The sequence below is a fragment of the Cololabis saira genome, chromosome 5 (assembly GCF_033807715.1).
Source record: "Cololabis saira isolate AMF1-May2022 chromosome 5, fColSai1.1, whole genome shotgun sequence".
NCBI lineage: Eukaryota > Metazoa > Chordata > Actinopteri > Beloniformes > Belonidae > Cololabis > Cololabis saira.
The window spans coordinates 11847181-12061161 of record NC_084591.1 but is presented as its reverse complement, the minus strand read 5'-3'; the positions used below and the strand labels follow the sequence as shown (position 1 = coordinate 12061161).

The following is a 213981-nucleotide window of genomic DNA, read 5'->3' as shown; positions in this document are numbered from 1 at the left end:
ATCCCTCCGTGACTGGAGGATGAGGACGACCACGAATCCTTCTGCAGATTTGGCAACGGGGACGTTCTCAGTGATCCAGACGTGGCCTCACCCTCGCAACGAGCCGGTCACTCTGGTGCCGGTAAATGGGCGGGTACTTCTCGCCTAAGCCCCGCCCCCCCAGCCGGTGTCATAACCCGGGTCGGATTGAGTTCAAATATCTCCTGCAATGAGGTTTAAATGTACGGAAGACTATTAGGCCCATGCAGGAGAAAAAATATTTGAGAGAATTTTTTTTTTTTTATTATGCACTTTGAGAAAAAAGTCAAAATGTGGAGAAAAGTCGAAATGTCAAGATTAATGTTGAAATACTGTTGCAGCCAATTTAGAGTTCTGCTATGTGTGTGTGTATGTGTGGGTGGAGGTTGTCATTACATCACTTGCGCACCTGTGGGCATGAGAGGTGATTGGCAATCAGAGGTTAAGTAAGGGAGACACAGGTGATCAGATGGGGAATTAGGAGCTGGAAGCCACACAGTTTTTCAACCGTGCACAGAGTTTGTGTGGGTCCGTATTGTTGTGCTATCACCAGCAGCTTATTAGTTTGTTGTTTTTGATACTACACCGGCTCGTCAGCACCCAGGTTTTTGTAGGTGTTTTTTGAGGCTTCACATGCAAAATAAAGTGTTGAACGCAGCTCCCTGTCGGACCACTTCTTTCAGAACCAGCATGAGTTGGAAATGGCTTCAAATTCCCTGTTATGGCATTTTTTGTGGATAGATTGCCATAACATTTTGTTGAAAAACTCAGCTTCATTTAGTTTTTTGATCCGCTACACCCAAGGAAAGCTCTGCGCTCAGGTGCGTGCCAGCTGATTCCACTCAATTGGAGACGGAGACAAGAGACAGCCTGTGCAAACCAACGCCGAAGACTCATGGTAGGACAAAATCTGAATTGTTAAAGGCTGTGTGGAAGAGATTGGCCTTCTCACAAAAAGGATACAGGTAAATCCTGCTACACATCTGAATAAAATCTTCGACAGTTCTGCTAAATCAAAGCAAAATGAGTAACGTGGGCGCAGCTGTCAATCAAAGTGTACCGGAAAATGAACATGGTAAAAGACCTGTCAAACTCTCAGTTAAAGCGTTGGAAACAAAAATTATATCATACCAAAAGGAAAGTAATTCCAGATTAAAGAAACTCTGCAAAATAGCAAACGAAGTTGAGCAACTAATGCTTTCAAAGCAAAATGTGTCGGAGGTGCACACTAAGTGTGAAATGTTTTTAACTTTGTGTGTGGAAACCAAAGAACTGCATGAATCATTGAAACCATTGCTACCTGAGGATGAAGTGTTAAAACAAGATAAATGGTTTCAAGCAAGAATGAACAGCATAAAGAAATGGTACAAAAAATGGAAGACTGGTTGCTAGATAAAAAGGAACAATATGATGATGACGATGGGGGTGATGATGATGATGGTGATGATGGTGGAGGTGATGATGATGATGTACAAAATCTAAATGTGATCAATGATGATGCTGTACCAAAAAGCTATGTGGTCACTGATGATATTGGTCCAAATGACAGCATTTCTAATGTTGGTGGTAAAACATGCACATCAGCTGGCCGCTCCAGCCACAGGTCTTCAAGGTCTTCAACCTCTTCTGCATGTTTAAAAGCTGAGGCTGAGAGGGCTGCTCTCTGTGCTAAGGCAGCTGCCCTCAAAGACAAACATGAGCTGGAGGCGCAGGAGGAGCAAATCAGACAGAAAAAAGAACTGCTTGAATTGCAAAGCCAAATTGCTGCTCAGACTGCAAAGGTTACTGTTCTTAAGTACAGAGGTTCTGATGTACAGAGCTCCAGAGCACATTCGGATGGAATGAACTCATATCTGGAAGGTTCAAAATCTAAATCTTCTCTCAGACCCTCTGCTGTGGAATTTGTTCCACATATTACAAAGTATCAATTCAATCATCCACCAACAGGAGGCACCAACACCGCAGTGCTAATGGAGGCACAGCCTAAAGTCTCCAAGTATCAATTCCATCATCCACCAACAGGAGGCACCAACACTGCAGTGCTAATGGAGGCACAGCCTAAAGTTTCAAACTATCAGTTCGATCAATCACCTATAGATGGCAACAAAGCTGCCACAACACTGGGTGCACGACCCAAGGAAACCTTTTCTCAACATGTTGGACCAAAAGCTAACACTTTGAATCCCAAATCAAGCATGCTTCAAGGATTTCAGGAAACTTATCATGCCACGCATCCTAAACAAGAACCTATGCAGTGCACTGGCTTGATGCAAGCTAACGTGGACCAAGGAGATCTTTTTACAATCATGCAACAGCAAAATCATATAACAGCTCTGTTAGTGCAGCAACAGTCTTCATTATCCTTACCTCCAAGAGGTTTACCAACTTTTGATGGAGACCCTCTTGAGTACAACACATTTATCAGAGCATTTGAGCATGGAGTGGAAGGAAAGGCTGCTAGCAGCATAGACTGCTTATACTTTTTGGAGCAGTACACCAAAGGACAACCTAAAGAGCTGGTCAAGAGCTGTCAACACATGCCACCTGACAGGGGATATCAAAGAGCAAAGACCCTTTTACAAGAACGCTTTGGAAATGAGCAAAAAATAGCCACTGCATATATGGATAAAGCTCTTGGATGGCCACTGATAAAATCAGAGGACGTCAAGGCTTTGCAAGCTTATGCCTTATTTCTACGCGTTTGCTGTAATGCTATGGAGGATATAAGCTACATGTCAGAGATGAATATGCCATCAAACATGCGTGCTATAATCCTCAAACTACCATACAAACTGAGGGAAAATGGAGAAGCACTGCTTATGAGCTACAGGAGAGGCATCGTCCAGCAGGTTTCAGTGATATTGTCAACTTCATTGAGAGACAAGTGGCTATTGTTTCTCATCCACTGTTTGGAAACATTCAGGACACAGGTATCTCACCACCAAGGCATAAAGGTGGAAACAAGGTCTTTCAGATTCACACTAAGGGAAAGGGAAGCAGTTTTGCTACCACCGTGGCACCTGTCAATTCTGAAACTGTGACTCAAATGCAAAGGGAGAAAAACTCACCTGATAAGCTAACAAAGGTGTTTTGTTTGCTGTGTGAAGAGGATCACAAACTGGAGTCGTGTCCCAGAATGGAAAATAAGTTGCATCGAGAGAAAATTGACTTCTTAAGAGAGAAAGGTGTGTGCTTTGGGTGTTTATCAGTTGGACATATGAGCAAAGACTGTCAAAGGCGTCTGTCTTGCAAAGTGTGTAACCTGAAGCATCCTACCATCCTTCACATCCATTCAAAGGAAAGAAAACACAAATTAGAGGACACACAGCAAGAAACATCAGTGAAGAGCCATGCAGTTTCTCCAAAGACATGTGGCCATATAGGGGCCGGAGCACAGGATTGTGTCTTGGCAATTGTGCCCGTACACATCAAGGCTAAGAAAGGCAGCGAAATGCTTACCACCTATGCATTCTTAGATCCTGGCAGCACCGCCACTTTCTGCTCCGAGCGACTGATGAGGGAGCTAAAGATCAGAGGAAGGAATGCCAAATTTCTGTTGAGAACAATGAACCAAGAAAAATTTGTTGACAGTCATGTAATCTCAGGACTGGAGATAGCTGCACTCAATAGCAACAACTACTTTGATTTGCCTGATGTGTACACACAGTATAAGATGCCTGTGACCCGTGACAACATTCCACGGCAGGAAGAGTTAAGTGTTTGGCCACATTTAAACTCTGTAGAGATTCCTGTTATTGATGCTGATGTGGAGTTATTAATTGGGACTAATGCTCCAAAACTAATGGAACCATGGCAAGTGATAAACAGCAATGGTGAAGGACCATATGCTGTCAAAACTCTACTGGGCTGGGTTATCAATGGACCACTCAGAGGAGTCAGTTTTGAGAGTGCTAACAGCATCGAAGAAAGAAAAGAAAAGAAACGACAGGAACGACAAGAGGTGCTGAAAAAGGCCAAGCAGCAGTATGAGAGAAAAAAGAACAGAGAGGAGCTGAAGAGGCAGAGAGGGGAAGATACTTGGTTTCTCCCTGAAGTCAACCAGAGGTTGAAGCAGATAGAGGACGAGGGATCTATTAAGAAGAAAAGGAAGAAAGAGAAGAAATTAAAAAGGAAAAAGGAGAAGAGGAAGGCTGAGAAGGAGAAAACGACAGGAGAGGCCATAGATGGCTCAAGTGACATTTCAGAAGACTCGGCAGAGGAATGGGTTGAGGCTCAGCCTCAGACACAGTCAACTAAAGCATGGCAAATTCCAGAGGCGTCCAAACCTTCAGCAAACCCCCTCACCACAGCCCAGAATCAGCAGAGAGACCAATGGATGACTTTTGACTTCCTTGCTATGAAAACCACCTCAACTGCAGAGAAGCGGGCTGAGAAAGAACGACAGAAAGAGGAAGAGAGAGCCAAGGCTCAGGCCATTGGTCAGGCTAAGTTGCACAAACTGGAGCTTAACCCATACTGGAAAGACGGAGGAGCGACAACGGTGGCCAAAGGACAAGAGGAGCTTTGTCGCAGGGGACATTGTTCTTGTTGTGGACCCTACTGCCCCTCATGGATCCTGGTTGTTGGGGAAGGTATTGCAGACCTTTCCTGACACACAAGGACTGGTGCGGTCTGTTAAGGTTCAGACCAAGTTCAACATTCTGGAGCGACCGGTCACGAAGATCTGTCTTCTGCTGGAAGCGGACTAGAGACTGATGTAAAAGACTTATCCCAACCTTGGGGTTACCTCTGACTATGGGAACATACTGTACCTGGCAATACCATTATTGTTTGAAATACGCTTGCATTATTGATTTGTCATTGGCTCCAGTATATCTATGATATTGAATTGTTATGTTATTATACAGTAACAATTAGGGGCCGGTGTGTTGCAGCCAATTTAGAGTTCTGCTATGTGTGTGTGTATGTGTGGGTGGAGGTTGTCATTACATCACTTGCGCACCTGTGGGCATGAGAGGTGATTGGCAATCAGAGGTTAAGTAAGGGAGACACAGGTGATCAGATGGGGAATTAGGAGCTGGAAGCCACACAGTTTTTCAACCGTGCACAGAGTTTGTGTGGGTCCGTATTGTTGTGCTATCACCAGCAGCTTATTAGTTTGTTGTTTTTGATACTACACCGGCTCGTCAGCACCCAGGTTTTTGTAGGTGTTTTTTGAGGCTTCACATGCAAAATAAAGTGTTGAACGCAGCTCCCTGTCGGACCACTTCTTTCAGAACCAGCATGAGTTGGAAATGGCTTCAAATTCCCTGTTATGGCATTTTTTGTGGATAGATTGCCATAACAAATACAATTTCGAGAAAAAAGTCGAAATGTTGTGACTAATGTTGCAATACAATTTTAAGAATAAAGTCGACTTTTTTCTCATTTCAACTTTTTTCTCGAAATTTTACTTCAACATTAATCTCGACATTTCAACGTTTTTCTCCACATTTCGACAATTTTCTCCACATTTCGACTTATTTCTGAACATTTCGACTTTTTTCTCAAAATTGTACTTCAACATTAATCTCGCATTTCATCTTTTTTCTCGACATTTCGACTTTTCTCTACATTTCGGCTTTTTTCTGAACATTTCGACTTTTTTCTCCACATTTTGACTTTTTCTCCACATTTCAACTTTTTTCTTGAAATTGTACTTCAACATTAATCTCGCATTTCGTCTTTTTTCTCCACATTTTGACTTTTTTCTGAACATTTCGACTTTTTTCTCCACATTTTGACTTTTTTCTCAAGTGCATAATGAAAAAAAAATCTTCCTCCTCTAAAATATTTTCTATTTTTCTCCTGCCTGGCCCTAATACTCTTCTGTATAAATGTGCTCTTTTTCTCGTTTTTTCACGTTTCAAGAGCATGTTTGTCACCCTGACTCTACTGTCCCCCCACAGATGGAGGACGCCAAGAACTGCTGTCAGCGTCTTCGGCCCGGTTCCTGCAGGAGTTGGACGTGGTCGCTGACCAGGGTGGCTCTGAGCGCGATGGGAGCCACGTTCCTGCTGCTGGCCTGCAAATCTGCGAGCGGCAAAGTGAACCTGTAGCCGGAGACGTCCTGTAGCCACGTCCCAGATGTGTCCCGAAGTTCAGGACGCTGTTAGATGCTAAGTTAAGTTATAAGAGTTTATAAGTTTTAGGATTTTCTTTTTAATCGTATGTAAAGTTCCTCAGTTGCTGTTGAGTTTAGGTCTTAATTCTTTTAGTTTTTTTAACATTCCAAAGCTTTACAGGAGCATTTTCTGGTTTTGTCCAACGGGTATTAAATCTAGATTGTCACCTGTTTCGTCGTCTGCCTCCAATTTATTTCTCTTAAATGGACTACAAGTCAGAAAACTCGAGTCTTAACACGATTGATCTCCTGATATTTTCATTTCACCTGGACGGAAGTGTTTATTTATTTCTGTCCTGGCTTCTGCAGGGCGTACCAAATGTGGCGGCTGCAGAATCGTCCTTTACCGGTTGTTTAACTCCACTGCAGCCGGTTTGGACGTGTCTTGTTGATGATGGTCTTATTAGAGTAAGCAGATCCATTAGCATCGACCCCTGGAAGTCCGAGCTGAATCCAGAGGAACCAGACTAGTTAGGGAGGAGGCCTCGGTGTCGTGGGTGGAGGCCGTTTCCCTTCAGGCTGAGGGACGCATCGATCCCCGTCACAGCGACGTCTCCTCGCTAATCGATGGAGGACAGTCCCTGTATGTTATGTGCTGTGCAGAAGTCTTGGGCATCCCTGGTCTTTCTTTTACACTTCTATTTCTACCCGTGTATTGAGATACAACCAAATTACGGCGACGGCGTCAGAGGTAGACCAGGGAACCGGCCGACAGCATCGGCCATTGGTAAATTATCTGCATCAGCTACAGAAAAACCTAAACTTGGTACAAAAACTAAGGAAATTTGTGTTTGGTACATTATTTCTGTGTTGTAGCCATGCTTCTTGACAGCGTTGGAAAGCCTGTTTATTCCCTTTTTAAATGGAATCAGAATCATGTTTATTTGACCAAGTCAGGTCAAACAAGACAGGGAATTTGACTCGGTTATTTTCGCTCAATGTACAGTAAATAGACAAATGGCTCTTATTAACATATATGGAATTTAAAAAAAGTGAAAGGTGCAGCAGTATAAGGTAGACATGGTTATTGAAAGGTGCATTTCAGTGAGTCACGTTTGTAAGGAAACATGCATCTGTGAGAGGAGCAGCAGAAATGGGTGTCTGGGTTCTACCAAACAGCTTATATTACTCTTGATATTGACCAGTTTACGCCTGATTGGCTTTTTTTTTGGCCAATCAGGCTCCTGGGTACCGATGTCTTCTACAGATTTGCACTTCGAGGTTTGCAGGACGATGCGGTCGACAGTTCTCTGTCCAGACTGTCCGGAGCAGACCGCAAGCAGCCAGTCTTGCGTCTCCTGTAGGGTGAAAGTGTGGATAAGGTGTGGATGGAGCTATGCTGTTTGCTGCACCGAAAGAGTAACGTCTATTGGTGGGGGGGTGGAGTCTCCCTCACTGGAGAAAACAAGGCGTTTCATCAGTGGAGGCAATCTCCCTGCAGAGAGAAATCCAGATGAAATCTTGCAACCAGTGGATATCCAAGGTCCTTCAAGATGACTACTACTACTACTACTACTACTACTACTACTACTACTACTACTACTACTACTACTACTACTACTACTACTACTACTACTGGTACTACTACTACTACTACTACTGGTACTACTACTACTACTACTACTACTACTACTGGTACTACTACTACTACTACTGGTACTACTACTACTACTACTACTGGTACTACTACTACTACTACTACTACTACTGGTACTACTACTACTACTGGTACTACCACTACTACTACTACTACTACTACTACTACTACTACTACTACTGGTACCACTACTACTACTGGTACTACCACTACTACTGGTACTACCACTACTACTGGTACTACCACTACTACTACTACTACTACTACTACTGGTACCACTACTACTACTGGTACTACCACTACTACTACTACTACTACTACTGGTACTACCACTACTACTACTACTACTACTACTACTACTACTACTGGTACCACTACTACTACTGGTACTACCACTACTACTACTACTACTACTACTACTACTACTACTGGTACCACTACTACTACTGGTACCACTACTACTACTACTACTACTGGTACCACTACTACTACTGGTACTACCACTACTACTACTACTACTACTACCGGTACTACTACTACTACTACTACTACTACTACTGGTACCACTACTACTACTACTACTACTACTACTACTGGTAATACTACTACCACTACTACTACTACTACTACTACTACTACTGGTAATACTACTACCACTACTACTACTACTACTGGTACTACTACTACTACTACTACTACTACTGGTACTACTACTACTGGTACTACTACTGGTACTACTACTACTACTACTACTACTACTACTACTACTACTACTACTACTACTACTACTGGTACCACTACTACTACTGGTACCACTACTACTACTACTACTACTGGTACCACTACTACTACTGGTACTACCACTACTACTACTACTACTACTACCGGTACTACTACTACTACTACTACTACTACTACTGGTAATACTACTACCACTACTACTACTACTACTACTACTACTACTACTACTGGTAATACTACTACCACTACTACTACTACTACTGGTACTACTACTACTAGTACTACTACTACTGGTACTACTACTGGTACTACCACTACTACTACTACTACTACTGGTAATACTACTACCACTACTACTACTACTACTGGTACTACTACTACTACCACTACTACTACTACTACTGGTAATACTACTACCACTACTACTACTACTACTGGTACTACTACTACTACTACTACTACTACTACTGGTACTACTACTACTACTACTACTACTGGTAATACTACTACCACTACTACTACTACTACTACTACTACTACTACCACTACTACTACTACTACTACTACTACTGGTAATACTACTACTACTACTACTACTACTACTACTACTACTACTGGTACTACCACTACTACTACTACTACTACTACTACTACTACTACTGGTACCACTACCACTACTACTACTACTACTGGTACTACTACTACTACTACTACTGGTACCACAACTACAACTAGTACTACTACAACTAGTACCACTACTACTACTACTACTACTGGTACTACTACCACCACTACTACTACTACTACTACTGGTACTACTACCACTACTACTACCACCACTACTACTACTACTACTACTGGTACTACTGGTACCACAACTACAACTAGTACTACTACTACTACTGGTACTACTACTGGTACTACCACTACTACTACCACTACCACTACTACTACTACTACTACTACTAGTACTACAATTACTACCACTACTACTACTACTACTACTACTACTATTATTATTACTGCACCTAAAAATGTCCTTGTTAAGTACCAAATACATGAATACACACACACACACACGCCTGTCTCCTCCTCCTTGTTTGTTTGTCTCCAACGATACATGACTGCTGTCTCTTGGATTTCGCAGCAGCTGCTTCGGCGGCGCTGAGTCACCGTCCGAGTCTCTCGCCGTCCCACGCTCACCGCCGACTTCACCAACAACATCCACTTCACAAACAACATCGTCGTCTTCTCCGCTGCAGAGTTCCACTTTCCCGCCTTTGGTACTTTCTTCTACAAAGTACATAAAACGGCTGGCTTCCCTTTCCGCCTGCATCTCCAGATGTATGCAGATGTGGAAGTGCTTCACTAACGCGTACGAGTCACATCTCTGCAACATTAGGAGGCCAAAAAGCCTTTCTACGTAGTAACACCACATCTGGCCACATGGGGGCAGCACCTCACGGGAACGTTAACGTGTTAGCGGCGTCAAGGGCCGGTAAAGTGTTGCTTATGAATGAATGAATGAATGAAGTTTATTCAGTCATTGCAACACAAAACAACACCAAAAAAACATTGTACACAGCATTAACTTTTCATACAAAACCAAAAAAATGTGTTGAACAATAACTGAAAAGGCATAGGCAGAAGCAAACTGCTTATAAAAGCCTATCCTATAGTACCAACTTTCTATTTTTGGCTACCAACCTCCAGAAAACCAAAAAGAGAATAGAAAAGCAAAGAAACAACAAAAAGCAAAGAAACAATAGAAAAGCAAAGAAACATTAACAGATGGTCAATTGCACTTATAAGCTTCAAAAATAGCTTTACAAACCATTTTCTTAAATACAACAAAAGAATGACATGTTTTTAAATTTATGTTGGCATCATTCCAGAATTTAACTCCAACGATGGAGACACATCTCCTTTTCATACCTTTTTTAGCCATTTGTACTGTGAAATTACAGACACCTCTAAGATTGTAACAAGTCTCCTGAATTGAAAAGAACCTCTGTATTGGGTCAGGGAGCATTTTTGATTTTGCTTTAAACATCAAAAATGCTCCCTTATTGATTTTTGTAAATACTTATCTCTATACGTCTCTTCAGTACGGAAGAGTATTAGGGCCATGTAGGAGAGGGGAAGATTTTTTTTATCGTGCACTTTGAGAAAAAGTTGAAATGTCAAGAAATAAGTCAAAATGTGGAGAAAAAAGTCGAAATGTCGAGTTTAATGTTGAAATACAATTTCAAGAATAAAGTCGAAATTCCGCCTTTTTTCTCAACATTTCAACTTTATCAGAAATCGAGGATGGAGGCCTGGGAGTCCCGACCTCAACCCCACTGAACAGTTGAGGGACCAGCTTGGGCGAGCTGTTCGTGTCAGAGGGAACAACAAAACCATGTTGGCCGACTTACCAAGAATGCAGCAGCGTGAGGGGGAGGGGCCAGGCTGGTGAGGGCGTGTATGGTTTGTTAAATTGCCCAAATGTGTCAATTATCCAATCCATCAAACACCAACTCTACCAAGTCAATCTCACCAAGTCAAAGCTGCTCCTCCCTGTTCCTTCCTAACGGGTCACCATTTAAAAGGGACATAAACAGTCTTTCCAACGCCGCCGAGAGGCCTGGCTACAACACAGAAATACTCCAAACACTAATTTCTATGTTTACATCGGTCATAAAGTAAAGGTCAGTATTAAACGAGCAGCCTACAGATGTTTGAAATGATATTAATGAGGATTTGATTTAATTTACAATAAGAAAATTCTGCTTGGATCTTAAAGAGACCGGGAAATAATAAAATAATAAAGCCAGTAAAGTTGTTTCCAGCCTCCGCTGCTGCTCAGTGGGCTGAAGACGGGACGGAGCTCGTGTTATTTCTCGCTTTTTCTTCCACGGGGATCATGAGAGAAATCCAATTTGGCCATTAATCTGGTGTGGACCCGGGTCTCCGGACCTCCAGATCCACCCGAGCCAGATCAAAGCCTGAGGAAATGCGGTGTGACGGAGCTCCACATTTCCCCGAGTCACTTCAAACGGACTGCAGCAGATAATCCGATTTCAATGGATACATCACCTTTAGGTGCTGCTGTGGGAGAGCCATCATTCCTGAGGTGTGAGTGGGGCTGGCTGGGTGGGGGTTTGTGTAAGGCTGTGCAATAACAGTGCGTCATGCGCGGGGAATCGGGGGAATGTTACACCTGTGCGCTTTACCTGCGGGATTAATGGCAAGGCAAGGCAAGTTTATTTGTACAGCACAATTCAACACAAGGTAATTCAAAGTGCTTTACATCAACATTAAAAGCTGCAAGACATAATTAGACAGTAAATAACAAATAAAATGAAATAAAATTATGAGAAAAGAAGGTAAACTAATAGAAAGCACAAGTTCCTGAAAACTAAGGGCAGTAGAGTCCAGCAGGTACACATCTCATTCACGGTTTTCAGAAAGTTATTTAATTTAAGAGTACACTTAAATAACAAATAAATGAAATAAAATGATAAGAAAAGAGGTAAAGTAATAAAAAGCACAAGTTGTTAAAAAGTAAGGGCAGTAGAGTACAGCAGGTAAGTATGTGCTTCAGTAAACAGTAATGTTTTTAGGCCTGATTTAAAGGATCTACAGTTGGAGCAGACCTCAGGTCTACAGCAAGTTTGTTCCACCGGTGAGGAGCAGAATAACTGAACTGCCTCACCTTGCTTGGTTCTGGTTCTTGGGAACCACAACAAACCAGACCCAGATGAACCTCAGGGGTCTGGGAGCTTCATAGGGAACTAACAGATCAACCATGTATTTTGGTCCAAGACCATTCAGTGCTTTGTAGACCAGCAGTAAGATTTTATGCGCGCAGGACGCGCCCTCGTCTCTCCATCTGCTGCACCTTGTTTTCCGGGACCGAACCGGAGTCTGTCAGACCCCGGTGCCGGTGCCGGGTCCGAGCCCCCCCACAGCCCTCTGGACCCCCCTCTCCTCCTCTGTCCTCCCCGCGGAGCCGCCGAGGAGCCGGATCTGGATTCGGATCTGGATCCGCGCCAGAGCCGCGCTGTCAAACCAGCCTGAACAGATACTCCCAGACATGTCATTCCTGAGACTCTCATTCCTCCTCTCATTCCTCCTCTCATTCCTCTGCCCACCCCTCGTGTGAAGGCAGCAGCGTGAAGCTGAGAGCTCATCCTCTGCCGGAGACACTCAAACCCTCTCAAACCCTCTCAAACAGGACCCACTAAACCCGGACCCGCTGCGCTTTTACGCACGACTCCTCCGGAGACTCCGCTTCCCTCCACCGCTCCTCCGATGCTTCCTAACCCACTTCCAGGCGTGGAAATGCTCCTTCCAGGTCCCTGAGGGACCCAAGTCTGGTTTAATATGAACTTTCTGCCGACTGGAATATGTTTGTATTTATTATCTGTCGCGGTGTGCTGGATGACGGCCAAGGTCGACGCGTCCTGGTGGTGAGTGTCTCTTCTCTCTTCTCTTCCAGGGTCGCAACCCGTCCCTAGAAATATAGAATTGTTACGTAATTGGGAATTAAAAGTTGCGTTCCGTATTGAACCAATACGGACATATATTACGCTCTTATTTACTGATGTCATACAGGTGAAGGTCGGAAAATTGGAATATATTGCCAAACTTCATTCGTAGTAAATTCAACTAAAGGTGAAACAAATATATTATTTATTTGTTATAATTTTGGTTATTATGGCTCACAGTTTATGAAAACCCCAAATAAAACATCTCTTATGAAATCAATAAACAATTCAATCATCCAAATTATAACAAATAAAGGTTTGAAACATCTTGCTTTTGCATGTAATGAGACTATGTAATGTATTAGTTTCACCTTTTAAGTTGAATTATTGAAATAAATTAACTTTTACACCATATTCTAATGTTCCGACCTTCACCTGTAGCTATATTCTACATCTGGTCTGATGTGGACACACATACATATATATATAGGAGGCTATTTCAGTTGCTAGTATGGTTGGCTGTCTGTACAGTCATGCAAGTTCAATGCTATTAAGGCACTTTAAACTTTAAATCAAAGCATTTTGTTTTTTCATATAAAATAAATTTCTATGCAATTTAGAAGATTTGGGGATGTCCCTTTTTTTGGCGCCTGCACTGCTGAAATTGGGGCGTCCCTTATTTCTATTAATGAAAGGTGGCAACCCTAGTCTCTTCACTTCTATATAATAACAAAAAAAGCCTTTTCTCTGCCCTTTTCGGTCATTGTGCCACTAAAAGCAGCTAAAGTTCCCCCTAATTGCCCCGGCAGCCCTAATGTCATCATTAACCCTCTCACCTTGACCGGCACAAGTTCCTCCCACGACTCAGTATTGTTGCAGCTCGTCGCAGGCTGGATGTTTGAACAGGCTGAATTTCAGGGGCTGCAGTCATTCGATACGATTTAATATCTCTTTTATTTGCTGTCTTACTGTTCGATCGTTAATTAATATTTGCAAAGGTCCTGTCTCCAAATTTCACACTTCATTCCCTGTGATATTGAGATGTTATTTGGACAGATGACTCAGTTTTTAATCAGACTGTTCTGCATCTACAAATTTGGACTTGTTGGGAGTAATTCTGAGGCATTTCTCAAGAGGGCACTTAAGAGCCCCCCCCCTTCCCGTTTTTTGTCCTGTTAATTGTCCAGTTTTTCCAATTTTTACCCTTTTTTTCGGGGCAAAGTAATTCCAGTCCCATCTTTAAATAATGTATACATGTAGCACAACGTTCAGAGAGCTTTCTGTGAGGAGTTTGCATGTTCTCCTCACACTTCTGGGGGGTTCTCTGTCCAAAAACATGCAAGTCAGGTTAGTTGGTGACTTTAAATTGCGTTGGTGTGTCTGTAAGCGTCCCTGCGATGGACCGGCGACCTCTCCGGGATGAACCCCGACCTTTGACCCGAAGAGAGCACGAATAGATGGGCTGCCCAGGTTTAAACCGCTGCTGGGTTTTGACCGGCTTCCCCCCTCCTGCAGGTACATGGGCACCCTGGGCTCCCAGGTGATGTGCGACAACATCCCCGGCCTGGTGAACAAGCAGCGCCAGCTGTGCCGCCAGCACCCCAAGGTGATGCAGGCCATCGGCGCCGGCATGAGTGACTGGATCTCCGAGTGCCAGCACCAGTTCCGCAACCACCGCTGGAACTGCAACACCACGGGCCGCGACCACAACCTGTTCGGACGCCTGCTGCTCCGAGGTGAGCGCCGGGGCGGGGGGGGGGGGGTTCGGCACTTTCTGGCACTTTCTCCCACTTTTTGTTCTTATCTGTTCTTAAATATTTACATATAACAAATAGTTTCATTCAAGCATCACCTTCAGGTTTCTGCCACCTTCATTATAAACCCGTATTTAACTCATCCAGACAGCGACTGGGAGGACAAACCTGTACAAACTGTCCTTTTTTACACACTTTCTGCACTTTGACAAAGTTAAAATGACTTTAGTTCACCAGTAATGGTCCTGACTTCACTTTAACTCGAGTGCAGCAGCATCTTGAGGCTTGTCAGAGCCTTAAAAAAGCAGCATTTTTCTGCAAAACACACTCAAAATTCACCTTGTTTTGCTCCTGAATAAAACATCCTTACAGTTTCATTTCAGACATGCAGTTGATAAAACTCTTTAATTGTCCCTTTAAGGCTGATAAATATGTCTCTAACTTGTGTGGTTGATCTGTAACGCTCAAAAACCTAAAGTAAGTAGTAGAAGATGCAGTTGATGGGGTCTTGATGGTGATAAGTTTGCTTCGTCAGAGCCTTAAAGCAGCAGCTCCAAATGGCATTTTGCTGCAAAACGCACTCAAAATTCACCTTGTTTTGCTCCTGAATAAAAGCTCTTTACAGTTGAATTTCAGACATGCAGTTGATTAAACTATTTAATGTTCCTTTAAGGCTGATAAATATGTCTCTAACGTCTGTAGTTGATCCGTAACGCTGTAAAACCTGAAGTAAGTAGCAGAAGATGCAGGGATGAGTTTGCTTCGGGGGGGTGTCTGGAGCAGAAACCCGTCGACAGGATCACCAGCTGCAGCATATTGTGGTTCATGTTGCCAGGTCCTGGTATTTCTGCTGGAATCCAGCGAAGAAGAACGGCTGAAGATGGTGTGAGATAGCGGCGCGCCGGTTGGCTTGTTCTGGGCTAAATGTGACAAATCTAAACAAGTGGCTGCTTTTTTTCTCTTTTTTCTCAAGCGTCGGCTGAATTTATTGCCACTGAAACAGTTTTTCTCCTCGCAGATAGCTTTTTTTTCCCCTTCTTCGCAGAGGTTGGATCACATTCCTCACCTCTTCTCACCTTACAGGCGAACATTTATCACGTCAGTGCAGCCGAGCGCCGCTCTGACAGCCCGTCCCTCAGTGGCGTTGCTCAATCCCTCGTTACAGATGTGTTTTGACAGATTTTCAGCGGCTGGAGAAATTCATCTGCAGCTATTTTGGGTAATTAATTTCTTAAACACACGCTGAATGAAAGCAGCCGTTTAATATGAAATATGATGAGTAATAATTGAGCTAAGAGGATTTAGGTAACTGACTCTTGGCAGGTCCTTTCTGATTACTCTCCGCTCAAGTGAGAGACGGCAGAAGATGAGTCTGTTTTTCCAACAACTTTAAAGAGTCCCGTCTGCTGATCTGCAGCGTTTATCTTCTCCAGTGATTTGTTGGTCATTTACCGGCACTTTTAGAGATCCAGAGACGATGCAGGCGGGTTTTATTTGTCCTCTAGCAATGGAGGGGTGGAGTTGAAGAGTTGTTCTGTTATGAGGTGGCAAAAAGTCACCGGCAGCATGAAGTACCGGAGTGATTGATGATCAACTTGTCACCAACTGCGGCACATGTGACAGAAGCATCAAATTAGACTCCAGTTCTCAGGCGATAAAATCGGGCTGCTCCTCGTTTGAGGCACGTTGAAACAAGTCTGGATGGTTTCCCTGGTTGCTACTGGAGGATCGGCGGGACCTGGCGGCCTGATGTTCCTCTCCCATGCCCCCGAGGTTTAACCTGCGAGGAGGATCCTCCGCCTTAGTCTGTTTCATGTCGGGGCCTCTAATCAGCCGTGTGGTATTCGGACCTCCCAGACGGGCCTCGAGCGTGTCACACGGCATTACCGCCGCACATCCAGGCCCCCGTCAGGAGCTCCTTACTGTCAACGTCGGCGGGCTAATTTCTAACAATTACACAGGAGTTTCCCCCCCCGGTGCTGCCGCGTCCTCCCAGCTTTCTCCTCGTTAACCTCCTCAGCTCGGCTCAGCTTAGCTGCTGGACTCCAACACACACCTCTGCCATGGGAGTCTGGTGGGGTTTTACTATTGTTATGCGTTAAATCGTCCTCCTAACTAATAGTTATTCATCTCAAAAGGGGAAATTAGCTGTAAAACTGTTGGAAAGCAGGAAGTACAGCAGAAAGGGGCGTGGTTAAAATCTCCAGAGATGGATGTGGCCTGACGAGATCCCGACCTGATGATGTCCCATGCGGCACCAACACGCAGCAAAACTGTCTCGCTAGAAGACATTTAGGGAAACTCACAACCAGCGGTTCAGGATCTGGGGTGCACAGACGCTCCTTCGCAGACACAAGTCAAGGATTGCACATACACTCCTTCACAGACGCTCCTTCACAGACACAAGTCCAGGATTTCACAGATGCTCCTTCACAGACGCTCCTTCACAGATGCTCCTTCACACAGAAAAAAGTCCAGGATTGCACAGACGCTCCTTCACAGACGCTACTTCACAGATGCTCCTTCACACAGAAACTAGTCCAGGATTGCACAGACGCTCCTTCACAGACGCTACTTCACAGATGCTCCTTCACACAGAAACTAGTCCAGGATTTCACAGACGCTCCTTCAAAGACGCTACTTCACAGATGCTCCTTCACACAGAAACAAGTCCAGGATTTCACAGATGCTCCTTCACAGACGCTACTTCACAGACACAAGTCCAGGATTTCACAGATGCTCCTTCACAGATGCTCCTTCACAGAAACGAGTCCAGGATTGCACAGACGCTCCTTCACAGACGCTACTTCACAGATGCTCCTTCACACAGAAACTAGTCCAGGATTTCACAGATGCTCCTTCACAGACGCTACTTCACAGATGCTCCTTCACACAGAAACTAGTCCAGGATTGCACAGACGCTCCTTCACAGACGCTACTTCACAGATGCTCCTTCACACAGAAACTAGTCCAGGATTTCACAGACGCTCCTTCAAAGACGCTACTTCACAGATGCTCCTTCACACAGAAACAAGTCCAGGATTTCACAGATGCTCCTTCACAGACGCTCCTTCACAGACACAAGTCCAGGATTTCACAGATGCTCCTTCACAGACGCTACTTCACAGACACAAGTCCAGGATTTCACAGATGCTCCTTCACAGATGCTCCTTCACAGAAACGAGTCCAGGATTGCACAGACACTCCTTCACAGACGCTACTTCTCAGATGCTCCTTCACGGACGCTCCTTCACGGACGCTCCTTCACAGACGCTCCTTCACAGAAACAAGTCCAGGATTGCACAGACGCTCCTTCACAGACACTCCTTCACAGACGCTCCTTCACAGACGCTCCTTCACAGAAACAAGTCCAGGATTGCACAGACGCTCCTTCACAGACACTCCTTCACAGACGCTCCTTCACAGACGCTCCTTCACAGACACTCCTTCACAGACGCTCCTTCACAGACGCTCCTTCACAGACACTCCTTCACAGACGCTACTTCACGGATGCTCCTTCACAGAAACGAGTCCAGGATTTCACAGACGCTCCTTCACAGACACTCCTTCACAGACGCTCCTTCACAGAAACGAGTCAACCATTGCATCACAGACAGTAATTCCTCCAGACTGGATGGTCACCATTGATCGATAACCTTCCCATCGTGTCCCAGAGTGCCTCGGGGCAGGACACTGACCCCCACTCGTAGTCCAGGGTCCCAAGCGCCAGGTCAGGAAGAGTGTTGATATAAAGGCCAAATCGGAGGGTCTGCTGACATCAAAAGAAAAAAACATGCAGACGATTTCTTCCGAGAAGCTCTTCATCCTCCTCTCCGAGGAGGGATGCTCGGGTTTTGGGAAGCTCAGTCAGCTGCTTCCACCAGTAAACAACTTTTACTTTTGTCGTCAGAAAGTCTGAAGGTAGAACGTCAACAAAAGCAGCAGAGAAAAATGTCTCAGCAGAAATTCAACAGGATCAGAGCTGCAGCTCCAGGCTGGAACCAGCGTGTCTGCATGTATTTATACTGTATTTCTGTCTAAACTGTAAATACCACCCACAGAATAGTCAGAAATTTGTGTATTATGAGTGCAATATAAACTCAAATCAAGTATCTGGAACACGACGATGTGATAATTCGACCTCTATGAGGGAAAAGTTGACAGAAGATGCTTCCAGCGGATCATCAAACGAGATTGAGCCGTACACATTATAAAGAGACCTGGACCAACCCCCTGTGACGTCACTCAGGTCCCTTTTGAATCCTCTTCTTTGTCTAACTCTCTTATCACTCAGACAATCTAAATCCAGCTATTGGCAACAATCTAGGGATGGATTAATCTAGGGACAATCAAGGATTAAACTGGAGTTTCCCAGAAATCCAAGTAAACATGCACGAGAGGACAATCAATTATTGAGTGAGGTGCGTCCGACTCTGCGACACTAGGTGTCATTCTTCCGGTTCCTTCTTTGTTGGTCTTGTTTTTATCCTACTGTGTTGATATTCTGGCTTTCGCGGTGTCGTCACTTCCAGAAGGGGGAGTCCCGGGGAGGTCAGTAGCTCGGCTAAGTGTGGGTTGATATACATGCTGGAATAACTCGGATTAGGACGCATTAATCTGGCACTAAATGCTCGATCTCAAGAGCTTCAGTTCAGTTGGAATACAGCCCGGCTAAGGTGTATACACAGCTTTTAAAACTACAACATCAGTCGGATTAAGGCGACAATTCAACTTCCTGTTAGTGCATGTAAACAAACTGATTGACACGATAGGGGAAACTAAGATACGATAAGATAAGAAATCCTTTAATAGTCCCACAGAGGGGAAATTTGCAGATTACAGCAGCAAAGGGGATAGTGCAAAAAACAAGAGGCATCAATAGAAATAGTTATCACACAGTAATAATAACGCAACTGGTAACTACTGGTACAGTTTGAGTTTATGGTGAAGCCAATGATGCCTCATGATTGAATCCAGGCCCAACATCCTCATTGCAGCATCTGAAACCTGCAGGATCTGAAACGGGGGCTAGCAGAGCTCCGCTGGGACCCGCCGCCCCTCATACCGCTTTTCCACTAAACCGGTTCCAGGGCTGGTTCTGGTTCTGGTTCTGGTTCTGGTTCTGGGCCAGTGCTGAGTCTGGAACCGGACTTCCTGTTTCCACTGACAAAGAACTGGCTCCGGGCCAGATGATCCAAGGTAGCAGCAACTCTTTGCTGGTCTAGAGGAAAGAACCGCTTACGTAAGCGGAGGGGGTGGAGTTATTAAGACCAACGGCAACAGCAAGACTGGGAGACGGAGACATTTTCAATTAAGAATGAATCTGGATGCAGCAAAGCATCATGGGAGGAGGAGGAGACAACCTGTCTTTTAGAGATGTGTCCACGGAGGAGCTACGTGGACCAAGTCCTATTAGAGCAGATACCTGGTTGTTGCTGCAACTTTCACACAAACGCAGTGACTACGTTTACATGCATCAATAACCCTTTTCTAACCGGAATATTAGCAATAACCCGGTTGCGCACGGCCATGTAAACTCCAATAACCCCTTTGAATAACCGGAATTTGCTCATATTCCGGTTTTTAAAAACCCGAAAATGACCCCTGGGTTACTCCTTTTCTATTATTTTGAATATTGGGTCATGTAAACGCCTAACGGGATATCCCCATCAAAAGGAACATGAATTTGTTTTCTGCGCATGTTCTTTTTGCAAGGAATCTTGCTCTTTTGAGTCCAGGAAGTTCTTATAAACATGGAGAAACGCAAGACCAGGAGGAGACTAATCACTTCATAAATGTAATGAAAGATCTGAACATGTTGGCATTTGTAGACGGTAGAATGTACCGGGATAGCGAGATTTACAAAAAGGTGAGCGAAAAGTTGCGCAAAGTGGTCGGTCAGTACCAGCACCAAAGCGCAAAAGAAGGCGATTTATACTGAGCTGTTCATTATCTTCCGTGCTGCTGTTATTGTTGTTGTTTTGGATTTGGATACAGGAAGAAGAAGCGGAAATGACGGGAATTGCGTAATGACGTTCTCCGTGCGTCGCTGGTTTATGGAGATATCGCAAATGATTAATTACCACGTATACAGGGATAACCCTGTTTGCTCACGCATGGAAACAGATTATTCCCAATGTTTCAGTAACCGGAATATTGACTGCATGTAAACGTAGTCAGTAACTTAACTGACACTTAGCACCCGAGCTGTGGAAAAGCAAACCAGTTCTCAGCTGGTTCCTAGTTGAACGAGTTGTGAACCAGAACCAGCACTCAAACCGCTTTAGTGGAAAGGGGGTGATCGGCTACCTGTCGTTAACTGCTCGTTTGGAAAGATCCTGAGATGATCCAAGACCAAGTTCCCCCTACTAGGAGCTATGAGGCGTCTGCTAAGATGGCGGCTTCAGGATGATTCTCTGAGCTTCAGATAAACCCGTCCACGTCAACTGCAGTGGTCTCCTGCAACGATTAAGAGCATCAAGCCGTGACATCTTTAACACAATAATAATAATTAAAGCTGCAAGCAGTGATGAACGGGCCCGTGAAATTTTCACCAATAAAGGTCAAGGACTCAAAACTAAGTCGGATGACACCACTCACGAGTCTTTATGTCAAACCATTCAAAAGTTATGGCAGAAAGTAGGAACTATCAAATATGGACCAATCAGATGATGGGGGGGGCACTCCTTTTGGTGTCTATCGTTGCCACGGTAACGCTTTTGACTGAGAAAAGTAATGCGCGTTGTCGCAGGATGGAGACGCACATTTTGATGTGTAACACACCTGGGTGTACGTTACGGTTCGGGCTGTATTAACGGCCGAAGAAATGACATAAATTGACCAAAATTACACGATTCATTCAAAATGGCCGACTTCCTGTTCGGTTTCGGCCATGACGCCAAGAGACTTTTCTTTAAGTTGCGACATGATACAGGTGTGTACCGATTTTCGTGCATGTACGTCAAACCGTGGGGCTTGAGGCACAAAGTTTTCTAGGGGGCGCTGTTGAGCCATTTTGCCACGCCCATTAATGCAAACCATTAAATATCAAATTGTTCGCCAGGCCTGGCTTGCGTGCAAAATTTGGTGACTTTTGGGGCACGTTTAGGGGGGCAAAAAGGCCCTCATTTCGTGAGAAGAACAATGAGAACGAGAACATCTCCTACAGATACAATAGGGCCTTCGCACCGTCAGTGCTTGGGCCCTAATTCTGCTGGTTTCGGGTCTCTTCTCACAGCTTGAAGAGACTGGGGGGGAATGGAGGAACCCTGGTTGGTCATCATCCACTAACATGTTCAGGAAACGTCCGTCAGGAACAGTTTCAGCACCAGATGTGTCAGAAACGGTTTCTGCTGTCGCGGCGTCGTTCCCTCGCTCCAGAGAGAAACCCGCCCTTCTCTCCCGCCTCGGCCTTTGATCTCAGCTTTCTCTCCGGTTGCCGCGCACATGGAGGGAGATGAGGGCTCCGTATCAGGGCGCTGCTGGTAAACATTAGCTTCTTTATCCATCTTGGAAATAGATGAAGCGTTTTTTTATTTCATGCCTCGCAGCCCGACATGAAAGCGTCTGGCAGGAAAACAACAAATACGGTCCCTGCAGGTTGCGGCGGCCGCCAAACGTTTGAGAGACGGTTCTGCTTGTCATGACTTCATCTCGCCGTCAGCGGGCCTGCGTCGGTGAACGGAGAGAAGCATTCCAGACTGTTTGTTTTATTCTGAAGCGAAGGTTTGATGTAGTTGGGGGGGTGGAGAGAAGCGCCAGTGAGCCCTGGTCAGTTCTGTTGGGTCTGTTTTCTTATTCAAAACTACAAAAACTTAAAGTGATATGAAAAGTAAAATGTCTTGAAGTGAATTCAACACAAAAGCTGGAGATGATTCCGCGCTGGCGTGGAGGTGAAACCAAAGAGTGATGGTAATGATGATTTATAGCAAGAATCCGACTCTTTGAGTGGCGCAAATGGGGGGGTTTATTAACAAATACCAGAAGAAACCATCAAAATGTTCAAAAACCATTTTCTTCAAAGGGAAATAAGGGATTCGCATGTTTCTCGTTGTAATAATTAATAAACGCTGATGGAACTACGTTGCTAAGAGAGTACCTTATGGAGAGAAAATTGACTGAAAACATTTGTGTGTGCGTATTACTTGATTTTGTAACTCAAATCTGTTGTAAATCATATAATCACATCTCATCTGTCTATAATCTGTTTATAATATATATTATCACTCATTCATGTCTGACCTGCACCTTATAACAACAGTATTTATTCATCTATTAATCTGTGTTTATTTCACTGCACAAGCACTTCTGGTTAGATGCTAACTGCATTCCGTTGCCCTGTACTTTAACATGTGCAATGATAATAAAGTTGAATCTAATTTAATCTAATCTAATTTGTGCGTAACTTGCTCAAAGTTACGGACAAAACAATCATTAGGAATTCAAAAAGCCTCCTACACACATCGTTAAATACGCACAAATGGTTTTGAGCCTCTTTTCCTCCATGAAGCCTCACAGATTCATCCGTACATGGTGCATTTAAGTACTGGTGGAAAGCTGGGTCATCTGAACTTTCATCTGAGTCAAGCGTTGGAAAAATAAAATTGGTATATTTTAGATAGTTTAAGAATACAAGACATCGGAGTCACTTATTTCGCTACTTATTTTAAAATCAGAAGTAAACTGAGGTAGCGGCTAGGGCTGTGCGATTAATCGATTTTAAATCTAAATCGGATTTATTAATCAAAATCGATGTTAAAAAAGGAAAATTGGAAAATCGATTTTCCTTTTTTGCAGCTGGCTGCATTACAGACAGAGCTCGTCTAGTCATCTTTGTTTGGTCAAGAAAATTGTAAATGTTGTCACTTTACTAAAGTCAAGGAGGATTTACAGTATCTTTCAATTGCACTTCATTCCCAATAGGGAAATTTGTTTGCTATTTTTCTTTAAAAATAAAGATAAAATATTTGAAACAATTTATTCCATTGTCTTTTGTAGTTTTACCAAAAAAATCGAAATCGAAATCGAAAATCGGGTTTTCAGAGAAAAAAAATTGGGATTTTATTTTTGTCCAAAATCGCCCAGCCCTAGTAGCGGCTCATTCACGATACAGCCGAGCTGTTACAACAACAGAAAAACCAGTGTTTGAAAAAGGTGATTCCATCATAAAAAGAATCCTAAGTAAAATAATAAAACCATTAAAATAAATGAGAATAATAAACCAAAATAATAACAACTATAAAAATGAAAAAAAGTAGTTCCTGCCAGCAGCGTATCAATTAGACAAAATCTGAATAGTTTACTTTCCACCGTATTCCTGTTAAGGATATAAATCACCACAAATGACTGAAGTATCAAAAGTATCGATATTTTCATTTGAGAATCCATTTTAGAGCAGACAGATCTGGTATTGGAAGTATCGATATTTCAGTATTGATCCGCACATCACTAGTATTTACATATGAAGTCAATCAAGGAAACACAGAAGTTTTAGAGAAATTTGGAGATCTTTGCTTTATGTATATGACATTTCCCTAAAAAGAGCATTAGATTAATTATGAGGCTCAAAACTTTATCACTACATTCAAACTTGACTATGACGTCCTTAGAACTGATTTGGATAGTATGTTTAGATTTATTTATTTGATCAATTTCTCATCTTCCAAAACCAGATGAGAGGACAGCTGCTAAATACCGTATTTTGTGGACAATAAGGCACAATATCAATGAGCGGGTCTATTTTCATACATAAGGAGCACCGGGTTATAAACCACATTATAAAACATATAAAGAGAAACAAAACAGTTTGGTAAGTCGAACTTTATTCACAATAACTGTGAATATCGTTCAGTTGTAACTAAAACAGAAAAATAAATTTTAAATCATTCGTCTTCCACATTAAAAAGTGGTTAGCTACTACATCAACGTTGTATTCCAACATTTGATTATAACTGGATTATGATACAGATTTCAAAATTGGGTTTACGCTAAAAACCTGACTTTGACGTCTAATTACAGTAAGGTAACGTGGACTAGATGTTGGATGATGGTTGCTCGCAGCGCTACATAATTAGTTATCTAACGATGTCTGATGGAGCAACCCGTATCCAACCAAGGACCGACTTTAATGTCTCTGAACGGTCCGACCAACAATCAAGTGGATTGACAATTGATGACAATCAAATTTATTTATTTTTTGGTAATCAAATCTTTCAAAGAAACATTTTGACAGATTCTTTACTTCAGTAAACACAACGAGATTACTACATAAGGCGCACTGCTGATGTTTGAGAACATTGAAGGATTTTAAGCCTTATAGTGCGGAAAATACGCTAGGTGTTTTATTGTCTCCGACTCAACCTGCCAAAAGGTACAAATTTCCTCCAGATCCTTAAAGAGGGGTGGGGATCGATTCAAATGTCAAGAATCGAATCGATTACGATTCTTAAGATTCAGAATCGATTATCAGGATTTGATTGTATTCGATCCGATATTGATTTGGGTTAGTGTTATTGAAAATATTTTTGAGCTGTTGCCTGAATTATATGACTGTAAAATAACTATTGACCTAATAATTTCACATCGAAATAAAAGTTCATTTAGTTCAGGAGTTTTAAAAACCAGTGCTTTGTTAACGATACTGCTACTCTTCGACTCCATGTTCATTGTTTGATAGTTTCACACCAGGCGCATGTGTGAATTAAATGATGTGACTACTGGGATTAAAGTTCAATGGGCTAAAATGTAATTATCAAAATTAAATCGATCTTTAGACATACAAATTGATTTTTAGGAATGAATGAGAATCGATTTAGAATCGGAAAATCGTTTTTTTTCAACACAGGCCTATCCTTAAACATCTGTATTTTTTCATTACAAGGATAATTAAAGCTGCAAGCAGCGATGAACGGGCCCTCGTGTGTGCAATTTTCCCCAATAAAGGTCAAGGACTCAAAACTAAGTCCGATGACACCACCCATGACTCTTTATGTGAAACCATTCAAAAGTTATGGTAGAAAGTAGGAACTATCAAATATGGACCAATCAGATGAAGGGGGGGCGCGCTTTTTGGCGTCTATCGTCGCCACGGTAACACTTTTGACTGAGAAAAGTAATGTCCATCGTCGCAGGATGGAGACGCACATTTTGATGTATAACACACCTGGGTGCACGTTACGGTTCGGGCCACATTAACAGCCTAAGAAATGGCATAAATTGGTCCAAAATGACACGATTAAGTCAAAATGGCCGATTTCCTGTTCGGTTTCGGCCATGGCACCAAGAGACTAGATGTGTACCGATTTTCGTGCATGTGCGTCAAACCGTATTGTGGGGCTTGAGGCACCAAGTTTTCTAGGGGGCGCTGTTGAGACATTTTGTCACGCCCATTAATACAAACCATTAAATATAAAATTTTTCGCCAGGCCTGGCTTGTGTGCAAAATTTGGTGACTTTTGGGGCACGTTTAGGGGGGCAAAAAGGCCCTCATAACGTTGGAAAAATAAAAATAAAAACGAGAAAAATTCCTACAGATACAATAAGGCCTTCGCACTGTCAGTGCTCGGGCCCTAATTATGAGGTTAAGCTCCGTTATTTTATTTGAACTGCAGAAGAACCTTCCTTAGATGCTGATTTGAGCGTCTCTTGTCCATCGGGTCAGTTCACCTGCAGTCGGTGATTGACACTCGGTTGCCGGTGGTGATGTCACCAGTTTCCTTGTGTCCCCTCAGGGAGCCGCGAGGTGGCGTTCGTCTACGCCATCTCCTCAGCCGGCGTGGTGCACACGCTGGCCCGCGCCTGCAGCCAGGGCGAGCTGGACTCCTGCTCCTGCGACCCCACCAAGAAGGGCTCGTCGTGGGACCAGAAGGGCTCCTTCGACTGGGGCGGCTGCAGCGACCACGTGGAGCACGCCATCCGCTTCAGCCAGGGCTTCGTGGACGCCAAGGAGCGGCAGGAGCGGGACGCCCGCGCGCTCATGAACCTGCAGAACAACCGGGCCGGCAGGAAGGTGAGCAGGTTACCAGGGAGTCGGATGTTCCAGGTCCGGTGTCCATTTCTGCTGCTTTGTCGGAAAATGCTACCGCCGCATAAACCGATGGCGTCTGTCTATTGATTTTTGTTACCCTATCAAAAAATTGCTACCTTTTGTAGAGCTACAATTTTACTGTTTTACTCCCTAGCCCACGTCCTTTCCCCCCCAAGTGGTCCTTGTCCCTTGCCAGGCCGTCATTGTAAATAAGAATGGCCACGGTTACATGATGTTTTTTAATTTGGAATTAATTATTCCGAATTAAATAATTCTGAATTAAATTATTTTCTTTCAAGTTTACATGGAAATAGTAATTCCGAATTGAGGTTTACATGGAAAACACGTTTGATCGGCTTTATCCAATTCCTCTTAGGGTCTGGGGGTTGGGAAGGTTCTGATTGGATAGGGGGACGGACAAACTTAGCTGCTACAACTTTGAAAAGCTCACAATTTTTATGTTTCCCGCCATCTGTTCTTTTAATTATATCCAGGTCCTCCAAGCTATTTATTAAATAAATGGTCTCTGCTCTTGACCACCGTTTACTGCGTGCTGCCATCTTGAAACTTTGTTTGGAAAACAAGCCCAGCGCGGAATATAAGCGTCATGGAGACAGACGGGTGAGGGAACGAGCAGAAAGAAAGACCGGAATTAATTTAAAGCGGAATGAGTGTTTACATGATCGCAGAATTATTCTATTCCGATTTAAAATAAACCAGCCACTTACTTGGAATTAAGTTTAATTCGGAATGGCCATTTTCATTCGGAATTAGGTGTTTACATGGTCATTTTTACTCATTTTAAATAAGATTTAATTTTAATTCTGAATTAAAGAGGAATTAAACTTCCCATGTAAACGCACTCCATGTGTTGTTAATGACCTGCCTGGTTAAATAAAGGCCAATGACTGAATGAATACCAAATAAAGCGATAGAATTGGGGTTTTTTTCTCTTTATCGTATAATGTTCACAAAGTGTAATGCAATTCATGTCATGGTTAGTGTATTTTGAAGGATCAAATACTCAACATCCCATATTATCCATTTTAAATCAATATTTATGGGGTAGCATCATTTGATAGTCCAGTAACATCCTATCAAATAATGCTCCCGTCACTTAATGCATTCAGGTAAGATACTAATCACCTCTGCCACTGCAGGATGAATGTCAGCATACTTACACCCCCCAATTTATCAGCTTAGTAACAGAGTTAAGCAAACACTGGAACACCTCCACCACTCCCGTTGCCAGAAAAAGGAAAGGCCCAAAATATAATAAAAGATACTTCACACCCCGGACACTCACTGTTTGAACTGCTGCCATCTGGGAAACGATACAGACTCATGAAAACGAGGACAAACAGACTCAAACACAGCTTTTATCCAACAGCAATAACCACCCTTAACAAAAACAGAAGCTAATGTGCAATAACAATAACAAAAATGATTGTATGCTGATGCAGGTTCTTGTGGGGTCCGTGTGTTGATGTGTGTGTGGAAGGGTGAATGTGTCTAGAGATATATATATATTTATTTTATTTGTTATATTTTATATTACATTTTATTGGATTCTTTTTCAGTTATTTTATTTTATATATATGATGCGCTGACTGGAGAGCACTTTTAATTTCGTTGTACATAGTTATAATGACAATAAAGATCTATCTATCTATCTAAACACTGATCTGATACTGCGCCGCAAAACAGATTTCTAGAGAGAAAAGGAGACATCCGGGCATGGGAAGCATCTAAAATGATGATACTGCGCCGCAAAATATCTAAAATTATCTCTGCTGGCTTGTGTATGTATATATATATATATATATATATATATATATATATATATATATATATATATATATATATATATACTGTATATATATGCCCGACGAGGTGTACATTTACATAAATGCATGGACGACGTGGGGCGTGAACCGGTTTGCCTCCGCGTCGTCCATATATTTATGATAATGTACACCTCGAAGGGCATTATCCCGCTTATACCACAGTCACTTACCAAAAAACATACATTTTAAATCAGTTATTCATGCTTTTATGTGTTTTTAGTTGAAATCATTAGTTTTATAACAAGCCACAGCTGAGCGGATGAACGGACTATTTAGTCTCTCGTCTGCAGCTGTTGTAACCTGGTAAATTACAAAGTTTTTTAAAAAGCCATAACTCAGTTTCCTTGGTAAAACCTGAGGGTTTGACTAATACCTGGAACAATCACTACCGTCCCATAAGGTCCTTATGCATCGGACACAGTGTTGATTCTCACGTAACTAGGACGGACCTGAGATACGACTTAGCAACGGGAGATATTCTTCTTGTTTTCATTTTTTTTTCTATCCTCTTCTGCATCCCAGTCATCAAAATTGTTAAATTGACCAAATAAATTAAAATAAATTACAAAATCACTCATGTCGCCGTCCTGCGGTAGCCGGCTCTTCTTCTCTGAATCTCCGTTGCCGTGGTTACCAGCTGGCAGTTGATCCAGCACAATGATATTAAAGATATCAGGCAATTTTACCAAGCTTGTTTTCGAGGTGTAGGTTATAAGTGATAACCTACACCTGCCAGCCAATCAGAATCAAGTATTCACACATAATCATCGTTAACTGCAGCGTGGACTGAAGAGATGCAAGAAATTACAGGCGTGGCAATCAAACTTTGAAAATCGACTGTGCTGTGAGCAGAACCACAAAGTAGCAGTTTCATATGTAGATTGACAGAACACCGTGGTCCTCGCTGACCCTCCTCCGTTACTCCCCCTGCAGGCGGTGAAGCGCTTCATGACCCTGGAGTGTAAATGCCACGGCGTCAGCGGCTCCTGCAGCGTCCGGACCTGCTGGCTGGCCATGGCCGACTTCCGCCGCACCGGCGATCACCTGCGGCGGCGCTACAACGGCGCCGTGCAGGTGGCGGTGAACCAGTACGGCACCGGCTTCACCGGAGCCCAGGCGCGCTTCAAACGGCCCAGCAAGAACGAGCTGGTGTACCTGGAGGACTCGCCGGACTACTGCGTCCGGGACCCGCAGACAGGTAAAAAACCCCGCCCTCAGGTGAAACCTGACCTCAGGTGAACCTGAACCTGAACCGCTGAACCTTTCAGAGGTTTGAAACTTTTCTAGTGGGCCTTTATTGAAGTCGCAGACAGGAAAGGGGTAGAGAGAGAGAATGGGGATGATGCAGTAAAGGTGTGCAGGCCAGGATTCAAACCTGCGACCGCTGCAGGACTGTAGCCTCAGCATATGAGCTGCTGCTTAACCCACTGCACCACCGAGTGGCCCAGGTTTGAAACTTTTCTGATCAAAAGTCACTAAAAAAACAGTTTATTAGAAGTTACTTTGATTATTTAGTGAATTAGTTAAGAGGCTGAAACCCGACCAGCAACTTCACACGTGGCTGCAAACTAATGACAGAACTGGTCTCAAGGAGTTGTCACGCCTCGCCTATATATATATATATATATATATATATATATATATATATATATATATGTATATGTATATGTATATGTATATATATATATATATATATATATATATATATATATATATATATATATATATATATATATGTATATGTATATGTATATGTATATATATATATATATATATATATATATATATATATATATATATATATATATATATATATATATATATATATACATAGTGTTGTGCTAGTTACTGAAAAATGGTAACTAGTTACCCTTACTAGTTACTTAGACCAAAAAGTATGAAAAGTAACTTTTTAGTTACTTTAAATAAAAAACATTATTTTAAATGCTCCCATTAATGCCCCTCTAGCCTTCATTTCAGCAGGTACTGTATGGATTTGCCTTGTGCATCGTGTTCTGTATTCTGATTGGCTAAACAGTCTCCCCTCTTCTTCACTTCCTGTGTCAATAACGTTGGTTGCTTAGCAACAAGCTGAGAACGGCCAATGAGCTTCAGCAGCAGCTGAAGAACGGGACACTTTTATGAATCGTTCATTACAGTCTCAAATATAATCGATGGAGGAATGTCTGTTTAAAAGAATCTTTTTGCCCAGAAGAAAGAAGAGCGACAAAACGACCCATAACTATTTTCTTCTCTCGAAAAAACAATCCTGCACCGCGGCTTTAGGAGAAAAAGACGCTACAGCGCGAGTCGGGATGCAGCGGCTCAGAAGAGCAGGAATACGTGCGAGGCGGGGCTGATCTCTGCAATTTGAAGCCTTCTAATAATAATTGTAAAAAGAATTTCACTTATCACAGGTTCTTTTTGGAACGTAACCCCTGCTAAAAACCAAGGATTGCTGTAATGACAATATCTCCACGTTGCAAAAATTGCCTTCTCTTGGCTCATGACCGTCATGTTTTTGTAAACACACACACTACGTTTCCTCCGGTCTCCGCAGGTGGGCAAAAAAAAGGAAAAAAAGGAGTAACGCACTGTTTGGTAACGGTAATTGCAGTACAGAATTTATAAAGTAATGCTGTAACGCGTTAGTCCCACCACGACCCGAGTGACTGGATTACAGGGGGCTCAGAGCAGAGCCGCTGCCTCTCCACATCAAGAGGAGCGTCCAGGAGGCTGGGGCATCGGGCCTCCTGGACGCTCCCTGGTGAGGTTTTCTGAGGGCGTGTCTTCAGTAGGAGGAGACACAGGACCAGCTGGAGAGAGTACTGGCACTTTTCCACTAGCACCTACTCAGCTCATCTCTCCTCCACTCGGTTTGGTTCTTTTCCACTAGGGGTCTAACGTGCAGATTAGATACTTTTCTGTTTCTACTCTGCCGAGGTTCTAAGCGGCTGAATCGGGCTGTGATGTCATCAGACTACAGGCCACCGATTGGTCGGGGGGTTGGAGTCAGACGTTTGAATCAGGAAGTGGGAATCAGCGCAAGAGCGACTCACGTCTTCCTCATTTTATTCCACCAGCAATGGCAGCGCAAAAGTCTGTTTGGTGATCCAACTGTGAGGTGCAGATGTTCATAAACCTGGTGCTGAGGAGAGAATTAAAAAGGGATCTAGACGGGCGATAAGGAACGACCAGATCCACCAGGAGCTCTGTCACTCGCAGTTCCCAGCTGATTTCTCGGCAGCGCCGACACAAACAAAATTTAAAAAAAAGCTTCGCCACTTGAAGTTTCTCTCCCTTTCATTTTTTAACTTGATATCAAACACAAACCACAGATCCAGCAGCACATATATCATCTCCTCCAGGTTCTACATCTTTAGTGTTGTCTTTTTCGTTTGGATCACACAATCAAATACGTCACAGCAGCTTCACTCCAACTCCGCCCATTTCTCATCTGGGTGTTTAAAAACAAACAAGGACGAGGCGTGACGAGTCGAGTCGCGCTGAGTATCCACTAGGGATGGGCGGTATGGACTAAAAAATTTATCACGATAATTTCTGGCATTTATCCCGATAACGATAAAAATGACTTTGTAACTATAAATCTATCACCACATTCAGTCTTTGGAACCCCCAAAACACTGCTCTAAAAGAATACTAAATACTACTAATAAAAACCAATTAAATTAGTTTACCTGTACTGCAAAACTGGAATGACCCTTCCTTCCTTCCTTCCTTCCTTACTTCCTTACTTCCTTACTTCCTTCCTTCCTTCCTTCCTTCCTTCCTTCCTTCCTTCCTTCCTTCCTTCCTTCCTTCCTTCCTTCCTTCCTTCCTTCCTTCCTTCCTTCCTTCCTTCCTTACTTCCTTCCTTCCTTCCTTCCTTCCTTCCTTCCTTCCTTCCTTCCTTCCTTCCTTCCTTCCTTCCTTCCTTCCTTCCTTCCTTCCTTCCTTCCTTCCTTCCTTCCTTACTTCCTTCCTTGTCTGAACAAAAACGGGAATTTATTGTTTTTAACACGAGATGACAAATTCTTACCGTGGGGATTTTTTTTGCCGGTATATCGTGAACGGTAAAATATCGCCCATTCCTAGTAGGTACTAGTTTAAAAGCGCCATAGGTCTCACCTCGCCTGGGACCCCCCACCCCCCACAGATGACCAGGGAAGTGGATGGATGGATGGATATTCTTGGTTAAAACCATCAGCTGGCTAGACTCTCTCTCTGAGAGGTTGGTGAGGGAGCAGAGAGCAGGAGGAGCTGAACAGGGGGGTCAGGCATCTGGGTGGGACGCCTCCCGGACGCCTCCCCGGGGAGCTGTATTTCTGATCCCACCACCTCGGGATTCTCCCCTGGGAGCTGCAGGACTGTGATCCTCGTCCTGTTCTGCATCTCTACGATCAGCTCCGTCTCTGCAGCGTGGAGTCCTGACCTGAACCTCAGCGGAGCGGCTCCACTTTCCTGGACGGGAACCAACAGTCTTGCATGCGTGAAAGCTGCAGAGATCCAGATGTTCGGCGTATAAAAGGACTTTATCACTCCTGCAGCAGCAGCTTCTCCTTTGATAGCAGCCAGCAGCCACCGCGGTTCATGCGCTCCAGCAGGAAGGTCAGCTGGAGGTCACTGATTCGGCTCCGGTTTATTTACGCTGCAGATAATTGAGCTCATCAGGAATCGGGAACAACGTCACAGTTGAAACGGAGCGGCCAGTCCGTCTAAATATGAGTGGAGAATGTAAACTGTTTACTTGCAGGCAGCAATAAGCACATATTTGGTTGTTCAGATATTCAGTGATTATTACAGACAGTCTTGTTTCATTTCATCAACATTCTCCAGTGAGCGCTCCACCCTCGATCTCGGTCAGGTTTATTGATTAGGGTAGGATCTTTAGGAATTCAGATCTGAAGTGTCTACCAGGTGAAAAACCTGTAGTTTTGCTTGTTTGGGGGTGTTGACATCTAAAAACCCGTCACCCTGAGAGCCGCTCAGACTGTCAGGCGTCTGTGATGTCACAGTAGAGGCTCAGCGTCGCTCAGCTTCCCGATTTCATCACACACTTTTATTAACAACAAATCTTATCAGCAACACAGTGAATAGCTCAATTAATAATATTATATTATTTTTTTTAAATATTATTTTAGTATTATATTGGTTTTTAATTTTTTGTTTATTATATATATATTTTATTATATTTATTTTTATGTATTTTATTAAAATAAATGTAAAAAATATAATGTAAATAATATAATAATTATTTGTATTATTGTATTTATTGTTATTATATTATGTATTTTTATGAGTTGTTTTATTATTATTATTATTTATATTATATATATTATATATATATAATATTATTTATATTTATTTTTATTATTATATTAAAAAAAGTCAATAATATTCAGTGTGTAGGAGTTTGGGAACAAAAAAGCAGAGAAACGCTTTTTGTGGATGAAGAAAAAACTTGTGTTGTTTATTCCAGTCTCTCGTTTTTAACCGACCGTTACCAACGGTAACAGAACACTAACAGAAAACACATCGTCATCATTAATAACGGCTAGATTCTTGTGAATTCTAACCTACTGAAACTAAACAGTGTCCTGCTCGTGAGTGGCCACTACAAGTGAAAGATTTAAATCTCCACAAGATGTGACTCACATACTAAAAGTTCCTATTTGTTTTGAATGCAGCATCAGTATCGTAGCACGTTGCCGAGGGAACCTCCTCCTCCACCTCCCAACTTCCTGTTTCAGACGCCGCTCCGGCAGCGTTCAGCTCGTTGACTGTATCGTCAGAGACGTTCTATAAACGAGACAGCCCACTACGGTTCGGTTTCCTGTATCTGTGTCACGTGACTGCCCTGCCCCTTTAGGAGACTAACAGTAGGTCCTGAGTCTATTGAGTCCTATGGGAAAAGTGAACGTGAGCACAGATTATTACCAATTCCTTCGCCCCATAGTAACCTAAGTAAATATGGGACCCATTTTTCAAAAGCCACAAACCTTCTGAATATTCTGACACCAAAATGGCAATTTTCAGACCGACAGATTAGGAGAAAATGAACTTTGTTTGAGACCTGTCTCTGTCTGAGCAACACACTCTCGCGAGATTTGGCTCTCATCGTTTTCCCATCGGATAAAACGAAGTTTAAAACTAAAATAAAACTTGTTTCTTTGCTTAATAATACTGTTATTTTTATTATTTAAGTCTTTTTGGAAGAAAGTTGTACTGTATCTAGTGTTGTATGTTCCAAAACGATGTGGGGAGAGGGGCGGCCACGCCCACTTAGGAGACCGGAAGTGGATACCATTCCATACCATTGGCAGTAACGGTAATGCGCTATCTTCTGTATAGAGTATCTTTGGTATCGTACACGATTAAGTACGAGTTCCTGGTCGGCCACAAGGACAAGCCGGCGCTCCGGCGGACAAAGCTCGTCAGCTCATCTATGTAGAAGTTAAAGAGCAGTCACCGCTACCTTCTCCTTTCATCAAGGCAGGGAAGAGGATCAGGCCAGAATAGATGAATATTACCAGCAGTGACTAAGTTTGTGGTGTTGAACATGTTACTGGACATTCTTGTGTAATTGCCACAGAATAATTTCTTTAATTAATTTCTACAGAAGAATATTTATTTTATATTAAACACATATTTTATATTACAATTTTGTGGGGACAGTTTTGTGGGGACCCCCTGACACACCATGGAGGAGCCCAAGTTGATGCTAATCGACCTGTTTGTTCTCCTTTTTTCCAAATGGGAATCGATAAGAGAATTGATAAAGAATCAAATCGTTAAACAGAATGGAAAATGGAATCGGAATCGATCAAATCTTATCAATTCCCATCCCTAGTCACGAGTCTCCGTCCGTCTCCTTTTCTGTTTCAGACTTTTATTTCTGCTCCGAATGTCAAGATGTTTATGAACCTTAAAGGGAAAGTTCGGTTTTTTACAACCTGGACCTTATTTCTGGCATTTTTTATGGTTGTATACTCACCCAGAGGTGTTTGGTGTCATTTGGAGTCCCGGAAGATATTAGGAGTTTTTTGCGAGCCTCTTCTCCATATAACAGTAGCGCATAGGGCACTCGCGGGACACAGACGATGCATTCTTCACTCTTCATTTCTTTTATGAATCACTAGATCTGCTTCCAGGACCTGTTGTAACATTGTGGCGCTGTCTGTGTAATAAATAAATCCGTTTGTAAACAAGACCTCTGAACTCATGACGTCATCGCGAGTGCGCGCACTCTGTCCTCCGTTCAGGGAGCTCTTCAGCCGTATACTCCGGCTCAAAACGGTAAGGACGTCCATCATATTCAAAGTCGTCGTCCACAACCTCAGAATTTGACAAATATTCAGACATGTTTCAAATAACTATCAGTAAACTAACAATAGCGAACTCCAGCTGTACACGGAGCTGGGTCTGGGATGCGCGCACAGAGATGACGTCATGAGTTCAGAGGTCTTGTTTACAAACGGATTTGTTTAATACACAGACAGCGCCACAATGTTACAACAGGTCCTGGAAGCAGATCTAGTGATTCATAAAAGAAATGAAGAGTTTCGCGGCAATCATGTGTTATTTAGATGCTGCATCGCCTGTGTCCCGCGAGTGCCCCCATGCGCTACCGTTATATGGAGAAGCGGCTCGCAAAAAACTCCTAATATCTTCCGAAGGACTCCAAATGAAACCAAACACCTCTGGGTGAGTATACAACCATAAAAAATGCCAGAAATAAGGTCCAGGTTGTAAAAAACCGAACTTTCCCTTTAAATCTGCCTTCTGGACTGTTGAAGTACCCAGAATCCTTTGCTCCGCCCGGGTTGAGCTCACCGCCGGTACCAGAGCATCACCTCTGATGAGCCGTCGTCCTTGTCAGCGCCGCAGCTCCAGGAGAGAAAGAGAGAGATCCTCGTTTTCCCTCCTCCCGCCTGTCAATCACAGCCCTTTGATGCGTCACACCCTAAAAATTCCCACAATGCAGCGAGGAGGAGAGGGTTCAACATATCTGCACGGGAGCGAGAATTTACTTTACTTTGGGGAATTGAGCGTTGGCAAAGCCGTAAATCAGAGCTCGTAACTCACGGCGTGGATGCTGGAGGTCCCACACCACTCCTGGCCACGCCCCACCACCGCGGCGTGTGCAGGGATTTCTGGGAAATAACTGGGAGGGCAGAACGCTCCGCGGCCTCCTGGGGGACGTCTGGGTCCGGAATTTAATTTGATTTAATTTAATTTCATTTTTATTTATTCCGATCATGGAAATATGCAAACAAAAGAACCAAACAAGTAAAACGACAACACAATCAAAAGCATATTCCATAACCAGAAAGGAGCAGGAGAAAGAAAATCTTATTATACCTGCCCCTCCCTCAAAACAACATTGAACAATAATAACAGATGGTTTGCACAATTACTTAGTTAATATCACAAGAAAAGAAAAACAAAAAAATAAAAGATAGATTGTCTGTCTTCATATGCATATATTATAACTTTTCTACTATTTCATCCATACATTGCTATTTTTTTCTCTTTAAATTTATTTTTAAATTGAAATATGTTTATACAGCCCTTTAAATCATAATTTAATTAATTCCATAACTTAATTCCAACAATTGAAATGCTAATCTGCTTTAAAGTTGTTCGGGCAAATAAATGTTTAAAATTACATTTTCTACGACTATCTTCATTGTTTGAACTGAAAGTAAACACGTATTGTAAGTTTTCTGGTAATAATTTACATTTAGCTGTACATGATTGTGAGTGTCTGACCTGTAACTTAACCAAATCATCAAGTTTCAGTAATCTTGATTCAAATAATAATCCGAATTTGCACGGCCATGTAAACACCAATAACCCCTTTGAATAATCCGAATTTGCTCATATTCGGGTTTTTAAAAACCCGAAATAGACCACGCCACACTTTTGGAGTGAGGAGGAGACTAATCACTTCATAAATGTAATGAAGGATATGAACATTTTGACATTTGTAGACGGTAGAAAGTATGGGGATAGTGAGATTTACAAGAAGGTGAGCGAAAAGTTGCGTGAAGCAGCATTTGTTTTGAATTTGGATACAGGAAGAAGAAGCGGAAATGGCGCTAATTGCGTCATCACGTTCTCCGTGCGTCGCTGGTTTGATGGAGATATCCTGAATGGTTAATTACCATGTATACAGGGATAACCCTGTTTGCTCACGCATGGAAACAGAATATTCCGAAGGTTTCAGTAACCGGAATATTAGTAATAACCCAAATTTTGACTGCATCTAAACGTAGTCAGGGCATCATTATCATAGCCCCGCCCACTCAGAATCCTGCATAGATAATGAGGTTAGAGAATGGGAAGATAAAGACATGGCTCAGAGGCTGAATTTCTAATTTATTTAGCAAAAACAATCAAAAGCTTGTTTTTAAGACATTCAAGGTCTGTTTAAAATAGGTATTAGATGCCATAATAGGTCCCCTTTAAAGAAAAAACCTCAACCCATCGCCACGGCGACCTGTGTGAGGAGACCTGTTACACGCTGAAACCTGAGAGAGCTCCAGGCGTTATAAATCACCCCCCGCTCCCCCTCGGGGCGCCGCCGGCCAGGGATCACACACATTGCAGATTGGCCGAGTCCTAAAAGCTCGCAGATTCTCCTCGATCAGATAAACGTGTCGGCTGATTCGGCGGCGACTTGAAAGGCGAGATGATAAAAGAAGAGAAGACGTTCTGGTGGTTCTGAGGTCCGGTTCCTTTTATCCTCCTTCACGGATGTTTGGGCCGTGAGCAGCTTTCCTCCTCCACGGTTCCGGGTCACCGGGTTCTGCTGACGCCGCTCTTTGGGGCGTGAGGCGTCCGAGCCGTAGTTCCCTCTCTGTGAGGTTATGGCGAGGTTTTACGAGACATTCGTGACGGTAACGCCCCCCACTCTAGCCAGCTGATGATGCGTCTGAGGGGTCAGAGGTCAAACACTTGTTTGTTTTAGTGATGCACCGAAATGAAAATTTGTGACCGAAACCGAAAATAATAATAAACACTTGGCCGAATACCGAATAATACTGAACAATGGTTCTTCGCAGTTTTTCACCATTGCATAAATCAAATAAATGTGCAGTGAAATACCCGCCAGTCACAATTTGTCTTACTGTACTTATTGTATTTTTTTCTCATAATCCTTTTTCATTTTCTCCCGTTCAAATCCAGTTAATCGGGTCGTGGTGGGGCTGACCTCCGCAATTTGAAGCCTTGTATAATAATTGTAAAAATCTGGTTTATTTTCTTGGAAGATCTCGTCATATCAGACAGTGAGGGTTCTCCACCGCATCTGTAGTACGGGCCCTTTTCTCTGCTGTGCGTCCTGTAACCGTCTCCATCACCAAGCAGCTTTCCCAAATCCAACTCAGCCTGGATCATTTCTCGTGTCCTCTGCTTTTTCCCAAAACATCCAAGTAATGATCTGACATGCTGACATGTTTGCTGCATTTAACACCGCACGGCCCCTCACTCCACGCCGTTTGCTGTTTGATTGCGTCACCACCAGAGTTATTATCGTTCACGAAAACGGACGAAATAACAAAAACTAAAATTGAAAAAACTATTTCGTTAACTGAACTAAATAAAAACGAAAATTAAAAGACAAAAACGATAACTAACTGAAACTATATTGCGTGTTTTGAAAACTAACTAAAACAAACTGAAATTATAGATATAATTTCCTCCGTTTTCGTCCCTGTCAATATAAGCCTCTTGGTATGATCAATTTATTCCGCTCTGGCCGTTTATCTCCAACTGGCAGCTACGGCACCTTAACGCCTCACGGTCCGTGACGTCAAAACTAAAACTAAAACTAATAAAAACTAAACTAAAACTAAGCATTTTTGAAAATATAAAAACTAGCAAACCCACACTAAAAACGAATTAAAACTAACTGAATTGAAGGAGAAAAAGTCAAAACGAAATAAAACTAAAATGAAAAATTCTAAACTATTATAACCCTGGTCACCACACGCTGTTATTAATTGTTCGGTTTATTCCCCACTTATTCCACCGAACACCGAAAGTGTTTTTTTTTGCTGTTTTCGGCCGAAAGATTTCAGTTACCGAACATTCAGTCCATCACTAGTTTGTTTTTAAACATTTAATCGAGATCTGCTGCTCGTCAAAGACTGTTTTGACCGACACTTTTGGACCAAATCACATGGAACATGGAAGCAGGCCGTCGGTCGGCACTTGAACGCACCGTTGCCGGGGGGGAGGAGCCTGAAGGCGTCAATCTCCCAGAATCCCACACGGCCGGTTCTCACAGACGCTGGAGAGAGACTCCTGAGGTGTGAAATCCATTCACCCCCTCAGGTGGTAAACTCATCTCCCAGCAGCCCCCTCACCGTGATCCATTAAGCAGACGCTGGGGGGGCTGTGATGTCACCGAGTCGTGTGGGGGAAGGAGGGGCGGGGCTTCAGGGGGCAGGGCTTCGGGGGGCGGGGCTTCAGGCCGTCGCCTGGAGACGGAGGAGGAGCTAAACTCAAGAAGGTTTGAGGTTGTTCTTGTAGCTGGACACACACACACACATACACACACACACCTACATACACACACACCTACAAACACATACACACACACACCTACATACATATAATAATAATAATAATAATAATAATGACTTGGATTTATATAGCGCTCTTCTAGGCACCCAGAGCGCTTTACAGAAATCATTATTCATCCATACACATTCTCTCCAGTGGTGGTAAACTACATTTGTAGCCACAGCTGCCCTGGGGCAGACTGACGGAAGCGTGGCTGCCATATCGCGCCTAACGGCCCCTCCGACCACCACCAACATTCATACACATTCAACCACATTCACACGCACACACACACACACATACACACACATACACACACACACACACATATATACCAGTGGTCGTGTACTGTACTTAAATGAGATTTTTGAGAATTTTTACTTTTATTGATACTTTTATTTTTCTGTACTTTTACTTCGTTACATTTTCAAGGAAAAATCGTACTTTTAATCCGCTATTATTTAAAATTGGACACGTCGTTACTCGCTACAAATTACTACTTTTTACTTTTGTACTTAAGTACATTTTACACCATGTACTTTTGGTACTTTATTATATTTAATTTGAGGTACTTTTTACTTTTACTTAAGTAATTTTCAAGCAGAAAATCTAAAAATTTTACTTAAGTACAATATTTTTGTACTTTTTCCACCTCTGACATATATACACACACACATACACACACACACACACACACACACACCTACTTCTCGGTGACAGGTGAGCGTCACCTGCATACAACTATTTCAACATCTGGTTTAACCTCCGACATCGTTAAAGGTCAAACCTCCGACTGAGTGAGTGACGTCGTGGACCTGAAGGTCGTCTGAGGTCGTCTCTCCTCTCGGCTGCAGCTCCGCGGCTCGTTTCTCCGTCTAGACGCCGAGGTCGGGCCGTTTCCTCGCCAGGCGGCGGTTTTACAGGCGCCGGTTAGACACGGTGCTGCTGGAGTCGTAACTCCCCGCCAGACCGGATCCAGAACCGGTCCAGAACCCCGGTCTGCAGCAGCGTGACATCACAGAGCTAACGCGTCCCAGACCGTGACGCGGAGCGGCGTCTGATGTGCGGCCCGGCGCCGGTCGGTGACATCACCGCTGAGTTTATGTGAAGCATCTGGGCTCGCCGTCTTCCATGAGCCTCGGCGGCTTAAAGGGGGCAGGTTTCTAGACTCCTTAAAGAGACCGGCTCGAGCCGGAGCTTGTGACATCACAGGCCCAGACTTGATCCATCAGGAAGCCCCGCCCCCTTGGTTACTGTTGCTAATGTAATAATAATACATTATACATTATACATTATACATAATACACAGAGCACTTTTCATGAATAATCTCAAAGTGCTTACATAAACAAGGGGAAAAAAATCAAGACACATCAAAGAATAAAAATGTAAAAAAATAAAAACATCTATAAAAGACCAGGGAAAGCCTTCCTGAACAGGAAAGTTTTAAGCCCCTTTTTAAAAGTGTCCACAGACTGGGGTGGACGTAGGTGTTCAGGGAGGGAGTTCCAGATGTGGGGGGCAGCGGAGCAGAAAGCTCGGTCTCCAATGGAGCGGAGTCGTGTGCAGGGCTGATAGAGGAGGTTGGTGTTTTGTGAGCGGAGGTTACGGGTGGATGAGTGATGGGTCAGGAGGTCTTTGAGGTATTGAGGGGCAGTGCTGTAGATGCAGAGGTGGGTGATGAGGTCATTGCTGTAGATGCAGAGGTGGGTGATGAGGTCATTGCTGTAGATGCAGAGGTGGGTGATGAGGGCGATTTTGAATTGAATTCTTAAGGTTATGGGAAGCCAGTGTAGGTTCTGGAGAATAGGGGTGATATGGTCATATTTGCAAGTTCGGGCAGCACAGTTCTGAATGAGTTGGAGTTTCCGAAGGTGTTTGTTGGGGATACCGAGGAGCAGGCTGTTACAGTAGTCGAGCCCGGAGGAGATTAGAGCGTGGACGAGTTTTTCTGCATCGGGGAAAGTGAGGAACGGGCGTAGTTTGGATAGGTTCTTTATGTGGAAAAGGTAAGTTTTGTACACATGTTTGATGTGGTTTATGAAGGTGAGTTGTGGGTCCAGCTTCACACCGAGGTTTCTAACAGAGGTAGAGAGGGGGATGTCTTGACCGGAGAAGGAGATGGTGGTTATGGGTGATGACTGGACCTGGTGAAGGGGGCCAGTTTGTATGGCTTCGGTTTTGGAACTGTTTAGTTGGAGGACGTTGTGACTCATCCACGCCCTAATCTCCTCCAGGCAGTTGGAAAGGGCTTGAGTGGGTGATGATGAGAGGACTGGGGTGGGACGTAGGTTGGGGTCAGTCCGGAGCTACAGCTGAGTGTCATCGGCATAGCAGTGAAAAGAGATGCCGTGTCGGCTGGTGACACGAACCAGGGGCAGCATGTACAGGATAAAAAGGAGAGGTCCTAGGACAGATCCCTGGGGGACACCACACGTAACAGGGGCTGTTTGGGACTTGGAAGATCCCAGGCTGACATACTCTGAGTTGTGTCACAGTGAAAAACAACCATCCAAGAGGATTTAAACGTTAAATAACTTTAAATAACGTTAGTTTGTAGTATTTCTAATCTAAATGTAGTAATTGGTACTTGTACGTGTATAAAAGTATGTTTAGTTGTGTGTACAAGTACTTTTGTCTGTACACTATGTACAGTGTGTAGTATTTTCCCTTCTGTGTTAGTACACAGAAGTGAAGAGTACTATGTGTACTATTCGAGTATCCTGTTTATATATACAAGTATTAGTAGTTTTGTGTGTGCGAGTATTTGTAGTACTGTGTTTGAGTAATACGTCTGCAGTTGCAAGTGCTCATGGGTAATGGCAGCTGTATCTTTCTCGGTGACATTTTAAAGTTTAATTTGCATAATTTCACGTGTTTTTGTTGCTGTTTGTGAGGGAGATTACTTGTACTTTTGTACTTATATTCATGTATTTATACTTAAGTCCATAAGTATAAATGAATAAGTACTTATACTCGTGTACTCATACATATGTATTTATACTTTGTATAAATACATATTATTTATTTGTACTACTTACTTGTACTTTTACCTGTGTACTTTTACCTGTGTACTTGTACTCATAGCCGTGTACTTGTACCCGTGGACTTGTACTCCTGTACTTGTACTCATGTATTTATACATATGTACTTTTACTTGTGTATTTATACTACTGTACTTGTGTATTTATACTACTGTACTTGTACTCGTGTATTTATACATTTGTACTCGTGTATTTATACATTTGTACTTGTGTATTTACACATTTGTACTTTTGTACTTATACTACTGTACTTGTACTTGTGTATTTATACTACTGTACTTGTACTCGTGTAGGTACTGTAGGTTCCAGCTTCAGCTTAGAGGAATGCAGAACATCCCGGAACAGCTTCCACACCGTCAAGAGTACAAGTGCCACTTGTGTACTTGTGTATTTATACTACTGTACTTGTGCTCTTGTACTTGTACTACTGTACTTGTACTCTTATACTTGTACCCGTGTACTTGTACTACTGTACTTGTACCCGTCCAGAGCAGCTCTTCAGACTCGACCAGTGAAACGTTTTCCTGCCTCTGAGCTGAGCTTGAGCCTGAGAGGCGGGAATGTCCGTCTGCAGTAAATGAGCAGCTGATGACGAGTCTGTCATCGATCTCTCATCTCTGCGTCGTCGGGCCGTCGTCGTCTCCCCCCCCCCCGTCTCCTCCCAGCGGCTCGGGTGCCAGTTCAGCAGCTCCGAGGCGTCTTCGGGCCAGAACCGTCGTCACGAAGCTCCCGAGTGTTGGTGATGTTCTGAGAAGCTGCCAGGAACAGGAGACGCAAGCGAGGACCGCAAAACCGGGTAGAACCGGCCGGTCGGGAGGGTTCTACTCAACTTAACCTTTCACACTTCTCAAGATCTTGAAAACGGGGATGCTAATTTAAAATGAGTATGGATATGTTAGCGGGCCAAAATAAATCACCTCCACCTGAAACGATCTTAATTTATCTAGAAGTCGTATGTGTTTGGATTCGTGCCGCTTAAACCTAAAAAAGGAGCAGCGACTCGACTCCGAGTCCCTCTTCCATCTGAGTGTCGAGCCACTTATCAGTGACCTTTCCTTTTGGGTCAGTAGCCACTAGCCCGTCCCTATAGAGGGTCTGCATTGACGTCACTTCCCCACTGGACCAGCCCCCTTACTCGCACGATTATCGATTATCAGCTTAAATTAGCGTCAGTTGGACTTGACAGTGACCCGTACAGTTACCCCAAGAACCAGTGGTCCATGGACATTAATATTTGGCCACGAATCGAGTTTCCTAATATTTATATGTACTTCATTTCTACGCCGGGGAAATACACGAAGCAAAGTTTGAAGGCAGACAAAAGTCTTGACGCTTGGTCCTACTTCAAGGCAGGATTTGTTGGTGAAATTAAAGTGATGAGGACACCGAACTTTATGATTTGACCGTTTAACGTTAGCTACCCAAAAATCCAACATTACCTGATACAAAATGGGAACCACAAATCCACGTTTCGGTGCCTGGAATCCAGTTGTTTCTATGAATTGCAGCGATACATTTGTCTTTCTTAAGCTTATTTTTCGGCAGTCTGTAAAATGATAACTCCGATTTCTTGCTAAATCTATGAGTACAGTCGATCAACAGCTCTTTCCCATTTTAGATGTTTTTCAGTTGCTCAAACTGAAAGTCTGGATTCCAGGCAACGAAAGGTGGCTTTGGGGTTCCCATTTTGTATCAGGTAATGTTGGATTTTTGCATAGCTAACGTTAAACTGTCAAATCATAAAGTTCGGTGTCCTCATCACTTTAATTTCTACAACAAATCCTGCCTTGAAGTCGGACCAAGCGTCAAGACTTTTGTCTGCCTTCAAGCTTTGCTTCGTGTATTTCCCCGGTGTAGAAAATTAAGTACATATAAAAATCAGGAAACTGGATTCGTGGCCAAATATTAATGTCCATGGACCACTGGTTCTTCAGATAACAGTACGGGTCACTGTCAAGTCCAACTGCCTTTAGTTTAAGCCCATAATCGTCTGTTATCCCACATTCTCCACTAGTTGCAGCTGTTTTTGCCACTCAGTGTGAGTAAGGGGGCTGGTGACGTCAATGCAGACCCTCTATATTTGTGGGAGGGATGAACGTTTCCACGTTTCCATGTTGCTAACGGTTCTGTGACTCCGCAGGCTCGATGGGGACGGTGGGCCGGCTCTGCAACCGGACGTCCCGCAGCACCGACAGCTGCGAGGTGATGTGCTGCGGCCGCGGCTACGACACGGCGCGCGTCAGCCGCACCACCAAGTGCGAGTGCAAGTTCCACTGGTGCTGCGCCGTGCGCTGCCGCGACTGCCACCAGGAGGTGGACGTGCACAGCTGCAAGGCCCAGACGTGACCCGCCGGCGCCGAGCTACCGACCCCTGCGCCGCCCCGCCGCTCCCCAGCTACAGACCTGCAGCAGTCCACACGGACGCCGTGGAACCGCGTTCGAGTGCTGCGGGTCGACTCGTAGGTAGGTTCCCCGGCACCGGCACGCCGCCGCCGCGCCGCTTCAGCTTAGAGGAATATATCCCGGAAGAGCTTCCACACCGTCAAGCACTAAAAACATCTTTGATTGATTTCATAACGAGCTGCTCTGAACGTCCTGAAACCTGCGTGTTGGGAGGTTTTCCTGAGAAACTGGACTGACGCCTCCGGAGCCTAAACGGACTCGTCCTCCTCGCTGGAGGAGGCTCAGCCGCTAACGGCGGCCAGCCAGCGCTCCTGAAGGACCGTCGGATCTACGGAGACGTTGTGAAGAGCAAGGAAAAGATGTCTTACTCACATATTTGTCAACACTTTATCACTAAATCCTATAAAAATCCTATAAAAAACCCCAAACGTTGTGTGTGTTGTTGTTACAGTGGTAGGGTTGCCACTTTTCAGAAATGGAAATAAGGGACGCCCCGTTTCAGCAGTGCAGGTGCCAAAAAAAGGGACATCCCCAAAACTTCTAAACTGCATAGAAATGTATTTATTTTATATAAAAAAAACAAAATGCTTTGATTTAAAGTTTAAAGTGCCTTAATAGAATTGAACTTGCATGACTGTACACACAGTTTATTTCAATAATTCAATTTAAAAGGGGAAACTAATACATTACATAGTCTTATTACATGCAAATCAAGATGTGTTAAACCTTAATTTGTTATAATTTTGATGATTGAATTGTTTATTGATTTCATAATATAAAGATTTTTTATTTAGGGTTTTCATAAACTGTGAGCCATAATCACCAAAATTATAACAAATAAAGGCTTGAAATATCTCACTTTGAATGTAGTGGGAAATAATATATTTGTTTCACCTTTAGTTGAATTTACTACAAATTAAGTTTTATTCAAATATAAGTATATTCAAATTTTCCGACCTTCACCTGTATATTATGACATAAATAAATAAGAGCATAATATATGTACGGAACGCAACTTTTAATTCCCAATTACGTAACAATTCCATATTTCAAGGGACGGGTGGCAAGCCTATACAGTGGCTCATTATGCTTTTCCATCTTTTCTGACGCGTAAATGATGAATTTCCACCTTAAAACGCGACTGTAGAGGTTGGTTTTTTTCTAACCTGGGGTCTCAATGACGTCATCAGGGCAGGATCTCCTTATATGGTCACGTTTTATATAAACCAGGGACGGCGACTAGTTGTCCATGGCTGCTTTGTTTAATCAGCCGGAGATACAGGTAACAGGTAACCTTGACGACGAGTTGGTGACGGCCGGTAATCAGAAACAGGTGAGTTAATCCAGAGAAACAACTAAAACAGGCAGGACGGCGGAACCTCCAGGGCAAACGTCAACCATATAAACCTCAGAAGAGGTTTTCTGCTTAAATAAAACAGCACAAGACTCACTACTGCCCCCCGGTGGAAGTTTAACCTGTGTGCTGTCTCCGGGTCAAAATGACCCAATTCTTCTATCCTTCTTTCCTCCTGCCACACTCTCTCCTTCTTTCTTCCTTTCCTCCTTTTTCCACCTACCTCCCTTTCATCATTCCTTCCTTTATTACCTTCTTTGCTTTTCCTTCCCTCTTCCCTTATTTTCTCCATTCCTTCCTTCTTCCCTCCCTTCTTTCTTTCCTTTTCTCCATTCTTTCCTTCCATCTTTTCTCCCTTCTTTCCTCCCTTCCCTATTTCCTTCCATCTTTCCTCCCTTCCTTACTCCCTTTCCTACTTCCTTCCTTATTTTCTCCTTTCTTCCTTACTTCCTTCTTTCCTTCCTTCCATATTTTCTCCCTTCCTTACTCCCTTTCCTACTTCCTTCCTTCTCTCCTTTCTCCCTTCCTTCCATCTTTTCTCCCTTTCCTACTTCCTTCCATCTTTTCTCCCTTCTTTCCTCCCTTCCATCTTTCCTCCCTTCCTTACTCCCTTTCCTACTTCCTTCCTTATTTTCTCCTTTCTTCCTTACTTCCTTCTTTCCTTCCTTCCATATTTTCTCCCTTCCTTACTCCCTTTCCTACTTCCTTCCTTATTTTCTCCTTTCTTCCTTACTTCCTTCTTTCCTTCCTTCCATATTTTCTCCCTTCCTTACTCCCTTTCCTACTTCCTTCCTTCTTTCCTCCCTTCCATCTTTCTCCCTTCCTTACTCCCTTTCCTACTTCCTTCCCTCCTTTCCTACTTCCTTCCTCCTTTCTCCCTTCCTTCCATCTTTCCTCCCTTCCTTACTCCCTTTCCTACTTCCTTCCTTCTTTTCTCCTTTCTTCCTTCTTTCCTTCCATCTTTTCTCCCTTCCTTCCTTCCATCTTTTCTCCCTTTCCTACTTCCTTCCTTCTTTCCTTCCATCCTTTCTCCCTTCACCCTCCCTTGACCCAAAGACAGCACAAGGCTTAAGAAACTACACAAACAAAAATGACCTACAGACGTGTGGAAATAAAGGTGGAGTAAAAGGAGTCGAGTCTCATGTGGAACTAAGTTCTGTTGCAGTTCCTCCACCGGCCACTAGAGGCTCCAAGAATCAACCTTCTGGTTAAAACATCCAACTTTAGAGCAGAAATAAACATTTACAACCTGCTTCAAAGAAACCAGTTGGGAGGGAAGGAGCCGGTCAGATCCTGCTGGTGGATGACCTGCTAAGAACCTGAACTGCAGTTGTGAGCAGAATCTTTACGTTCAAAGATCAGAAAACATGTTTATACAACAAATAAAGGTAGTTTTGAACACTGAAACGAGCAGCCGGAGCGTCTTCACTTCTCCAGTAGATCTTCCTCAGACTTCCATATCTGATACGTTTTTACAAACATACCTTTAATGCAAAAAAGTAGAAACAGACCTGAAACAGACGCTGGTTTCTTTACCTGCCGGGTCTCAGTGAGGAGTTCAGATCGACCCGTTTCCCGTACTGGCGGTTCTGAAGGAGTTAAATCACCTGCAGGTCCGTTATCAGACGGTAAGAACTGGACCTGGATTACAGCAGTTTTAACATCCGCCTGATTGGCTGATGGGAGGGGGCGTGTCCATCTGGCCCCGCCCACAACTCATTCATAAACAAGTGTTAAAAAGGAGAAATGTGACATTCTGGGTCAAAACCTCAAAAAAAATGTATGTTTCAATAACATTTTTGATGGTAAGGTTGCCGTGGCAACAGTCCAACGCCAAGTATTGACCCGACCCAGAATAATTAAAGGGGACCTATTATGAAAAACAGGTTTTCTCTTGCTTTAACATACAGGACTGTCTCAGAAAATTAGAATATTGTGATAAAGTCCTTTATTTTCTGTAATGCAAAAATGTCATACATTCTGGATTCATTAAAAATCCTCTGAAATATTGAAAGCCTTTTATTATTTTAATATTGCTGATCATGGCTTACAGTTTAAGAAAACTCAAATATCCTATCTCAAAAAATTTGAATATTCTGGGAATCTTAATCTTAAACTGTAAACCATAATCAGCAATATTAAAATAATAAAAGGCTTGCAATATTTCAGTTGATTTGTAATGAATCCAGAATGTATGACATTTTTTTTTTTTTTTTTTTTAATTGCGTTACAGAAAATAAAGAACTTTATTACAATATTCAAATTTTCTGAGACAGTCCTGTATATAAAGTGGTCTCCCCTCAGCCTGACAACCCAGAAAAGGAGGAAAGCAACTAAATTCTGCAGTGTCTGTACAGCCGCCCGGATGAGCCATCCAGTGTGATGTGGCTGACATTTACATAGGTTGTCCTGCGATGCGTGAAACCAGGCCCACAACTAACTCCGTGTCATAACTGCAGCGATGCGAGCGAGCGTCAGCGACAAAATCAATTCCATTACTTTATTTTCTATTGGACTGTCCTAACTGTCCGCAGTGCTGCACGCTGTTTTGAGCTGAACATTTGTCGGATGCCCTGCTTCTATTTTCTTCCTGTCGCTCACGTTGAAAAACCTCAATAAAGTGGCAGCTGCTGGAGGGAGATCGCCAGGGAGCTGGAAGTTTCTGACCGTTATTTTTGTTGAGGTTTTTGTAGTGAAATGAGGAGGAATCAGAGAGATAACTTCTGATTTCAACTAACTGGATCAGCCGTTCCTCATCCATGACTGTTTCCTACAGCGCTTTCAACCGGCTTTCAACGCGAGCGACAGGAAGAAAATAGAAGCAGGGCGTCCGACAAATGTTCAGCTCAAAACGGCGCGCTGCGTCGCTGCGGCCAGTTCAATAAAAAATAAAGCAATGAATTAGATTTTCTCGCTGATACTTGCTCCCATCGCATGCAGTTAGAACACGGTAACTCCGCTGGCCGGAGCTTCCGCCATTTTTTCATAGCGGTGCATTACGTCATTCAGGCAGCCAATCAGCACAGAGCCTCATTATCATAGCCCCGCCCACTCAGAATCCTGCATAGATAATGAGGTTAGAGACTGGGATGCTAAAGACATGGCTCAGAGGATGAATTTCTAATTTATTTAGCAAAAACAAACAAAAGCTTGTTTTTAAGACATTCACAGGGATTAAAGCAAAAAAAAATCCCAGGACGGAAAGTTTTCAGACACACACCCCCCCCCCCCCCCGGTGGTTTAAATTTAGTCATTTCAACCATCAGGGGGAAGGATAGGTTGCAAGTTTGGATTACAAGGTAGACCATACCTGTTACGTGTTGTAATCATATCCTTCTTTCTTTCCGTTGCGATTGAAAACGTAAATTTATAATCCATTCCTGTGAGTTAACTTCAAAAAATAAATAAATATTGCAGAAGCTTGCGCGTAACCTACGGCGTAAGGTACGCAGCGACGCGTACTCTACGCCGAAGGCTCTGCGTCGGTGCGACGCGGAACCATAAATCAACGCACACGTGGATGTCGGCGCCGCAGCTCCGCTTCCTCCCGGCTCCCGGCACAGAGTACTGCGCGGTACTGCGGTAACAGTCCTGGGGCCTCATCTATAAAGCTTGCTTGCGCAGAAAAAGCGCCTGAAAGTTGCGGAAGCCGCCATCTACGCAAAGCCTCGGATCTAAAAAGAAAAAACTAACCGATGGCTGCCGCTCCAAGCCCACTACTCCACGCCGAAGAGGAAAAAAGAAAGTGTTCTGATTAAAATAAGGAAAGTTGGACTACCGTATATAACAATTGCGTTCATAAGGATAAAGTTTAAAAAAAAAAAAAAATTAAAGAAATTGTCTCTTCTCCCCGTGTGTGTCTGCCTGTCATGCACGGGTACTTGGGCGCATGTTGTTTACTTTTAAGCCGGAATTATGGTTCTGCGTCACACCAACGCAGAGCCTACGCCGTAGGGTCCGCCGTAAGCTCTGCGTCGGAACGCGGAACCATAAATCAACGCACACGTGGATGTCGGCGCCGCAGCTGCGCTTCCTCCCGGCACCGGGGCTCGGCGTGTCCCTCCGCGGTACTCCCGGGGACTCTAGTCCCTAGTCCCGCAGCCCCAGTGAGTATTTTCACCGGACATTTTGACCGGAGAGATTATAAAATACCGGACTTCGGCATATTTTACCGGACAAAGTCCGGCAATTACCGGACAACGGAAACCCTGGTGCAGTACCCCCCGCGACCGCTATTTAGCGATCTTTTTCAATGAATCAAAGAGATAAGGACAATTATTGTGCAAAAAAACAAAATAAAAAAAAAAAAATCACATAAACGTAGAAAAGAGCCAACCACACGCCGTAGGCACGGCGTCGTTTTGACGCAGAACCATAACTCAGCCTAGGCTGAGTTATTAGGTGTCAGGTTACGTGCAGGTTACGTTCATCTAAAACCAGAGGAGAACTTTACTGTGTGTGCACAGCCAACAGCTGATTGACTGCAGTGGGCGCCGTTCGACAAGTCACCGCGGCGCTACAGACACCCCGGTGTTCATATTTTTTGTCGGATTTGCGCTGATCTCATAAAAAAATATCCCAAAAAAATCCCCAGGACGGAAATCCGTACCCAGTACGGAGAACTTTAATCCATGCATTCAAGGCCTGTTTAAAATAGGGATTAGATCCATAATAGGTCCCTTTAAACCAGCATCTAGAAACGGACCGGCGGCTGATTTAACTCCTTCAGACCTCTCTGTGACCATCTCCATGGCAACCCGTTGACCTGTTAACCCTCACCATCCCGGGCCTCGGTGTCCCATCAGCCCGGCCGTCTCCAGGTTCTGGTTCCGCTCAAATGAAAGTGGCGCGAAGAAGCCGACGTGCAGCGATACACAAAAAGTCCTTTATTGTAATTTTTTTTTCCTTTTTTCACTTTTTTAAATGATCACGTGATCAACAAAAGAACAGCTTGAGAGGACCGGAGGCCCGGAAACTCGCCACCAGAACCGGCAGGCCCGTTCTGGACGTCACCGTCTCAGCTGCTGTCCGCTTGGCACAGAGGCGCCGGCCCGGTTTCAGTCCAGCTGTTTAAGTCCCAGCGGAGCTCGGCTCCGAGTGCCGGCCCGGGTCCGGGTCCGGGTCCGGGTCCGGTCCGGTCAGATGCGGGTCAGCTGGTGCCACAGGCTGGACGGCAGGATGCTCTCCACCTTCTCCATGATGAAGTTGAGCGGAGCGAACAGCGTGCTGAGGAACTGCAGGTGGAGGAGCAGAACCGGGTCAGACCCGGAACAACAGACTATCCAATATTCTATAATCCAGTATTCTACGGAAAATTACATCCATTAATCGAGTAATCGGATAAAACATATTTTTGTTTAGTTAAAGAGCAATTATAAATATACATAAGATGTTAGATGTCAATCGACATTACTAAGACTAAATTATATAATACAGTAGGTTCATGGCTCATTTAAAAACCCTGAACTTACACCAGTTGACCAAATTCACTGCCTTCACTCAAAAAACTAAGGATCTTACCAAGAAATGTTCTTATTTCTAACCTAAAAATGCCATTACGCCTGATAACACACATCACTTAAAAGGTTAGGTGTTTTTCCCACGTGTTTCAATTGAACTTTCATTTGTGTCAAGCAAATTTTAAGTCTTAAAGGAGCATGAGGCTCCTTTTAAGAAATGAGACTCTCTAGCGCCACCCTTCACCACGACGGCCGTCGGGGGTACTGCAGCCAACAGTGAAGCCGGCACGGGAGAACGGGGAGAACGTGCATGCAGCGTCATGTGACGTCACATCCGCAGCCCAGCGCGGGAAATTCAGCCTCAGAATTGCAGCACATTTTGCAGCACACAGCCTGTTCAAGGCAACGGAGAGATACACTAGAGGAATCATTCTTTTTGGTTTGGAACGCTTCATCTGACATTATTACTAGAAAACTTAAAACGTATACGAATTTTTTTCAGAAATCCTGCCTCAATCCTGCCTCATGCTTCTTTAAGCTAAAGTCTTTAAGATTTTGAGTTTTGGCAGTGTTCAAAATAAAATTATGAGACCTGCTGTATTGGAGCATATTTTCCTTTAGTTAAAACTGTAGCGGGAACAGATGTTTAGAGGAACCTATGTATGTACCGGGTTAGAGGGGGAACATATAGGAGAGCAGACCAGATAAATATACAGGACTGTCTCAGAAAATTAGAATATTGTGATTTTCTGTAATGCAATTACAAAAACAAATGTCATACATTCTGGATTCATTACAAATCAACTGAAATATTGCAAGCCTTTTATTATTTTAATATTGCTGATCATGGGTTACAGCTTAAGAAAACTCAAATATCCTATCTCAAAAAATTAGAATATTCTGGGAATCTTAATCTTAAACTGTAAGCCATAATCAGCCATATTAAAATAATAAAAGGCTTGCAATATTTCAGTTGATTTGTAATGAATCCAGAATGTATGACATTTTTGTTTTTTTAATTGCATTACAGAAAATAAAGAACTTTATCACAATATTCAAATTTTCTGAAACAGTCCTGTATAGGAGAACGGACCAGAAGAATATAGAGTGGATTGAAAATAAAAGTTAAGCACTGAGCTACATGTGTCTCCCGACTGCATGTTACAAAAACCAAACTTCCTTTACCTGCGTCAGCGCGCTGTGCCGCATTAAACGTAGTCCGGGTGAAAAACCTGCTTTGAGCTGCAAAATTAAACGATTCCTCGAGGCAGAGAAAATTCCTCCATCATTTTTTGTAATGGAATTATTGGAGGAATCGTTTCAGCCCTACACCAGACGTTCGACCCAAACCCACCCCAACCAAAACCGGAGGATGTCACCGGCCCAGGGAGAGCGGTGCATTGTGGGAACGGCAGAGCCTGCAGGGGAGGCAGGTTCAGATGGGAGATAAGGTCCTGGTACCTGCCGGGTGACGCGTATCTGCTCCAGATCTCTCACTTCAAAGCGTCTGGCTGTGCGGGCGACGGGGGACCGACCCGGGTCAGAACCGACACGTTTACGGATAGAAAACGGATTTGTCTCGGATCAGAGAGACTGAAAACAAAAACAACGAGCCGTCTCGTCAACGGCGCCGAGACCGAAGCCTTTTCTACTCTTCTCTTTCCTGTCGCCTGCTGGCGACCCGGTCTGGAGCCGGACCGGGCCGAGCAGCGCCGCCTGCTGGCCGCTACGGCTCACTACAGGTGGTTCTGGCAGCCCGGTCCAGTTCTAGTCTCAGTCTAGTCTTTGGATCAAACTATCATTTTAGTTTTTATTAGTTTTAGTCACGTTCATTCTCCTTTTAGTCGTGTCAAGTTTCAGTCGACTAAAAGTCTGAGCATTTTAGTCAGAATTGTCCAGGACCATTTTAGTCTAGTTTCAATCAAACCCATTTTACAATTCAAACAAGGTTATCTTATTATTATATTATTGTTACCTTATAGACTCAAGAATACATTCATTCCAGATACAGAAGACTCTAATTTGAGTTTAAAACATATTTATTTTTCCACATTTCTACTCGTCTTTTTCTTTGTCGACGACACATTAGGTTTTCTTTTCCACGTCTATGTAGGAAATTGTATCCAAAGATGTAAAGAGTAAACCAGAGGAAACTACTGAAAACATGGACATTAAGGATCTTTGTTAGAACATTTCGTCTGGTTTTGGTCAACGAAAATTAAGACACATTTTAGCAGAGTTTTTATTTTGTAATCTAAATTTTAGTGTTGTTTTTATTTATCTACGATTTAATTATCGTCACATGACCAGCATTTTCGTTGTGTCTCGTCTCGTCTCGTTTTCCTCAGGTGATAAATGTTCGTTGACGACGATATTTAGTCAGAATTTTTGTTGACAAAAGCGACTTTAGCTGGTGGGACCCGTCGAGGGGACATAAACGAGTATGTGTGTATACAGTATGTGTGCGTGTGTGTGTGTATATATATGTGTGTGTGTGTGTGTATGAACTCACAGCTTTAGCGAACACCCCCATGAGCTCGGGGAACTGGTGCGTGAGCAGGGCCAGCATGGCGGTGAAGGAGCAGAGTCCCGCCGTGAACAGGATGAAGAAGGGCAGCTCCTTCTTGGGGTAAACCGACACCTCGTGGAACACTGCTTCCACACACACACACACACACACACACACACACACACACACACACACACACACACACACACACACACACACACACACACACACACACACACACACACACACACACACACACACACACACACACACACACAAAATGTCAGTCCACCGTACAACAGCCCTATCACCCCCGACCTCGAGGAAGATTTACAGAAACTTCAGAGACGATAAAACAAGTCGCTCAGCAGCAACGAAGACGTCTGATCAGCTGTATATGTGTGTGTGAGAATGTGTGTGTGTGTGTGTGTATGTGAGAGTGTGTGTGTATGTATATGTGTGTATTTGTGTATGTATGCATGTGTTAGTGTGTATGAATATGTCTGTTTATATACGTGTGAGTGTGTATGCGTGTGTGTATGTATGTTTGTATGAGTGTGTGTATGTGTGTGTATATAGGTGTGTGTGTCGGGGCGTCTCTTACTGGGTAGCAGCTCTCGGTCTGCCGTCTCCGTGCAGATGGGATACGGGTAGAACAGGTGACCTTTCTCCAGCGGATACGGGATCATCCTGAACGCTGAAACACAAACAACGTTCACTGACGGCTCAACTATGGGCTCAAATGAATGCCATAAATATTTTGCATCTGTAAATAAACTTTGTACTTGTAGAAATATTTTGTGCGTGTGCAAAAAATATTTGTACTTGCAAAAAATATTTGTACTTGTACAAAGCTACAAACTTTTTTATAAAAGCTACAAACTTTTTTTACAACTACGAATTACGGCGAATTATAGCACTGTTTTGACGTGCCAATAATAAGAGCCAATCAGCGATCTTTGGCACGGGTTTCAAAGTGTTTCTGGAGAGCCAATCAGCACATTGCATCGCCTACTGACGTCGCCGCCATATTGAATGTGGCAAGACTGGGCTGCAAACTAATACAAGTAAATTGACTTATTTTCATAAAGCACCTTTCTACAAATAAATTTACGTTTTACGTCTCATTTATTCATTCACACACGCACTAATATACTTGGGAAACAGTTAGGCACCCAATATAATATATTTAATTTTCTCAGACGGCAAAAAGAACTTTATTGATCCCACATAGGAGTACCGTAATTAGTACAAATATTTTTGCAAGTACAAATATTTTTTGCACAAAATATTTCTACAAGTACAAAGTTTATTTACAGATGCAAAATATTTATGGCATTAATTTGAGCCCATACTCAACGGGACGGACTCGTGTATGTGTGTGTGTACGTGAGTGTTTTGCATGTGTGTGTATGTGTGCGTGTGTGTGTGTGTGTGTGCGTGTATGTGTGTATGTGTGTGTGTGTGTGCGTGCGTGTGCGTGTACTCACTGCCCTCCCACGTGCAGTGCAGCAGGTTGAGCGCCCCCTCCACCCTCTTCCAGTGCTGCAGGTGGAAGAAGGCGTAGGCGATGGCCTCGCTGTCGCCTCTCTTCAGAATGTGTTCTGGAGGAAGAATCAGACTCTTCATCTCCAGCAAATACTGAGGAGGAGGAGGAGGAGCAGAGAGGAGCACCGTGATGAAGCAGCACACAACTTCCCTGAGCAGTCTGAACATGAATGCTGGATCTGGAGGATCCCTTAACTTAGCCATTCGGGGGGTTTAACCCTTTATGACCGGCTGCAGCGCCAGCGCTCCCGTTTGCATATTGATTTTCCAAATGTACAATTACAACCAAATAAAACAGAGCAATAATTCTTTTTGCATGTTAAACAGGAAGAGTTTACCTACATATCCTGCATTTAGTCCCAGAGTTTTAATCCATTAAATCATTTGGAAAAAGCACATAATAATCCAGTAAAATTGCATAAATCTTCATAATTGACATGGCGAGTTATTTATTGATCCGGTACGTGTTCACAGCTCGTCCTACGTTGACGTACGTCGACACCTACATCATCACGTCGTCAGCGTGTCGTCGGGTTGGATTTTTTCACGCCACTTCCCACGAAAAGGGAGGTGACGTCATTACCCCGGGAAACCAGTCGGTTCTTTTTATCAGAGATTTTCACGAAAAATCACTCAGCAAAAACCCAAACACACATATTATGGAAACGCTTTACCGTGACGAAGTTTTGCAGCCGATTTCAGAGCCGGATGAAGACGCGATATCTAAACGTGATATATTAAATTATATATCTCAAACTCTAAAGTATGAATTAATTCCAGATACATTTCCTGTGGTCTGAAAGGCTTCTGTGTTACTTTTTCTAGCAGTGGGATTTCTGTATTTAGAAAAATGTGTAAAATTAAAAGACGATTTCATTTTTTTGGTAGTTATTTGCACTTTTTAGCAATTTATTTAGTTAGTATGGACTTGTGCCATACAGATTATTAAAGATTGGCTTATATGGGTTGTTTTGTTTTCCATATAATGGCAGTATAGCACATAAACATGTAAAACTATGCTTAGGGGGACTTGTTCTCTGGTAGTTCAGAAAGGGTTAAACTTAAAACCTGCGTCTTTCAGGTGTTTAAGGCTCTGAACTCTAAAACCTCTAACTGATATAAACGTCTCTAAATGTAAAACTGTTGGGGGGGTTCTACCAGTCGACCCCGTCAGCATCTTTGCGCCCCCCTGTGGTGGAGCAGCTGAGCTGCAGGCGTTTGCACGAGGAACGACTCGCTGGGTTCCAGTGATTGACAATGACACTGAATCTCCACCGACCACGCGCCCGCATCACTCAGCCATCATCCAATCAGAATCCTGCGTGTGTATGTGATGAAACCTGCGGTTGGACTCACTTTGGGCACGTGGGGGTTGAACTCCACCGCTCTGTGGATGGCTTCTACTGCGTTCATCTCTGCTGTGCTCAGCCCCCTCCTGGACGCCGCCTCTGGAGAAAACCTGCACAAACACGGACACACACATCAGCTGCTGGCAGGGTTTGACCCCAGTCTGACCCCAGTTTGACCTCAGTCTGACCCCAGTTTGACCCCAGTCTGACCTCAATTTGACCCCAGTTTGACCCCAGTCTGACCTCAGTTTGACCCCATTCTGACCTCAGTTTGACCCCAGTCTGACCCCAGTCTGACCTCAGTTTGACCCCAGTCTGACCTCAGTCTGACCCCAGTCTGACCCCAGTCTGACCTCAGTCTGACCCCAGTCTGACCCCAGTTTAACCTCAGTTTGACCCCAGTTTGACCCCAGTCTGACCCCAGTCTGACCCCAGTCTGACCTCAGTTTGACCCCATTCTGACCTCAGTTTGACCCCAGTCTGACCCCAGTCTGACCTCAGTTTGACCCCAGTCTGACCTCAGTTTGACCCCAGTCTGACCCCAGTCTGACCCCAGTTTGACCCCAGTCTGACCTCAGTCTTAGTCTACTCTGGATTCACTCCGGGTTCTGCACTAATTCATATTTCATAACAACAAAACTATCGCAGGTGCCGGTCCTTATATAATTATACATTCTGTTGCTGTTTCTTGGCTATTTTGGGATATTTTATTGTATGATAGATGGATGGATGGATGGATGATAGATGGATGGATGGATGGATGATGGATGGATGGATGATAGATGGATGGATGGATGATAGATGGATAGATGATAGATGGATGGATGGATGATAGATGGATAGATGATAGATGGATGGATGGATGATAGATGGATGGATGATGGATGGATGATGGATGGATGGATGGATGGATGATAGATGGATAGATGATAGATGGATGGATGGATGGATGATAGTTCGATGGATGATAGATGGATGGATGATAGAAGATAGATGGATGGATGGATGATAGATGGATAGATGATAGATGGATGGATGATAGATGGATGGATGATGGATGGATGGATGGATGATGGATGGATGGATGGATGGATGGAAGATGGATGAATAGATGCTTCATATTCATATACTGTATTTATATATTTTTTACGTTATTAATCTATCTTTTGTCTTTAGTCTTCGTCTTGAGTTTTGTCCTTTAGTTTGTAGTATTTGTACTGTCTTGGTTTATTTTTGGTCTTATTCTGTTTTTATCTTGCCTGCTTCTTGCATTGTTGCATCATTACTCCATTGACCAATGTTACTGTCATGTTGTTGTTTTTATTTGAAAATTCCAATAAACAGATTGTGGAAAAAAAAAAAAGAATAGATGCTTCATCACCTTGCATCTCCATATAAGAACATCTTTAAGAGGAATGAGCAAAGAGGTAAAAGCGTTCAAGTTCCTAGTTTATGGTTTTTGTGCCTGAAATATGAGATTTGGTGTAAATTACCAAAATAAATGAAGGTGATGAAGGAAATAAAAGTTTGGATCACGACCTTAACATTCTACAAAAACAGATCTATGATGTTTGTTTCAATGACTTTAGTCGTGAGTTTTGACGTACAAAGACATTTGCGGTCAAACGGAGACCTGATTCTCCAGCGTTTCTAAGCGGCTGCAGCGTTCTAGCGAAGCTTCAGCCGAGCGACTTCCTCACACACAGAAACACACACTTCTCCCCGCCCGCCCCGGCAGCCCCGAGGCCAGATCTCCCTCAGTCATGAGGAACCGCTGAGACGCCATACTCACTTGTCTGACACCGCCCTGGCTTTGAGCAAGGCTGCTGTGTAGCATATTGTTGCAGATTTGGGTAAACTAATATCTGTGGAGGACAAGAAAAGAAGGAGGGAGGGCTGTTAGACGGAGGGGGTAGAAGTTTGAGACTCCAGGTTTTAGTTGGAGGAGACGAGCGTCGGCAGTGACGACTTCAGGTTTCAGGATTTATCCAAACAGACGTAACACGTCAACATAAACCTGCGGCTCAAGTACGAAACCATGACAACAGGCTTTTTACACGGAGATAAACACTGAAATATCGTCATAATCCAGACTTTAGTTACATCGATCTTGTATAACGTGTTTACGTTCACATCTCGTTACTGGTGCTGTATTTTAGTCCTCATTTAAACTCTGACCTTTAGTGGTGCATTTCTGGCCGTATTTCTGATTCTAGTACAGGTTTGTAAAGTCTGGTTCCTGTGGGCGTGGCTTTAACGTTCAGGGGGCGGGGTCAACACATGCAGAGGACGACCGCTCTGGATGCTGCTGGACAGACCTGCAACCAAGTCCGTACGTTCAGGGTCTGCTAAGTCTGCGTGAGGACGGTCGAACCATCAGAGCCTGATTGGACGAATGAATAACTCATCAGCAGCCGGCAGAGTCAGAGGTCAGAGGTCAACCGGCCGGACTAGTCTCAACAGAACAGAACTTCCAACGTGTCTGCAGTGAATCACTGGCTGCGTCCGAAATTGCATACTTCCACCCTAATGAGTAGCAAAATGAGTATGCAAATTTTTTTAGTGCGTGCGTCCGAAACATTAGAACGTACTCAATAGTAGCTCTATCCATACTCATTCCAGAGAATTTTATGAGTGTGGATTGATGGACACTAGCCGAGCAGAAACTTCCCACAATGCAATGCAGCAGCGTTTGGTTGCTAAGCGATACGTATAGTCATAAGTATACAGGACTGTCTCAGAAAATTAGAAAATTGTGATAAAGTTCTTTTTCTGTAATACAATTAAAAAAACAAAAAATTCATACATTCTGGATTCATTAAAAATCAACTGAAATATTGCAAGCCTTTTATTATTTTAATATTGCTGATTATGGCTTACAGTTTAAGATTAAGATTCCCAGAATATTCTAATTTTTTGAGATAGAATATTTGAGTTTTCTTAAGCTGTAAACCATGATCAGCAATATTAAAATAATAAAAGGCTTGCACTATTTCAGTTGATTTGTAATGAATCCAGAATGTATGACAATTTTGTTTTTGTAATTGCATTACAGGAAATCACAATATTCTAATTTTCTGAGACAGTCCTGTAATATTAGGTATAATATTATTATTATATAATATTCATATTATAATATTCGTATGTAATATTATTATATAATATTAATATTATAATATTCGTATATTATATAATGTCATCTTATTTCGGCCAGAATAAACGGGAAAGAGCAGAGCGGAGCTGCTACTGCTGCTGTGACACGTCACTTCCTGACGTGACGTGTGCGCTCTTAGTAAGTCCGAATTAATGCAAACTACTGATATTTACTCAAAAGTGTGCCAAATTTAAGTATACTTTTTAGTATATACTGTTTAGTATGGCATTTCGGACGCACCGACTGCTGTCAGGTTCATTCGTGGTTCTGGAGTCGTCACAGATGCCCCCGCCTCATTGTGATTGGTCCGGTACGTTCCGTACCGAAGGGAAATACTGTGAATGTGAGGGTACCGGACCCGTTTTGGAAGGTTTCGTAAGGTTCAAACGTACCATTTCTGTCTCTGTAACCATCCATCGTCATTGACGGGTCACTGATTCCTCAACGGGACGGTTTTTGAACATAAAAACACTCTCACTTTCAGGTCTCTGAAGCTGACGGTTTATTGAGTAGAGTTTTGTTTTAATTAGCTGAAGCGGTTCAACAGATCTTGTGTTAATCTGGAGGAACTCTTGCAACGTGAAAGTGCCGCTCCACACGAACCGTGTGCCGCACCGGGCCATCAGAGCCTCCAGCAGAATTACCTTCATTAAATCTTACAGGGAAACGTAGGAACACGCCTCCTGATGACTCTCATTAATTCCTAAATTTAAAACCAATGAAACCGACGGAGCGTAAAATGAACGGCTGCGGCGCCGGAGGGGAAGCTCGCCTCCCGGACGAGGCGGTTCGAGCGCGCGGCCGCCTGACGGCTAAAAAGCGGGTCTGTTTTACGGGCCGAGGTGAGAGACGGCGGACCGGCTCACGCTCCTCACCGTCGTACTTGGCCAGAACCGCCTGGACGTCGGCGTAGTTCTGGAGCTCCAGCAGCGACTCCAGCAGGTTCTCGTGGATGTTGAACATACTGAGGAGAGGGAACTCCTTCATTAACTGGAAAACACACAGCTGTTGTTATATGTGATACCGGGCAGGGGGCGACACAGTCAGCAGACAGAAGCTGTGAGTTAGTGTCAGGTAAAAACACACAAAACCTTTATTTCATGATGTCAAATGTGCTGCAGCCGCGGCCCGAGGTTCTGGCACTGAAACAAGTTTTCTTGCACATTTTTCTGCAGCTTCAGTATTCTAAAATCGTTATTTTTTTCAGGCGTTTCCATGGTAACGGAGAACATTTATAAGAGTAAAGATCTGATTTGTGTTTTGTTTGTTCAAAAAAAAAAAAAATCAAACATCACATTTACCGTATTTTCCGGAGTACAAGTGGCACCAGCCATAAAATCCATAATAAACAAGGAAAAAACATATATAAGTCGCACTGGAGTATAAGTCGCATTTTTGGGGGAAATTTATTTTATCAAATCCACCGCCAAGAACAGACATGTCATCTTGAAAGGCCATTTAAAATAAAAATAGAATAGAGGCAACAACAGGCTGAATAATTGTACAGTTTGCTTACGTTACATGACACAACTGAGAACGTGCCTGGTATGTTAACATAACATATTAAGAGTTATTCAGATAACTATAGCATAAATAACATGCTATAAAGTTTACCAAACCTTCCGTGTCTCTCCAAATAACTTAAATACAAGGAAATCTTCAGAACACATTAGAGCTTCATGATGTGGTCTCCCTGGGAGAGTTCAAAGCTCTGATAAAAAACTGTGTTACTGAAGAGTGCAATTTCTATCTCTAAACTGGACTTTGTTGTATGTGTCTGTTGTTCTTTGTCTGTTTATAACATGTTTTTGTATTTTTTTAATCATTTTTGTAACTCTGTAAAGGTGCGCTATCTTGGCCAAGTCTCCCTCGAAAGAGAAATTTGAATCTCAGGGTTAAATAAAGGTTAAATAAAATAAATTAAAAAAAGTAAAAAAAAATCCTTGGTGTCACTTTTAAACAACTCCGCTAACTCAGCCTTACGTCAGACTCATCGTCAGTTGCAGGGGAAATGTATTTTCTAAAATCCAACACCAAGAACAGACTTATCATCTTGAAAGGCCATTTAAAATAAAAATAGAATCGCGGCAACAACAGGCTGAATAATTGTACACAACTGAGAACGTGCCTGGTATTTTAACATAATATATTAATAGTTATTCAGATAACTATAGCATAATTAACATGCTAAAAAGTTTAGCAAACCATCCATGTCTCTCCAAATAACTAAAATCCAATGTAATCTTCGTCCTCTGTGTCACTTTTAAACAACTCTGCTAACTCCGGAGGTAGAAGATGCGGCGCTTCCTCTTCTACGTCGCTTACGTCAGACTCATCGTCAGTTGCAGTTCTTCCTCTTGTGGTTTAGTGTGAAAATAACATGTGAAATTATAAACCGGTAATAATGCGTTAATAATTTCACACATAAGTCGCTCCGGAGAATAAGTGGCACCCCCGGCCAAACTATGAAGAAAAATGCGACTTATAGTCTGGAAAATACAGTAATTCTTTTTTTGCGTTGGCAAGATTTTCTGCGCGAGGATTCCCAATGAAATCCATGCAGTCTCTGAACATGAGACCCCTGGTCTTTCCTAAGAAATGAACTGCTGTAATAATAATCATTATTATTATTATTATTATTATTATTATTATTATTACTATTATTATTATTATTATTATTAAAGCAGCCACACAGAGCAAGGGAAAGCCATTGACAGCTTTAATTAAAGGTAGGGGTGTAACAATATATCGTGCCACGAAATTTCGCGATACAAAAACGTCACGATACGTGTCGTGGAGGTGACAACCTGTATCGCGATATTGGGTTATTAATATTAATCTATTGTGTTGACTAGAAACGCGCATCCGATCGCAGCCGCGACCGCGCGGACCAAAATCTTGCTCCGCTCAGAACAAAAAGTAGTCCCGTTTTGCGGTCCTGTTTTGAGCTCTGAACCTTTACTTATGTAAGTCTGGTGTAGAGTTAAGCCTTACCTTATTAAATTAAACCTTTTTGGGGTCGTGAGTAGGATAAACACGGGAAAACTTCTGCGTGAGTTTGCGTGTACTTCAATGTCCGCTCAACAGCGTAGGATTTAAGAACATCAACACAGCACCTAGTGCCGTATCACTCCGCCCAATCTTAAACATATTAACAACTACAGATAAACTGACTAGTGTCATTATAGTCCCTGATTTACAGAATATAAAGAATATATTTATAAAATAATGAACCCTGAATTACCAAACTAACCTTCTTAACAAAAATAAATCTCCTCTTACACTTATAAGGTGAGCAGGAATCAATCTTTTTTATGATGTAAAATTGTATGTATTTATTTACTTGAATTTATTTATTCAATTTTAGTTGTTAAATTTCTGGAAAAGAAAAAAGTCAAATCATACACGAGAGAAACTATTCAGTTTGTGGCAAAATATTTGTACTTGTATGAAACTGAAGATGCATAATGCAAACCTGAATTTACTTTTAGTTCAGTTTGTGGAAAATGGTTGTTTTGGCTTTATCTTTAAAACTTAAACAGTTATAAAGCATTACAAACTGTAACAATACGACAAACACACAGCATTGTTTTGTAGTATGTGTCTTTCAAATAAAAGACAATTTTTTCCAGTCATATATTCCTCTATCAAGGTTGTTAAAAAAATACTGCTATAATATCGTATCGTATCGTTATCGTGACCTCAATATCGTGTATCGTACCGTATCGTGAGATTAGTGTATCGTTACACCCCTAATTAAAGGCCATGTTTTAATATGCTGGTTTTTAGACATTAAGGGCTAATTTATGCTGACAAATGTTTCGGCCAGTGTGTTGTTCCAAGTCTCCTTTTTCGTCCCCAAAGTTGTAACGATATAGAAGTAATGGGTTGTGTTTTGATGGATTTGGTAGAGTTTAAATGCTGTTTGAGGTGCTGCCCGACTCCCAGTTGCAGTTCGCCCTCTTGCGATTTAGTATGAAAATAACATGTGAAATGATAAACCGGTAATAATGTGTTAATAATTTCACACATAAGTCGCTCCAGAGTACAAGTCGCACCCCCGGCCAAACCATAAACGCGACTTATAGTCCGGAAAATATGGTACTGCTGAACCTGTGATGTAATGTGGACGTGTGGTGGTGCGATAGGGTGGGGTTGTGTTGAAATATATTGAAATTTTGGTTTAAAATGATGACTGCTGCAGCAACAGCAGAAGATAAACGCCTTTTGGACTCATTATTCAGTTAGAAAGACAGATTAGCATCTCAGGAATTCAGTCACTTAAAATTGTGTTTTGGTGGTCGAGACTGAAGCAGGAAAACTTCTTTATATTCACCGCCAAAACCTCTGGCCGCGGTGGAACAGGTGATCTCTGCCGGCGGGGTGTTACTTACATCTCTCATCATTTTAACTGCCTCTCGTGTCCGGCCCAGCTTTCTGGAGCACATGGCCAGCCTCCTCTTTATATACACCAGCACGTTGGTGTCTCTTCCTGGCGGAGAGAGCAGACGGCGTGGTTAGACTCGGGCGGCGTCGCGGTCGCCCCGGTGACGGTGGGGGGGGCGGTACTCACTGTGCTGGGCTTCGTACTGTGTACCGTGGTGCTGCAGCTGCTGGCTGCGGCGGTAGCAGCCCTCGCCAGCCTTCAGCGCCTGTTTAAATAGCCGCTCCGCCTCCATGATGGTGGTGGCCTCCTCCTCGGCCAGGAGGATGTACGCCGTCGCGCAGCTGCAGGAGGAGAAGACCAGACACGTCAGATCCCACTGCGTTTGGGGACGACTGGACGCAGCAAGCGGCTTGTGTGTTCAGAAGCAGCTGACGGAGCAGCGATCAAAGACAACCTTGGAGCTCCTCGCCGCTCGCTTTGATGCCACAAAAGCTTCTAAATATAACGAGAGGAGCGTGTTTCTTCCTCTCAAACTTTCTTCCAAATGAAACTGTAGATTGTCTTTCAGCTACAGTACATCAGTTATACTGAATTAGAAGTGACAGTTTTGCTACCTAGGGTGTCTACAGGTTTGAACAAGTTAAATTTAAGACTTTTTAATACCATTTCCTAACCAAATTTAAGATAAAAAAAAACAAGTCACAAGCTTTGAATCCAATGTCCAGAGAAACTGGAATTTTCGAGCCATTTGTCGCTAAATTTACATTTACCCATATTTGCTTGCCTCGTCTCAAGATTACGCCGACTAAGAAATCCAGCGATGAGCTCGAGGTTGCCAGATCTAACAGGTTCCAGCCCAAACGTGATGTAAAACCCGCCGAAATAATGAAAAACCAGCCCAAATCATACATTCTCTATGTTAAAACCGCCAATTATTAAATGCATAATACATCTCAAGTCATAAGCAAATCAAGCCAAAAAAGGTTCAGGCTCCAAATAAAGTGTACAATTAAATTGACTGAGTTTATTGTGTAAGTTTTTACTTTTCTCTGCTATAATGGAAACTTTTTTGTTAATAATTTCTCCCAAATATTTAGTAAAAAGCAGGAAAAGTCCTATTTTTTTCAGCCTAATTGGGCTGAAACTCGCCCAACCTGGCAACACTGACTGAGGCATCTAACAACTAGTAAATAGATTTATTTCTGCTCAAAAACAATTAAATAAACTTTTCCTTTTCAAAGTGTAAGAAAACTTTTTAATGATGACCGGATAAAATCCCTCTAAAATTAATTAAGTTTTTAAAATTCTTTATTTAGGTATGGCAGTACATATCGCAAAGTAAAAGCAGTAATATTCTTATCCGCCATCCAGTTTTTTTTATTTTAAGTAAACATATTAAGAGATAAGAAAAGGAAAAAACAAAAACTACAAAGAACTCTATACAATTTGGGAGAGACAGACTATAAACATAAAACCTCCATACAGAAGAAAAATAACATGATTCTCAGTTGGATGGAGAGGGTGGAGAATGAGATAATAATAAAGATAATGATATGATGGTATTGGTTTATTTTTAATATTTTGTTCAAAGTGGCTACGCATCTGGAGATAGCTATAAAAGTCAGATTTTCCAAGGTAGTATTCTTTTTTTAAGCTTTCAAAATCTTTTAATTGTTTTATTAAGGCTTTTTAAGGACCTGCGGCCGCCTTGGCTACCATAAAGATGTAGAACATCATAATTATTCATGTTTTTTTTTGTGACATTAACTTTTCAACAGTTTATATTCAACTTTTCTTTATCTTTATGGAGACTTCCATCGTTTCTGAGGTGAAGCAGAGACAGTAAAAGATTCAGACTCACTCTTCCAGCTCCAGGGCGTCGTGTGCTGCTGAGATTCGAGCCTGTGGGTTCCTTTCCCTCCACGCCTTCTGCATGACTGGAACCAAACAGAAACGTAGGTCAGTACCTGAGCAGGTGAACAGACACCGCTATGTGCTGCATGTGTCGTCTCTTACTGGCGTCTGCGGGCCGCAGGTGGTCCGAGTCGCAGGTGAAGAAGGTTTGGTGGTCCTGCGCCGACAGGTTCATGTCGTAGTAGGTCAGCGGCTCTCGACCCGTTACCCACGTATAACTGGACACCAGCAAAAACAACAGGAGTGAATTCATACCAGCGGCTCCAAAACAACAATGAGTGAGAAACAAAGAGTGGAACGTTATAGGAATCAACGTACAAGACAGATGAGTGTATTAAAGAAAGCTGAAGACAAATGAAGAGAGAGGAAGCTGAACTTTAGAAGGACTACAAAGACACACAGGACCAAAGAGAAGTGAAGAAGAAGATGAGTTTCACCTTCAGCTCTGCTGGAGTCACTCACCGATTATATTCAGCTCCACGAAATAAGTTGAGCGGATTTCTCCACACTTTACATTCTGCAGCAGGAAAAGAGAGACAGAGAGAGAAGAACAGTGTCGGTGAGTGCCGGCGGCAAAGTCAGCTCATGCTCCTTCCAGCGGGCCGAGGAATCAGAGCGTCGCAGACACGGGAAACGCCTGATTCCTCAAAGACTCGTTTAAATAAAAAATACATTTAAACTTCACATTTCGCACGGGTTCTTTTTTTTTTACTTTATTTTTTATTGAAGAAAAACACAGACATTCCTTGACAACATCACAGAATATATATGAAGGCATTCAAGACAGTAACAAAATGGGGCCAGTGGGGTCTAGAAAGTTGAATAAAAATGATAAATGATAAATATGAATGAGATATTCCGCGTAGCCCGGATTCTCCTCAGTTGGAGAGGTGCCTTGCAATAGGTGGCATCTCCTCTCAAAAACATCAGACCTTAATTGTAATGGAGCAGTGAAAGCCTCTATTCCATACACCTCCCTTAGCTTCTGTTTCCACTGTAGGTGGCTGTGGATTCAACCACTTTATTGTGACCATTTTCCTAGCAGTCATCAAGAGTATATGTAGCAAGTGCTCTTGGTCTCTTGTGTAAATGCCTTCAGGAGTCCGATCGAAAAAAGAAGCTGACTTGGGGTGAATAGTATATTAATTCCCATAACTTTATCTGCACAGGTTCTTTTAAATGTGACAACGTGCTACACGCATGTGTCCCTTATGAAGCGGAAAAAGACGGTGTTTTCTAACGTGCGAGAAGAGTTTAGCTGCACAGACGGCCCGGGACTGACAACAGTGACGGTGACAAAACTCAGCAAAGCAAAAGTTATAAGAGGAAGAGAAGAAGATGTCGAAGGTGTGGGATTATTTCAAATTAAAAATAAATAAAAACTATATAAAAATATTGAAAAGCCCCGGTCCACATGGTGTAAGACTCTTCGGTCCACACCAAAGCATTTCTGTTGGTTCTGAATGTGAAGTTCACAATTTAAATGCAGTGTTTAAGAATAGTTTTTATTTTTGATTATGTTCATTATTTTTTTAATGTTTCAGGAAATGTTAAGTTTAAAATAATTTTATTTAATTTTATTGGAAAATTTAACAAACTAGGTTTACTAGTTTGCATAATATGTAAATAAATGTCAATTATTCTCATAAAAGAAACAAATTGGTTGTTTTTAATCAAGTAATCTGTCTTGTTTTCTATTGTATATTCATAATTGGGTTTTAATAAAGTAAAAGTAAGTTTTATCCGATTACTCGATTAATGGAGTCGAGAGCAGCGGGACAGAACCCGTGAAAACAAAGGAGGGTCCACATGTGGACATTAAAACTACTAGGCCTGTGTTGAAAAAAATCGATTTCCCAATTCTAAATCGATCTCATATTAATTCCTTAAAATCGATTCATATGTCTAAAGATCGATTTTTTATTTTTTTTTGGTGTTTATTTTATTTATTTATGTTTTTTTTTTTTTCATCATTACATTACAACTTTTGGTTATTTTTTTGTTTATCTCCAAAAAAGGAATGTTTTGTTGGACACGAGAATAACTGGTGCCATGTTTTTGCCTTTAAATATGTTTAAAGGTATGAAAACATTAAAGTGTTAGGTTATAATTGCATAAATTGTCTATATTTCATTACTTTATATACTGTCTTGGGGTAACATTTGCAAAAAATGCTAAAAACCAAATGCTCAAAAATTAAAAACCAAAATAGACCAAAAATGGAACAAATAAAAACGGAATGTGGGAAAAAATAAACCCGATTTCATCCGTCTCTGTTTCCTCCCTGGATCTGTTTGGTAATTCTGACCCACATGATGTTTCTGAAAGCAGTTCTATCAGCATTCTGGGAGCTGATTGGTCCTTACAGCATCATTAACTGACAATACTTGCTGTTTAATCTCAATATAATACTAGTAGTAATATTTTGCATAACTACAGTCAAATAATTCAGGCAACAGCTCAAAAAACTGTTTTAATAACACTAACCCAAATCAATATCGGAATCGAATCGAATCAAATCTTGATAATCGATTCTGAATCTTAAGAATCGGAATCGAATCGATTCTTGACATTTGAATCGATCCCCAGCCCAAAAAAACTACATCTGACTTCTGAAAACAACAAAAAAACAACCGTTATCAGCATCTCCGACCTGAAGGTGGAGACGGATGAAGACTAATGGAGACCTGAGATAACTGTCCTGGTCTCGGCTGCGGCTTGTCGAGTTTAATCCAGAAACAGGAAACTAATCAATCCAAAGTTACTGGAGCAGAACAGAAGCCGGCTGCATCACGTCGGATCACAGATCAATGGAAGAACCTCAGGAGAACACTTGGAGGAATTACAGCGGCCGTGTTGGTTATTCATCAGTGAAGCTGAACTGGGAGTTATTCTGCCTCGCGGCCGCCGAGTCACTTAGCGCTCGCTGCTAAACACGTGTGAGATAAACGTCTGATCCATCGTAGAAATGGGTTCACTATTAATCATGGAGCCGAGGAAGAGTCGGCGGGGGGGATGTGGATCTCAGGAAGCTGCTGGGCGTCTAACTGAGACACCAGCAGAGTTAAGGTTTAGTTTAGTCTTCATCTCTGCCACGTTGATGCATTTTGATCTGCTTCATTACTGTTAGCCCAAGAGGAAACCGTTTAAATGATTAACGATGTTTAATCAAAGCTCGGCTTCGTTATCATCATTGTTCAATGAAGTTTGCATCCACCCGTGATTCAAAGTTGCACGTCAGGAAAAACCGACTCTGAAGACTTCAAAGTTCACAACATAACCCTAAATATCTGGAAACCTTCAAGTAAAGTTGCTGTCATCAAAGAAAATTATGACTAAATATTGTCGTTAACGACGAGACGCAACGAAAATGCAGGTCATGTGACGATAACGATAATTAAATATATAATGCAATATCGTAGAGGAATAAAAACCAGACTAAAATGTAGATTACAAAAAAAAAACTGCTAAAATGTGTCTTCATTTTCGTTGACCAAAACGAGACGAAATGTTCCAACAAAGATCCTTAATATCCACTTTTTAAGTAGTTTCCTCTGGTTTAGTCTGCTGAGTTGCTGCTTTATGTTGTTGTTGTGTTATTGCTCTACTTGGATGTTTGTTGTCTGCTATTTAGTGTACTGTTAAAGTAGAAGCATGGATAAACAGAATAAATACAAATACATGATAATTAAAAGTGGGTAATAATTCCCACACAAGTGGATCTTTGTGGAGCAGAATAACCGCCGTTTATCGGAGTCGAGGAATCAGAAAATTAAGAAACAGAAACTATTTATAAAGCTCCTCCAGAGCCCGGCGTTTCCACCCGCCAGGCCTGGAGTTTTAATCACAACGGAGATAAATCTCGTCTCCGTTTCGTGATGCAATAAGGGAACAGACTTTTTTTTCTGTTTGGCTCGAAGCCTGACGGAGAACGGCGCCTGACAGAAACCAGAGTTAGTGGAAACCTGAGACCTGCGTCTAACTCCGACCCTGCGGGCCTGAAGAGACGACGCCCCTGATGCCCCAGTTTCACGCAGGACGAGTCTGATGTTGATCCCCCGACACGTCGTCAAGGTCGCGACCTTTTAATTAACGTAAACTTTGGCTACACACTTGGAGGCGTCCGATCAAACACTCGACAGCTGGGCTCCGCTAACGGCACTCTACACCTGAGAAACGATGCAGGTGAGCGTGCTCGGGTCGCCGTGGCAACGGTGAACTGAACGGCTGCTGTAACTGGAGCTGCGATTGTGGTCCGAGGCCTGTGAGGTGTCAGATCAGGTTCTGGCGCCAGTTACGGCGGCAGCGCCGCTCTTCTGCTTCTGGGCTTCTTGTTTTTTTTATCAGGTGTCCATGTTACGTTAAAAATGTATATTTAGACTATAAGATGTGGATAAAAGCTAATATATCGACTAATTACACCGAGAAAGCAGCGGAAAAGGCTGTTTGCTGAAACCGGGTAAATCATTTGTAGTAGTAATAGGAGTAATTTCTACAGGGATTAATATCACAGACCTAGGGTCCGATGGTTTCCGTGATCACAGAATCAAGCAATAAAAACAATCTATTTTTTAACATGGAATATCGCGGAAAATGACATAATTTGACTGAAATGCCATTCGCGGTCGTGTACTTTAACGTCTCTGCTAGGTGGGAATCTTAGACCAGCTTTTCCTAAAAGTTGAAAAGATGTTTGAAGTTTAAAGTTTTAAAGTATTAAAAGTCGTTTGCAAAGTTTGCAGAAATTGACCTTGTTTCTAATGCACTTTAAAGCACAGTTTTACAGAAAAGATTGTAACAATATATACAGTAACTCTGAAGTTAAGTGTTACTTTTGTTTCAAGTCATTTATTTTTTACTTGAAGAAAAAGCTAATCGAGCACTTTATTTTGAATGTAAAGTTTTTTGTTTTTACTGAAAATGATCAGAAGCATTTGTAGTTCCAACTATTGAGGGAAAGTGTGTAATATTATGTTTCCTCAATAAATATATTAATTTCCATTGAAGTAGTCTTTATTTTAATTCATTAACATTAAAAACATTTTATTTGGTGGCAAAATAAGAGTAAAAGGTAAAAAATTGAATAAAATGGAATTCCAAAAAATTTAAAAACTGAATTTGGGGAAAAATAAAACGGATTTCATGGGGCCCTACAGACCCTCTAATGATCATTACGAGTCCCCAGAAGATACTAGTCCCACGAGAGCACGTCATTTACCCATTTTCTTATTTTAATTAACCAGCTTTGCACGGATGTGTGGAGCTGACTGTGGCAAAGAAATGTAATCCTTTAGAGTTTTGGTTCCTCTTCAAATAGACAAAGTTTAACTCTTGTTTACATCACCATGGCAACGGTAATAGAAGTAAAGGTGCTTTCGTCATTCATACAAAATAAAAACTCTGCTAAAATGTGTCTTCATTTTCGTTGTCCAAAACGAGACGAGACGCAATATTATAACAAAGATCCTTAATATCCATTTTTTAATTGTTTAATTGTTTCCTCCCAGTCGCCCGCGGGGAATCAGATCCAGAAGATGCAGCTGCAGAGTTAGAGCCTGATGCCGTTAACGCAGAGCTCTAGGTTCACGTCCATTAAAAACAAAGTTACATAGAGAAACGCAGGGATCTTCTCTGGGGCTGGAGAAGAAGAAGAAGATCCATCTTTGGATACACTTTCCTACATAGGCGTGGAAAAGAAAACCCAATGTGTCGTCGAAAAAGAAAAAGATGGGGAAAAATGCAGAAAAATAAATATGTTGTAAACTCAAATTAGTGTCTTCTGTATCTGGAATGAATGTATTCTTGAGTCTATAAGGCAACAATAATATAATAATATGATAATCTTGTTTGAATTGTAAAATGAGTTTGGCTAAATACAATCTTCAATCTAACCCTGAAACTTGACACGACTAAAAGGAGAATGAACATGACTAAAACTAATAAAAACTAAAATGATAGCTTGGCCCAAAGACTAGACTGAAACTAGAATTGAACCATGCTGACAGAAACAACTCTACTCAGAAGTCAGAGTTCCCGGCTGATCTGCAGGCGTTTCTCGGGTGGATCTCGGTCGTGTAAACCAGGAGCAGCAGCTCTGGTTTGTGGAGGAACGATACAGTGACGGTGTCCCGCGTGTCGGTTGTAGACTCTCACCAGAGACACTTTGCCGGCTGGAGTCGGCCTCTCCGTTGCTGGTGTTGGAGCTGCTGGGAGCGCTGCTGTCCACTCCGCCCAGCAGGGGGCGCAGGTGGCTCACGGACACCTGCTCGATGAAGGACGTCCCATATTTCCTGAAGTACCACCACTCGAAGATCTGCAGGAAAACAGGGAGACAACAGGAGTTATTGGAGCTGATCTGAGCAGATTCTGGTGGATAAACGCTTCGTCTCAGTCTCAGCTCGGGGTCGGCAGCAGGTGCTCGGCGGTTCAGCGGCTGAGCAGATCCCTAACAGGATATACATGCAACGCTGCACACAACTGCACACTGAAACCACCTCATCAGCTGAATAAGTTCCGTCTGCTTCCACAACGTCTTTATTGTTGTAACACGGCTGATTAACTCCATCTGCATGAATGCGCCTCCGCCTCGTGCACTAAAGACCCCAGAGTGCACTTCTGCAGTATCTACCAATTAGCACCTTGGGCTTGGCCGAGGGAACTAATCGGGGATGTCAGGGAGCAAGTGTGGCGGCGGCGCCGGGTCTGAACCCGGCATGATCCGCTGCAGGCTCAGCAGGAACCTTCGCTCCCGTTCAAACTTATTTACGCTCATTAAGTCGAAATCTTCCCTCAAAGTGTCGCAGAAATTATGAAACGTATCAGAAACTGCTTTCTGACTGACGTGAAGCTGTTCAGGCTCAACTTGTTTGGAGGTAGAACAACAATGGAGGGCTCAAATTTAAAAAATAAATAAATAAATGAATAACACACACATGTTAACGTTCATGTTAAAGGCCAGTACCTCTGAGATCCAGCTTAAAACTTTCCTCTTTGATGAAACTTTTAGTTAGTAACCACTCAGTTGCCCTGAAACCCCCCTTTAGTTATGATGCACCTCTCCTCAGTCTGCTCTCCTCTACGCAAACTCTTTTATTTTATTATTTCCTCTTTCCTGTCCTCTTATTCTTTCCACGGTCACCTGGTGTCTCGTATCTGTTGGTTTCCTCAGCAAATCAATAATTATTGTTATTTTCCATTAATTGGGATTCATTTGGAGTGAATTCAAGTGCCTTGAGATGACATTTGTCATGATTTGGTGCTGTATAAATAAATAAAGCTGAATGGAATAAGATTGAATGCAGAGGTGTCAATTAACGAAGTACAAATACTTCGTTACCTTACTTAAGTAGAAATTTTGGTTATCTATACTTCACTGGAGTAATTATTTTTCAGACGACTTTTTACTTTTACTCCTTACATTTTCACGCAATTATCTGTACTTTTTTTTTACTCCTTACATTTTAAAAACAGCCTTGTTACTCTATTTCATTTTGGCCTTTAAACAAAAACTATCCAGTTAAATTGCTCCATCCGGATAGAGTGAGAATGATCTCATATTCTTCTCATCAAGCACCTTCTGCACCCTTATTTAGCAAATTTAAATTATTATACATTTTTTCTATTAACAAGTTTCAAACATGCCTGTTTATGTTTAAGTTCATTCATTTCAAACAAGACATTCCAGGCACTTTTCATAATTTTTTCTGTTATCATCAGATATTCATTCTTATTCAGTTAGAGGTGGGAAGAACTTTCATTTACCTCTTTGTCGTACCTGCAGTCACCAATCCTTTATCAAATTCCATGGCCCTCAACTCTGGAACTGTAGATAGATCTCTTAAGTTAGTGTCATCCTTAAAAATGTTTAGGACCAGCTTGGTGGGGTATCTTTTATTTAGACAAAATTAAGCAGGCTATTCTTACTGAAATGAAATTGCCATTTCATGGATATTTTTGTTTGTGTACTTATTGTATTTTTCTTTGTTTATTTTATCTTTTCATTTTTCCTTTCAATTCTTTTGCTATTGACTGATTTGTTTTGGTGATTTTGTATTGAGGGGAGGATTTTTTATAAGCCCTTCGGCCTTCTTTTCCTCTCCTGCACAAATTATTTGTCCTTGTATGATAAAAAATTATTGTGTTATCACTGTGCAAAAAAATAAATAAATAAATAAATAAAAAAATAAAGAGTGAATTTGGTTGTGGTTGTTTCAGATGTTCTTGTCCAGTTTTGTTCTTACATCCGTTCCCTCAGATTCCTGCAACTAAACTTGGATGTACATTCCAATAAAGGTTAGGATAAATGATAACATGCCTCTGAAGTTTGACTTTTTGCACCATTACAATACTTATAGGCAACTAGTCATCATATCTTCTACTCTCTGAAACACATGTTAATGCTCAATAGTACACATATATGGTTCTTTAATATATTTGCATTATACTAAGATGCATTCATTTTCAATGGCTTTTGTCCTTAATGGCTTTTTTCCCCCTTACATTACTTTTACTTTTATACTTTAAGTAGTTTTGAAACCAGTACTTTTATACTTTTACTTGAGTATAAAACTTGAGTTGATACTTCAACTTCTACAGGAGTATTTTTAAACTCTAGTATCTATACTTCTACCTGAGTAATGAATGTGAATACTTTTGACACCTCTGGTTGAATGGTTTGGATCAGTTTCTGAGTCCCAGATCTGATCTTTTATAGAAAGATAAGAGGAACCTGGCCACGTCACCACCTGGATTTACAAACGTAAGAGCATCTAATTGGAAAATGAACACGTTTCAGCTTCAGAAGTTACGTAACCCAAAGCATAACTTGCTCACGCAACCACGTCCGGAGATACGTCCGTGGTTGTAGAAGTGTGTTCCTCCGTTTCAGGAGGGTCCAGCTACTCGTCTGCATCAGGCAAACCAAACTACTTAATAAATAATGAAACAAAAACTGTCCAATGAGCCGTCACGACCTGGATGGTGGTGAACCGTCAAACCTCTGTAAGACAGACGTGTGAGGAGAAACGTGTGGGAAGGTCTTCATCGGAGATCAAAAACAGAGCTCACAGAAACGTTTAACAGAAATGAAGAGGACTTCCACACGTAGAACCTGAACAAAGTTCAAAGTGTTATAGCCTGAAGAAAAACCACATCAGTAACTGATTAAAAGGCTTCAGTTTGATAGAGGTTGTAAAGATGGATTCTGGAGCAGCGGAGAGCTGGAAGGGGGTTGGATGAGTCCAGATTAGGCCTGCCGGAGGAAGCATCAGGACCTGGGGCTGCAGAGCCCCATGGTTTCCACCATCACAGAATCGCGGATGGAATTGCGGAATTGAGCAATAAAAACAGAATCTACTTTTTAACACAGAATATCGCAGAAAATGGCATAATTTGGTGAAATGCTGTTTTCATGGGGGAGAGGAACGTAAACCCAAAGGGGAATTTTAGCGGAGGGACGCTAATCTGCGTGACACGGCTCTGAAATGGCCCTTTTGCCCCTTTAGTTCCAAACATGCGAGCACGGCGAAGCGACTTCAAAATAATCAGCCTTCGTCGGCGAAAAAATGAAAGAACACGATGCCGACATGTACTTTAATAGTGACGTCTCTGCCAGGTGGGAAACTTAGAACAGCTTTTCCTGAAAGTTGAAAAGATCTTTGAAGTTTAAAGTATTAAAAGTCGTTTGTTTTTGCAAAGACAACTTAAGTTTGCTGCATTTGACCTTGTTTTTGATTAACTTTAAAGCCTTGTTTTACAGAAAAGATTGTATTAATATATACTTTGTAGCAATATATACAGTAACTCTCAAGTTGAGTGTTACTTTTGTTTAGTCAGCTCGCCGGACACACCGACTACGTTTACATGCAGTCAAAATTTGGGTTAAAGTCAATATTCCGGTTACTGAACCATTGGGAATAATCTGTTTCCATGCTTGAGCAAACAGGGTTATCCCTGTTTACATGGTAATTAATCATTTGGGATATCTGGATCAAACCAGCGACGCACGGAGAACATCATGACACAATTACCGTCATTTCTGCTTCTTCTTCCTGTGTCCAAATCCAAAACAACAACAATAACAGCAGCACAGCGGATAATCAACAGCCCAGTAGAAGTCGTTTTGTTTCTTGGCCCTGTAGTTCGCCTTTTTCAGCGTCTTCCAGCGGTGCTTGATCTGGTCTGGTGTTTGTACAAATCCTGCTTCACGCAACTTTTCACTCGCCTTTTTGTAAATCTCGCTATCCCGGTACTTTCTACCGTCTACTAATGCCAAAATGTTCGGACCTTTCATTACATGAAGTGATTAGTCTCCTCCTGGTCTTGCGTTTCTCCGTGTTTATAAGAACTTTTTGTATGTTAATCTTGACATGAAATTTTAATATCTTCGGTGGAGGCTTCAAATAAGCCCATTGGGTTTTTTGCCTCTTCCTGCACCTATAGTGTTTATCATTGATATTTCCTGTATATTTTTTTAAAAACTGTGCAAAACCATAAACTAAACTAAACTAAACTTCCTGGACTCAAAAGAGCAAGATTCCTTGTGAAAATGCGCAGAAAACAAATTCCTGTTCCTTTTGATGGGGATATCCCATTAGGCGTTTACATGACCGCATATTCGGGTTAGAAAATGAGGAACCCAGGGGTCATTTTCGGGTTTTTAAAAACCGGAATATGAGGAAATTCCGGTTATTCAAAGGGGTTATTGGTGTTTACATGGCCGTGCAAAACCGGGTTATTAATATTACTAATATTCCAGTTAGAAAAGGGTTATTGACTGCATGCAAACCTAGTCACTTCAGAACCCGTCTCCAGAAACCAATCGCGTGTTGTCCGTTGTTTCATCCAGTCGGAGGGAAATCAACTCGCGGGTCCAAGAAACGAGGTCAGCTGACAGAAACTCTGAATCACCAGCGTTTTGTTGTTCCTCCTCCTCTGATGACACAAGATGGCGAAGCCTGGATTTATCAGGATTTATCAGGCTCAGATGGTAAATAACCAGTTCATGGAATTAAATTAAATTAAAAGGAGGTAAATATTGTACAATGGTGTGATTTTTTGGTAGTTTATATTGCTGCAAATACAAGCTGCCGTGTAAGCAGTGATATCTGTAACCTCGGGTCGACATTGGGAGAGATTTTGAACGTTGATAGTCTTCAGTGGAGAACTAAATGTCAGCTGACTGCACATCTCCCCTGAATGACCGGATTGTTCCCCTGAGAAGGTGGGAGATGTTCACGGAGCTCGTGATGTCACTTTCACTCCAGGCCTGGCCGTAATCGCGGCGAGGATCTACAACGTGGTGGAAGAGCTTTGAAGCAGCGGATTCGACTCGAAATGCGACATTGGTTCGAGTATCTCACAGAAAACGCCAGCTGGCTTCCACATTTCATCATCGTCGTCGTCTCAGGGAGCATGTGCGGAGCTCAACACCATTTCCAAGAAGCCCACGCAAATTGGCTGCGAGCCCGCGGGGAAGAGAGAGTGAGTTAATTAAGCGAGGGGCTATTTTAGACTACAGACCAAAACACTGCTGCAGTTTGCAGTCTCTGTGAAGCACCTGAAAGAGAGGAAACTCTTGGAAACGCGAGCTGCATTCACACGTTTACCCCCAATTATGTCCTGAATAGTTGGATAAAAAAAGCACAGATATATTCCCAGCCCACGTCGACGCCTCAGATTGCTCACAAAGTCACAAGAGGAGCCAAGTCCAGGAATTAATCTCCTCAGTGGTGTGATGAGGAAGAGATTTATCGGAGAACGCAGCCATCTACCTCATGATGCAGTTATACAGTTGGGGGTACTAATCATCCAGGATTTGAGCGCAGCGATTACAACTCCTGCAAACATTAAGACTGGAAGACTGTGAGCAGCTCCAGCAATGACATAAAAAGGTGAGAAACATGCACATCTTACCAATATGAGTCCGGATATGAGGGACGAGGTGCCGGTCAGGGCCACGTAGAACTTGGGCGTCAGGGTGTTGAGAAACATGCTTACTGCAGAGAACACAGAAGAAGAATAAAAAGGCAACACGGGTTAGTATTTACAATAAAAACAACAGCCTCTTGTCTTCAAAGATCAAATACAGAAGAACCGTTTTCAAATGTAGGTCAAGTCTGCAGAGACGAAAGCGAGAAAAACCCTCACGATTCAAGGACACCAGTGGTTCCTGCACAAATCATCATCCACATGTGGCTTTTCCCCGAGAGTCCTGCAGCTCAGACATACGATTACACGACAGCAGGACGAGTGGCTTCAACCGCAGAGCAAATACGCTCATGTTCGTATGAACAGACGACCTGGAGATCCACCGGCGGCCAGGAGTCGGGCAACAACTCTAACAGCATCTAAACTCTACCAAATCCTGACCTCCATCAAACACAACTCATTTGTACATCATGTATTATTTCTATATCGATACAACTTTGGGGACGAAAAAGGAGACTTAGAACAGTCTGTCCAAAACATTTGTCTGAAAACCAGCATATTAATCAGTTGGCCTTGAATTAAAGCCGTCAATGGCTTCCCCCTTGCTCTCTGTGGCTGCTTTAATAATAATAATAATAATGATAATAATTATAATAATAATAATAATAATAATAATAATAATAATAATAATAATAATAATAATAATAATAATTATTATTTTTATTATTACAGCAGCTCATTTCTTAGGAAAGACCAGGGGTCTCATGTTCAGAGACTGCATGGATTTCATTGGGAATCCTTGCGCAGAAATCTTACCAATGCAAAAAAAGAATTACTGTATTTTTCAGACTATAAGTCGCGTTTTTTTTCATAGTTTGGCCGGGGGTGCGACTTATGTGTGAAATTATTAACACATTATTACCGGTTTATAATTTCACATGTTATTTTCACACTAAACCACAAGAGGAAGAACTGCAACTGACGATGAGTCTGACGTAAGCGACGTAGAAGAGGAAGCACTGCATCTTCTACCTCCGGAGTTAGTGGAGTTGTTTAAAAGTGACACAGAGGATGAAGATTTCATTGGATTTTAGTTATTTGGAGAGAAAAGGATGGTTTGCTAAACTTCTTAGCATGTTATTTATGCTATAGTTATCTGAATAACTCTTAACATGTTATGTTAACATACCAGGCACGTTCTCAGTTGTGTACAATTATTCAGCCTGTTGTTGCCGCGATTCTATTTTTATTTTAAATTGCCTTTCAAGATGACATGTCTGTTCTTGGTGTTGGATTTTAGAAAATAAATTTCCCCCAAAAATGCGACTTATATATGTTTTTTCCTTCTTTATTATGCTTTCTATGGCTGGTTCAACTTGTACTCCGGAGCGACTTATAGTCCGGAAAATACGGTAGATAAATCAGATGTTTTAAAAATGTGCTTAAGCCCAAATCCATGCACGTTTTATCTCATCATAATCAATGTTAATTTTAACGTGGATGCGGTTGCAAGACATTCCTCCCCGTCTCCTCCCTCAAGTAGATGAAATTTAATATGATGAGGATAAATATCCTTGAAAAACCACTTATTCCAACAAGTAACTTGCTATGACAAGTAAAAAATTGAAGGGAAAAATAACATCATCCGTGAGCTCGGGATGCTCTTGTCAGAAGTTGAGGACTGGGGGTGACCGAATTGTATTATCTTTTGTTTGTTACATATATTTGAAATTTAAAATAAAGAAGACTGATCAAAATGAAGTTGAGGACTGGAAAAAAAAATTATGTGGCAGCAATTCCTCCGATTTAAGCTGTAAAAGAAAACAGTATTGTGCTGTGGTTGTGTTGACCGCATTGCATTATGGGTGTCGTAGTTCCTTGCTTTGTCTTGCTTTCCCTGAAGAGTTTTGGGTTTATTGTGTTTCTGACTGTTTATTTATGTTCAGCGTCTCTTAATCATGTTTGTATTTTAAGAATCGACACCAGAACTTTAGCTGATGGGACGAACAACGGCTCCTCGTTCCAGTTTTGTGCACGTGGATTAAATAATTACAGAAATAAGTCGCTGCAAGTCTTCAATATTCAACAAAAACTTTATTCATACATTGCTGAGTCACATCAGTTCGTACCAACCAACCTTACAGTGACATGTTAAGTTTTATTTTAAAAAGGCAGCTTTAGGGAACCTGTTCAGACACGGGATATTTTAAGGGTCTGGCTTTTATCTAGATTAGCCGTCCCATTCGGTCGCCATGGCAACAGAGATTTCTGACCTGTCAGCATCTCCTGCTGAACGTTTCATGTTGCTCGAGTGTAACTTATGTGGGGATGTCGTGTCCTTCACGTGTGGTCGTGAACTTATTGTTGACGTCACGTTTCCTCATATTTTGGACTTCCGAGTGTCGCCAACGGACAAAACCAGAGAAATGTGCGTTAGCCAGCATTGATGTGTGCGTGAAGGGCCGCAACTTTTCACGTTCATTTCACTTTTTATAACACCCGACCGTGAGCTTGTTAAGTGGCATCCGCATGTTTTTTGTGCGCTGCACTCTTTGTAAATGAGGCCCCTGGTGTTTTTCACCCAGTGGGACCCGGTTGCGAGCTGGTCGCGGTGTTGAGGGTTCGAACGCTAGAATGTTCTCAGAGGCTAAAGTCAGTGCTACTGTACGTTATTGGTCCAAGAAGAAAGGAATAACGCACTGATCGTTATCAGAGCTGACATCAAGACAGTGTTGTGCAGGTTCATACTTTTCAGGAACTAGTTCAAAGTTCAGTTCACATAGTTTAAAAATGAATAGTTCACATTCATAGTTCACCATTTTCACTTGGAACTAGTTCAAATTCAGTTCCTTTTAATATTTTTAGGTGAGGCTTTTCAACTTTACTCAAAAGCTGTAAATCTCCAAAAATATAGTCCATTATCAGTTTGTCTACCTGTCTACCTGCTGTGTTTCAAATGTGAAGTTGACGAAGACTTGTCTTCTCCGCGCAGGTGGACATCATTTGCACATGATTTTTACCGTCTGACTTTTTGGGAGACAATGTGTAAAATTCCCACAGATAATGATAAGCGGATCATCATCTGACGGCTCGCTGACGCTGCGTCTGCAACGTCTCTCTCTTCACTGGTCACTGGGCTCGGGCCACCGTTGCCATGGAGCTGGTGCCCGTTGCTATGCTAGTGTGCACTGCATTGTGGGTAATGTAGTGTGAAGTCATTGTCTCGTCGAGTATTTTAAATGAAATGTATTCCGTAATAATTGGACCTAAATGGTGAAGCTGAAACTCACATAATTCTGAACTGAACAGTTCGTGATCTGCAGAATGAACAAGTTCACGTTCTTTATTTGCAAATATGTTGCGTTCAATTCAACGTTCTCACAGAAATTAACGTGTTCAATTGAATTCGTTCATGCACAGCATCAGGATACACTCCCCATTTTATTTCACCATGTATTGTTGGTGAATATTGAGTAACACGCATGCTGGGAATCAAATCTGCATCCCGAACATTGATATGAAAAGCACGTCTCCCCCCTGACCCCTTCAGTCTGAAGGAAAGCCGCCCCACGACTGATCAGCCAGGATCTGATGGCGCGCCGTCAACTTTTGTCCTCCACTTCTGAAGTCCCCATAACATAAATAACATAAAAACAACCTTTCAGTATCATTTAAAAACAGAAAGGAGGCTTCAGATGATGCGTGGCAGCTGGCCAAACACTGATCACATCTTCCAAGTCGCTGAAAACAGTCAGCCGGCTTCTGTGGCGGTTTTCAGGTTTTGTTAATTCCCCGTTGTTAGCCGCACCAGGATGGATGGGAATAAAAGGCGGCAGTGAGCCGAGCCCCGGCCGACGTGAAGGCAGTGCAGCTGGACGGCCTTTCATTCCCCTGAAGTGGAGACTCTCCATCGGCACAGAAAAGCTCTTTCAGAGAAGCGGGTGGTGAAAGAGGCCTCCCAGCTGCCGCCGCCGCTCTGACGAGGACGCTGGCGTCCGGCCGGCCGGCCGGCGATCCAGCCGCCATCGAGCCGGAGCGTTCGCCATAATCACTCTTTTATACGGCTCTACAGATAAGCGTTAAAGCTCACTGTGTATTATAAAAGTCAAAATTATTCAGAGACCATTTGCAAAACATTTACAGCTCTGACTCAAAAGCTGAGTAGCTCTGATATTGAATTTTTCACATTTTGAAATGGACCTGGACAAAAGCGCTCAGAAAAATGAGCAGGTAGATTAAAGTGAAGAGGAACCGAGAGGCTTTTGTACAAGCTTTCAACCAAAGTCCGGGCCAAAGAGGGTATTGAATTAGAAAAGAATAAAAATACACATTTAAATGATGTTTTTATGACTTTCTGCACCATCGGTTCAAAGCCACGACGTAACGATACCACTCTTGAACACAGGTGGGCAGCATTTCAAAGGAAAAATAGTCCATCAGCCCCCGATTCAATTGTATTTTATTTATATAGCATGTATAGGCGTGTTCCAGTGACCCACACCATGACATGATTGTGGTGTTACAGAACATGCCAGACTAACGCATTGGCAGCATTTCAGTGCCGTATCAGCCAATGAGGCTCATACGGCTGGTAAATAATAAAAAGGTAAAAATCACGCAATCAGGAGCTCTGTATCTGCTGTGTTCTGGGATTTGCCCAAAATGTAGAGAAGAAAAATAGGAATCATACGCAATCGTGTAAAACATGTAAAAGGGAAGTGTTAAAAGAACAACATGGCCAAGGATAGTCTTGTCAAGTATTTAACGTAGTATTTAAGATGGTACGTATTTAAGATGGTACAGCCCTGAAGGTCCTGGCCTGGTTCGGGTTTACCCGTCCCTCTCTGAGAGGAGGAGACGGGTCTCTTCCAGGATCACAACGTCACACATCCACAAGTGTGACATCACACGTCATCAATTAGCATCAAAGCACCAAATCAGGGATGTTTTACACATCCAAGCTTCATGGATTTGTTATCCATGGAGTTATTCTGGCAGGGCTTTTCAACAATTTACTAAATCTGTTTAGATACCACACAATTTCAAGCCAGTCGCCGAGCTTCACGCCTGCTCGGAACCAAATGACAATGTCTACGTGTGGACGACTTCAAGACGGCCAATGATGCTTGTGACGGCGGGCCGTGAATGTCTGTCGAGGGATATCTAACTTACTAATGAGAGTCATTGTGGGAATCCTGATTCAGCTACTGACGATGAGAGAACAATCATCCTGAGGAAGAGAAACTATCCAAGCAATGGACAGACGCTGTAAACTTTTCACGAGAAAACGTTCTATGACCTTGACAATTCCCTTTTACAATTTCCTTTGCCCACAATTGACCCTTCGTCAAACCCTGTCGGTCGGACAAAACTGTGGTCTCTCCCGTCCACTTCCATGTAAAAACGGGGTTTTACATCACTTTATTTCTAATTAATGTACTAAAGAAAATCAACAGCAACTAGATATAAATAAAAAGGAACACTTCAGGTACCGTGTAGTTAGTTTAGAAAACTGAGGTTTCCGTTGAAAACAAGATCTTTTGATGAGTTTAGCTAATAGCACGGTGGAAGGTGTGGCTGTCTACATAGCTCCATCCAAAGCAGACATGTTTTGTAATTTTCAGTTGGTTTTGGGATGAAATGTAATCGTGTGATTCTCTTTTACAAGTGCCCCGAGCACACGATTAACCACTTTGAGAAAACGTAAATAAACTCTTGCTGTGAGCCTATTTTGTTTTGGAAGTACGGATATGCTGCACCCTCACGACACTACAAGTGTCCTTTTACTAATATAAAGTTTTAAGAAAATAATCCAATGATTTTAATTTAGATACAAGATAAAGTAAAAACTAGGTTTTTTCCATTGATGTGACCGATAGAAACGGCTGCTCTGTCCAACCGGATGAACCAGATGAAGCAACGGAGAAGGATTGGTCAGTCAGGGACCAATCAGAAGGCTAACAAAGGGTCAATTGCCCCTCCACTTTTTAACTCATCTTATTGGTGTTTTCTTTTTGTGTTTCAAACAAATCACAGCGAGAACAACGATCTCCGCTCATTTTTCAGTTCATTTTTAAATAACCAACTCACGCCTCATTTCCACCTAGGGCTGGGCGATATGGACCAAAAGTCATATCTCGATATTTTCTAGCTGAATGGCGATACTCGATATATATCTCGATATTTTTTCTGTGCCTTAATTGGGGTTTCCCCCAAAGCATTATAGCATAGCATCTCTGTTAGCTTCATTTTTTTCTGAGGCAAACCCTTACAATATCAAAATGTATAAAACAAATGAAATAAAAATAAACTGCCTGCATATATAGAATAAAAATGCTTCTTGAATAAAATAAAACAAATATCCCTTTCCTGCATAACAATTAAATTAAAATACACTGTGCAATTAATACAATGTAGACAGAGACAGGCAGACTTTTCCACTGAGGTTGACAGTTATATATATATATATATATATAATAACAAAACATTTGTGCAAATCTCAAACATTCAAGTCAATTTGTCACAAAATAAGCTATATCAAAATCGTAATAATTTTTTTAATAATCGATATAAACGATATTGTCTCGTACCATATCGCGTTTGAAAATATATCGATATATATTAAAATCTCGATATATCGCCCAGCCCTATTTCCACTGTGTGTTTTGTTGACAATACTTAGTTTAAAAAGGCATCATCAGGTTATGTCTACCCCCTCTGCCCCTGCAGTGTCACCCATCAGTCATGTAAAGTAAAGACCACGACAACTTCAAGACTGAAAGTCATGTAGGGTGAAACCAGCCAAAGACCGCTGGCAGACGGCCACATCTGCCCAGAGACATCTTTTTACTGTTGCATGATTGTTTTTAAATTCCCTGCGCGTTGATAAAAACGTGTTTCAGATCTAACAGGGATGGTCGTGCCTCGAGATTTCTTCTTCTTGGCCTCTTTCGCAGTTATCGCTGCGTTTTGTTAATAGCAGCGAGAGGCTAAAGAGCAGCATGAGAGCACGCCGTGATGAATTGAAGGGATAAATTGTATCAGACAGATTCAGGACTAAATGTCACCGGAGACAACAGGAAATGTGACCTTTACTGAAGGGGGGACAGTCGGCAGACGGCCGGCCCGACTGGAATGATAAAAGACGCACACTGAGACACCCCCGTGACCAGGCACACATTCAGACAGGCAGCGACACTCATAAAGGCCGTCTCATGACCGAAGGACGGGGAAAGATCTGTCCATGAACCACTGAAAGACATCACAAAAGGAGCCTTCTGCTTTTTAATTTGCTATAAATGTGGAGGATGATATTAATCCGGCACTGAAGTGTAAAGAAAGACGACCACAGCCATAGACGGAGCAGTACTGAGGCAGATGGCAGGCAGCATTTTCCTTCCGTTCAACCCAAACCTTTACTACAACGTAGAGTCCCGGGACACTTGTTATTCTGTTTACCAGAGTAAACTTATGTCAGAAAAACCTGCGGTCATCTACATGCTGAACACAATCGACTCCAGATACAAGGTGTCGAGAGTGAAGTATCTGCTGGAGCTGCCCCCGCCTCATAAAAGAGGTGAAAAGGCATCGTTTTACTTAAAAGTTGCTTTTGTCAATGAAAATTATGACTAAATATCGTCGCCAACGAACCTTTACACATGCACATACTGTATTTCTCTCTTATCATGCCATACATGTCATATTGTGTGGAGGTTTGGGGGAATACGTATAGAACTTATATAGACCCTATAGTTAAACTCCAGAAAAGAGCTGTAAGAATAATAAATAAAGTTTCTTATCGTGACACTACTAATAAATTATTTGTAGAGTCATGCATATTAAAATTCATAGATATTGTATATTTAAAAACATTAGAAATTTTGTTTCGAGTTAAGAATAATAGCCTTCCTGCTTGTTTTCAGCATTTCTTTAAATTAAGAGAAACAAATTATAATTTAAGAAGGCTGTGGGTCTTTGAAAGATGTCGTGTGAGGACTAATGTTAAATATAGATGTGTTTCATTTTTGGGAGTCAAATTATGGAATCAACTTAGTGATGAAGTGAAACTGTGTAAATCTCTGTTGAATTTGAAAAAAATATTGAAAAGTAAAAAAATTAAGGATTACAATGCTAAATGATTGGAGTATAATTTGGTTAAGCAGAACAATTTAAAAAGGGAAATTTCTCTTTTTGTTTCTTTTCATATTGCAGATAATATGGGTTTTCTGTTGGAAAGTACAGGGTAGGCAAATATAAGCTTTGGCTTCAGCCTATTCCTTTTTCGGGTTACAGAGTTTATTATTATTTTTTTTGTGTGAAACTGATGAGTGTAAACTTGTATGAAAGTGTTTGTCATTTACACACACACACACACAGTTTGAATTGCAAATAATGTAATGTAACCGAAATAAACAATTCATTCATTTATCACCTGAGGAAAAGGAGACGAGACGTAACGAAAATGCTGGTCATGTGACGATAATGATAATTAAATATATAATGCAATATCGTCGACGAATAAAAAACAGACTAAAATGTAGATTACAATATAAAAACCCTAAAATGTGTCTTCATTTTCGTTGACCAAAACAAGACGAAATGTTCTAACAAAGATCCTTAATATCCATTCTTAAGTAGTTTCCACTGCTTATTTTATCACTGACGACCAGCCTCTACAAAGTGTCCAAACCCTGATCACTGCACACCTTAATACCTCATTAGGCCCTTCTTTGGTATATTCAGCATTTCTAATGAGGCAGGATATCTTTTCTGGGGTCCTGATAAGCATTAGAGCCAAGGTGGGAATTTGATATTTAGTTTTAGTACTTCCACATTAGCTTTTTCGCCATCATACCTTCTTCATCGTTTGAGCTGTAAAACAAATCCAGCAACAGCTTAAAGCGGTTCGTTGCATCCTCGCAGTTTACCAGACATTACAGAAACTAAAATAACTATTGCTTTAAATTAACGTGGCGTCTACAATCCAGTTAGGTGCCGTCCGGCTACATCACCGTTTCCCTTCGGTGGGAAGGTGATGTCATAAAGCGTAGCTGCAAGATGTCCTTCTCACTTTTAACATTTAATCTACATTTAATCCGACCGTTCGAGGTAAACTCCACCTGGTGACGTAGTTAGTTGGAATTAGGGCTGGATTATTTGCAAAAATATAAAGAGCAGGAAGGAAAATCAATAAGTCAAGAATGCAAAGCCAAGAAACATGACATTACTATCAATGCCTGTGAATATCTTTAAACTTTAACTGTTGATTTTAAACTTTAAAAACAATTCTTAAACAATTTGGCTGTCTAAAAAAATGCCTCAGTAAGCATAAATATGACCTCTGTTGCATAATACATTAAAAAAGCTATAGCTGAGAAACTCCTCCAATCAATCACATCGTATTGGAGTTGATGGATGACATCACTTCTCTAAAACCCATTTTTTCCTCAGGTGTAAACGTGTTCTTAGTTTGAGCGTTGGTGATGTATTTGTAATGCTTGGACGGCTCGACTGCAGCCATCTGTCTTTTCTGTGTGGGTTTCTCTTTGTTTGACGCCTGTGGCGGCGTTTCAGGTAAAATGCTGGCTTGCAATGTTACCTCATCCTCAAAGTCGCCGGTCTGTGGAGACAAAACACTTCCGGCGACTGGACAGACTCATCGCCTTGCTGCTTCTTTGTCGGCACCATCCAATAATGCTCTTACAACAGACTGAAAATGGTCATTTATTGGTGTATAGGTCTGGAAAAATGATTGCGTCCAGTCAGCAGAGGATGGAAGCAGCAGATCACTGAAATCATTATTCCAAAGGTAAAGCCCTTATGTAATGCAGTGATGCATAATGATTAAGTAATAGCTCGACTACGTCACATTAATGAGGCCAAAAACAGCTGGTGACTAGATTTTAATAACTTCAGATTAACTGACTACGGCTCATCCAGCGCTGCCAGAGACGTGCAAATGCAAAAACTGCGTTATCGACACGTCTGATAAAACACTTTGAGAAAGTGTAAAGAGGCTTTTGAGATATTTGTTTGTTTTTTAATTAACAGGTGTTGCCATTACAGGTTTATCTTCACGATATTTGGGTTCAGCACAAATCTGGCGGTAATAACCAGCAGGAGCAGGAAGAAATCGTTTATGGTTGTGAATGATGAACCGGGTCAGAAACGCCACCCGATGAGGCGACGCTGCTGCCTGATCCCACACTTAGGTCCTTTACAAAAGAGTTGTTTTTCAAGAGTACAACTTTTTTTTCCCCCCCCAAGAGGCCTAAATATAACACTTTATTTCAAAATAAATGTAGTTTGCAAGTTAAAATAGCACTTTGTTTACCATAATCTTTTTTTTCTGAAATAAAAAAGGTTTTTTTTTTGCTTAGGTCGTTTACAAAAGCGTAAACGCCCCCAGAGAGTTGTTAAATATAACAACTTAAGGGATATAACTTATCTTAAAATAAATTTAGTTCAAGTTAAAATATCACCTTGTTTACCATAATCTTTTTTTTCCTGAAATAAAAGCAAAACTAACAAAATAAGTTTTCTTTTATCCTGCAGGTTTGTTTGTTTTTTAAGCAATTACATCAATAAGGGACACAAAATAAAAATAGCAGAATAAAGTTATTTCCAGTCCCGAGTTTGTGGTTGTTTTTTTTTAAAAGCATGGCTACTTGAAATAGTTGGATATTATGTTTAACTTATGCAAACAAAAATCTGAAAAAGGCAGGACTATAAGATAGATGAGGAAAAATAAGGATTTTTTTCCCTTTAATTTTCATAACATGAACAGCAGATAAATCTAAGGCTCATCTCAACCCAACAAACCACCACGTAAACACAGATATCAGCTGCAGCCAGCATTGCACTCACACGGTTACAGCAAGAACAGAAAAATAAATAAATCAGACTTTCACCCCCGCACCGAGCAAACGGGCCACCACATAATTACCAACGTGAACGTGCCGCCCCCCCCCCCCCCCCCCTGCGGTGCACGGCACAAAGACCGGTGAAGCCACTTACCCTCCATTCCTCTGACACGTCCAGCAGAGCCATCAACAGACTAGCGGGGCTCTCCTCTCATCTACTCACAGATAAAACCGTCTCCGGGTTAAAAGAGGAAAAGGCACAGTGAGACGCCGGCTGTTTTGCAGCAGGAATCCAGAAACGTTTCCCCGCCGGCCGTCCACTTCCTCACAGATCTGAGCGGGAGCCGAGAGGAGCTCGGACCTGCTCTGTTTTGCTTTTTCTTAACTGGCAGCTGGAGGTGAGTGACAGCCGGCCAAATCAATTGTAAGATGGCTCTGCTCTGCCCCCCCCCCCCTCCAGTAATCCAGTAGGACATGTACAGTGGGGGGTGGTCTGTAGACACCAGTCTAGCCAATCAATAACATGGATTTTAATGAAGTGGAGTGGGGGTGGGGTACTCCTTGCTCTCTTCCTGCAGAGGTAACCATGACAACCCCTAAAAAGGACCCTACGGAAGAGGAGACGGAGGTGTCTCGGTGCAGATTTACACATACAATAAGATGCTTTGGCACGTCTAGCAGGTTTTTTTTTTCTTTTTATTTACCCCGAGACTCAAAAATCCAACCCAGACACACGATGCATTACTCTAAAGCTAGAACGGCAAAGATGTTTGACAATATGGATGAAAATTGTACTAGATGCCATAGTGCCCCTGGAACCCTGACACGTATGTTTTGGTCATGTCCATCCTTGAACTGATTTTGGTTTGGTGTATAAAACAATACCTGAAGTAACAGGAATAGAAAGTCAGCCTAATATGTTTACTTGGATGGTATAAGGATCTCTACGGTCAAAGATATAACAGCCTTTTCCACGTTGATAGCTGGGAGACTAATTCTTTTACACTGGAAATCTGCTTGCCCACCAAAATTATCTGTATGGATGACTGATCTAATGTTGTATCTAAAATTACAAAAGATAAAAAAATACACACTAAGAGGTAGGCCTGTGTTGAAAAAAAATAGATTTTCCGGTTCTAAATCAATTCTCATAATAATTCCTAAAAATCAATTTGTATGTCTAAAGATCGATTTTTTTCATAATGACATTTTCGCCCAGTGAACTTTAATCCCAGTAGTCACTTAATCATTTAAGTCATTTAATCGACACATGCGTCGTTGAGCTGTTGCAATTTCTTTCTTTTTTTGCACTTTAAATGGATATTGAAAGGCATATTTAAGTTATTTATTTCTTAGATATTTATTTCATACAAATAACTTTGTTATTTTTTGTTTATGCCCAAAAAAGGAATGTTGGATCGGACACGAGAATAACTACTGCCATGTTTTTGCCTTTAAATATGTTTAAAAGTATGAAAACATTAAAGTTTTCAGTTATAATTGCATAAATTGTTTATATGTCATTGCTTTATATACCGTCTTGGGGTTAAATTTGCATAAAATGCTAAAAACCAAATTCTGAAAAATTAAAAACTGAAATAGATCGAAAATGGAAAAAATAAAAATGGAATGTTGGAGAAAATCAAACCGATTTCATAGTTCCCCCAGGGTTGGCTGCCCTGGATCTGTTTGATAATTCTGCTCCACACGATGTTTCTGAAATCAGTTATATCAGCATTCTGGGAGGTGATTGGTCCTTACAGCATTATTAGCTGCTAATACTTGCTGTTGAATCTCAATATAATACTAGTATTAATATGTTGCATACCGGTAATTAGTCATATAATTCATGCAACAGCTCAAAAAACTGTTTTAATAACACTAACCCAAATCAAAATTGGATCGAATCAAATCAAATCCTGAAGATAAATTCTGAATCAAATCGATTCTTGACATTTGAATCCATCCCCAGCCCTACTGAGAGGGTCCAATGACCTTTTTTATAATATTTGGAATACATTAATAAAATATTTGGAAAAGCTCAAGTAAAGTAAAGCACATAAATCATTTTAACCTTCTTTTTTCCTTTCTCCTCTGTATGGTAGAAATATGTGTACATATATGCATATACATTTGTTATTGTTGTTTTCTTACTCTTTAACGGTAGTGTTTTTATTTGTCATTATAACTTTTATTTTTTGGTCTCCCCTTTTTCGTGTAAGATGTATATGTGTGTATATAAATGACTCACAAATGTTTTATTGCTGATTGAATGTATGGAAAGACGCAAAAAGGTTGTGAGGGGTGTGGGGGGGTAATTGGAAATGTAAAAAAGGGAAAAAATCTGTATCTTGTGTTTAATAAAAAGAGATTTAAAAAAAAAAAGAAAAAATCCAACCCAGTGTGTTTTTAGCAGCCAGACACACCAGCGGAGGAAAGTAACGGTTAAATACTTTGTCCTGGAGCTCTGCAGAATCGGCTGTGAGGACAGACATTACACTTGTTATTGGTTGGAGCCGATGACTCTCTGGAGGAGAAAAAAGAGACGGCACATCCTCTCTTTCTGGTACGACGATAGAGTATGACAACGGAGAAAAGCTCTGGGAATTAAAAGGCTGACAAAGTCGGCCGCAGCTCCATGTTTGTGTTTGAGCACAATGATGATAAATGCGGTGGTTTCCTCTAAGAGATGCTTCTGAACCGATTCAATTATCACCGCGCTTCCTTGAACATCCAAGAGGAGTAATTACACGGCAGCTTTAAATAACCGCCGTGTACTCGCCGCTGTTCTACAAGCTAAACAGGCACCGGTGCAATGATGGACCTTCTCAACACAGTTTTCGGCTGTGTAGCAGATTTATAAACAACCAGGACGGAGAGAAATCGGGCCGGAAGGCTGCTTTCGCTGAAACTCTTGTTCGGACCACCCAAAGTATTCATCGTATTCAGATTCAGTCTCCAGCCAACACCAAAAAGCTCCCTTTTCATCAACAGCTAATTACACATACAGTAGTCATAGCTGAGGCCATCCTTCCATCCATCATTCATTCTTCACCTGCAGCAGCAGGTGGAGCGTCTCGCTAAGCAAACATCAGCTGCCACGCCGACCCGTGTCGGAGGACAGACGTCAGTACTAACACCCTCTTTTCACTTTGCACACACACAGTTACACAGACATACACACCTGCTCACCCCACAGTTTTGGGGGACAGATAACCGGTGTAGCCTAGTCTTGATTCAGTTTTAGAGACCTGGACTGGTTGCTGTTTGTGTCTTTGCCTTTTCCCATTTCTGTTTGTTTTCTCTCTTTCAGATTCCAAAGGCTTGTGTGTTTTCCTGTGTTTCTCTCATTTCAGACTTGCAGCAGATGCCACCCCTCGCAAACCCGTCTTTTTTAAACACATATGTGTTTAAAAAAGAAATGCATTTTAAAAAAAAAGCATCATACAATGCTGAGAAAACTGGCTTATAGGCTTCTGGCCTGTTGCTGGTACCTTTGAGTATTAATTAAAAAAAAAAAAAATACTAAAACCCTCTAGTTTCCATCTATGGGTAATTGTAAGCAAGTAAAGTTTATTTCTATAGCATTGTTGAAAGAATCTACATCAACTAGGAGGGAAGGTCATCTTACTCAACAGGTAACTATTTTCTATTTCCAATTATTTGGTTATGAGACAAACAACAGAACACCAACAACAGGGCATATTATCTTGTTTTTTTCCTCTGTGTATTCTGGCGTATGTGCAGCATTATTATGATGAATTGGCATCTTGAATACGCCAACCGTTTAGGAGTAACATTTAGGACATAACGCTGTAATGTTACAAAAATGCAAGTAACGAGTGCAGAATTGACCCAGCTGAGTGATCGAGCTGTAAACTGTAGTGTGTTTTACTGTGCTGTCTGGATTCGACATCTATGGAAAAATAATTACGAAAGAGCTGTGGGTGTTTACAAGCCCATAGCTCCGCCCATCTACAAGCCTCCAGGAAGTCGTCCAATCACGAAACACCTGAGCCAAATCTGCTCGTTTACAGAAAATCTTATCTTATCTTCACCGTTCTTTCAATCTCAATCGTTAATGCCGCAATTTATGTTTAAAAAAAAGCACAAGTAGCATCCATTGTTTACGTTTTAGTTCATCTCTTTATTCTTTTGCTGCATTCTTCTTTTCCGTCCCCTTTCATAGCGCTGGCCGTTTCCGAACAGTAAAAAAAAAAAGCACATTACCGCCCCCTGGTGGTCGGCTGTGTTATTGAGTCAACGGTTCCTGTTTTGGAGACACGCTGGCTGAAGGGGTTGAGGAGGGGGTCGGTCCTGTTACAGGTTCCTGTCTGGCAGCTGACGTAAACGTAAAGCTAACATGGCCATTTTATTCAAAATAAACATTTAACCACGAAGAATGTCGGGGTCACGATAAGGTTCAGTTTTCATGGCATTTATTTGGACAGTGTGAGTCAACGCAGCTCTCAGAACATGAACAATTATAAACCTTCCTGGTGGGAATCTAAGCATTCTCAAACCTCATAAACGATTATATAGCAAAAAAATATTCATCATGTTTTTAGATCACTCTACTGGGAAACTGTATCCGTTTAAACGGTTTATATTTATCATGTTTCGTGGTTTGTCAGGCCGACTATAAAACATTGTGATATGAGAACTCTGAAGTTTTACTGCATGACTACACTCAAGCAGATGTTGAGATAAACTCGTATTTATAAGGTTGCTGAGAAGCAATTTAAGAGAAACATCATTATCTTCACTCCCATGATCGTGGCCAACTCCACGATCATCAGCGCTCGAGTCACAGGAGCTCTTCCTGTTTGAATTGCTTCATAACCAGAGCCATTTATGGAGGTTGTGAGCGTCAGTAAAATGACTGGTGTGGTGTTAAATATCTGCAGATGTGGTTAGCCAAGGCTGACCAAAGTGACTATTTCAGAGAAACAAATCAACTGATGAGGCGGTGGGAAACATCTTTGTCACTTTAAAATTATGTTATTATGGTTATTTGAATAACCATAAAAGTATATAATTAGGGCAAAAGGGAATTGAGCTTTCTACAGTAATTTCTGACTAAACCCTAAACTAATTACATCTAAAATCTTACAGAAGTTGGATTTTGGGGTCCATTCTTTGCGAAGAGTGAACAGCCGCCTCCTCCAGCTCCTCCAGGAGGACAGTGAAACGTTCCCAGGCCATCTGAGAAATGTCACCCTGACCTACCAAACTCTGTCTGATCTGCAGGGGCTGCACCTACGTTTAGGAGCAAGTTAAAGACTCAGCTCTTTAGGGAGCATTTCTGCATCTACTAAACTTCTCTGCTCATCAGAGTTAGTTAGAACATCCAGCGCCTTGCGGGACTCAGCACTGTAGAAGCTGCACGCACTTATGACAAGATGATCGCATGATGGCGTCTTTTTAGACGTGACTTTCTTGTATAAAGGGAGTGTTGCTTGGCAGCCCCTGTGTCCAACTGGACTCTCATCAGTCTGACCAGCTCTGATCCAGCTGGACCTTCATATGTGATTTTCTTGCTTGTGTTGTTCTCTCAGATGTAAGTCGCTTTGGATAAAAGCGTCTGCTAAATGACAGTAGTAGTACCAGTAGTAGTAGTATCAGTGGTAGTAGTAGTAGTAGTAGTAGTAGTAGAAGTATCAGTAGTAGTATTAGTATCATCTGTAGTAGTAGAAGTATCATCAGTAGTAGTAGTAGTAGTAGCAGTCATAATAATAATATCAGTAGTAGTAGTAGTAGTAGTAGTAGTAGCAGTAGTGGTAGTAGTAGTAGCAATAATATCAGTAGTAGTAGTATCAGTAGTAGTAATATCAGTAGTAGTAGTACCAGTAGTATCATCAGTAGTAGTAGTAGTAGTAGTATCAGTAGTAGTAGTAGTATCAGTAGTAGTAGTAGTAGTAGTAGTATCAGTAGAAGTAGTAGTATCAGTAGTAGTATTAGTATCAGCAGTAGTAGTAGTAGTAGTAGTATCAGCAGTAGTAGTAGTATCAGCAGCAGCAGTAGTAGTAGTATCAGCAGCAGCAGTAGTAGTAGTATCAGCAGTAGTAGTAGTATCAGCAGTAGTATTAGTATCAGCAGCAGCAGTAGTAGTAGTATCAGCAGTAGTAGTATCAGTACCAGCAGTAGTAGTAGTATCAGCAGTAGTAGTATCAGTACCAGCAGTAGTAGTAGTATCAGCAGTAGTAGTAGTAGTAGTAGTAGTATCAGCAGTAGTAGTAGTAGTAGTAGTAGTATCAGCAGTAGTAGTAGTATCAGCAGTAGTAGTAGTATCAGCAGCAGCAGCAGTAGTAGTAGTATCAGCAGTAGTAGTAGTAGTAGTAGTAGTAGTATCAGCAGTAGTATCAGCAGTAGTAGTAGTAGTATCAGCAGTAGTAGTAGTAGTAGTATCAGCAGTAGTAGTAGTATCAGTAGTAGTATCAGCAGTTGTAGTATCAGCAGTAGTAGTATCAGCAGTTGTAGTAGTAGTAGTAGTAGTAGTAGTATCAGCAGTAGTAGTAGTAGTATCAGTAGTAGTAGTAGTAGTATCAGCAGTAGTAGTATCGGTAGTAGTAGTAGTATCAGTAGTATCAGCAGCAGTAGTAGTAGTAGTAGTATCAGCAGTTGTAGTAGTAGTAGTAGTGGTAGTATCAGCAGCAGTAGTAGTAGTAGTAGTATCAGTAGTAGTAGTAGTAGTATCAGTAGTATCAGCAGCAGTAGTAGTAGTAGTAGTATCAGCAGTTGTAGTAGTAGTAGTAGTAGTAGTAGTAGTAGTAGTATCAGCAGTAGTAGTATCAGTAGTAGTAGTAGCAGTAGTAGTATTATCAGCAGCAGTATTATCAGCAGCAGTAGTAGTAGTAGTAGTAATAGTAGTAGTAGTAGTAGTATCAGTAGTAGTAGTATCAGTAGTAGTAGTAGTAGTAGTAGTATCAGTAGTAGCAGTATCAGTAGTAGTAGTAGTAGTATCAGTAGTAGTAGTAGTAGTAGTAGTATCAGTAGTAGTAGTATCAGTAGTAGTAGTATCAGTAGTAGTAGTAGCAGTAGTAGTATTATCAGCAGCAGTATTATCAGCAGCAGTATTATCAGCAGCAGTAGTAGTAGTAGTAGTAGTAGTATCAGTAGTAGTAGTATCAGTAGTAGTAGTATCAGTAGTAGTAGTAGTAGTAGTATCAGCAGCAGTAGTAGTAGTAGTAGTAGTATCAGTAGTAGTAGTAGTAGTAGTAGTATCAGTAGTAGTAGTATCAGTAGTAGTAGTATCAGTAGTAGTAGTAGCAGTAGTAGTATTATCAGCAGCAGTATTATCAGCAGCAGTATTATCAGCAGCAGTAGTAGTAGTAGTAGTAGTAGTATCAGTAGTAGTAGTATCAGTAGTAGTAGTATCAGTAGTAGTAGTAGTAGTAGTATCAGCAGCAGTAGTAGTAGTAGTAGTAGTAGTAGTAGTATCAGCAGCAGTAGTAGTAGTGGTATTCATCCCTCCAGCCTGTCCAGGTCTACCTGTCTCCATCCAGGCCTGAAACATGACCATCCTCACCTAACACTCCAGTAGTTCCTCTCTTGATGCTAGGGCTGCAACTAACGACTATTTAATGGTCGACCAGTCGCCGACTATTGAAATGATTAGTCGACTAATCGGATAATTAGTAATTTTTTTTAAAATTTATAATGAGGTTTCTTTAATTATGTGGCAAATGATACACAAGAAGAAAGATGGGTACTAGAGCCTGCACCGGAGCATTACCACACTGACCCGTGTGGTAAACGAGGCAGCAAGATTGTTTTGGGGCAGTAATTCTTGAAGTGAGACTCGTCAGAAAGTGCACGGAGCCCCATCACCCCCCCGGTATATTATTAGATAGTCGGGGTTTATATTTCTATCAGGGACTATTTAAAAACAGACGGAGGGCTGATCCGACTCCAGAGAGTTCCTTTAACAGACAAGTCTTTGGGACAACAGAAGTGGGTCATCTCCCTACGACTCCGTGAGCCTCTTTCACGTGGTGGTTTGTTCATAAATAATGTTTCTCATAAGTCGACAACAACAACCATCTCATTAGTTTCACATGACTTATTATATACGTCATACAACAGCCTATGTTGCTCATGGTTCGTGGTGTTGCCTCGTGAGGAAACTGAACTACAGCACATTCTTCTGCTGCACGTCTCAAACCCCTAATACCTCAAGCCAACTCAACTCCTCCTTTTCAGGACTAATCTCTCATCTGTGCTTTCAGGTTGAAGAACAGTAGCCATTTATCTGAAGATTATAATTAAATTTTATGGCTCCTCTACTTCCACGTGGTTAGACGTGGGTTAAGAGTGATTGATTGGCATTGTTGGTACACAAAGAAAAGACAAACACACTTCTCATTGGTGGACTGGAACACAAGGAAAACATTGTGACCCTGTAAAATGTTTTCAACATTCATCACACGTGCTCCGAACTTTATAACCGCAGCTTTTTGTGATTTACCGTTTGCATTAGGGTGCAATGATTCCTCGAGTACCTCGATTACAATAAATGGAGGAATTTCCTCTGCCTTCGAAGCCTCGTTTGAATAAAAAATAAATTTAAACTTCACGTTTCACACGGGTTCTTTTTAATGTGCCAACATGCATGTGTCCCTTATAAAGCAGAAAAAGATGGCGTTGCGCTTTTCGTAATGTGTGTGAACAGTTTAGCTGCACAGACGCCCGCCAGGTCTGACAACTGTGACATATATTCATCCACTTTTGTTCCTCTGTTTTGAAGCCACAATCTTCTTTAGGGCTGCAATAATTCCTTGAGTAGCTCGAGTAACTCGATTACAAAAAATGGAGGAATTTCCTCTGCCTCGAAGCCTCGTTTAAATAAAAAATAAATTTAAACTTCACGTATCGCACAGGTTATTTTTAATGTGACACAACGTGCTAACACGCATGTGTCCCTTATACGCTGGCCGGGACCGACGACAGTGACAGCAACAATGAGAAAACGCAGCAAAGCGCAAGTAATAAGAGGAAGAGAAAAAAGATGTCAAAGTTGTGGGATTATTTCAAATTAAAAATGAATAAAAAATATATAAAAATAATAAAAAAGGCCCCGGTCCAAATGGTGTAAGTCTCTTGTTCACAGACTCGGTCCACAGCCAAGCATTTCTGTTAAAACATGTTGGATCTGAATGGGAAGTTGCACAATTTAAAAGCAGTGTTTAAGAATATTTTTTATTTTTGATACTTGGAAAAAATATGTTTTTTTTTATGTTTCAGGAAACGTTACGTTTAAAATAATTGTATTTATTTTTATTGGAAAATTTAACAAACAGTTTACTAGTTTGCATAATATGTAAATACATGTAAATTATTCTCATGAAAGAAACAAATTGTTTGTTTTTAATCAAGTAATCTATCTTTTTTTCTATTGTATATTTATAATTGGGCTTTAATAAAGCAAAAGTAAGTTTTATCCGATTAATCGATGGAATATTTGATAGAATAATCGATCACCAAAATATTCGATAGCTGCAGCCCTAGACTGCATTATTTCAAATTGCAAATTTTTGAACGTGATTAAATGTTCAGGTGGAATTCTAGTGGATGTCAACAGTTCTTTAGGTCTTAAATACTGATGCCTTATCAGAATAGCGACCTTTATTAAAGTTGAGAAAAGGACTAGAGTTTCCACTGGACAGTAGAAGTTATGGAGCAATGGTTTAAAAATGGGTTTTCAAAGATGTACCACTGGTAGAACAAGTCCAAAAAGGTTCTTTTGAAAAGCAACATTATATAATTACAGCTTGACGAAAGGTAAGCCATCAAGGCCCCATGGTGGGACACCTCTGAAGCTCCACGGCAGGGGATTCACCAGGTCATGCTCCAAGGGAAAACAAGTCACTGAGGAAAAGATCTTTAATCTACAATAAGCCTGATTTCGGCTCCACTCGAGCTACACGGACAAAAATAGAAGTCAGCAGTTTCCACAGAAACCTGACCGCCTGCCGGTTTGCAGTTCTTACGGGGGTTACCACATCACCACAGCAACGGAGATGGCTGGCTGCCATCACAGAGCCTTCATCCAATGTCCATCTTCAGTAAACACCTTGGCCGGCTCCCGGGCACAAACCAGCGATGGGACAAATGACAACCCGGAGTGTCTTCAACTCAAAACGTCTTCCACTCAAAACCCATTAGGAAGCTCATCACTGCATTCAATGGTGCAATCTCGTTGGGTAACAGGCAAAATAATATCCAATTCAAAGTAAAATAAAAACTGCCACCAAAGATGTCAATATCGTATGATTGCAGGGTGATATTTTACTAAGTTATGGCCCAACGCAATCCCACTACAATCAAAACAACGGTCCCACCTGCCATTAGCTGTACTTCCTGTGGCTCATCTCCATCAGGGGTAACCGCTGTTGAAAGCGCACCATTAATCTTACCCTCATGCACTATGAAGTGCTTTATAGCGCCATTATCAAAGTACTTTGTGCCCAGAAGATCGAATTAAAAACAGAAGTCTCTTGCATACTTGCATGCCTTTGGTGTGCGATTGAGTTAACCAATGGATGCATGAAAGGAAAGTTATCCTAATATTATCAAGAATAAAGTTCCTCCCAGGGGAAAAACGCAACCACGGCTTGTTCAGAACGATAGCGAAGGTGATTGACGAAGAGCCAAGGAAAGATTCAGAGACGTTGGAGCTGAACTCCGAGGCTCAGTCAGTCTGATCGCAACACTCAAAGCCTTTGGACCAAGAATAAACTCCAAGGAAGAAAACCCTGGAGGACTACAGCAACAAAGGAACACGAAAAAGGGTGACGCACGTCTAAATTCTGCTGCAGTTTTTCCAACATGCAGCTACATTTGATGCCGGATATTGTTTTTTTTAACCATATTAAACCTCTAAGATGACAAAGAAAGAAGAGTGGGCGGGACTTTGACATAAGGGAAGAGAAATAAACACACCGACATTATGAAAATAAAGGGTATTTTCTTTCCCCACAGACAAGTTCCCGCTGAGGTGTAGATGAGTCCATGTGGCAGGCGTCCGGACGAATATGGTGACATACTGATGGTGACACTAACTAAAGCACCGCGTCATTATTGGTCCCTTCAGGTTACATCAATGGTAATAAGATTTCCGTTTCTATAAAAGAATTTGACATCAGATGATCAATACCTGGACGTTCCACAATTCCCACAATACTCGGAGGTGGAATTCATTTAACTAACACTTATTGGTTTGAATCCAGCCAGGAGAGTTTGCACAGGTTCAATGTTTAATCTTGACAAGCACGTTAAAACTATTTGGCCAAGAATTGACATGTTTATTTGTTTTATGTTTTTTTTTTAACCATCCGAAAAATACAGAAATATTACTTCAGAGTTACGTTTCAGGCCTCAACCCGAGTCGCTCTCGTTTCAACTCTAAACGCACACAGACCTGATCAATGATTGTTGACTCGCGCCGTCACCAACCAGATTAAGAGACGGTCACAGCAGCTATCTGCCAAACCAACCATATTTACACTCTGCACGTAATAACCCACAGCCGTTTTTGTTATTAGCTTTTCATTTTCCCAAACATTTACCACTAAATGTCCTAATGATAAAGTCGATCTTAAAATTTAAATAAAAAAATCCTAAACAGGGCTCCAGACTGCGACCAAATGCTCGCATTTTGCGACCAAAATTTGAGTATGTGCGACTGAATTTCATGTCCACTCGCACACGTGCGACCAGTAAATATGCCTGTTTTTTTTTTTTTTTTTTTTTTTTTACACGTTAAACGTGGAAGGGGTGCGTCAATGAACCCGCATATTGCAGGCCAATGAGTGTGAAAGGGAATGAGTTGGGGGATCTATTTATTTATTTATTTATTTATTTTTTTCGTTTAATTTCACCAGCTCAAAGCCGGTATTACGCCCGGACCACATTTAATGCGACACAACACGCTGCCGCCGCGGCGCGCACATAAGAAAGAGACGGCGGGTATGTTTGGTTTTAGTAACATCTTGCTCAGGCAATGAGTCTGCAATGGCCCAGACGGGAGACACATGTAGCTCAGTGCTTAACTTTTATTTTTAATCCACTCTATATTCTTCTGGTTGTTCTCCGATATGTTCCCCCGCCTGAATTATGGTTCCGCCTTAAATCGACGCAGAGCCGCCGCCGTAGCCTACGGCGTGGCTCTGCGTTGTTGTAACGCGGAACCATAAATCAGCCTTCACCCGGTAAAGAAAAAAAAAAAAAAAGAAAATGTGCTCCAATACAGCAGGTCTCATAATTTTATTTTGAACACTGCCAAAACTCTAACTTAACTAGAACTTAAAATTTGCTTGACACAAATGAAAGTTAAATTTTAACACGTGGGGAAAACACCTAACCTTTTAAGTGATGTGTGTTATCAGGTGTAATGGCATTTTTAGGTTAGAAATAAGAATATTTCTTGGTAAGATCCTTAGTTTTTTGAGTGAAGGCAGTGAATTTGGTCAACTGGTGTAAGTTCAGGGTTTTAGTAAAGACATAAGTAGGGAAATGTTATTGGCCAGTACCCCCAATATTTGTACATTTGTTAAGTACTGTGTTTAACAGTTAAATTCATGGCTGAAAGGTTACTAAGCACTTTGTTACCAAGCACTTTTTTATCATGTGAATGTATGTTTTTTTTATATATAATGACAGCAATGGTGCTGTCAGTTTACTTTATGTTGCGGCATCTTTAAAAGTGCACAATAAAATGTAACACTGCATTTGAAACAGCACATTGTGGTAATTCATTAATCTATTATGAAATACGTATTACTAATACACTGAAATGTAGTAGAAATGTAAAAATTTGGTTAGCGTGTCGATAAACGATGTGCGCTCCTAAAATTTCTGATTGTGCCCCTAAAAATTTTCAGTTAGGGGCTACTGTGCTCCTAGTGAAAAAAGTTAGTCTGGAGCCCTGCTAAAAGTGGTGCCCCAGAGGGAAACTAAGTGTTGACATCTGTTTGGACCAGGTGTGTTGTTGTTACAGGACCAGTGAATCATCCCCTCTGAGCACTGTAGCACTCATGTAGACACCGTTTACCCAAACCTGCACCAGGTTTGTCGGCTGAGAGGAGGAAAGGGAGCAGAAAGGTGATGATGAGCTGAGCTGTGCCTCGTCTGCGAGTGGTACCCACAAACACGTCATCCAGAAACATCATTGTCACTGAGGAAAAGTTGATTTAAAATGGATTGATCCAAAGTGAAAAACAGATCAGGTGAATCAATATGTGAAATTCCTTTTGGAAACCACAGACGCTAAATTCTCCAACTTAAAGAGGAAAGGGAGCAGCTGGTTTGAGCTCAGTTTAGAACCCACATCTCTGACGGACCGGTGGGGCATCAGCGCCTGTGAAATGGGCCGTTTGAACATCTGGAAAGGGAACGTCAACATTGAAAGGTTTTATAGCAACATGTGTTCCATCTTACAGCAAGGCGATACTAAAACACACTCAGAATCCTTTACAAAGGCATGAGAGGTGCCACTGGAAAACATCTGGGATATCACAACATAAAACTCGGGGCTGCTGACCAGCCCCCGTCCTATCAGACAACATCTCATCTGGATGTTTATGGTCTGTAGTTAGAAGAGGAGATGTTACAAACTGGTAAATGTCCCCATGCCAATATAGAGGGCATTGATGTCACTTCCCCACTGGACCAGCCCCCTTACTCGCACTGAGTGGCAAAACATCAGCAAAAACAGCTGCAACTAGTGGAGAAGACGGGATAACAGACGATTATCGGCTTAAATTAAAGGCAGTTGGACTTGACAGTGACCGGTACGGTTACCTGAAGAACCAGTGGTCCATGGACATTAATATTTGGCCACGAATCGAGTTTTCTGATATTTATATGTACTTAATTTCTACGCCGGGGAAATACATGAAGCAAAACTTGAAGGCATACAAAAGTCTTGACGCTTGGTGCTACTTCAAGGCAGGATTTGTTGTAGAAATTAAAGTGATGAGGACACCAAACTTTATGATTTGACCGCTTAACGTTAGCTACCCAAAAATCCAACATTACCTGATACAAGATGGGAACCGCAAATCCACGTTTCGGTGCCTGGAATCCAGTTGTTTCTGCGAATTGCAGCGATCCATTTGTCTCTCTTAAAGGGGACCTATTATGAAAAACCGTTTTTTTCTTGCTTTAACATATATAAAGTGGTGTCCCCTCAGCCTGCCAACTCAGAGAAGGAGGAAAGCAACCAAATTCTGCAGTGTCTGTACAGCCGCCCGGATGAGCCGTCCAGTGTGATGTGGATCTACGAGCCGTTCAGATTCTGCTCCCGTCGTTACGTAACGACGGGAGCGATGCGTGAAACCACGCCCACGTGAAACCACGCGAGCTTCCGACATTTTTTCATAGCTGTGTATCACGTCATTCAGGCAGCCAATCAGCACAGAGCCTCATTATCATAGCCCCGCCCACTCAGAATCCCACATAGATAATGAGGTTAGAGACTGGGAAGATAAAGACATGGCTCAGAGGCTGAATTTCTAATTTATTTAGCAAAAACAAACAAAAGCTTGTTTTTAAGACATTCAAGGCCTGTTTAAAATAGGTATTTGATGCCATAATAGGTCCCCTTTAAGCTTATTTTTCGGCAGTCTGTAAAACGATAACTCCGATTTCTTGCTAAATCTATGAGTACAGTCGATCGCAAAACAGCTCTTTCCCATTTTAGATGTTTTCAATTGCTCAAACTTAAAGTTTACGCTGCCACTCAGTCTTTCTGCCACTCAGTGGGCGTAACCCGCTGTGAAGTCGCATCTGTGACGTCATGCGCATTCACTCTATTGTCAGTGCTTTGCTGTCAACAACAAATCCCTTTTTCTTCTTTGTATGTTTTAGTTAAAAACCAGTTAAAGACATCTGTTTTCTCTGATCTAATGTGAATAAACTATGTGTGTTCACGAGGAAACCATTGGATGCTGTGTCGAGTTTACATTTTACACAGCGTCCAAACTCGTTTCCAACTGGGGTTGCATTTCAACTCCTGAACGTCTGAAGCAGAAAACATGAATAAATCATAGTAAAACTCCTCGAGGGCAGCTGTCCTGCATGTCTCAGATATTTCCCAGCTTCTTCAAATGACCGTCATTAACAGACTCATTAACAGACTCCCGCTGACCTTGATGACGACCGTTCATCTGAGTCGGGAGGAGATTGAGGAGTTTCTCCAGGTACAGTCCAAAAACATATCTGTAGGTGTGAGCGGTTTTGTGCCTGCATCTCGCCGTGCTCAAGGGTCGTGTCAGGAAAGCCATTCAGCGTGAAACCTGTGCCAAACCGCCCTCACGTGATGTTTTGAGGTTCTCAGGTTGACCATATTTTCACATATTCATCCACTTTTGTTCCTCTGTTTTGAAAACACAATCTTCTTTAGGGCTGCAATGATTCCTCGAGTAGCTCGAGTAACTCGATTACAAAAAATAATGGAGGAATTTCCTCGGCCTCGAAGCCTCGTTTAAATGAAAATAAATTTAAACTTCACTTTCTTTTTAATGTGACACAACGTGCTAACACGCATGTGTCCCTTGTACGCCGCCGGGGACTGACAACAGTGACAGTCAACAATGAGAAAACGCAGCAAAGCAAAAGTAATAATAGGAAGATAAAAAAGAGGTTGAAGGTGTGGGATTATTTCAAATTAAAAATGAATAAAAAATATGTAAAAATAATAAGAAAAAACGGCCCCGGTCCACATGGTGTAAGACTCTTCTGAGTCCCGGTCCACAGCCAAGCATCTCTGTTAAAACGTTTTGGTTCTGAATGGGAAGTTGCACAATTTAAAAGCAGTGTTTAAGAATATTTTTTATTTTTGATAATTAGAAAAAATGTTTTTTTTTACGTTTCAGGTAATGTTAAGTTTAAAATAATTATATCTATTTTTATTGGAAAATTGAACAGTTTACTAGTTTGCATAATATGTAAATAAATGTGAATTATTCTCATAAAAGAATCAAATTGGTTGTTTTTAATCAAGTAATCTGTCTTGTTTTCTATTGTATATTTATAATTGTGCTTTAATAAAACAAAAGTAAGTTTTATCCGATTAATCGATATTTCATAGAATAATCGATCACCAAAATATTCGATAGCTGCAGCCCTAATCATCTTCTTCACATAAATAGACAAATAACTAAAGGAGGACGACGGAGGGTAGTAGACGGATAGTTTAGGCTGAATTGTAGAGAAACTGCAGTTTAAAAAGGGATTTCTCTGGCTTGAGTAAACAGAGTTCACTTTGTTTGGTGTAAAAAAAAAATTTAAAAAGCCATCAGTCAGTTACTACATACCTACAGACCTACTTTTAGCTGCCTAGCTGTAGATCTGAACAAATGTGGACATCCCTGTTAATCTTCTGCATGATATATATTGGGAGCTTAATCTGAAGCAAACATCTAACTGAGTTTTGTTTGGGTTTAGGAAATGGAATAACATCAAACTTCATTTCCCATCCCCTCCCAGCGCCTGGAGTCGGTGTTACAAATCCCCCGGACACAGATGAGCATTCAGGGATCCTGCAATGTTCCTCTGTGGCAATGAAAGGCCCAGATGTTGGAGCTCTGGTTCCTGTGTAACTGAAACCCAGCAGCCACTGGCGCTCCTGTGTTTAGGGAGGGGGGGTACCGACGGGTCAACTGAGGACGTTTCTTCAGAAAACTGACCCCTAACGTTAAACAACAGCTTCCCAGGGGGGGAAACAAGCTGCCACTTCACCTTCACCTGCGATAAACTGATGTGACGTGTACGTTTACCTTTCAAGCCTGGAGCTGCACTGCAAATGGTTTATTATAAATACATTAAAAAAACAACTACAGGGGGCCAAGTCAATTAAACGTTTAACCTTTCAAATGGTTTTAGTTTTTGGGGAATAGTTTCTGCAGAAAATGTTCATGTTTTCAAAAGGACTTTTTTTTAATTAAGTTTCAGGATCAATATGAGTTAAGTTTTTGCTTAAGGTTTTTCTCCCACTAGGGGAGTTTTTACCTGCCATTGTTTATGTTATGTTTATGTAATAATTGATTGGGGGTCATGTTCTGGGTCTGTGGAAAGCGTCTAGAAACAACTTCTGTTGTAATAGACACTATATAAATAAAATTGAATTGAATTAAGTAACTGAAAGTAGACAACGTATGCTTGAGTTGCTGAATTCTCTCTTCGGTAAAGAAAAAGCCCCAAACATCAGTCATCCGAGTCAAAAAACAACGTTCAGGTCGTCGCCTTTTCCCAGTTTAACGTCTATGGACGTGAAGAGGCGCTTTTATGCTTTTATGAGCGAAAATACTCAAGATTTTCTTCAAGATTTGAACCACTGTCAACTCTGAGAAATAGAGAGGCCCAATTAGGTTTCACTGGAGCTTCCCAGAGCTGAGAAGATGATATGTCTGACACTTACGATAAAGATGTACGAGACTGGAGTGACAGGAAGACGAGGAGGCGGTATAGAAGGTGTCAAGGACCAAAGCGTACCAGCTCCTCCGTTAAACATGACAGCATCAGTGTCAAAGCATCGACGTAAAGGAGTGAGATGTATATTGCACTTCTGTTTGATTAACGGATAGAACTTCACAGAACAGATGGATAAAGACCCAAAGCACCCAAGAAACTCAAGAGCCATTTAAAAAGGAGAAATGTTCTAACTTCTCTAAAAATCAACCCACAGAGGGGCGCAACGGATCAACCAGGTCACCGTTTGGGTCAGAACGCAGATTTGACTCAGACTGGATCGGGTCTTGATTTGGATTAGTACAAAATGTACGAAAACATAACTTGGGTCTCCATGTATTACCTATGAAGCTATGAACAACTTCTCTTTAACGTAAAGATTGTTCCAGATTTCCGAAATGAATGGAGGTGCATTTAAAGGCTCTACGGTGTCTGCAGAAACAAATATCCCAGCAGACTTAGTAACAGCTGCTGAGGTAAAGGGCCGTCTAACCGCTGGGGGAGAAGCCGCTGGATCTAAAGTCCCTCCCCCCGGGACTTGAACCGGCACACCTGGGTAATGTCGCCTCATATGTGCAGCCGCGCTCGACGTACCGCCTCTCTTGTGCTGCAGTGTTTACGTACGATTGTGTCTTTTTCCAATAAATACATAAAAAATAAAATCAATCCCTGGACCAAAACCAATGATTTCTGAGCCTGGATGAGATAAATTCACAACTACGACACCAAACCAGACGACATCCGGATGTGGGGCCCATCTGATATATAAAAAGACATTCCTACCTGGGACAGGCACATAAGAGAAGCTGATACAGAATCTGTGAAACGTCCAACGTGGGACCCCATTTTTGAATCCACTTATGCAAAGAGCATTAAAAACAACATCTAGGAGAACAAAACAAGTGTTCTCACACGCATCATCTACAACATCTATCATCAATCTTTCCCCTCACACCGTGGATCTGTACAGACCACAGACAAAGTGGTCCAGCGCAGCACTAACTGAGAATGCTTCCCACTTCCAGCGTCTTTAAAGTCCTGACAAAGTAGCTCAAAGGGAGACCCGGCTCCGGCCTCGCACTACCAACTATCCTAGGACGTGTGATTACAGGCGGCCGACACTGATGCAAAGGTCGGATTCAGATCCGATTACTCGGGACGTATTTGAAGGTGATCTGGACCACTTACGTCCACCACATCCTCAAAGTCTGAAAGTGATCATCAGTTTAAGCCGTGGCTTTTCTTTTGCTGTACACACACCTCGAGATGTGTTGCTTATTACAAGTCCGGTTTCAAACTTTCAAAGGATTTCCATCCAAGAATTACAGACCACCAGAATAAGCTAGTTTGGAAGCAGATCTATTTTAGGATGGGCTGTAATTCCTCAACAGAATCAATGCCGTGGTCGTGTTCTTCCCTGAAACGGCGTGCAGGTAGCGGAGCGAGCCGGGGACGTATCGATCAAAGGCTTCATGAGAGGCTGCAGCAGAGAGCGAGTCGCCTGCACATCAACACAAACTCTTGGGATGGAGGTCAGGGGGCTGCGTGATCCCCACACACACACACACACAGACACACACACACACTCACACAGCGGCAGTGTGCTTTATTAGCTTTAAAGCATCCGCAGACAGCAAATGCACCGAGCCGGTGGAGAGAGCCTGACGCTGGTGGAAACGTTGTGATCCTGGCAAAAGCATCCATCTTCTGACATGCACAAACACACACTTGCATCCCACCAAAATGGTCGAGATTTCTAAAGATGCATAGAGTCGACTGAACACGTCGGACTCTTAGAAACACGGAGTGACGGAAGGCAAAGAGGGCGGCGAGCTCAGCATGACCAGCTAGCTGGGAGAGCTGACCCTCCGTGCTAAAATGGTAGATCCCAGATTTCTGCCCCGTGCAATCTGCCACCAGCGACCAACGGAGGCAAAACAGGAGGAAAAGAGGAGGGATGGAGGAAGAGGGGGGAATCGATCAGCTCCCTCTTCCTCCTCCTCTCCATCAGGGGACATATAAAGTCATCTCAGGCTGCGTAAACACACACAAACAGAGCGGCCGGGAGGATGGAGCTGATACTTACATGAGGACTCTGTGCCGAACATGGCTGGGCCAGGAGCTGTGATGGAGAGAGAGGAGGAGGAGGAGAAGGAGGTAAGAGAGGAGAGGGGGGTGGGGGGGTGAGAGAGAGAGAGAGAGAGGGGAGGTTGATGAGCAGGCAGCTACACAGCGGGGGTCATCAAAGCAACACAATGAAGCCAGCCGGCCGTCGCTGCCTCCCAGGCGGCCAGAAGCCCGGGCTCCGCTGGCCGCGGCGGTTTTCAACCCTCGACCGCAGGAGGAGCAGGTCCCCTCTCAACGTCTGAACCAGCGTCAAACTAAAAACACGAGCAGGAATCCTTCACAGCAGCGCGATCAGATCCAGACGGGGAGGATGTGGCTAGCTACTGCATCTGTCCGCACTCCGCAGTCTGCATCCTCCCTCTCATCCTCCCCGCTCCCTCGCTTATCATCCCACCGGTTTCTCGCGGGGAGAGAGGCGCCGTCGCTCCGGCGGAGACGGGATGCGAGAGGGGGGGAGTCAAACGCTAAAGATCTGCTCGGGAGCTGCTGCCACTGCAGCCGCTATAAGACAATAGCTATACGAGCGGCGAGTGACGTCAGGAAGAGGAGGCAGCGGAGGGGGCAGTGTGAGTGTGGGGGGGGGTCCGCTGTAAAAAGACTGACAGAAGGGAAGAAAGGGGAAACAGGAGCAAATGTAACAGGGACGGGCCACATGAAAACTGACAAAGACATGAAGACGGCAAAAAAAAAAAGATTGATAAGAGATGCTGTATGAAAGAATCATCTCTTATCAGAAACAGCCCATAATAAACTAGAGGAACCATGAGGCCGAGCAGCAGCCAGGTCTGGATGGTCCGGCGTGTCCCGGGTTAATTGATCTCTGGCGTTTCCGGGTCCGAGCTCAGACCATAACGAGGTGGAAAGCTGCAACACGGCTGTGGACGTCCCAGTAAAAGTTGCTTTCGTCGACAAAAATTATGACTAAATATCGTCGTTAACGAACCTTTATCACCTGAGGAAAACGAGACGAGACGCAACGAACATGCTGGTCATGTGACGATAATTAAATATATAATGCAATAGCGTCAACGAATAAAAACGGGACTAAAATGTATATTACAAAATAAAAACTCTGGTAAAATGTGTCATCTTTCTCATTGACCAAAACGAGATGAAATGTTCTACCAAAGATCCTTAATGTCCATGTTTTCAGTAGTTTCCTCTGGTTTAGTTCTGCTGGGTGACGTTAGTCCTCAATCCCAGTCGCTGCAGCGGGGAATCAGATCCAGAAGATGCAGCTGCAGAGTTAGAGGCTGATGCCGTTAACGCAGAGCTCTAGGTTCACGTCCATTAAAAACAAAGTTACATAGAGAAACGCGGGGATCTGCTCTGGGGCTGGGAGAAGAAGAAGATCCATCTTTGGATACACTTTCCTACATAGACGCAGAAAAGAAAAACCCAATGTGACGTCGAAAAAGAAAAGGATGGGGAGAAATGCGGAAAAATAAATATTTTGTAAACTTAAATTAGAGTCTTCTGTATCTGGAATGAATGTATTGTTTAGTCTATAAAGTAACAATAATACAATAATAAGATTGTTTGAATTGTAAAATGGGTTTGACTAAAACGAGACAAAAATGGTCCTGGACAATCCTGACTAAAATAAGAATAAAATGCTCAGACTTTTAGTCGACTAAAAACTTGACAAGACTAAAAGGAGAATGAACGTGACTAAAACTAATAAAAACTAAAATGATAGCTTGACCCAAAGACTAGACTAAAACCTGAATTGAACCAGGCTGACAAAAACAACTCTACGTCCCAGCAAGTTCACGTCAAGGTCAAACCGCGTGGAGCTCCCAGAAACCGTACGGAGGCCTACGGTTGTGTCTCAGACCCGTTAAACAAGCAAACCAACCACAAACCCGTCAGAACACAGTCCTCCGGGGAGATACCGGGTCGCACGTACAGGACCGCAGCTGGGGAAACCCAAGTGCGGCATGTCAACACGGGTCACGTGGCAACAGTGATGGAGGAGTGATGATTCTGGGTTCGTCATGCGGTTCTGGTCGGGTCACGTGTCTGGCAGCTAAAGCCTGGCTGAAACCGGGTCATGCAATAGGAAAATGATCCCACACGAACAAATCTAAAACAACAACTACAAAACAATCACATTCTTCAGTCGAGAATTCAGTTCCTTCTCTTTATCAAAAATATACAAAACTAATAAATCATTGAATCAGCCTACGAAAGAAATATTTCCTGCTTGTACCAACTTTCACCAAATTATATTATCAAATACATGTATTGTATCTTTTTGTTTTCAAAAACAATAAAAAAAAACGATAAATATAAAAAAATACATCAATCATTGGACCAAAACCAATGATTTTTTGAGCCTGGATGAGAGAAAGCATTCACAACTACGACACCAACCCAGACAAACATATGGATGTGGGGCCCATCTGATATATAAAAAGGGAGAAAAAGACAACAGGATTACCCATAATTCCCTGTATACTGCTTACAGATAGGACCTGGATAAGACATTCCTACCTGGGAGAGTCACATCCAACGTGGGACCTAGGGCTGGGCGATATGGACCAAAAGTCATATCTCGATATTTTCTAGCTAAATGGCGATACTCGATATGTATCGATATTTTTTCTGTGCCATAATTGGGGTTTCCCCCAAAGCATTATAGCATAGCATCTCTGTTAGCTTCATTTTTTTCTGACGCAAACCCTTAAAAAAACAGTCAGTTTTAATACAAAGCCTCGTGCCAAATGTCACACAGGTTCCTTTATTAACAGAGGTCTGCACAATATCAACATGTATAAAACAAATGAAATAAAAATAAACTGCCTGCATATATAGAATAAAAATGCTTCTTGAATAAAATAAAACAAATATCCCTTTCCTGCATAACAATTAAATTAAAATACACTGTGCAATTAATACAATGTAGACAGTAACAGGCAGACTTTTCCACTGAGGTTGACAGTTGTGCAAATAACAAAACATTTGTGCAAATCTCAAATAAAACATTCAAGTCAATTTGTCACAAAATAAGCTATATCATTAAAAAAAAAAAAGTAAAAAAAAAAATGTTTTTTTTTTTTTTTTTAAATCGATATAAACGATATTGTCTCGTACCATATCGCGTTTGAAAATATATCGATATATATTAAAATCTCGATATATCGCCCAGCCCTAGTGGGACCCCATTTCTGAGTCCATTTATGGCTCAGAGCTCCCCCCCCCCGACACAGATGTTGTCTGGGAGTTGGTTTTCTGTGCTTCATTTAATGCAAAGAGCATAAAAATCAACATCTAAGAGAACAAAACAAGCGTTCTTCCACGCATCAACATTTAAACGTGATCTTTTGTTCCTTCTTTTTGTGTAAAAAGCGCATCGTCATGACTTTAGTGACTAAACAGACCCATTAAATACACAATTATCTTCAAGTCGGGTGGCTGCTGCAAACAAATCTTCCTACTTTGCATAATTGTGTTTTTGTCTGCAAAAAAAAGGTCATATTTTTAGATTTCTAAATTCAGGTTTTGGGTCCTCTAAGTGCCTGAGGTAAATGACAGATTTAACGGGTGCAGTGGTGAGTCTGCACACCGGGAACTAAGAAAGTAGACGGGCAGCGAGCCAGACGATGAATGGGACGAGGCTGTGGATTAACCCAGCTGCTGAGCAGAAGCGTGTGGACGGACGGAGGCCTCTCTTTTGTCTCATCCACCCCCCGCTCACCCATCTGCATGTCTTTGTCCCCCAAGCACACGCCAGACATCTTTAAACACCTGCTACACTGCAAAAAACAGAAAAACTATTCAAAAAATGTCTTGCAGTGCCAAGTCAAACTTTCTCAAAATTTAAAGATATCATAAAGTTTAAGTTGCAGCATTTTGACCCTTTTCAGAAATGAGGTTAGCAACGTTAACAGCTTCATTAAACTGTTCACACAACTATGTCAACCTGACACGCGCTACATGACCTGACAACGACTCCGTCACCCATATGGTCTCCAAACAAGTTTGTTACTACATGAAAATAAATAAATAAATAAATAAATAAATAAATAATTCTATGAAGAGGATCTCAGGGTGTTTACACGCTGGCACCATTTGGGTCGAACCAAAGCAGTCCAGTCCACTTGGCAACCACCTCTTCAGAGAGGCCTTGGTATGACTAAGAAAGCTCCACAACTTCAATTCGACCGAACTACAGGATGTTTTCTGCATGTTTGTGATAAAAAGGCTTCAATAGACAGCAGGGTAGAAGTACTGCAGGTCCTGAAGGAACACAAACAAACATGGCGAGAGAAAGTAAAAACTAGCAGTCGGGGAGAGACTTCACTTACAAACTAAGTTTGCCTGGACTAATACAGAAACTACACAGTTTCATTTTTTAAAAGAAAGAAACGCCCAGTCTGAGTCTAAACCAACCAAACATCTAACTTCTGGGTCGAGCCTCACACAGAACTAAGATTTGTTGCAGTTCCTTGACTGGCCGCTAGGGGCAGAATGCAAAAGTGAGTCAATCTCCATCGACTCCTGTGTCAAAATATCCAACTTAAAGGGGAAGTTCGGTTTTTTACAACCTGGACCTTATTTCTGGCATTTTTTATGGTTGTATACTCACCCAGAGGTGTTTGGTGTCATTTGGAGTCCTTCGGAAGATATTAGGAGTTTTTTGCGAGCCGCTTCTCCATATAACGGTAGCGCCTGGGGCACAGAGGGACACTGCGGTGCAGCGTCTAAATAACACATGATTGCCGCGAAACTCTTCATTTCTTTTATGAATCACTAGATCTGCTTCCAGGACCTGTTGTAACATTGTGGCGCTGTCTGTGTAATAAATAAAATAAATAAATCCGTTTGTAAACAAGACCTCTGAACTCATGACGTCATCTCTGTGCGCGCACTCTGTCCTCCGTTCAGTGAGCTCTTCAGCCGTATACTCTGGCTCAAAACGGTAAGGACGTCCATCATATTCAAAGTCGTCGTCCACAACCTCAGAATTTGACAAATATTCAGACATGTTTCAAATAACTAACAGTAAACTAACAGTAGCGAACTCCAGCTGTACACGGAGCTGTGTCTGGGACGCGCGCACAGAGATGACGTCATGAGTTCAGAGGTCTTGTTTACAAACGGATTTATTTATTTTATTTATTACACAGACAGCGCCACAATGTTACAACAGGTCCTGGAAGCAGATCTAGTGATTCATAAAAGAAATGAAGAGTTTCGCGGCAATCATGTGTTATTTAGACGCTGCACCGCAGTGTCCCTCTGTGCCCCAGGCGCTACCGTTATAAGGAGAAGGGGCTCGCAAAAAACTCCTAATATCTTCCGAAGGACTCCAAATGACACCAAACACCTCTGGGTGAGTATACAACCATAAAAAATGCCAGAAATAAGGTCCAGGTTGTAAAAAACCGAACTTTCCCTTTAAGAGAAGAAATAAACATTTATAACCTGGTTCAAAAAAACGTTTTCATCTTAAATCGTTTGATTTCACAACCACGACAGCTGGCTAAACGAACCCACCACCGACTAAACAAACCCACCGTCGGCTAAACGAGACGGTAACTTTTGATTTCGCCGTCAAATCAACATATTAAAACTGTAGCTCCACAACCAACCAGTCTCCAACACGTTGGCAAACTTAGTCGGTGTTAAAATTGGGCTTTGAAGCATGTAATATGAAAAAATGAAATTAATAACGTAGATAAAGATGGAGGAATAGAAAATGAATATATTAATGATTTAACCACCTAAAAGGGGAGGGCTTTGTCGTCTGTTTTTTCCCCCTTTTTAATTCTAGGTTCAACACTTGTACACATGTATTTTTAGAGACTTGTAAAAAAAAGAGAAAAAGGTTTGTAATCTGGTGCCTAATGGGAGATTAACTTTAATTCCTTCAAAGTTGGTTTTTATGTGGACAAACGGAGCACTAGACATCCACAGATGAAAGGAAAGAGAAGAGACTGTAACCTGATGCAATCTTTTTTTTTCCTCTTCAATTTTTTGTCAATTAATTAAAGCAAAAAAATTAATAAAAATAACTTTATACATCATCAATCATGGTTCTTGATGTGGAAAAAAACATAAATAAGTCACCCACCCTTGAAAACGGTCACTGGTGCTGCACCAGGCAAAGACAAACACACATGCATACTTTATAATTATGTTAATTAGCCATATGCTGCGTCTATTTAGAAGCCATGCAGAGCTTTTGTCAGTGAAACTAAAGCGTGCACGTCTGGGGTTGAGGTCAAGAAAGAACTAGAGATACTTAAACGCTGCTTTTACCTTGACTGCATGTCTGTACAAAACAGCAATCTGGTTGTGAGACGACGAGGAAGAAACAAAAGCAGAAAGGCAGAAAAGCCAAAAACTGAGTCGAACATCCTACTAGCAGGACCTGAATAAACACACCAAACAACGCATCCAACGCTTTTATTTTATGGTTTTACTGCCTCAAGTCATACAAAAGGTTGGCTTACTAAAAACTAAATGCAGATCTAAGAGTATAGTTCCTTGAGGCTCAGGCTCAAATTTCACGTTTAGAGACAGAATGAGGAACATGCCGCCAACTAATTCAGCCGTTTAAAATCAAAGGTTGCTCAGGTCACACGTGGCGTATTGCTCACTGCACCCGGGTTTTGTTCTCGCTGCCATAAAGTGAATTAAGATGCAAATCCTATAAACGGGGGATGGAGCCCAGGTGAATCGGAGTGCTAATTGAGTCGGATACTTAGTCATGGAACAATGCCGTCCTACAATTAACGCTTTTTCTAAAAAATGGGGCCCCGTCTTCTGTGGAATTACATTCATGAGGAAAATTCATCCCTGAACAATGCACATCTCACCCCGCCCCCACGTCCATCACCGAGTACCACCCTAAAAAAAGCTTCTTTCCCCGGTTGCTAAGCAACTGAAAATAAGCAGAAGAGGAGAGCGGCTACCCTTCTGTTGGAGGAAATATGAGGTGAAGCATAAAAAAGGAGGAGGGGGAGATCAGAGCGGTTTATTATGGGAGGCCAAGCTGAGATGCTCCAAGATGTCGGCACAATCGTGTTGGTTTACAAGGAAGGTGATACAGAAATCAAACAAAATGTTATCTGCAAGCTACAAGATAAATACTTCAGAATAAAACACACGCAAAAAAATTCAAAGAAAGAATTAAGGTAGAACATTTTCCTTCAGCCAAAGCGTCTAAAAAAAAAAAAAAATCTTAGGCATATTTACTGCTGGTGAGATTTAGTGTGGGTCCCAAGATCCATCAGTGTTTTTATGAGCAGACAATAATAACCTCCCAACCCCCCCCCACCCAAATCCCTTTCAAAGGAATCAGACCTTTTCACGAAAGGAAAGGAGCCTTTAATTACCTCCACTGGGTCACAACTCAAATGCAGCGGCATCGTTCAGTTAACTGGGTCACCGACTCCCCGACTGTCACTGCTGACACCAACTGGTGGTGAGGAGGAATTCTGGGTATCCAGAGCTGCTATCAGCACACCGCAGATGCAAGACCACCCGCTCTGGTCCACCGATACGGACAAACTACAGATTAAAACACATCTTTCCATTACGGCTACAACTGAAGATAAAACGTTCCCCTTAAAAAGTAATTCAACGTGGTAAACGCAAGATTTGATAAGAGAACGGAGTGGGAACGTCTTCAGATTTTCCGTTAAGTTGCAGATTTGATTTGAACAGATCCAATCAAATTTAGACGAGTGATGGAACATGAACCTTAGAAAAGATGATGGTGGTGGAGAGCAAAACGCTCCCATGGATGCTTGTCTGGGTTTAATTTAGAGAAGCCACAGGATGCGATTCATACGATATTCATACCCACTAAACCATTTATAGAACCCTTGTGCCCTATGAAGGAGTTCATTAACTTTGCAGACCACTCCTGAGTAGACAGGAACTGATCAAACGATCACTCAACACATTTATTTTACTCCTTTTAGGGGTGTGACAAGATCTCATACCAAAAGATCCTGTGATATTAAAAAGAAACTACATTTCTCGTGGAGTAATAAGCTGTATCGCGAAGTCGGTTGAAGGCGAAGCAATACATCCTTACTACATCTAGTCTGCCAGAAAACCGCCAGAAAACAAATCACAGGCTACACAACAGCAGCCTACCAGTGTTTCCAACTTAGCAACTCGCCCCAGCACAACTAAGTTTTAATGAACATAATAATCACTAAATGGGGTCAGGAGAGAGGAGGGTTGGAGGTTCTTACATCTGGCCCAGCAAAGTGCGTAGCATCAGTTTTCTAGGCACCTAGGGCTGTAGCGATGTATTCACACTTTGCAGGAAAGAGACCAAAACGGCGACCTCCACAGCCCGACTCAGCCGCTTAGAACCTCAGCAGAATAGATACAGAAAAAGTATCAACTCGGCACGCCTCCATCCGCCTCGACGCCTAGTGGAAAAGCGCAAAACGGGGGCGAGTCGAGTAGCGCTGTGTATGTACTAGTGGAAAAGCGCCATAATTCATACCGGAATACTTTACATTTAGTCCCAAATGCCTTTTGGATTTGATACCAGACCAGCACAACAGCGATGTTGGATCATCTAAAGCGGAGGCCCCGCCCCCCTTGTCTCTCGTGGACGAGACAATAATAATAGCAAAATATAATAAGAAAAATAATGAATGAATGAAAAATGAATGTCACATGATTGAATTATGGTATGCATCAGGTCCTACATTTGACATTTTCTGGTTATAACTGTTTACCGGCAAAAAAAAAAGTTTGGTGTTTTTTTTTTTTGTTTTTTTTTTGTTCCATCCGCAATAGAAAGGTTCCTATTTTGATGACACATGTGGTTAGACTTCTTTTATGTAATAAATGTATTTCATTTAGTGGGAAACGGTGACCTGTTTTATCCAAATATGTTATTTATAACACATTTGGATAACATCCAGTGCAATGAAAAACACTGCATTGCACTACATTTTTGGTAATTTTGTACGGGAGACATTTTTGCTAGACTGTAAGAGTAAACAGGCTGGCCTTTTTATTTTGCAGAATCTTATACTATATTTTTATTTTTCTATACAAAACTGTGCTATTAAAGATTTTTGATTTTTATTCAATACATTATGGTTTTTATTAATCGAACAACAGAAAAATCATTAGAAAATCGTTAGAATAATCGTCCAATTACTCATTAGATTAGCCGACTAAACAATGAAATAATCCCTCGATTAATCGTTTTAAATCCAGCCCTTTTAAATTTAAATTAATCGTTTACCTTGGGCCCTGTTGGCACCAAGTTGGTGCTTTCCTCGCAGCGAAAAACTGGTCCTAAGTCTGGCACTAGGACTGAACTTGCACTGGAACCCCCAGAAGAGACTAGATTTAGCTGAGGAGTATTAAATATATCACGGACGGGTCTGGACAAAATGTTAAATACAGTTGGTGACAAGGCTTAAGTAGCAGTGACGGTGCTGTGGGAGTGTCTTTAGGTATTTTAGAGTGGGCTTCCCCCTCCTCGTCTCCAGCCAGGTCCTGTCATCCTGCTTCAACCCATGTACATGAGAGCAGCCCCACGTTTACATGTACCCTCAGAGGGGGGGGCAGCTCAACACGTCAGTTGATATAAAAAGGACAGGCGACACTAAATTTGGGTATAACTACTTTCCCCTGCAAGACCAAGCACACGTGACAGCAGCTTATAGTTCCAGCGAACAAGGTTTGCAGAGTGGATGTGGTTCCTGCTTTTACCCAGACAGGAAGTAAAAAAACAACTAAATAAAATGGTCAGTCTTGCAACAAAGGAGTAGCCAAGAACCCAGGAACGGGTTCAATTGTCAGTGAAGTTCATGCAATTAACTAATTGATCAATATTTTTTCAATTAAAATGTTCACTACTTGTGTTTTTGATAACTTTCATTTTCTAATCTTTTACTTTCAACTACACCTGACTAATATGACCTTTTTTTAGTTTAGTTTATTTCGAACATGTAAAAAAAAAAAACAAGAAAAAAGACAAAAAAACAAATACAGGTCAGGGCTCCAGACTAACTTTTTTCACTAGGAGCACAGTAGCCCCTAACTGAAAATTTTTAGGGGCACAATCAGAAATTTTAGGAGCGCACATCGTTTATCGACACGCTAACCAAATTTTTACATTTCTACTACATTTCACTGTATTAGTAATACGTATTTCATAATAGATTAATGAATTCAGGGATTAAAGCAAAAAAAATATTTTTGACTGAAACATTTTTTTCAGGCCAGTTCATATTCCCCCGCCATCTCTGCGCTGCACCACACTTTAAGAATGGCCCCTTTTTTGCTGTGCGGTCGTTTCTCAAAGGTTTCAAGTAAAAAAGTTAAATGCTGTATTAGCCCTTCTGTTTTTTATCACCATTTGATTCGATCCGATCCGATATTAATGTGGGTTAGTGTTATTAAAAATGTTTTTTGAGCTGTTGCCTGAATTATACGACTGTAAAATAACTAGTGAAATAATAATTTCACAATAATTATTGTGAAATAACTAAAAAATAAATAACTCAAATGGGTCTTTCAATATCCATTTAAAGTACAAAAAAAGAAGGAAATATCAATAGCTCATGCAGTAAACAAATAATTTTAGCCTGTCTAATTTATTCTGTCACCAGACACACAGCTTGCCATGAAGCATCAGGGATTTTTCAGGTATGTCATGACAAACTGTGTGTCCAATAACAGAAGAAACCAAACAAGCTATGAACTTCATTGAACTTATATAACATTTTGAAATTTAAGCTGAAATATCCAAAACACTGAACACTGGTTTTGCACGGGTGGGGGTGTGTCTGAGTGTGTATGAGTGTGTATGTGTGTGTGTGTATGAGTGTGTACTTGTCCGTGTGTAACGTGCCTGGCGATTCAATGATCTGCAAGTTTTGCCCGCACACAGTTGACTGGACACGAAAAGATACATGCGAAAAAAGATCATGTACTTTAACGGCGAAGTCTGTAGGTGTAATAATCATAATTTTGTATTACAGTACGACGCGCTCTCCTCACGTGGAGCGCGAGAGCGGGGTCTGTTTCTTAACGCAGCTGGTTGTCTGTGTGAGCGGACATTAACGCATAATAAACACAGGCTCAAACAGCAAGTAATTTCCAGCATTAACAGTGCTGCTCAGCCCGCTGTCTGTACGGAGTAAACTGTGGTTCTGTATTTTCTGCGCTGGTTTCTCAGGCGGCCGCTTCAAAATGTTTGTTTTCTTCACGAGGGCAGCGGGGGCGGGCGGGGGAAAGAAGCGCAGTGTTTTTTCAGCATTTTTTTCAAAAGAAAACTTAATTTAGTTCGAGTTTTAAAAACCAGCGCTTTGTTAACGCTACCGCTGCTCTTTGACGCCGTGTTCATTGTTTGATAGTTTCACACCACGCACATATGTGAATTAAATGACGTGACTACTGGTCCCCCAGTCTCTGACAAGTCGGTCTTACCTGAGGGACGGGGGCGAACCCGCCCTCCTCTGTTTCTGATTGGATAATACCAAGGCTCTGGCTAGCTTTATTGGTTTACAACAGCGTCAGTTTAATGTCCAACATGATTTAATTGGATAGTCTAACGGCTGATTTATGGTTCCGCGTTACACCAACGCAGAGCCTACGGCGTTGGTGTAACACTGGCAAATTTACTGGTCGCACGTGTGCGAGTGGACATGAAATTCAGTCGCACATACTCAAATTTTGGTCGCAAAATGCGAGCATTTGGTCGCAGTCTGGAGCCCTGCAGGTGGGCATTCCACCACATAAAGAAAAACGCCAACATCAAAACACATATTTCAAGTTACATGTTCGAAAAGGAGTGGGAGGAAGTATAAACTTATCTAATCCCACCCCGTTTCCTTAAAGAAAGAAATAAAATAAAAAAAACAACAACCCAACACGCAACTTTTACTTCAATAAAAAAAAAAGAATCAAAGAGCGGGAAAAAAAAATAAAAATACGATTCTAAAACTATGGATTATTTGTAAGAAAAAAGAGAAATACTTTCAATATCGTAATACATGAAGATAAATTTTGACTTAATTCTGGGGTGGGCTGTATTCAGGATGTAGACGAACCCGGGCTTTTCCACTCATCATCTTAGTGATGTGAAACCGTCACCGCATCTGCAACTTTCCTCCACATCATCGTATTACATGGACTACAGCGGGAAAATTATAGTACTAGTAATGCCTGGGTGTTAATAAGTACCACACATCTCTCCCCAGACAGTCACCACGGAAACCTCTCTTCAAATGATAAATGATAACATGTTTTTTTTTAGTCAAACCGCCATACAACTGCTCTATTTTTTCTTTAACGTTGCTTCCATACTTCGTAGGATGCAGCGCAGGTACAGACAGCATAAAGAAATGTTGGCTTCCCCCGAGGTGAACAAACGATTCCTGAGGTACAAAAAAAAAAACAACCAAAACTATTCGAAAATACAAAAAAGTTAAATGTCAATGCTACTAAATTACATTAAATCAATCCTTATTTTAACAAAACTAAAACATACCTGATGAGTGTTTGAGGAAGACCGTCTGTCTGTCTGTCAAACACCTTCTTGTTGTTTCATCACACAGTTTGCATAGATTCAAATCTACGCAGGTGAACAAATATTAGCATATAGATATTTAAATACCACATAAAGACCACTGGACGCACCATTCATCAAACTGTGTTTGTATGTAAAGCAGCAAGTTGGCCGCCTCGTGTTTCCACTACTGATGAAGTCATCGGTGTGTGCAGCCAAACACTGACCCGAGTTCATCCACTATCACCGGGTGAAAACGTCCAGACTCCAGATGCATGCTGGTCCGCACTGTTTGTCACGACAAATAAGTTAAAAGCCAAATTTAAGCTATTCACATAAGCCCCCGACCTTTTATCTAGTAATCTGGAGTCTGATATAACCAGTCATACCTGGATATGTCTTAGTTTTTTTCACCTGCACATAAATAGTCAAGTTAAAAAAAAAAAAAGAGGATTTTCCTGTCAGATAAAGAGGGTTTAACATATTTCCATGTTTTGTTTTTTTAGGTTCAAAAGCTTAACAATTACTCTCTCAGTTTACCTAAAGAGTAAAACACCTTGAGACAAGACTGAGGGACTGAAAGTCTCTCTAGGTCCCCCCCGCCTAGTCCATGATCCAGGTTTTACAAAGCCGGAGAACCAATCCCCTCAAAGCTCTCCCTTATTTACCTCTCGCATACCCGTCTGGACTAACCTGAACCAGCTGCTGGTGCCGAGCCGGTGCCACGGCCAACCCAGAGCTTTCCCCCCAACTCTGGGGGCTGGTTTGTTTTTCCATATGCCCAGATGTCATTACATCATAATGTCTTCCCCAGCGCGGTTTCAACGTTTCTTAAGTGTACCTGGAACTGGCTCACAGGATGTCTTAATTAGAAATAAACCAATCAAGTTGCTGATTTTCAGCCCGAGAGGCTTTTTTTTTCTTGTCGATTTCACTCTGGTCCACTTTGCACAAACGCCACTTGTACAACAGCACATTGAAAGCGATGTGCACACACTCAGCAGGAGTAGGATGTTAGCGTGGAAATATTTTACCAACTGAACCACAGACTTTTCAGTCGGAATATGCAATATGATTCTACAGAACTAATGTACTGATATGCCAATGATTCACAAAATAATTAAAGTTATTGGATATTTTTATATGGGGACTGCAATTTGTAGACGGCCCATAAATTAGCGTCATACAGCCAGTTGCATATTGACATCAACGTCTTTTGTGCAGTTTAGAGTCACGTTTTGATGACAATGGGCTTAAAACTTGTTGTTTGTGTTGCAGTGGTTGGACAGAGGCAACATTCATGCGTTTACTTCTCTTTATTTAGTAAATGACCAAAGGAGGTGGGAATCTGCAAATATCTATCCTACTTTAGACCTGCACAGCTCACGTATTGGAGAACATTCAGAAGAAGCAATGTCCTTTTTTCTTTATCATTTTAATTAAGTCAGAGAATGAGCAATGGTGAAGAAGAAAGTGAAAATGCAGTTTGGATAAGTTCATATTAATTGTATTTATGAGTTTTTTTATTCCGAAAATGAAAAAATCATTTTTGCTAATCCATTTTAGTTTGAATTATGGTACAGAAATGCTTCCATAATTATTGGACAGGCGATCCACAAAGCCAGCTCTCAGGTTTTACACGCAGGTGTAAATGGATCAGGCCCAGGGAACCGACGGGAACCCGCCCACCTTATGCCAGTCAAAGTCAGACGCGGCGACGACCAGCTACTTCAGCAGACCCACACTGGTGGAGCTGCTAGTAAACACCGACAGCCGGGTTGTTCTGGTGATGAAAACCATAATGAGGCGATGCTGGGTTGGCGATCGCAGTATTTTCACTGGTTAGTATGGTTCATACCTGTCATGTTTTGTATTTAAAAATACAGGAAATTTTCCACCAACATAGGTCCAGTATCTTACATTTTAAAACAGTTTTACGAGAAACGTAAAATATCTAACCGCCAACCACTTAGTTACAAACTACAATACAGAATCTGATAGGCCGACCTTTGTTGACACTGAAATGCTGTGGACATTCCTATGTATGTAATTCCGATAAAAGAGCCTAAATGAAAAAACAAAAGTGAATTAAAGCACATTTATTTATTTTACATATTTTTTAGTTTATAAACACATTGATTGCCTTCAAGTGAAACATTTACATTTTCTTTTCATTTGTCATTTTCACTCATGTGGTTCTCTGGTATTCACTGACTGACATCGTTCCCCCGTGAGAGACACTGAAAATGTAGTTACACATCTTTCAGAACGGGTAATTGAACATCCTGCTCCTCTTTAGAAAAGTAACTTCGGTTTCCCATTTTCAGAGATATTTTTAGGCAGAAATGCCTCCTCTCTTATTACATCCATCCATTTGTCTGATTTATTGTTCCGAGTTTGTTCCCATTGTCGCCACTGACCTCGCGAAAACTGCCACCCAGGCTACAGCGGGGGGACAGTTATTGCGAGGTTAGTGACAATTCAGTTTGCTGTTTAAAAATTATTATATTATAAAACGGGAAATTTATGGGGAAATACTAATATGGGAGGACGGCGGGAAAGAGGGGTGAAATACGGTACTTTCCCGGCCAAAACGGGAAACTTGACAGGTATGCTATGGTTACTATGATCTGGTTCCTAGCCTTGCAGCTTTCTGGCAAGAACCGCACCAAACAAAAGAAAAAAAACAAAGATCTGTTTATATATTTAGGCTCTAGATTTGAAGAATTTGTGGCTTTCAGGAAAAAGGCCAAGAATCCAAACTGGTTGAGATTCTGAAGTGAGTGACCCCTTGACAACCGAGACCGCCCCCCTGCCAAGTGCCCTTTCCATTCGTGTGTCGCGGTGCCGTTCCAGCTGCCATGACATTTGCCTCACTTGGCCAAGTGGCCGCAGTCATAGCGAGTTCAATATTAACGAGAGCCAGCTGGGAGGCAGTTGGAGGGTTTACCTTAAACCCCCCCCTGGGCAGTTCAAGGTGAGGCAGTCCGAGGAGAAATCAAAGCTTAATAATGTCAAACTTCTCGGCGGTGTGATATCCAGGAGGCAGAAACAGACCCTGATTGTGGACCTTCCTGCAGGCGAGACGGTCAGCCTGGGCCATCAAAGGTAGAGCAAATATTTCTGGTGCGGATCACGTTACCAATGTGCTGCACAGGTTCTAAATAAAGCTTTCTGACCGGTCTGATCTGGCTTCGTGGTGAACGTGGCTGCATGTGTAACGTCACTCGGCTAACTCAGGCGATCTTAAACTCCCACGCTGTTGCTCTGCAGCTCAACTTTAACATCGACACGCATCATTTTGGTCAGTGTTTATTGCAGGATGAAGAGATGTCAAGCAAATCTGGCTTTGTGCTGACTCGACAGTTCTGTCCGGCAGTGTTGGAGCTGCGTTTCAGGAAAAAGAAGAAAGTCTGCCGGGGGAAAAAATAAGCCATTTAAAAAAAAGGAAACATCCTTCAAAAGAAAGTTATTCCCGTTTCACAAATTAATCCCCCGGGGGAAGATGAGCGCCTGGGAAAAAGCACTCTCCTTCACATGCAGCTTTTCACCGGCGGGCCGAAGCAACGTGGAAAGCCTCTTTAAAGAGACAGAAGAGAAACAAACACGGCTCTGGCAAGCTATTAAACACCACAATAAAGGCTGTACAAGTAGTGTTGTACTAGTCGGCAGGTAAAAGCACAAGTCCTCGAGTAGCCACCCATCTTTCCCCCATCTCTGCTCTCAATTCCCGTCTGACCACTTTTAATAAAAGGCTACTAGAGCAACAAAATCTTGTAAATAAATAATGCTGGACAACCTCCCTGAGAGGTCACCCACAGGTTTCTGAAGGGTGCGTTAGACGCTTATTTCTAGGGGTTGGTTAAAAATATCGATATATTGATATTTTATCGATATACATGTGTAAGAACGATTATCGATACATAAATCTAAGTATCGATTTAAAAAAAAAAAAAAAAGTATATCCAGATTTTTTCCCCATTTTATCACCCAGTTCTCCTACCTAAGTCAATCCAGTTAATCCAGTACCAGGCCCCGAACACTTCCAGGCCTGTTGGTACAATTAACAGCAAAAGAAGTCATATCTTGCCATTATTTTTCAGCAACTTGTGCTTTTTATTATTTTACCTTCTTTTCTCATAATTTTATTTCATTTTATTTGTTATTTACCGTTTAATTATGTCTTGCTGCTTTTAATGTTGATATAAAGCACTTTGAATGACCTTGTGTTGAATTGTGCTATACAAATAAACTTGCCTTGTCTTGTCCTGCCGTCAATCAAAAGTAGGCCTGTGTTGAAAAAAAAAAAAAGATTTTCCGATTCTAAATCGATTTTCATTAATTCCTAAATATCAATTTGTATGTCTAAAGATCGATCGACCGGTGAACTTTAATCCCAGTAGTCATTTAATTCACACATGCGCGTGGTGTGAAACTATCAAACAATGAACATGGCGTCAAAGAGTAGTGGTAGCTTTAACAAAGCTCTGGTTTTGAAAACTCCAGAACTAAATGAACTTTTTTGTTGCTTGTTTGGTTTCTTCCATTATCTGACACAGTTTGTCATGACATACCTGAAAAATGCTGAAAAGTGCTTCATGGCAAACGGTGTGTCTGGTGACAGAATAAATTAGACAAGCTAAAATGATTTGTTTACTGCATGAGCTGTTGCAATTTCTTTCTTTTTTTGCACTTTGAATGGATATTAAAAGGCCTATTTGAGTTATTTCTTAGTTATTTCTCAACAAGTATTGTAAAATAATTATTTCACTAGTTATTTTACAGTCCTATAATTCAGGCAACCGCTCAAAAAACATTTTTAATAACACTAACCCACATCAATATCAGGTTGAATCGAATCAAATGGTGATAATCGATTCTGAATCTTAATCGGAATCAAATCTTGACATTTGAATCGATACCCAGCCCTAATCAAAAGACCACATACTTAATTCCTCGTAGATTTATTTAATATGCAGCATGTTTCTGATAATAAAGAACCCAGCAATTGAAAGTGGGACTTGGTTCTGGTCTTTGGGGGACAACGGTGAGAGATACACCAAACAACTGATTAACTTTAAAATACGAAATAATTCTGAAGCAAGTTCAGAGGAGAAAACAAAAAAGCAGAAGTTGGACGGGGAATCCCACACGGTCAACTTTCTTACGGTTGAGGAGGAACTCAGAGGAACCAGCCTTGCACGGTGGTTTTTCTGAGGAAGTGAAAGTACGTTATCGATGCAACACTTTATTCTGGGTCACGTCCTCAGTCAAACGGAGACGTGTTGTAAGCGGCGCAATGAGCCGCGGCGCAGCTCCACACGTCTGAGCAGCAGATGCCGGCTTGTTTTTCCAGGAGTAATTCTTTGATATTGACTTCAGAACATTTAACATTCAGCCGTGCGCTCAGATTAAAGTTTGTTTTGACGTCGGCCAGCAGAGCAGCTGTGGGTTCTCAGCTCCAGCAGCAAAACCACTAGAAAAGACAAATATCAACAGCAGGGGAAGTGTTTGGCGTGAGACACATCTGATAAGGTGAGGCCACGCTGAACGTGCAGCGAGGTCAAACACTCAGTTAACCCCCAATACACAACTCTACTACCTCTTCATTACGCAATTAAGTCCGCTCAACACGGCTGCAGCGCTGAAAACACCATTGAATCCTCAGTGTTGTGCATGAACGCGTTCAAATGAACGCGTTCATTGAACACGTTCATTTCTGTGAGAACGTTGAACTGAACGCAACATATTTACACATAAAGAACTTGAACGTGAACTTGTTCATTCTGCAGGTCATGAACTGGAATGTGAACTGTTCAGATTATGTGAGTTGCAGCTTCAGTGTTTAGGTCCAATTAATACGGAATAATCCTTCTTATTTCACCAGCGGGCGGCGCGCACATTTAAAATGCTCGACGAGCCCGGTGCAGTCTTTACGAATGTAGCTGATTTATGGTTCCGCGTTACACCAACGCGGAACCTACGGCGTAGGGTACGCGGCGTGTGGACCGTATAGTTATATATAGTTATACCCTACGCAGTAGTCGTCGCCGTTGATTTAACGCGGAACCATAAATCAGCCTTGACGGGTGAAGAGAGACGTTGCAGACGCAGCGTCAGCGAGCCGTCAGATGATGATCCGTTTATCATTATCTGCGGGAACTTTACACATCATCTCCCAAAGAGTCTGACGGTAGAAATCTAACCTTTCTGTGCAAATTATGTCCACCTGCGCTGAGAAAACAAGTCCAAGCGTCTGCCTAGTCAGGGAGCCGGTACCGGGGTTTGTATCCGACAGGAGCTCCAGTCCGAATTTCCAGACCTGTCTCAGCCACCTGATCATCATCATCCCTTCATCCAGCCCCCCCTTTCCATTCGTCCTTATAATGACTCCGGCTGGAAACGTCTTATGCAAAGTTTTTCTTTTAAAAATCACCATAGGTTTCTGTCCATCAGCTGCGCCAGTCCAGCGCTACATGAATGAGAATCTGTGTGTGTCGCCGCGAATACACACCCGCGCATGTCGGGGTCCGGTACCGGGTTTGTAACCGACAGATTTGGCTGCAAATTTCGGAGGGTGAAGCTGATCAGACCTGAGACAGACCCCAGAAATCTCTGCTCGCAAAGCGGCCAGGAACCAGGTCGATTGGACCGCTTGGGGAACCAGGAAGTCGGGTTGCAGCAGCGCCCATCACCGCGCTGCTCCAGCCGCTGCTTTAACCGGGGAAAGTCACCGGTTCCGACATGCAAAACACACGCGCGCTGCAGAACAAGTGTGCTTATTTAAATAGAGCGGGAGCAAAACTTAGTTTGATTGTATTTTATTTCACTTTACACATCAAGCAAATCCTTAAAAGTTTTCATCTTCTGTTTCGCATTAAACAGCTCAGTGGATGGTCTCATTTAGCTTCACCCGCCCCCTTCTCCCTTTACCGTTCTCATGGCCGGCCTTACATTACCGTAATTCAGGTAATAGACACGGCGTATCTTTCGTAGGGTCGGTAAACTCATCAGCCAACTTAAAAGCGATCATTTTCCAGGGCTCTTAATACTTTAATAAATGGAGATAATCCCAATCACCTTCTAGTCCTTCTCATACTTAACGAGGATTAAGCTTTGCCAGAAAGCCAATTCAGAAACGGCAGCATTAACACGGCTCCGCTCAGGAGGTGACGAGGTGAGTCGGCAGCATCAACGCCACATTTAACCTCCTAAGACCTCCTAAACCGAGACACTACCAAGACCAGAGAATATCAAGACCAAGACTAGTTCAGCTCAAGACTGAGACCAAAAACAAACCTAGTTATTTCCTGATCCTGCGTGATTGTAGAACATCAGCTCCATCCTGGTTCAGCTAGTTTCCATATGAGGTTTATTCAACTGCAGCACAATAACACAGAGAAGTGGATGATGATGTTGAATCACTATAAATGTTTTCATCCATCAGCTGAGATCAGATATGTGTGGCGACTGCACTACCACTATTTCTACACTATTGACTCCAGTGCTTTTAAGGATTGACACGACTACTAACTAGTCCCAAAGTCCTCTAGCAGAATAACCAGCTCCAACACCCCCCTCCACCTCAGGAAAGTAAGGAATAGTAAATGTTACTGATTTAAATTGGACTTAATTTGGAGATGAAACCTGAATTTTAAATATTAAAGAAACAATTATCGACTTGAACTTGCATTATAGTAATCAGATTACACTGAAGAAATAGTGATCACAAGATTCTGTCACCTTGGTGTGCAAAGTCATCTCAATTATCCAAGTCCGAGACCTGGCGAGACCCGAGACTGAGACAAGACCAAGACTAAACACTGTCGAGGTTGAGACAAGACCAAAACCACGAAAAAGTGGTCTCAAGACCAAGACCGGACCACCACACAGACCACTCCAAAACGTCTCTAGTGGTGATGTTCGATAGCACCGATTTCCTTTCCAATCCGATATTGAGTAAAATTCAGGCTGGTATCAGTGATACCGAATCGATACCAGTAAATTGTATAAATACACCTAATGCCATCCATCCATCCATCGTCCGCCGCTTATCCGTTCCCGGGTCGCGGGGGCAGCAGCCTCAACAGGGATGCCCAGACTTCCTTCATCCCAGACACTTCCTCCAGCTCTTCCGAGGGGAGTCCGAGGCGTTCCCAGGCCAGCCGAGAGACATAAGCCCCTTTCACACAGCCAGTTCGAGGCGGGAACGTTGCGCCTTTAAGCCGCCTCGCTGTTCTGTGTGAAAGTCACGGAGGCGGAATGGGGGGGCCAAGTGGCCCCACCAATAAGCCGGCAGCGGAGGTAGTCACAGAGCCGAAACGGGGTCTGTGTGAATGACACAGCCGGCATGCCGGCATGCCACTAGACGCTGACGCTGTCGTCACGCCTCTGATTGCGGAACGCCGGCATGCTGTGTGAATTTACAGACGGGAGCGGCGTTATGCCGGCGTTGTATGGTTCTGTGTGAACCAACAAAGGCGGCATATTGGCAGGACTTCTTTACACCAATATTGCGGAATCTCTGTGTGAAAGGGGCTATAGTCTCTCCAGCGTGTCCTGGGTCTTCCCCGGGGTCTCCTCTCCTGGAACACCTCCCTAGGGAGGAGGGACATGCCTGGAACACCTCCCTAGGGAGGCGTCCAGGAGGCATCCGGTACAGATGCCCAAGCCACCTCAGCTGACTCCTCTCAATGTGAAGGAGCAGCGGCTCGACTCCGAGCTCCTCCCGGGTGACCGAACTCCTCACCCTATCTCTAAGGGAGCGTCCAGCCACCCTGCGGAGGAAACTAATACTGGCCGCTTGTATCGCGATCTCGTCCTTTCGGTCACTACCCAAAGTTCATGACCATAGGTGAGGGTAGGTGCGTAGATTGACCGGTAAATCGAGAGCTTCGCCTTTCGACTCAGCTCCTTCTTCACCACGACGGTCCGGTAAATACACCTAATGTCCCCGGTAAATCTAAAATAATTGGTGTACTTTAGATAGTTTAAGAATATAAGATACCAGAGTCACTTATTAAGCTACTAATAACAGAAGAGAACTGAGGTAGCGGCCTCATTCACAATACAGGCGAGCTGTTACAACAGAAAAAGGTGTTTCCATCACTAATGAAAGATCCTAAGTAAAACAATAAAACCATTAAAATAAATGAGAATAATAAACAAAAATAAGAACTACTATAAAAATGAAAAGTGTAGTTCCTATGTGTCATTTAGACACCGTATTCCTATTAATGATATACATTACCTCAAATGACTGAAGTATCAAAAGTATCGATATCTTCATTTGAGAATCGATTTTAGCTCTGGTATCGGAGGCATCGATACTTCAGTATTGATTGATTGATGACAGTTAGGTCCACACGGACCAGACCTCAAGTACTGAGTAACTGTTGAGTAACGTCTGATTTATCTTTTTAACACAACCATTCAAACAGACAAAAGTACAAAATAATCATCTTCAGGCAAATTAAATCAATAAAATAATACAATAAATTAAAATAATAAAAATAATAAAAAAAAAAATAGCTTAAATCAAAATAATCGTAAAGTAAATTCAAGTACTTTCATAAATAATAAAATAGATAAAATAACAGAATAAAAAAATAAATTAAGCACAAGTAGCACAAAATTTCAAGCCTATATATATATATATATATATATATATATATATATATATATATATATTATATTAACATTTTAAGCCATTAAAATAGGAAAGTTCTTCACAAACCACTACAATAAACATATATAGACCCCTTTCCAGCCTACGTCATCACAGGATGCGCGCGCATTGTTGCGGCGGAAGTGCTGAAGAAGTTGCATGAGTTTGACTAGAGCGAGGGAAGATTTTTTTCTTAAGTTGCGTTTTTGGAGTTGCAGTAACGTTATAGAAGAACAACATGCCCACCAGCTGTTGTGTGTACGGGTGTACAAATCGAAATCCCGAGGAACATAATTTTTTTGCAATTCCCAGAGGAAACAGGCCATTTCAAAAGCACCGACTGGACCGAGGATCATCAAGCATGCCCGCGTTTGCAGTGCTCATTTCATATCTGGTGAGTTATCGTGGCTATCTGGTTTAGCTTTACTTGAATGCCTTTAATTGAGTAGCTGTAGGTAGAGTAAGTGTATTGTAAGTGTTTGCTACCATAGACTGTAAGTTTACTACTGGTGCTAGCTAGTAGCTAACTCATACAGCTGAGAGCTTCAGTGTGGTGTACATAATAATTATTAATATTATTAATATTATATTATATTATTATATTATTATTATTTGAGCATCTCAGAACACTTAAGAAACTTGAAAAGTGGTTATCTGGTGTTATTTGGCTAATGTGTTTCTTTCTTTTTACAGGTGAGATGTCACTGGACCACGACAGTCCTGATTTTGTGCCCTCTATTTTTTCATACACTAAACAAAACCAAAACCCTGATGCAAAGATCAAAAGGTAAAATACAATAAATGAGACCTAGCTGTTTGTGTTTTTAGCTTAACCTAATGACATGATTAACTCATGAATATTAAGGGTTTACTTATTTTGGTATTAAGCAAACCATAACCGATAATTAAGATGGGAATGTATTGTATTACAGCTTGAGATCAGTATTTTTGTTCATTTGAGTTTTTTTATGTGAAGGTACCAAAGAAAAAAGAAATGGAGTGAAAGACTTCTGGTTGCTCCCCCAAATCAACCTGCTCCTGCTCCTGGAACTCCAGAAGAAGTCACCGGCATGGATCACAGTCCTAGTAAGTGTAGCCACTGTTGTGTCATTTCATGTCTCATTGCATTGTATAATGGTTCAACCATGTTGAGTATTCTCCCCCTATGCTGATCTCCACATCCATTCTTTTCTTTACAACCCATATTTATGCACAGTGTAGACTAACACAGTTGCAATTAATCTTATGTCTATGTATGTGACAAATAAAATCTCCTTGTCCCTGTCCTTTTCTCCTCTCCTATTCACAACTGTCCTCTACTGATTCCAATGCCCCTCTTATGTTCTCTATACACCTCTCCATCCATCCATCCATCCATCCATCCATCCATCCATCCATCCATCCATCCATCCATCTCGTCTTCAATTCTCAGCTGTTCTCTTTTCTGCTAAAGCTGAAGAGTACATCCCAGTCACGAGGACAGAATACAATGACCTGAACCTGAGGTACACCGAGCTGAAGAGTGACTACGTCAACCTGCAGGAAAAGTATCAACAGCTGCGAGATGAAAATGAGAGACTTAAAGAGGAGCTGAAGAAGTCTACATTTTCATACTCAAATATTAAGTGCAACATGGTACAACTGTTGTTTATCACTAGAATAACATCTGTGCTCTTTGACTGGTTGTGCACCAAAATTGCAGGAAGTGTAAAAATATTCAGCAAGAAGCTCTCTCTACAGGATCATCTTTTGATAGTGTTAATGAAATTAAGGTTGCAGCTCATGGTGCCACCCTTCGCATTCCAGTTTTCACCAAAGGCAAACGGCAACTTTCTGCACAGGAGGTCGACACATCAAGACAACTGTCACGTGTCAGGATACATGTCGAACGTGTTATAGGGAGATGGAAGAACTTCAGAATTTTGCAGACAAGAATTCCACTGTCACAGGCTGACCTTCTAGATGATATTGTTATTGTGTGTGCTAGTCTCACAAACCTTAGCAAAAGTGTTGTTCCGAAAAAATCTAAGAAATAAGGGTTCTGAATAATAACATCAAGTCTTGACATTTTTTTATTTTCTCATCAGTGATTTGGAGCTGTGACTATGAATTGAATATCAGCCATTAATGATTTACTTGACTATTAAAGTTTTGCTAATAAACTACCGGAGTTATTTGTTTTTTCCTCACTGATTGTGTAAATGTATTGATTTTCTCTTTTTAAAGCTACAAACATCCAACTTCCACAGCTGTAAATATGCTGCACAAATATACATATATTCACTATATGTGTTGTATATCAAACTCAGGTATATTATAGATATATTAATCCCCACAAACCCTCAAATAAAAATAATGAATTTACCTAAAAATAATGAACTAAGTTTTAAAAAACTATTTTGCATTATATGCCTTTTAATGTTTTTCTTTTTATCATATTAGTGGGAATAGGTTTCTGTAAATTAATGGTGATAATGTGAGATGCAGGATGGACAATAAAGCTCATATCATTTTTATTTATTTTTATTTTTTTAAATAACTATCAACTTCATTCAGCCAGCACAGACAAAGGTACACATGACATGGCTTTCATTCAAAGGCAATGCTTAATGAAACTCATTAAGAAACAAAGGGGACACGGTAAATTAACAAAAATAATAAGATAAATAAATATGAAATAATATAATAACTTAAAATGTCTAGTGTATAAAATACATTCAGTTGACTGTCATAATTCTTTACAAACTTCAGCTGTGACAGCTGCTGACAGTGTCGCAGCTTGTCCTGAGTGTAAACACTAGGTTTCTCAACCAAATACGGATGAATATCCGGCCATTGGACATCGGGCCACTTTGTGATATCTTCCTCCGGGAAGGAAGTTGCTTTCCATCCGCCAAAGTTAGTTTAGTAACGTAATTTCCACGATCTTTTTCCGTCAATCGGCTGGTGTAAACTGTGATGAACTCCGTCTTTCTGCCGCAACAATGCGCGCGCAGCTTGCTTGTTTACAAACACGGAAAGGGGTCTATATTGAAAAATGTAACACTTTTTTTTAGAGAAAGTGGATTCAAACAGACATTATGACGCAAAGCTTTGCTCTGCCGGCTTCCTTTGGGCTTTGTAAGAAAGAAATACTTACAAACTTAGAAACCCCCCCTGAGACGCCACGTTTGGAGTGTAAAACTCCCCGAAAAGGGAGTTTTTCCACCAGTTTACCTGCTAACAGGTAGCCGCTAGCCGCTAACGGAGCTGGCTGCTGGAAACTTCACACTGAAGGCTGATTTATGGTTCCGCGTTACACCGACGCAGAGCCTACGGCGTGGGGTGCGCGGCAAGGCGCACCGTACGGTGAGCGTCGCCGCGTACCCTACGCCGTAACCCTACGGCGTAATCTCTGCGTCGATTTAACGTGGAACCATAATTTTTAGGCTTAAAAGCCTAAAAACAAGACAAAAACAACCCCCACAAACACAACATAGAGCCGGACAAAGTGTGAGCGGACCGCGGGGCGGCTGTTTACCTCAGTGAGGGAGCGGGGAGGTGCGGAGCTCGGCAGCGGCAGCTCTCATGTCTCCGCCGCGGAGCCTCGACATGTGTCCGGGCGGCTGCTCGGCCCCGGCCCCCCCGGGGCCCCCCGACCACCCCGCCTCCACATGGCCACAAAACTCCGCCTTGGTTTTTGTTTTTTGAAGGCAAACGCAACCAAATGATTCTGCAAGTGGATTCAGCGATATCAAAATTTAAATAATAAATACAAATTTTTTTTTAAAATATGCAAATTAAGGGAGTAACGGTCGACAGTGACGTCTGCCAGAGCCGTCACTAGCTTTTTTGGAGGCCTCATTTAAATGTAATTGAAATCTTACTGGACTCCACATTGACTGCGTTTACATGCAGTCAATATAATAAATATAATATTGATATTAGTGATGGGCATTTGCATTTACCACTGCATTTGTTTTCGTATGCCGCATTTGCTCATCCATTACTCTCCTCCATTGATTATTTGTTGCTCATCTGTTTATTTTTTATTTAACTCTACAGAGACTCTGTTCTTAGTTAGGTTCTGTGTGTTTAAAAAAAAAAGAGGGACAATGTATAATGCATAATTTGTTTCTTTGATTATATGTGTCCATGATATCATTGTATGTTGTTTTTTTTTTTCTAAAAAGATCAATAAAAAAAAATAAAAAAAACCTGAATATTGACAATAACCCAAATTTGCCCGTCCATGTAAACACCAATAACCCCTTTGAATAACCCAAATTTGCTCATATTCAGGTTTTTAAAAACCTGAATATGACCCCTGGGTTACTCCTTTTAAAACCTAAATATTCGGTCATGTAAACGCCAAACGGAATGATCCCGATCAAACGGAACATGAATTTGTTTTCTGTGCATGCTCTGTTCACAAGGAATCTCTTTTGAGTCCAGGAAGTTCTTCTAAACACAGAAAAACGCAAGACCACGCCACACTTTTGGAGTGAGGAGACTAATCATTTTATAAATGTAATGAAAGATATGAACATTTTGACATTTGTAGACGGTAGAAAGTACGGGGATAGTGAGATTTAAAAGAAGGTGAGCGAAAAGTTGCGCGAAGCAGCATTTGTTTTTAATTTGGATACAGGAAGAAGAAGCGGAAATGACGGGAATTGCGTCATGATGTTCTCTGCACGTCGCTGGTTTGATCGGGATATCCCAAATGATTAATTACCATGTAAACAGGGATAACCCTGTTTGCTCACGCATGGAAACGGAATATTCAGAATGTTTCAGTTACTGGAATATTAGCAATAAACCGAATTTTGACTGCATGTAAATGTAGTCATAGACTCAACAGAGCAGGTATAATAAATAATAACTTGTGTTGGAAATGTCAGACACACATAGGTACTCTACTACACTGCATCTGGGATTGTCCTGTCATTCTGCCTTTCTGGAGAGCGGTCGTGAACAATCTGAGCAACTGGTTGGGAAGTGACATACCATTATCTCCCAGAATATGCCTGCTAGGGGACAGAAGCCAAATATACAACATAACAAACAGACAATTCTCTGTAATCATGGCAGGGACTACAACAGCTGCCAGGACGATACTGAAACTGTGGAAAACACCCAAACCCCCTGAACTGAAAGAGTGGATAAACATCATGATAAAGAAGCTTCATATGAACTTATGCTCAACAGGTTGAACAATACAAACAAGACCAAGGCACCAGTCTGGGACTCGTTCTGGGCTCACATCACATTGCCGGATGAGTCTACAGCAGAGCAGGGTAGAGTAGCCAAAAATTATACTCAAGTAAAAGTACTGTTACTTCAGAATAATATGACTCAAGTAGAAGTAAAAAGTAGTCATCCAAATAATTACTTGAGTAAAAGTAAAAAAGTACTTGGTGAAAAAACTACTCAAGTACTGAGTAACTGTTGGGTAACGTCTGATTTATTTTTTTAACACAACCATTCAAACAGACAAAAGTACAAAATAATCATCTTCAGGCAAATTAAATCAATAAAATAATACAATAAATTAAAATTAATAAAAAATAAAAAATAGCTTAAATAAAAATAATCTTAAAGTAAATTCAAGTACTTTAATAAATAATGAAATAGATAAAATAACAGAATAAAAAAATAAATTAAGCACAAGTAGCACAAAATTTCAAGCCTTTGTACTTTTCTTTTTTAACCAGGCAGAACTAGAACAAGCCCATGAACTCATAGAAACTCTGTGTGTGTTTGAGTCTGTGTAAATGTGACAAAACATGCAAAAACAAACATTTTTCCCAAAGAATCACCCAGAGATGTCATGAGATTGACGCGTACGCGGATAAAAGGATTAAAAGAAAAGTAACAGCTCAACGTAGCCTAATGTAGCGGAGTAAGAGGAACAGTTTCTTCTTCACAAATCTACTCAAGTAAAAGTAAAAAGTATAGTGATTCAAAACTACTCCTAAAAGTACAAAATTTCCCAAAACTTACTCAAGTAAATGTAACGGAGTAAATGTAACTCGTTACTACCCACCTCTGGTCTACAGTATGAATACCTCCCTCCGATTGTACCATATCCAGCATTATAATCCACCGTATGGATCTGCTCTCCAGCTATGGAACCATCAATATGCTCTCTTTACAAACAGTAATACTCACGCTGTATCTTTAGTTTATTTTGGTTTTGCTTTGACACTGATATTACATGTAATGTATATAATAAGAAATGTCTCACAATGTAAAGTTTTGTACTGTCAAACACCAAAGACTAGGAAATAAAAACTTGATTTACAAAAAAAAAAAAGTAACTTAAATCTACATCTGGGGCCCTTTTAAAAACTTTCTTTTGAATAAAGACTTGTCTTGTTTGGTGGAAACACCTGTAGTCCATGGGCCAGACCAGATATCAGTACCACTCAAGGTGACAAACGTGCTTATAATTTTTGAAAAGATCCATGTCTATAGATGATATTTTGGTATGATAACCGTTCCCGAGTGGATCATAGTTATCAGCTCATGAAGTCACCCAGCCCCTTCAGAAAATTACATTTTAGATGCTTGTTTATAAAACTAAACTGGTTCCTTAACTCATTGTGGTGTCCTTTATGTCCTGTATTTGCAGGATAAAGACCAGTTTGTGACATTAACCTAGTGGCTGTTATGGTTTCATAGGAGCCTAATGATGCTCTATTTAGTTTAAGGCTCACACAATGACCTGCAACAACAATATAATAGGGGTATATTATACATTTCCTGAATCCTTATGGTCCTGTGAGTATTCCAGTTTTTGTATTTTGTGTCTCTGTTGTTCCTAGATGCAGAGGTGGGTAGTAACGAGTTACATTTACTCCATTACATTTACTTGAGTAAGTTTTGGAAAATTTTGTACTTTTAGGAGTAGTTTGAATCACTATACTTTTTACTTTTAGTGTTGAGTCGATTTTTGAAGAAGAAACTGTTACTCTTACTCCGCTACATTAGGCCACGTTAAGCTCGTTACTTTTCTTTTATTCCCTCCGCGTACGCGTCAATCTCATGACATCACTGGGTGATTCTTTGGGAAAAATGTTTGTTTTTGCATGTTTTGTCACATATACACAGACTCAAACACACACAGAGTTTCTATGAGTTCATGGGCTTGTTCTAGTTCTGCCTGGTTAAAAAAGAAAAGTACAAAGGCTTGAACTTTTGTGCTACTTGTGCTTAATTAATTTTTTTATTCTGTTATTATTTTATTTATATTCTTATTTATTAAAGTACTTGCATTTACTTTAAGATTATTTTAATTGAAGCTATTTTTTATTAATTTTAATTTATTTCATTATTTTATTGATTTAATTTGCCTGAAGATGATTATTTTGTACTTTTGTCTGTTTGAATGGTTGTGTTAAAAAAATAAATCAGACGTTACTCAACAGTTACTCAGTACTTGAGTAGTTTTTTCACCAAGTACTTTTTTACTTTTACTCAAGTAATTATTTGGATAACTACTTTTTACTTCTACTTGAGTCATATTATTCTGAAGTAACAGTACTTTTACTTGAGTACAATTTTTGGCTACTCTACCCACCTCTGCCTAGATGACACAGGGATAAAAGATATATCATTTCGGCGAAAATTGTGTAAAAATGTGTGTTTATAGTTTAAAGAGCTGCAGTGAACTCTATGTTGGTCAGAAAGATTCACATCTTGGCTTGAATAAATGCTTAAAAGGTCCCCTTTAAAATGATACCAAAGACTATATTGTGAAACATTGACAGATATCCTGTACATGAGTGTAAACCAGGATATGCACCAGCATCTACAGTGTAATTTTCTGAAGGGGGTGGGTAAGATCATGAGCTGATAACTATGATACAGCTGCCACTCAGGAAGGTTATCATACCAAAATATCATGTATAGACATAGATATTGTCAAAAATTAAGCAAGTTTGGTCACCTTGAGTGGTACTGACCAGTGAAATGTTGGGCTCTGGCCCATGGACTACTGGGGATGATCCATAAGTAGAACTCTGTAGCTTCAGAAAGGTTTACTGTCTCGTGTTGAGTGATTGTTGTCTATGTTATGTGCAGTGCAAACTTGTATGAAAAGTGTATGATTGGTTTTGTTTCTACTCTCCCCATTTTTTATTTTATTTTATTAACTATTCTATTTTTATAAATTTCACTTACTCAAGCAATGTATAATTATTTTATTACGTATTGAAATTCCTGTCTTTCGTTAGTGATTTTTATTTATTATTTGTGCTGTTGTTTTGTTGTTACTGTACACTTTGGTTGTGAATTGAGAACATGGTTCTGCACGGTTTGGGGCAGATGTTTTGAGTCCCATGGGTTATACAGAATGTATGTACTATTATGTTTTGAAATAAATAAATATAGTGTTGGAAAAAAAAAGTAATTTAAATCTACAATTGAATTAAAGTCGAGATAGCGAAATAAATATAAAAAATTATACATAGATAATAAATATTACATATTTAATAAATATGAAATAATCGAGTTGAGGCCAAAATACTGCAGTTTGAATATTACTAACACGAAAGTTAGAAGAAAAACAAGCAAATCCTTTTTTTCATCAAACATGAACATTACAAACTCACAAATTTGCTTTTGAAATTTTCTTCACAAACCCCCCTTTTGGATTACGACACGTGTGTATATATATGTATATATATATATATATATATATATATATATATATATATATATATATATATATATATTTTAACGTTTTAAGCCATTCAAATAGGGAAGTGCTTCACAAACCACTACAATAAACACACACACACACATACACATACACATATATATATATATATATATATATATATATATATATATATATATATATATATGTAAATGTAAATGTAAAAATAATTATATTTATAAAAAGTAAATATTACATATTTAATAAATATTAAATAATCAAGTTGAGGCTGAGCCTGCCAAAATATTGCAGTTTGAAATATTACTTTATAAACAAGAAATTTTGAAAAAAAAACAACTTTTACAAGCAAATCTTTTCTTTTTTTTTTTTTAAATATGAACATTACAAACTTATAAGTTTTTCTTTTGGAATTTTAAAACGTGATGTCTTCACTTAGAGAACTTCATGCTGAGGTTCTCTATGGGAGTGACCAGATTGGATCAGGAATGAGAACATCGGAGTGACCAGCACTTGTTAGAAGCTTTGGAGATAAAGTCAGGGAGGACAGACTGAGATGGTTCATGTCCAGAGGAGAGATTGAGTGATTGAGTGAATATATCGCTGAGTTTTGAACTGCCAGGCAGGAGCCCAGAGGAACCAAAGAGGAGGTTTATAGATGTAGTGAAAGAGGACATGAGGGTAGTTGGGGTAAGAGAAGAGGATGCAGAAGACAGGCGCAGATGGAGGCAACTGATTTGCGGTGGCGACCCCTGAAGAGAAAAGCCGAAAGGAGAAGAAGAAGAAGAAGATGTCTTCACCTTTCTGAGAAACCCTTTTTGGATTACGACACACATATCCGTTACACCACCTCCAGCTTTAACTTGTCTAAACTGTGTTTTGTACTCCGCAAGGGAACAGAAATGGTTTCTGGCGACATAGTTTGGGGCTTCTTGCAGCTTATTTCCCCTCACATAATCTAAAAACCAAATTTCTTATGACACTTATAAGACACTTATATTATAGTTTGATTGGTCAGAAACTGGAAAGTGCAGACAAGTGATTACTGCTGTTGCTCCTACTAAAGTTGCAACAGACCCTGGATGTCATGACTGATGCCAGTTTGCTTTCTCTTACCAAACTGCCTCCATCTTCCGGTGGGGCCACTTTGGGCTTTTCAACACGTGAAAAATGAAGCCTTACCGTCCCGCCTCACAACCAAACTCCTTCGTGCTCCGTTCACCAAATAAGCCACTTTTTATTTATTTATTTTTTTTAAAATGTTTTTTTTATCCCCGATTTTTTACCCATTTCATCACCCAGTGCTCATACCTAGACAGTCCTGTGCATTGCCGTCCTCTGCCAACCCAAGGAGGGCCCTACACTGGGCTCAGGTCTCCTTCTTAACCTGAGGAGTGATGGACCGCTTCTTTTCACCAGACAGGGTGAGGATTCTCCGGCCGGACGTAGCGCGTGGAAGGATCACGTTATTCCGGCCGGATCCTCCCCACCCCATCTGGCGCCCCGGCTGGCCAGAGGGGGCATGTATAGCCCAGGACTGTTGCATGTTTTTGTGAGGGTAGCTCCCATTAGCTACCCAGGGGAACACGGGGAGAACATGCAAACTCCACACACAAAGGCCCTTTCACCAACCCCACCCAGGGTGTGGACACTGAAGTCATGGGAGAACTAACACGCACTTCAGCGCCCACAGCGTCCCCGGCGGGAATCGAACCCAGGACCTTCTTGCTGTGAGACGGCCGCACTACCAGCTGCGCCACCGTGCCCCCAAGCCACTTTTTATTTAATGAAATTGTCCCATGAGTCTCACAAAGCTGTTGCATCCATTTTATAAGAGGAATACCATCCAGAGGGAGGATTTTGACTCCCCCCACTTTAAACCATCTGCTATAAACCAAGCTGAAGAGACATGGGTTAATGAGGTCCTTTATACTCTACTTTATACTGCCAGAAACCATCACCAAAGAAAAAACAAAACTCAGTTTCAAGAGGCTACTGAAATGTCATCTGACAGCCCATAGGTAGAAGCCACACGACGAGGGCACGGGCAGAAACACATACACATACACACTCACAGATTATGATGATTAATATTGTTGTTACTGTTTTATTTTGTTTTATTCCTTAAGTTGATGTATGAGATAATTATTTCTGTTTCATTTTATTTATTTATTATTATTGGGTACTATTTTTTTCTTGTTTCTGTTTTTTTGTTTTGTAATTTTACTTAATTATCATAGTTTTAATTATTGCTGCAATGGTTGCTGTCATCATTAGTGTAAGTTTTTCCTTATCATTATAATTTGTATTTTAGTTGAACTTTTTCATCACTCTATGTAAACTTACGGGTGGACCCCAGGAAGATTAGTAGCTGCTGTGCAGCTGCTAATGGGGATCCAATCAAATAAACAAATACTCCAGTCCTGTGGTATTTTGATATTTTGATATGCCATTAGGCCATATGGAAAGTGTACTAACTTCTGAAAATATAAAAGGGCATGTGTCCTTAAAAGAAAATATTAATATTCTAAATATAAATTAATGTGATGATGCTCTTGAAATATGAAGTACTGATCTTTAAAATCCACAAGGCTCTAATGCATTAACTGTGGGTAATAGACACACACACACACACACACACACACACACACAGTACAGACCAAAAGTTTTGACACAGTTCCCCATTTGTTTGAATGAGGTGTGTCCAAACCTGGCCTGGCCTGTGTGTGTGTGTGTGTGTATATATATATATATACATACATACATACATACATACATACACACACACACACTGATTGACAGCTTATATTTGGGGTGTGTGAAGTGACATCACAGAATGCCAGAAGAAAATAATTTTAAAATACCTCAATTAACAAGATAAACTGTTTCAGAAAGTATGAATGAGTCAGTAAATAGAAAATTTGTCATTTAATGCAACATAATTGTGACTGAATTACAATTAATCTCATGGAAATAAATCACCAAACTGACAGGATGTTTCATACAGGTATATATTACAATGTGCCTTGTCATATAATACAGTCAGGTTCTCTTTTTTAATAAAAATAAGCACTGGAGGAGAAAGAGATGCTTCTCGATTTTATTGTAAATTGGACATTATGCACATTATTTAGCGACTTATGACTTGTTAATTAAGCTTGTTATGTGGTCGTAGAACTCCCTGCGCCGAGTGAGAGTTAAGTTCAGACGATGTCAAGTCAAAAAGGCAAATTTAGCCGGAGCACTGCGAGCTTTAGGTCTCACAAACAGGACAGATGGTGAGGGAAGTACCAAAACGAGGGAACAAGAACATGAGTGGCGGCGGCTGCTCGTGCCGGAGATACAAGTCAATGAACACAAAACTTTCTTGTTTTTTGTTCTTTTTCCATTTTTGATTATCATTTTTTTCTTCTGACTGTATAGGACATTAACCGTGAAGTGGAAGGAGTTCTTTCAGCTCTTAATATCCAAGCTCTCTTTCGCAAATCAAGACAAAACTCTCCCAAAAATAATTTTTTTTTCACCAAATTTGCAAATTCAAACCGTTGTTTTTTTTTTTTATTTCCCCCCATCAGGTCAAACTGAAGGCGTGGTCTCACCGACACAATAAATATTGCACACACAATATTGTACTTTAATGGGTGTTTTTGCATACGTGTTCGCCCTTTTTCCTATGTCTTCCAATGTTTTCCTCAAGTTCAATTTTCCCAAAAATAACCTTTATCGTAGTAAATTCCATGTACAGAGGATTAACAGTGCCTGTGGAGAGGAAGGTGGTCGTCCCACGTGTAACCAGACCAAACCTTTCTTTGCTCCGTTTGCTCTTAATTTTTGTACAAAGACGATACAACTATCCAGTCATGCAACATTTTTTGAGGGGGTGGGGTGTCGGGGGGTGGGGGGGGATGTCTGTCGTCTTCTCCGTCGGTTTTAAGCGTTTTGCATCTCTTTGCCGATCTTGTAGCTCAGGATCTTGTTCCAGTCGATCTTGGTGCGCGTCACAGGAAGCTGGCGGCGTAAGGCTTTGAAGGTAGTGTCCGACATGGTCTGGTAATTCTCGTTGATGGCCGTCTGCAAGGGGGGTAGGAAAAGGAAAAGACAGATAGGAAACAGGATTTGAAAGTAAAGTTGCTTTCGTCAATGAAAGTTATGACTAAATATCGTCGTCAACGAACTTTTATCACCTGAGGAAAACGAGACGCAACGAAAATGCAGGTCATGTGACGATAACGATAATTAAATATATAATGCAATATCGTACAGGAATAATAAAACCAGACCAAAATGTAGATTACAAAATAAAAACTGCTAAAATGTTTTGATTTTCGTTGACCAAAACGAGACGAAAGAAAAAGATGAGTTGAAATGCGGGCACAAAATGACAGGAAAAAACTAAAAACTAAACTAAAAACTAAAACTAAAAACTAGACTGAAACTAAAATTGAAACAGGCTGACAAAAACAAAAAAAACACATTTGAAAGAAGAGAACTATTGCTGTAGGCTGCAATACCACTTCTGACCACTTGGGGACATATAGCTTTGGTGCGCTGACGAGACTAATGGCACTTTTCCACTAGAACCTACTCAGACCGGCTCGACTCGCCTCCACTCGGTTTGGTTCTTTCCCACTAGGGATCCAACGTGCCGAGTAGATACTTTTCTGTTTCTACTCTGCCGAGGTTCTAAGCGGCTGAGTCGGGCTGTGACATCATCACACTACAGGCCACCGATTGGTCGGGGGGTTGGAGTCAGACGTCTGAGTCAGGATGTGACATCAGAGAAAGAGACTCTGACGGCGACTTCTTGTTAATTTTATTCCACCAGCAACGGCAGCAGAAGTCTGTTTCATGATCCAACTCTGAGGTGCAGATGTTCATAAACCTGGTGGCTGAGGAGAGAATTAAAAAGGCATGTAGACGGAGATAAGGAACATCCAGATCTACCAGGAGCTCTGTCACTTTATAGCTGCCCGCGGCTCCAGCTGACGTTTCAGCAGCGCCGAGACAAACTAAAAAAATGAAAAATTGTTGCCGCTTGAAGCTTCTCTCACTCTTATTTTTTAACTTGATATTGAACACAAGCCACAGACCCAGCAGCACATCTATCATCTCCTCCAGGTTCTACATCTTTAGTGTTGTTGTCCTCTTCGTTTAGATCACACAATCAAATACGTCACAGCAGCTTCACTCCAACTTCTACTTCTGCTCCAGGTGCTGAATTGTAGTGGAAAAGAAACCAGACTGAGTTGAGATGAGTAGAGTCGAGTAAGTGCTAGTGGAAAAGTGCCAAAAGGTAGCGAGTCCAGGCGGTCCGGCATGTCTCGTGCCCAGCTTCCTAGTCTTATGCAACCAGGAAGCTTAGAAAATTGAGTCGATCATGTACAAGGACCTCCAACAGTGAGGCGATATGAATCAGAGAGGGATTTACATTTAAACAAACAACACAGTTTTGGTCTCCAGGGGATGAATTTGTCGGCACCTCATTAGGTAAAAGTATATAAAGCTACAAATGAACCATAACTGGGCGTGGTCTGTTGATTGACAGCTGGCCCTGGTTATCGAAGGGTCAGAGGATGAAGCTCAGCCAAGCAGGCTCAGGCTGCCCTGCACCGTTTGGGCCGAACTAACGTCGAGGAGCTTGATTGGAGCTGCATCTGTTCTCGTTTGAACTCCAACGTTACCGGCTTCAAATGTCGTTTTGGTGGCGGCATCAGAAATAAGAACGAACAGACAGAAACGATTGCTTGTTGGCGAGCTGTTTAGACTCATTTTGAACAGTAAACAATTTAAGAGTTTTAAAAAGGGGTTTAAAAGTTTACGGATTTAACTTTAAAAATAATACCTGTTTGAGTTAGTTGAATTTATTTGATTTTTTTTTTTTGTAAATACCTGTACATATTGTATTTTCATTGTTAACACTTATTTCTTTGTTTTCGAAGGTTAACAACCTGATTACTATTTGAAGATCAACTGAAAACAAACCAACCAAGCCTAAAAGTTGGATAAATAAAGTTGATCAATAGGAAATCCGAGTTGTCCTGGTGTCCTTTTCGGAGTCAACTAAGTGGAACTTGACAACCATCGACTGTTTGAGCATCAAGGTGGGGCTGGATGACGGGCTTGGCCAGGCTAAACCCGCTAACTCCTGGGTGGTGTGCTCTACGCGGCCTCCAGGCATCATTTAGGGTTAACCTGGAGTGGGCGGAGTCAGCTCTGACCAATACGGAACCAAACCCTAAGATGACATCACAGGGAGTTTGTCCAGCTCTTATTATACATTGTTTTGGGGCTGCAGTGTGTTGTTTCTTGTGACATGTCGCCCCCTTGTGGTCAGGACTGGTATCGTCACACAGATGAGCTTTAATAAACAGGTGTGGGAAAGTCAGCGTTGTAAGATTTAACTTAACCATTTAGAAATGAACAGATTCATCAATATTATTCCAAATTCATCAGCATGACTTAGGTCAGGGCTATTCAATTGGCGGCCCGCGGGCCACATGCGGCCCGCCAGGAGCTTTTATGTGGCCCCTGGTCATATTTAAAAAAAAGCGTTGTTTGCTGAAAAAAAAAAAAAAAAAAAATATATATTTTTTTTTATTTCAGATTTTTTGCCAGTGTTGCACAGTGTTAATGTTTGTCACATTATTATTAACCTCCGTTGTACAGAGGACTTGTTGACATCATTAGGCTTCTAGGATTGGCCTGACATTTTTTTCATTTGAATAAGTGAGGACTTTGCATTTCAGATGAACTTCTAAGCCTCCTATAATTTCATGTGGTTGTTTTGTTTTGCTGATATAATGCACAGATGTGTCATTAATAAAGGAGCTTATGGTTAATATTTTAGTTGCTTATTTATAACATCAAACTGGCTACTATGGACTGAAAAGCTTGTGCCCAATGCTTAATATAATATTCAAATAAGGAAATCTTGGTGGAAAGCGGTGCTTTGTCATTATGGCGTGTTTTATTAAAAGTAGGTCAATATCAACTTCATTAAGTTTGCACAATGCATGGTTTCAAAATGAACTTGCATTTAAAATAATATTTCTTTATCTGAATATTATATTTAACATTCACAATTACTAAATCTGGAGACAATTAATACATAATTCATATGTAAACTAGATATATTCAAATGTATAATACAAATGTATTATATATACATAAGTCTTCGTCTTTGAGTGCAAAATACCTTTTGAAAACCCCCAAATTTTCAAATTGTGTGGCCCTCTCCATACAGTCCTTTTGCAGATGTGGCCCCCGGCCGAATCTAATTGAATACCCCTGACTTAGGTTATTGATTATAGCCGCTTATAAAAGGAATTTCCTCTTCTTTTACAAGGTCCTGCCTCAGTTAAGTCGGTTAAAATAAATGTGCTTTCCTCCATCTTCTTCATGCATCAATGCAAAGAAGAGATGAGATAGAAGTTAAGCTTTCCTAAGTTATGCCTCTTCCTCTCATCACGTACCTGATAGTCGTTCTCTGCAGCCTCCATGATCTTAACGAACTCCTTAGCAGTCGCAGCCTCATTCTGAAGGATAACAAGACGGAGAATAGTTGGCTTACAATGGGAAATGACTGCGGCGGCGAAGCCTTTGAAGTGGATTTTGAGTCGTACTCACAGAAATGGTCATGGACTCCTGAACCTCTTTGTGGCTCACCAGCTGAACGTTTCCGTCCTCATAGTAATGAACCTGCGGAGATAAAAGATCAGGGGGCTCAGGTAAATGAGATTCACCCTCTGCCTGCGGTGGAGGAGCCGGGAGCTTTGTGGATGTCGAATACGTCTTCAGAGGATTTAGAAAGTAAAACACGAATAAAGCCACGACATTAAATGGAACTTAAACGACCTGGGAACCTGCAGAAATGTGTAGTTTATATATAATATAACAAATTACCACGATATTAACACTGAGGTTGGATGAGGTCAGAAATGCGGCAGAGGCGTCGAGGAACCACGCAGATGTTCTGTAACCTGCGCTGCCGAGAACTTGGTGTTACTGGTTCTGATACTCCTTTTCCACCAAACTGGTTCTGGTTCTGGTTCTGGGCCAGTGCTGAGTTTGGAACCGGGCTTTCTGTTTCCACTGACAAAGAAACTGGCTCCGGGACAGAAAACCTGGTTCCAAGGTAGCACCAAGTCTTAGCTGGTCTAGAGGAAAGAACGGCTTACGTAAGCGGAGGCGGTGGAGTTATTAAGACCAACGGCAACAGCAAGACTGAGAGACGGAGACATTTTCAAATAAGAATGAATCTGGATGCAGCAAAGCATCATGGGTCTGAGGAGGAGACAGCCTGTCTTTTAGAGATGTGTCCACGGAGGAGCTACAATATTATGGCACTTTTCCACTAGTTCCTACTCAGCCCGGCTCGCCTCCACTCGGTTTGGTTCTTTTCCACTAGGGGTCTAACGTGCAGAGTAGATATTTTTCTGTTTCGACTCTGCTGAGGTTCTAAGCGGCTGAGTCGGGCTGTGATGTCACCACACTCCAGGCCACCGATTGGTCGGGGGGTTGGAGTCAGACGTCTGAGTCAGGATGTGACATCAGAGAAAGAGCGACTCTGCAGCGGCTTCTTGTTCATTTTATTCCAGCAGCAACGGCAGCAGAAGTCTGTTTCTGATCCAACTCTGAGGTGCAGATGTTCATAAACCTGGTGCTGAGGAGAGAATTAAAAAGGACTTTTCAGCAGCGCCAAGACAAACTAAAAAAAATTGAAAAGCGTTGCCGCTTGAAACTTCTCTCACTCTCATTTTTTAAGTTGATATCGAACACAAGCCACAGACCCAGCAGCGCATATACAGTATCATCTCCTCCAGGTTCTACATCTTTAGTGTTGTCTTCTTCGTTTAGATCACACAATCAAATACGTCACAGCAGCTTCACTCCAACCTCCTACTTCTGCTCCAGGTGCTGAATTGTAGTGGAAAAGAAACCAGGCCGAGTTCAGTAGAGCCGAGTAGGTTCTGATGGAAAAGCGCCTTTAGAGCAAATACGTTGTTGTTGCTTCAACTTTCACGCAAACGCAGAAATGTAACTGACGTTTGCAGCGACGTAATAACGTGGCCCCCTTAGCACCCGAGCTATGGAAAAACAAACCAGTTCTCAGCTGGTTCCAAGTTGAAGGAGTTGTGAACCAGAACCTGCGCTGGAACCGTTTGGTGGAAAAGAGGTAACTTGACAAACTCCTCCAGTGCACGGCTCAGATTGCATGAACCACTTCCCGGTGCTGTTATTTTACTCTGTTCTGCCCCTGCAGGAGTCAAAGCTGGTGATGAAGTACTGAAGATGTGTTACTTTTACATTACTAATATCATGCGTTAGACCAGGGCTCGGCAACCCGCGGCTCTAGAGCCGCATGCGGCTCTTTAGCGCCGCCCTAGTGGCTCCCTGCAGATTTTTCAAAAATCTTTGACCTTTTTTTCTTCTTTTTTTCCTTTTTTTTAATCTTTTTTTTCCTTTTTTCTCTTTTTTTCTTCTTTTTTTTCTTTTTTTCCTTTTTTCTTTCCTTTTTAATCTCGATATTTCGACTTTTTTCTTGAAATTCTGACTTTTTTCTCGACATTTCGACTTTTTTCCCGCGATTTTGACTTTTTTCTCGATATATTGACTTTTTTTGTCTCAAGATTGTACTTAAACATTAATCTTGACATCTCGACTTTTTTCTCGACATTTTGTGCATAATGAAAAAAAAATCTAACATAACTACATGCAACATGTGTTGTCTTCATTCTTAGGCTTATACAACACTTTTCATTTTTTGCGGCTCCAGACATTTGTTTTTTGTTGTTTTTGGTCTAATATGGCTCTTTCAACATTTTGGGTTGCCGACCCCTGCGTTAGACTAATATCTTTCCAAGTTCCACACACTTGAAATGTTAATAAACAACCAATCAGATCGAACATTAGTGAGCAAGACGGCTGTTTAGATGCTAATTTATGTGCTAATAGTTATTAATTGGTATAAAGCAATTCTTTTTTTCAGTTATTTCATATGCTGGATGCATCATCATAACAGTTTTAGAGACTTCTATCCTCCCACGTCTGCTTTTTACTCACTTTCCTACTTATGATAGAACCAGGTTGCTAGAACAGAACTTATGCGTTCACATCTGTCGGGTCATTTTAAGCTGCAAAGCTGAAACAAATCAACATCGGGGTAAATAAACTAATTACTGTCATTGAAATAACATTTCACTTAGGGCTCCAAATCTGTCACAAACATCTGTCTCCATGGAAACGAGGACAAACAAAGTACCTGGATCTTCATGATTCCTGCCACTTGGGTGGAGGAAGGAGAGATGGTGAATTTCCATTCCGACCTCCAGCGTCCGTTCCTGCATCCAGACGGAAACGGACAACAGGTTTGATCAGTCTTCTAGTTTTACAGAAACGTTTTAGCAAATCAGCCCTCAGTGAACCTGAAAGTGTTATTTTACTTCAGCGGTTTATATGAACTAAAGGGTTTCATCTGGAGTTTCTTCAGTGTTACGAGGGGGGGGGACTGTGGTCCAGCTGTGTCATATATCCCCTGATTTATTCGATTTGAACGTGCCTTCACGCCGGCGACACCCGGGAATCGTTCAGGGCCTTCAGAGCTTGGCTCACATCTACAAACCGCCGAGGAGTTGAAGAGGAATCCCAGGAGACGAGTGGAGGAATCCGACAAAGGCGTCCTCACAGGACTGGAGGGCGACTCCAGGGCCGACAGATTAATGACTGAGTCATGTGAAGCACGAGTTTCTGCCGTCACGCTTTCATCTGACAATCATCAAAGCCACAGATGACGAACAGAGCTGCAACCAAATCACCAACACTTTATAAACTCTAAACGGTGCCTTTACAAAGCTTTTTTTTGAGGAACAAGAAAATAAATACCTTGCATTCTTACAATTAAATACAAGTCAAATTAAATATAAGAATAACAGGATGTTAATTTGCATTTTTCTGAAGGAGATGACGTAAGTAGCTACCGTATTTTCCGCACTATAAGGCTTAAAATCCTTACATTTTCTAAAAAAAATTCATGTATGAATCTTGTTGTGTTTACTGACCTCAAACCAGTTTTATGAGGTACGCTGCGCTGAAAAATAGTGCAGTTTTGGTGACTTTGGTAACGACGAAGCCGCTCCGCCAGATTGATTGTCGGACCGTTCAGACTCATTAAAGTCAGTCCTTGGTTGGATACGAGTTGTAACGTCAGACAACGTTAGATAACTAAATTATGTAGTGCTGCAAGCATCCATCATCCAACATCTAGTCCACGTTACCGTACTGTACTTAGACGTCAAGCCAACGTTCTTCAAATCTATATCTAATTATAATCAAATTGTTCCAACCTCACAATAACTTCAGGTGTCTGCTATCGCTGGCAATGATGAACCAATCAGAGAACAGGACGTAGAACGACGCCACTTTTTATTGGTGGATTCGTGGAAGAAAGATGATTATAAATGTAAGTATTTTTCTGTTTTAGTTGCAACTGAACAATATTCTGAGTTATTGTGAAAGAGTTGAATGAAGTTCGACTTACCAAACTGTTTTGTTTCTCTTTATATATGTTTTATCATGCGCTTTATAATCCGGTGCTCTTTACGTATGAAAACAGACTCGTTCATTGATGTTGGACCTTATAATGTGCCTAATGGTCCGCAAAATACGGTAAGTAAAGTTTATTTCTAGAGCAGCTTTCACAGACAAACGTCACACGATGCTTCACAAAGAATAAACAATACATTAAATGTAAAAACAATAAAAACCTCCTGGAGTAAAAATTTACATAAACTCAACATCATAAAACAACTGTCTCATTACTGATGTTTTAAGTTTGGGTTTTAAGTTATCTCTTAAAAGCGTGGATGGAGACCAGCGAAGGCAGAGACGGCGGGAGATCGTTGATCCGACGACCTCAGCCTCCAGGATGGAGCGCAACAGGTCCCTGATATCAGACGCTGCAGAGCTCTACATGTCAGCAACAAGAAGTTAAAACGAAAAGGGACGGGAGCCAGTGAAGAGTTTTTAAGGTCGGTGTGATGTGTGCTGAACTTTTTAATTTTGTGCCTATGCAGCATGTTAGAGAAAGAGAATAACTTATGGCTTACGTTTGTATTTTTCGAAGGCATACGTGTGAAACTTAAACGAGCTCTAGCTTCGGCAACGAGTCCAAGTGAATGACTAAAGCCATTTTTGTTATATTCTGGTGTCAGACTGCAGCTTCTCCCGTCTGCCACAGCAGCAACAAAAACCACCCAAGAACCCTGATTTCACACTTGGTGCTTAAAGTAACACATTTTCTTCTAAAATACACGACACATTTCTGTTGATCAGCTAAAACGAGTGATAACAAATACCTGTAAACCCTGCAATTTGACTGCTCTTTCATCACCAAAAAAAATAGGCAGCATTCTTAAGCCTGAATTATGGTTCTGCGTTAAATCAGAGCCTACGCCGTAGCCTGACATGCACCTCCCAAAAAATGTAACTACGCGTCGAGGCGACGCAGACCCAACGCAGACCGAGAGGGCTGTGATTGGTTCGCTTGGTAGCAACGCATTTCCGGTTCGTGAAGCAGTCGTGAACTTTCAGCGCTCTTTTCTTCGTGTGTGTGTGATGTTTTTTTGCACAACAGTTCTCCTTATCTCTTTGATTCACTATGACCGGAAAAGCCGGAACCTAAACAAAGTATCAACTAGCTCTCGTGGAGGGTACTGCACCGTGGGGAAATGGAGTGACGGAGAAATTCGAAGGGTTCACGGCGGCGTCACGGCAACGGCGTAGGCTCTGCGTTGGTTTAACGCAGAACCTTAAATCAGGCTTTAGTTGAAGATTAGTCTCTATTAAAGGTAGGGTAAGGAAATTCTGGATGTCCCCCGAGCGCTCCCCAAGAAAACAACCCTCCACTAACTCTTCAAAGCCGTGCCCCTTAAGCATGAACTGTCCAGCCAGCTTTAAGACACTCAAATTAAATACAATTTAAGACCATTAACACCCATGGGAACTATTTAATGCTCACATTTCCCCCTGATCAGGTTCCTCACAGCTGAAATTGGGAACTTTTCCAGTAAGTTGGCATCTTTACACCCAACGAGTTCCTGCTCAGACCAGTAAAACCCAGCTGGGACCGTTTCTATCCAATCCTGATTAAGTTACTCCATAGACGGCTTTTATACAACTTCTATATGTCAAACAACATTTGAGGATTTTAAAAAGTACACTTTTTTGCTAAAGTAAAAACGTTAGCAGACTAGAATAAGTAAAATATCATACATGTAAAATAAAAATAACAATAGGGGTTGGAGGTCACATTGTCAGACGTACCAGAAGTTTTTAGGTTGAAACTGATGGCACTCGATGCACACGATGATGGTTTGATGTCCGTCAATGGTTTTCCCGTAAATCTGAAAGACGACGACAAAAACTCAGATTTAAAATGTGATCCTCTGCTTTTATAACAATTAAAAATGTAAAATGTTGTTCATATGCAACCACAGGAAGCAGAGCAGTCACACCATTATCTAGCAACCACCCGCCACCGAGAGCCTAACAACATACTTTATGTGCTTTAAGAGAGTTAAGAGCAATGATTTCATTGCTCCGGCCTGCGTTTACTTCCCATCCTGCACTGGGTTTGTTGACGTTACCAAGTTTGGACACACTGACGTGTCTTAAATAGAGCGCCCAACTCTTAGATGCCACTATTATTAGATTTTTAAACTCGTTCCTGAGTGAGAACAAGAACAAAACACATAAACACTCAGAACAGACCGGCATGTCGGGGGGGTTGTAGTCTAATTCTCTTCCAGTTAAATACAAAGAATTAGTCTGGGTTCAACTTTAAATTTCCAGGCAGCGGTACCTGAAGGCGTATAAAGAACGTCCTTTGGACTCCACTAAAGAGACGAACAACCGACCGGGAAAACCAAATGGCCTAGTTTAGGACTTTATTTGACTTCCAGACTTTGGAAAAGGCGTAATAATGTTAATAATTGAAACAGCGGGGGATAACAGGGTGTCTACAAGTTTGACCAAAGTAAGTTTAAGACATTTTAATACCATTTTCAAACTAAATTTAATACCAAAACGACAAGTCACTAAGAAATCCAGTTCTGAGGTCGAGGTTGCCAGATCTGGCTGACGGTTTCCAGACCAAACACGATGTAAATTCAGCGAATTAATGAAAAACCAGCCCGAATCATACTTTCTCTATGTTAAAACCCTTACTATTAAATATGTTATAAATTTCAAGCTTCACAACACCACTAAATAGCCAAAAAAAGTTCAGGCTCCGAACAAAGACTTCAATTAAATTGAGTAGATTAAAGCAAATCCAATATCAGTGAGTTTATTGTGTAAGTTTCTACTCTTTCTGCCATAATGGAGACTTTTTTGCTCCTAAATATTTAGTAAATACTAGGAAAAGCAGCCCAAATATATATTTTTCAGCCCAATTGGGCTGAAACTTGCCCAACCTGGCAACACATATTTAGGACCTCCGCAGGAGATTCTCCTCAAAACGATGAAATAAACTTTTTAATGATGACTGGATACATTCCCACTAAACTAAGGACCCTTGGTTTGAGATTCAAGACAAATTAACACATTTAAAGGCCTTATTTTAGCAAAAACTAAATTTAAGACTTTTTTTTTTTTTTTTTTTTAAATGGGCCACCCTGGATAAGTGGGTTTGATTTCGAGAAAAAAGGCAGGAATCAGGAAAAAGACTTCTAACCTCTATGCTTCTAGAAACAAAGGTGTAAATCATCATGTTACAGTGCCACCTAGAGGCCTGGTGAGGTAGAGATCTTTATGGGTCCTGAATCTACATCCCAGAAACCAGTTTGATTTTCGTTGGACCTACTTGGTAAAACTGGTCAAATTCTCTCAGGCAACAACACAACCATTTTCAGGACACCGTTCCTTTAAGGACTGTACTAGAGCCCTGAGCGGGACTGTTTTCCTCATCCCGCTCCCGCTGAATTTCTGACCATTACCGCCCGCACCCGCAGTGTTTATATCCACTCCCACCCGCATCCTTAAAACTGAGAATTCATGCCCGCACAATGATAGAGATGCATTGATTTTGTGTCTTCTCCCGTCCCGCAAGAGAAATGTCTTAGACAAATCTGATTTAATGTTAACATGATCATTGTGGAGCTTGATGGATAATTGACAGTTCATAGGTCGCCTGACAGAAAGTTAGATACAAATCCATCGTTGTTATCATCACACAAGCTATTTTGCCTTTGCGCAGCATCTATAGAGGGTTTGCATAGGCGTCACTTCCCCACTGGACCACGCCCCCTTACTGCACTGAGTGGCAAAAACAGCTGCAACTAGTGGAGAAGACGGGATAACAGCCGATTATCGGCTTAAATTAAAGACAGTTGGACTTGACAGTGACCCGTACAGTTACCCCAAGAACCAGTGGTCCATGGACATTAATATTTGGCCACGAATCCAGTTTCCTGATATTTATATGGACTTAATTTCTACACCGGGGAAATACACGAAGCAAAGCTTGAAGGCTTACAAAAGTCTTGACACTTGGCCTGACTTCAAGGCAGGATTTGTTGGTGAAATTAAAGTGATGAAGACACTGAACTTTATGATTTGACCGTTTAACGTTAGCTACCCAAAAATCCAACATTACCTGATACAAAATGGGAACCGCAAATCCACGTTTCGGTGCCTGGAATCCAGTTGTTTCTGTGAATTGCAGCGATCCATTTGTCTTTCTTAAGCTTATTTTTCAACAGTCTGTAAAAATGATAACTCTGATTTCTTGCTAAATCTATGAGTACAGTTGATCGCACAACAGCTCTTTCCCATTTTAGATGTTTTCCAGTTGCTCAAACTGAAAGTTTACGCTGCCACTCAGTCTTTCTGCCACTCAGTGGGCGAAACCCGCTGTGAAGTCGCATCTGTGACGTCAAGCACATTCCCTCTTAACAAATAGCAACGCGAGTAGGCTGTGAGTGGCTCAAATAACACAAATAAATACATAAAATAAACAAAGTTAACAAATTAAACAAATTAATTTAACAAATGAATCTCTTGGCCATTACATTACTGTGGAGGGAGAGGATGCTGCTGACCGACTTCAGTCCCAATCCCTGCGCCTCTCTTCCAAGATGCTCCACAGACACTAAACGCAGTTTTTCCAAATATCTGACTGGACTGGCCTTGCTTTGTCTTTGTCTAGTAAAGACCTTGTTTGAGGTTCTTTTCTACGTCATTGATTTCAATCTTGTCGCTAGGCTACATCCCAATCCTGCAGTGTTTTTTTAGCCGCCCGCATCAAAGTTCAAACCGCCCGCTCCCGCCAGATTTGCGTTGGGTCCGGCGGGACTGAATCCCAACGCAGCTCTCTAGACTGTACTTGTGGCGCCGGCTTGAACGCACCGTGCACACCCCGCTGGGATAGTGCTCCTTGACGTAGGCCCTGACGGCCGAGTCCACGGCGCCCCGCCAGCCCTCCAGGGAGCCGTCGACATCATGGGGCCGCGGGTCGCTGGCCTCTTTCCTCAGGTGGTCGAACTTGAAGGAGATCTTGTTCTTGGGGTCCAACACCCGCCCGTTCCCCAGGTCGCCGTGCTCTGTGATTAAGACCTGGAGTGGAAAATAAATAGATAATTAAAAGCAGAGAAGGACGGAGAAAAAAACAGAAAGAGAGAGGAAAAAAAAGTGAAGCACTGTTAAAGACGACAAACTATAAACAGGAGAAACACAGAAGAGACCCAGAGGATCAGACCCAACTTTCCGTCTGCTGTTCTGCGGCTCGACTCTCAGGCCAGGCGGGAATTTCAGCCGGCAATATAGGTACAGAGGGACATGATGACATCTTTACGTGAGATCCTGCAATCATTACCGGGGATAACTCACCGCCTCATTTATTCACCGCGACGCTCAACCTTCACAGGAACTCAGACGGGGAAGTAACGACACAAAATATGCCGTTGTGTTTGATCCTCTGGTTTTAAAGTCAATGACAGGATGTCACTGAAATAATGAAATCTTTGCTCTGTGTCCCTTATGTTGCGTCATAGTTTCTTGTTGACTTTTATGACCACCTTGAGATGGATTTGTTTGACCTTTAATGGACCTCGCTTGATAAGTACAAAGAAAACAAAGCTCCATGTATTGAAAAGAAAACTTTACTAATACAATACAGTAATTGTGCTTTTTTAATGTTTTCTGCAACTACAGCAGCATGACAACGGCTGGGATAATGTGCTGCTCAGCATATTATTACATCCAGGTTGAAAATTTGGAAATTAGAAAAAAAATAATCATCGAATTCAGAGAGCCGTTTCCTGGTATGAAGCCGACCAGGTGAGGTTCAAACGCCCTCTTCTCCCCAGGACTCAGTCGGTCTGCAGGAACAGACTTCCTGTTCCCGCCGTCAGGCTGATGCCCCCCTGTGCTGCCCTCTGACCCCCCATAGTTCTGCATCCAAGTGGAAAATGTCCCACTGACGGTTTCTTTAATCACTTCAGAAGTGTGTAGTGTTGAAGTGATGGAAACGACACTGAACCAACATGAGTGTTTCTCCGCAAACAAATGACTTGTTCTCTGACATAACAGCTGATGTAGTTGGAGGGCAGGACTCTAATGGCGCTTTTCCACTAGTACCTACTCAGACCGGCTCTCCTCCACTCGGTTTGGTTCTTTCCCACTAGGGGTCTAACGTGCAGAGTAGATACTTTTCTGTAACTACTCTGCCGAGGTTCTAATCGGCTGAGTCGGCTGTATCTGACGTCATCACACTACAGGCCACCGATTTGTCGGGGGGTTGGAGTCAGATGTCTGAGTCAGGATGTGACATCAGAGAAAGAGCGACTCTGACGGCGGATTCTTGTTCATTTTATTCCACCAGCAATGGCAGCAGAAGTCTGTTTGGTGATCCAACTCTGAGGTGCAGATGTTCATAAACCTGGTGGCTGAGGAGAGAATTAAAAAGGGATCTAGACGGGGAATAAGGAGTGACCAAATCTACCAGGAGCTCTGTCACCTCATAGCTGCTCAGCTACCAACTGACTTTTCAGCAGCGCGAGACGAACTAAAAAAATTAACAAGCGTCGCCACTTGAAACTTCTCTCACTCTCATTTTTTAACTGGGTATCGAACACAAGCCACAAACCCAGCAGCACATCTATCATCTCCTCCAGGTTCTACATCTTTAGTGTTGTCTTCTTCGTTTAGATCACACAATCAAATACGTCACAGCAGCTTCGCTCCAACCTCCTACTTCTCCAGGTGCTGAATTGTTATGGAAAAGAAATCAGGCCGAGTTCAGTCGAGTCGAGCTGAGATGAGTAGAGCCGAGTAGGTGCTAGTGGAAAAGTGTGATCAACTTGTCTGAAGTCACAAACATGGATGTGCACCTTCTAGTTCCCTCCTGCTTCAACTGACCAACAAAACATCTGCTGTGTCAGGATCAGTGCGCCATTCGATGAACTTGATAAAAAACAGCATACCGGTACAACTGATTCTACTCGTATCCTCCAGTCGAGTCCAAGCTGATAATCAGTGGCTTAAGAATCAGGCTGAACAAGTCCAGCAGCTTAAAGAGACTATCTCCAATATTCAGTGAGATGTTAATATCTATAATGAGAATCTGGTGTGTTTGTCAGAGCAGCAGCACAGCGGGAACTGAGAAACATGACCCCCCCAGTGATGTTGCATGAACTCACCTGTTCTTCGTACCCCTCGATTTTCACGGGGGTAAACTGGTCCAAGTTGTACTGTGCAAACGCACTGCAGAGAGAAACACAGAGTTACTGCATGTACGTCAGAATTTTTACTTTGCACAAACACTGAATTATAATTCAAAGTTACTGTGTTGACATTGTAAATATGTGACGCAAAACAAAGGCTGCAAGCAGCTTAAAGGGGACGTTACTATGAAAGGAATGACTTTCTGTTGTTGACATTTGAGTTTGAAGTCACTACCAGCAGGACTGCAGGACTGCAGGAGTGCAGGGGAGTGCAGGAGACTGCAGGAGTGCAGGAGACTGCGGGAGTGCAGGAGACTGCAGGAGTGCAGGAGACTGCGGGAGTGCAGGAGACTGCGGGAGTGCAGGAGACTGCAGGAGTGCCGGAGAGTGCGGGAGTGCAGGAGACTGCGGGAGTGCAGGAGACTGCGGGAGTGCAGGAGACTGCGGGAGTGCAGGAGACTGCGGGAGTGCAGGAGACTGCGGGAGTGCGGGAGACTGCGGGAGTGCGGGAGACTGCGGGAGTGCGGGAGACTGCGGGAGTGCGGGAGACTGCGGGAGTGCGGGAGACTGCAGGAGTGCAGGAGACTGCAGGAGTGCAGGAGTGCGGGAGACTGCGGGAGTGCGGGAGACTGCGGGAGTGCGGGAGACTGCGGGAGTGCGGGAGACTGCAGGAGTGCAGGAGTGCGGGAGACTGCGGGAGTGCGGGAGACTGCGGGAGTGCGGGAGTGCAGGAGACTGCGGGAGTGCGGGAGACTGCGGGAGTGCGGGAGACTGCGGGACTGCGGGAGTGCAGGAGACTGCGGGAGTGCGGGAGACTGCGGGAGACCGCGGGAGTGCGGGACTGCAGGAGACTGCGGGAGTGCGGGAGACTGCGGGAGTGCGGGAGACTGCGGGAGTGCGGGAGACTGCGGGAGTGCGAGACTGCAGGAGTGCGGGAGACTGCGGGAGTGCGGGAGACTGCGGGAGTGCGAGACTGCGGGAGTGCGGGACTGTGGGACTGCGGGACTGCGGGAGTGCGGGAGACTGCGGGAGTGCGAGACTGCGGGAGTGCGGGACTGCGGGACTGCGGGAGTGCGGGAGACTGCGGGAGTGCGGGAGACTGCGGGAGTGCGAGACTGCAGGAGTGCGGGAGACTGCGGGAGTGCGGGAGTGCGGGAGACTGCGGGAGTGCGGGAGACTGCGGGAGTGCAGGAGACTGCGGGAGTGCGGGAGACTGCGGGAGTGCGGGAGACTGCGGGAGTGCGGGAGACTGCGGGAGTGCGGGAGACTGCGGGAGTGCGGGAGACTGCAGGAGTGCAGGAGACTGCAGGAGTGCAGGAGTGCGGGAGACTGCGGGAGTGCGGGAGACTGCGGGAGTGCGGGAGACTGCGGGAGTGCGGGAGACTGCAGGAGTGCAGGAGTGCGGGAGACTGCGGGAGTGCGGGAGACTGCGGGAGTGCGGGAGTGCAGGAGACTGCGGGAGTGCGGGAGACTGCGGGAGTGCGGGAGACTGCGGGACTGCGGGAGTGCAGGAGACTGCGGGAGTGCGGGAGACTGCGGGAGACCGCGGGAGTGCGGGACTGCAGGAGACTGCGGGAGTGCGGGAGACTGCGGGAGTGCGGGAGACTGCGGGAGTGCGGGAGACTGCGGGAGTGCGAGACTGCAGGAGTGCGGGAGACTGCGGGAGTGCGGGAGACTGCGGGAGTGCGAGACTGCGGGAGTGTGGGACTGTGGGACTGCGGGACTGCGGGAGTGCGGGAGACTGCGGGAGTGCGAGACTGCGGGAGTGCGGGACTGCGGGACTGCGGGAGTGCGGGAGACTGCGGGAGTGCGGGAGACTGCGGGAGTGCGAGACTGCAGGAGTGCGGGAGACTGCGGGAGTGCGGGAGTGCGGGAGACTGCGGGAGTGCGGGAGACTGCGGGAGTGCGGGAGACTGCGGGAGTGCGGGAGACTGCGGGAGTGCGGGAGTGTGGGAGACTGCGGGAGTGCGGGAGACTGCGGGAGTGCGGGAGTGCGGGAGTGCGGGAGTGCGGGAGACTGCGGGAGTGCGGGAGACTGCGGGAGTGCGAGACTGCAGGAGTGCGGGAGACTGCGGGAGTGCGGGAGTGCGGGAGACTGCAGGAGTGCGGGAGACTGCGGGAGTGCGGGAGACTGCGGGAGTGCGGGAGTGCGGGAGTGCGGGAGTGCGGGAGACTGCGGGAGTGCGGGACTGCAGGAGACTGCGGGAGTGCGGGACTGCAGGAGACTGCGGGAGACTGCGGGAGTGCGGGAGTGCAGGAGTGCGGGACTGTGGGACTGCAGGAGTGCAGGAGACTGCGGGGATGCGGGACTGCAGGAGACTGCGAGACTGCGGGAGTGCGGGACTGCAGGACTAGTTTGAATCAGGAGCCAGTCAGAAAGTCCTGATTGATCTGAAGCTGCACGTATACGAGGATGTCCCTGCTCCCGGCTCGTCTGCATCCAGAGAGGATGAGACGGATCCACCCGGCGCTTCCCTTTGATGATAACTGGTGGAACGGCCCGGTTAAAGACCCGTTCTCCTGGTGCAGGTCCCACGGGCCGGCAGCTGTTGCCCCGTATGAAGCTCTCTCATCATCATCAACCATGTCATGAATCGTTGGATTTATTAATGGCTTGTGATCCGCTTCTGTAGTCGACCCTTTCATGAAGCGTTTCAAACGTTTCTTTGATTGTTTTTTAAAAGTCATTTTAGTTTCCTGTCATTTCTTTCTTTCACAGTTTGTTGTTTTCCTGAATGAATGTTCGAACTGACCATTTGTGTCTGTGAATGAACATGACTAAAACTAATAAAAACTAAAATGACAGCTCGACCCAAAGACTAGACTAAAACTAAATTTGAAACAAGCTGACAGAAACAACTCTACTTACTGCGCTGCTCCCTCCCTGAGAAGATTGTCATTGTTGAGCAGCAACCGCACATCTGGGGAGGAAGATGGTGAAATTGTTAAGAGGACGGTAGATTCAGGGAGGAGATGGACCAAAAAAACTAAAGCATGACAGATTAGGACCATAAAAAAACTTCCCTGCAGTCGGTTAATCTGTGCAGCATTTACCCCAGGGGGGGGGGCAGACGTGATGAATTATCTCAGTGGAGGAGGCAGCACAATCACGACCAGATTAAAGTGGGCAAAGAGAGCCAAGTGGCAGCGGGGGGTTGTGTTTTAATGGGGTGTGTGTGCCGTGGCTGCCAGGCTGTGATAAGAGGCAGACAGACCCCCCCCCCCCTCCCCCTCCACCACACCCCCCAGCGATCCTCGGTGGTGACGCCATTTATCAAGGCTTTAATGATGCAATTACACACATACATCAACTCTCTCTCTAAAGGGGAACAAGTTCTGCTCTGGTGTCATCGACCGAGTGGCGGATGGACTTGCAGTTTGGCTAAAACATCACGGCGTTGTTTTAGTCCAGGGGTGGGCAATCCTGGTCCTCGAGGGCCAGTGTCCCTGCAGGTTTTAGATGTTTCCCTGCTTCATTGCACCATGATACAAGTGACTGTGTCATTAACAGAATTGTGCAGCTCTGGATGACAAGCTGATGATGTTTAATTAGAATCAGGTGTGTTAAAGCAGGGTGTGGCAGGGTGGAGAGGTTGATGGGACACACGCACCTGTGTCCCATCCGCCTGAGTGGCTGCCACGCCTCCACCCTGCCTGCCTTATAAGGCAGAGCTGGACAGCAGCAAGGGGGTCGGAGGAGTTGCTGCTGGCCTGAGGTGCTTGTGCACTGTGTCCTGGGTGATTTGGATTAAATAAAAGGGTTCTGCACAAAGCTCCATGTCCTCTCCATCCTGTCGGTCGGGCCCCGTAGCACTCACACTGCTACACAGGGAAACATCTAAAACCTGCAGGGACACCGGCCCTCGAGGACCAGGATTGCCCACCCCTGTTTTAGTCTCTGATACCCCTTTTACACCAAGCTGGTTCCAGGGCTGGTTCTGGGCTAGAGCCAGACTTAGCACCAGTTCTTTGGTTTTACACAGCCTAAGCTCCGGCTCCTGACTCTCAAAACGGGTGCTACGCCAGCCCCTTTGAGCTGCTGGGCCAGGCGTTAGAACCAGTTTACGTCGGGGGCTGGGGGCGGGGCTGGGGACGGTGTTACTGAACAACCAAAGCAGAATAAACACGGAAGCGCGCCGTTTTTAAACAACGTGGCGTTGAAGAAGGCGGTTAAGTTAGCAGACTCTTTTATTATTACATCCATTTATTTAATAATGGATGTAAAACAGAAGCAGCAGTGGTCTACGGTACAATCCACCAACAGTAACGTCTGCGGGCTCCGTGCCGCCGATGCAGCGGCGCAGCCCCGCGTCCGAGCCCGCGGGGAAGCGTTCCAGCCCCGGGACGCTTGGACGGGAGGCTGCGGAGCCCGCCGATGCAGCGGCAGCTCCATCCATTTATTTAATAAAAAATCCTGGCCCGCGGGGACGCCTCCCAGCCCGCGGTTCTGGTTCCACGTTACACCAACGCAGAGCCTACGGCGTATGTTACGGAGGAGGAGAGGAGAGGAGAGGAGCTGCCGGCTCAAATTTCTTAACAGGCGTTATTTGGATAAACTGAGCCCAGGTTGGGGATCTTAAAGGTTACTTTACCTGAAAAAAATATTAAAACTTAATAAAGTGCCATATTAACAGCGCTACAGCTGAAATTAAAACAGCTTTTGGCTCTCAGCTTCCTGATCAGGGTAGAGATGAAAACGAGGGGGCGTGGTGACGTGATGACGTGTCTCTCTGGCCAGCTCCAGGCCAACACCAGCTGTGTAGAAGCAAACGGTTCTTACTTAAGAACCAACCGCGAACCAGCTCTAGCTCCAGCACTAGCACCAGCCCTGGAACCAGCTTGGTGTAAAAGGGGTATGAGTGGCCAAGAGGTTATTTTAGCACCTCGTTGAGTAGCCACACGACTATTTCAGAGTCCTGGAGGAAGGAAGATCCTCTGAGATGACTGTCATCATGTCTTCGCCTTCGCTGTTGCAGCTCCAAAACTATGGAACAACCTGCCTCAGCAAATCAGACAGGCCTCCTCTCTGTCTGTTTTTAAATCCCTTCTCAAAACCCACCTTTTCTCCTTGGCTTTAACACTTAGCAAGACAGTTGACTTTATTTGATCCTTTTATTCTTTATTTTATAGAGGGAATGCGCATGACGTCACAGATGCGACTTCACAGCGGGTTATGCCCACTGAGAGGCAGCGTAGACTTTCAGTTTGAGCAACTGGAAAACATCTAAAATGGGAAAGAGCTGTTGTGCGATCGACTGTACTCATAGATTTAGTAAGAAATCAGAGTTATAATTTTACAGACTGACAAACAATACGCTTAAGAGAGACAAATGGATCACTGCAATTCGCAGAAACAACTGGATTCCAGGCACCGAAACGTGGATTTGCGGTTCCCATTTTGTATCAGGTAATGTTGGATTTTTGGGTAGTTAACGTTAAACGGTCAAATCATAAAGTTCGGTGTCCTCATCACTTTAATTTCTACAACAAATGCTGCCTTGAAGTAGGACCAAGCGTCAACACTTTTGGATGCCTTCAAGCTTTGCTTCGTGTATTTCCCCGGCGTAGAAATGAAGTACATATAAATATCAGGAAACTCGATTTGTGGTAAAATATTAATGTCCATGGACCACTGGTTCTTGCGGTAACTGTACGGGTCACTGTCAAGTCCAACTGACGCTAATTTAAGCCGATAATCTGCTGTTATCCCGTCTTCTCTACTAGTTGCAGCTGTTTTTGCTGATGTTTTGCCACTCAGTGCAGTAAGGGGGCTGGTCCAGTGGGGAAGTGACGTCAATGCATACTCTCTATTCTTTTATTTTATCCAATTTTATTGATTGATGGTATGACCTACCTTTATTTTATGTCTTTTAACTTATTTTATTTAACATTTTATGTCTTGAGCAGTTTTGTCTTGTTATTTATTCTGTACAGCACTTTGGTCAGCTGTGGTTGTTTTGCACGTGCTTAATAATATTGGATTGGATGTCAAATAAGCAGGTCCAACGTGTGCTTTTACGTGGAGGTGCAGTTCCCTGGACGACCACCAGGGTTCTGGCTCCGCCACGGAGTCGCTGCCTCGGCTGCTCAGCACCGGTCAGCAAGCAAATCATCCAGAAGTGCGAGATTAACACCTCCGCAGGGCGGGTGCCAGAGGCCAGATCAAATATTTCACTACTATTCCCAGTAATCTCCTCAGCATGACGGAGGACTGATCCTGCTTACCCAAATAAATACCGCAGACTCAACAACACAATGTGAAGATCAGGGTAAGTGGAGCAGCTCCTCCGCTACCCCCCCACACCCGTACAGGCTGTGCTGGAGCAGCTAATAGTATTTTTAGGAGGCTTGGCAGCCAATTAGAGCGGGGTTGGATGACAGGGGTGTGACGGATGAGCTATGCCGCCCCGGCAGGTGACTGCAGATGAGACTCCACACGGGCAGGTTGTTGGCACCCTTCCATTTAAGATAATTTCCTAACCTTTATACAACCTTTATACAATCTTATTACTAAACACAAAAGGTTTTTGTCTTGTTTTTGCAAGAAAAAGAAAAAGTAGTTTAAAAAAGGAAGCACATCAACATTTGTTCCAGTTTTAAGGAATAAAATGTCTTTAGGGGGGTCAACCCTCCCTAACCCGCCCTCTGACAATGATCCATCCAGCTATGTTTACTACTGCTCACATTCAGTACAAGATACATTTATTTATGTTTAAATAATGTATATAATTGACCAATTAAATAAAACCATAGATTTATTTAGTCAAATTGATTAAAGTATCAAAAAGAAGGATTATTTCACTGGTAAAACTCAGATATGAACTGCATTAAATAACCAGCCAGTAAGAAAATAATGGGTCCCTCAACTAACCTTTGTTAAGTTGAGTCAATCACTGCAATCAAACAATTTATGTAATTCTCAAAAACCTGTGGACAGACATTTTGGTACTCATGAACACGTATCCACCTGTGGACAGGTGTTCGTCTCCCCCAGTAGACAGGTGTTCGTCTCCCCCAGTAGACAGGTGTTCGTATCCACCAGTAGACAGGTGTTCGTATCCACCTGTGGACAGGTGTTCGTATCCACCTGTGGACAGGTGTTCGTATCCACCTGTGGACAGGTGTTCGTATCCACCTGTGGACAGGTATTCTGGTACTCATGTACACGTCTCCACCTGTGGACAGGTGTTCTGGTCTATTCCTCATGAACAAATTGGTCCAGCTTTCTCAGGTTTTAAGCTTTCTGCTGCAGACTACAATGTTTGTTTCTTAGTCACTCTTGGATGTTTTTAGTTGTGTGTTTTGGGTCATTATCTTGTTGGAGAACCCATGACCTTTTTTTTTTTTATCCCGATTTTTTTCCCCATTATATCACCCAGTGCTCCTACCTAAGTGCCAACCTCTAGCAACCCCGGGAGGGCCCTGCACCGAGCTCAGGTCTCCTCCTTAACCTGAGGAGTGAGCAGGCCGCATCTTTTCACCAGACAGGGTGGGGCTTCTCCGGCCGGACGTAGCGCGTGGAAGGATCATGTTATTCCGGCCCGATCCTCCCCACCCCATCTGGCGCCCCGGTTGGCCAGAGGGGGCAGTGTTTAGCCGAGAACTGTGTGCATATTGTGAGGGTAGCTCACATACCCAAGTTTCACACGAGGAGAACATCCAAACTGCACACACAAAGGCCCTTTCACCAACCCTACCCAGGGTGTGGGCGCTGAAGTCATGGGGGAACTTAACACGCACTTCAGCACCCACAGCGTCCCCGGCGGAAATTGAACCCAGGACCTTCTTGCTGTGAGGCGGCTGCACTACCAGCTGCGCCACCGTGCCCTGGAAGCATGACCTTTGACCTGTGACTGAGACCAAGCTTTTTGATACATTTGCAGCCAGAATGGTCTTGAGATTTCATTGTACCTGCACGGATTCAACACACCCTCTAACACACACATCAGAGCATCTCTTTCTCGATATCTAGTCTTTTCTTTCCGATTTGCTTCCAACAGTGGAGTCCTCCTCGGTCGTCCACTTGGACTCAAACGATGTGATCTGTCACAATGTACTTTAAACATCAAGTTCAGCTTGAACCACAGTGGAAGTTGTTCTGAGCCCTTTGGTCAGCATCGGTCTCGTGTAGGGCTGGGCGATTTTGGACAAAAATAAAATCCCGATTTTTTTCTCTGAAAACCCGATTTTCGATTTCGATTTTTTTGGTAAAACTACAAAAGTCAATGGAATAAATTGTTTCAAATATTTTATCTTTATTTTTAAAGAAAAATAGCAAACAAATTTCCCTATTGGGAATGAAGTGCAACTGAAAGATACTGTAAATCCTCCTTGAGTTTAGTAAAGTGACAACATTTACAATTTTCTTGACCAAACAAAGATGACTAGACGAGCTCTGTCTGTAATGCAGCCAGCTGCAAAAAAGGAAAATCGATTTTCCGATTTCCTTTTTCAAACATCGATTGTGATAAATAAATCCGATTTAGATTTAAAATCGATTAATCGCACAGCCCTAGTCTCGTGTCTCTTGAATTTGCCTCCAGTTTTCCTTCCTAAACAGCCTCAGTCTCCTCTGTCCCTCGCTGAAGAGAGCGTTTCCAGTTCTTTTATTTGCTCAGGTGAAAACTCAGATGTTTATACTCTTCTTACTGGAAGTGTTTGACTTATTTTTTGTCTTCTTAAAAGTCCACAACCATTTTCCTTGGTCTTGTTCACTTCCAAGAGGAGATGATTGTTCCCACACCAAGCTACCAAGAGGCCCTAGAGTTCTCACTTATCTGTCCACCACTGACACCGCCCCGACACCGGAGTAATGAGAGTATTTTTGGAGATGACGGGACACCGGGTTATACTGGAAGCCCAAGATTTATGGAGGAATGAGAGATGGTGAGAGTACAGTCTGCTGCTCTGCTGAGCAAAACCCTTCAGCCTCACAAACTGCTGTCTGTTGATAATCTCTTAGTGATGAAATGATGGTTTTTGATGCAATGTCTTCAAAATAAAAGGTAAAATAAATAGAAGAAACACCCTTTCTCCATTCGTTTACCCATTGCATTTTCTGAAGGGACAAAATGTTTCTTGTATTTATAGTTGGGGTGATGCAGAATTACATCAGTCAGGAATTAAAGTCAATGCTAAAACTTAATGTTTAGACACATTATGTGGAGAACTCACCATTGAAGACTTCGTTGAACTCTCCTGGCGGAGCATGGATGACAAAGTTAGCTGCTATGCGTACCTGAAAAACAAAGAGAACCAGGTCAGACTCAATGAGACCATTTAACTAGATGTGGACTTGATCAATCGAGATGAACCGGGCTGATAATTGGTTGTTCTTTTATTTTTTCCCCTTGTTGTTCTTTTATTTTTTCCCCTTGTCTGCATTTATATTAATAGTTAAAGGGGACCTTTTATGAAAAAAAGTTTTTTTCTTGCTTTAATATAAAGTGGTCTCTAGGGATGGGCGGTATGGACTAAAAAATGTATCACGATCATTTCTGGCATTTATCCCGATAACGATAAAAATGACGATAAAAAAAATACCAATTCAACTCCACCTTTGTAACTATAAATCTATCCATCTATAATTGAATTGATAAAAACCAATTAAATGAGTTACACCTGTACTGCAAAACTGGAATGACTCAGATCCGCCACGTTTGTTACACAAACACGTATCAACGGGAATTTATCTTTCAGGCTCATTTATTTATTTATTTCTTTATTTCTTTATTTCTTTCTTTCTTTCTTTCTTTCTTTCTTTCTTTCTTTCTTTCTTTCTTTCTTTCTTTCTTTCTTTCTTTCTTTCTTTCTTTCTTTCTTTCAGGCTCATTTCTTTCTTTCTTTCTTTCTTTCAGGCTCATTTCTTTCTTTCAGGCTCAGATCTTTCTTTCTTTCTTTCTTTCAGACTCATATCTTTGTTTCAGGCTCATTTCTTTCTTTCTTTCAGGCTCAGATCTTTCTTTCTTTCTTTCTTTCTTTTTATCGTTTTTACCGCCAGATGACAAATTCTTACCGTGGGGAATTTTTTGGACGGTTTATCGTGAACCGTAAAATATCGCCCATTCCTAGTGGTCTCCCCTCAGCCTGCCAACTTAGAGTAGGGGGAAAGCAACCAAATTCTGCAGTGTCTGTACAGCCGCCCGGATGAGCCGTCCAGTGTGATGTGGATCTACGAGCCGTTCAGATTCTGCTCCTGCCGTTACGTAACAACGGGAGATATGCGTGAAACCACGGCCACAACTAACTCTGGCCGGAACAACAACAACTCCGCTGGCCGGAGCTTCCTCCATTTTTTCGTAGCGGTGTATCGTGATGGCGTCTGTTCGAGCTAGACATGCGAATTGCTCTGTTGTTGGTTGTAAAAACCAACACAAGTGATGCTTTGTGCCCACCCCTGCTACGCATCATTCAGGCAGCCAATCAGCACAGAGCCTCATTATCATAGCCCTGCTCACTCAGAATCCTGCATAGATAATGAGGTTAGAGAATGGGAAGATAAAGACATGGCTCAGAGACTGAATTTCTAATTTATTTAGCAAAAAAAATCAAAAGCTTGTTTTTAAGACATTCAAGGCCTGTTTAAAATAGGTATTAGATACATAATAGGTCCCCTTTAATACAAAGTCTGGTAAAACTTAAAGCATATATATGCATTTTAATCTTCTTAATCTCTTTAATCTTTTTTTTTTTTCATTTTAAACATTGACATAAACAAAAATTGGTTTTTAAAAATGTCTACCAGCCAAATAATATAATATAATAAGGTGCAGCAGCAGACAGCACCTGTGTTGCTAAAGATACACCAGTAAACACCAATAAGGTGTGTTTGAGTTAAGGGAATATATGCATTATTTTTTACTTTGACACCAATGTTATTGTTTTAAGAGATAAAAAGAAAATCAACCCAAAATATCCACCAGGGAATGAACAAATAAAACATATCAGCTGTTGCAAAATCATCATCAATCAAACGTTTTTTTTTTATAGTAAGGAATTTTCTTCTTTTCTAAATGAGAACGTCGTTTCCAACATTTCCCGGAGTTCAGGCGGATCCCATGAAAGATTTAACTGGGGTTCTGCATCCTCGCAGGCTGCCAACTGTGCCTGAGCGCGGCGGCCGACAGAGGGGGTGATGGGAGGAAGTTCAACGTGCCTCTCAGCCTGCGCTGCTGTCATTCCCCCCGTCTTTACTTCTCTTCTGCTGCCACTGCACAGCACTTCCTGTTTCCAGGTCACATGTCCGACTGACAGCGAGAAGACGGCCCCCTCCCTTCCCCGCCTGGTTCACGACCATATAAGGACATGAAAATGTGCCGAGGCCTGGAGTACGACGCCTCGGCTCTACCTGTACATCCCTGCAGACGCCTCTATCACCGGCAGGGCTTTCTGGCTCGGGCGGGGGCCGGCTGGTGCTGCAGGGACGGTGTGCCCGTATGTTTAGTGTGTATGTGTGTCCCTAGGGCCATTATTAGCTGTGTGTTTGTGTACACAAGTGCTCATGGAGCTGCAGATTGATTCTAGCTAAAGAGGAAAGGATTTAACGCGTGTGTCATTATGAAGTTTATTGCTTTTGTGCAGTCGTGAAATTGCCGTGAGTCATTTATGATGAGCGTTTTTAGGTTCACAGTAAAACAACTCGTGGAAAAAAAAATCTCATTTGTGTGTGTTTATGACCTGAAATCCTGCATCGAGTCTCCCTCGTTACATAGGACTGCAGCATGTGCAGACGCTGCAATCAACGCGACCTGTCGTAACCCCCGCTTCAGACAAACATTCCTCTTCATTTAACCGACGGCAACTGAGCGTGTTGGTTCACTGCACCAGGAAGAACCCTGGTCTCTTTTCTATAAGCTCAAAATGGCCATCTTCTTGCATCAGACCCTCTAATTCTTATTTCTGCACATGACTCCCTCTCGAGGATCCCTCTGCTGATGTCAGTAAATAAACAAACTTCCCTGGTGGTTGCTTTTTCCCAGCTATTGTTAGAAGCAGCTTCTAAACATCGTTTGATGGTGCCAAATGAAAGTGTGGGAAGAGGAGTGACTCACGACCAAATGTTTGCTGAGTCTTGGTTTCATTCATTTCAGGAGGAGAGGGCGTGATGATCTCTGTCCCATGTGGACAACTGGACATTTTACTCTCTGAGTAAGAAGCTACAAAAATCCCTTTTCTCTACAGCTGTTCAAAAATAAACGATGCAGAAAATTGGTACATCCCTAAAAGTCAAAATACTTACGGTACTTTTCTTCAGACATTTGGAAATCTGTCATGTCTGACTGCTAAACTTGTATTACTTATTCTATATTCATTTCAAAAAGCACAACTATGGTACTTTATTTAAACTAAGTGAGAAGGGATGGGCCAGTTTTCTAGTATCACGATAGCAATCTGAAGAAAAGTCTGATTCATAAACACCATACTGTTTCCTGGGTATCTTATCTGTGTAATTTGTGACGATGCAGGGATCACTAAGTTTCAGCGCAGTGCAGAGGAGCGTAACCCCTTCCTGCCCAGTTGCTCCAGCTGTGGGTCTTAGTCTTTCACGGTGGCTGAGGGAAAGCAGTCGCAACCACTTCTCTCCAGAAAACACGTACGGCAAAATGAGAAGTATTTAGTCAGCAACTTGGAGAAATTAGGCTATACTTTTAACCTCACGTCCATCTTAAAATGTGTTAATATATTCTTTGTTTAGGCCTGTGTTGAAAAAAAAAAAATCGATTTTCCGATTCTAAATCGATTCTCATTAATTGCTGAAAATCAATTTATATGTCTAAAGATCGATGTTTTTTTATCATTACATTACAACTTTTGTTTTTTTTTTTTTTGTTTATGCCCAAAAAAGGAATGTTTTGTTGGACACAAGCATAACTAGTGCCATGTTTTTGCCTTTAAATATGTTTAAAGGTATGAAAACATTAAAGTTTTCAGTTATAATTGCATAAATTGTCTATATTTCTTTGCTTTATATACTGTCTTGGGGTTACATTTGCAAAAAATGCTAAAAACCAAATTCTCAAAAATGGGAAAAAATAAAAGCGATTTCATACGGCCCTATCTCTGTTTCCTCCCTGGATCTGTTTGGTAATTCTGCTCCACACGATGTTTCTGAAAGCAGTTCTATCAGCATTCTGGGAGGTGATTGGTCCTTACAGCATCATTAGCTGCCAATACTTGCTGTTGAATCTCAATATAATACTAGTATTAATATGTTGCAGAACTACAGTCATATAATTCATGCAACAGCTGAAAAAACTGTTTTAACAACACTAACCCAAATCGATAATCGTAATCAAATCAAAGCGTGATAATCAATTCTGAATCTTAAAATCGGAATCAAATCGATTCTTGACATTTGAATCCATCCCCAGGCTTAGCTTTGTTATAAATAAATACAGCAGTCTTGTAATCAAAGCAAACATTAGGGCTTATTAATAAGCAAACATCCACTCAGTCTCCTTCAACATTATATCACCGAGTGGGGACAATCAGACGTTTTTAACGAGAGCGTTATTAACCTGATCCCACGTCTATACCTGGTTAATCTCCGCTAATGAGCATAATTGTTCAAGGTCACTGCTTATTGATAAATGGCACGCTGGTTCTCTGGTGTCTTGTGACCGGTGTGTGTTGTTGTGCGTTTCTAAATGAGCACAAGACTTGATTATTCCCAAACATCGACATCACAGAATCTCCCTTTATCCTCTCTGTTCAAAAACATAACGTTACAGTACTGAAGATGCAATGTGGTCAACACAGGCAAGACCAAGCAAAGGTGTTAACACACATAATAGATGTGGTTCTCACACACACACCTGACCATACGTATGCGGTCAACACATGACACAACGGGTATTGCTCACACGCCTGAGCGAGCTCGTCTCACACACGGCTTCTCGAGGTTTTCAGAACAAATCATCTGTTATTTTCACACAAATGTCTAAAATTATTTGATGGCAGGCGAAAGAACCCAAAGACCAGACATAATTTTCTGTTAATTTGTTGTTGACATAATCTCTTACAGGAAAATTTTGAACTACATTCCTTAAAAAAAATGTATGGTTAATGTATCGGGAATGAATGTACGACAGTCACAAGATGTCTGTGAAGGAGAGACTCGGAGAGATGAGAGAGAATAGTAGAGATGAGAATATCAGCGCATTGAAACGTAAGTTTACGCCTCATGATTTTAACATTTCATTCATCTTTCTGGCTTTGACCCTCATCGACATTCAACTGGTTCAGACACAATGAGGACATGACTTGTGAGACAACCGTCCTCCAATCAGAAGCTAAAAGATATAAAACAGAATCAGTCAACATGCCACAAAGGTGAGGAGGAAAAGGCGAAAACTAATAGAAAGTGGGCTAAAACAAAGAAATTAAATAAAATCCAAGATCTTTAAAAGATCCGTCCGTACTAAACATTACACACACACAAATATATATATATATATATATATATATATATATATATACATATATATATACATATACATACACACACTATGGGAGGTTTTACCTGCCATTGTTTATATAATAATTGCTCGGGGGTTTATGTTTATGTTCATGTTCTGGATCTCTGGAAAGCGTCTAGAGACAAAATCTGTTGTATTAGACGCTATATAAATAAAATTGAATTGAATATATATATATATATATATATATATATATATATATATATATATATATATATATATATATATAGAGAGAGAGAGAGAGAGAGAGAGAGAGAGAGAGAGAGACACACACACAAACACACATTAAATGTTGCCCACCTTGATAACGATCACAATTACACAAAGAGTGGCTAAAACTTGCCCCTTTACACAATACTACTTTAAAAAGTTGTGCTCTACACGAAACAAATCACATAAGAAAAGAAGGTCAACAAAGCCCAGGATTTATTCAGTCAGGACACAGAGAGAATTACAACCCATTTTTATTCCTCTACCGTTCCCCAGCTGGCTCTTACGTAGCGTCTCCGTTCTTATCTGACCTGCAACTTTAAAAGTTACATCATCATTCACGAGTCTCCTCGGTCTGCGCGGCCCCAAGAGAGCGATTGGATCAAAATAAACAAACAAACTGTTGCCAAACTATAAGTGGGAGTATCCGGGGTAGCATTGGCTGATTAGGATCCATGACAACACCAACTGTCCGCTGCCATCAACATAAACCTCACGAACGCCCTCTGGTGACCCTCCTGGCAGAGCTAAACGCAGTAAAACGCAGTAAAACTGCCCTTTTAAATGTGGGCTGAGTATTAAGTGTTTTCCTTCCAGTCTGCTACACCGGGTCGCCCACCGCCGCGGCGCCTGGAGCTCCCAGACCTCTCCTCAGTCTCGAACACTGCCGCGACGCCACCAAGGGCTGATCCCGAGTGAAAGAGGTGCCGCAGGGAATCACATTAAACAACTCAGCCTTTGGTCTGTGAACCTTTAATTGTGCTACCGAGACCTATTTAAAAATCCCTACCATCGTCACAGTCTACTCACAATTATTCTAATTTCAATGCTTAAAACCTTATTTATCTTATTTATCTGGATTTAAATATAATTGACTTTAAATTATTGTCTTTTGTGCCCTTATTAGACAAGAAATCAAACATTTTGTTATTTACTGCTATAAAAAAAGCAAAAACATCCAGAATACCAGTGTTTACCGTTCTCTCTCTTTCACAATAAAAAGTTTTTTCATGTTAACACAATCATATTTTTCAAGCATTAAGAAATAACCACAGATGAGTTTATTTTCTTTTTCCTTGTTCTTCATTTGCACCCTCCTCCTTTTTTCTTTTTTTCCTTTTTTTAAAATTTTTTTCCTTTTTTCTTCGTATACAGTGGATACGGAAAGTATTCATTCAGACCCCTTTAAATTTTTCCCTCTTTGTTTCATTGCAGCCATTTGGTAAAATCTAAAAACTTCATTTTATTTCTCATTAATGTTCACTCAGCAGCCCATCTTGACAGAAAAAAACAGAAATGTAGAATTTTTTGCATATTTATTAAAAAGGAAAAACTGTGCGACTTGAATCTGGGGAAACTAATGTGAGATTAATGTGGCTCTCTGCAGTGGCCAAATCTCATAGCCATTTAATCTGAAAATCAATAAAAAATGTAAGTACCTCAAAATAATATGATCAACCATAAATATTGCTGACAATCTGTTGTTGTGTTGAGGTGTCCCTTGTTTTAATTTTTTTTTTTGTTTGTTGTCAAATGTCAATTTATGCAGGAGGTCATTTTGCCGAATCTAAATAAAATGTATACATATGAAGCCAAGAGAGCGGCAATTACCTTTGTATGTAAATGCAACATGTTAAAATCAACAAAGACATTGTTGAAAAAAAAAAAAAAAGAAAAACTGAAATATGGCTGCAATGAAACAAAGAGGGAAAAATTTAAAGGGGTACTTTCGGTACCCAGTGTATGTTGCCTCTGGGGCCTATTTGTAACACAATGTCTCGTTTCATGTTGTGTTTATGATGTACAGATGTACATGCCCTTAAATAAAAAAAATAAAGGTTCACTGCAAAGCTTGCTTGTCCCACCTGTTTTTCATCTTTCTCCTCAGTCAACTCTAGTCAAATACTTTGATAACGCCTTTAAATTTGATGACCAAATGTCATGTGTCAGGTCAAGTTCTTTCCGCCAAGGCTAATTTCTTTAGTTAAGACCCCCCCTTAAAGATCGGAAGAGAGTAATGAACGCTTTTACAACACCTCGCCTTAATTGCTGCATCACCCATCCAACGCCTGCAGGTTTTTTAACGCCTCGTTTATAACAGGAGGAGGAACCACATCACAACAGTGTTTAAAATATGCTTCCTGCTCAGTTTAGGGTGGATTTTAAAATGTTATCAGGTTTTAAAGCTCTAAATGGGTTGGCACCTCCTTATCTGACTGAGGAGCTTCAGGCTCATCCAATCGAATGCCTTTAGAGGTGGCCACGAAAGCATTTAAAACAAGGGGGCCATTGAGTTTTTGGGGTTGCTGCACCTAAATCATGTCAGGCTTCCACTTCATAACATCTGGGTCAACTTTAGGAATCTTAAATTATAATTGAAGATGAATCTTTTCTCCTTAGCTTTGGTCCCAAGTTGAAACGTTTTATTACCTTTGACATTTTTATGTCTTAATCTATGTGGTTTTATTGCTTTAGATTGTATTACCATTTAATATGATCTTACTATGTAGGATGTATTTCCTGCTTTATCTTTCTATTCAGTGTAGCACTTTGGTTTAAATGTGCTAATAAAAATGAAGCTGACTTGACTACATTTAATTTATTTATTTATTTTTTTTATTTTTTTTTTATTTTTTTTAGGGGCCAGATCTTAAGAATTAGTTTCTAATTTTTAGTGTCTTTCACTTGTTACTGCGCCGTAGCAAGTCTGTTTTTAATTGAGCTAAAACACAGCTTTTTTGTCAACTAAAAATATGTTTCTGCTGCATTGAAATACAGATCATTTCATCAGCACCGACTAATTTTAAACAGGAATGTGTTAATCATATTTTAGCTTCTTTTTTTTTTTTGCAGTGTATAAAACAGGAAATTCAATTTCTGCAACTACGTGAACCGTATTTCCTCTTCCAGCGATGCTCTCTGCAGCGCCGGGGAGAACAATGCAGCGAACGCTGCTGAAAGGTGGAGCTCACACAAGAAGCGTTGACCTTTCTCGTTATTTCTAACCAGTGTGCAACACAGCGGCACTGAAGCGCTCCCTCCGTTTTTAGCTGCCCGTCAGCAAAGAGGCAGTTTAAAGAGGTAGCTGGACTTCTCTCAGAGAGAAATCAGCCCCGTCTAACTCGGAGGCTCAGCTGCCGCTGGTATGAGAGTATTCCTAATGACTTGCTGCTTCTTTACCGTGCACATACAAATGATTCATGTCACTACGAATAAACTCTGTCTTCTGCATGAAGTTTAAAAGCTAAAATTGAAAATCATGATCAAAATTTTATTAACCCCCACAGCCTTAATGTGGATAACTGCACGTTCTAAGGAGTTTTAGGAGCCAAGTAATGTTTGGACAATCTAAAAAAAAAAACAATTATACAACTTTAATTTTTTAACAGGACACTTTAAAATACTTGGGCTGTGTAACAAAACAATACATGAGACAGAATTATTTTACACTGTTACCCCTTTTCCACCAAAGCGGTGCCAGGGCTGGTTCTGAGCCAGTGCTGGTGCTGGTTCACTCCGCTGGTTGCGAACCAGCTGAGAACCGGTTTGTTTTCCATGGCTCAGGTGCTAAGGGGAGCCACGTCATTACGTCACTGCAAACATCAGTTATGTTGCTGTGTTTGCATTGGTGTTGAAGCAACAAGGTATTTGCTTTAATAGGACTTGGTCCACGTAGCTCCTCCGTGGACACATCTCTAAAAGACAGGTTGTCTCCTCCTCAGGCCCATGAAGCTTTGCTGCATCCATATGAATTCTTATTTGAAAATAAGTGATGCACCGAAATGAAAATTTGTGGCCGAAACCGAAAATAATAATAAACACTTGGCCGAATACCGAACATGGTTCTTCGCAGTTTTTCATTTATTTTGCCAATTTTTTCACCATTGCATAAATCAAAATAAATTTGATTGAGGCATGCTTTTAAAAGAAAAAAAACTTTTACAAAATTACAAGGTAGAAAATATTTATTGAACATAAAAAATTAAAAGAATTTTAATTTCCCAGCATTATGTTGTTTTGTTCCACCTCCTGGTGAATGTTAGGTCAAATTCTTATGTGGTTACTTTTTGGATGGCCAACGATTTATGTTTGTGGTGCGCAACTGTTACGGGAGCGGCCAGTCTATTTCCTTATATTACAACGCCGTTATTAATTGTTCGTTTTTTTCCCCACTTATTCCACCGAACACCGAAAGTGTTTTTTTGCCATTTTCGGCCGAACAATTTCGGTTACCGAACAATCGGTGCATCACTATTGCAAATGTCTCCGTCTCCCAGTCTTGCTATTGCCGTTGGTAACTCTGCCCCCTCCGCTTACGTAAGCTGTTCTTTCCTCTAGCCCAGCAAAGAGTTGGTGCTACCTTGGAACCGGTTTGTCCGACCTGGAACCAGTTCCTTTCTCAGTGGAAACAGAAAGCCCGGTTCCAAACTCAGCACTGGCCCAGAACCAGCCCTGGAACCGGTTTGGTGGAAAAGCGCTATAGGCTATGTGATACAGAATGACATGTTTTCATTTCATCGTAGTGAGCTCGTTGTTTCTTCTCCCTACCCCCTTTCAGTTGGCGGCTAACTCGTGTTTAACTCTCGAATCTATCATATCAGCTCTCTTTTTTACACCAACTGACCTTAGGTGCCGCTCAGGACTAATGTCCAAAGAACTGACGCAGGGTGGCGGGTTGTGGGATTTGTTGATGACAAGACAAGGATGTCCGAGAGGCCCTAATCCTCCGAGCCGTGGACGTCATAAATCGGCATAAAACACAACCTTAATCTGCAACTGGCTGCTAAAATGACAGACCGCAGCTTTGCAAGAAAGAAACACGGGTCATTAACAAACCGAAGAGCCTCAGGAAGAGGTTCTCTGCAGAGGGAGACTGCTGGTCATACAATATCTGTAGGGTGTTTTGGAAGTCGCTACGCAAATCCAGAGTGAATTCAGGATGAATCTGTCACTCGCTCCAAGCAGACAGACAACGGGCCTTTATGCTACGTAGTACCACTCAATAACGCCTCCAAAAGTAAGCTAATCTCTATAGATCCCTATGGGGTCTTTATGTTAAACTGTACAACTTTACAGCAAAGATATTTAAATTCTGGTACAAAGAAATGGTTTTGGTTCACATTCATGAAGACTGTACAGTCATTTGTTTTATTGACCTCATAAGGTAAATTATATAAAGCCATAACTTTATGCATGATTAAGGGATTTTTAGCATTGCAGTTTATGGGGCCAAATGGAGAGCAGTCATTTCAGCTACTTGGCAGTTCTGATGAACTTGACTTCCCAGCTGTGAATAAAGACCTAAGAGTGTAATTATGTTAATTTAAAGATAACATGACCCGTTGTGCTGTTAATTGCACCAGCAGGCAACCCCCAATCGGATGTGGGTTGGCCTGAAAGGACCTGGGGATAAACAGCTTAGCTCAGCAGTTAGCAGCAGCTACCGTCACCCCCGGCCGAGGACAGCTAGGCAGGGCTAACCCGCCCGATGACCTCCAGCTCATCAGCAGCAACCTCTGGCAGCAGTCGGATAACAAACATCCTTCGGTTGAGCCACTTCTCAACTACCAGCCATTAAAGGGCCCCACTAGGTTGATTAACCGGGCCGCCGGCCAACAGGTAGCCCATCACGCTCTGCCACAGCTATGCCTTTCCTCATTCCAGCTGCAGCAGAGGTAAAACTGAATATTTATGTTACATAACCAAAGGAAACCTCAAAAGATGTGTCAGTTGTCACAACGCATAGGCTTATATAGTCAAGTTAAGATATGCCAAGGTGTTTTTACTGATTATTCCTTGTGTTTGTGTCCAAATTATTACATCTTGATTATCGTAGGATTTATTATCTGTATTATATCTGATGTAAATATTTCCACTACATCTTGATATGTTAAACCTTGAGGTTCAAAGAGATTGTACTTTATTTTCAAATGAACAGAGTTTGAAGTCCTGATCCACAATATTGTGTGCTTTTAAAAAGGACAATACGGCCTTTACAAAAAATGAAAGAGGGCTTTAGTAGCAAAGCGCTGAATAAGACTCAGTGATTCACAGACGACTCACCAGCTACCTGATCTGGGCCAGAAATATCTCTTTGTTGTGAAATAAGAGCTTTTCTTTTTCCTTTTATTGTCTTTCAGTCAAGTTACTCAACTTTTTCAGGATTTCAATAGGGTGGAGTCTTGGGATTTGTTGTGCAGATACAAGCTAATAAAAGAGGTGGAACAATGCACACACAACGAAAAAAAGAGGGACAAAAGCACCCCTGGAGTGTGGGACTCCTGTATCTGTCAGCTCTTTAGGCCGAGACACCAGCTGGTCCCTATTCTCTCCATTCGTTCACTGTACATTCATCCTCATATTACCCAACAACCCCTTCCTTGTGAAAGGCACCCCACCCCACTGCAGCGTCACACCACTGATTTCATTGTACACCCTCCTTGGAAGAACACTTGTCTTTCTGTCTCTAATCATGAATGATACCCACTTATCTTGAAACCATTCTTATCCTAACCCTTATCGTGCCAATCCAGAATCATGACAATAATAACTAAAGAAACTGAAAAAAAAAAATGGGATACCTCAAATTCTGCACTAAAGACAAAGGAGAGTTATGGCAAAAAACTAATCTGTGGGTGAATGCCCTGGTGCCGGGGGATTAGAGGGGCTGTGATTAAAATAATTTATCACTATTAAGTCTGAGAGAATGGAGGCAGAGAAAATGACTGTAAGGCAGCAATAAAGTAAAAAGAAATAGGAGTTGTGGAGATGCATACCTCCACCACCTCCACCAGCTGAGGCATGCTGCCTTACTGGGAACAGCTTACCTAAAAAGGTAAAATCACACCTTTTCATTTTTTTAAAAAGTAATTGTGACCGCATTTTATCCAAATGAATAACTTTGTAACAATGTAATGTGCATTGCATTCCATCAAGTTGACATCACTTACTGCCAAAGATGCTACAAGGTTAACCTTATTAATTAGAAATCAAAGACTCTTGGCCCGTTTCCACTGAGTGGGAGTTAGGTACACTCTGGTACGGTCTGATAGGGTATTTTGTGTGTTTCCATTATAAAATGGTCCTATTAAAACAAACCATATTTGGGCCCCAGTTGTTTGTAGGTCCATGGAAAGATGGCACGGCACGGTAAGGGCGGAGCTACTGGCGTCACACAATACAAACCGTCGATTGGCAGACAGAAAACATCACTACCCACGGAAAAAAAGCAAGCGTGAAACCAGCAACAGAGTTATTCAACAATCTTTGCCGCCCGCAATCTTCTCTCAAAACATGGCGTGGATTGTACAGACGAAGTACTAAAAACAAAGTATAACAAAAACGAGCTGCTGGGCGACTACCATTGTTACTTTTGTTGTCATCGCACTACTATGACACTAGGCTAGGCATTTGGTCTACAGAACTCCCCGCATGTGCCGTAGCGGTCCGACTTGCAGTGGAAACACTCATCTGAATTAACTGGACCATTCTTAACCGTACAGAACCGCTCAGTGGAAACGGGAATCTGAGTCACAAACAATAATTATAACGATTATTGTTCCCCACATAAATACCTCTCTTCCCCAGGCAGCCATCTTTTCGACTGAATCTCAGTATAGCACTGATATCGTAGAGACTTCCCCAAGAGTCATTTGGAAAATCGTGATAATAGTTTAGCGTTACGTCAGCCAATCAAATAAAAAATGATCACATTTCTACCCACGGCTGCTTGCAAGTGTTCAAATATCATTAGATGTCTATTAGATGGGAGACAAACTAAAATGTTTATACCGTATATCCACACTAAAGCCTGGTTTATGTTTCTGCGTCAACTCATCGCAAAGGGAACGCCATCGCCTCAATGCCATCATTTGCTTTTCCTAAGTTCTGCGTTGAGGTTTATGTGTCGCAAAGTCCCGTGGAGCAATTGGTTGACTGCTGACTTCCTAGTTTCCCTTTTGTATGAAAGCGGACATTGCTGAAGTAAGAAGGGATGGATGTGGAACAGGCTTTTGTTGCAAATGCTGCATTTTAAACCAAAGAGAAGTCGTTACAGGAGGTGGTCAAAGCAGAAAAGCAAAGTACCGGAAATGATGCAGTACAGCGAACCAATCAGTATCGACACGTAGTCAGAATATATTGAAAGTGCATGTCAGACAAGGCACTTAAAAAGCCATCACCCCACTGAACAGACCCAATCTTAAGGTGCCAAAAAAGCCAGAGTAGGTTAAATTAAAACAACAAAATATCCAGACATCCAAGGATTTGTTCCCAGCACCACTGATACTCCGAGTCATTAAGCCCTCTCATATACAAATATACAAAAATGTCATGGTTTGGCTCTGCTAAACAAATAAAAGTATCAGGATATGCAATATTTGGATGTAAATATATATATTTTTCAACTGTTCAATTAAAAAAGATAAAAAATTTACTGAATAACTGTCATTTTCTGACCAGATGATAAATGGGTTTCAGCAGCATCTAGAAATGATCAAGTTAATAAAATTACTGGAGGACTTAAGACTATTGATTAATCATGTCTCATACGCCCTCACGTGTCTTTTAAAAAAATATTTCCATAAATTGACAGATAAGATTGTTTTGTTTGTTCCTGGTTTCTGCCTAGGCACAGATGAGCAAGCCAACGGCGGACATATTGAGCAACAAGCTTTCATGTAACACTGGTGTGGTTTCTTTGCTGTAATCAGGAAGTGGTTGGTCCGCTACCGGAATGAGTCAAAACGTCTCAGAGCAAACCCGTCTTGGTGTCTGCAGCAAATGAAACTCCTCTCACTGTTCAATCATTTTCAAATACCCGAACGTCCTCTCTCCTTTCTCAGCAAAGTAGCATTCAGGTATTATGTTGAAATCACAATATGAGCCCTTCAGACACAACAACAACACACTGATTGTCTTTGAAACACATGCAGTCTTGATGTTGAAATAAAATTGCCCAAAGCCTTTCGGCTATTTCGAAAACAATTCAAGTCATCACATTGAAATCAGATGATTGTGTGCGGATTCCCAGGCAAGTCTTCAGATGTGTCTTTTAGTTTGGGAAAAGTCGCAGTTGCTGGGAGATTCGGCCTGTTGCTGATCATTTTGTTTTAAAATGATCAGCAACAGGCAGAATCTGATGACACATCTTCTCTGGCACGTAACCAAACATCATCTGGAGGCGCTCTATTTTTACTCCACCAATCACTAACCAGACAAACCACGATTGTCTCATAAAATCATTTGGGACACTTAGTGCAGAATCCATACAGAAAAAGAAAGGAAATTATCCCTTGTCTGTAGATAACCTCCCACAACCACCCCCACCCGCCAAGACACATCGATTGGAAGAGTAATTCTAAGGGAGCTAAAACTGTTACAAGCGAGGACTTTTTGTTCTTTTTTGATCCATGCGAGTGCCTTTGTTCATAAATTAATAAGATAGTCATGAAAAGGCACAAGCGTCTCTCCAAAGGCTGAGGACAAGGGCAGTCTTTGTGTCTTGACAAGTTTATTTTGCTGAAATACTTCCAAGTGTTTGAACAAGGTGTGACTACTGATGTGTATTCACCTCACTGAAAAACAAAAGAAACTATGTCAGAGGATCCTGGACACTAAAATACTAGATCCACCCCTGGCGAGACGTATTGCAAGCATATTTAAACCAAACCCTAATGTTACTGCTGCAAACTCAGCACTTGAAGAAATTAAGGTGGATTCTACCTTGAGAGATGTATTTATTTTGAATTTCACAAAAATACATCTGGCACACCTCGTAAACAAATCATGACTAGGAAGAGACAAAGTTGACTTAATGATGTCGTAAATGCCCAAATCTATAAGGTCACTTTCCCTGTGTTAGACAGACATAAACTTTCATTTCCTTTGTGTAGTTTCGATAAACCTCCACAAATAAAGCTGAGTGACAGAAGATGATGATTGCTCTCTAAATGGTTTAAAACGTCTAAAAGGTAGCTAATGTTTTCATGGAAAACCATCATTTTCATTTCTACTTAAATTCACATCTCCGATCTTTACATTTCTTTAATCTGAGCTATCCTCTTTAACGCATGACTTTCTCTGAGCTTTTATTTACATATTTTGATATTTTTTATTATTGTGGACACTTCCTGGAAAGTTCCAATATTTGTATTTTTAAAATGCAATTTATAAGATCTATAAGCCATATTAGTAATATGGAACAATAATAAAAGAAAATTAATTAAAATAAAAGCTATCATTATTGCATTTTTCTACTGTATGTTTTAACTAAATAGGTCGATCTGCATCCGATAATGTTTAAAATCGATTAATCTCTCGATTATTGAAATTATTAATTGCATAATCAAATTCTGAACTGCGTAATAATCATGGGACGAAACGCTTATTATTTAAAAAACGGTCCTCTTAAAGACGGAGACGTGTCCGTAAATGTGCGTCCACATGAATGTACCCAATAGGCCTGAAAATAATGTAAAATAACCAGCGACGCTGTGATGCTCTGACGGAAATAGGTGGCTAAATATTGCAGAATTCTGTAAACAGAGAATATGGCAGCAAGTATGAATAACATTTATGACGCAAGCGTTTCAGAGATGCTTCAGAGAAGCGTGTAACAACGGAGCCACGTAAACCAGCGTCTTCAAATCTTTCCACTCAGGAACCTGGTTTCAAAAATGATCATTTATAGACCCCAAAGCTTCGTAAGGATGATACGCTGGTTTAATAAAGTACTTTCACGTTTAGACCTGAGCTTGTCCTCGTGTGGAGTAAGTTATTCTGCGTGAGAGAAGAGGATGCAGAGGTTAGATGGAGGCAGATGATTCGCTGTGGTGACCCCTGAAGGTAACTGCAAAATAGAGGTTCACGACACCCCCACAACTTCCCCAGAAGTGCTCACGGGTAAGACACACCAACCAGCAGACAGAGAGCACTAAGGAAAATATGTCCCGTCAACCACCTGAAACAGAAACAACTATTGACTGAAGTCACTAAAGAATAAATGAACCACTATTCCTTTAACGCGCTCTAATCCACGGCATGAAACAGATGTGCAATGACATAACCAACTAAAGGGCTATTATTAAGTTCTTTGGCAACTAATTTAGTCATCGATTTTCGTCGACTATATTCACACCGGACTAAAATTACGCCTGGAGCTGCAGTAATTCTAAAATTACACCCCGTCATCTGTATTTAGTTCAGCGCATTCACGCTCTACCATTACAGACACTGATCCCGGAAGTCACGCCGAGGCATTGCATATTATTAAATATTTACCTTTTATTTAACATTAAATTTGACTTTTGAGTTTAAAGCATGTGATCAGAAACTTAGGAGTTAGATTTCTGTGACCACACGTCACATTTTAACAATGACAAAATGGGAAAATGCAGAGAAAGAAGCCAAAAAAGGCAACGAAAGGAATTTTTATTAAAAGATTCCAGCTCGCACGTCACCGAATTACTGACATGTGGATTCAGACAGGATTAAAATGATCTTTTGACCTTGGCGTTTGGGGAAATAGGGCAGGTAATGTGCTGGGGAATTTTTACTTTACAAATCACAGACATGGCGCATTTGGATGGGATGAAAATCACAGACATCCTCCACGATTATTACAAATCACAGCAGGTCCCCAGACCATTTCAATCACGTCACCAACAACACCCTGCAGGAAAATACTTGGCTAACATCTAACAGCTGCATGTCCAAGTGATGCAGTCACATTTGCTGGTTGATGAAGTGACCACTCCCCAAAAAAAGAGAAAAACAAACTTCTTTCTCAGACTAATATGGAGTAAAACGGCATTAAAGCCTTAACTTACTCTGAATGGTTTATTACATAAACTGCAGAACTGAGGAGAGTGTTCATTACTAATAAAAATGCTTATTATATTATCACTTTAATAATAACAAGCTCTGTCAAAAATATCAACTGCAAATCTGGATCGACTGAAAGGTGAAAATCTTTATATTATTAGGGACATTTTTACACGGTTAAAGGAAGATGGTTTAATTAAAACAAAAAATAACACACAAAAAAAAACAAAAGCACAGTCACCCATATCATATTTTATAAAATAAATCAATTAATTATCCCCAAATGAAAGCTTACACTGTTTCACAAGCTCGTATAGCTGTATTCAGCCAAAACTGGTTGCCTGTAAACTGCATAAATAATCCATGTAAAATTTAAGTTGGGAGCTTCTTCTCTCATCAAAAACAAGTTTGTTCTTTGCATTATTGGTTGAAAAACCTGCTGGAGCTTGAAAGCTCTATCTTGACACATCATACCGGCATTGAACTGATACTTCCTACAACAAATAGTTAAAATTGTAACACTGTGAGTCAACTTTGCTCCTTTTAAAAGCATTTAGAGTCTTGTTATGCCATTAAAGCCGCTGACCTGACAGGAAAGTTGTTATGTTTATTTTGGTCCAATTAAAACACAGAAAGTGCTCTCTGCTGCAGTGAAGTTAAACAGATACTTACAATACAGATCATTTTCACTCCTTTCAAGAATTATTTCCAAATATACATATTTTTTTATTTATTATTGTTATCTTAGTTTCATTCAAAGACATTTGAGATGTCCCAGTGGCCACCTTTGGCTTTAAAATCACCTAAAACATATTCAGAATAAGATTTAACATAGGACATTACTGGATGAATCGTCCCGACCAGCTGATTATTTCTAAAAAATATATACTGCAGCTATTCAGAAAGAAACTTATCTCCCAAAGAATCTTCTTTCTCTAGCGATGAAAGCAAAACAAAAACATGCACATCTGTTGCAAGATTTCTCTCTCAATTTTGGTAAAAATGTAGAAAGCTGTGGTGAAAGTAAATCTTATTCAGTTAAATTTTCAGATCCCTAATACTTAATATTATTATTATTTTCATCCCTATTATTCCGCCCAGGCATTCCCATGAGGAGTTTTGCCTCATGTGGGGGAACAATAACAATATATATTTTTTTACAATATATATAGTGGGATTGTACTTTGTGAAACAGTTCCACGAATTATCAAATATTTTATCAATAACCCCGATTTTACACATACAATCTTGCATGAATATGCACGTCAAACACATCCCCGGTTCCTGCATGTAAAAGCAGGAAAGGGTTCACAACTATTAACGCTCAGAAACTCCCATGGATCCGTCTCTGTGACCGTGGGAGCTCCTTTAAGGAGATGAGCACTCAGACATCAGACTGTTTAGATGAAGAGCTTCATAACATATCATTTAGTTGTTTTAGTTAAATTCATCCCTTGGAGTTACATACATGCACATATACACTTCTGTCATATTCTTAGACTTGTAGTTAAGACTAAACCCAGACCAAGATACTACAAAGACCAGAGAATATCAAGTCCAAGACTAGTTCAGCTCAGGACTGAGACCAAAAACAGACCTAGTAATTTCCTGATCCTGCGTGATTGTAGAACACCATCCCGGTTCAGCTAGTTTCCATATGAGGTTTATTCAACTGCAGCACAATAACACAGAGAAGTGGATGATGATGCTGAACTCACTATAAATGTTTTCATCCATCAGCTGAGATCAGATATGTGGGGCGATTACAGACACATGCAGATGCACCAAAACATTAAATCAAATACAAAACACAAATAGTTTACAAAACTGGACATTAACAAGAGGAATAACTGCTGGTCACCAGATTCTGTCACCTTGGTGTGTAACGGCGTCTCAGTTATCCGAGTCCGAGACCTGGTGAGACCCAGAGACCCGAGACCGAGACAAGACCAAAGACTGTCGAGACGAAAACTAAAGACTGTCGAGACGAAAACTAAAGACTGTCGAGACCAAAACTAAAGACTGTCGAGACCAAAACTAAAGACTGTCGAGACCAAAACTAAAGACTGTTGACACCAAAACTAAAGACTGTTGACACCAAAACTAAAGACTGTCGAGACCAAAACTAAAGACTGTTGACACCAAAACTAAAGACTGTTGACACCAAAACTAAAGACTGTTGACACCAAAACTAAAGACTGTTGACACCAAAACTAAAGACTGTCGAGACCAAAACTAAAGACTGTTGACACCAAAACTAAAGACTGTTGACACCAAAACTAAAGACTGTCGAGACCAAAACTAAAGACTGTCGAGACCAAAACTAAAGACTGTCGAGACCAAAACTAAAGACTGTTGACACCAAAACTAAAGACTGTTGACACCAAAACTAAAGACTGTTGACACCAAAACTAAAGACTGTTGACACCAAAACTAAAGACTGTCGAGACCAAAACTAAAGACTGTCAAGTAGCTCAGGGGCGGCAGTAGCTCAGGTGGTAGAGCGGGTCGTCCAATGATCCGATGGTCGGCGGTTCGAATCCCGCTCCATCCCAGTTACTGTCGTAGTGTCCTTGGGCAAGACACCTTACCCCGTGTGAATGTGTTTGAATGTGTATGAATGTTGGTGGTGGTCGGAGGGTCTTGGTCTTTAGTCGAGACCAAGACTAAAGACTGTCGAGACCAAGACCAAAACTAAAGACTGTCGAGACCAAAACTAAAGACTGTCGAGACCAAAACTAAAGACTGTCGAGACCAAGACAAGACCAAAACTAAAGACTGTCGAGACCAAGACCAAAACTAAAGACTGTCGAGACCAAGACCAAAACTAAAGACTGTCGAGACCAAGACCAAAACTAAAGACTGTCGAGACCAAAACTAAAGACTGTGGAGACCAAAACTAAAGACTGTCAAGACCAAAACTAAAGACTGTCGAGACAGAAACAAGACCAAAACTAAAGACTGTCGAGACCAAGACTAAAGACAGTCGAGACCAAGACTGAGACCAAGACAAGACTAAAGTCTGACTGAACTAAGACCAAAGACTGTCGAGACCGAGACCAAAGACTGTCGAGACCAAAACTAAAGACTGTCGAGACAGAAACAAGACCAAGACTAAAGATGTCGAGACCAAGACCAAAACTAAAGACTGTCGAGACCAAGACAAGACTAAAGTCTGTTGAAACCAAGACTAAACTAAAACTAAAGACTGTAGAGACCAAGACTAAATCAAGACCACCATAGTGTTCTCCAGACCGGTTTCAAGTCCAGGACCAGTCCTATGTGTACATAAGTCTACATATTCTTGATCAAAATTAGACCTTAGTTTCATTATTCTAACTGAGTTCTACCAGATGTGCAGCCAGACACAGGAACCCCCCAGTAACCCTCCAGGACACTGATGGTTGTGTTTGTCTCTGGAGGAAAAAGGGCGTGTTGGTCCTGCAGCCACCAGGCTCGGCTAAGCTAAACCCACTAAACGGTGTCTGGAGGGGGCAGGGGGGGGGTTCGCTGTCCCAAAAGTTCAATCAGCGAGCTGAGGTGAACCTGCAGCCCGTCTGCGGGTCCTATTTCGAGCGCGGACCGTACAAGGAGCCTCCTAAACCAGCGGAAGTGCAGCTAAAAATAATAAAGAGCAGCACTTCGCCTTCAGGCCCGGATCTTTCTCCAAATCCCGCTAAGCCCGCCCGCGGACGCAAGGATGCAACAACAACGCGCAATCTCCCGCCCGCCGGCGGTGCCCCGTTCGGGGTTTGAGCTCAAATGGATCGGTTGGTACCTTTTCCTCGTCGGATAGCTGCTCCTCATGATCCGCCATCTTTTCTTCCGGCACCACCAGCTTGTCAGCGCCCCGTGACGTCACCGCTTGGGCGGGGCCCCGTGACGTCACCGCGTGGGCGGGGCCCCGGTGACGTCAGAGTCGGAGGGAATCATTTTATCATCAGACTGATGTTGTGATATGTGTAATTTTGTGTCTGAAAGAATTGATATTGATTTTAATTTATTTTGGAAGGATGTGTTATTTGGTGTTTTTGACCATGTTACGATTAGAACAAAGCCAAAAGAAACATTTATTATTAATTTGTTGATTATCCTCTCAGAAGATCTCGTCAAATGAAGTGTGCGTGGGAAAAGAGTAAAGGAGGGGGAGAAAACAAAAAAAAAATCGTACTGATGTTGAATCAAGTCAAGTGAGATACAGGGCATCACTTTTTTTAGGAAGAGAACTCACCATTACTCAACTGGCAGATGACACAACACTTTTTGGACTGAATTTCTTCTTGGCATGCAACTACAATATTGACAAAATCCCAACTAAAATGTCATCACTTCACCGCCAGACCTTCCTATCATGGTCTCTCATCTTCAAACACAACTTCTCTCCCCATAAATATATTATTTGGAACAACAAGGATATACTCTTTAAACACAAGTCCCTTTTTATTGAACATTGGTTTAAAAATAACATAATATTTGTGGCTCAATTGTTTGACAGGGTTGGTCGTGTCTATTCTTACAATGAGTTCTTAGAAGAATATAATATCCCTGTATCACCTGGGGAATATGCAAAAGTTTTTGGAGCAATCCCATCTGGAGTGTGCATGTTATTTAAGTCTCAAATTAGAATGGAAACCCAACAATTAGCCTTGCTACCTTTGATTGATACGACAATTGGCAAAATTTGCCTATCCTGCAACCATAATAAGAATAATAAAACAATTAGAACTTTATTTAAAAGGGATATCTCTTCAGTTCCATACGTGATCCCATATTGGAATAAATATGTAAAAAATATTAACTGGAAGAAGTTTTGGCTCTCACCCAACCAATACCTGGTGACTAACAAAGAAATTTCATTTAAGTTAATTCATAAATTCTTTCCTACAAATGAGCCCATTGTAAAAAGATTCAAAAGAAATATCGATTCAAAATGTACTTTTTGTTCTGCAAATTCGGAAACAATGACTCACTTATTCTGGCTGTGCCCCATTGTTCAAACTTTTTGGAGTGATATGTGTAATTTTGTGTCTGAAAGCATTGAAACTGATTTCAAATTATTTTGGAAGGATGTGTTGTTTGGTGTTTTTGACCATATGACAATTAGAACAAAGCCAAAAGAAACATTTATTATTAATTTGTTGATTATCCTTGCAAAATTCCACATCCACAAATCCAAATTCTTACACAAAAACCCTCTTTTTTTACTTTTCATTGTGAATTCAATCAATATCTGGACTCTATTAAGTTTTCTACTAATTCAAAAGCAATCAAAACCATACATGTATGTAAATGTTTTGGTTTTCTGTTATAATTTCATCCCCCCTGGCTGGTTATAACGTGTTGTGCTTTTTGTTTTGTTTTTAATTTGAGTTGTACTCCTTTATATGTTATAATTCAACGTGAATTTGCATAATGTGAAGATTTGTTATCATTGTACTGTTTGCAAATGTTAAATAAAAAAATAAAAAAATACTGATGTTGATGATTTGATGATACTTTTCCTGTACTTTTTGTAATCATAATACTGAAACAATTTCACATCTGTTCTTTTATTGTGATATCTATCAAAGGTTTTGGAATGATGTTGAATCTTATTCTTTTGATGCTGCTAAATCTACATACACTGATACAAATATTGTGCTTGATCTACTTAAAAAAAATAAGTAAACCTTTTGCATGAGATTATTATGTAGATCAAGAAAGCTAAGTCTTTGTATAAACTTCTTAATTTTTTGTATGTAAATAATACATTTTGCATGTACAGTCAACTTAATTGTGTTAAGTTTACTTTATTTATCAAAATTAAGTTGACTTTACTTGCAAATGAATTTTGTACATACTAAAAATGATGTAGTTTATACAAAGACTTTTTTGATCTACATAGAAATCTCATGTGAAAAAGTTGCGTTCATTTATTTAAAGAGGTACCAGAAACTAAGGTAAAAATCAAATACCGGTAGTTAAATAATTAGTTCTGAAAACGATGTAAAAATGTGCAAAAGCTTTAGTAAAAGAAAAAGGCTTAACAACTTAACCTTAAATCTAACAGCCTACACATTGCTATTTTATTAATGTGCTGTTCCCTACCTTCACATCAGCTCAGTCAGTAGGCCTGTCTGATTGTTTAGTCATATGCTGTAATAGTTTTGCATGTAGTCCTCAGACAGGCCATATATGATGGAAATGATGATAGTTAACATCTGGTGTTACATTGGAGTTGCATTCTGATTGGAGCATCAGTGTGGTAGGGTGTTTGTGGACTCATGTCTATCTGTGGTGTTACTCTTAGTTGGTTGCTTGTCTTACATTTATTTGTAGTATGAGTGTTAAGCATGTACTTCAGCAATACGTTCATGTAAATCTATGGACTTTATAACCATAGTAAATTTCCCTTTTTTACCGTAAAACGTGGGAGGAGGGGGGCACTTCAAGTGTGGTCGCCCTGGGGAACCACACTGAGTTAATCCGGGTCTGCGTCTAACAGAGGTTGTCTCTTATAATATATAATTAAATTAAACAATAATGTTCTAGTTACACCCATCGGAAACGTTATAATGTACATTTGTTCAATTGCATGTTCACACAATCAGCCAATCACATGTTCAGCTGAGTAGTTCAGTAGACTTTATTATTCCCAGTGGGAAATGTGTTTGCAGCCACCAGTAATTACCCACATCATACATTCAGTCATATTACCATGAACAGTGTGTTTAACAATGCAATGTTAAAATAACACTGGAATAAGAATATTTAATATACATGTGTTTGCAGGAGTGGATATATAACTGAATTACACACTAATTATCTCCGAATGACATAGCTTGTTAGCAGAGGGCTCCTCTGATTCTTCTTCACGGAAACGTAATGCCTGGAGGGAAGATTTACAGCAGGACTTGCCCTCAGAGGACTGGGAAGAAGCACAAACAAAAACTACCAATACATGTCTCAAAGTACTGCAATATAACTGGCTAATGAGGACATATGTAACGCCTGAAAAGCTCAGTAAGTATAATGGTGCCATCCCTGACCTTTGCATCAGGTACTGAGAGGATAAGGGGACGTTCTTCCATTGTATCTGGAAATTCAATAAAGTTGAACAATTCTGGTGGGAGATTGAACAAGCTTTAGAGACTTTACTAGATATAAAAGTTGTTCTTGACACAATCACATGTTCAGCTGGGTAGTTCAGTAGACTTTATTATTCCCAGTGGGAAATGTGTTTGCAGCCGAGAGTAATTACCCACAACATACATTCAGTCATATTACCATGAACAATGCAATGTTAAAATAACACTGAAATAAGAATAAATATAACAATAACTCAGGCAATGACCAAAAAAGCTACAGTAATTAATATACAGTATATGCGTTTAAAAAAAACAACAGTTTTCCCCCTTATGCTTTGAATTGGAGCATACTGTACATGCAACCTGCTTTAAAAACATCCGCCAGAATTACTCAGCTTTGTTCTCTGGTCCTAAAAGAGATCTGGCAGGTCATTAAGATCCGTTTCAATTTCTTGGTACACGCTTTAACCCCGATGAACAGTACCAACAGATGAAAGAGAACAAAAGACAAATAAAAGAACAAAAACTTTTCATGAAGGAGTTCTCAAAATGAAACCCACAAAGGATGCAAAGAAAGTGCATGCATTCACACTCACGTTACATGGTGTTCAACTGTCATAAATAATGTAATAAATAATGATACATATAGTGATGGACAGCCTCTATAGCTTTGGTGTTTATAAAGCACCGCGGAGATAACTGGAGGATGGCAGCGACTCAAGGGATTTAAGCTTGTAGACTTGGTCCAGAATACTTGCTGAAGTTCAAACCGACCATCAGAAGGGGAAGAAATTAGATTTAAGTGAATTTGAACGTGGCAGCAAAGTGGCTTAGTGGTTAGCACTGCTGGCTCAGGTAAGTTTACCCCCGCCTCTCGCCTGAAGAGACTTTGGTAGGTAACAAACTCTCCATAAGAGCCTCATCAGATAAGATGGTTACGTCTGAGTATTTCAAAAAATGCAACAGGAAACCGTTTGTGAAGCGGGGAGTTTGTTCCTCTTCATGTTTAACTCGTGGTGTCCCCCAAGGGTCAGTGTTAGGACCAACCTCTTTTATACTTTATATTAATAAGTTAACATATGTAATATTTCTAAAGTTATGAAACTTATCCTATTTGCTGACGACACAAATGATTTAAATAAACTATTGGAGGAGATCACAACAGAAATAAGTAAATTAAAAATGTGATTAAGAGTAATAAACTATTATTAAACTTGAGCAAATCTAAAGGATTATTATTTGGTAACAACAAAATAAACACACAAATAAATATTTAAATAGATGGGGTGACTATAGAAAGAGTTAATGAAATCAAATTTCGCTGAACAGCTATTGATGAAAAACATATAAAAATAAAACATACATTCAAAGGTATCAAGAAGTATTGTAATATTAAATAAAGCCAAACAGTTTCTCGATCACAGCTCACTCCGGATGTGTTACTATTCACTGGTTTCAGCTTATTTAAGTTACTGTGCAGAGGCATGGGGCAACAATTACAAAATATACTATATATTTGTTGTTCATCCTTCACAAAGCTGGTTACCAAAGTCATAAATACATTATTCTTACAGTCAGAGATACTCAGATGTGCAGATCTGGTGGACTTTCAAACAGCACTGATATTACTCAAAGTAAACAATAACCAACTACAACATAACATTCAGAAAATGTTTACTAAAAGAGAAGGGAATTGTAACTTCAGGGGTTGATTCCATTTTAGAATTCGTAGGGTTTTTATATTTCTCTTTGTGGGGTGAAGCAGTGGAACAGTTAGAACTTGGAGCTCCAGAGACGTCCGAACAGGAAGGCTTTTAAAAAGATGAACAAACTTTGGATTTTCACGATTTACAGGGATGAAGTGTATTTGTTTATTCGTTGTTATTTTATTTTTTTTACGTCTATCTTGTTTGTTTTTTATTGTTTTTCCTTAACTATGGATGTGTGGATCATTATTATTATTATTATTATTATTATTATTATTATTATTATTATTATTATTATTATTGAACAGTTTTTTAAACAGTTTTTTACTTCAGCCCCCTCCTATTCGGACATGTAAACCCAAAACTCCTTAATATATCCTTGTTTATGTTCGTTTGTTGTTTTGTTTTGTAAATTGATATTATATTAGTAATTAATTATGTTATGTAGTTACAGTAAATTTGTCTAATTTAGTGGCTTTACATTTATTTTGTTGAAAAATGCTGTTTTGCTTTCTTTGTTTTGCTTTTCTTCTGTTTTTTTTATTTATTTATTTGTTCCCATGTTCAAAATAAAGATGACAAAAAAATTATCATAAAAAGAGAAAATATCCAGCGGTCAGAGGAATGTGGGTAGGCTGGTTTGAGATGACATCGTCTGCAGATGGATCAGCACTCATTAAACCATAAACATCCAGGTAAGGAAACTAGTAATCTATTTGCCCAAGATGTTTTGTTATGATTTCTCTAAAACCTGAGGAACTCTGCAAACGTCCTATTGCGCATGTCAAAGTTTCCGCCGCTAGATGGCGCACTTGGACAGTTGTCTAAATACAACAGGCTACGTTTCACTCTGATTCATCCCATTAACTAGTTCACAAACAGCTCAGAACACAAACCAGTGCAGCGGCAGAGTGAAGACTTGTTCATATTATCATGGATAATTCAGTATAGACTTGCAGATCTCCACTCACCTTTTTCTTTTTTAACCTGCCAGAGTTTCTTCACTATTTGCTTTGGGGTCACATTCTGGGTCTCTGAAAAGAACATAGAGACTATTTAGATTTTTTTAATACATGCTATATAAATGAATAAAGTCAAAAGACAGAAAGATACGCCATAAAAAACCTTACTGTTCTTCTTGCAAGGCTGTTTCCTCCACATAACCTGTGATCCTCCACTGACCCACGAGTCGAGCATGTTGAGGTAAAACGGCGCCTGCTGGGAGGGTAATTATCTCTTCTCTTTTTCACAGCATGACTGTAATTTCCCCATCTTTTGTAAAGACTGGTGGTGTTTTTTATGTGATGCGTGTGCTGCAGGCCTCTGTTGGCGTGGGCGGGGTCACCTCAGCCTCCACGAAGCATCACGCAGTTATTACATGACTGAAGTATGGAAATGATAATAGTTATCAGCACTTACAAGCTCTGGGCAAACATTAACCCCCCTGTTTCATTCATAGTGTTTCTTTGAAAGAACAAAAGACCCCTCTGATGTAGCAGCTGTAATTACCGACACACAGGGCTGAGTTTGACTCTCCTCCGGTCCTTCTTACTAGTCTTGATTTTCATCTTATGAGCAATACTCAGTCAAATGAGCACAGGTTTTCAAAGCTTTGCTGAGCTCTCACACTTTGATTATAAGTGATTGTTTTCATCACTGATGCAGTTTTTCCCTCCTCGGAGGAGCTCTTATAATCAACACTAGTGGTTAAATAATGGCGCTTTTCCACTAGTACCTACTCAGCCCGACTCAACTCGGTTTTGCGCTTTTCCACTAAGGGTCTAACGTGCCATGCACATACTTTTTCTGTAACTATTCTGCCGAGGTTCTAAGCGGCTGAGTCGGGCTGCATCTGACATCATCACACTACAGGCCACCGATTGGTCGGGGGGTTGGAGTCAGACGTCTGAGTCAGGAGGCAGAAATCAGCGAAAGAGCGAGTCGCGGCTTCTTGTTCATTTTATTCCACCAGCAACGGCAGCAGAAGTCTGTTTGGTGATCCAACTCTGAGGTGCAGATGTTCATAAACCTGGTGATGAGGAGAGAATTAAAAAGGGATGTAGACGGGCGATAAGGAACGATCAGATCTACCAGGAGCTCCGTCACTTCATAGCTGCTCGCGGCTCCCAATGCACTTTTCGTCAGCGCAGAGACAAACTAAAAACAATTAAAAAGCGTCACCGCTTGAAGCTTCTCTCACTCTCATTTTTTAACTTGATATCGAACACAAGCCCCAGACCCAGCAGCACATACAGTATATCATCTCCTCTGTCTAGGTCGTCCTCAGACGAGCCGTCCATCGTTGTCTCCAGTCATACTCTGGGCCCCTGCATCCTTCTTGAATATGTCCATATATGTTGGTGTAGGACGTCCTCTTGACCGGCGCCCGCGTGTTGGCTCCCACAGCACCAGCTTGCTGGCTGACATTTCTGTGTGTCTTTGGCAGTGCCCTGCAAGTCTCATTCTCCTTACAGCAACCTTTTCGCTCACCCTTGGTATTCCTTCATATAGGACTCGGTTGGTTACATGTGCATTCTTGCTGATGTTAAGCTCTGCACGCAACATCCTGGTGTAGCACCCGTCCAGGGATTTCACTAGGGTTGGTTTGAGGGTCCAGCATTCACTGCCATAGAGGAGAACAGACTCTACTGTCGCGAAGAAGAAGCTGAGTCTGATTTGGCGGGGAGGTTGGAGTTCCATACACTGGTCATCATGTTCAGGGCCCTCCATGCAAGTGCCTTCCTCACTTTTAGATCTTGCTCAGTTGAGTTGACCCACGAACCCAGGTACTTGAAGTCATCAACTTCTTTCAGCACAGTGCCTCCTGCTGTAGTCAGAGGTTGATGTTCTGGTGGAATGTTGTAGGTGATGACCTCAGTTTTCTTGGCGTTTAACCTGAGGCCAACCTTGGCACACTCTAGCTCTACCCTGTTTAGTAGTTCTTGTGCCTGTTCCACGTTGTCAGAGAGCAAACTGATATCATCTGCATAGTCAAGGTCTGTGAGGACCACTGCAGGTTTTCGACTTGACCTCCTTGGTGTTAACGTGAAGCCAAGTTCCTGCTCTCGCCCACTGATTGCCTTCCTGAGTGCATGATCAAGGACTATGATGAAAAGAAAGGGGGCTAGTGTATCTCCTTGCATAACCCCAGCAAGGATGTCAAACTCCTCGCTGCTGCCATCTGGGGTCACCACCTTCCTCCAGGTTCCACATCTTTAGTGTTGTTGTCTTCTTCGTTTAGATCACACAATCAAATACGTCACAGCAGCTTCGCTCCAACCTCCTACTTCTGCTCCAGGTGCTGAATTGTTATGGAAAAGAAACTTTGTTGAGATGAGTAGAGCCGAGTAGGTGCTAGTGGAAAAGTGCCATAAGTGAACTGCTTCGTTTTGGGGGATGACGAGGCTTGCAGGATCAAACCGGCGGACTGCGATCACCCTATAATCTGCTCTGGACTTGACTTGGCCTGCAGTGGAGTCATTGTGTGAACAGTGCAGCTACACATCCCCGCTGGCGACACAAAAAGGAGCGCTGAGAGAACGCAAGGAGAGGGGGGGGGGGGGCAGCTTTGTGAGTCACACCCAGCTACTGGTTAGTCACCTCAGATACTCATTACACTATTCTCACCCTGACAAAAGACACAGAATCTCAAGTCATTGTGCTCGCCGAATGGTGAAATGTTATATAAAAAGCGGGACGACTATTGTGCGCATCATTTTGGCCGTACTGAGTGACTGAGCCTCTCTGTTCTCCAGCGCTCTGAGGGAGAAATGCCGTCTTGGCAGCGCTTCAAAGTCTGAGGAGCCTGTACGTCCACACCTGCTGACGGTCTCAGCCTGCTTTCAATAGCCGCAGCGTGGAAAGGTGAAATCACCGCGACAGCAGCACAGACTGGAGAAGGTGTGCGGCGTTTGGCCGAGCCGGGCTTCAAACCCACACACGCAGATTCCTCGGTGGATCCTGACGAGTACGTGACAGGATCTGGAGTTGTTGTGAGATGATATACGCAACTGTTTTCCCCACATGTGGGGCATCAGTGTGCTAGCGACTTAACGTAATCATAAACGGGACTTGGGCTGTGTGTGGTGACATGTGGTTGATTTAGCTGTAACAAGAAACTCACAACCTCTCGGAGTTGAGCCTGATTGCAGCGAATCAAACCCCCCCCTCCACTAGGCCTCGTGTTGCGGCTGCACAGTGGAAGTATGGAGACCTGAAATGTTGAGATGAAGCCGAATCCAACCATGAAAGGCGCAGTGTCATGACTGAAGTCAGCAGGAAGTAGGGGCGGGCAAAAATATCAATATGGAAACATATCGATATGGCAAAAATATCAATATGGCAATATATCGCAATACTTTGCCTTTGATATTGATATTCAAAATTTGAATATAGATTTTTTTTCAAATCAGATAGGTTGTAAATCCAGTACGACTGTATTGTATACGTGGGCTTAAATAATATTGTTAATGCTAATTTCATATTATGTAAATAGTATGACAAACATAGGCAAATATGTTGTAACTTTAGCTTGTATAGTTGCAATAAAATTGATTATTTGAATTAGATTGTTTTCACTCAGTTTGTCCCCTGAATTATCACCATAATCTGATGCACGTGCAACTCGGATTTTAAGATGCATAATTCCCATTACAGTTTTCAGTTAACTATGTATAACATCGCATTATATCGCAATGTTTGGATATCACAATATCGTATCGTATCATGACTCAAGTATCGTGATGTGTATCGTATCGTGACGTCCTTTGCAATACCCACCCTAGCAGGAAGACAATCGATCTCAATCAAAATCTCAGTCAAATGTCATGGATGGACATTCCTGATGTATTTACACACCTGGTGACTGTTTATCAATGGTCAGATGATAAGCAACACACATCCAGGGACCATAATGGTTGCATTTATAAGCAGATTTGGTTTCATCGCAGTCTTCCACGTCTTCATACCGTCACTCTGCAGCTGCAGCAAAATCGGCCTGCTCTTATTTCCAACCCCTGCATGTAAATATTCCCATTCACCTTCAAAGGTCCTCTCAATGTCTCCTTGATTGTCTGAAAGCCCCGTTGATTGGAAACCTCCCCTTTTTCTCTGCAGTTTTAGGCTAAAATATTCACCTTCAATATAATTATATCATAAGTAGTTATTACTACTGACTGACAATGCCCAGTTAATATTACTACAAATGATAATATTACTACAAATGATACCAGGTGAAGTAAAAGAATCAGACAAATACAGACTCTAGTGGATGCCGTAACAAAAAAGCACCACTAGATGTCTGTAAAATGCTTTTTAATACATAGTTCTTTTATAGTGTAAATGTAGCTCACGTGGAGTCTTATTGTGTACAAACTGGTTATTTAAATTTGATGTTAATTTTTCTATTCATAATTTATTACCACTTTTATTTATTTACTTATTTACAGGATTATTATTTTGTGGTAATGGTATTTGTATTGTCTTTCATATTGTTTGTATTATTTGTTTGTTAAGCATGTAAACATGAACATGAATAAAAGACAACAGAAATAACGATGCTCCTACGTTACTTTTGTGAGTGTGTAAATAGTTGATGGAGGGGGCCGCCTAGGGCCCCACATCGGGCAGGGCCGGCTCTGCCTTTAGAAATGGGAACCCCCCCCCCCACGACTATGTTTTACAGCACCAGTATTTCATTATTGACATCTGCTGACACTTTGATTGTCACTTAGATTTATACGCAGTGACAAGACCCAGAGCCTCCAGGAGCCTCGTCTCAACCCTGGGGGCCGGCGGCTCTGACAGAGTAGAGCCTGATGTGAGGCGTCATTGTCAATCATTTCCTGAGCCTGGCCTGTGTCTGTGTCTGAACAAACAATGCACTCTAAAGATGTATTTTTCTGGTGGCAAATTGTGTGAAATGTACCTGTTTTGGATTGAGGCAAAGATGCCGTAAAAAGTCTCAGCACTTGAGCCCGAGTGGAGATAACAACCCAGCAATGAGCTTCCATGAGCCACATCACTGTTTAAATCACAGCGATAATAAAGAAACTGCAAATTTAATAGAAGTACAACCAGAGAAAATGAAATATGTGACACATACGGAGCTAAAACCAGACTAGTACCAATAAAGGCATCGGAAAAGATGTCAGTTTTGGTTGTTTTGAGTAGAAGATCACGTAAAAAAAACCCTACTGCGAGTGGTACGTTTGAAGGTTGTAAGTGAGAGGGGTACCAGGCTCATTATTTTGCTCTGAAATCACAGCAATCGATTGATCTATCGATCCAGTTGGTGAATGATGGGCAACGAGCAGTTAGGGTTGCCACCTTTCAGAAATAGAAATAAGGGACGCCTCGATTTCAGCAGCGCAGACGCCAAAAAAAGGGACATCCTCAAAACTTCTAAACTGCATAGGAATATATATATTTTATGCGAAAAAAACTAAATGCTTTGATTTCAAGTTAAAAGTGCTTTAATAGCATTGAACTTGCATGGCTGTACAGACAGCCAACCATACTAGCAACTGAAATAGCCTCCTATGCTATGTTTGTGTAAAAGTATGGTGTAATATATGATGTATATAGTGTAAAAGTAAATTTATTTCAATACTTCAACTGAAAAGGTGAAACTAATATATTACATAGTCTCATTACATGCAAAGCAATATATGTTAAACCTTTATTTGTTATAATTTTGATGATTGAATTGTTTATTGATTTCATAAAATATTCTAATTTTTTGAGATTTTTTATTTGGGGTTTTCATAAACTGTGAGCCATAATCACCAAAATTATAACAAATAAAGGCTTGAAATATCTCACTTTGAATGTAGTGGGAAATAATATATTTGTTTCAACTTAAGTTGAGTTTACTACGAATAAAGTTTTGCAATATATTCAAATTTTCCGACCTTCACATGTATATTATGACATTAATAAATAAGAGCATAATATATGTCCGCATTGGTTCAATACGGAACGCAATTTTTAATTCCCAATTACGTAACAATTCCGTATTTCTTTTTTTTTTTTTTTTTTTTTTTTTTTTTTTTTTTTTACCTTGTCTGCACACATATTATTGATTGATACCATGACGGTAGAAACCAAAAGTGTATATATGTGCATTATTACTATATGTAATATATACATATATATACGCACACATATGCGTACACATACATAAACATACACATACAAACCCAGTGTTTTTTTTTTTTTTTTTTTTTTTTTTTTTTTTTTTTTTTTTGGGGGGGGGAGGGGGTGGGGGGGGGGGTGGTGACGACATCCACTGCCAATCCAGGAAGCAGGAACACACGGAGACACACGTCAAGCACTGGAAATCTGCAACAAAAAAAACCACAAACAAAGCACGAAACCGGCACGGAGCCATCCAAAACACGAACAGCAATCGACCTAAATCTTGAGATCTGATCGCAGTCTGAGCTAAGCTATCGCTACCGCTACCTAAACCCAAAAACTAGAGAGCCAGCATGCAGGTGAACAAGCCAGTGTGTATGTCTATGCGTGTGTGTGTGTATGTATATGATCATGCATGTGTGTGTGTGTGTGTGTGTGTGTGTGTGTGTGTGTATGCGTGTGACTAAATTATTATATGTGTGTGTGTGTGTGTGTGTGTGTGTGTGTGTGTGTGTGTGTGTGTGTGTGTGTGTGTGTATGTGTGTAATAAACCAAACAAAGCTCCACCTGAAGTGTATCTATAGTGGGGGAGGGGGGGGAGCAACCCCGCCACCCGTGAGACCAGAGGCCGACAAGGAAGAGCCCGGAACCCAGGCCACCGGCAACCCCACAGAGGGGAGAAGTAGGAGGGAGGCAACCCACCGCCTGCGAGGCCCCCCCCCCCACCCGGCGGCGGCCGAGGGGGCCCGCGGGCGGGGCCCCCACGGCGCGGAAAGAAGCAGCCAGGGATCCCGCGGCGGCGGACCGCGACCCAGGCAATCCCCAGCCACCCGGTCCGGGCCGGACACGCGGCCAGGAGGCCCTCACCCTTCAGGCCAGCGACCCCCACCCGGCAGGGGGCCAGCCCGCCCGGAGAGACAGAGCCGCCCCGGCCGCCGACGCGGGCAGGCGCACCCGTCCCCCACGAAAGTGGCCCTCCAAGACCAGAGGGGCGCCCCGCCGTAGAGGCAGCGGGGGGGACCGGAGACGGGCCCGGAGAGAGGGAACCCCCCAACAGGGCGACACACGCGCAGGCCCGACAACGGAGGGCCCCAGACCCAGGCATCCCATTCATTCATCCATTCACCTATCCGATACCTATACTAATAATAATATAATATACTATACATAATAATAATAATACTAATAATAATACTAATAATAATACTAATAATAATACTAATAATAATAACCATCTTTGTATAATATAATATTGATAAATTATTAAGTTTTTGATGTCCTGCCAATGGAGGCTCAAATCCTCCATGGCAGGACCCTTCCATACCGCATTCTCACCGACACAGACATACAATCACGCACCGTTTCCCCCTCCCCGGGGGGATCCAGCACCGCCAGAAGGCACCCCAGGCTGCACGGCGGGCCCCGCCAGGCCCGGGTAACCCGACCCACCCGTCCCAGGCCCAGGCCGGTGAGGGAACGCGGGTGATGTGGGACCCCCTCCCGCCCCTTGTGTTGAGTGCATGTGATTAATGCCATAAAAACAGGGAGGAGGGAGGGCCAAGTATGACACAGACCCCCCCCCCTCCCGAACTACGTGTCCTTGTCAAATGTATTTATTAAGTGTTGAATGTGCAGTGTCTATTTTGCTGTTAAAACCGTGAGGCGGGGAGTGCCGGGCCACGCGGGACAGTGCCCCCCACGACCCGGACCCCCCGCCTTTCGCCTATGTGCGTATATGTACAATTCCGTATTTCAAGGGACGGGTGGCGACCCTACGAGCAGTAGCAGCAGCTCCAACGCTAACCAGGGGACCAGTCCCAGTTATGGCCGTCCGTTCTGACCTGAGGTGCAGTTCTTCATAGGTGCTTGTCAGGCCGAGCCATTCCTGTGAAGACGCCTTGGCGTTGATTCAACACAGAATCATAAATCAAGCGTGACCCTCAGATAGTCTAATTACAGAGAAACTGGCCCTTTAACGTTAGCACTTAGCTCAGAGGGACATGATTTGTACGTTCAGGCTTCTTGATCTAAGCCAAATAGGATCTCAGTTTTCTTTTTTTTTGTCTTCACAATTGCATTGTACTGGAATAACATTTCCAAATCATCTCAACTCTGGAGGTTGCTGTATTTGCAGGTTTTATGCTTGGTTTGCACGTGTCCTTGCCAAACCCAGTAGGGCAGCGTTCTCAGCAACAGAAGACAAAGCCGAGGCCTGAAAGGTCCGCAGACGAGCAGCAAGCGAAGGTGGCGGCGGAGAACTCCAGGAAAGGCGTCTCTGGGGGGGTTTGGTGATGTCCGCGGGCTCCAGACTTCACGCACTCAATGACTGCACAGTAATTTCATCCAAATATTTGAAAAAATTATACACATCTCGAAACAAAAGAGTCGCCTTCTTCTCCGTCTGAAGATGTTGAAACTCGACGGTTCCCAGTAATTCCAGTCTCACCGCGCAGCCTCCGCTCGGACCTCTGGGGTTTCGGTGCCCCAGTCTGGTGCCTCACATTCCGGCTTTCAACACCGATCCCACTGCCCTGGAACACGGTGGTACGCCGGTCCTCCTGGGCCTCCCGATCCTCCCAGGCCTGACCGAGATTACATTTATGTGTGAATTGTTGCGGAGTGATCCTCAGGAGGAGGCGGCTCGAAACTTTAAAGCTTAGACAAGTCAAGATAGAACGAGTATCAACATGCATATCAGCACTTTTTCTCACATTAAAATATAAATGACAATAGAATTATTCATCTGTTCTCAGCACAACCGTCAGTGATTTGAAAATACAAATTTGCAGGGATAGAATAGTGTTTTTCATAGATAGATAGATAGATAGATAGATAGATAGATAGATAGATAGATAGATAGATAGACAGCTCCTGATCCAGAGTGGACCGTCATGTGTCAGACATGGTGGAGGAAGTGTTATGGTACGGGCACGTATGACTGCTAACGAATCTGTTTCCTGGTGATGTGAAACTGACGGGCTGATTGGAGTTAAACAAACCGAGAAACCAGCTTTTTCAGGGGTCCAGTTGGGGAACTGATGGCGACCCAATGGCCACAGTTACATGAGGTTTTTTAATTGAATTAATTATTATTTTCTTTCGAGTTTACATGGAAATAGTAATTCCGAATTGAGGTTTACATGGAAAACATGTTTGATCGGCTTTATCCAATTCTGCTTAAGGTCTGGGGGTTGGGAAGGTTCTGATTGGATGGGGGGCGGACGTCTTTACGTATTTACGTCTACCGGAAGAAAACAAACTTACTCGATTAGCAACAACTTGGAGGACCACATTATTAGCATCCTTTTTGGATTTGTTTTGATTATATTTTTGAAGCAGCAAAAGCTATTTATTAAATAAATTGTGTCTGCTCTTGACCACCGTTTACTGCGTGCTGCCATCTTGAAACTTTGTTTGGAAAACCAGCCCAGCGCGCAGTATAAGCGTCATGGAGACAGACGGGCGAGGGAACGAGCAGCGCAGAAAAACCAGAATTAATTTAAAGCAGAATGAGTGTATACATGATCGTGGAATTATGTAACTTTGAGGTGCATGGTAGGAACCCTGCCACACTAAAAAACTACAAATTTTTACGGCTTTGACTGCTTTACGGCATACGTCACTTCCCCCTCCTTCCCGATTCATAGTCGAGACGAAAATGGGCGGGGCGTGGAGCGCAGAGCTCAGCAGAAGCTGGTGTTGAGCTAAATGTGGAGCTGGTATCATGGCCGAAGCAGCGAAAAATCAGAAGAAAATAAAAGTTTTATCGGAGGAGGCCTATTTTGTGTTGTAAAAGAGTTAACAGCAATCCTGGGAGCTCTAGTGTTTATATTATGAAGCTCAAGAATGAGATCAAATCACATTTAGGTAGAAACAACCTTTCATTAACTGTATTTGGCCTTCAATCAATTTTTAGCAGGTAAAAAGACCCATTTTCAGGGGAGAAATCAGATTCTGGCAGGCAATCGCTTTTTGGAACGACACCGTTGTTCACTCGCTGGCTTGAGCTGTAAGACCAGGAGGGATGTCCGACCAATGGGGATTTATGGGGATAAAACAAGACACAGAATTGTTATGATACAAATGTAAATGTAGAGTTCTATGTTCAATAAGAATCAAAGTTTGAATGTTTTCACATACGTCTTGGGTTTTGGTAATTCTAAAATTACTGACAATATCAACAACAGACACAGAATAATAATAGTGATCATAAAATTGTGTCAATGAGGAAGCTTTATAAAATAATAATACAATTGAATAGAATTACAGCACTAGAGGAAATAATGCAATGCAAAGAAAATGTATAAAACATTTCTACTATTTTTCCTGAGAACTGTAAAATTGTGCAGGGCTGATCTGCAAAACATTCAGTTATTCACAGGTTATAAAGTATTTTTTTTATTTTGTCAGTAAGTATGTTGGACTACTAATCAGTGTTGTTCTCGTTCACGAAAACGGAAACGAAATATGTTCGTCAACGCCCATTTTTCCCCGGACGAAAACGAGACCGGACTAGAAAAAAAACACGTGTATAAACAATAACTAGGACTAAATCATTATGCAAGTTCGTTGACTAATAAAAACTAAACGAAAATATAGTTCACAAAATAAATACTCCGCTAAAATCTATGATCATTTTCGTTCATAAACAAAGACGACACGAAATATATAATTATAATGAACGTATCACTTCCTCCTGTCTCTTTTGCCATAGAGCGCCGCTGTGCGTTCGCAAATGCTCACCGGGACTGTCCGGGAGCACAGTTGTCTATCCCTTTGTATTGGCATTGTGGTCAGGGCGGATATATCGAACATACCCTTCCCCCACACACTCGCACTCACACTCACACATAAACAAACACACTCCCTTTTTGAAGTTACCGCCAGCGCTGTATGCAGCCGCAGCTGCACACGATCTCAACGCGGACATTTCATTTAATGTCATTAAATAAAATAAAATGGTAACATGCTTTGCACGGGGATCGGGAGAAAGAGAAGGGAAGATGTCTGGAAACATTTTAGATACATTGACGTCGAAGATAAAACGGAATGCTTGATTTTAACGGACGGGGAGCAGTGCGGTCATACTTCAAGGTAAGGTCTAAATCAAGGTAAGCTAAGTTAACATAAAGTATGTTGCTGGTTGTTTACAACATTAAATCAACGTCGTGTTGTTGAGTGTACTGTCAGCTTAATGTTACTACAATAAAACCTACCCGAAAATAGTCTACTAGTTAGTGTGTGTGTGTGTGTGTGTGTGTGTGTGTGTGTGTGTGTGTGTGTGTGTGTGTGTGTGTGTGTGTGTGTGTGTGTGTGTGTGTGTGTGTGTGTGTGTGTGTGTGTGTGTGTGTGTGTGTGTGACCTTATGACATTATGAGCAAAGGCTTTGAAGTGCGACTGTTTTCATTCATTCACATGGTTTTTGTGCAGAAGTTCAAAGCCCCTCTAAGATTATTTTGTATAAATGCACACTACACACACCTGCACAAGAGGTCCATAAACACAAATAAATCCAAACATGGGGCATTTTGAATCACATGAAAGGTGCAGCCATAGAGAGAATCATAACAAACTCCGGCTTTTTGTTGAGTCGTTTACACAGCTGCGACTGCAGCCAAAGTTTATAAAACCTGGCATTTAAAGGGTTAAATCTTTAAAAAAAAATCATGAATATTTGATATCAATACTTAGGTCAGATATTGGTGAAAGAAATGAGCTCAATTAAAGTAGAATATAATATTAATGTATAATATGTTTTATAGCTACCTTATGAAAAGCGCATTTTTTGCGCTAAGGGGTCAGAGTGTAACAATTATTCAGACTGCAATTACATTTTTGTTTAAAGTAGGATAGTTTTGGATTGGAATGACATTGACTACGTTTACATGCAGTCAAAATTCGGGTTTTTACTAATATTCGGGTTTTAGATCTACAGTACACTCAACAACACAACGTTGATTTAATGTTCTAAACAACCAGCAAGATATACTGATGTCTAAAATAATTGTCAAACTAAAATTAGACTAAATTGTCAGGCTAAAACTAGACTAAAATGCAAATAGTTTTTGTTGACTAAAACTAAACAAATAAATTCACGGTTTCATGGACTAAGACAAAGACTAAAATGCTCGACTTTTAGTCGACAAAAATGTGACTAAATAAAAAAAGGATGAGTTCGACTAAATATGACAAAAAATAACAACGGCGATTGAAACAGGACTAAGACTGAAACAAAATTTAAAAATAGCCGACAAGAACAACACTGCTACTAATTTATGTCCCTCTAGTCCCTCTAAAAAGTCCCTCTAAAAAACGTGACAGGAAAAAGGTGCCGTAGAACAAAACCAGAGCACATTATCAAATGTACGCGACGGGGACGGGAGTTTTCCGGCAGTACGCGCTGGTGCGTACGCGTAGTGTTCTTTCTGGTAAAGCACTACCGTTTTTGTCCAAAGGAGCCGCCAAACTCAACAAAAGCTGAAAGTTACATTGTGCTGCTTTAAAATCAGAATAAACCAGCCACTTACTCCGGAATTAAATTTAATTCGGAATGGCCATTTTCATTTGGAATTAGATGTTTACATGGTAATTTTTAATTTTAAATCGGATTTAATTTTAATTCTGAATTAAAGAGGATTTAAACTTGAAAAGAGGAATGAAACTGAAGCCAGAATGGTCCAGAAACAGCTGACAGCTGAAGGTGGCTGCAGGAAAAAAGAGGAATTTGAGGATGTCCTCACGTGCACAATTATGTCATTTTATCCAAATATTTTTAAACCCCCATGAATGGAAGTACTTTTCAACCTACTTTTCAAAAACTGTCATCATTCAGGTCCGTCTGACTGACTAAATATTGTATTTAAACTATAACAGAGAGCTCATATTTACGCTGTTGGAGACAAATGAAAAACAGAGAACTCAACCCTCTAATCCTTTAATATGAATCAGGTTTAATACATGAACTCCTGTGACCTCTGTACGGCAACAACCATTATGATAATAATATGAGTAATAAACCAAAGGCTGCTGAACATGTTCTGATGAATTAAGTGGGTGATAAATTCAGATCTTTAAAAGTCTACTCCGATATAAGTTAATGCATCTTTGCTTTCATCTGCCGGCTGCTGAGCTGAGAGTTTTTAATCTGGCGTGTGAGGGGGTGTTTTTCTGGGATGCCGTTTATCTTGAGGGGGATGTCTCTCAGCCTCGTTTTGTGCAGCATGTTTGTGGCTTACGTGTGTTTAACAGATGAGCCTGCGTGTTTGTGAGAAAGTGAGATCAGAGTGGGTCTCATTATGAAAAACAGAGGCTAAACAGGTGGTTCTGTTGTCAAATGAAGGGGGGGGGGGGCTGTGTTTCACTGCAGCAACACGCTGGGCTCAAACCACCAACCACCAACCAGCACCGATCTTCCACATCAGGAAAGAGCTGCAGGTCGGGTTTCTGTCTGCAGCTGGACGCGCTGCAAATACTTCAAAGTTGACATGCTTCTCTTTCATCCGGCCCTCTCCGTTTCATCCCGCGCTCGTGCGTGATGACAGGTTCCCACGGCAACAGGGGGCGCTACCGACCCGAGAACAGTCGGGTTAACGGGTTTTCATTAACCAGGCCGGTTAGCAGGGCCAGCCCAAGCCTCCATGGGGCCCTAAGCAAAATTTGATTTTGGGGCCCTCTATTACTGCCAATAATACTGATCAGGCCAGCTGACAGTCTTGCCGGGGCCCCGGACAAAATAATCTAAGATGGGCCCCCCTGCGCCCAGATCTCTCCTTCTCCTCTTCCTCTCCTTCTGCTCTTCAGGTTTTTATACAAGCTAATGGATGTTAACATTAGAGCTAGCCAGTTAGGTTAAGTTACAAGGTTGGTAAACGTTGGCTGCGCTGTTTCTTACCTTGCTCTACGCTGACTTTATTAATTCCAGCTTCACCGTCACCACCTTTTTAAAATATTTGTGTAGAGAATCTCTGAGGCCTCTATTTTCTTCTTCTCTTCTTCTCTTCTTCTCTTCTTTTCTGAGCACCAGACTTGTGCTGACCGGACATTTTGACCATTCTAATGATTGAATTAAATGATAACATCAAATTTTGATCAGCGGCCAAACCATTTTTGTGTTGGGGGTTCTTGACCACAAGGACAATTAGGAAGAAAACAAATAACAAGCTTTTATGTAACTCAAATACTACATATTTTTCCACAAATAGGCATATTTTGAAGCATTTTGAAAAATGATTCCATAATTTAATGAGAAAAAAAAACAAAAAAAAAAAAATTAAAAATGTTTTCAGTTCAGTTCATTAATATTTGGCCACGAATTTCAGTGATCCATTTGTCTCTCTTAGGCTTATTTTTCGGCAGTTTGTAAAACGATAACTCAGATATCTTGCCAATATCTATGAGTACAGTTGATCGCACAACAGCTCATTCCCATTTTAGATGTTTTCCAGTTGCTCAAACTAAGAGTTTACGCTGCCACTCAGTCTTTCTGCCACTCAGTCGGCGAAACCCGCTGTGAAGTCGCATCCGTGACGTCATGCACATTCCCTCCATTGATAAAACGTCAAAGAGCTGCACAGTTGCAGCAGTGTTGTTTCCATCATCCTATTGTCAGCGTTATCTACTTTATTTTTGGTTTTAAATAAACTGCAACAGAAATGTGCAACAACAATTTGAAGTGGAACAACAACAATTAAGTGCAACAACAAAGTACTACAAAAACTAGAACTATAATTAAAATCACTCAACTTAGATAAACAGTACCTTGCCAATAGCCTTCAACCTACTCCTCAGATGTGAAGTGCTGTGCCCCAATGCACGGTTGAATGAACACATCACCAGTGGGGCTCTGGAGCCGAGAGGCAGCAGTCGATATGCCAGCAGTATCTACTCTAGTCTGTTAACATAATATTGTTTATGTAATAATATTAATTATTGTGTTTTTGTACAATAACATACCTTTGATAATGTATGAATCATCACTCACACGTAAAAAAATAATTAAAGCTGCAAGCAACGATGAACGGGCCCTCGTGCGTTCAATTTGCACCAATTAAGGTCAAGGATGACACCACCCACGACTCTTTATGTCAAACCATTCAAAAGTTATGGCAGAAAATAGGGACTATCAAATATCGACCAATCAGATGAAGGGCGCTTTTTGGCGTCTAACGTCAAAAAGTAATGCGCGTTGTTGCAGGATGGAGACGCACATTTTGATGTATAACACACCTGGGTGCACGTTACGGTTCAGGCGAATAAACGGCCGAAGAAATGGCATAAATTGCGCCAAAATTACACGATTAATATTAAATGGCTGACTTCCTGTTCGGTTTCGGCCATGGCACCAAGAGACTTTTCTTTAAGTTGCGACATGATACAGGTATGTACCGATTTTCGTGCATGTACGTCAAACTGTATTGTGGGGCTTGAGGCACGAAGTTTTCTAGGGGGCGCTGTTGAGCCGTTAGGCCACGCCCATTAAAACCATTAAATATCTAATTTTTGCCAGGCCTGGCTTGCGTGCAAAATTTGGTGACTTTTGGGGCACGTTTAAGGGGCAAAAAGGCCCTCATTTCGTCGTAAAAAGAAAAAAAAGAAAAACGAGAACGAGAACAATTCCTACAGATACAATAGGGCCTTTACACTATCAGTGCCCGGGCCCTAATAATTAATTTTATTTTTAATTTTATTTTTTTTAACTCTTGGGTGCCCCCTAGTGGTCACGGGCCCCTAAGCAGCCGCATAGTTCGCTTATGCCTTGCTCTTGCGTGATGATGACAGGTTCCCACGGCAACAGGGAGGGCTACCGACCCGAGAACAGTGGGGTTAAGGGGTTTTCATTAACCAGGCCCGTTAGAGTTTGCTTGGTGTGTGAATGCGTGCTCTGTGAGGCGGTGGACGTACGCTACCACCTCGTGCCACCCACCTCCCCGTTTCCACCTCGATCCACGACTCATTAACGGCTGAAATGAATGGGAGTCGACTCAGCAGGTCGGAATGGCACCGGCAGATAAGACGTGTGTGTGTGTTCAGTGATACTCATCAAATATCAAACACGAAACGCTCTGCAGGCTTGAAAGCAGCCGTTCCAGCGGGGAGAGCTCTGACCGGTATCGGCCCGAGGTCACGGCAGACACAGGTGATTCAGGCGGTGTGTTGTTGCGTGAATGAGGAGTCCAGCCATACATACCGATGCTGGTGAGTCACCTGATGACGCCCGTAAAGACGGGAATAAAAAAAAACCTGCATCCACTTTTACTGATTCCAGCAACATTTGCACCTGTCTCCGCTTTGAATGCGTGTGTGGCCGCGATTTCAGCGTGTATCACTTTACAGCGGGAGGCCGGCGCTAATAAAAGCTCAAAGGGTCTCAGGTGAGGAGCAGAGGGGGGATGGGGGGTTAAAGCCTGCTCTGGTTGACCTCAGCTGGGATTAGTAAAAGGGAGTGGGAAGCTCGGCTTCAACTGGTGCTATGATGTGTTGGTGTACCAAGATTACAAGAAGTTCGATTTTTTTTCCTCAAAAACACAAAAAACAATAAATTTAGCATCATTTTCATTAAAAAACAGCAGTTTTTAATCAGAAACAGTTTGCAAAAAACACATATAATCCTTGTTACGTGCACAAATGAGGCTGGTGCAGCCGACGTGTTGCAATCAAGCTGTGTTCAAACTCGAGTTTTGATCCCCGGCAGCACTGAGAGCAGCGGAGGGAAAGATTAAGAGTGCGGAGGGATAAAAGACAAAGACGAGCCCGGCGCGCCACGAGCGAGCTGCAGAGTCAGACATGCCTCCTGCTCGTGTTAGCCGCGGCTTAACATGGATTTCTGCAGGATTCGTTGAAGCCCTGGGGCGAAGACACGGTGGTTAGGATACCTGCACCGAGCCGCTGCTGTGTGTTGGAAAATTCCACCTTCTGATCTGCAGGATTGTCTTCACTTTTGTCTCTGTTGTTTCCGTAGCAACCATGACTGCAGTAAAAGTGACCACACAAGAAGCAGATTGTTGACTGTCAGAATGAGAAGTTTCTGCCTAACTTGTGGGCCTCTTTACTCTTTACAGACGACTTCACTTTCTGTTTTTTGGTCTAAACCTTGAAAAAGTGGGAAGTACCAATCCACAGGTGACGTTAATGACTTTAGCGGGACCTCAGTATAAAGTTGCTTTTGTCAACGAATCATTATCACGTGAGGAAAACGAGACGAGACGAAACGAAAATGCTGGTCATGTGACGATAACCATAATTAAATATATAATGCAATATTATAGACCAATAAAAACGAGACTAAAATGTAGATTATAAAATAAAAACTCTGCTAAAATGTGTTTTCATTTTTGACCAAAACAAGACGAGACGAAATGTTCTAACAAAGATCTTAATCTCCATGTTTTCAGTTGTTTCCTCTGGTTTAGTTCTGCTGCTGGGTGACGTCACGTCCTCAGTCCCAGTCGCGGCCCGCGGGGCATCAGATATGAACGTGACAAAAACTAATAAAAACTAAAATGATAGCTCGACACAAAGACTAGACTAAAACTAAAATTGAAAGAGGCTGACAGAAACAAAACTACCTCAGTGTAGAACCTTCTGTTGGATCCTCTCAGCTGTTACTCCTCCATCACACTGACGGGCCCGGCAGGATCCACTGATTTAGCAAACTACAACAACTTGGTGGCAGTAATGCATCATTTCTGCAGTTTTCCAACTGCCAATGCATAAAAGGAGAAGGTGGTTCACTTCACTCCTCAGATCAGAACCTTTTTTCCGTTCAAAGAACACATTTAAAAGTAGAGGAGATTTTTTGATTGATTGATTGATTGATTTGTTTATTTCGAACACATAAAAAAAATATAAGGTTTTAAAACAAATTCAAAACATACAGAAAAAAAAAAGCAACAACAACAAAAACGTAATAAAAAAAGGGGAAAAAAAACAGTGTCCGAAAAGGAGCAGGTTGAAGTAAAACTAGATCACGCTTTCCAATCCAACGCCCTTCCTCCTGTTCTGGCCAATAGTGTTGACTCTTTTAATATAACAGCTGAAGATATTCTTATTTAAACAAGCTTTTAGGGGCAATAATGCTTCATAACTGTTGATATAGTGCATCATAAAGCATTATGTGTATTTATGAGTGTAGTCATAATGCATTATGATTGGTTATGATGAGTATTATAATGCGCTTATGATGCATTATAGATGTGGTCTTCATAGAAAGTGTTACCCATTTCTTTTATTGTTGTAATTTTTACATACATATTAGCCTCTGTGTTTTGTAAAGCACTTTGTGATTTTATCTGCGAAAAGTGCTATAAAGAAATAAGAAATAAAGATTGATTGATTGATTGTTTAATTGATTGA

At 41.8% G+C, this 213981-nt stretch overlaps 3 protein-coding genes and 1 long non-coding RNA gene across 6 annotated transcripts; 2 read left to right on the top strand and 2 right to left on the bottom strand.

Moving 5' to 3' along the window:
* The first annotated feature begins 12610 nt into the window (after nucleotides 1-12610).
* wnt2 (wingless-type MMTV integration site family member 2) lies at nucleotides 12611-45993 on the top strand. Its single transcript, XM_061720925.1, has 5 exons — nucleotides 12611-12934; nucleotides 14468-14688; nucleotides 26436-26713; nucleotides 29512-29776; nucleotides 45332-45993. The coding sequence occupies exons 1-5, from the start codon at nucleotides 12849-12851 to the stop codon at nucleotides 45535-45537; spliced, it is 1056 nt and encodes a 351-aa protein (XP_061576909.1). The 5' UTR covers nucleotides 12611-12848; the 3' UTR covers nucleotides 45538-45993.
* Nucleotides 45994-51626: 5633 nt separating this feature from the next.
* LOC133444601 (suppressor of tumorigenicity 7 protein homolog) lies at nucleotides 51627-135483 on the bottom strand. 3 transcript variants are annotated; one of them, XM_061722449.1, is made up of 16 exons: nucleotides 135350-135483; nucleotides 109614-109649; nucleotides 79182-79264; nucleotides 73422-73581; nucleotides 67731-67785; nucleotides 67371-67486; nucleotides 67216-67291; nucleotides 65541-65695; nucleotides 65362-65459; nucleotides 61843-61957; nucleotides 59606-59678; nucleotides 57821-57923; nucleotides 56407-56557; nucleotides 55521-55613; nucleotides 54920-55062; nucleotides 51627-52182 (listed from the first exon to the last, which is right to left on the bottom strand). In XM_061722449.1, exons 2-16 carry the CDS (start codon nucleotides 109633-109635, stop codon nucleotides 52087-52089), a joined length of 1539 nt encoding a protein of 512 aa, XP_061578433.1. In that variant the 5' UTR covers nucleotides 109636-109649; nucleotides 135350-135483; the 3' UTR covers nucleotides 51627-52086. The 3 variants fall into 3 exon arrangements, with proteins under 3 accessions (XP_061578433.1, XP_061578434.1, XP_061578435.1); XM_061722450.1 differs by having other exon boundaries at nucleotides 54920-55059; XM_061722451.1 differs by lacking the exon at nucleotides 109614-109649 and having other exon boundaries at nucleotides 135350-135456.
* Nucleotides 131918-132829, top strand: LOC133444600 (uncharacterized). Its single transcript, XR_009782726.1, has 3 exons — nucleotides 131918-132223; nucleotides 132523-132616; nucleotides 132806-132829. It is a non-coding gene; the product is annotated as an uncharacterized LOC133444600 (long non-coding RNA).
* Nucleotides 135484-143404: 7921 nt separating the features above from the next.
* On the bottom strand, nucleotides 143405-189593 carry LOC133443733 (F-actin-capping protein subunit alpha-2). The gene is made up of 10 exons (XM_061720923.1): nucleotides 189499-189593; nucleotides 168385-168448; nucleotides 162080-162131; nucleotides 159187-159250; nucleotides 156896-157102; nucleotides 153812-153891; nucleotides 150753-150831; nucleotides 148118-148189; nucleotides 147964-148026; nucleotides 143405-144562 (listed from the first exon to the last, which is right to left on the bottom strand). The coding sequence occupies exons 1-10, from the start codon at nucleotides 189535-189537 to the stop codon at nucleotides 144422-144424; spliced, it is 861 nt and encodes a 286-aa protein (XP_061576907.1). The 5' UTR covers nucleotides 189538-189593; the 3' UTR covers nucleotides 143405-144421.
* Between the last annotated feature and the right edge of the window lie 24388 nt (nucleotides 189594-213981).

Coding starts and splice junctions, on each gene's coding strand:
- wnt2 (XM_061720925.1), top strand. CDS start 12,849: ATGAACTTTCTGCCGACTGGAATATGTTTGTATTTATTATCTGTCGCG. Junction 12,935..14,467: donor AAGGTCGACGCGTCCTGGTG/GTGAGTGTCTCT, acceptor CCCCTCCTGCAG/GTACATGGGCACCCTGGGCT. Junction 14,689..26,435: donor CGGACGCCTGCTGCTCCGAG/GTGAGCGCCGGG, acceptor GTGTCCCCTCAG/GGAGCCGCGAGGTGGCGTTC.
- LOC133444601 (XM_061722449.1), bottom strand. CDS start 109,635: ATGTTCGGCACAGAGTCCTCAT. Junction 57,924..59,605: donor GCCAGGGCGGTGTCAGACAA/GTGAGTATGGCG, acceptor GTGTTTGTGCAG/GTTTTCTCCAGAGGCGGCGT. Junction 56,558..57,820: donor TCAACCCCCACGTGCCCAAA/GTGAGTCCAACC, acceptor CCTCCTCCTCAG/TATTTGCTGGAGATGAAGAG.
- LOC133443733 (XM_061720923.1), bottom strand. CDS start 189,537: ATGGCGGATCATGAGGAGCAGCTATCCGACGAGGAAAAG. Junction 159,251..162,079: donor CTCAGGGAGGGAGCAGCGCA/GTAAGTAGAGTT, acceptor TTCTCTCTGCAG/TGCGTTTGCACAGTACAACT. Junction 157,103..159,186: donor TCGAGGGGTACGAAGAACAG/GTGAGTTCATGC, acceptor TTTCCACTCCAG/GTCTTAATCACAGAGCACGG.